General features: G+C 34.5%; 12 protein-coding genes across 21 annotated transcripts; 8 read left to right on the top strand and 4 right to left on the bottom strand.

Annotated features, from left to right (window-relative positions):
- Nucleotides 1–5,794: 5,794 nt before the first annotated feature.
- mRpL43 (mitochondrial ribosomal protein L43) lies at nucleotides 5,795–11,806 on the bottom strand. Its single transcript, XM_085954601.1, has 3 exons — nucleotides 11,629–11,806; nucleotides 8,268–8,374; nucleotides 5,795–7,650 (listed from the first exon to the last, which is right to left on the bottom strand). The coding sequence occupies exons 1-3, from the start codon at nucleotides 11,763–11,765 to the stop codon at nucleotides 7,394–7,396; spliced, it is 501 nt and encodes a 166-aa protein (XP_085810727.1). The 5' UTR covers nucleotides 11,766–11,806; the 3' UTR covers nucleotides 5,795–7,393.
- A 21,879-nt stretch (nucleotides 11,807–33,685) lies between these two features.
- Nucleotides 33,686–38,549, bottom strand: LOC147066984 (uncharacterized). Its single transcript, XM_085954590.1, has 4 exons — nucleotides 38,365–38,549; nucleotides 37,964–38,206; nucleotides 35,970–36,260; nucleotides 33,686–34,902 (listed from the first exon to the last, which is right to left on the bottom strand). The coding sequence occupies exons 1-4, from the start codon at nucleotides 38,378–38,380 to the stop codon at nucleotides 34,454–34,456; spliced, it is 999 nt and encodes a 332-aa protein (XP_085810716.1). The 5' UTR covers nucleotides 38,381–38,549; the 3' UTR covers nucleotides 33,686–34,453.
- Nucleotides 38,550–40,740: 2,191 nt separating this feature from the next.
- On the top strand, nucleotides 40,741–44,692 carry LOC147066983 (uncharacterized). Its single transcript, XM_085954563.1, has one exon. The coding sequence runs from the start codon at nucleotides 41,014–41,016 to the stop codon at nucleotides 44,551–44,553; it is 3,540 nt and encodes a 1,179-aa protein (XP_085810689.1). The 5' UTR covers nucleotides 40,741–41,013; the 3' UTR covers nucleotides 44,554–44,692.
- Nucleotides 44,693–50,692: 6,000 nt separating this feature from the next.
- mRpS25 (mitochondrial ribosomal protein S25) lies at nucleotides 50,693–51,395 on the bottom strand. Its single transcript, XM_085953846.1, has one exon. It carries the CDS (start codon nucleotides 51,255–51,257, stop codon nucleotides 50,757–50,759), a length of 501 nt encoding a protein of 166 aa, XP_085809972.1. The 5' UTR covers nucleotides 51,258–51,395; the 3' UTR covers nucleotides 50,693–50,756.
- A 9,827-nt stretch (nucleotides 51,396–61,222) lies between these two features.
- Nucleotides 61,223–63,936, top strand: LOC147066981 (uncharacterized). The gene is made up of 3 exons (XM_085954294.1): nucleotides 61,223–61,689; nucleotides 62,575–62,669; nucleotides 63,554–63,936. The coding sequence occupies exons 1-3, from the start codon at nucleotides 61,278–61,280 to the stop codon at nucleotides 63,899–63,901; spliced, it is 855 nt and encodes a 284-aa protein (XP_085810420.1). The 5' UTR covers nucleotides 61,223–61,277; the 3' UTR covers nucleotides 63,902–63,936.
- A 1,904-nt stretch (nucleotides 63,937–65,840) lies between these two features.
- Nucleotides 65,841–83,365, top strand: eIF2Bbeta (eukaryotic translation initiation factor 2B subunit beta). Its single transcript, XM_085954588.1, has 10 exons — nucleotides 65,841–66,113; nucleotides 73,327–73,413; nucleotides 74,684–74,813; nucleotides 75,338–75,486; nucleotides 75,595–75,751; nucleotides 80,337–80,432; nucleotides 80,663–80,761; nucleotides 81,730–81,836; nucleotides 82,331–82,420; nucleotides 83,160–83,365. The coding sequence occupies exons 1-10, from the start codon at nucleotides 66,043–66,045 to the stop codon at nucleotides 83,260–83,262; spliced, it is 1,089 nt and encodes a 362-aa protein (XP_085810714.1). The 5' UTR covers nucleotides 65,841–66,042; the 3' UTR covers nucleotides 83,263–83,365.
- Nucleotides 83,366–84,345: 980 nt separating this feature from the next.
- Nucleotides 84,346–140,406, bottom strand: LOC147066979 (uncharacterized). The gene is made up of 7 exons (XM_085954558.1): nucleotides 140,311–140,406; nucleotides 89,412–89,465; nucleotides 89,026–89,195; nucleotides 87,171–87,339; nucleotides 86,260–86,460; nucleotides 85,609–85,723; nucleotides 84,346–84,535 (listed from the first exon to the last, which is right to left on the bottom strand). The coding sequence occupies exons 2-7, from the start codon at nucleotides 89,419–89,421 to the stop codon at nucleotides 84,346–84,348; spliced, it is 855 nt and encodes a 284-aa protein (XP_085810684.1). The 5' UTR covers nucleotides 89,422–89,465; nucleotides 140,311–140,406.
- Nucleotides 97,335–178,864, top strand: LOC147066978 (uncharacterized). Of its 3 annotated transcripts, none has more exons than XM_085954573.1 (18): nucleotides 97,335–97,481; nucleotides 101,566–101,715; nucleotides 111,309–111,460; nucleotides 128,842–128,946; nucleotides 132,293–132,457; nucleotides 135,907–136,098; nucleotides 143,475–143,660; nucleotides 144,244–144,472; nucleotides 147,863–148,037; nucleotides 154,941–155,049; nucleotides 156,025–156,164; nucleotides 156,861–156,992; nucleotides 158,521–158,705; nucleotides 160,531–160,654; nucleotides 167,521–167,681; nucleotides 168,127–168,199; nucleotides 168,473–168,643; nucleotides 177,634–178,864. In XM_085954573.1, exons 2-18 carry the CDS (start codon nucleotides 101,584–101,586, stop codon nucleotides 177,780–177,782), a joined length of 2,580 nt encoding a protein of 859 aa, XP_085810699.1. In that variant the 5' UTR covers nucleotides 97,335–97,481; nucleotides 101,566–101,583; the 3' UTR covers nucleotides 177,783–178,864. The 3 variants fall into 3 exon arrangements, with proteins under 3 accessions (XP_085810699.1, XP_085810698.1, XP_085810697.1); XM_085954572.1 differs by having other exon boundaries at nucleotides 97,335–97,510; XM_085954571.1 differs by lacking the exon at nucleotides 97,335–97,481 and adding an exon at nucleotides 98,222–98,367.
- Nucleotides 178,865–193,533: 14,669 nt separating this feature from the next.
- On the top strand, nucleotides 193,534–235,804 carry LOC147066976 (uncharacterized). 4 transcript variants are annotated; one of them, XM_085954568.1, is made up of 10 exons: nucleotides 213,378–213,488; nucleotides 218,127–218,175; nucleotides 218,684–218,841; nucleotides 223,547–224,047; nucleotides 224,466–224,543; nucleotides 225,087–225,920; nucleotides 230,244–230,421; nucleotides 231,763–231,969; nucleotides 232,888–232,995; nucleotides 235,382–235,804. In XM_085954568.1, the coding sequence occupies exons 5-10, from the start codon at nucleotides 224,519–224,521 to the stop codon at nucleotides 235,659–235,661; spliced, it is 1,632 nt and encodes a 543-aa protein (XP_085810694.1). In that variant the 5' UTR covers nucleotides 213,378–213,488; nucleotides 218,127–218,175; nucleotides 218,684–218,841; nucleotides 223,547–224,047; nucleotides 224,466–224,518; the 3' UTR covers nucleotides 235,662–235,804. The 4 variants fall into 4 exon arrangements, with proteins under 4 accessions (XP_085810692.1, XP_085810694.1, XP_085810691.1 ...); XM_085954566.1 differs by lacking the exon at nucleotides 213,378–213,488 and adding an exon at nucleotides 193,534–193,861 and having other exon boundaries at nucleotides 223,547–225,920; XM_085954565.1 differs by lacking the exon at nucleotides 213,378–213,488 and adding an exon at nucleotides 213,642–213,904 and having other exon boundaries at nucleotides 223,547–225,920.
- On the top strand, nucleotides 210,086–212,537 carry Vap33 (VAMP-associated protein 33kDa). Its single transcript, XM_085954597.1, has one exon. The coding sequence runs from the start codon at nucleotides 210,704–210,706 to the stop codon at nucleotides 211,445–211,447; it is 744 nt and encodes a 247-aa protein (XP_085810723.1). The 5' UTR covers nucleotides 210,086–210,703; the 3' UTR covers nucleotides 211,448–212,537.
- A 7,939-nt stretch (nucleotides 235,805–243,743) lies between the features above and the next one.
- On the top strand, nucleotides 243,744–260,592 carry LOC147066975 (thioredoxin-2-like). Of its 3 annotated transcripts, none has more exons than XM_085954606.1 (3): nucleotides 243,744–243,802; nucleotides 257,450–257,647; nucleotides 259,269–260,592. In XM_085954606.1, exons 2-3 carry the CDS (start codon nucleotides 257,474–257,476, stop codon nucleotides 259,416–259,418), a joined length of 324 nt encoding a protein of 107 aa, XP_085810732.1. In that variant the 5' UTR covers nucleotides 243,744–243,802; nucleotides 257,450–257,473; the 3' UTR covers nucleotides 259,419–260,592. The 3 variants fall into 3 exon arrangements, with proteins under 3 accessions (XP_085810732.1, XP_085810733.1, XP_085810735.1); XM_085954607.1 differs by lacking the exon at nucleotides 243,744–243,802 and adding an exon at nucleotides 244,911–245,068; XM_085954609.1 differs by lacking the exon at nucleotides 243,744–243,802 and adding an exon at nucleotides 244,911–245,103 and having other exon boundaries at nucleotides 257,365–257,647.
- A 2,212-nt stretch (nucleotides 260,593–262,804) lies between these two features.
- LOC147066974 (thioredoxin-2-like) lies at nucleotides 262,805–270,749 on the top strand. Of its 3 annotated transcripts, none has more exons than XM_085954610.1 (3): nucleotides 262,805–262,853; nucleotides 268,044–268,227; nucleotides 269,642–270,749. In XM_085954610.1, exons 2-3 carry the CDS (start codon nucleotides 268,054–268,056, stop codon nucleotides 269,789–269,791), a joined length of 324 nt encoding a protein of 107 aa, XP_085810736.1. In that variant the 5' UTR covers nucleotides 262,805–262,853; nucleotides 268,044–268,053; the 3' UTR covers nucleotides 269,792–270,749. The 3 variants fall into 3 exon arrangements, with proteins under 3 accessions (XP_085810736.1, XP_085810737.1, XP_085810738.1); XM_085954611.1 differs by lacking the exon at nucleotides 262,805–262,853 and adding an exon at nucleotides 266,578–266,638; XM_085954612.1 differs by lacking the exon at nucleotides 262,805–262,853 and adding an exon at nucleotides 266,591–266,681.
- The last annotated feature ends 4,315 nt before the right edge of the window (nucleotides 270,750–275,064 follow it).

The following is a 275,064-nucleotide window of genomic DNA, read 5'->3' as shown; positions in this document are numbered from 1 at the left end:
CACTGCGATTAAAAGTAACTAAAGTTTAAGTTGATGCTAAAACTGTAATGAAGAAAAATAAGAAACAAATACATCCTTTCCCATTGAAATAACTTTGTAAAAAAACCTTGCAGGTGTAGGTATTTAAGTAATATTTTTATTTAAGCTGTGTCTCTTATTTCAACAGTTTTTCATTCATATTGGTAACACTTATAAAAAGTATTTTTTTTATTTCAATTAGAACAAATAAGACAGCATTAAATAGTTCCACGACTCGCCACTAGGGAAGACAGCTAAGAGGTGGGTCCCAAGATTGGAAATTTTTGTTAGATGGGTCGGAGCCCAGCCAACTTTGGGAACCACTGCTTTAGATACAGTTAGTGCCTGTACACGTGCATGGATTTACTTTCACCAATAGTGTGTATTTTCAACTATTGCGATTATAATATACATGTTTACACATGCATTTTCTTGTTACGGCTGCGATAATTACGTACTGTCAGCAATAAATCCATGCACGTGTAAACGGGGTAGAACTCCCATTTTCAGCAGATGCTGAAAAGTGAAGTTACATCCAATTCTTGACTCCCTGCTTAAGACTGAGCTGAACAGGAAAGGTCATTCATAGTTCATTCAGAGAGTAATCTCAGCGTTGAAAGGACGTCATTTTAATTCAGTCTAACCTCAAAAACCTCTAACCATCGGGGATTTATTTTAAGAAACGCAATAATTATTATTTACAATTCTCGGTCGAATGAATAATCATTATTACTATTATTATTATTACCTTCAAACATAACATGTGTGCGACGTAGCCTGGTGCCGGCCGACGGAATACAGGGCTGTCAAAAAATTTTAAGTTAAAAATAGCTTACTGTACAGATGGAATAATTACATACTTCCAAGCGTCAAACGGCATACAACATTCATCTAAAATAATTATGAAAAGACTAGCTGATTATGTTATGTTATTTTTGTATTGTTCTTATTTTTTTGCTTATCAAAATATTTCACATATTATCTGATGATGTGTATTTTGGATATATCGTAATATGTATCTTATCTCATTAAAATTGCTATTAAGTTGATATAACATAGGAAAATCTGTAAATCATTAAAATGTTAATTTCGTTATAGTTTTTAATTAAACCGGTGCAATTACATATTAGATTTAAACACTGTTGTACTGTGTGACTTTTATAATATCAGATAGCCTTACGCGAGATGGGCACGATAAAAAATAAAACTGTAGGATGTCGGCAGAAGAGTAAACAAAACCCAGCTCATGGGATAACCGAATGGTAAGCAACTTTTTCCGCCAAATTGCACACAATTAAAAACAATTTATCATAAAAACAAAAGTATAAATTATTTCTTGCATTGGCTTACTTACCAACAAAATACAATAATTATTGTACCTACCAACTAAAAGTAAAGTTGCGTTACTTGTTTGTAAAAGTGTCAGACTAAATTAATTAAACTAATCGGGTAAGTAATAAAAAGTCATTAATTGAGTTAGCATTTACTTGGTAGAATTCCATTTTAAAAGAAATGAAAATATAATTAATTATATTTTCATTTCTTTTAATAAAAAGTCACTTTCTTTTTATAATAAACAGACATCACTATATTTTTTTTTTTTTTAAATATGCATTAGAATTAAACAATATGTACCTATTTTTTTTAAAATAATTATGTAATAGGTCTTACACATTCAAAATAAATACTATTCATTAATAATGTTTTTTGGATAGCACATGAAATAAAAATGTAGGTAGATATGTATTTCAACATCCTTCGTATGTTTAGCTGTCGGACAATTTCAGGTTAAAACGTTATTAATATATTATTATTAAGTTTATATCGTGGCTATCCATCATATTGGTTGCAATATTTTCCACCAAACAGCTGATTAACAAATTGAATTTAGTAACATTTACGTATATTAGAAGATATCATTTTTTGGTCACCCCATATTTTATACACTTTGACAGTGTTATGATTTAAATTAAATAAGAGATCATTATTTACTTTAGACCAAAGCATTGTCGGCGACCTTTGAATATTACCAGTAGAGCAACAATTCCGGACCACATGTAAAAAAATCATATTTTCAATTCTCAAGGGCAATTCTGTAGAGCGTCCCCTTAATGTCTGATACAAGGGAGTGTAGTATGCTGAATTGAAATTTTGTTATTGCCAGAAAAAAACAGACAGAATTCATACTGTCACCTTTGAAAACCTGACATTATATGCGGTTTGTCATTGAATGATGCTGACTGCTGTAAACACTTAGCAAGGTGGAAAACTTTATATTAATTAAAACAAAACAAAATATATTGCATTTAATTTAATCCACAAAATTTCAAAAACATCTTGATCAACCGTTCCTGACTGTTAATAAATTATGTGGCTCAAGTACTCACTGTAAATGGTGGTGGCCGCTCTAACAGGCGAGTGCACTGCACCTGCTCACATAATATTTAAAACATTATTCAATGTGTGCTATTGCTATTTATAATTGATCACTGAATTCACGCCAGATAAATTTGTACCAACAGCATACAGCATGGCCCCCACTAGGGATTTCAAAACCGGTATCCCAATACTTTTCTATACTGAAATACTGGTGTTAAAAATCAGACAGTACTGGTATATTCGGTATTGAAGGTGGAAATAAAATGTATTAATTAATACAAAAGGTTTAATAGGACTGTATTTTTTTTTTGACGGGTTATGCAATGTCTGGTTTATTTCCGTTGCCACAAGTCGCCCGCGGGTTTTAGAAGCTTCCACATGTACTAATACTGTTCGCTTGTATAATCATTCCTCAGCTCAGTGACGAATATCTATATAATGTAATAGAAATAATAATTCTACTATAATGGACTTGCCTGTGCCTAATTGTTTGATGTTTATCTACTCAATAATAGAGATGTATAATTTTTTTGAACAAAAAAGTGAGCGATATTGTGTTTGGTTTTACTTCTTACCGGATAAAAGTGAAGAAGTTGCCAAGTGTATAAAATTGCAATAAACTAATAAAATAGGTGGAATTACCAGTGGACACACATCTAAGAACACTTCATAAAATAATATTATTTAAAGATCATTTGAAGAAGAAGTGCCAATAGTTCAACTACATACTATGCAGGTATTTGTAAACATCAGCATCTCTACCATAGCTTACCTTTACCTTTCGTTACTATATTGTAGTTATTTAGATATTTTTACTATAAAATATTAATATTTTAAAGAGATTTTTGTATCTATAGTTATTGGTTTCTGTTTTTTATATTTGCAAAATAGCGGTATTGGTATTTTCATTCGGTATTGCAATCCCTACCCCCCACATCCTGAAACGAACCCCCTTACCTGTCACTAATGTGTATTTTTCTGTGATTTTTTAATTTAATACATACTTCCACTTGAATTATAGAGTTATCGAATGACATACAAAAATCGCACAACCACATTTATTTAAAAATGTTAATATTCTTGAAGGAAAATACCGCAGGCAACTTTTTTTACTATTAGAGAAAATTGTGTGTTTATCTCACTTATCTCGTCAATCCGCCTTGCCGGGCCCAAGGCTAAGACCCTACCAGCTCTCCCTTGTGGAGGCCATGGTGTACAGCATACAGAATAGTCATCAAAAAGTGCAAATAGGCATGGATTCTGATTTGTTAAGAAAATCTATTAGGCAATTAAAATACACGCCGAATAGTGGATCTACACGAGTATGAATATTGCAAGCATTCTGTGTGTGCAAGCAGACAGAATGCGTGTTCATTAAATTCAGCACAGTAAAACTCACAATACCCATTGAAAAAAGGAGTAGCTGAGATGTCGATTAAACAGTTTTTATTTCAGTCTGTATTTCTGGAATCGTCTTAAAATTGATTATCGTGTGTTATGTACCAGTGATTTAAAATGGCAGCGGTAAATGTACTTTGTCAAAAATAACAAAAGTTTGAAGAATATAGGAAGGGGTAGATTTGTGACTTAATATTGGACCAAATTAATGACATGTTTGAATATTTTCTTATATCTGCTAGTCTCAACTTTTTTATTGTGAACTTTGGAGAATAGTGAGTAATATTCCCGAGAATAATTGTAAAATTACACTGGAATCATATATTTATTTGGAATTTTTTTATCCTAAATACTATCCGGTATTTACAATAGCTCTAACCATTTTAAAATAATAATTCAATGTCATCAGTGTACTAAACCATTAAAAAAAGTAATAATAATAAGTAATAAGGTGAAAGGTGTTTTGCACTATGCATCAGTAAAGACATTATCTATCTTAAAAAACCTCATACAGACATTTCCAGGCTTTAAAGAGAAAGTAATAGAGGTTTCCGCCAAACAGAAACAATGCTGAATACATCTTTTTTTTAAAAGGTAGAAAAGTATTTAAATGCTCCTCCAATAAAAGTAATTTTGGAAACCACTGTCTATTATATTAATTATTACGCTCAATTTGTTTGATCATGTTATAATACTAGGCAAGGCTCGAATTGACCGGAGCGGGGCGGTTCATCGAATTGGCAAAATTATCGCTGTCTCGTGGAAAAAATAAATTAGACTGAGGTAGATAAGTCATATAACAAAAAAGTTACTTATTTTTATAAGATACAAGCTGAAGTACCCGGCTTCGCACAGGGTCACTGTGTATACATTTATCTTAGATATTTAAAAAATAATAAGTAATTATTTTTGTGATATTAAAGTATCTGTGTAATACAATATGGCAATATGAAAATAATTCTAATAGGAGTAAAGGTCAAACAAAAGAACACTAAATGAAAATCGAATCCAAAATATGCAAACGTTATTAATGTGTAAAAAATTCAAAATTGGATGGAACAAACAAACAACTTTGTATTTTATATAATACTAATTTAGAAACCTTCGCAGGTGTGCGCACAACAACTGACAAACGTTTCATCGCAATCGGATTAATGGTATACTAACACATACAAATAGAAGATTGTTTTCTAATTCAGAAATCTTCGCGGGCATGCCCACGACAACTGATCAAAATTTCATCGCAATCGGATGAATGGTATAAGAACGCATACGAATAAAAGAAGATAGAATAGAAGAAAAATAAGATGAAAATGGTTGTACCAATTCAGAAACCTTTGCGGGCGTGAGAACAACACTTGATCAAACTTTCATTGCAATCGGATGAATGGTATAGAAACGCATACAAATAGAAGAAGGTGGTTGTATTAATTCAGAAACCTTCGCGGGTGTTGGCACAATTACTGACTAAGTTTCGTTGCAATCGGATGAATGGTATAGGAACTAAATGAAGAAGATGGTTGCACTAATTCGCAAGTGCAAGCAACAAGTTGACAAAGTTTTATCGCAATCGGATGAACGGTATGGCAGCGCATAAAATACGAACAAACAAACAAATATTGATTTATATATATTAGATAGATACATAAAATTAGATAAGTAACTATGTTAATATTTTCGGAAAATTATCGTGCGTTTCGGTTCGTAATTTTTTAGGTACTGTTCGGTTATACGGAATACAGCGGAAAACGCATTTTGAAAATAGCCGATAAACTGGATTATTTGTTAGGTTAACCTAACCAAACTAACAAATAATCCAGTTTATCGGCTATTTCCAAAATGGGTTTTCCGCTGTATTCCGTATAACCGAACAGTACCATTTTTTATATTTCGAGAGCTGCAACTAGGCCACCGTGGGTGCTGATTGTTTTGTTATACTTTAGTCAAAATAAATTTATTATTGAAGAATTGGGAAGGAAGTTTTTTGCAAAAAAAAACATTTTTCAGTCATCTATTTATTTATGTACAAATCTACACTAATTTATAATGTAACTAGAATTAATTTTATTAACGGAAATATAACATCAGTGGTGAAGGGTGGAGGTAGGCTGTGGAGATGTGATATAAATAGTGCACAAGAAACTTTATCAGTCATACTCATTTGTTTTCATTGAACTAAGAATACAAATTTATTGCAGATGATATTGGTTAATTTTTAATATTAGAGGTAGGCTGTGGAGATCTGACTAGATAATAAATATTCTACCCATAAAATATCTAAAATCATGTATGATTTAATGGCAAACTTTATAGATAAAAGAATATTTTTTATCTAGTATTATGGTTTGCTTTAGGCGGGGTTTAGTTGAATTTTAAAAACTAACCAATGCCATCTGCAATACATAATCTTAGTTCAATGAAAACGAATAAGCATGAGTGACAAAGTTTCGTGTGACTATTAATAACTCCGGTGGGCAGGATGATGCATTCTGGTGCTTGCAGTCTTAGGGTTAGGGTAGAGGAGGGAGGGAGGAGGTGCTTGCAGAGGCTTAGAACACATAGTTATATATCAGTACAAGTGATTCATCATCACACATCTTGTAGTTTGATACCTCTGTGCACAGTTGGATTTATTATTAGTGACACATTAAAATTAGGGGTAAAGTTGCAAAGGATGAATGAGTCATTATCTTAAACATTTGATTAATCATTACTAAGACTGCACATTTTCTAGGTAGAAACAGTTTGATTAGGTATCCCACTGACCGGCTTTCCGCTTTGGATCATTACTATCGATGGTACACAATATTACACTTGACATTAGACGTATTTGTTTAAATTGTTGTTGATCTGTGTCACCTATGAAGTAGGATAATTTTTAAACTTTGCAGCGAAGTAAACGCAGGTAATTTAATGTTTGGCCGGGCCACACCGCCCACTCAGAGCAGCACATATCTTGGTGATTCGGGGGTGATTTTTCAACCAACATAAATTACAAAAGTATAACATCTATAAAATAGAGCGTGACGCGTTGGTAGTTTATCTAGAATGTTCCTATCTAGTAGATTTTTGTTGCTTGGCACATGGTATGCGACCTTGCTCTTGAGGATGTTAGCATCGCAGGTAGGTATGTTTTATTTTCATACCCAAGGTATGCATTCAATTATTGCAAATTACAATATTACGATTTTGTTATGTAAAAATTATTTTGATATTCTTTCTGATATTCAACAGTGAATTATGGCATTTATGTATTGAATTTACAAAGGGCAGGGTAGGTTTGGTATTACTATTTATGTCAGATCTCCACAGGCTACTTCCACCCTCCTCCACTGTAAAACATTAATTTTTCCATTAAACCTAACAAAAAACCATTCCATTTGTACGCAAGCATTAAACTTTGCCGTACCTATTTAAAAGAATTGATTTGAACTCCACAGAATAGTTATAATTCATTATTTCGAATGAGATAAAAAAATAATGAATTTTGTGTTTGTTATATTTTTTGGAAAAGCTACACCAGAAAAGTCAACACCACTTCAATTATTGTGGTTTAAGCTTTCATACAGAATACTGTAAGCGGTTTCCTTAAAAAAATCTACTCTTTCAAAATTCCTTGTTCTTTGGCCAATCTCATTATCTTTGCCATGGCAGGAGATAACTCTTTGGGTTTTTCTTCTACAGGTGTGTCCGGGAACGGATTCCATGGACCCTGAATAGAAGGGTGTACGGTTGCAAGCTGCTTTCGAAATCTGAGACCTGATTTTCCAGAAGAGCCAATGAGATCATTGACCCAATGGGCCACTTCTTCACGGGATTTCCCATGACATGATATCAGCTCACGATCTCCATTTACTGAAAAAAAAATATTGCAACATACATTAATACAATGGAGATATAGTTCTAGTCAGATGAAATTACGCAAACACATACAAACCTACAATTATTTTTATTTTCGGTTAGCTATTTTAAGCAAAAGCTGTAATCCTTAATAAATGACCAGAATATTCGACGCGATCGTTTGGACATTTTGTGGGATTGATTTCAAATATTTTATTTCTATTCACACCGCCTTCACCAGAAAAACAATGTTGCACAGGTAGTACGTTTGGCTGAATTTCAATCAAATTATTATTACGCATAGCAACTTAGGCTTAGACTTTGCAAAAAACTACTATCAAGTGAAACGAAAAAATTGAAACCGGGGGGTTTGCTATGGTGAGAAGAGCGCATCGCCTTCTTTGTCTGACTTTACATTTATCCTAAATTGTAACAGCAGTTCAAATCATTTTGAATAACTGAAATAAATTGATCAGAATCCAAAAAAGTACCCAATATAATTGGGACCACAAAAAATGAATAAGTAATATTGTGACTGGACCTCAAAAAAGCATATTCCGGATATTCAAATGTCATTTTGAAGAAAAGTTATAAACAAGTGAACGCCGATAATGAATATAATAAAATCTTACAGTATTCTCCAACCAGTGACGGACTACGATGCCTTCTTGGTTTGACATAAAGTACAATACCGGGATTGTTTCGGGCCAAATCCAACATGTCATTCTCAATGAAGTCTCTGGAATTCGTTATTATTTTAAGTTCATTATTCACATTTAATTTTAAATGTATGTAACAACATCATAATATGCTTTCCATCCACCAAGTCTCGAACGTTGCGCCCTTCAAAGTTATGCTGTAGGGTCACAGGAAGAACTTAGCTGTGAATGGCGCACAGGATTCGTAACAGCAACAGAAAATATTTTATTGATAATATTAATAGTGACTGAGCATTTTCGCCAAAGTTTGTACATTGCGTTTTTGGTATGTCCCATGACTTTGATTGATTTTTTCATAGTTATTATATTATAGAATATTGGAAAGTTATGTATTTTTAACATGCAAATTTATTAATTTACTTTATTTGATCAGTTAAATACAACTATCTGACCTGTATATATTTTTAATTGATTATTTAGATCGAAAAGTAGTGTGTTTTTACCATGTCCCACCCCTAAATTCAAATAAACAATAAACGACAATAAAGTCTGATTTCGTCATTAATTTTGAGTGTGTAAAATTAAATTTGTAGTGTCTTCAACAGCTTACATTATACATTTTTGGAAAATATACAGTTTTTCCGTAAATTAGGACCAATATTGAAAAAAATCACGTTTAAAGTGTCCCAGGATATTTGAAAAAGTGGAATTCCACATTCCGTTACCATGATTTTAGCATGACGGCGAAAAATTTTCACTTTAAATATGTATTTTTTTAATGTAGCAACACTTTTGTATAACACTGATCACCATTTACAATTTAAATTGTTGGTGTGTGTCAGTATCGCTATTGGAACAGGTTGCTTTCTGGGTTGGTCATTTAAGAAGTTCCACTACTGTTACCACGATTTGTAAGGTAAGAAATCACATATTTCCATTTAACATACTATACATATGGAGCTTATCTTTCATACTACAGATATAACAAAACATATCGCAAGTTTAACAATAAAACTAAGCTAAATTTTTGCTTCAAACACTTCTGAAACAGAATCTGTTACTTCCATTCCGAAACTATATTGGTGGTAACGCATATGTGGAATGTAAAAGTAACGAAATGGAATGCATAAAGTTGGGTTTACATTGTGTGTTTAGTTCTTCATAGATTATAAAAAGTTTTATTTTGTCTGTTCGTATGAAAAACAAAAATATTTTCATTAAAAAATATAGAAAATAACCTGACCATATAATAGATATGCATTATATTCTCTTTAAAAATTTTTTTTTTTATTTAGTTGTACCAATTCATTTTTTGGATGCCGCTCACTCCTGCTCAGAAAATGAGAATTTATAGGAAGAGATTAAAACACGATCCAGCAAAATATGACGAATATAAAAAAAAATATTTAAAAAGAATTAAGCTCAAGATTAAAAAAATATGTGATATGTCTGAATACGCAAAACTAGCGCAGATAAAAGTATGGACAGATAAAAAAACAACAGATGGAAAAGAAAAAACACCAGACTGAAATAATTGCGAGACAGGCACTGGCTCTGTCATACTCTTTCTGTTATACGCCACCAAAATTTTAAAACTTGTCCATACATTTTAGGTATAGAAATTTATAAAAATGTATGAAAATTTTTTTTTTTGTCACGTTTAAGAGAAATGTGTACCCTATTAGATTTAATACCTGGAACTTTAGGTATTCGCGAAATGTCAGAAAAGTACGTCTTGATTACAATCAACCTGTATAGCTACATTTTATGTTTATGAATACAAATCAATTTTGAACTTGGTTATTACGAGGAAGATGGGACCGACTGAATTTGCTTGTTATAAGCGTTACTCGTTATATCAGAGAATTGGTATTTTTAAATGAGCATGTCACATTACACAAAAAATCGAAAATAAAAAATCTGGAAACCATCGTAAAAATCCCCGAAACAAGCATGGCATTCATAAACAATACAAAAGAAGTTGTTTGTTGTAATGAACGCTGGTAGGTACCTACGGACTTCACAAACCTTGGATTTTTCAACCATATGTGTGGATACTTTTTTATTATTGTCGGCGAAACACCAATAAGGTAGGTACTTAGACACTTTACTAGTGTCATAAACGTAATCCGACCCAGGCGGCATCCTGTCCAATCAGATTTTATTGCTTAGGGTCGAAATGTTTTTAAACGATGGACACATTAACAGTATTTTAGCTCGGTATATCCGATAAGTTGCTCGTTATAACAGTGAATAAATTTAATGTATGGCGAAAATCATAAACCAAATGTCAACAAATGTATCCTTATTACATCCGAGATCTCGCTATGTCCGAGATCGTAATAACCGAGTTTAACTGTAATTATTTTCATAAAAGTTATATACTCCGTGCCGCGCTAGGAACTCGCGTCCGAATCCCTTGCTGATTTATTTTTTTCATATATTGTTAATTTGCTTTAAAATATTTTTGATCTGAGTTACAAATAATATAAATGCCAAATAAAAGTTATGGTAATGTATAAGTAGTGTGTCAAAATTATTACCTACCTTATTTTACTAGTATTGTGAAATTTATTATAAAATATGTCTATTTTCGTGATTAAGTTTGATTTGTTTTGTTATTGTGACACACGTTGAATATATATCTGACTATCAAAAAATTCAAATAAATTTCATAAAACAAAAATTTGTTTTCATGGTAACATGTAACTTTAGCTTTACAAATTACATTCCGTTACCATTTCGTTCACTTCCGAAAATGTCCCAAAAAAAGTTGAACGTTAACTATTTTTCATTTGATTATTAAATAACGAAACTTTTGTATTTTTCCAATAAAATTTAGTAAAAGTAATTACCGTCTTTAAAAAATAGCAGAACGAACATTGATTGGTTTTTTCAAACATTAAAGGAAAAATGCTCTGCCATTATAGATATAGGGAAACGGAGTGGAACGAAATGTGCCCAAGAATTAAAATTCAATAATATTTTTTGACTATTTGTAGTTGTATTTTTAAGTGTATGGTTTTTTTCATCTAATAGAGCTCTTTTAAGTGATAAAAAGTGTCTCATTCATGTTTTATAAGCTTAGTTTCGTGGTCACGGAACGGAAACTTATTATGCCCAATTTCATAATAAAAATTATATAAATATTGTATTAATCAATATTTTGCTGAAAAATTGATGTCACTAATTCAGCAATAGAACCAGGAATCTGCTAGCTATATAAAAATGGTTAATTTGAGTGAAAAAATAATATTACCCAAATTTCAAACATGTACAAACTTTGGCGAAAATGCCCGACTACGAAAAGTAACTTAAAATAATATTGTATTACCTGACCCCCCTACTACCGCCGTGATGCTTGCAAAATTTTATAACTAATCTTTGCAATTGACACACGTGCCTACCGACACCATTCTCAAGCGGAGCTCTCAAGAATCCTGATTTCAAAAATAAATGGGAATGAGACATTATAATATTAAACGACCACTTTCTAGGTTATGTCATAGACTAATGTCAAATATACAATGAATCAGTGTTGCCATCTTTTTGTCACCTAATTATTATAGTATTAAATTATTAAAGTATTTCCGCAAAAAATATTGTACGCCTTGTAATGGACATGACACATTGTGTTGGTTCGCCGAATATGCTTCTTTTGCAAAATTATAGTACTTATTGCGTGTTTTTTCCGATAGGTATTCAAAATTGTAATAGATTGGGCATACCTTTTTAATATCGTATAGACGTAGGTCCATAGTACGTGAACCAAAATTATAGTACGTTGAAAACGCTAAATTTTATTATTATAGTATGTCCAGTAGCGTTTAACTTTATTTTGACGGATGCGCATGCGCAGTGGGTATAAAGTAAATAATTTAGGATAGCTACTTTTGGTTATCTGTTCCAGCAAGTAATCCGACCATCTGGACCGTCAAAAGTTGTTTAATCTAAAACATAGACTAAGGCCTACCGCGCATGAACGATTTACTATCGTACGGCCAACAATCGAGGAGTTGTAACCATCGTATTGCAATGCAACCCCGCGCACGATCGAGCGAACGGCCGAGTTGAAAATCTGTGTTCAGACACAAAATTTTACACCGATTCGAACCGGCCGGGGCCCCTTTGGCAATGCTTTTAAATGAGAGCCCGCGCATGACACGTCATAGCCGGCCGAGAGTGCACTCACACATGCACGTACAAGTGACGCGGTCGTATGGAGCGCACGCATACATCGAACCGTTACGAGATCCACATTTGACAGTTCATCGATGCGTACCTATTGGCTTTGCATGCGCGTACCAGTCACATTTTTTTCAGTTTCTTTCTTCATAAATTAATAATATATACACACACATTTTAAAATAGTTTGATAATCTATACAAAACCTTCATATATTATATAATATAAGCTCTACAAAATTCATTTTGACGTTTCTTATCAAATTGCGTGCGCCATTTTTCGGTGCGGACTCATATCTTCAGTGCGCGCGCATTGCCTCCGATGAGACTTGCTTCGTAGCGCTCGGACCGAACACACGTATCCGCAAATCGCTCCGACCCGAATTTTATTTCTCTACCTGAATTTGCTCTCTAGCCGATAACCATTTGAATCCAGCCGCCTCGCTCTGAGTTGAAAAGTTTGTTTTAAAATATTCGACTATTGTGTTCGGCTTTCGCTTCATTTATATTGCTGCGAATACCGTGCATCCTGAGGAACGTTCTCGCGAGATTGCTGCGAGCCCAGGAGTGGCTCCCGGATAAGTCTGAAATAAGGAAATGCGCTCATCGTGTAAACAATAGGTATATGACAGAGCATTCTATAATTTCCGGCTTGCCCGTGTAAATTGCCCCAGCTCTCGCAGTCTCCAGAGATCGCCTTCCAGGATACACAGGATCGAAAGCTAAGTAATCTAACAAACAATAAAATTGCATCATATAACCATTACGTTAAATCAATCACTATTTAATACCTAAAGTTCATAAATTACAGTCTCAATTTATCTCACTAAAATCATTTCATTACAATTAGAATACTAATTATCTATGTAAAACCACTTAATTGACCTAACTTCAAAAATTGATTAAAAACGAAGAAAGTCCAACTCACTACCGATAGCATACAATACGTTACCTTGATAGAATACCATACCTACCGCCCGCACATAGCTATCACAGTAAGAATATTATTCGTACGCAAACGGTAAATTCTACTCTATTCTATTACCAATTCGCTCTTAAGAGGACGTTCTACAGAATTGGCCTTGAGAATTGAAAATATGATTTTTTAACATGTGGTCCATAATATCTGGTCTACTAGTTAATATAAAAAGGTCGTGTCAAAGTTGTTTGTGTTAATAAATTTGCTCTGTGACTGATCCGACTCATATTTCACATTTATTTCATCAGGGCTGTCGAAGACATAAATCATAATATATATTTATAATTTTAAATTTTTATTTATAATATATATTATTTAAGTTTTGTGCATCTAATGCCGGGTCCACACTGGCAACAAGTTAATTTGCTGGCAACCTCGTTAGATTTTACGATAATTATTGTAAAATTTCTTAAGCAATTATGGTAAGTATCGTAAAATTTAATGAGGTTGCCAGCAACTTGTTGCCAGTGTGGAAATGGCTTAATATCCACTGTGGTTCACGTAGTGGCATGGACTTGGGGTTAGCTAATTCAGGAAGTCAACACCCATGATAGAATTTTTTCCAGTTTTGGTTGCATTATATTCCAAAACTCTTCTGTAAAAATCGCTTACGAGTTTATAAATGGAAATTTCTCGGTGTACATAGTAAAAAAACCTACGAATAAAAAAAGAAAAAAAGGAACATACTGATTCATCGCAGTAAAATCTGGTAATCAAATTCGCCATTTTGAAAAGCGACGATTTTGCGTAAACAAATATCACGTGGTCTGTACGTGTGCGGCAAACTTCGAATGTGTTTGTAATTTTGTGCAAAGTGCGAATGTAATGTTTTCAAATAATTGATATGGATTAATTATACCATCGTATTATTTTCTCGAAATCATAAACATACTATAATAGTATTTGAGTATCAACCTATGTTCAATTTGAATTGGGTTATAATAATAACATACCCGTATATATATCAATAGTATGTTTGCTACAAAATCCACCCAAGTTATCAGTACGTACTTGCACAGGTTTGATTAAAAACCATGATGAAATTAACATTTAAAAAATATGAATGCTTAATATTATGTTGACAGCCCTGTTTTCTGATCGGCTTCATCTCGCAGGTGTTCATAAAATAATAATAATTCTCTGCGCGGCAGAAATTATCAGTAATAATAATAATATTTCTTGAAATAAAATCTCCGATGATTAGTGATTTTTGCAAAAAGATCGATTTAAATTGACGTAGTTACGACGCCGAGGTCCTTTTTATACTGAATTATATTTGAACGGCGGGCTCTTCAGCGGGCCCTTAAGAGGACGTTCTACAGAATTGGCCTTGAGAATTGAAAATATGATTTTTTAACATGTGGTCCATAATATCTGGTCTACTAGTTAATATAAAAAGGTCGTGTCAAAGTTGTTTGTGTTAATAAATTTGCTCTGTGACTGATCCGACTCATATTTCACATTCATTTCATCAGGGCTGTCGAAGACATAAATCATAATATATATTTATAATTTTAAATTTTTATTTATAATATATATTATTTAAGTTTTGTGCATCTAATGCCGGGTCCACACTGGCAACAAGTTAATTTGCTGGCAACCTCGTTAGATTTTACGATAATTATTGTAAAATTTCTTAAGCAATTATGGTAAGTATCGTAAAATTTAATGAGGTTGCCAGCAACTTGTTGCCAGTGTGGAAATGGCTTAATATCCAGTGTGGTTCACGTAGTGGCATGGACCTGGGGTTAGCTAATTCAGGAAGTCAACACCCATGATAGAATTTTTTCCAGTTTTGGTTGCATTATATTCCAAAACTCTTCTGTAAAAATCGTTTCCGAGTTTATAAATGGAAATTTCTCGGTGTACATAGTAAACAAACCTACGAATAAAAAAAGACAAAAAGGAACATACTGATTCATCGCAGTAAAATCTGGTAATCAAATTCGCCATTTTGAAAAGCGACGATTTTGCGTAAACAAATATCACGTGGTCTGTACGTGTGCGGCAAACTTCGATTGTGTTTGTAATTTTGTGCAAAGTGCGAATGTAATGTTTTCAAATAATTGATATGGATTAATTATACCATCGTATTATTTTCTCGAAATCATAAACATACTATAATAGTATTTGAGTATCAACCTATGTTCAATTTGAATTGGGTTATAATAATAATATACCCGTATATATATCAATAGTATGTTTGCTACAAAATCCACCCAAGTTATCAGTACGTACTTGCACAGGTTTGATTAAAAACCATGATGAAATTAATATTTAAAAAATATGAATGCTTAATATTATTTTGAAAGCCCTGTTTTCTGATCGGCTTCATCTAGCAGGTGTTCATAAAATAATAATAATTCTCCGCGCGGCAGAAATTATCAGTAATAATAATAATATTTCTTGAAATAAAATCTCCGATGATTAGTGATTTTTGCGAAAAGATCGATTTAAATTGACGTAGTTACGACGCCGAGGTCCTTTTTATACTAAATTATATTTGAACGGCGGGCTCTTCAGCGGGCCCTTAAATAATTCCATTGCAATCAGTATAGGTACTATAAATTATTGAGCTCCATCGGCATAATTTTCTAAAACCATAACTAGTTATCAGAAACTGTATACTAAACGGCACTCGCCTAGCCCTCTCAAATATAAATTCAATTCAAATTAAATTTTAAAATAAATTAATTCAGTACATACTTAGTCCTGTACCACAGGTTTTCAGTAGGTAGTTCACAAAATATTCAACACTATATATTATGTAACTTAAAGCCCCTTCAAACATAGCATCAGCCTTTACTTTATTTATATAATATATAACCATATACTTATTAATTTAATTCTAGACAGCACGATCCGACCGCCCGATAAATAATTATTCCATACATACCTACCTACCCACAAAAAATTATCGTCAACTCAACAACCTCGCAGTCTTCAAAAAAAAATTATCTACTCACAAAAGTCTTCGCTCCAAACACAAAGTTAGAAATTCTCAGAACTGCAGCCCTTAAATCAACCTTTTTTTTACCTACCTAATAACAATATCCTGAAACAAATTGATTTCATATTCTTCATTTCAAAACATATCTGTTTGGTGGTAATTATTAATTAATTTATAATTATTCGAGAATTGAGTTAGCAATACTAGTAACTTGTAATAATTATTAATAGTACCTACCAACGTATGCTCTAATAACGTGTGGTAACGTCTGTCTATCTACCCTAAATCGCAGCGTTGCCAAACTGATTTGATCTAATTGCTTAAAGTAGGTATCGTCTTGTTATTTTATTCTAAAATGGGTAAAAATCGCCTGCCAAATCTGCCGAGGGCTCAACGATTAATTCCACTTGACAAAAGACTCCGTCTCTGACGACAGTGAGCGTGACAGCCGTTACGTTTTTGGTGACCATCATCACAGAGGTCACGAAGGCTTCCGCAGAACTGGAAGCCCTCCAAAATGTCAGTCGGTCAGCGAAGGAGTCGATATCGAATAGTCTGGGCGTAATCAGGCTCGCGTGTCAGGCTGCAGAGCTGGAAAAACGCGAGCTTGAGAGCGCCCTCATCAAATCTAAGGCGCGTGCTGAGGCGACCAGATATCTGCTCAATCAAGAAAAGCATCACACAACGGGAACTTCTGGGAAGCCTGAGATTAAACCTGTCTTGGAGTTCAAGGCTTCGACTGCAGCTGCATCGGGGAAAGTTCGTTCACGTCATGCTGTGATTTTAACAAGCAAAGGCAATAATAAGACGAGCGAGGAGGTTGAGAAATGTATCAGAGAAACGGTGGACGTCTCCGGTCTAGGGATCGCTGTCGTGTCATTGGCGAGGGCGACTCACAACAAGTGCATCGTCAAAGTCATGAGCGAGGACGACTCCCGGAGACTGGTGGACGCTGTCAGCGGCTCGGAGGTTCTCACCGCATCGGTCAGCTCACTGAAAAGGCCGAGGGTTGTCCTAAAGGGTATTGAGGAAAATTTTGATGGGGAACAATTGATAACTGCACTACGTTATCAAAATGCCTTCATCAGAACGACACCGACCGATTCCTTCAGGGTTGTGTTCAAAACAAAAGGTCGCATCCAGGGCAAATCCAATTACATTCTGGAGGTGGAGTCCTCCTTGTATCATCAGATGGTGGAAGTTGGCGGCCACAACGTTGGTTTCCAGCGAGTTCGAGTGCAGCCATGCTCTAGTGTTGTGCATTGCACGAAATGCCTGGGGTATGGGCATACTGGTCATACTTGCAAGGAAGCCTTTGCGTATCGGGGTTGTGGGGGGGGACCACAAAATTGCGGAATGTCCCAAAAAGGGAAAGTTGACGTGCGTCAACTGCATCCGGAAAAATAGGCGGCTCCATCCGATGGCTCCGACGGACAGTGGCGCACCCGGGGGGGGGGGGGGGGGGCAATGGGCCCTGGCACCCCCCAAAAATGAAAATTAACAGAATGATTTTAAACATTGAAATTGAAAGCCAATAAACTATACATTTGGGCTTAGACAAATGAAAACACGGCAAAAAATGATTTGTAATAATTCTCCAGCATCCTTTTTAGAAAAATTTCTTAGATATTAATTTCTAACACAAAAATTTCGGAACACTAACGTCAGGTTTTTTTAGAAACCCAATCCCTAATGGAACTGTCAAAAAATTCTCGGTGTCCACCCGAATTCCGGAGTGGCGTAGGTCATGGCTGGTGAGGGCTCTATCCTGGGGGCCCGGCGCGTCGGGTTGACCAGATAAGTGAGATAAACACACATCATAAATTAGCTTTAATAGTAAAAAAATAAGTCACCTGCGGCGCTATTATACTTCATGGCCATGAACATTTTCAATTATATAATTGTGCAATATATTTTTTTATTATTATGTGTTGACACTCGACAGCTCCATTATTAAAGTAGATGTATTAAAAATCGCCAATAATTCACTGTATAAGTACCCTTAATTTGAACTAAAACACAATTTGAAAAACGTTAATGTAGTGTTTCACCCTGCCTTTAATCTTAGCGGTAGGTAGGGGGCCCGCCAAATATCCTAGCCAGAGGGCCCGTTTCAGGATGTGAGGACCATGGTGTAGGTACACCGAGTGCAATAGACAAAAATTATTGAGGCGCAGAATTAGACTCATGTCGCTCAACGCGGCCATTACGACCTGGCAGCGAAAGTGGGACGAATCGACCAAGGGCCGGCACACATATACGTTTTTTCCAAACATACAGTGGCGAATGGAGATAACCAAATATCTGACTCCAGACCATTACACCAGTCAATTTGTGACTGGTCATGGTGGATTCGCTGGCAAGCTCTTCGAGTTTGGACTTGTAAGCCGTCCGACATGTCCATGCGGAGGGGAAATACAGGATGCCAACCACATCTTATGGGAGTGTCTGAGTATGTGCTCCGAACGGGAGGAAATGCTCAGGTCGGTCCAACCAGCTGTTGGACCCATCGGCCCGTCCTACCTGGTTGCTACTAAGGCCAATTATCTTGCTTTCAAAAAATTTGCGGCGTCTTACTACGGGCGTGAAGATCTCTTCACATAAATTTTGCTGCCTGTATGATTAGCTTCGTTCTTTAATTTAATAAACAAGTAGGTTCATTTTCTTTTTAGTAATTTCCATGTGCTTTTTCTCTCCCTGGCACTTTGCATTAGAGTAAACTCAGTAAACTCAGTCAGAGCTCACTCTGAGCGTAGCAATCTAAGTCTTGGGCATCTTCTCCCAGGACACTCCCAGGCCAATTCTTAGATGCTTCACATCACCAATTGATGGGTCCCGTGATACTTTCGATTAAGACCGAGGGTGGTATGGGGCGGGTTTGGTGGAGGGACTTTAACTTAAGACAAAAGACCGATAAACGAGAAATTAGGCCGTGAAAAAGAAAAAGAGCCAATAGGACTAATTTACATTCTCCTCCTTGCCCCCCCCCCATATTAAATCTTGGGTGCGCCACTACTGACGGGTCACAGCCCTCTATCGCGCGCATGCATATTGCACCGCCAACAAGAAGCCAAGTCTACTTCCGCAACTGACTTCGGAAACCAATAATGGCTATACACCTAAAAGTTGCACAAGCGAATATTGCACGGTGCGAGGTCGCTACAGTCTCTTTCATCAGGTATATGAAATCTAATAACGTGGACATGGCTTTAATCCAGGCACCGTACAAATCCGTTCGTCGCTTTTTTCAGGTATCATTTTTCAGAAGCCGAGCAGTCTGTATCCGGTAAAGGCAGCTATTCTTGTGCGTCGAAGGTCATCTCTAACCCACTGTATTTTAGTTTCCGAGTTTAGCTCATATAGTTGCGCTGTTGTAGAACTCGACCACTAAGGAGAAACGCTACTGGTAGTATCACTGTACTGCGCGCCGTCGGTGCACATCGATGAATCGCTGACCGGCATGAGCAGGCTAATGAACACTTCAAAGGGTCACAGGCTGTTACTCGGAGGCGACGTAAACGCAAAGAGCATCTGGTGGGGCAGTCGACGTACTGTTAGCAGAGGCACAGCCGTGTCAGATTTTTTAGCACAGTACCACCTAAACGTATTAAACGAGGGTTCTGTCCCTACGTTTGAAACGATCAGAGGAACTCGTAAGCTGGAAAGCTATATTGATATTACTGCGTGTTCCAACGCTCTGCTCACCGGAGTTGAAAATTGGAGAGTATGTCGTGATGCAGCGTTGGGATCCGACCACAATGCGATTGTTTTTTCATTACAGGCCGCAGATAGCTACGCTGCAAACAAAACTTCAAATGTCAATCAACAGCGACCAGGTTTGTTTAAGACGTCCAAGGCTAACTGGATAGATTTTGGGCTTGCAATTATTTCCCAGATTCAGGATCGCGGTATCACTGTAGATGGTTTCGGTTCTGTTCGCGACTTGCCGAGTGTAGACGTGTTTCGTGTCGCTCCGCAACTGTTTTTACGCCAACTCACCGCTTTTCGATAATATCTCACTTCTGATCCAGCTTTCCACTGTTTTTGATCCCGTTTTCACTCTATTACCCGTTCCTGCCCCTGGACTTCGATCTGACATATTTCCAAGTGCTTCCTCTCGGGACTTTCCCGGGAATTTATGACTTTTGTGACTTTTTGTGATAAGTGATACCAATCTGCTTTTGTGTGCAAACTAGACGCTCAAAAGCGCTTCAAATTCGCATGGCGAGTGAGCAACCGTCTGCCCAACGAAGCAACGGTTTTTCCATACGTGAATGTGTGATAACCACAAGGATTTCCACGGTTTTCATGTAATTCACCGCCAAAAACTTATAACATTGAACTTTGAACCCGCCGTCTACTGCCATCGCTTCCACATTAAAAAACAATTATCAACAACTTACAACTTACTTACAAAAAACTTATACAACTTACTTACAAAAAACTTACAAGTGTTCTCCAATCAACGATCAAGACCGCCGAGTGATTACCAAGCAATCACCGTCTAACGATTTACAAGCCAACACTGCAGAAGTAAACAAAATCATTAAGCCCCCTCCAACAAAAATCCATATTCCAAAATCCACGCCCTTTTTTTAAATTTCTTGCGTTAGTCGCATTTTGGCGGCCGTCCAAAGCGGGCGGTCACTTTGCCCTACGCGCATCGTATTTTTTTTTTTTTTTTTTTTTTTAAATTCTCAATTTGGACTTGCAATTTTTTCTCAATCCATCACCTCACCTCTATACCTACATCAAGCCCACTCTGAACTTGTGATTTTTTCTCAAATTTTTCAGTCATTTATCTCAATACCTACGGCACTTAGCCAAATCACGCTTTTCCTCCCGTCACCCCATTTTTTCATTCTATACACGATATACCTACGTCAATTTTGACAACTCATCGTTTCTGATATGATTATGATTCAATTTTGGATAGGGACCATTTTTGGACCGCGGGCCCAACTTGGCCTTCCCTGACTGGAGGTCAATGGACCCCATCTGGACCCCGACCCCCGACTTGAGCACCCCTGATAGCCAGGTAGGTAGCCACCTTATATACCTACCGCTTCGCTTCGACCGCTCCCACCATCCCAAAAAGTGTAAAACACTAACACTGTCAAGACGGCAATCCACCGGCCGTGTAACGCATTATAATACAAATACTATTTTGTACACTGCTTAAACGCCATCCCATTGCATGCCCAAGATGATGCGCACTCCTCCCCAGGAGGATCCTGACCCTCTTGACCCCCGCAACTCCCCAACCCTCGCGGCATCCACGTCCGGATCTACTGCGTATGCCCCATCATCGGCCAGACCGGCGAAAAACAAACAACGATCGCCAAAAACCCCCACGAAGAAAACGTCAAAGAGCGTATCGCCAACCACAATCACGGAACCTGAGGCAAAAAAAACCAAACAAAGGAACCATCAGCCGGCCCCCCCACAAGACGAAGACTGTTCCTCTTCTGGCGAGGACTACGAGATCCCGGTAGACTTCTCCAGATTAGACCCAGACCAACACGATGAAATCTACAACGACGTATCAACCTGCCTTAAAGAAGTTATAACGGCCTTCCGCGGCAAACAGGCTGGCGCCAAGGAGCGGATAACAAACGCCCTCCTGAGCCTGTCGGAAGCCCACAGCCGGCAGAACCTAGCTATGGCCAAACTGGAGAGGAAGTCCATCGTCCAAGAGGCGAGGATACAATACCTGGAAGAACTACTCAAAGACAGAACCACCGGCCTTAAACTCCAGAAAAGGGCAATATAGGAACTACACGCACAATCCAAAATTCTAAAGTCCATCCAGCCACAGGCGCCCACAAACGCTCAACCGACCGCCACGACACCTGCACCAATGTCATGGGCCACAGCATTGGGCAGGAAAAGCCGCCCTCCTACGGTCACGTACCTCTACTTCCGCCAACCAACAATTCCCGTCCCTACTTCCCCTCGCCCCCAGACCGGGAGTTCTTTTCTTCCCGACCGGCTCTGGGGAGAAGAAATCAGATACCACGAAGGAGATCATTAAGAAGGCCTTCGACCCCAGGTCCCTTGGGGTTCAAATTACGGGTATCCGGAATATAAGAAACGGAGGCGTTATTGTCCACCCCCGTTCTGAAGTCGAGGCCAAGGCCCTTATGAAAGCCCTGGAGACCTCGGCGGCTGCCCTACGAGCCGAGCTCGCCGGGAAAAAGCAGCCTCGCGTAATTATCTTCAACTTGCCATCGACTCTTACAGAAACTCATTTCACTCCGGGAAGCTATCTTCACCTCCACCAAGGAACAGACCGGCCTGCCAGAAACAGCATACAAAGAAATAAGATTAAGCCACAAAGCCGGGCCTAGAACAGGCAGATGCCACTTTGTGGTCTTCGCCCCGGCGGCCATCTGGTCTGCCTTACTGGCAGAAGACAGGCTGTACATGGGGTGGGAATCCTTCCCTCTGAGAGACTACGTTGGGGTAGTAAAATGCAACGTTTGCCATCTCTTCGGACACATGGCCAAAGGATGCTCAAATAAAACCCCGACGTGCAGCCACTGCGCCATCTCCGGCCACGACCGCGAGGACTGCCCCAACAAAGAAAACCCACCCAAATGCGTGGTCTGCCACAAACACAAGCAGCCGTCTGACCATTCCACCGGCAGTCTCGATTGCTCAGCAAGGCTACACGCTGAGCTGCGCGAGAGGGCGATGGTGGACTACACTGCCACGCGATGATTACCTTCGCTCAGTTGAACGTCAACCTGAGCGACGCCGGAGCTAATTGAGACTATGCGGGCCACAGGCTTGTCTCTGGCGCTGGTGCAGGAACCGTACCACTGGGGCTCTGAAAAGGGCCCCAAGGTCACTGAAAAGGGACTCGGGTGCGCGGGCCTTGTCGTCAGCGCCAGATGTGTAGAGCCAAAGGCCTGCGTCTTCGCTCTTGACCCTCGCCTTGGCGTGCTGTCGCTCTCACACCTGTCAACTGAGCTAGTCGCGTGTGCAGATATAAGCTTTCCCGGAGGAGGCAGCGTGGTGGTTATCTCCGCCTACTTCAGCTTTAAGAGCACAAAGGAACACGTGGCATCAGTGCTCGACGGCATCTTACGCGCAGTTGGTGGCAGGGATGTCATCATCTGTGCGGATGCAAACTCGCAATCCCCCCTCTGGGCGCCCGTGGATATCCCCCTATGCGACGCGGACGTCATCGAGGAGTTGGTTCACCAGCACAACCTGGTCGTCCTCAACGACCCCAACAGCATGCCGACTTTTGTGTCGCACGCAAACTCCGGAAGCACCCACATCGACATCACCCTGGCCACTGAGTCCGTCGCGAGACGAATCAGCGGCTGGAGAGTCCATGAGAGCGCTTCCATGAGTGATCACCGGTTGATCACTTTTGAGCTGGCCTCTGACTCCTCGCACGATGGCGTCTCTGACGTAACCCCACCCCCGCCCACGCGATTTAGAACGCGCGACGGGAATTGGGAAAAGTTTGAAGAGGTGCTTTCCAAAAAGCTTGACAGGACATCTAGAACCCGATTTCCGAACCTACACTCGGCCGCCTCACGACTGACTGAAGACATCACCGGATCAGCCGAAGCTTCACTCGGACGCTGCAAGCCCAAGCCACCAAGCCAGCCGCCGTGGTGGACGCAGCATGTTTCGCGCCTGCGTGACCTTTTCAGAAAAGCACGCAAGGCCCATCAACGTGCACGCTCGCGCAAGCAACCACCTGCCTCCATCGATCCCCTTGCAACCATGGCCAAATCCACTCGAATGGAATACAAGAAAGCGATTACTCAAGCCAAAAAAGACTACTGGCGTAACTTCGTCACCATTGAGGGAGGTTCGGACCCCTGGGGTCCTCCATACCGTGCATTGAGGCTGGGACTCAGACCGACGAGCCTCTTGTGCGGCATCGAGAAACCGGGTGGCGGACTCACCAGTACTGAGTCTGCAACGGCTGCGGTCCTTCTCGAGGCCCTCATCCCACTGGATGATGAATCCAGGGATGATGACGCCATGAGGATGGCCCGCTTTGAGGCTTCTCTTCCCATCGACACGGATCACTCATCGTTGCCTTCCGAACAGGAGATCAACCACATCATACGCACGTTGATTGCTGGCAAGGCCCCGGGCCCGGACTGCATTGACAATCTACTTGTCAAACGCACATGGGCCATCGCCGCGCCAGAGATTACAGCCCTCTTCAGTGACTGCATCAGAAGCGGCACGTTCCCCGACTGCTGGAAGAGGGGCTTACTTAAGGTAATCCCCAAAGCTGGCAGCCGAGAACCGTCTAGCCCCAAAGCCTACCGCCATCTAACACTCTTGCCCGCTCTGGGTAAAGTGCTGGAGAAGCTACTGTGCCACAGGATTGAAGCCCACCTGGAGACACACTCGCCGCTTTCCGATAAGCAATTTGGATTCAGAAGAGGCAAATTAACAGTCGACGCCATAAGGAACGTGATTGCCATTGCTGAAAATTCTCGCCGTAAATACGTCCTAGGAGTTTTCCTGGACATTGCAGGTGCGTTTGATAGTGCGTCCTGGCCTCTTATACTTCAAAAGCTCCGGCTGAAGAGACTACCAGGAAATTTGTTCGCGTCAATTCAAAGTTACTTCACCAATAGATCGATCGAGTTTCGAGTTGGATCAACCATAATAGAGAGGAACACCAGCATGGGATGTCCCCAGGGCTCAGTCCTCGGGCCCCTTCTCTGGAACGTACTCTTCGACGATCTCCTTAGAATTCCGCTTCCAACCGACTGTACTGTCATTGCCTACGCAGACGATGCGCTGCTGCTGGTCGAGGCCGACAGCAGGGCGAAGATTGAGAGCACCGTTGGCGAAGCCTTAACATCAATTGAGGCTTGGGGTAGATTAACTAGACTATCATTCGCACCTTCCAAGACAGAAGCCATTGTCCTCAAAGGACCGAGACGACTTAGCTGTTCGAGACTACCCACAGTCCGATTCGGTGACACGAGAGTGAAAGTGTCGAAGATCGTAACCTATCTAGGCGTCAAAATGGACACAATGTTAAATTTCCTACACCATGCCGAAACCCAAGTCCAGAAGGCTGGGGTGGCCTTTCAGAGGATCGGCCGCATGGCTGGTGAAGGATGGGGCTTAAAAGTAAGGGCGCTCAAGATCGCCTATGGCGCCATTTCTATGGGAATCGCGGCTTATGCCGCCAGTGCTTGGTGCCCGCGGATTCCCAAAAGTGTCAAACTTAGAATCTCTCTTTTAAGAGGACAGCGCATCGCACTTCTGTCCATTACCAAGGCCTACCGTACTACCTCAACTGACGCGCTCCCGGTCCTGGCCGGCATTCTCCCACTTGACCTGCATATTCAGGTCAGCGGCGCTTCAATATTGCTCCTCAGGGGCGAGGAGGCCGACGTTGGTGATTTTCACCTCGTCCCCCCCCCTCGGCTAGCTGGCGAAGGAATAGCATTATTGAGGCGCAGAATTAGACTCATGTCGCTCAATGCGGCCATTAAGACCTGGCAGCGAAAGTGGGACGAATCGACCAAGGGCCGGCACACATATACGTTTTTTCCAGACATACAGTGGCGAATGGAGATAACCAAATATCTGACTCCAGACCATTACACCAGTCAATTTGTGACTGGTCATGGTGGATTCGCTGGCAAGCTCTTCGAGCTTGGACTTGCAAGCCGTCCGGCATGTCCATGCGGAGGGGAAATACAAGATGCCAACCACATCTTATGGGAGTGTCTGAGTATGTGCTCCGAACGGGAGGAAATGCTCAGGTCGGTCCAACCAGCTGTTGGACCCATCGGCCCATCCGACCTGGTTGCTACTAAGGCCAATTATCTTGCTTTCAAAAAATTTGCGGCGTCTTACTACGGGCGTGAAGATCTCTTCACATAAATTTTGCTGCCTGTATGATTAGCTTCGTTCTTTAATTTAAAAAAAACAAGTAGGTTCATTTTCTTTTTAGTAATTTCCATGTGCTTTTTCTCTCCCTGGCACTTTGCATTAGAGTAAACTCAGTAAACTCAGGCAGAGCTCACTTTGAGCGTAGCAATCTAAGTCTTGGGCATCTTCTCCCAGGACACTCCCAGGCCAATTCTTAGATGCTTCACATCACCAATTGACGGGTCCCGTGATACTCTCGATTAAGACCGAGGGTGGTACGGGGCGGGTTTGGTGGAGGGACTTTAACTTCAATGTTCTAATTGAAATAAAAAAAATATTTTTTATAAGTGTTACCTATATGAATGAAAGACTGTTCAAATAAGAAACACAACTTAAGTAAAAAAAATATTACTTAAATACCTACACCTGCAAGGTTTTTTTTACAAAGTTATTTCAATGGGAAGGATGTATTTGTTTCTTATTTTTCTCCATTACAGTTTTAGCCTCAATTTCAACTTCAATTTATTTCAATTTTTAGGAATTATAAATAGCTGAATGAAATAAATATCAAATTTATCACATCCTATTTTTTTTAATTCATGTATACAGTGGCGAGGGCCCACTCAATATTCGCTCGCGACCCACTGGTGGGTCGCGACCCATATTTTTGGGAAACCATGGTCTAGATAATATGTTGATGCTTTGTATGGGGCTTGGACTCGGGTTGATTTTCGGCTATTTTAATTGGTACAATATGTTTGAATTATGCTAATATTATAGTCTAATTATTATAATGATTCTATATATTAATGCCTGTCTACAATTTTACACACTGATAATACCTAATCATTGCGATTACATGGTACATAGCATATTAAATTACATTGTTATCATTATTCGAGGTCCAGTACATGATTATTCTATTCGTAATATTAATATACCTATCATCTATTTATTTAACATTAAAATACCTATCACTATTATAGAAATACCTATTACTAGCATCTTATTTATTCGAATTCAATCAATATGTTGTGTGTCTATTTGTCATATTAGAATCTACGTTAATTTTGATTATTACTATGTCGTTGTTATTTACATTCTTACCATTACTCTTCTTGGTCGTTGTGACCGACTTAAATCATCCACAGTTCATCCTGAGAAGTGGTGGGACTTGCCAGAGCAAACTGCGGGACTTCTACATACATTTACATATTGCTCTGCTTTGTCGAATGTCGTAGTCACATAACCGGTGGCACATTGACTACTAGGATCAGATCGAGCGGCTGGGTGGCACTACTCCTTATGGGAGCGCCCCCACAGGGGTCTATAAATTAGGTACACGAAAAAATATACTATCTAAAACGTCAACCAGTGTTGCCATATTTTGAAAGTGGAATTATAGTACAGAGCCTCCAAAATTATAGTATTTGGGGATAAAATATAGTACGCGTTGTCATCTGTTGAAAATGAAAATTTTCCCAATTTTTCATAGTCGGCTCGTTTTTATTAGGAGAAAAATTTCGCCGCGGGCCGCATGTTCCCAATTTTTCATAGTCGGCTTGTTTTTTTTAGGAAATATATTTCGCCGCGGGCCGCAGTTCCCTATTTTTCATAGTCGGCACAATTTTTTTAAAAGAGAAATATCGCCGCGAGCCGCAGGTTCCAATTTTTCATAGTCGGCTCGTATTTTTAGGAGAAATATTTCGCCGCGGCCTGCAGGTTGCCAATTTTCGTAGTCACAATAATATTATGAAAAATTATACACAAATCAGTTAATAGCAAATGGTTAAATATTGGAATAAGAAATATGGTCTTGTTTTTACATATTGTTCTATATAAAATAACATACTTTGGAATCTACTGATATTTTATGAAATCTACTGGTATTTCCACGTTCCAAAAAATTCCCACCATCCGGGAAAAAAATCAGCCGTCTGTGAAAATTTGGTAACTTGCAACCCGCGGCGAAACTTTTCTCCTAAAAAAAAAACGAGCCGACTACGAAAATTGGCAACCTGCGGGCCGCGGCGAAATATTTCTCCTAAAAAAACGAGCCGACTATGAAAAATTGGAACCTGCGGTCGCGGCGATATTTCTCTCTTAAAAAAATTGTGCCGACTATGAAAAATAGGGAACTGCGGCGCGCGGTGAAATTTTTGTCGTCAAAATATTGAGAAACAATATATTCTACTGAATTTTTTTTCCATATTCTCCTGAAATTTCAAATTTTGACTTGGTGATAACGGGCAAGACAGTACCTAACCTAAAAATGATATTAATTAATTACTAGCTGAGCAAGCTGGCTCTCGTCAGTCTGTCTCGCTAGGTTTTGCAGACAGCTTTTCGTCATAGTGACTTGGTGTTGGATTTTAATATAATAATTATTGTAAAGTGTGTATAGACGGCGCCATAGTTTCCCTTCCGGATAGATTTTCATTAACGTCAGACAGTTGAAAATTTAGCTGATTTGTCAGTTTTACGATCTGCATGTTGTCACTGCCAATACAAATTTGGAGTCATGTGCGTAGTCTGGCCTTCTCAATATCGTCTGACACCATTTCAGGCTGCTAGGCCTAGCAGAACAGCTGGCAATCGCCGATTGCTACCACTGTCATTTTAATACAATATATGTGTAGGTATGTTCATTTAAATATTATAAATAATTATACATCTCAATCGTGATTATCATAAATAGCGATCCAATATAACGCGAATATTAATCTCTTTCGGGTCCCATTTACATGATAGAAAAAGGTTAGCAGCATAAAAAATAAATTTAAACATTATTTAGTTTCATTGTCTATAAAAAATAAATGCTTGCAGCCATAGAATATTTCGAGACAAATGTTGATAAATAATGAAGCAATACATATTATATCTGATAAGAATAGGAATTTATAACACCTAAAGATGTGGAATCAGCTTAAAGAGGCCTTCATCCAGCAATGGATTGATACAGGTTGATGACGATATAAATGTGTAGCCCAACGCCCAAACGCCCACGGTGGCCGCGCGGCATAAGCGTTGGACTACAAAGCCGTGGGTCCCAGGTTCAAATCCTGGGTCTGGCAAGTACAAAAATTGTTTTTCAATTTGTGTGTGTCAGGGTATGGACCTAATAGGTTGAGCAAGTGGCTGACATCCATTTCTCGTAAAAAACAAAATCTGTCAATACAAACCTCCACTCTATGGAGGCCCATATGATCCTATCAGGATCGGACATGGTCGAAAAAAAAAAAAAAATATATAAAATCACAAATTTAAAAAAATATTGCAGTTTATATGACCAAGAAGAGTAGAATTTGGTTGGGATAACCTTCATCCAGCAGTGGATTAATCTTGGTTGATGATGATAATAACGATATTATGAATGGGTAAATATAATATCAGCAATTTTGATAAATATAGCAATTCATATGACCGACAGAAATTCAAACAACTAGAGAGGCCTTCATCCACCGGTGGATTGATTCAGGCTCATAATGATAATGGAAATATAAATAGATATAATTCAATATCACCGATTTTGATAAATACAGCAATTCAAATGACAGAAAGGAGTAGAATCAGGCATGGGAGGCCTTTATCCAGCAGTAGATGGGTTCAGGTCAATGATGATAAGGATGATAGAAATAGGTATAATATAGTAGTAGAATCAGGGGTCGAAACCCTTCATCCAGCAGTGGATTGATCCTGGTTGATGATGATGACGATATGAATATGTAGATAAATGTAATATCACCGATTTTGATAAATACAGCAATTCATATGACAGAAAGGAGTAGAATCCGGCTAGGGAGGTTTTTATTAAGCAGTGGATTGGTTCAGGTCGATGATGATGATATGAATATGTAGATAAATATAATATCACCGATTTTGATAAATACAGAAATTCATATGACAGAAAGGAGTAGAATCGCCTTCCACCCGAGAGTTCCTGGGTTCGATTCCCGGTCATGACAAAAACATTTATGTGTTTTTCTCAAAGCCTGGGTGTTTGTGATTGTTCAAAATTACTAACAACCACCTTGTACGAAAAAGCAAGGACATGGTTATTAATAATTCTAAAAAAAAAAAAAAAAAGAGTAGAATCAGGCTAGGGAGGTCTTTATTTAGCAGTGGATTAATCCTGGTTGGTGATGATATGAATATGCAGATAAATATAATATTACCGATTTTTATAAATACAGGGATTCATATGACAGAACAGAGTAAAATCAGGCTAGGGAGGTATTTATTAAGCAGTGTATTGGTTCAGGTCGATGTGATGATGATGATGATAATGACGATATGAATATGTAGATAAATATAATATAACCGATTTTGATAAATACAGAAATTCATATGACAAAAAGGAGTAGAATCAGTCTATGGAGGTCTTTATTAAGCAGATGATTGATCCTGGTTGATGATGATGATGATGATTACAATATGAATATGTAGATAAATATAGTATCACCGATTTTGATAAATACAGCAATTCAAATGACATAAAGGAGTAGATTCGGGCTAGGGAGGCCATTATCCAGCAGTGGATTGGTTCAAGTCGATGATGATAAGATGGATAGAAATATGTACAATATCACAAATTCCTTAAACCAATAGTAGTAGAATCAGGTTGCGGAACTCTTCATCCAGCAGTGGATTGATCCTGGTTGATTATGATGACGATATAAATATGTAGATAAATAACATTAGAAATTCAATACTGTCAAGAATACAATCAACATAGAGAGGCCTTCATCCAGCAGTGGATTTATTGAGCCTCGTGATAATGATATAATGGCATTATATATAGATAGGTAGATAATAATATAATATCACTGATTTTGATAAATATAACAATTCATGTGTAAGTAAGGAGTCGAATAAGGCTGAGGAGGCCTTCATCTAGCAGTGGATAGGTCAAGATTGATGATGATAGGGACGATAAAAATAGGTAGATATTATACAATATGACACATTTTGATAACTATAACAATTCGTATTAATTTCTTTCATTGTTTGCAATGGCAACTTTGTTAGTTTAATATGACTATATTGTGATCTATGGAAATTAGTAGCCTAGGTAATTATTCAATAAAAAAAAAGAGTGCGTAACAGCCACAAAGAAGTATTTTAAAAAATCAAATTTGGAATATCATGTTATCTATGAAATGGCGGACAGTGGCGGACGCTGCTGTTGAAAGATAATTTACGTAGTGAATTGTACCAAGATTATTGTTTTCTCACCTGAAAAAAGTGCGCCAATGCCTACATTACGATATTTGAATAATAATAATCGATTCCGTTTGTCAAATAAAGGATTAGAAGGTCTTAAGCGACGAAGATGTCATTCTGATGTACGTTAAATGAAATATGGCGAATCGTATACGGTATATGAGAAAATATCGGATATAAACGTCACGTACCTGTAAAATCATTGAAAATTTCTGAAATGTAGTCAATTCAATCGGTAGCGCACATTTTGAAGTGAAGATGTAAAAATAACAATAAAATGTCGCTTAAATGGGCTGTTGGTGCATTTTCCAAAATCTCTTGGGATAATAATATATAGAAGATTTTCGTTGGTAGATATGGATATTTCATATCTTTCATTTACTCGACATAATATACTAACATTAAAACATCAAAAATGTCAAATGAAAACTATAAAACACGTGGGCGATTTGGAAAAGCTTTGGTTAAAGTAATTTTTATAAACCTTTATCTTATACATGAACGAAGTAGGTAGCTACCTATTCATGAAGCATTGGTCATATTAATAAATTTATACGATAATGAAAAATAATGTGTTCTTGTAGATGAGCTATGGCATGTTGGAATTTTAAACTTCAAGCTGCCATTTCAATAAGTGTGTTGCTGTTTTAGAGACCAATAAATAATTATTGCTCTAGGATTAGTTTGTCCCAAGCGACAATATATGAAATGTTCAGGAGACGAAAAACAAAGTTCATTACCTTATATTTCAATGCTGGAAGATCTTTCATATTACAACACTAATATTAAAAAAGGATAAAGCGATCCGTTGACCGATCACCGTATAATAATCCTTGACGCCGATTAGACAAACCAATACCGACTGATTGTTTTGTACCATGGTTTCTAGGACATTTTTTGAAAAAAATATCTTTGTTCCTAATGAAAAATATGATATATTTTTTAATGTTTTCGATGCGTTTTTACACAAGAAAATGAACTGCATTAAAAAGTCAATTTCGTCAAAAATGGAGCTTCACTAAACTAATCCTAGAGCGACGTACTGACAACACTAATTAGTAGTCGGAATCGCGTCCCCGCTGAAATCTGATGGTTTCTGACCGTCCCGTTCGATTTGTTTCGTTCAGTTTGCTTAGCTTTATAGCTATATTTTAATATTGTCAACCGCACTATAATTATAATAATTGTACTATATTTTTGGTCCGCGTACTATGAATGATATTAAAAAGGTATAGTATGCCCAAAATACTATAATTTCAAATACTGGAGAAAAATGTATTTTTATCTTAGATTTAATTTCGACATTAAGCCAAACGTACTAAAATTTCGACATAAGCGAACTGTAATTTTGTGCGAAGCACTATAATTTCGTAATTGAAGAAAATTTGGCAAGCTAAAAAAAAAGGTGCTCAAATGAGGTAAAACTTAAAAGGTTGACTTTGATTTAAAATGAAATTTCTTGAATTCGCCCATAAGCATTTTGCGAAGATGTACATACCTAAATAAGGACCTTGAAGTTTCAAAAATTCTCCGTTATTTTTTTGTGAGAAAAACCAAAAACCTATACATTTTGGTCACATGTAAATTGTACGTAAAACATTTCACCGTGAGATTTCTATCGGAAAGCGATGACCGTATAGTATACGGTCTTCAATTTTATTAGATTCAATATGAACATTAATTCAATTTTCATAGCTCATTTTGGCAAAATTCAACAATGAAAACCTAACAAATAATCCAGTATATTGGCTATTTTCAAAATTTGTTTGCTGCTGCTTGTAAAACGACAAGAACCGTGTTTTATTCAGACATGGATTTTATGTCAGTACTATACGACCCAAAGAGGTTGGACGGTCTTTAATATACGGCCACATATTTCCGATACATTTCACGGTGAAGTGTGATACGGCGAACTGCATACGTAAAAGTTTCCGGACACGATACATTTTCAACAGTTAACGCGTATTACAATTTTTGCCAAAATACTATAATTTCATGGACCTTGGCTTGTAATACATGTCAATGAAGCATTTTTAAAGCAACTGAACATCATAACCCAAATGAATTAAAATTCATCTACACCAGTGGTATTCATAGTGGAAGCTGTGACTGTTCCCAGTGTAGCCAGGATGATTACATTACCTCCACATTAATGATTTCAAAATCAGATTTCCTGCACTTCACTTTTTATTTGTAGAAGACTCTTTTCTAAACAGATGGATGACAGCAACAGCAATGAATCTACCCATTGTTGCATAAGTTTATGACCTCCACTGAAGTTGTTTTCTCTTACATTATGAAAATTATTTTTGATAAACACAAACTCACAGGATTAAAAAATACTCATAAAAATAAGTCAGCAGAGTCTAATTTAACTGTATTTCAATAGTATATTAATAACAAAACTTGTTCAAATGGAACTGGGGTTTCGGTAAACCATATTTAATATCCTTTGTTGAGTGCTCTTTTGGAGTGCTGTTGGTTTTCTGCGGCAGCTGCAATGACCAGGTAACGCTGAACACTCAACGTGGATGATTTGAAAAACCACATGAACACCCATTCCACAAACTTTTATTTTATATGGTGACATAGAAGTATCTTTATACACAAAAGACGCTGTGAAAAGAAAGTTTTAAAACCACTGTTCTCACTCAACGAAATAAATCTGCAGAAATAATCTTTAGAATATAAAAAATTTGAATCTTCTTCTGTGGTTATACAGCCAAAGGGAGGACATTGACCACCTCAATAATAGAAATAGTAAGAAATATGGACGTTGAACCTTCAAAACATAGATACTCCACATAACAACATTTAATGGCAATATTCCTTGATTCTTTTATTTTAAAACGAGGATACATGGTATATTAAATGGACATATTAGGTGTATGATAATTAAATGAAGTGATCTATGAAATATTTAATAATTTACCAAAATGACACCACGTTAATCACTATCAACCTCAATACATATATCATTTTTCCTCTTGTCATTCACCATTGCCAAAAAGACTGAGTTTTCGGTGATATTTCCATGATCCAACATATTACTCAAGCTTTCCGCTACATCACAACTAGTTATCACACATATAGACTTAGCGGAACCCCTTTTGGAGCCTTTCCCTTTAACGGTAAGTGTTTGTAATTTAACATTGCAGTTGTCAAATTCATCATCTAATTTCAGAAACAGATTCTGATGATCTACGCGATTTGTAAAGTCTAAGCCTAAACCCAATGATGTCAGTTGAGGTGTAAAATTATCTCTTTGGGAATTCATCGATGGCTGGAGTACAGCATTGTAATTTGTAGCGCCTCGCCTCGCATCAATCATTCGAAGCAGTGAAGGTACATGGCGTCCTGATAAGTGGAGGTCTTTTGAGCGGCGATAACCGAGACCTGAAATAGGATACAAAAATTTACATTTGATGCGACTTTTGTTCAAAATATTATTGAATATGGCGACAAACACTTATTGTCTTTCAGACTGCACAATAGCAAAATATTTTTCCGGCCAAGTATGCAATTCAAATATTATATTAAATTTCCATTACATAAAATCTACACAGTAATGCATGCGAGAATTGCACATATAACTGAATCATAACATATTTCTATACTTTTACACCCACAACCTCCTTACTACAAGAAAATTAATTGTCCTGGTGATGCCATGTATACTTCCAACATAAATGCACTGCAACTTTTTTCCTTTTAATGCAAATTTCAGTAGTAGAGTAGAATTTTTTAGTACTAATGCATGCAATGTTTCAGCGGGCATGCAATGTATGGGGCAATTTCTCAAATTACATTTTTGTCTCCGTTTCTTTCTATCTACCTTTGAGTAATTCCGCTTGCTCACTGAAGCGACCTTGCATGCATCAGGACTAAAATATAGTACTCTACATTTGCCTTTTTATCTACAGCCTATATAACTTCACAGACAAAATTAAGTTGTCTGTGAAGTGTTTAAAAATAAGCAAAATACCCAATCAATAAATAATTTTCCAACTAGGAGAGTATTTACCCTAACTGATTGTGCCTAGGCCCTAGGGCAGTGTTTCCCAATGAGGGGCGTATGCCAGCAACGGGGAAATTTGAATGTTTTGAGGGGCAAAAAGGTTGTTAGAAACTCATTTGAAGACAAAGTATAGTATAAGAATCGCACTAATTTTCTTTCTGAGTTGTACAAATTGCCTATGTGCATTTTTTATTTGAAGCAATTCATTTTTTTTCAAGATTTGTTAGGTAACTATAAAATTTTGATTGTGCGTTGAAGTGGGGCATGGCACAAATAAGGTATTAATACTTCTTCGACTTTTGCCAATATTTTATAATCAACAGACATTAAATTTTCTGGTATCTTTTCTTTTAATATTAAATCAAAACTGTCTTTTCGATATACCAATTTCTTTTACAAGACACCAATTCATTTTCTAGGTACCTAATATAAAAAAAATACAAACCTCTTGCGATATCATGTAATTTCTCCAAATTATCCACCTTGGTTGAAAGCAGAAGACATCGCTTATCAAAATGAACTGAGACAACAGTGAGACGTTTACCATGTCCCAAACTCAACCAAGTGCCCCCTTTGAGAGCACGCACGGCTCTCACCCTGATGCCCAGCGCTCGGCCGACCGACCTGGCCGTTGCTGCCAAGTCTGTGGGTTGCTTGTCTTCTTCATCATATTCCATGTGGGAATTTTTAAGCAGCTCGTAGGAATACCATGTACGGGTAGACGATAAACCGATAGCTAAAATAAAAACAATTTTAACATGACAAAAAAATGAGGTATAGGTCTAGACGACGACGGCCGAAAGGTTTACGTGTCGGCTTATAATGTCAAGGTTCAAGTCCTGGGTCTGGCAAATACATATATTGTTTTTCAATTTGTGTTTGGATTCAGAGTATTGACCTAATAGGTTAAGCAATTCTCGTAAAACAAAAATCTGTTCATACAAAACCTCCACTCTTATTAGGATCAGACATAGTCTAATAATAAAATAATAACAGATTTTTTATCTCATAAAATAAAGTGCGTCTCCACCCTACCGATCAATTCAGTGTCAGTTCAGGTTTTCCTTGAAATGCAAGAGACACTTGTTTCTTTAGCAAGCTCCACGATCTTAAATTTCCGTGTACTTTTCATAATCTGAGGTTTTTCAGTGTAAAAATCCTTGCCAGCAAAACTATATTATAATATTTTAACACGTGGCGGCTTATCGTACGGTCCAAATTTTGTCCAAGTTGACTATGTGAAACTAGCTAAAATTGTCTCCTATATACTTACCTAATAAACAAAAAAATCATTCTATACTCTTTTTTGAACTAAACTATTTTAGAAGACATGGTCACATTTCAATGTTTTGGTGTTCGTAATCAGGGTAATGCACAAATACAACCTGACACTCCACCACCTGTTTATTGATTTTAAACAAGCTTTCGACAGCGTGAATAGCGATAAAATGCTGCAAAGCCTAAAAATACTGGGAATTCCCTTAAAACTAGTAAGGCTAATAAAGACCACACTGACGGATACTCAAGCAGTTGTCAGTATGCAAAATGAGCAAACTGAAAGCTTCAAAATCGAATCAGGTGTGAGAAAAGGGGATACGCTATCCTAATTAATAAACTTAACTTCTAATTTAAAAATAAACTTCTAATTTATAAAACAATTATAAGGCCAGTGGTCACTTATGGCTGTGAGACTTGGTGCTTAACTCAAAACTAGGAAAACAAATTAGCTGTCTTCGAGCGCAAAATACTCCGTAAAATCTTTGGACCCACGTTGGAAAATGGGAACTACAGAATAAAAATGAACCACGAGTTGGAAGAGCTGATTGAACAGCAAACAATCATAAGATACTGTAAGTCCCAAAGACTACGATGGGCGGGACATGTGGAGAGAATGCCTGAAGTTAGAGCGCCAAGGATCATGACAAAGTGGCTACCCCAACGGAAGAGACCCAGAGGCCGTCCAAGAAGGAGATGGGCTGACGCCGTAGAAGTGGACTGGCTTCATATAGGAAGACCCAGTAACTGGAGAAGTGTGGCGAGAGACCGGAGTGAGTGGAGAGCGGTTGTGGAGGAGGCCAAATCCCACCCCGGGATGTAGTGCCGTGGAAGAAGGTCACATTTCAATGACCAAAAAGAAACAGTCGACATGAAAATGAATCGTAGTGTCAAATAGTGAATGTCTAGTATGATGGCAATAAAAAAGTAATAAACACAACATGATATGTCGCCAGAAATTTTTGTGCTATATAATTTCATTCAACAGTTTCATAATTGGAATTCATGAATTTGCAATAAAAATGTTGAGCAAAAAAAAATGCATTTGGAACTCGCTGGCCTAAAGGAGATTATTACAGATGTTTCACTGACCCTATTGGATTCCGGCGATAGTACTGAAAATATTTAATTAATAATATATATTTTTATTTATAACATACCTACCTTTGATTCTCAGCAATTCTAAACGATTCTCTAAATCCTTCCGTTGAGGCTTAGCTTCAGAAACCAGCCTTGTTAGGGCTGCAGCTGCCTTTTTGATACTTAAGTTTTCACTGTCATCTCTCAGTAACCGTTTCATAGATTCCCAACTAGTTTCAGTTAAGTCTCTCATGGCATATGATTTCAAATCGTCTATTTTGAACTGTCGTAGAGTCTTCTCAAGCTCAGCCAGAAGGTCGTCTATATCTGACGAAATAGATGGAAGTGATAAAGATATATGATAACGTGAGCAAACTAAAACAACGGACAAAAATATAATATGTCTTAAGATATTGAATCCATGGTATGACTACTGTTTTAAAAAGGTGGATTACAACTTGGTTGTACATCAAGAAGAAACAAACCTTTCTGTTTCTCCATCGAATACTGTTGAATGAAAGTTCAATATAAAATGCAAAATAAGCTTAGCTTTGTACCACCAGCAAGATCATAGCAAGATTAAGCAAATAATAATTTTAAAACATATGAACGGATAATACGAATATGACAAAACCAAATGAACGTCTAAAACTTCAAAGCTTCAAAATTCAAATCTTGAATTATCTATGATCCAAATTTTGTCTGTGGCAGTGTTGCCATATTTTCAAAGTGGAATAATGAGCCTCCAAAATTAGTAGGATTTCGCAAAAAAATTATTGACGAGAGCATTTTTTTTAGATAAATTCCTACCGGCAAAATCAAATAAAGAATTCCGCTTCCCACATACGAAACAATATTTTTATTTTACATTTTTTTACAAATACCTACAGTGAATTTCCAATAAAGTAGGTACCTATGAAGATAATTTTTCAAAAACACGCATAGCAAAGAGATTGGGAGTTGCAAATAGGTAGGTAGGGTGAAAGGACTTTTTTAAAAAGTGTATAAGTCAAAGAATATTAGCCTCTAGGGAACATATAATCTGATATGTAAAGATGCGGAATCGAATGAATTTTAAGAAAATGCATGTTAAAATAATATAACCAAAAGCATTTATTAAAAATTTATATTCTTCGGAAAAAAATGATAAAACATAGTAATGGGACACCTTTGACAAAGTAATGGGACGCCAGTGGTACAGTTATGGGACACAGCATTTAAATCAAACTACAGATTAGTTTAGATACCTAAAGTCTTAGCCTAAATGAAGGCTATAACTAAATACATAATTAAATTTTTCAAATGACAAAAATTATAAATAACCCATGTTGTAGAAACTGAAACACAATAAAAAAAATTGTTTTAGTAATGGGACAGTACAGTGTTATAGTAATTGGACACCCAGTCAATAACTGAACGCAAAGAGCTAATCAACTGAAATTTTGTAAATAAGCTAATAATAAATAAGCACGAACCATTAAAGTCTACAAAAATTCATTTATTATTAAATAAATTTAAGCAAACACACTAATTGGACAGGCTGTCCAATTACTAAAAAATATTAAAATCTGTTCTAGTAATTGGACACACTTACATTTAGGGTTATTTTTCGAGCTGATAAGAAAATCTCAATGTATATAGATATTTCGTAGCCCCTCGCATTTCCCTGAGAAGTTTCTTCCCGAAATTCACAAAACTTGTGTTAAAAAAATGCCACCGAAAGATCACTGTTCCTTAAAGGAAGTGATAGTACAAACACGCGCTTTTGCGATTTTGAGGTGACTTCAACTAAGAATTATAATTTTGTAAGTAGAGCCAACTAGCAACGGAAAAATACAAATGCAGTAATATAAAGAGGAAATGACAGAGTAGATCTGTCTCCTTCACACTTACAGAAATGCTTAGCTAATCTTATTTTGGGAGTTTAAAGTTGAGGTGTCCCATAGCTAAACCTGTCCCATTACTATAGCAGTCACCCTACCTACCTAGGTCATTTCAGTGCAAAAAATTAAAGATATGTTTGCATCGGTAGCAAAGTTAGGTAGGTTGGTATCAACTTTAATCAATTTTTTATTAAAATTATCAACATGAATTTCATTTTTATATTCGAATTTGCATGGCATAATAATAATAATATGATGTTGCTAGAACACAGTGGTCGAGCGGGCGGCGGGGCGGCAGCAGCGTGCGAAAATCAAACATACCGTACCTATGTGAAATGTTCGTTGACAGTGTCTCTTTTTGGACATTTCACACACGGGGTGGCCAAGCACTATTGTCATTTATTATAATAATAAAATAAATGTTTGTTGTAATAAATACGTAGTTTCGTAGACTCTAAGAAAAAATATTAAAAATCTCTGCTTACTTTTTTAACAGCCATTATTGTCAATTAAGTAGGTACCTACTTATTAATCATATTATACATATAAATAGGATTTTTTTTATTAAACTTCTTGTTTCTCGAGATTTAATTTAATGGGAGGAAAGCAAGTTCTTTAAGCTAAACGCGACACGATATCTTATGGATATTTTATTAATTAATAAAATATAGTATTCATGTAATAAACATTATCGTAGCGTAATGAGTGGTTAATTTTTTTTTCTCTGAGGTAAGTAGGTACGTCAAAGGATGGGTTGTAGTAGGTAGATGTACGGCTCTATTCATTGTTCTATTTACCGTAAAAAATATTATTGAGTTTAAAATGAGAAGCAATGCTGCCAGTTCAATCAATTAATGTAGGTCGTAATGCATTGAAGCTTGGGTTTCCAAAAATACATTCTGTTTCATTCTAAACGCTAGTGTTAAAAGAGCTCTATCCGTGAAAAACTGTCTGTTGATAGCTTCGAACGTAATTCTTACAAATAGTGGCGTACGTGAGAGGAGTGGCGGCCATTACATATTTGTACTAAATTTTGGTATATGCACCTCACATTAATTTTCTAATCATCCATGCGATTACATTTTAAATGTCCATTAATGTGAACTAAAAAACGAAATAAACTCGGTAAACTGTGTAAGAGATGAACAGTTAATGTGCTGGTGGCCTGTGTTTGTTGCAATCCAAACAAGAAAGTTTGTTTACGTGATGTAATATTTGACATTAAAGTGTAAATATCTACAATTAAAAGCCATGTCTGGTGATCCGGATGGCCAGGAGGATGCCTCCTCTGGCCACAATGGCGGCGGAGTTAAGATTCAAACTTTCCGGCCGACGTGGGATGAGTTCAAAGATTTCAATAAATACGTGCAGTACATGGAGTCGCAAGGCGCACACAAAGCTGGTCTTGCGAAGGTAATTCCGCCAAAAGAGTGGATCCCTCGTAAGAGTGGTTACAGCCTAGATGATTTAGATATAACTATACCCGCTCCGATATGCCAGGTTGTCACCGGAAAGCAAGGACTGTTCCACCAGATAAACATACAGAAGAAAGCTATCGGCGTAAAGCAATTTTCGATTATGGCGAATTCTGCCAAGTATTGCACCCCAAAGCATTCGAACTGGGATGACTTGGAAAGAAAGTATTGGAAAAACGTGACTTACGTTGCTCCAATTTACGGCGCCGACGTAAACGGAAGCATTACCGACACAGACGTCAATGAGTGGAATATAAACCGTCTCGGTACAATTTTAGACTACGTCAACCAAGACTACGGCATCGAGATTGACGGGGTGAACACTGCGTATTTATACTTCGGCATGTGGAAGACGACTTTCGCTTGGCACACCGAAGATATGGATCTGTACTCCATCAACTATTTGCATTTCGGGGCACCCAAAACGTGGTATGCGATACCTCCCGAGCACGGTAAAAGATTCGAACGTCTCGCGGCAGGTTTTTTCCCAACTTCGGCGCAGACGTGTCAGGCGTTTCTGCGCCACAAGATGACCCTGATATCTCCCCAAATTCTCAAACAGTACTCCGTCCCCTACAATAAAGTCACTCAGACCGAAGGTCAGATAATGATAACGTTTCCGTTTGGCTATCATGCGGGATTCAATCACGGCTTTAACTGTGCCGAATCCACTAACTTTGCCGCCCCTCGTTGGGTTGAGTACGGCAAACGCGCCGCTCAGTGCAGCTGCAGCAACGACATGGTGAAGATCTCCATGGACACATTTGTGAAAAGATTCCAACCTGACCGGTATGACCTGTGGCTCAAAGGGCAAGATGTCGGGTGTCACCCCGAGCAGCCGGACCGCTTCGCCGCCGCGCCGCATCCCACCGGTCAAGACATCCTGTGCAACAAGAACAATCAGGAGTTGCCTCAGTCTTTTGTCGAGGCGGAGCAGCGCATCAAGGAAAAAAAGCGGCATCCGGCTCACGTCAAACGCGCAATGGCCCGCGGAATGGCTAGCGGAGCCATACAAGTGTCGATATTGGGAGACGAAAGCCAAAATGACGAAGAACTGGCCATGAAAGAGGGCGATCTGGAGATGCTAGTGAGCAGCACTCCGGCGGCTCCGTCTGTTCTCAGCTATGACGACTTCGGAGCTGACGAAAATCAGTTGGAAGCCTTGGAAGACATCTGGCTGAAAGGTGGCGAAATGGATCCCTCCGAGGTCACCGTCAAGGATGACGGACACTTCGATGACTCCGACTACGACGGTAAGAAGGGTCTCAAAGACTTGCCCAAGAAGAAGCGTCGCTCTAAAAAAGATTCAGCTAAAACCGCCAAAGGCGAAAGTAAAGCCAAGATGAAGAGCAAAAAATTGTCCCTCGACCAGATCAAAGAAAATGAGAAAGCTGTCAAGATGAAGAGCAAGAAATTGTCACACGACCAGATCAAGGAGATTGAGAAAGTTGTTTCTCAATGGGAAGAACTGCCGGAGCTGTCAGATAAATCTGGACCGCCTACGCCCAAGCACTCACTCGCCCGAGATGAGTTGCCACTCAAAGACACCACCGGTTCTTCCAAGGATGTGAAAAATAATACCGATGGCAAATCTAAGTCGAAGAACAAACGTAAGTCTGACTCGGAACCTGGTGAGATCAAACAACGGAAGGGTGCTCCTCAGGCCAAGAATAAAAATATAACCGCATCCGCTAATATCAATAGTTCAAAAATTGTTAAAGGAGAAATGGATGTCAATGTAAAGGAACCGGTCAAAGCCAAGAATGAGTCTAAAGTCAACGTTAAGAAGGAAGCGGAGCTCCATAACAGAGACACATTGGTGCAGCCCAACTCTGTGAAGAAGGAAATCGTAGATGAAACAGTAAAGACGAGTAGAATAGTAGTACCGGAATTGAAGAAAGTCATCAAAGTGGAAAGCGTAAATATTCCGAATAAAAATTACACCCCAACCCCCGCGAATGCTATCAAATATCCCAAGACAGATTCGCCGGCAGGCAACATCCGTCCGCCCACATTATTGAAAGCCACCCTGCTGAAGGCAGAAGTTGCTGGCGTTAAGAACGACCTCAAAATAAAGAAGACTCCCGCTGATTACCAGAACGAGTTCTACAAATTCATGGATCAGAAGACCTGTCACATTCGAATAGAGCCTTCGGCGCCTGACAAGGCCGAGAGTAAGTCTCCGCGCAAGGCCAAGCGACCGCGAAAACTGTACCCTGGTCCCACCGCTGACGAGTTGGAGAAAGTGGTCGTGGAGCCCGTTGCCCCTGCTGCGCCTCTCCGATTGAATGAGGACGAGATTCAGAGATATTCGCCCAGTCACCTCCAGAATCTCGCCGGAAATGCACCCGCCCAGTCATTCTCCGACACAGAATTGGGCCGCAACCTCATCGCTCGAGGGTCAGTGCTAAAGAGGACCGCAGAGTCGGCACACCTGGGAGTCTACACCGACAGGGAGCTAAGTGCTATTGTGCCCGAGCATCGTGAGATTCTCAAGCGCCACGAGGAGATGTCCCGCATGGTGAAGAGCAATGATGCGTCTAATGTCCATTCGCCCGGCGGGTGGACCCCTGGGAACGCTCAGTCGCCCGACTATTCCAACCAGCACGGCCATCTACAGCCGGACGGCAGCTATCAGGCGTATGGATTCACCAACAACTACCATCTTGGCAGACAGGACGGGTGGAACGCCCAGTACCGTCCGCAGCAGAGCGCGTACGGGAGCGATCCTTCGCAAAACAGTCAACCCGGTTACATGTCCCACGGCGAGCCAAAAAATCACTTGCAAAATCAATCTCAGACACATGACCGAATGCACGGTTCAACGCGGAGTCAGCCATCTCAAAATCAAAACATTGCAGGTGCCCATCAAAGTCTGAGGAGCATGTCGAGTGCTCCGGAAATTTTTCGTTCATCACAACAACTTCGCAGCGGGGCACAATTTGTCCCCACTGCATCCGGGGTGCATGACACCCGCAACGACTCCCACACGCAGACGCGAAGCTCGCTACAACAGCACACTAAAGACGGCGGACCCACACTCGGCAGTAATAGTTTCCTTCAAGACCGCATCCCAGTCCATGGTACCACTGAAGACCGCGTAATGCTGGGTAGCATGCCCCTCCATCAGAGTTCACAAATGCGGAGCTCTGGCAATGAGAATGCGCACACCGCCCTGCACTCGCACCTCCTCCGAGACCATGTCTCTCTGCAGGACTCGCAGGCTTATCAGCATCACAAAAGTGACAATTTCCAACGGGACAGGACTCGGAGTGGAGTGAATGTGAACGATACGAGCCAATGGATCTACAAATAAGTTGATGTTTTCCTCTCTTTTATAAAACTGGTGTCATTTGATGTAGTTTTTGTTTTGTCATAATGTTAATAGACCCCGAATTGAATACATGTAAGTGAATTAACTAGAAGTATATAATAGAGCTCCTATAGGGCGTGCACATCATAACGATTTTGTGATCGCTCCCGTTGGTTTATTAGATACATAGATAATAATTTTTAATTCACACATGTGATTAAATTAATTATATTCTTATTCCTGCGATGCTATCGATGCTGGCTGCTGTAAAACGCTGTCTCGAATGTAATTTAATTATGTATTTATCTTTCGGTAAGTATGTATTTTAGACCATAAATTTCTTTCAGGTTAACAGATTGAAGCCGTATCTTCAAGCCTCCGGTCCCAGTCTCCAAAACCCCTACATCCTTCCGCACGCAGACACTTCAATTGTTTGTTTGACCCCCTGAAAGATATTACAATTTATAATAAATTTCTTTGAAACATTTCAAATAACTAACTACATTTTTATAGACTCATTACGATCACTACTTATTCACAGCACATCTTGTGGATTAGTTTATTAATTTGTTTTGATCTAATTTATATATTATGTATTGTGCTTTGGATTATAGTGCAATTATTTGACACTGTTCTAGCGTTCACATTAATATTTATATTATAAATAAGAAAATTGTAGTATCTATTACAAAAATGTTATAATTATGAACATGTCATGTAATGGTTCAAAGATTTTTTTTGTGTAAAATGTGTAAGTGACCTATTTCACTCATGGCTATTTATGAAATTGTCCACAAATGGAAATTTAGGTTTTTCACCTTCAATTTTTTGATGACAATTTTGCCAGTGTAATTTACTTTATAATAATTATGTAAAACTATTAACATTTGATATTCACTGACAGAGAATGCTCTTGAAAATTTTGTTGCATATAACTAATAAATGTAATTTTAGTCAACGAATTCATATTGGTATCTAGATAGTAGAGACAACATCTCTCAGGTTAATGCAGCGGAGGGAGCTTGCGAGAGTCAGATCGGAGCGGAGGTGCCCAAAACACATATCGGGTTGTAGTGTTGAAACTTCTTTACTAGACGATTAGACATTTTGATATGGTAAATTTCATCAAAATGTCACAAAGACACTCAAGTATTATATTATGTAGTAATAAATAAACAGTATGTCAGTATTAATCATACCTATATAACAAATTAAGGTAAAACAACTAAGAATTTCCCAAGAGAGAAAAACACTGAGGGACCGGTCGCTTTCGAGATTAGCTTCTGCTTCGTAACTCTTGATTGAATGATTGAATTTTTGATTAAAATTATTCATATTGTGACTTTGCTAACGACACTTCAATGTGATAAAAAATGCTAACTCTCATGCTAATTCATAAGCATGAGGGTTGAAAATGAGCAGTTTTGAAAACTGGCTTTTTTAGCAATGTATTAATGTATATTATAATTCCGGTCTGTAATGTGTAAAGCTCTTAATAGCTGTAGCTATTTGGAGACAGAGACTAATACGTTTTATTGAAAATAATGTGATTGTGTCACTTTTTTGTTTGTAATATGCGATTTTCCGTACATTTGATTTGATTTCTTATATAATGTATTTTGATATTTATCTAACACTAGCGTGAAAACTGCAATGGGATTATAATTATTATTATTAATAGAATCCTATGTATATTTATTTTATATAATTTAAGACTGACCCTATAGTTTTTTTAGAAATTAAATTTTAGAAATTAGCTATGCATAATGTTTTTTTTTCGAAATATCAGTTATTCTAACGTATATTGATCTCTATGCAAATGCTAATACTTTCTATTTTGAATAAACAAGAAAATAAACTTTTTTAATCTACTTAATCTAATTTCTGTTTTTTTAACGCTGTAGTAAACCTTTTAACATTATTTGAAATAATTTTAAACTGGATAGTAAATGTATATACATATATGGAAATGTTGGACTTATATATTTAAAGTAAACGATTGTTGCAACCAAGTATAAAGTGAAAATTTTTCTAAAGAGATCCGAGTCTTTTCAATGTGAACTCTTCCAAATTGTAGACGGGCCAAAAGATCATGGCTGTTACGTTATAACGCTGAATATCATGTAAATGACAAAAGTGAGGCCAGGGCGCATTAATACACGAAAGATCGGCGGAATATTCAGTTCTGTAGATTGCCGCTATGACGTCACAGCCATGATGGTTTGGCCCGTACATATAATCTTCATAAAATTTTAAGGCATCTGAAAGTCATCAAAGATCTTCTTGATAGCAATATATTTATTTACAAACTTTCTTGGGACAGTTTAGTAGCTTAAGATAGATGATAATATAGGTAGGGTGTAGTCACGACGATTTTCAATTCAAATTTTTGATTATGTACTTCTGGAGTCGTTGAAATTGGTTTTGTGATTTTGTTATTATTGCATTGTACTATTCATTCATATTGCATTCACTGTAAACAATATATTCTGCAATCCATTCCAAGTAGTGTTATTTGTAACTGAAGTTCGGTTTAAATTTATCTATTACATTATTTTGTATCCAGGGTTTGGTATATTACTCTAAAGAAGAAATTATATAAGGCCTTCGGTAGGTCCTAGCAGTTGCAAGATTGCGTGCATTCGGTTGGGTATGAGATGTTCGATGTCTTATTAGCATGGAAAAATATCCTATAATTGAAGACTTATTGCAAGTATTCTTTTTGAATTGCTTCAAGGTTCGAATACATTATCATCACATTATGTGCTGCCATGTACTGTTACAGTAAGCTACCACTACGGGAAAAAGATGTGTAATGTCGTTTTTCTTGGTATTCAAAATGTTATCAGACCGATGCTCCTATCCTGTAGCACATTTTGAACCTTTAAACGAACATTTTCGGTTGGCAAAATCTGTCGAAATGGCCAGAACAACAATGAGGACACCTCATGTATATCGCGCTACATCGCCAACCACATGACTCGATGAACGTTTTATATTAGGTTCTGAATGCCTACACATTTTCGACTCACATCAAAACGCGTTCTTTGTTTTTATTTTTTTCTCTATGGATTTTCTATTAAATTATTATCTATGGTCTGTTGGATGGATGCAATATCGCAAGAAATTTTAACATACTCACACGTAGAAACCGTTGAAATTACTGTGAATAATTAATAATAATAGAATTGGCATTTTCCATAATTGAATTTGTAGAGATAGTGATCATTCAAAATATTCTGCGAAATGACGAATCCATAGAATAAATTTGTTGCCGTGACAGCATGTGACGTGATCATAATGTAATCGCAGCATTAGTGACACAAATTTGAAGAAAACCTTTCATATAAATTGTAGATGATACCTATTCATATGAAAGTGAATCTGGAGAGAGATTACTTTGATGATTTAATTAGCTGCAAATCATTGTGCATTATATAGCAAACTTTGCACTAGTCACTAACTCTGAGATTGATTTGTCAGGACTACACTGAGTTTTCCAAGCGTAATTTATTTTTATTTTTTAGAGTTAATTTAGATTAATAACTGCAAATAACAATTTCTTTATTTACAAACAATGGTGTCTTACTTTTTTTTTTTATATAGTTACCAATTCAATCATCTTAAAAATGTCCTGGAATCGGTATCAACTGTACAAATCGTTCCTATTCAGCAATTCAATCTCTTCGGTTAACACAAATACACAAATTCACTTCTATTCTAACATTCCAATGAGCATCATCATCCATCCATTCAATGAACTTATTTTTATTACAAAACATTATTGCACCAATTTTATATTATAGTGTACGACATGGATCAGATCACTTCGGTATGGGGAATGTTTGATTAGAAATAAAACAGATTAATCATAGGATAGACTTAAATAATATTTTGTGGAAAATTCATCTTTGTTCAAGTCAGTCGTGATATTTGGAAATGTTTTTTTTTTTATTAAAATTTACTAAATCAACTGCAGTTAACCGTTTCTTAAAATTGTTAAATGATCCAGTATGGAGTGGTTTAGAGATGGATTTATATTGATTTTCTTCATTCTTTTTTAAACTTGGCTAACTTTCTGCTGGTGAAATGGATACTCTAAAAGAAATATACTTTTCTTATATGTTTTCAATAAATTAATTCAATGATAAAATAGAAGTTATTCGTGGTTTGTTATGATTTGTATGTGTTTTGATTTGAGATTATAGTAAGCAAAGGATTTATTTTGTGCAATGAATGTAATGAAAATTCAATATTCTAGTTTATAACTACTTACTGTGAGTGTTCAGACCACCTGAAAATATAATTTTTTAATTTCATACCTGATTCATCTCTGTTAATTTTCAATTGTGAATATGCATAAGTACCTATCTAGATCAATTAAGATTAAATATATATGTGTACAAATTCCTTATTAAAAAAGTGTTGGATAGTGAAATACGTGTTTTTTTTTTTTTTTAAATATAAACCATTGTAAATTTTATCAGTTTATAGTAATGTAATGTGCGCAAATAGTCCTGGATAACTACTAAAAATTTCTTGTGCATATATAAACAGACATGCGATAAGTTTGAATTGAGATGGCGTAGTTGGTAGATAGGCAGAAATTTTCTTGTGGAGGTCATAAATATGACGTACATTTTACAAATAGAGCTTTTTCACACAGGTCTTGAAATGACAGGAGATCCGTCTCATGAAAAAATTGCGTTTCGCTTCAGGAATAAATTATTAATTAAATTCACTTACATTAGGTACATATTATTTTTTCTTAAAGTTTAATTGTGAAACTTGTCGTTCGCCTGGTAACGAATAATATTAATGAACTATAAACCCCTATTTTTATAATGAATTATGTTTTTTTGTGTTATTGTGCTACAGTTTTGTTTTAAAGTGATTTCAATTTCAACCTTTAGTAAGGAGACTTGGTTTTTTATTGGGTGTTCCTGTTAGACAAACAATTGTCTTTGTTTTGTTATAGCTTGCACTGCATCAATGTGCACACTTGACTACCGCTGTAGACTTCATACCGGGTAACAGGTTTCTGGCGTGCACTTTCCTAATTGTCAATAAATTTTACATGAACGTAGGTATATTTAATTTTTTGGCTTTTATAAAAGTCACAAATTCTTGAGTACATTTTTAACCCTTTGTTGCCTAGTGGTTTCTCAGTGAAACCATCCGCTATTATTTTTGTGCTAGTTTGGAGAACCCACATTTTTTTATAATGACAAACAATACAGTCATCTGTATATTAAAAATAAAGTTCACGATCTAAAAATCCTATATTAAATATTTTTAGTGGTGTCACACGAAGAGATTTCAAGCAGAGTTTACACTATATTTAATATACCGAAATGTCTGGTAAGTTTTTCTAGGTATTGTTTATATTATGTTACACTGGGAAACTATGACTAAGTAAGACCAGATCCTGCAAGTTCTACAGGATATACCTTCAGGATCTGAATCGGAATATAGTGATTCTGAAGACGAAGAGGTGATAATCAATTCAAATTTCGAGGGATATATTCGAGGAAAACATAAATTCTATTAATGAAGAGCGGCTAGAAGTGGACGTACAGCACAATGTTTGTCTGCTAAGGACTTCAGGTGGAGAAAACATCAGGGTGCTTATATTGAGCCTCAGCCTTTCAGAGAAAATACTGGCTTAATCATTCCAGAAGAAGAGTAAACTCCCACTGACATATTTTTAATACTGTCACATTATTTTCATAGAAAACAATTTACTAATTGTTAAATATATGTTTTTTGTTCTAGTTGCCCAGTGGTTAATACGTATAACCACCTTAATAACTGGACTATAAATGTAAAAAAAAGAAAATATTAATTTAATTTATAATAAATACATGTTGTTATAAAACCGTTTTTAATTTTCGTTTATTTGAATAATTTGAGGTCTTGGGCCGCAAAGGGTAAAATGAATGAAGGTATTGATAAAATTATAGTGTTACTGAAAAACTATTCATTCCTTCAACCTTCATCATTATTTTAGAGTAAGTCCGTAATAATAAAGTGTAATTGGCGTAAAATTAAAGTAAAACTTAAATTTATTATTAATTTAGGTCCATTTACCTGTATCATCCAACTTTGAAAATCAATAAAAACATGTGAATAATTTAAGCTATCATTTATTTACAACTATCACATAAAAATACATTAATAATGAAAGGCGACATAATTGTTATTGTTCACTTTACATTTTTATATTTTCCTCTCATGAAGTTGGGTAATGTCACGACACCGCTGCACGGAACTTGCCCTCTCATTTCACAAATGCAGGCTCTTTCACAAGCAACTCCAAAATTGGCGGGATTATCCTTTTTCTCTTTCTGAACACTTTCTGCCCCTAAAACCTTTTCAGACTTTCCTACAACTTTTATCAAATGCGCTAAAACATCTTCCTTCTTTTGGCTGTCTATATCAATTAAGATGTGTTTCCCATCGTCCATATAAAACTTTATAAACGGCGAAGGCGTCATGTTTCTGAAAGTTGCGATTTGTACATTTGGATTTTTGTATTGAATCTGCGGTAAGTACCAGAACACAAAGTCTTCGGCTTCGGCGTGATGCTCCCCAAAGATATTGTAATTTACCGACATGATTTTAATTTTATCTTTGAACACTAGCTTACCGGCTGTTAGGTATTGCATGGTACGTCGTATAGGTGCTTTACCTATCATGAACGGCATGATGAGTTTGTGTTATAATTAAATCACAATAATAATAAAAGATATTAAACGTCCGCAGATCACCCGTATAAATACTATAAATAAACAAATGTGTCAGATATTTGAGGTTATGTGAATTCTGGCCAAATTATCTATGGTCTGGCCCATAGATTATATATAATACCTGTGTTGCCATATTTTCAAAGTGGAATTATAGTACCGATCCACCAAAATTATAGTATTTCGGCAAAAAATATAGGTGATTAACGTCTCCTTTTTTTAGACAAAAATTCAAATAGAAGGTGATTAACGTCTCATCTTTTAGACAAAAGTTCAAAAGTTAGTATTTTAGTCCTCCCGAACAGCTTTAGCGCTATTTTTTTTAATCTATTTTTCCGAATTTTCAAAATTATAGTATTTTAGGCGTACTATACCTGTTTTATATCGTACATAGTACGCAGGCCAAAATTATAGTACAAATACTATAATTATAGTACGGTTGGCATCACTATAATAATACCTAACTTAAAAACAAATGTTCCCGAATTCTAATGCTACGAGTCAATCCGACATTGTTAACAACAACAATGACAAAAGTACACCACAACAAAGAAATAAACGCCCCCCTTAAAATGCCACAATTTATTCAGAGTAAATATTTTGAAAATAATATTCATAAAATATGATAATCTACTCTCTTGCGGTTAAAAATGGGAGGAGCTTGTTAGTTCACAGTTTTAACACGTACCTAACCAAGATGTTCTTTGAGTATACCTACCAAATTTGTTATATCTATGGCTGTCAGACAATATAGCAGTGTTGCCAACAAAAATTTTCAAAATTCAGTAGATTTTTGGTTTTTTTCTTCAAAATATCAGTAGATTGACAAAAATGTATGAAATTCAACGATTGTGTTTGGTGAAAGCGTGCATATTGACATAATCTCACAAGTGTCTTTTAAAATATCATATAAAAGTGACTTTTATTCATCACAAATATCATAATAAAATTTCTTCCTGACCAAAATTTCAGTAGATCTACTGAAATTTCAGTATACATGGCAACACTACAATATAGATTTATTATAGTAGGTATCAGTGATGCCAACCGTACTATAATTATAGTATTTGTACTATAATTTTGGCCCGCGTACTATGTACGATATAAAACATGTATAATACGCCTAAAATACTATAATTTTGAAAATTTGGATAAATAGATAAAAAATAGCGCTAAAGCTGTTCGGGAGGACTAAAATACCTAACTTTTGAAATTTTGTCTAAAAAAAGGAGACGTTAATCACCTTACATTTGAATTTTTGTCTAAAAAAAGGTGACGTTAATTAGTTTACGCGTAATTTTTGGAAAATGCAGAAAAGTATTCGTCATTCAACGCGTACTATATTTTTTGCCGAAATACTATAATTTTGGAGACTCGGTACTATAATTCCACTTTGAAAGTATGGCAACACTGGTAGGTATATAAAAGGAGAATATATCGAGGGTATACTGACACCTGACAGAACCATTGATATACTACTAGATGAGCAGTTCCCATACAAGTGGCATTTTAAAAATGTACCACAAAAGATCTAACGAATATCGTCTTATAATATTTCCTTGTAGGTATAATGCGTTAAGACCGTTAACATGGATTCCCGAATTTCACCCGTATTGCCCTGGCTGTAAAACTAAATTTGCGTTCTTGGAATAGTGAACCTAAGGGAGCTTGCAATGCAAAACATACAGAGCAAGTCGTCATGCGCTGACTATTAGTTAGAGTAAGATGCAAGCTAGACCGGGCTTACTCAGTAAGTTTTAACAAAGGCCGACTCGCTGAAAATCGGGCGTCATTTTAAGAAGCATAATATGATTCATCCAGTAGTATATCAATGGACAGAACGCATTAACTCAGTTTTTGCTGTTTTCTGTTTTAAATGCCAAAATGTATACAATTTTATGCTCTGCGTCCTGGTAAAACGCACAAAGGCATAGGATATAATGGTGAGAAAATAGAAACATTATTAAATCATATTGTAATTTTTTTATTCTGATAGAAAGCATGATAATGACCTAATGCGTTCTGCGTATACAAAATACAGGACTTGTAACATGTCGTATATTGTGTTTGCCATAAAGGTTAGTCTTTATAATGTAGAAAAAATGTTTTTAAATCATAAAGAAATCTACGTGGGAGAAAGCTTTGAAAAAAAAATTAAAGTCCTTTTTACGATTATCTCAGAACTTGTTTTAATGACTTAATGCTTTCTGTCAGTATACCCTCGATATATTCGCACAATTGAATAGACTGTTTTCACAAAGCGCTGACAACATTTAAAAAGATGTTCGTCACATCGGAAATGGATGATATTCACAAATCAACTACAACTCTGAAATGATCGATTTGCACTAAGGAAAAAGTAGTCTTCACGTATCAATATACTATGCTAACTAATTAATCGTAAAAGAATACAAACACTAAGAAAATTAGGTTTAATGATTTTAAACAATATTTTGGCAAACATAAATATGTCTTTGGTACCCTACTTTCAGATTCAAATTATGCTATAAGTACCTATTTCAAAACTGACGTTAATTAAAACTTAGGTAATTGTGCTGCAGATGCCCTCGAGGTTTTATATTTTTTTTTACGAAAACAGTTTATTGAATGTCGATAATTATAGTAAATACCCTTTTCTGTCGGCGCATAGGTTTTTCAATCCAATAAATGTTAATTTTAAATTTGAAATGCTCATACATTTTGATGCATCATTATCACAAACTAAGATTATATTAGGTAATATTAGGTTGGGGTAGGTTAGGTTAGGTTGGGTTAGGTTAGGTTAGATTAGGTTAGGTTAGGTTCCCCCCTGCGTCTGTCACCTTGTCGTGGTAGGGGGGCTCCCGCTGCCTCGGCAGCTTACTAAGAACAGACAACGTCTTTAACCCAAGATATAGTGTAAGGCATCGTGCTGATGGATGAGTGGCCTGTAGACGCAAAATAACAGGTTGCAAACGATCCCTCAGAGGTACCTGCCAACCCCTCTGAGTATTCTGGCTTATCCGGCTATGCGGGGCTCTGGTCGGATGGACCTCTCTTCCCTTGCCACTCGTGGGATCAACTATGGACACTTATAAAACAAAAACAAATACAACGAAGATGTGGGAGACGGTGGACTTGCTGGAGGCAAAGGTCACGTCCTTGATGGCGTACATCAAGGAAAAAACCAACGTCCACGCCCCGATAAAGGAGGGACTAGCGGTGATCACCAATGCGGTATTGATATTGGCTGACCTCCGCAAGCATGACACGGGCACCTGCCAAGACGTGGCTGAGACTGGGTCGAAGCTAAAAACCAAGGCTACCCAGACTTCATCACTCACGGAAGCTGGGTCTCCAAAAGAAGAGGAAAAGTGGCGCAAGGTCACTTCCAAGAGAACGGCCAAAGCAGAAAAGGCCAAGGAGGGGAAAAAAGAATCCATACCAAAGAGGAAATCACCAAATGGCCTAAAAGAAAAAGAAGACTCTAAAAACAAGAACGGAAAAGAAGAAAAGTCCCAGAAAGGGAAAGAAGAAAATCCAAGAAAAGAGAAGACAAGACAACTTCCTGGACCCAGAAACGACGCAATTGAAGTCAAAGCTGAGGGCAACGCCTCCTACGCGGAGACTCTCAGGCGCATCAGGAAGAACGTTGTTCTCCCGAATCTCGAGGTAGCAGGAATTCGACAAACCAGGAGTGGAGACTTGCTCCTGCAAATGAAAAGAGGCACAAGCCAAACCGAAGAGCTCGCAAACGCAATCACCAAGGCGCTGGGAGAAGGAGCTCAGGTGAGAAAGCTTACCCCCAGCGTCACTGTCGAAATTCGTGATATCGACGGAGCAACTGATACCATCGAGCTGATGGAAGCTTTGACGGCTGCGTCCCCCCAAATGGCAAAGGATGCAAAAGTCATCTCTCTTAGGCCTGCCTTTAGTGGCACCCAGTTGGCGGTCGTCAGACTACCTAGAGATGCGTTCGCAGACCTTATCAAGGGAGGGAAAATACGGATCGGCTGGGTGAACTGCCGACTAAGACCTCGGGCTCACCTCCCAAGGTGTTTCAAATGTCATGGATTTGGGCACCTCGCAGCGGATTGTACAAGCCCTGAAGACAGAAGCAAGGAGTGCAATCGCTGCGGGACGGAAGGCCACAAAGCCGCCGCCTGCACAAACAAGCCCAATTGCAGGACATGCGCCAACCTCAAAAAGAGCTGCGATCACCAGACAGGGAGCAGAAACTGCGCAGCCCTCAGAGCTGCATTGGAGGACAAGAAAAAGAAAAAATGATCCGAGTCCTCCAAATTAACCTGAATGGTTGCCAGGCTGCCCAGGACCTGATGGTGCAGATAGCTGAGGAGCGGCGAGCAGACCTCGTGATAATTTCTGAGCAGCATCGCAATGCCCCAAACCGGTGGTACTCAGGCTCAGGTTCGAGGTCTGCAATTTACGTGCCGACTACTCACTTACGCATCACAGGCGTCGGTTATGATAACGGAGGCGGCTGGACATGGGTAGAGATCGAAAAGCTTAGACTTTACAGCTGCTATTTCACTCCCAATTCTCCCATAGACGCCTTCGCAAATGACCTCAGACGCCTCGAAGATGACGTGAAAACGTCAATCCTACCTGTAATCCTTGCCGGAGACTTCAATGCAAAAGCTCCAGAATGGGGCTCATCGACAACAGACAGAAGAGGAGTCTTGCTCTCTGAGATGGTGTCTCACTTGCATTTACATGCGGCTAACATTGGTAGTCGTCACACCTTCGTCCGAGGCAGTAACGGTTCGGTCATTGATGCCACGTTTGCGGACGAATCGGTCGTGGGGGGAATCAGAAATTGGCAAGTCCTAGACGCATACTCCCACAGCGATCACCGCTATATCAGTTTTGATCTAGAAGCGTGCTTCACCAGACTTCAACCGAATCTCGCAAATACCGGTTGGGGGGTCCGAAAGCTCAGCCTGACGGCACTTGATGAGGCCGTTGCTGAAAGAAGGAGTGCGGTGCTAAGCAAACCACAGAGTGCTAGTGCTGAGGAAATTACCAGCGCTCTGAATGACCTTCTGCAACACAGTTGTGACGCTTCAATGCCCAGACGTAGCAGCCAAAACGAGCGACGGCCAGTCTACTGGTGGAACGAAGACATTGCTGAGCTCCGCCGCGAATGCCTTTCCTCCAGACGCCGGGCTCAACGGAGACCTAGCAACGACGACCTCCAACGGAATCACCAAGACCACAGGAAGGCGCTACGGAGAGCCATCAAAGAGAGCAAGGCAAGATGCTGGGCCGAGCTGTGCAGTTCAGTCAATGAAGATCCCTGGGGCATGCCCTACAAAATTGTAAGAAAGAGGCTCCGGACTGCAGTCGTAGATCCCTACCTCCAGGGTCCGGGCAATTTGGAGTCGGTAATAAGCACCCTTTTTCCACAGCACCAGCCCAGAAAAAGTTCCTGTGCTGCGATGGACGAGGTGATCAGCCCATTCTCTGAAGCAGAACTGCTTATAGCTGCCAAGCGCATAAAAACCGCAAAGGCACCAGGACCAGACTGCATTCCAAACGCGGTTATCAAACGAATCGCATTGACTGACCCTGAGCTGCTGCTGGCGGTTTTTAACACATGTCTGCGGGAAGGAACTTTCGCTTCGCCCTGGAAGAGGCAAAAACTAGTTCTCATACCAAAGGGCAAAGAGACGCCACCTGGCCCATCTTCGTACCGACCACTCTGCATGCTCGATGGAGCCGGAAAGCTGCTAGAAAGACTAATCCTTCAGCGACTCCAGGTGTCATTGGAGGATGAAGACAAAGGACTGTCACACAACCAGCACGGTTTCCGTCCTCGTCGATCTACCATCGATGCAATAGCGAAGGTAGTAGCGACGATCCGACTTGCCTGGCAAGGAAGTGTCAAGGCAAGTAAGCACGTCGTGTTGATTGCACTGGACGTCAAGAACGCCTTCAACACGGCAAATTGGGAACAAACCCTCAACGCGCTTGTCGAAATCGGCGCACCAGTGCACATCGTCAGGCTCGTCGAGAGCTACTTCACGGAGCGAGTACTCGAGTACGAGTGCATGGGCAAGAAGTGCCAACGTAACGTTTCGGCGGGTGTTCCACAGGGCTCAGTCCTTGGGCCAGCTCTGTGGAATGTAATGTACGATGGCCTTCTTAAAATCCCCTTGCCCGAAGAAGCGACTCTGGTTGCCTTCGCCGATGACGTGGCCGTCCTCGTCACAGCTAAAAAAACCCAGCTACTACGCTTTGCTGCAGAGGAGACTATAAGAAAAGTCAGAAGATGGCTTGACAGCAGAGGGCTCGAACTCGCTGTCTATAAAACAGAAGCCGTCTTTTTCACAAGGCGCAGAAAGCTGACGCCGCCAAAACTTGAGGTCGACGGCTTCGAGGTGCCGTTCTCCAGATCATTACGGTACCTCGGAGTACAGATCGACGACAAGCTGCGATTTGCAGAGCACGCAGAAAAGGCGGCGTCCAAGGCAACGAGAATTGCAGAAGACCTTGCCAGGCTGATGCCCAACATCGGTGGACCAAAACAAAAGAGACGGAAACTCTACTCCGAAGTGGTCCACTCCGTCCTCCTATACGGCGCCCCAATATGGGCCGATGCCACGAAAATAGAGAGCACGAGGCTCACTCTGGCAAGGGTGCAAAGAAGAAGTGCACTCAGAGTCGCTTCGGCATACCGCACGGTGTCGGAGGACGCCATCCTCGTGTTGACTGCCACCCCGCCCATAGACCTGCTTGCCAAAGAAAGGCAAGCAGTGTACAACGGTCAAAAAAAAGTCGACGCTAAGGAGCTGACCATGCAAAAATGGAAAGAAAGGTGGGATGCCTCCACAAAGGGCAGGTGGACACATCAGCTCGTCGGAAACCTAAACTCGTGGTGCCTAACAAAAGGCAAGGACATAGCTGCCTCCCTGAAGTAATGCATAAAAGCGGATTCCGGGGGGGCAGCTGAGAAGAGGAGGGGGGTTTTAGTGGGTAAGAATCCCACACTACCATCAGTCAGTCGCCGCTGACTGCTGGTGGTGTCTTAAGAAGATTTCCCCCCGCCGAAAAAAAAAAAAAAAAAAAAAAGAAGGTTAGGTTAGGTTATGTTAGGTTAGGTTAGGTCAGGTCAGGTTGGGTTAGCTTGGGTTAGGTTAGGTTAGATTAGGTTAGATTAGGTTAGGTTTGATTAGGTTAGATTAGGTTAGGTTAGGTTAGGTTTGATTAGGTTAGGTTATGTTAGATTAGGTAAGGTTAGGTTATGTTAAGTTTGGTTCAAAAAAGATAGTTATACAATCTCATGACGGCATCTGCGCCATATTTACCAAAATTTTTATCGATGAACCGAAAAAGATATACCTAGGTGGTGTTATTTGGTTATTTGGTTGCCAAAGAAAGGCAAGCAGTGTACAACGGTCAAAAAAAAGTCGACGCTAAGGAGCTGACCATGCAAAAATGGAAAGAAAGGTGGGATGCCTCCACAAAGGGCAGGTGGACACATCAGCTCGTCGGAAACCTAAACTCGTGGTGCCTAACAAAAGGCAAGGACATAGCTGCCTCCCTGAAGTAATGCATAAAAGCGGATTCCGGGGGGGCAGCTGAGAAGAGGAGGGGGGTTTTAGTGGGTAAGAATCCCACACTACCATCAGTCAGTCGCCGCTGACTGCTGGTGGTGTCTTAAGAAGATTTCCCCCCGCCGAAAAAAAAAAAAAAGGTTAGGTTAGGTTAGGTTAGGTCAGGTCAGGTTGGGTTAGCTTGGGTTAGGTTAGGTTAGATTAGGTTAGATTAGGTTAGGTTTGATTAGGTTAGATTAGGTTAGGTTAGGTTAGGTTTGATTAGGTTAGGTTATGTTAGATTAGGTTAGGTTAGGTTATGTTAAGTTTGGTTCAAAAAAGATAGTTATACAATCTCATGACGGCATCTGCGCCACATTTACCAAAATTTTTATCGATGAACCGAAAAAGATATACCTAGGTGGTGTTATTTGGTTGTAGATTTATCTACATCAAATAATAGGTATATTATGAACGATAGCAGCACGAATATATATACATTTATATTACTGCTTTAAACATTATTTATATTGACACCTAAGCATCATTTTTGCGATTGCCTTCTAATTAATTGTATTGTAATTGTAATTGTATTGCAATATAAGAAACGTCAAAATGGATTTTGTAGAGCTTATATTATATAATATATATAGGTTTTGTATAGATTATCAAACTGTTTTAAAATGTGGGTGTATATAGGTATTATTAATTTATGAAGAAAGAAACTGAAAAAATGGGACTAGTCATGCAAGCCAATAGGTACGCATCAATGAACTGTCAAGTCAAATGTGGCGGTTCGATGTATGCGTGCCCTACATACGACCGCGTCACTTGTGCGTGCATGTATGAGTGCACCCTCGGCCGGCTATGACTTGTCATGTGCGGGCTCTCATTTAATGAATAATTAAATGATGCCGATGCGCATCGATGAAGCCGTCATGTGCCATGTGGTTTCATAGCGGTTCGATGTAATAGTATGTGTGCGCTTCATACCATACGCGTCACTTGGTGCGCTTGTGTGAGTGCACTCGGCCGGCGAAACAATAGTCCATGCGCGCGCTCTCATTTGAAAGCATTGCCAATGGGCCACCGGCCGGTTCGAATCGGTGTAAAATTTTGTGTCTGAACACAGATTTTCAATTCGGCCGTTCGCTCGATCGTCCATGCGCGGGGTTGCATTGCAATACGATGGTTACAACTCCTCGATTGTTGACCGTACGATAGTAAATCGTTCATGCGCGGTAGGCCTTACTCCGTTAACTCCTCGATTGTTGACCGTACGATAGGAAATCGTTCATGCGCGGTAGGCCTAATTCCCAGACTTTAGAAAAGTATATTAGTCTATGATAGTATATTTATCGTCTATGAATACAGTGTTGCCATATCTACGGAAATTTCAGTAGATCTACGGATATTTTTTGCCAATATACTGAATTTTTGATTTTTTTTTCTAAATTCAAGAAATCTACTGATATTTGTGTTTCTCCATAATTGTAAGTTTACTGATGATTATTTTAATAATAAACTTGAAATGATTTACGCACGATCTTTTTTAATGTGTTACACTTCTAAATTGACGAAGAAAGCATTGTAATGCTTCAAATACACTCTATGACGATTGGTCATATATATGTCGAAAAACTCGTTTCTTATGTTGGCGTCCTGTGTCATAGGGTGTCACAGAGTGTAAATACGATGTCATAGCTGTCATACAATATGTATGTATAAGGCTATCCTCCCACGGCGCAACTGAAATCTGACGGAACTGGTTTATGAAGGAACTCATAAACTGACCACTGTGATGCTTCGCACACGGCGCTACTGAAACCCAGTTGAAATAATAATCACATAACCTCAAACTGTCAAACTCAACTATCAACCGTGTTGTACAAAAACTGACAACACGCGCGCTGCAGCGTTTACATAAGGTTATTTTGATTTTCCAATTAACATTTAACCAATTTTGGTAAGAAAATATGATTTTTCACCGAAGTCTAATGATGTTGGTACCACTGTTTTACGGTGACTGGAAACTTCAGAGACCGCGCGACTAGCATGTCGCATCTCTTCGCGACCGTTTTGAAGCTGAGAGATTCCAGTCTCGCCGTCAGCGAGCCGCCATTGAAATACATTAGCTAGATACTGGCTGGAATTTTAGTTTCAGTTCCGACGGACATAAGTTGCGCCGTGGGAGGATGGCCTAAATGTTGGAATGGCATAGATATGATCATAGACACTAAAACGCTCTTATGCCGGCGCTCCATTGGCACGCAAGTCAGACGATTTACAGTCTTCGGACTTTTTTTTCGCGTGGAGCACCCCAGGTCTGCGGACTTTTTAATCCGCAGACCAGGCTCGTTGGATTTCAAACATGTTTGATATTTTACTCGCCGAGCCGCTGAAATTCGTACGTTCACCACGCTTTACCGTCACATTATTTATATCTATGCCGACGGACGACAGCGCCATCATTATTTTACTGTCATTCAAAGTGTTCGGACATCTCACATCGATAACAACAATGGTAGATCTACGAGTGCATTCGAAAAGTTTCTTGGAAGATTTTATTAGTTGTTTTAAAGACAACCCATCGTTGTGGAAGACGACCAGCCCACTATACAAGAATCGTGATGCCAAGTCCTTGGCGTATGCGGAACTTTTGGAGATTTTAATCAAGGTGGAGCCGCAGGCAAGGGTCGACGATGTTAAAAAGAAAATACAGACATTGAGGTCGGGTTACAGAAAGGAGAGAAATAAAGTAAGGACATCATATCGAAGCGGAGCCGGCACAGACGCAGTTTATCTACCCAAACTGTGGTACTATAAAAATTTGGAGTTCTTGAACGACCAAATGGAAGGTACGTAGGAATGCTTTAAAGCTATTTATTATACACGTGCAGATTATGAAATTGTCGTACCTAGCTCTGAAAGTGACATCGCATTAGATAAGCTACTATTAAGCAATTAAAACATACAGCTATGAATCATTTCTAGTCACAATAAAATTTCTTATTCTTTGCCGAGGTAGGTAATAAATAATAATAATATATAGGTACGAGGGAATGCTTTAAAGCTATTTATTATACACGTGCAGACTATGACATTGTCGTATCTCTGAAAGTGACATCGCATTAGATTAGCTACTATTAAGCAATTAAAACATACAGCTATGAATCATTTCTAGTCACAATAAAATTATTTATTCTTTGCTGAGGTAGGTAAGAAATAATAATATATAGGTACGATCATGGCGGTGGAAGCGCGGCTTATTGAGTCGTGGTCGGGTCCCAGGTTCAAATCCTGGGTCTGACAAGTACACATTGAATTTCAATTTGTGTATGAGTCAGAGTATGGACCTAATATGTTGAGCAAGTGGCTGACATCCATTTCTCGTAAAAACAAAATCTGTCAATACAAACCTCCACTCCGTGGAGGTCCATATTATGATCGGACATGGTCGAAAGAAGAAGAAAAGAAATGATCATAAAATCAAAAATCGCTCGAGTTAGGTTCCTTCAGAGACAATCAATAAATCGTCAATCATCAATCAAAATTAATGGTACAGTTTGGTTATGAGGAATACAGCGGAAAACACATTTTGAAAATACCCGATATACTGGATTACACCAATTATACCAATATCAATATTAACCGTATGAAGGAATGGGTACTTAGGGGAGAGATAATAAAAAACAAGTTTGAGTATTATGTTGTATTTTAACAATTTACATTTTGTTTTACAGAATCGAGCTCAATATCCAGCATGGTGGACGATTTGGAAAACATGTCTCCTGATGAGAGTTACTCCAACTCGTTAAACAACGAAGATTGTATTGAGGTAAAACATTTTAACTAAATTGTTACATTGGTTTAATTTATCTATTGCTTATCATACTTTCTTGCCATGTGACAGCCCCGGTAGTATTAAAATATTTTTCGAAATCTCCTCGCGCTTTCTTAGCATTGGCAGTCGAGTTCCGATTAGTCGTTGCTTCCAAAGGCGCTAAGGTGTCCTGTGACCTCAGTCCGAGCTCTATTAAACCTGTCTCAGGATTTTCCCTATCAAGGTCATGAGAAGGAGTATAAGTATGTGTTGATTTGCGACGAAGAAAGTTGTGCAGCACACAGCAAGTTAATACAACTGTATTGATATTTTCAATTTTCATGTTTATTGGAGCTTGAAAAATGCGGAATCTAGCAGCTAAAATGCCAAAAACATTTTCTATAATTCGCCTGGCTCTGCATGTCCGATAATTATATATTCTTTTACTGTGATTTAATTGCCTTTGTGAATACGGCTTTATGAAATCGTTACGTAATGCAAAGGCTTCATCGCCAATATAAACAAATGGCAGTGCATCAGAATTAGCAGTAGGTTTTTTTGGTGCAGGTATTTTTAATCTGCCTTCGTCTAAACGTTTGAAAAAATCAGATTTTCTCAGTACGCCTCCATCAGAAATACGTCCATTTGTTCCAACATCAACATAAATAAATTCATAATTAGCATTTGCAATCGCCATCAAAACAATGCTGTGGAAATGTTTGTAATTATAAAAAAGGGAGCCGGCGCCTGCAGGTGGCACGATTGCAATGTGTTTCCCATCAACTGCGCCCAGGCAATTTGGAAATTGCCATTTACTATTAAATTCTTCTGCAATCGTCTCCATTTCTTCGTGCGTATCAGGGAACTGCAACAAAAAATAATCAACATTTTATTTACAGATAGAATATTCGCCTTCAACATCCACGTTGTCGACTACTCCAAGGTCGAATCTCAATAGAGCACCAGAACCCCCATCGTTCAAACGAAAAAAATCGAATGATAGCGCCAACAAAGTGTTAGAATTAATCACCGACAAACTAAGCAAGACTGAAGATGAATTTGATGTTTTTGGCAAAATGATGGCCATGAAACTACGATCGATGTCACAGGGACAAAGATTGCTGGCCGAGAAGCTGATGCATGAAGTTGCCTTTATGGGACAAAGTGACAAAATAATGCCAGCAACTACTGTTCATACTCAACCAGTTTATCGTATATTAAGCAAAAATGTACAAAAGCCGGTATAATAAATTAATGTTTTTTGTATGAATAAATATCTTGTAAAAATATTTGTTTTTTTGTTTGTTTTTATGCCTATAAACCTTAGCTTAAGCGATACAACAAATGGTAAGTATTTGAGCTATGTTAGCAAACCTATATTATTATGTGGCCTCATTTAGAAATCAAATTCCATGCTTGCTTTTCGAAGAATATGACTAGTATTACAATACATTCAACAGGAATAATTAAGCAGCTTGCTTACAGCCTATATGGAGAGTCCTGGCTAGGTACAGCATTCTAATGGTCTATTGAATATTTAGCATGTCAACGATGGCCTTATTTGTGACTATATATATACCTATCTCAAATGCATCTTGTCTGCCATTCTTATGATGTTGCCGTCTATGATTTATATAGGTAAAACAATCCACTAAACGTTCACTTTATAAGACCAACCAATGTCTACTTGTTAATGATATATTTGTAAATTTGCCCAACTTTATTAGATGACTTATAATATAATACACACCTTGAAATATTCTCCTTTCAAAACGTCAATGATGACTTGGCAAGTTTCGGGAATTATCTTGCCCAGAGTTTGTCTTCCAATCGCAGTTCTATAATGCAAGTCAGTGAATGTTCCGCCGGCAGCCAAAAATCGCAGGGTTGCACATAATCTATCATGAGGAGAAATAGCTTCCCTCATCATAGTATTTTTTTTTTTAATAAATGGGGAGACCAAATTATACAGTTCTGTGTATACATCCTCCGACATTCGCAAATAATTGCGGAAATCGCTCGGTTGCAAACGCAATTCTCGTATTAAATTTGTGTGGGATAATGTCGTTCGTTTCCTTATCCAATGTTTCACCCAGTATTTGTGTAGGTACACTTTGCTTCGTTATTACATTATCTGCCACCCAATAACCCAAAAAACATAAAACGTCGGTATCATTTAACGCCATCACGATTTAACTGTCAGATATACGTATATTATCTATGCTGTCAAAGTCGACTGTTTTACTCGTCAAATTAATTATATACTCGTTTCGTTGAACGTCTGTTGGCCAGTAGCAGAACGTAGAAAAATCTGAAGACTAATGCCGGCGCTCCATTGGCACGCAAGTCAGACGATTTACAGTCTTCGGACTTTTTTTTCGCGTGGAGCACCCCAGGTCTGCGGACTTTTTAATCCGCAGACCAGGCTCGTTGGATTTCAAACATGTTTGATATTTTACCTCCGAGTTGCCAGACTTCGTCCGTCGATCGCAATGCAAATTTGATTTAACATTAATACGCAATCATTCGGACCGCAAAAAAATCTGTAATTGTTTTAAACATTTTCATTGATTTATTTGTTAATTTACACATTATAAAATGAGAGATTTACCAATTATTTTTTTATTTTTATTTATGAAATTCATAAAAGAAAACGTATATCTTGTGTTGTTTTCACTGCTATATTATTTTACGCAAGTCTACATATAAATAACACAAAATTATAGGGTTATCAGAAGACATTACGATAATCGCAATTTTTGACTTTTGACAGCTCGACTTTTTTATTCGTTCATTGATCAGTAGCAGGGCATAGACAAATCGGACGATTTATTGTCCTCGGACTTTTGGCTCGCCAATGGAGCGCTGGCATTATTGTCGTCGGACTTTTGGCTCGCCAATGGAGCGCTGGCATTAGCATATATGTGCCCGATCGTCATATAGTCTATTTGATCCTTAACTCTACCCAAGAGCGCCATTTTACCCATCAATATCATCATTGTTTACAATTATTAGTTATTTTTATCTTTATTAGTCTTAAATTATATCTAATATACTACATTTTCCAAAATCTACTGATATTTTATGAAATCTACTGAATTTTTTGTCAAAATCTACTGAAATTTTAAATTTTGACTTGGCAACACTGTATGAATATAGTGATAGTGAATCTTGACATCTTGACTTGGAACATAACCTAGTTTTTGGTTATTCTAATATTTTGATATACGTCGTCGAATAAATCCTTAATATTCTTGGGTTCAGTTCTCAGATTAGGTTCAGTTGTTCATAATAATATATTTATATCAGACCGGTTTCGAATATATATTTTTTTCAGAGAATTTATTACAGAGAAAATATCTGCATATTATTCATATTTTGTTACAATATGCCAGAACCAGAAATCGCTGAAAAATTCCATGTCTCCATTGTCAAGTTTATATCTGATGTAAAAAATAAGTAAGTGTAGTTAAGTTTTCAGACAGATTATTGTTTGTTGTAAATCACTATAAATTCAAACATAGGATAAGGTAAGGTAATTTGGCAGTATTTTGAGTAAATGTAAAAAATGAACACTTTAAAATAAAAAGTTTTATTCTTTTTAAGGAATTACATAAAGATTATAATGTTAAAAATGTATGAATAGAATAAAATATTGATAAAGTTATTTGTTTAAACGTAATATTAAACTTATTAATGTATCATCAATGGCTAGGTAATTTGGCAATAGGCAAATATTATTTCGTTTATAACATTTATAGCACTTATCACACATGAAAATATCTTCTTCTGTGGACTCGTCTTGGCAGCGTACATGATAATGAACATAGCAAAACGAACACTGAAACCATGATGTAATACTTTTCTTTCTGACATCTGAGAGAGACTGGGTATGAAAAATCTCAACCATTCTTCAAATAGTTCAGCATTTTATTAGAATTAGGCAAAAAAAAAAAAATTGTTATGCTGAAAAAAAATAGCAAATGTACTTATGTAGTATAAACATGATAGGTAATTTGGCAATAGTCTTATTTAACTCAATTGTGATGAAATATCATTAAATATGTCGTAATACATATAACAGTATTTTATACTATCTATAAATTAAATAAAATCGATAAAATTTTACCTATGAAAAATTATTATAAAGGCACTTATAATTTTGAAGTTAAAAAGTTAATATTTTCACACTATTAGCTAAGCAATCACAGCAAAACACTAAATGTTACATTCAAAATAGTTTCACAACAAAAAACTACGTTTATTTCTTAATTGCACTAGTATAAATTGATTTTAGTTGTAAAAGTCATGACATTACAGTAAATTAAATAAAACAGGTCTCCTTGAAATCAACAAAATACGTATGTTTCAACAAGACAAACGCTTTACTGTTTTGTACCAGCAAAGACGCGTGTGATAATCGTCGTCTGTAAATTATTTTAATATTATTAGATATTTTTCCATCTATCAGTGAGTCTTTGAAGCATATATAGCGATAGGTTATTTAGCAGTCATTTTTTCAAAAACTACTGCCAAAATACCTTACCTTACCCTATAACCCATTCTAAAAATTATGTTTAAGCACTCAGTGCATAACTCGGATAAATACGATCACCATCTCTTTAAGACTGTGCACATCGACCTCTATGTCTTACCACTATCATGACTGCGGACGTGTTAACGCCGAACTGCGGAACTACGCTTCCCCTCACACTTTCCGGTGTATTTTTATGGCCCCGATCCCTGCTCAAGTCTTGACAACTGCATACAGTGTCATAAAATCGTAGCTAACATGTAATGGTTCTACTATACATTCAAGGTATCTTAACAGATTTTTTAAGACGATTCTTAGGCAATCACTCAACTCATTGGCTTCAAGCTATGTAAGTAGCCCAAATATTCACATTGCTTGAAACAATGGCATATTGTGACTACAGCCCAGTCACAGTATTCGAACCTATGACCCGTAGATCAAGATGTGAGTGTTCTAATCTCTTCCCCATGGTGTTTAATGTAATGATATCTATATATATAAAACAAAGTCGGGTTAGTTACACCATTTATAACTCGAGAACGGCTGGACCGATTTTTATGATCTTTGATTTGTTAGATTTGTCTCCGCTCGGAATAGCAGAATAACTATTAAAATATCGGATAAATCACGGAAAAAATACATTATGAAGACAATTCATTTTCTTATACATTTTGACATTTTGAAAAATGACCTCGCGCATTCGAAAATAAAAGAAAATCACAAACAATTTTAATCCATATACAACGATACATGACAGAAAGAATAAACAAGAAACAAATGAAAGGCGTTGCGTTGTGATGTTGCATTATCTATCCTTTGACAGTTGATTAAGTTCAGCCTCAGATAATCCCGAAAGACTTTGTTGTATACTCCGGTGAATTTTGGAGGAAGTTGTCCTGCCTGAATCTTTTTTACTTCTTCGACAGCGTCCAAAAATAAAGCCAAGGATAAAATTACATGATCTCATTGCTGGTATTGCTCATTATTTACCTACCAATTTCAAAATCCATCCTTCGAACTTCATTCGACAATCGATCTACGTGAATAATCGAGCCGATTACCAGCTAGGTGCGCAAATAGCTATTTCGATAGTGATTTTAAAACGGTAAGTTGCCTTCGAAGATGGTCACTTTGTGAGGTTATCAAATTTGTGATTGTGTGTGCATCGATAACTGCTTCATTATGTAATTTTGAATTATGTGATTAATTTTCCAGTGTTTATCATTTGATGATTCGTCAAAATGCTGACAACTATTTGCTGCGATTTTGTTGATTGCTTAAAATCGAGACGGAGCGCCTCACTTTCATTCGGTTGAACCAAGCCAAACTGCAATCGGAGGAGTATATTCATTTACGCGATGCAATCAGCACCGTAGGAGATGCAGCTAATGTTGGTCGATTGATTATTCTATCGGCGATGTACATTGGCAGCCCACGTCATATGCATGAATATGCGCTAGATGCAATGAAATATGTTCGTCATTACGGTCGTCCAGATCTATTCATCACCTTTACATGAAATCCGAAATGAATAGAAATTGTTCAACTGCTACTCCCCGGACAGTGATCGGCACGACATCACCGCACGTGTCTTCAAACAAAAATCCTGTCGTTGATGAACTACATTGATAAGCATCGCGTCTTTGTGAAACTCTATGCTGGATGTATTCGATTGAATGACAAAAACGAAGCTTGCCGCATGCACACATTCTTATTTGGTTAGTCGAAAGAATTCGAAATTAGAAAGATGACATCATATGTGCCGAGATTCCTGATCCCGAAACCGTTCCAGACCTGCATGATGATGTAATTACTTACATGATTCATGGACAGTGTGGCGCCATCAACCCCCACCCAATACCGTGCATGGTGGACGGCAAGTGTTCCAAGCGTTATCTATGAAGTTTAACGGCGGAGACTATCACTGCCAATGATGGTTATCCACTGTATCGGCGTCGATCACCCAATGATAACGGTAGAACTATCACAACGAAAATGAAGTGAAACGATATCGTGGTCGACAACACTTGGATTGTTCCGTATTCGCCACTTTTTTTTCCAAAACATTCAAGGCGCATTGCAACGTGGAGTTTGCAATTCAGTGAAGTCCATCAAATACATCTGCAAATATGTCACCAAAGGCAGCGATATTGTAGTTTTTGGCGTTCAAACTCTCAATACCAACGATGAAATCACGCACTATCAAGCTGGTCGATATGTGAGCTGCAATGAAGCGATTTGGCGAAATCTCTCATTCTCCATTCATGAACGTCATCCCACTGCTGTACATTTGGCGGTGCATCTGGAGAATGGTCAACAAGTTTATTTCAACGCATCAAATGTTGCTCAACGTGCTGAAATATCTCCAGCGCCAACATTGACCAGTTTTTTTCGATTTGCCAAATCGATCCGTTTGCACGAACGTTGTTCTACTCTGAGATGCCACGTTATTACACTTGGAACGCTTCATCGAAGAAATTTCAACGTCGGAAGCAAAGCGATGCGGTTCCTGATCATCCGGATGTGCATTCTACTGATGCTCTTGGTCGCATTTACACAGTTCATTCGAAGAATGGCGAATGATTCTACTTGCGGTTGTTGCTGGTAAATGTTCGTGGGCCGACATCATTTGAATCACTTCGAACTGTCAATGGTGTATATAGTATGCCCAACATTTCGTGCTGCATGTCAAAAGCTCAATTTGCTTGAAAATGATACTCATTGGGACATGACAATCGCTAAAGCATTTGTTTCTGCATCTCCAAGTCAGATACGCACATTATTTGCTATCATTATTTCGACATGCTTCCCATCGAATCCACCTGAACTGAAGAACAACTACAAGGATGACATGTCAGAAGACATTTTACATCGAATTCGTGTCATTTCAGGGAATCCTGATCTCGAGGTGAATAAGGAGATACATAACCAGGTTTTCCTTTTGATCGAAGACATGTGTTACCTCATGTGCGGCAGTTTGTTAGTCAAGTTAGGAATGCCAATGCTACATCGTGGAGTGAATTACGCTTTCAATCTAGAATTGGAACGTGAACGTGAAAATGATCGAGATGCATTGAACTAATTAGTTCGAACGAATGTACCAATGTTGAACCCCCAACAGAAGGTAGTGCACGATACGTTAATGAAGGCAATTGATTATGTAAATGGTGGCTTATTTTTCCTCGATACGCCCAGTGGAACTGGGAAGACATTCCTCATGTCATTGATTTTGGCCACTGTTTGTGCGAGGTCCGAAATTGCTGTAGCAGTTGCTTCTTCCGGGATAGCGGCCACATTGCTAAAAGGATGCCGAACGGCTCATTCAGCGTTGAAATTGCCGTTAAACCTTCAAACGACGGAAAACCCGATATGCAATATTGCGAAACATTCAGCAACGGCCAAAGTTTTGGTAGCAAGTAAAATCATCACCTGGGATGAATGTAGAATGGCGCACAAATGCGCATTGTGAGAGATGTTTTGGAGGCGCAATGATTCTACTATCTGGCGATTTCCGCCAAACACTACCAGTCATTCCAAGATCGACCGCTGCCGATGAAATAAATGCTTGCCTCAAATCATTGACTCTATGGCGCTATGTGAAGAACCTTCAGCTAACGACAAAAATGCGAGTTACATTGCTAAATGATCCATCTGCCGAAGATTTCTCTAAGCAATTTCTGACTATCGGTAACGGCCGTGTTCCTGTCGACGAATCGAACGGATTGATTTCGTTTCCGCTGAATTTTTGCAATTTCGTGTCAACAATTGGTTGAGTGAACGAGCAATTCTTGCGGCAAAGAACAAAGGTGTGGATCACTTAAACTTCACAATTCAAAATCAAATCGTTGGTCTACTGCATTCCTTCAAATCTATCGACTGTGTAAGTGCTCGGCCGTAGTAATTTGGCGGGCGCGGTGCGGCGGCATCTTGCGAAACTCAAACGTATAGCCATGTGTATTATGCCCGAAAAAGACACTGTCTACGAACATTTTACACACGGTTATACGTTTGAGTTTCGCAAGATGCTGGCGCGCCACCCCCGCGCGACCACTACGTTCTTGCACTAACAAACGAAGACGAAGAAACCAACTAGCCAACTGAATTTTTAAACTCATTGGATCTTCCTGGCTTGCCACCGCACAATTTACAACTGAAGGTTGGCTCGGTAGTCATCATGCTTTGAAATCTGAACTATGTGATCCATTTCATTTTGATTTGATTTTTGCACATTTATTGAACTTAATTCATTTAGAATATTCATTTTAACTTAATAAAAAAATTAATTTAATTCAGCTAATAAGTTAACACAAGATTATTGATTCTGAGGCGGTACGAAGTTCGCCGGGTCAGCTAGTAATATATAAAAAAGGGATATATTATTATATATTTTTAATGTGAATTTTATTTGGTTTTTAAAAATATTTTTCTGGTGGTCTGTTGAGTCTGAAAGTGCATAGAAAAATATAAGTATATTATAATATGTAAAGCATGAGTTTGTCAACCATTTTGAGTCACTACCCTTTTATAATGACTAAGTAATCTGCGATTATTTGTTCTTGTTGCATCATAGATATTTTGGTACTGTTCGGTTATCAGGAATACAGCGGAAAACACATTTTGAAAATACTGATATACTGGATTATTTGTTAGTTTGGGTTAGTTTAGGTTAGGTTAGGTTAGGTTAGTTTATCGGCTATTTTCAAAATGTGTTTTCCGCTGTATTCCTGATAACCGAACAGTACAGATATTTTTTATAGGGTTGAAGAATACATATCACAAAAATCAGAAAATACAATTTTACATATTATTATTTACATATCATGTTTTCCCTCAATTAATAATTAGCCTACTTGTTTACTGTCAAACATTACACTTTTTCAAACTGGATTTCCTTCAATTGCTGCATAGATACCAGTGGCGAAGGGTGGAGGTAGGCTGTTAAGATTCGCTATAAATAGTGCACACTAAACTTTTTTAGTCATATGTATTTGTTTTTATTGAACTAAGACTACAATTTACAGATGGTGTTAGTTAGTTTTTAAAAATCAATTAAACCATGCCTAAACGAAACCATAATAGTTTTGGTCTAATTTGGGCAATACGACAAAATTGTGCACACTTTTTCATTCATCGTTATGTGTTTTCGTTGGATTAAAAATACATATTACACATATTGTTAGTTAATTTTTTAATTCATTAAGCCCTGCCTAAACCAAACTATAATAAATAAAAAATATTATTCTATTTATAAAATATTCAAAGTTATGTATGATTTAATTGCATAATTTTAGATATTTTAAAGATAGACATGTTTATTTTGACTATTATCTATTATGGCTTGGTTTCTCATGGTTTAATTGAATTTTAAAAAACTAACCAACACTATCTGTAAATTGTAGTATTATTTCAATGAAAACAAATACGTATGTCTGAAAAAGTTTAATGTGCACTGTTTATGGCGGATCTTAACAGCCTACCTCCACCCTTCGCCACTGATAGATACATACCTGCGGGCTGTGACAGTAATGACGAATATAAGTGATGCGCGTGAACAGCGTCAAACCCCTTTGTGTTTGTTAAAAAACGAACAGTGAAGTGGCTAAATGTGAACTTGTTGAACAAGATACCGTCCACACCTGCACGCAAGCCACGAATGCTCACAAGTGTGTACGGGTTACATTTGGCTTCACTTTAACAGTCTGTTTACTATTAAACGTTACACTTTTTTTAGTCGGTTGAAGACTAGTCTTTATCTTTTCCACTGTTGATGTCAGGCGTTTACTGTTGTATCTTGTAAAAGGATTGATGAGCCACTTATATATTATCGATAATCAAGTGATGGAAAATACTTAGAAAACGATGCAGAGGTTTTCTAGTTTCTACTGTCTTCTGCATTTCTGACAACAATTACTATTTGTTTGAGGTAGTGTCTACACCAGGGAAGCAATCAAGTAGTGAGTTTTTAACACAGTTGCAACTTGTGATTTACATAGGTACTTCTTCTTTTACGGCACACATTTTGGCAGGCACTACCCTAGAAAACATTATGCTACCGGTTGTAGCGACCCATCACTTGAGAGTCCACAATTTAGACATTATGGTAACAGTTATATTTGTATATTTTTCGTTTCTTTACAGAAAACTAGATGGATCGTTTAATATAGCCGTTGCTACAGTCGGTCTTCTAAAAGAGCTGGTTGCTGATGTCAAATTCGACAATGCGGAGTAAGTGAAATGCAAAATGTATTCGTATTTTGTTTGTAGATTCTTTTGACGGTTGTTGTATCGATGATTATTTTTGATCTGTATAGGTAAAAGTAGATGTAGGAACCTTTGGCGCAAAGAGATTGTACAATACAGCATATAAATTCTTTTATTGAATGATGGAATGACAAGGAATAGATTTTGATATAATAGTATATTAAACCATTAAAAAATATATTATATCAAGGCAAATACAAAACACAAAATGTTGCAAATTATGATAAAAAGTTTACAGAATATATATATATATATATTTTTGTGTGATTTTACCGAGGCTTTGACTGCGACTCGCTGTCATATCGCCTCTTCTCTTCTAGAAGGGGATTCGTCGATCAGGTCCTCACTCCTATTCTTTTAAATAACTTTACAATTTTGCCTAGCTCTTCCGTCTTACCCACCAGGACACCCTTCAATTTGTCGACATTCTCATAGATATCCGCAATTCGCAGCTGTTCTCTGTGAAGTTCATATTTAGGGCATTGTAGTGCTATATGTACAATGTCCTCTAAAACATGACATTCATCGCAGAGTTGCGATTCGCTTCTTCCCATAAGGACATCAAATCTTTTGCCCATTGTGTGCCCTGTTCTTAGCCTCAGTATTAACTTATGCTCATTCCTCGTCAATGGAGACTCTACACAGAATATATTTTACTGCATAATATTATTGATTATTAAACTTAGAGATAATAATGCATGTACTTACAAACGAATAATTTAAATGCCCTATAACCACATATATCTGATGTAAAAAAGTATTGCCTTATTTTCAATTTCAAACGACAATGCTTACAGTAATATCTTATGGTATTAATATATTTTACATGATCATGAAATGTTGATGATGGTTGGAAGGGAAAAAATAGTACATAAGAATGACATAAATACATATTTCTTGCTGACTTGTAGGCGACCAACGGTGTCAGCAATGAACATGTTAAGAATGACAGGGCTGAGGTGGTTCTATTGTTCTATTATTTTTGGTCACCATACACTGTACACTCATGCTGGGCTAGTTATCATAAAATATAGTAGGGAATTAATATGTTGTACACTCACTGTTTTAAGTTTTTTTACTAATGCGTTAGAAGGCCTACAAATTATGGTGCCCATATGGTTCACGTCGAAAAATAGTATAGACAACTTATTTTTACGTTTTGGAATTGAAATAAAATATCTAGTGTAACTAAATAATATTTTTGACAGTATTAAAAAAAAGTTTCTATTTTAAGGTCCTTATTAGAGAGTGTGAAATGTGCTGGCCGGCTATTGTGTCGGGGATTGCCGCAGGAGGCGGTGACTGGAAATATGGTACGCCGAATCCTGCGCATTATTCGTGATGAAGACCAAGCTGCAGGAAAGGTTGGCTATTTTGCATAAGATACTGGGTGTTAATTTATGTCTGAATTTGTGAAATTATTGTAGGCAATAATTCCATAAAATGGGATTTGAATGAATAAATTTATATGAGAATAATATTATCTTTTCCTTGGCGCCGCTGTTGTCCTTGGTAAAAATGTTTTATTTTGTACTTTTAGATATTTCTTAAAACCCTACAAATTTACCTACATGTTTAAAAAAAGAGTTCAATTGAAGAATTGAAGTTCACACCTACACAAGTTTTGAAAAAATATTTTAATTAATCATAGGTATATTAAATAATATAAAAGTTGTAGCAATTTTAGTAGACTCTTGTTAAGTTTACTATAAAATTGAATCTGGCTGTTGGTGCACTTTTTTCTCCTTATCTGTCCGTCTCCAATGGGTTAAGTATCCAATCATTTTTCCATTTGTAATATACTAAAATTACTTAAATAATAATAATATTAGCATTCTCATAAATTAACTCAGCGCAAGTCTTAAATTTTTGATTCATTATTTTTCAGACTCTGTGGGCGGGTACAGGTGATTCTCTGGAAGGACTCATGAGACCAAAGCAAAGAGAAGATGAAGAAGTCTACATGTCTGATATTCCCGCTCTAAGGGCCGCGATTTTAGAGCATATCACCGAATTTCAAATGGAATTAGATACATGGTAAATTCCACATAATAGTAGTATGTTGCATTTTAGTGTAATAATTCATTGGAGAATAAGAATTATTTAAAAGTGTATTTAATTTACCAAAATCTCACTTTTTTACAGCGGTGATAACATTACATCGGAACCACTGAAGTATATACATTCAAATGAAATCATTTTAACACTGGGCTTTTCTCGATTAGTGGAAATGTTTTTAAAAAAAGCGGCAGAAGAGAGACAGTTCCAGGTATTTGTCGCAGAAGCGGCACCTGGATCACAAGTGAGTAAATTTTTTTCATATATAGTTCTCATCATCAGTCAGTATTGATTCATTGTTGGAATAAGATCTCCATACACAGTAAAACTTCGTTAATACGAATTCCATGGGACCGAAAATTGAAAAAAAATCGAATTACGAAATATGAAATGTATGGGGGAAAACTATTAACACGTTGATCGCCATGGGGGTCACCGGTGACCGGCAAAGAAGACCTGCCTTAGAGTTGTTCTACAGCGCCGGCGGGCACGCGCGCAGTGCATTTTTCGATACGCGGTGACCGGCATGGCCCTTCTGTATATTACTGCCACTTGGCCTGAAAATATGTCTTCCCAGTCACAAAATATAGGCTCACTAATGTAAAGAATGTACATAATGAAAAAAAAAGTTTTCCTTTTAAATTGTAAATGTGTTTTTATTGATATAAAAATAAAAATTACTTAAATAGATTATAAAAATGTAAGTTACAAAAATTATGTAAATAATAAAAAAATAGAATTACAAAAATGATTATAAGGTATGTATACGCATTGGCGGCCTTAGGCCCGAAAAACTGGTAGGTCAATTTTGAATATATTATTTTAATTTGCCTTTTCGTTGTATACTTAAAAGACGTATTGCAAATTGACTTTTTATACATTATATAATAAGTGCTACAAATAGTTATAGGTAGGTACCTACTTACCCTTCAAAAAATGTCCATTTTTCATAACGCCAACCCATCGTAACCGAAATTGCACACAACGCGATATAATTTTTTGTAAATTAAGTCCACTTTTCTTTCTTTACTTTTTGAAAAATCATCAATCACACGATTATAAAAATTGTCTATTTTTCCCACATATTTTGTTTTCAATACTGAGCATTGCAAGAGCGGTCAGTCTATCTTGGCCCATCGTATTGCGTAGAAAGGTTTTTATTCTTTTGAGAGTGGAAAAACATCTTTCACTTTCAACTGTTATGACGCAAATAAATTGGAGAACTTTGATCGACTCGGAAAATGTTTCGTTGAAATTATTGCTGAGTAAAAAATGTAGAAGAGAAACTGTACTATTGGCGCCATGCAAATCATCTCGTTGATAAAACACCAATAATTCATTTTTTAACTTGGTTATGTTTATTTCTTCTAACTGTTTTACCAAATTTACTTGACTTGTGGGAAAATTTTTAAAATCAGTGTAATTTTCTTTATTGAACAAATCGGATATAATGAGATGATCGTTGGATGTGAATCGTGCTTCTATTTCCACTATAATTGTATCACAGACTGCAATTGCTACTGCGTTGCTATTGTCATCTATCCGTCGCTTTTTATGATCACCCGTTGCACAGCTGGAATTCGGATTAGTGCTAGCTTCATTTCTGATTTCGGAAATATATTTTTTTAAATTATCGATGTATGTTTTTATCTTAATAGCGTCTAAGTTTCTTTTTTGCATTTGTTTAAATAAAATTTGACAATGAGGCATTATTTTGTGAAAAAAAGTCAACCAATAAATAAAAGTGTTTTTTTCCAAATTATTTATTAAGTTTTGGGCTTGCTTTGTATTGGTGTCATTTTCTCTGTCCAGTATTGAATTTAAACACTGTAAAATGTCTTCTCGGTACAAAAAAACTGTCTCCACACATTTAGCATTGAAGCACCATCTAGTTGGAGCTGCTTTCGGTAGACGCACTTTGACAAATTCATCTAATATTTTCGTTCTTTTTGGTGATCTTGAAAAAAAGATGGAAAATGATTGGACTGTGGCAAAAAAAACTTTCAGACCAGTGGTTATGGTGGATGCTTTTTGCAGAACTAAATTAAATTGATGAGCATAACAGTGGATGTACTGTGCTAGTGGAAAAGTTTCGCGGACTCTCGTCTGAACTCCTCCAGTTTTCCCACTCATTATGGCAGCTCCGTCGTAGCTTTGCGCTATTAGCTGTCGGGGAAAAACTTCCAAGATTCTCAGCTCTTTTAAAATTTCTTCTGTTAATCCTATTGCCGTGCACACCTCTGGATTTACAAACGTCCAAAATCTTTCACATACTATATAGTCTTTTAAATATCTTACAACGAAAACCATTTGCGTTTTTGTGGAGCTCTCTGTCGTTTCGTCAACTTGAATAGCTACGTAATTAGATTTTTTATGTCATATCTAATTTCTTCTTGAGTGACTTTTAATATTGAATCTAGCAATTCGTTTTGGATAGTCTTCGAAATTCCTTTGAATGAAGTTGACCTTTCTAAATGCTCCTTCATAACAATATCTATTTCCTGCATGAAATTTATTAATCCACGAAATATACCAGGATTATCAGACTCTTTAGACTCATCATGGCCTCGTAAGGCCAGCTCAAACGATCCGCAAAATTGAATACACTTTAATATTTTTGTTAAAATTAACGATTTTTATCGACAGTTTAATTGTGATCAGCAATCGATTTGCGGTACGCACTATCTAACTGAATTCGGATATCTGTTGTTCCTAATAAAACAAAACTCATAGAATTATTTATGTGTGCTGTTGACTTGCTATGCTTTTTTATTTTTTCTTTAAGATGTTTTAGATCACCAACACCAAATTCTGTCCATTGCTTTTCATTTTTGCAATCAAAAATTAAACAATGAAAACAAAAAAATAAATTCCTTCGATCGCAACCACATATCCATTCGCAAAAATGATAGCTTTTCTTGTTGAAATATCTGTTAACATCTTTGCTTTTCTCTTTCGTTGTTTGAACTATTTTCATATCCGGCATGTACCTGCCTAATATCTTCGCTTGTAGACGTTTATCATAGTTAAATGTCTCATTCTTTATTTCGTTTAAAATATAATCCACTGAATTAGACATTTTGTGTCAGTTCAAATAAATAAACCGTCGTAAATTCCACAAAACTTCACAAAAATGTAATAAATCACTAAAAACCAAACTTTGTGTGTATATTCGTATAATAACTGCACCAAAAACTATTAACATACGTTTAAAACAACCAAAGACATTCGTCGAAACTTGTCAACTGTCAGAAAAAAATACATCATACAATAATCTCCGGCGTGGCAGTAGCAAGGGACCCTAGTCGACTTTATCATTCTGATTCGCACAATTAGCTGAAAATATTTTTTGTTTCACACTCGGACAATGGCCGAGAGGCCTGTAATCCACGCATCCTTGGAACTTAAAGCGTCGAATATTGTTTTATATCTTTCTTTGTCTAATGTATGAAAAATGAGAGAGAAAATTTTATAAAAATTCTCAGTTTGGGTCAAGAATTGAATTGCCGGACGTTGGCGGCGAATTATCGCCCATCGAGAATACAAAACAAAAACACAGCGTATGCCTTATAATTTCAAATCCACCGATTATTATTAATATTATTATATGACATTGTACATATTATTAATATTATTATGTCGATTGTAAGGTATTTATTTTGGGAGGACAATGACCGAATGACCTAATGGGAGAGCCGCGCTTGTGTATACGTATATTTCCAGTTTATGTGTATCCAGGTATTATACTACCCAATTTGAAAACTTTTATTCCGTATTTGTGCCTTTTCTGTTTATTATAGGTACTATCTAAATATAATTCGACCGCGAAATGGCAACATGCTCTCGTCAACACATATGGACAGGTGACCGGCGAAATGGCCGGCCCGGCGCAATAGAATAAATTAACTTGTTGGCGCCGCGACGGACGCATGTGGCCGGCACATCATAAAAACCAATATTTACGTAAAAAATCATCAAAATGAAAAAAAAACATTATATTCTTTCATAACCTATCAAATAATACCTTAGAAACAAATAATCATTTTTAAACTATTTTATGTAAAACTAGTTGGCGATCAATGTGTTAATATTTTGAAAAAAAATTTTTTTTTTTGATTGTCATTAATTTCGTTTCTGATCATAGATGTGCCTACCGAATTTGGTCATAAAATGTCAGTATTATTTTAATTACCATCATAAAATAAGTAATTTTTGATGTTTTAAGGAAAGTCTGTCTGATTTCATTAATTTCGTTTCCGATTTGGGTAATAAAATGTCAGAATTATTTTTATTACCTTCATAAAATAAGTAACTTATGTTTTAAGAAAAGTCTGTCACAATTTTCAATGATTGGCTCATGAAATAGTGTACTTTATTACGATTTATTGAATATTTTTATATGTCAGGACTTATATATGTTCGAAATTCGAATTAAAGGTATGGTTTTATATGAAAATAATGTTCAAGGGACTTTTTTTCGGGAAAATTTCGAATTACGGCAAATTTCAAATTATCAGTGTTCTTACTAACGACGTTTTACTGAAGTTACCCTTCAGTCTAGTTTTTTGCTGCCACGTATTTCCACTGATATTAATCTGTATGGCAATCGAGCGGGTTTTTAGAAAAAAAATGTTTTCTAGAGGCTCATCGAAAGGAGGTCCTCTACTAAATAACACTACGACCATCACATTACCGTAGCTTTGTGTACACCGAATGCTTGGAAAACTGGACATTTAAAAAAACATGATAACGAAACGATGGTGGCCAAATTCTAAAAATTCTAATCTGCGTTATACTTTTTTATGTTGAAAGTATGTTTTCTTTTACAGGGACACAAGATGGCTGCTTGTCTCGCTAAAGCTGAAATTGAAACAATTTTGATTGCTGACAGTGCAATCTTCGCAATTATGTCTCGAGTTAATAAGGTGAATTTGTGATGATCAATGTTCCCTCTAATTTTTCTATTGTGTTTGCTGATCATAGACTCATCTGAGCAGCAAATTTTCTAATTGTATAGTATAGGTTTATGTGTCTATGCCACTGGGCTATGTTCTATTGTCCTCACATATTTACTAAGACTTCTCGTTATTGTTTTACTATACACTGGGAATATAAATACAAAATGGTTAAAGGGATAATGTTTTGATGTTTTAAGGTTATATTGGGAACACAGAGAGTTTTGGCTTGTGGTGGATTACAAGCCTCTGTTGGAACGTACACAGTTGCATTAGCAGCAAAGCACCACCACGTACCGGTAAATACATCTTGCGTACAATAATGCGATGAAATTGCCATATGTCATTGCATTTCATATATCTGTAAGAACTAAGGAAGTGGGGAATGATATGTTCCAATCCTGGCAATATTATTAATATTAATATACACAAGCGCTGACGCCAAGCAAGTTGAACTTGTTGCATTTTAGTAATTAAGTAATTAAGCACAGTAATTTATAAAATAGTATCATCCATTCAAGGGCATGTCTTGGCAATATTTGCACATTTAATAATTTGTAAAATTGACCGATGCATACGGTTTTTGATAGATGCGAGTGATAACAGTTTGCTACAAATGTATCTACACTGCGAAATGACGTGCAGCAAATTTAATCATTTGCCTTAGTATTCTTATTCAGCTTCACTTCTATTATGTCTAGATTCTGTGTTTTAAAGTCATTTGCATTATTCACAAGCCCGGAGGAAAATCTTGTATCAGAGCTTTTGGCCCAGCATGACCCCAAACACATTGTAGAAATAGTATGTATTATTAAGTGTCGTGAATTAATACTGTGGCAAGTTGGAGAAGAACAGATGGGCATCATGGGCTGCCATGGGCCTTCTAAAAACTACTGGCTATATATAGATAGATAATTATGGTTTACAATTTTCTGCACCCATAAATGTTGTAAATACCGTATGAATGACAATGAACCGGCAAAGAGAGTGATGTCCAGCAATCCAATAGGGCGTAGAAGAGGCAGGCCAAAGATTCGCTGGTTGGATGGAGCTGCCAGTGACTGCCGTATTCTGGGGATACCGAATTGGAAAGCAGCTACACTGGATAGGGACAGGTGGAGGGAGCTGTTGGAGGAGGCCAGTACCCACACCGGGTTGTCGCGCCCCTGATGATGATGATAAATGTTGTAAATGGTAAATTTATTGTAAAGATTGTAATAAACATTTTTATTTCATTTTAATAGTTGCTTAACTTTTTTAATTCTAGGTTTTAATACTATGTCCTTTATATAAATTGTGTCCAGAGCGTTTGTGCAATTATAAACAGGATAATTTTAATACTCTTGCAAGTCCGGAAGGAGCCCTGCAGTACAGGTGAGAAAATTTTCATTCTATAACGGTTTTGTTGTAGTAATCACATTCGCACTAGAAGAAATTGCACTTGCGCGCATGTTCATGGTTAAATTGTTCTATTATAATTTGTATGCCCATTATAAACCAGGAAGCCTCATCACTTTCAATTTATTTATAGTGCATTAATCCACACCATTTGCCAGTTGGAAGTTAATTGAATAGTGTTCATCTAACTGCACTACCATTAAATGTAATAAGTATTTTGTATAAGTACACCTTTTATCAGTAATGTGTGTAAGGCACTGAGCTCTCACCTGGGTTCGATTCCCGGTTTTCTCAAAGCCTGGGTATTCATGACGTAATCATTTCACTTCTACTACTGCACTACTGCACTACTGTCATTGAAACCCATGGCCAATTGTATTGTTAAAAAGAATATAGAAAAGATGACAAAGAATGTCCTTTCCGAAACTTGATACAATTTGTACTAATTTTGGTTTTATTATTATTTACAGTTCTGGACAACTGGTTCATAGAAGTCACACATACTGTCCGCTTTATGACTATGTTTCATCAGAACTAGTCACACTCTTTATAACAAATCAGTAAGTATGTAATTTATAGTGATGTGTATAATATACATATTATATCCATATCGACGGTCCTAAGCCAAATGGTGTAAATAACAATTGGCAAATTGGCAGGAAAGCTATTTAAAATAATATTTTTCACTAACTACCCTACCAGAAATAACATCGTCATGGAATAATTTTGCCCTAAGGCCTTTCCCTCACGAAACTACTTAAAGATAACACGACTGAAATTTAAATTATCAACCAGAAGCTTAATATCAGATGTAGTTGAATATCAGTAGATTAAATTAAAAATTATATTAATTTTATTTTTCTCACCAACATTTTCGTGGATGTGGCAACACTGAACTGAAAGTTACTCAAACACCAACACAAAATATTAGTAAATTATGGTTGAATAATTTTTAAATATAAAATTTGTGGCAGAATTTGAGAAATACCTACCCCTGTCTGTGTAATTGGCATAATAATATAACAGCCTATTTGAATATTTGCACAAAATTTTGGCATTTTGTGATTTCAATCACTCCAGTAGCGCTGTTTGTGAAATATCAGTTGCTGACCAGTTTGCATCTTAAATTGCAGAACCAGCATCTTTTTTGCATATCTCTGTTTATGGACAGCCTTATTGACACATTTTTGGAATGCTCGAGATGACATTGTACGATCAAATGCCTCTTATAATTTGGTTATTTTTTGTTTGAAATCCACATTTCAATGTCAATTGAATGAAATGTATATAATTTTTCAGAGGTGGAAATGATCCTTCATACGTGTACCAACTTCTATCGGATTTGTACAATTCTGATGATAACGATTTGGTGTCAGAAAAGAAGATAACAGAATGCAAATGAAATAAATATAATTGAATGATTATTTTTATTAATTTTTAATTAAGCCTTTATACAGAAATAAAACGTTCATGATTTAATAAAATTTATATTTTTTTTAAATTTATTGAGAGTTTTATTGTTAAATTTCATGTATATGCCTATAAATATATTGCCTTTTTATATAACGAAAACACTGACTTAAGATTAAATTATATACAGAATAAGGTTACTGTAGAGTAGAAAAGCATCATGTTGAATCTAATTGAGCATGGCTAGTACAGTAAAGTACTCTTATTTTGTACCGGAGGGATTTAAACTGCTATACAAGTACTTTTTGACATATATTTTACGGTACTATGAGCCAGAGATTTGAACGAATTTTGTAAACCTCAGCACCGTAATATTTATACAGCCTGACAACTCAAATTGACCTCCATCCGACCATTCAGAACATTTCTGATCTCAAGAAACCAATGAGAAAAGATAAGTCGGGCCCCATCAGGTCTGCGTTATTTAGTTCTTGCACAACTAAAATGACATCGCTACTTCTAGTCTAATCAAAATAGTGGCTAAAAAAAAATCATCTATTCTAGCACTAAACTCCAAAAAAATGTTATAATGAATTACAAGAGTTAATTATCTCGGGATATGAAACTATTTATAGGTTAATATTTCGTATGATTTCAAACTTAAGAGTAACATTCGTGCGACTTCATGTGTCGCATGACTCCTAATGAATAGTGAGACATGGCCACCAACTAAAAATTACTATCCTAACAGTTATTTAGATAACCAATTTTCAATACGTCTGTAACACATTGGAGTTATCTCAGATCCAGAAATATACCGAAACTGTGTTATGATGTTACATAGTTGGAATAGAACTGCAGCTCACTGGCTCATCTGTACTTGCAATAGAATTTGGAAAATTTTTAATGGCTTAATGTCTCGAGTGTCTGTGGTTGTGAAGTTATTTTATTAGTTTATAAAATGTGGTGGATTGTTTCCATAAATTAGGCACAATAATACTTTCATGGTGTCTTGGATATAAATAAAGTTCTTGCGCACAAGAAGTTATGGGTGTAATCCAATGAAATAAAGATATTAATCTGGAATATCCTTTTCGTGGAAGTCCCAAGCTGCATTCGCCTTTATACTCTTTCTCTCTTTCACTCTGACATTGAAATGTATATTCTTTTGATTGTCCAGCATGTACAGGATTTGTTCTATTGGTAATAGAACATTCTGACTAGCATCGAGTATATCCATATCATTTCCATTTTTACAGGGTTGCCTGTAATGAAAAGATTGCACTATGAAATTTAATAAGAGTAAAATATTCTAGAAATAAATATTTATTTCATATTATATGAGGGTACTTACTGGCTTGGCAGATAATTAACATAACTGACTTTTCAACCATCCTTCGGTTTAATACTATTTCACTAGCAAAGGAACAAAAGGATTAGATAGTTCATGACGGCATTAGATGGCCATTAGATATGATTAGCATGTTATTTAAATGTGTTAATTAAATAGTAATTAAATGTTCCACGGTGAATGAGTTAAGCATAATTTAGAAGTACTGAAAAAACCAGAATCATAAAAATTAAGGTAACTGACTTTGAAACCGATAATCTCACAAATTATAAATTTAAAATATTCACAATACGCATTAAAAAAACAGAAAACGAGTAGGTACTATCATTAACAATATTTAAATGAGATATAGCTAAATAATGGAAGAAAATAAAAATTTATAAAATGTGTTTTGGTGCTCGCCAAAATTACACGTACAAAAATCAAATGTAAATTTCGGTACCCATATGTGAAAAAGCTCACACTGATCGAAACACGTGTTGTAGAAACAATATCTATATGTGGTGGATACCAAGTAATAACATATTTTATAAACGAGTCGCAAAACCCACTCTGGGCAATTTTTCAATAAAATTAGTTTTGAATGTATGTCTGTATTATATCAGTGCTACCAGCCTATCGAGGTGCGAGTTTTGAATTCCGCCCTGTTTCGTCGCCAAATCCGCTCTAGGATAAATAACAGGCTACTAAATCCACTCTACATACCAATCAATCAGACGTCGCGATTCAAACCATGATTTTTAGCATACGTTTAAATCTCTAAACAAATGTCACTACGACTAGCGTCAACATCATAGTAAATGCACAAATTTTTTGCAATGTACTTGAAACTCAAAAAAACCTCCATAGCAAGTTTAGCGACTAAGCGACTGAAATTACCACCAAGTAAATGCTGAATGTCTTGAAAAGAATAAACACAAAAATCATAAAAAAACTCCATGGAAGATAGCAACATGAATTTTCACTTATTATGAAGACTTTATCTACCTATAAGTGATATTCCTGACTGGATTATCGGGGTTGAAGATCTCCAATTCGAAGAAGTATGATTCGTCTGTGGGTGCAGCATCTCCTGTCATTACCATCGACCACATCATTTTTCCTGGACAGAAAAATATAATTTATATCAGGATTAAAAGAATAAAATTAAAAGGACAAGAAATGCAAACATTCCAAAGTAATTACATTTATAAGAATATGTTTTTGCGATAGAGCAGGGGCTCCCAAACTGGGCTGCCCGCAACACCAGGGGTGCAAGGTGTCATTTTAGAGGTGCAACAATTTTTCCACACCAAAGTCTTTTGGTTGTTACAAAGACAAGCTTTAAACTGCTTCCTTCACCAATGTGAGAAGAAAGCAAAGTTTTCCTTGAGGAGTGTGAATGTTACCTAGTTGGGGCATTGGAATTACAAAAAAATTCCCAAATATGGTGTGTCAACTATTGATTCACAATCTAACTTTATTCAAATATTGAAATGTATCTAATATTTTTTGAACAATAATAAATTGAGTCAAACATTTGTGTGTTCAACAATGTGTTAGTATATACTAACTATAAAAAGTAATAAAAGAATAAATTTACGTATTATAATATATTTATTTAACTTATGTTAGTACCTTAATATTCATTAATTTTACCTGACTTTGAGTCATATATTTGATACACGTTGAACACCTGCTCATAGCATAGAAGCAAATGATACCGCATCACGGGATCGCGCCTTTTGGGTGACCAAGGCTCACTGAATGTAGCAAATGGTAAGTTGGCTACTCTCTCTGGATGCCGGTCGGTGCAATGAGACAGCCAGTCAGCCGCTCGGCCACGCCAATCACACCCTCCTGAAGTCAAATCATTTTTCTGTCCATATTAACATTGAATATGAAAAATTATGTACCCAAAAAATTTGATGAACAAGTGGGAGCATTTTCAAAATCTGATATTAATACACTTGGTGGAATTTCTCGAACATTTTTAATGTAGGTGATTTAGTAGCCAGATTATGTATATCTAATGTTTTGTATGTCGGTGAATTGAAGTATAGTTGAAAGATGGTGGGCCACTATCTATGCTTTCACTTTTCGATATTTATGATTACACATCTAAATATCTGCACATGTTCTGCTGAATTTGTGAAGTTGTCTAAGGGGCCGTCCATATATGACATCACGCTCTAGGGGGGAGGTCTGATATAATGTGATGGTTTTTTGTGACGGGGGGGGGGGGGGGGGAGGGTGGATCAGAGAAAAGTCACAAAGTAAACAAACAATATAAAAAGATCTGAAAAAAATATTGGGGATCAGGATTTAAGGATAAATATAAAAAAAAAACATTTTTAGACGAGTGGAGACCAGCATGCGTTAAGATTGCTGCAAGTCACACCATGTTACATCAGAACCAACTACTGTGCAATGTTGTGTGATTAGGCATAGAATATTATTTCAAGCCGAATACGTCCGTTAAACCCAAAGTTTGTTAAATTGAGATAAACTGTGGCAGACTGTGTAGGTATTTTTTATCAGTGAAAAAAAAAGATATATATTCTCCATACCATACACTTTAGCCATGAAACATCCAGTGCTTCTCATATTGCATTCAGCAGCATGTTCATCTAATGAGGCCAGTGGGCACTTAACCATGCATCCATCGTGAGGACAAGGAAACTGTAATTTGTCAACCAAGGCTTCCAACGCCACACTTCTAGTTTCGGAAAATATTTCCTGCAGATAAAAGATAACTTACTTATTTATAATGATAACAAGGTATAATTCTTTTACCACGTGAAGGCGTGCGAATAGCAATTAGAAATGATGTGTCCTTTGAATTTTGCTGCTGTGCATAATGGGAGTGTGCCTTCATGAAGTATAAGAATTATTCTAAAAACCATAAGAGATAATATAAAACATTCTTGGCACACAAATGGTGCCGAGATTTAGAGCATTGGGCTTCTGGCTGTCTTCGTTTAATTTAAATATTGGTTTTTCAACAATCTGTATTTGTATCCAATCCTTGGGCAAAATATTGAGATACAGTTAATACCTAACTAAACCTTATAAAAAAATCTATTGAGATACACACAATACAATATTTGTGACCCATCTTGGAATGGAAATGATCTTTACCTTAGAATAATAAGACTTCTATATTCTGGCTGACACTTAAGACTGCTGTATGTAGTTTGAAAGGACGGAAGCAGAGATAATGTATGTGAAACGGAAGGGGATTTAAAGTAGGCACTGCAGGGGCAAGTGAAAGAACCTAAAGCTCCCCAGTACCGTTAAGTGGAATTTGATCTTGACTTTGATCGATTTTGATTTTATTTTTACGATAATACAGGACTAGGAATAGATTGGAAAACACGGAAATATTGCATAATTAATGCCAACCGAATAATAGCATTATATTGATATTTTAATGAATAGGTATGGAAATAAAAAATAAAATATACCCAATCAAAGTCACCATAGTGTGGGGCTTGATACCTATTTTTTTTCTGATTTCCTTAGATTATTTGTAGGATTTTAAAACCCACCACTATATTTCATTATATTAAAAAAAATTCAGGAGGTACAGGTACTTAGTTACAATTGGGTAACATTGATATGGTATCAATTTTATTTAATAAAATAAAAATATGAAAATGTAATCTAAATCAAGAAAATAAACAAAAACTGTCTAGATTTGCATTGTAGCATTTATTCATAAAGTTATCAAAAAATCACGGTTTAAATAACAAAGAACTAGAGATATTTTTATGATACCAAAATTACAATATAAAATAACCAATGAACACTTACAAGTAAAACTTGAATAATAAAATAAAGAAGGTAGGTATGTATAAAATGAACTATTTAAACTTCATTTATATCAATGTGCGATCAAAACAATACACAACAATATTTATATCAATCTATGTATCAAGGTTAATTATTTCATGATCAGGTAAAATTTTGATAATACCATCTGTAGTAATCATTTTTTACATCAATAAACACGTGTCTTCCACTTTTACTTTAATATCTCATAACTTTGATACAATTTGTTACGTTTAGATGTAAAAGATCATCGTACTTGGCTGAAGATGAAGTGGTGGATGAGGTATTGTTGGTCTGATCAGAATTGACAATAGTCACTGTAATTTAGCAGTGAAACCATCTTCACGATGGGCATTAAGTGTGGGGTGACTTTGTTACCCTGTATCAATGACGCCTTACAACCTAAATCAGCTTACTTTAACTCACTAAGTTTTAATTTAGAATATGAAAAAGAAGTAGGTATTTCTTTTGTATTTTATCCATGTCCAGTGGGTAAATGAAACATATGACTATCACGTGGCATCTCGGCAGTTTTGGAAGCACCGAGAAGAATTGCAGAATAACTGAAAGCTTTCTTATTTAATCATTCACCTTACAAGTTGGACATCTTTGATGAATCCTTCGGCATCTATTGCATGATCCATGTCCCTTGGTACAAAGACGGATGGGTGGCAGTAAGTATCCCCCACATGGGCACTTTAGCTCACCGGTAAGGCTTGCATAGTGCTCAGACCCTAACAGCGCATCTAATGCCATTGACGCTGAAAGGAAAATATTATTTATTTATTTAGAGCAAAGTAAGTAGGTATAACTAGGCAATTTTTTAATAGATATTATGAAATATTATGTTAGGTACTAATATTTATTTAAAAAAAATACTAAAATTGTCAAAAATTAATAACCCAATTTATTGTATGTATTAATAATTCATTACTAGCAATAGATAAATTTATATTAATAATAATAGTGATACTTACAGGTACTCATTCTTTTTTATGATAGTAATATACTTCAACTTCTTGTGACTTCTTCTGAAATGTAAAGATATATTTTTAAAATATCATAAATATACTTAGTTTCCTTAATTATTATTGATAAGATATTGTAATGTGGATTCTAGAGTTTCTAGACAACGGTCTATTATCTAGGTATCTGTCACCTTGCTTTTTCGTAAGCCAATTATTTGGTTACATTTGGGTAAAATTTTAATTTAACACAAGTCAGCGCTAAAAAAATCACTGAATTCAAATTCCTTTATTATGCTTATAATTCAGACAAAAACTGAATTTAATATTAGTTCACGTTGACTTACTTACAAATGAGGTCACCAAGAAGAGCTATAAAAAATATAGAGCCATTAAATGTCTTTATCTTACTCTATTTTATGTTATCTCATTGACGTACATTACAAATCTAGTCTTTTGATATTCAGATAATTTATCTGATAATTTCATGTTCAAGATAATAATAATTGAGAATATTTGTGACTATCAGAAGTGAACATTTTATTAAAATATGACAGCCATTAAGAGACACTACAAATCGCATGCTATTGTGTTCATTACAGGGGCATATCAAATCCCCATGTTAAGACCGGACATACAATGAACACCTAACATGTGACTGAAAGTAAGTGATTGTTATATATGCCTGGCATAATAGCGCCTGTACACATGCATGGATTTTCTGCACCACTAGTGTGTATTTTAAACTATCACGATAATAACTGTTGACAAGTAAAAGTGCTGACTGTCTCCTCGGTAATATAGTGGTCCCCGCCTGTCTCTCCAATCTCATTATTCAAGCGTAAGCGAGACGCGATGTTATCATTGTATGGTGCAACTTAACAGATTCAGACAGGTTTGTAGATAATCGGTAAATTTCAAAATATTCTGTGCGCCGTGCGGTGTAGTTTGTATTTCTAACGGCAGGTTCGCAGCTATAGTTCTACTGCGCATGCGCACTGCCTTGCAAGTACCCATTATTGCGTGAAAATTCAGAAGCTTCTGAACTTTTATGATCCATGCATGCAATCTAGTAACTCGCACGATAATACGTACATTTTCTTGTTATGGCCGCGATAATACGTACTGCCAGCAGTAAATCTATGCACGTGTAAACGGGGTATAAGGTTTGATAGTTTGGGGAGGATTGAGGAGATGCATGATTTAAACACTATCGGCAATAGCGTCCATAGACAATGAAAGCATTGGTTCAAACAACTTTCCGTCCACGGGAAGAATTTAGATCTGTTATTGCTATTATTAAGCAGTTACTACTATTATAATAGTTCATATTTATATGATTTAGTAATTCAATTTAGCAAATTTGCAGTATTTAATATAGAGTTAAAAATATGAAATAATTATTTTGCCTTCCCGTAAAAAATGTCGCCCATTACCTACATCAAATGCCTAATTTAGAATGTAGGTACTGCAATAGTGGGTATATGACTAAAAAATGCCTAAAGATGTTGAAGAAACCGTTCATTGAATGAATCTGTAGCAGAGGAAGAAGACTGACTATCATACGGAAGGTTCGAAGCTCAATAACTCATAGCTGAATAAAATAATACGCCCACAATGGCAAAGCGACTTAAGAATCGGCTTATTATGTCGTGGGACTCAGGTTTGAATTCTGGGTTTGGCAAATACACATATTGTTTTTCAATTTGTATTTGGAGTCAGAGTATGGACCTATTAGGTCGAGCAAGTGGCTAACATCCATTTCTCGTAAAAACAAAAATCTGTTAATACAAACCTCCCTCTGGAGATCCATATTATGATCCTCTTTCTTTGGCAGGCTCCCTACCTATCGCTAAGGTTAAAGGCAATGTGATTCTATACAAGCATTTTCCAAATGGTGTTCGAGGTAAAATTATGAGTAAGTACCTACCGATTGTAATTTTAATTATAAAAATATTATTAAAAAGTGTAATTGAGTCGTATAGTATCAAAAGTAGAATTGTCGCAAATATATCCAAATTTAATTAAGTATGCCAAATTATTTTTCTGACCATAATGTATGACTAGCATTCTAATATTCGAAACAAAATCATATCTGTGTGGTATAAAATTGTGATGGAACATAGGGCTTGGTATCAGAATTAGAACTGTTCAATACTTTGGAAACAAAAGTAGAACTGTTGAATTTGAATTGAATTTCTAAATGTAGAAACATATTTCATGCTATTATAAAACTAAAAAACCCAACAAAACGTTTTTCGTCATTTTCTCGAAATGATTCATTTTATTTCTCATTTTCATCCTTATCCATATTCATCGCTTTTTTCCTACTAGGGGTAGCAGTGGCGCACCCAGGATTTAATATTGGGGGGGGGCCCAAGGAGGAGAATGTAAATTAGTCCCATAGGCTCTTTTTCTTCTTCACAGCCTAATTTCTCGTTGTCTATTGCACTCGATGTACCTACACCATGGTCCCCACATCCTGAAACGGGCCCTCAGGCTAGGATATTTGGCGGGCCCCCTACCTACCGCTAAGATTAAAGGCAGTGTGAAATACTACATTAACGTTTTTCAAATTGTGTTTTAGTTCAAATTAAGGGTACAGTGAATTATCGACGATTTTCAATACATCCACTTTAATAATGGAGCTGTCGAGTATCGACACATAATAATCAAAAAATATATTGCACAATTATATAAGTAATTGAACATGTTCATGGCCATGAAGTATAATAGCGCCGCAGGCGACTTTTTTTACTATTAAAGCTAATTTATGATGTGTGTTTATCTCACTTATCTCGTCAACCCGACACGCCGGGCCCCCCACAGCCCGGGCCCCCAGGCTAGAGCCCTGTCAGCCCTCCCCAGCCAAGACCTACACCACTCCGGAATTCGGGTGGACACCGAGAATTTTTTGATAGTTCCATTAGGGATTGGGTTTCTAAAAAAACCTGACATTAGTGTTTCGAAATTTTTGTGTTAGAAATTAAAATCTAAGAAATTGTTCTAAAAAGGGTGTTGGAGAATTACAAATCATTTTTTTGCCAGTGTTTTTATTTGTCTAAACCCAAAGGTTTATTGGCTTTCAATTTCAATGGTTAAAATCATTCTGATAATTTTCATGTTTGGGGGGTGTCAGGGCCCCTTGTCCCCCCCCCCCCCTTCCTGGGTTCACCACTGTAACCACCTCACTTCAGTGTGAAAAAGCAAACATTCGTACTTAGCTTTCATAGGAATGCAAGGTTTTTTTTAAAAATGCTTGTTTTTAATGGTCTGGATTTGATGAAATTTACCATATTGGTCTAGTACAGGTTTTAGCACTGCGGTAATGTTTTCGAAACTATAGATTCCTGTGTAAATAAAACAGTGCGTAGATATAATGTTAGGGTTTTTTGTCTTTGCGAGGGTAACAAATCCTTTAAATGAGCCTAACATTGACGGAGCACCATCCATACAAATTCCTCCATGATATTTTAGATTGTTCTAAATAATATGAAGAAATAGAAACGAAAACCTGTGAGGCCAACGGTAGACGCGTGCGATCGATTCGGCAACATCGAAATCACATTAGATCTTTCATCGGCTTTCATAATTTCACGAAGGACTTTTTCAGTTTTCGCTATTTCGCGGATTTTTCTGCTTTTATCATTATTTTCGCGGTGCACTTGCAACAAGCCAGCGGTGCACCGGTTAAAAACCACTGGTCTAGAGCCACAATATTTATGCTGAATTCCACCGGTAAAAATGTTTTTTTTTAAATTTACACCACCACCGACTGTGGTGGGCATGGCCCCCACATCATGAATGTTTGGCGGGCCCCCTTACCTATCACCAGGGTTAAGGGGAATGTGATGTTCTACAGTAGTGTTCCCAAATGGTATTCCGTGGATTTATCTATATTGTTAAATAATTCCCTTGAATTCTTGATTTGTCGGACCTCATATCATATTATCGATCGTTATCATACTATGAACCACTGGTCGCGACCCCCTCTTGTGGTAGCCAAGTAGCATTTGACCCTTCGATATTGGATAAATAACCATTTTTATTTTTCTAGAAACACTAAAAATAATTGTAATATAAAATGATACACGAGAATTATCATGTAGTTACGTATATCATATTTTCATCATACTTCATATTTTTTATGTTAATTTTGATGAAGTAGTATAGCGCCACATGCGATTTTTTTTTATAATATAAGAAATTTATGGTGTGTTTATCTCACAATTAGACGAGCCGCCAAGCCGAGCCCTCTTAAGCCCGGGCCCCCAGGCTGTAGCCCTGTCAGCCCATGGTGGTGAGTGTAGTCGTACTTTTCGCCGAATTTTTATCGTCGATTTTGGGTTTTTTAATAGTGAAGTTCCAAAATATGAATTGAAAATGGAAAAAAAAAGTATTATTGCATTTAACTTATAGGTGCACAAACCTACCCAACAGAACACAGCCTAATTTCTCGTTTATCGGACTTTTGTCTATTGCACTCGGTGTACACCACTCCGGAATTCGGGTGGACACCGAGAATTTTTTGACATTTCCATTACAGATTGAGTTTCTAAAAAAACCCGACATTAGTGTTTCGAAATTTTTGTGTTAGAAATTATAATCTAAGAAATTTTTCTAGAGGGTGCTGGAGAATTTCAAATCATTTTTTTTCCAGTTTTTTTATTTGTCTAATCTATTGGCTTTCAATTTCCATTGTTTTTAGGGGGGGCAATGCCCCTTGCCCCCCCCCCCGCCTGGGTGCGCCACTGAGGGATAGGTATTGTAAAACACATTCAAGTGGTGATTTTACTTATTTAATCATCACAACACAATACAACCGAATTCTATGCGTGCATTCAAGTGGAAATAATTATAATTTAATTTCGACAATAAAACCTATCATTTTCAACAGCTGCTGATGGTGAAATACAATAATCTTATTTCTTGTCCGCGTACTATAATTTTATAATTTGGTGACAAAAAGTTGGCAACAATTAATTATTGTTTTTAGTTGCGCCATTGCCCACTGAAGAAGGCTTTGGCTTGGAGGCAGTGCTGCCATCTTTTCAAAGTGGAACTATAGTACAGAGCCTCCAAAATTATAGTATTTGGGGAAAAATTTAGTACGCGTTGTCATCTGTTGAAAATTTATAGTTTTTTGTTTTTCAGAAAAAAATAACGGAAAATTTGAGAAACTCCGAGACCCCATTTTATTTAGGTACCTCTTCCAACCAAAAATGCTTACCGAAGAATTCAATAAATTTGTTTTTCTAGCAATTTTTTTTCCAAGTTCACCAAATCTTCTTATATTCCGAAATTACGGTACTTTACAACAATTTATTTACTTAATGGATATGTCGAAATTTTAGTATTTTTTATATATTTTTCCGATATTCAAAATTATAGTATATTGGGCTTACTATACCTGTTTTATATCGTATATAGTCACCGGACCAAAATTATAGTACAAATACTATAATTATAGTACGGTTGGCAACGCCCAAAATACTATAATTTTGAATATCGGGAAAAATATGTAAAAAGTACTAAAATTTCGATATTTCCGTTCGACAAATTGGTGCAAAGTACTATAATTTCGCAATATAAGAAGATTTGGAGAACTTTGAAAAAAATTGCTCGAATAACGTAAAAAAATCCCTTGACTTTGGTTTAAAATGAAATTTCTTGAATTCGTCGGTAAAGCCGTGTTGACACGGTCCAAGTAGGTACACTCGGACCGAGTGCCATCCAAGCGCACTCATATGAGACATCTTCATACTAATTTATTATTCCTATCCAAGCAAACTTGGATGAGTAGGACGTGGTCCGAGTAGCTTGGATAGGAATGATTAATATGAAGTTGTCGCTTGGATAGCACTCGGTCCAAGTGTACTTGGATCGTACTTAGACCGTATCAAAGCGGCTTAAACATGAAATATATGAATAATAATAAATGTTATATTTATTTACACGATAATTGTTAATAATTACCTCTACTATTTAAATAATTAATGATCGTAATTACCCAAGTTCGTATGTAATAATAACATGCGGCAATCGCTTTTTCGATTTTTTTTCGGATTAAGTAATAAAATAGTTTTTAAGTAATTAACTATTTTTTTATTGAACGAATAATTCACAAGATTTAAGAATGTACCATTCTAATAATTGAACATACTTACATAATTTTTTTAAATCACTTCTGAGAAAATATATTATAAGATATTATCTACTACTTCAATTACTAACCGACGTCACGGTCATTTCTCCAATATTTTATGATGGTACTTACTCGTACTTGCTAACAATTTTATATTAATACTTTTTCCGAAAAAAAAAATCTATATATATATATCTGTATATTATTATATCTATATATTTATATAATTGACAATTAAACTTATTACAAACCACCAAATAAATATTATATATTTACTATTGTAAGGAATAACAACACAAAATAATAGCATGTATAAATTAATTACCATTGGCTGCTAATATTAGGTAGGTACCAATATCCTAAGTATATAATATCCACCAAATAAATAGTTAGTAATATACATATTAAATTAAATTAACTATCAGCGCATTCAAAAATAAATAATAGAATCGCCTTTATTTTCATAGAAATACCTAGATTAAAAGTAAAATAAAGACAAACAATGTTTGATTAATAATAATTTGAAATAATAATTATTTTTTACGTCATAGTAGTTGCCGGGTCATACTGTAGAATTCATATAACCATTGGGATTTTGTGTCATTTATCAAAACAAAATGCAGTTATTTAGGTTAAAATACTCACTTCCACAACTCTACTGTAAGTTCAGGGCGAACTGGTGATGTATCAGCTATGAATGATCTCTTCAAATTTGATGAATTCACTATTAAAACAATAGTAACGTTAAAAACAATATCAATAAGACGAAATTTGAAAGAAGTCTCAGGACGGCCGAAAAATATGAAACTGGGCGTGATTGTTTTAGAGCTAGACAGCGTGAATGTGGAAGCGAGATGCACGGCGTGAGCGCGGTTTGATTGGCTAAAGTCATATTCGGGAAATAAACACTCAGCCATAGATATATTTCGACTGAAATTAACTTGGATATTCAGGTACGAATAGTTGGACATTCGGGAGAACACCACGGAGTAATTGTAACTTAACATGGCGTATTCGGGTTTTTTAAAAAAATATCTCTGTTCCTAGATAAAAATATATTGCTTTTATAAATGATTCCAGTAGAGTTCGATAAAAGAAATTGAACTGAATTAAAATGTCGATTTCGACAAAAATTGATATTCGGGAAACAAATCCTATAGCGACGAGATGACAATGCGTACTATATTTTTTCCCCAAATACTATAATAATTTTGGAGGCACTGTACTATAATTCAACTTTGAAAAGATGGCAACACTGATGCATCTGTGATTCTTTCCTTATTTATGGTCAGTGTTGGCAACCGTACTATAATTATAGTATTTGTACTATAATTTTGGTCCGCGTATTATGTACGATATAAAACAGGCATAGTATGCCCAAAATACAATAATTTTGAATATCGGAAAAAAATATGTAAAAAGTACAAAAATTTCGATATTTCCGTTCGATAAAATGGTGAAAAGTACTATAATTTCGCAATCCTATAAGAAGATTTGGAAAACTTGGAAGAAAATGCTCGAAAAACGTAAAAAAAATCCCTTGAATTTGGTTTAAAAATGAAATTTCCTGAATTCTTCGGTATGCATTTTTGGTCAGAAGAGGTACCTAAATATAACCTCAAATTCTCCGTTATTTTTTTTCTGAGAAACAGAAAACCTATACATTTTCAACAGAAATGACAACGCGTACTATTATTTTTCAACAAATACTATAATTTTGGAGGCTCTGTACTATAATTCCACGTTGAAAAGATGGCAATACTGTCTAGTGTCTATGGTTCTTTCTTATTCTTATCAAATTGAGTGGTCGTTGTGTTTGCACGTGCACTGTTTATACTAAATCATTTAATCATTATCTATGATACTAAACATAGTTGCCGTTTGATTTGAATTTGGCATTTTTATTTATAATCCAATTACTGCTTAGTGCTTGTCGGGTGAGAGGCTCTTCTGTTAAGTAATATAGGTAGATATTTTAGTATTTATCGTATCCTATTTGACACTTTCTATTATAAAATTATATGTACCGCGTTATATACTTCTTACCGGCATGCTTTTTTTTTGTAGTGTTCACGTTTTATGCAGGTATTTTGTTTTGTGAATTCTCGATTGATAGTATAGTTGCAGCCTTTAAAAGATATAGGAATAAAACTGTATATTAATATTAAGGCGATTTCTCCCACTATTACATATTACTGAAACGTTTGTTGCCGTGTATCACTAACTTGTGTAAGGGTACATTTCTGTTTGCCAAAATGTGTTACTTTTTTGCCAAGATTCTCTAGGAGGCCACTACAAGACAAATAAGAAATAAAGAATAAGTTTTGGTCAGCAAAATGCGAAAAGCATGGTTAATTTCCACAGAAAGCAGCCTTTGTTCTATACCAGGGTTATCTAGGGTCTTCTGAATAACTAGTACCTACCTAATAAAGTAGGTAATGGACTGCCAACTATATTTTGCATGCCGGCGGTTTGGAGAACCGATCCTTGCAATACACACATCGTAGGCACGCAGCACAAACGCCACCTTCGTGATTTTTGTGACTAATTTTATTGGCAGTGGTGTATTAGATGAAGCTGTATCCATAGTAGGTAGTGAACACAAACATAGACCCCTCCAAACCAACCCTCCCGAACCACACTCGATTTTAATTGAGCGTATCACACTTAGATGTGAAGTATGAGCAGTTTTTTCCTCTTGGGAATGTAAGACTAAGGTCGCCTCGCACTCCGGTGTACTTTGATGGGTTTTACTGTGACTCATTCAACAAAAAGGGCCTATGGAAGAGACGAGCATGGCGGACAAACAAAAAAATGACTAAGGTGAGTCGGGGTAAGTGTGACTTTGGGGTAAGTGTAGCTACTAAGATATCTCAGTATCTACTACAAATTGGATGATGCCATCTATGGAAAGGTGATAGCAAAATCACCGATTTATAAAAATAATCAGAAATGGTGTCGATACCATGTTTTTTGAGGTGACTACATGGAATTTTCTCCAGACGACATTTTGAAGTTGACGAGTGAGATGGTAGCTGTTACTAAAATATTTTTTTAAACATGGAAATCTGCACATTGTGGTTGTAAAAATTGGTGAGTATAAGTGTTTTGATACGCTGCTTCACGCGGTGTTATCGTTTTACTGAATTATAAGCATTTGAAACCTTTAATCAAGTAGACACACTTCCCCCACGAAAGTAATCACGTGGGGTAAGTGTGCCTTTGTATTGTGTCACACTTCCCCCGTATATTTTGTATGAATTTGCAAAGTCAATATTTTAACTAGTGATGGGACATGACGCATTATTTATATCGATCGAAGTATCGTAGATCGAACATGTTCGTAATTGAAATAGAATGTTTATATGTAAGAATTTGTATGCCCGTATAACCTAGATAATTCGAAATCCAAGGGACTCTGAAAATTTGATTTCGAATTCGCGAAAATCGCTATAAATCGAATTTTCCGAAGAAGAAAAAAAAATCGTCAATTTGTATGGGGACTGTTCGACTCAAAAATGTTCTTCTAAACCTATAATTCTGGATTGCAAAGTTGTTCAATTACCAAATAAAGAAGTTTCCTGCAGAAAATATAGAAAAAACTTAGTTTGAAACACTTTTGCTGAATTCTATCAGTAGTAAGGCGCATATAAAGAATAAGAGAAAAATGGTTGCCCCAGGAGCAGAAGTGATGTTATGTCATGTTATGATGTTATAGAGCGAATGAAAAATAATGTCCCAATAGAAAAGAAAATAAAGCCATTGCAAGACAAAACTAACATGCAGAAGAAGGTATTGAAACCGATAAAAGTACACCAAAACAAAAAAAAACACGAACCCATGTCATCAGAAGAAGATTTGTCATGGACATCAAGTGAGGAAAGCGAAGATAATATGCAAGACTATATTAATAATTTGCTCGGCGATGAGGAAAACGATCCTTCAATTATTTGTCTGATCAGTTTGATGATACTGCAGTTGCACCTAATTCAGAAATGTTAGAGATTGGAAAGTGGATTGTAGTACAATTTGCTACAAAAAAAACTGTGAAACATTTTGTCGGAGTTATAATAAAACTTGAGCAAGATGACAGAATTCTGACAAAGTTTTCTCGAAAACTTAGGACGATTAAAAAAGAAAACGAAATTATGTTTTCATTTCCAAGAGTAGAAGACATTTACGAAGTGAAAGAAGAGGATGTCATCTGCATATCGCCTCAACCATCAACTGGACGAAGAGGCGAAATAATTTTCAAAACAAAAATCTCTGGTTACAATATTCAGTAGGTACCTAGTCATGCAATTTCAAATATTGCAATTCGAAATAGTTAAGTTAGAATAAATAGTTTTGTAAGTAAGCACTTAACTTGAATTGTAAGTACAGTAAAAACGAAAGAATGATTCGAGAATGAGACCCAAAACGTTACTAGAGTTTTAATGTTTTTGTGTATTAATTATTATTTTTGATTTTATATCTTACTCTTTATTTGTATCCACATTTTATTTTTGCTGATTGTTATTTAAATTTGTAATAATACGAAAATAATCATGTTAGGTGTATTAAATTTCATCAACTGTTTGTTAATGCTCACTGTTTCGAGCTAAAAAAATTATATTTTACCCTGTTAATTCTTGGTGAAGCTATTATAACATTCTACTTACTAAATACTTCGACTTACATTTATTTTTTCTCCAAGAAAAATAACCACAGAACGCCTTTTGCTATTTCCTCATGCGTCATTGCTACAATGCAAATTTCATAACACTCTAAAATCATACATGTTAATTTCAAAAGCCCTTAAAATGGTAGGTTAGTTTCAAAGTCCCCTAAAATAAAAATCATTTGATTTTTAATTTATTCTCTTAGTAAAATAATATGTAAAAAGTGAGTAAAATATATTAAATAGGTATAATACTCTTTATAATGTATAAATCAAATAATAAATACCTACATAGTGTTTACGTATTCAATAGATATGCCCTTTTCTCATTTTTATCAAAACTATCTAAAATCGTTTCATGTCGTGTCATGTAAGTACTGACTATTTTTAGGGTTACTCTGCATTCCTGTATTGTATACATTGTAGTTGTGCTCTTTCGAGACAAATAAAATTATAAGTCAATCTTCAAAAGCCTTTGATTCATTTACCTACCACTCCTTTTGCTGAGATAACCACATTAAATAATTAAGTACCTACCTAATTTTTTTTGTTTTTTGTTTCGGGACATCACTAGCTCTACATACATTAGTATGACACACTTACCCCAAAAAAATGATATAGATCATTTTTGTTGAAAATCTATACAAAGTCTTTAATTTAAGAATCAATATCCATTAAATGATAGGTATATTACCTTTCTATGCATGTAATACGTTATGGTTTTGAAGAACTTTTGGAACAATGGTGAATTTAGTTACACTTACCCCAATATCGGGGTAAGTGTGACAAACTGACTAGTGATCAAAAAATATTAAAATGTCGTATTATAGTAAGATATACAGTGGGTTCCTTCTGTACATATTAATTGTAATGATATTGTAGATCCTATGGTAAAGTTTTCAACTGTTTAAAACATACCTATTCATCATGAACCAGGTTGAAATTCATCTCATCAAATTATATGTCACACTTACCCCGACTCACCTTACTTCATAAAATATATTATTCAAAAAACGTAATTAAAACAATATTGACAGACAAGACTGTGAAGAGGTCATCGTATCCCCGGTGGGACATTGCAATTTTTTTGAAAGTAATGAAGTTAGCCTTTGTGGCGAACAAGTCGGACCCGCCGATAGGTCCAACAGCTGGTTGGACCGGCTTGTGCATCTCTTCCCTTACCATACACATTTTCGGACATTGGAACAAGAGACTAACATCCATTTTTCGTAAAAAATAGTAAACTACGTGAGGCGGTTCTAATCAATTAAGTACCACATCGGAATGTAATAACTGTAATAATAATACTGGCATACTTAATGAATTATACTTTTGTGTATGTTGAAATGTTTTGTTTGCAGAATAACATCACCAACAAGATGGCGTCCGTGCAGTTAAGCTTTGTCAATATGCTAAAGAAGGCGATCGAGGAGTCTGACAAGGCTTTATTGCCTGAAATGGTGTCGTCATTAATTAAACTAATTAATGAAAAGGGCGATAAAAGTTTTGATGTAAGTTCTCATTGTTGTATTCATACAGTATTCTCATCCATGGAATAATTCTGTGCTTACCAAACTTGTCATCCCCTTCCCTCCCAACGCATTTGAAAAGGATTGACAGATGTACTGGATAGGTTTAGCTGATAATATATCCTCACTGTATCTATATTATATGCAGTATGCTCAACTCGTCTAATGGGATATTTTGCTCCTGAAAAGTTCTCCATAGGTATATCGAAATGTGTCTGATTCATTGTTATTGCCTGATTTTATTTATTTGTAAACGGTGCATGCACCTAATTTAAATGACATAGTAAAATGAAGCATGCAGCACATAGTGATAAAATACTAGCTGAGCCAGTCTGTCTCGCTAGGTCTTGCAGACAGCTTGGCATCCTAATTTAATACAATTATTGTGAAGTATGCATAGACGACGCCATAGTTGTCCATTGTCACTGCCAATACAAATTTGAGGTCATCTGTGTAGTTTAATCTGAATTCTGGCCTTCAGAATGTTGCGTGATACACCTCAGGCTGCTAGGCCTAGTAAAACAGCTGGCAATCACCGATTGCTACCACTAACATTTTGATGTAATATGTGCGTAGGTATATGAATGTTTCGTTTAATCACGTGCATTTAAATATGATAAATTATACATCTCAACCGATCGAATATAAAGCAATATGTGATTATCATGAAAATAGCGATCCAATATAACGTGAATATTAATCTCCCGCGGGGCCCATTTAGAATAGAAGAAGGTACGAGGGTGGGTCAATAAGTCCTTAGAAAAGCCGACAGGTGGCGCGACTAGTACTGCAAGCGGTTTGTTTTCATGCAGCGGCACTACCGATTCAGTATGCTGCGAAGTTTCAATCAGATTGGTCGGGTTGTTGTGTGTTTCTCGTACATTTAAAAAAAAAATTTGCTTGTGGAAAATGGAAAAATGGAAAATGGAGAAAATTGAGTTTAGAAATGTTATTAAACATTTTAATATAAAAGGGTTAACAGCAAAGGAAATAAAAAATGAGTTGGATTTAGTTCACGGCATATCTGCTCCTTCACTTGCAACTATTTATAACTGGTTAAATGAATTTAAACGTGGTCGTACATCAACAAAGGATGAACCACGCTCAGGACGTCCTGTAGAGGTGACTACACCAGAAATGATCAATAAAATCCACGATATGGTGTTAAGTGACCAAAGATTAAAGTTGAGTGAGATAATTGAGGTTACAGGGATCTCAAAAGGTAGCGTCATTTCTATTTTACATGACAAATTGGGCATGAAAAATATTTTTGCAAGATGGGTGCCGCGTTTGCTCACAGTCGACAATAAACGCAATAGGGTGGTGGCCTCTAAAGCCCTGTTGTCGCTCATGCAACGCAATCCGGATGAATTTTTTCGTCGCTTTGTGACTGTAGATGAAACATGGATACACCACTATACTCCCGAGACGAAAGAACAGTCAAAGCAGTGGATTGCGAAGGCAAACCATGTCCAAAGAAGGCGAAAACCGTAAAATCAGCTGGTAAGGTTATGGCTACTGTATTTTGGGATGCACGTGAAATTATTTTCGTTGACTATTTGGAAAAAGGAAAAACAATAACAGGGGATTATTATGCATATTTATTGGACCAGCTAAAAAACAAAATTGAAGAAAAACGGCCTCATTTAAACAGGAAAAAAATCCTCTTTCATCAGGACAATGCCCGTGTTCACACATGTTTACGATCAATGGCTAAAATTGAAGAATTGAAGTTCGAATTGGTCGACCACCCACCGTATTCGCCAGATTTAGCCCCCAGTGACTTTTTCCTTTTCCCAAACTTAAAAAAATGGCTAAGTGGACAACGTTTTTTTTCAAATGAAGAAGTCATCGATCGGACAAATGCTTATTTTGAGGACCTTCCGAAAACTTATTTTTCTGACGGTTTAAAAAAAATTGAGAAACGTCTAACCCAGTGTATTGAGCTCCAAGGAAATTATGTTGAGAAATAAAAAAAAAATACAAAAATAAACCTGTTTTATTGCTTTTTTCTAAGGAATTATTGACCCACCCTCGTACATAAGCAATGTAAAAAATAAATTTTAACATTATTTTGTTTCAATGTCGGTGCGGGACATTCATATCGAAACAAATGTTGATAAATAATGAAGCAATGTATACATCTGAGAGGAATAAACAAATTCTGATTAGAATAGGATTTTATAAGACCCAAAGGTGTGGAATCAGCTTAAAGAGGCCTTCATCCAGCAGTGGATTAATCCAGATGATGATATGAATAGTAGATAATTATCATAAATTTTGATAAATAATATAGCGATTCATATGACCGACAGGGATACATTCAGCTTAAGAGAAGCCTTCATCTAGCAGTGGATTGATACTGGTTGATGACGATAGTGATGATGATAGTGATGATATAAATGGGTAGGTATATATATAAAAACACAATTTTTAAAAAATATAGCAATTTCTATGAAAAGTAGAATCAAGTTGGGATAACCTTCATCCAACAGTGGATTAATCCTGATGATGATGATAATGACGATATGAATAGTAGATAATTATAAATTTTGATAAATATAATATATTGGTTCAAAAAAAATAGTATTTATAGCCATACTTACAAGAAAAAAATAGAACACTATCTATGTGTGTATACATTTTATGATGACAGGTTATGGGTAAAGTACCTATTTAATTTTTGAGACGATGTTATGAATTAATTCGCATTTAATATCTCTTGGGAACATGATTAAATTAAATAAAGTATGTGTATCAGTCGATCCGATTAAGAATAGTTTGTCAAAAGGCATTTTAATATAAATATTGCACTTAAAAGTATATTAGTATTACAGTGTGGCAAACATGTAAACGTGACGGCCATAAAAAAGAATCAAATTTGGTATTTGTGAAATTAGGAGCAGTAGGGGACGCGGCTGTCAGAAGATAATTTACGTAGTGAATTGTACCAAAATTATCGTTTTCTCACCGGATAAAAGTGCTCTAATGTGTACATAATGACATTTGAATAAAAATAATCGATTCCGTTTGTCAATAAAGGATTAGAAGGTCTTTAGCGACGAAGACGTCATTCTGTTGGGCGTTAAAAGAAATATGGCGAATCGTATACGGTATATAAGAAAATATCGGATATAAATGTCATATAAATGTGTTAGTTTCAAAGGATAAGTGAAAATAAAATGGACCTACATACGGACATTTATGAAAACGTTATTGATTGACGAAGTGGTTTGATTTTGTAATTCCCAGCAACATTTCCACCAAGTAAAAGGGTTAGCCTATATTCAGATATCTTAAAATACTTAAAACCTGGCATAGACTCTTCTAGTTGGGATATATAATATGTATGTCTGATCTGGCATTTTTTTCCCCAATAAGCCCAGTTTTGTCCACATTTAAAATTTGGTGTGGCAGGTAATCCTCATTTTTATGATTTCTGCTATACTTGAAAATTCATAGCTTCCTCTGTATTTGCATAACTCGGCAGCCTCACCTGTTACTTTGATGTTGTGTATTTTATTACGGCTTTTAAATTTTTGAAAAAGTCCGTGGCTTGCAGTGAATATTATTATCAACACTATCATCATTTTTACACTTTATGTCTTCAAAACGACTCAAGGCTTTATCCTGTATGAGTACTATAGTAATATATCTGCCGAAGAACTTCAACCATATATGCTTGGTATACTTATTTACAGTATAGGAATCACTGGATTATGGTCAAAGTACACTCAATGACGATCGGGCACATATATATGCCGAAAAACCCGTTTCTAAACACCTCGATAATTTTGTGTGACACTCGTTCGTTGTCTGACATCTATGCCAAACGTGTTGTCATATTATATTATTGTTTATGGGTCATAGATCGCGCGGGAAGTGCTTTTTCTGTCTTTTATTTTAAACGGCATCTTGACAGTAGACACAGGTACACGGTAATAATTGTTATATTAACAGTAGGTAATGAAATGGATAAAACTGATAAAAGAGATAATAAGTTAAAAAAGCTGTTATTTAATTTAATTCGAATCTTGGAAACTAGTCCACTATTGTGGCATTGCGCACAATCCGACTATGAAAACAGAGTTAAAATAAATGCTGTTTGGGTCGAAATAGTTCAGGATTTGGAACACAATATTATTGCCAATTGCTCACCGGCCGTTATTTTTCGCATACGGGTCTTTTTTCTTAAGGGGCTCATGGGCTCAACCTTTAATAATCACCCATCGAAATATTCACATGACAAGCGTACCCATGAAATTTATATACATCGCCGTATCCTCATCCTTGTTTTCTTATTAAATTATCGATACCCTAGTTATATAGGGAAACAACTCAAAATTTGGCAGTTTTGTCCACTATTGTGGCATTGCGCACAATCCGACTATGAAAACAGAGTTAAAATAAATGCTGTTTGGGTCGAAATAGTTCAGGATTTGGAACACAATATTATTGCCAATTGCTCACCGGCCGTTATTTTTCGCATACGGGTCTTTTTTCTTAAGGGGCTCATGGGCTCAACCTTTAATAATCACCCATCGAAATATTCACATGACAAGCGTACCCATGAAATTTATATACATCGCCGTATCCTCATCCTTGTTTTCTTATTAAATTATCGATACCCTAGTTCTATAGGGAAACAACTCAAAATTTGGCAGTTTTGAGTTAATCATTTGATAAAGAATCACGACAGCTATATAATTCAATTAAAAAAAAAATCTAAAACATCTCAATAATTAATAAAAGCAAATAATTCCATATGGAATTTCTTTGTATTCTACATGTTCACAGTTCTATAAGGAAACATGTGGTTATCTAATATATAAAAATTAATATTTGTGTGTTTGTTTGTTCGTATTGAATGCGCAGCCATACCGTTAATCCGATTGCGATAAAACTTTGTAAACTTATTGCTTGCACTTGCGCGAAGAGTATAGGCTATACTCATATATAAAAATGAATGTCTGTCTGTCTGTATGTCTGTCTGTCTGTGTGTCTGTCCCGTATGCGTTCCTATACCATTCATGCGATTGCGATGAAATTTTGGTAAGTGGTTGTATGCACACCCATAAAGGTTTCTGAATTAGAAAAATCATCATCTTCTTCTTCTTCTATTCTATATTTTTCTATTCGTATGGTTCCTATACCATTCATCCGATTGCAATGAAATTTTGGTAAGTGGTTGTATGCACACCCATGAAGGTTTCTGAATTAGAAAAATCATCATTTTCTTCTTCTTCTTCATTCTATCTTCTTTTATTCGTATGGTTCCTATACCATTTATCCGATTGCGATGAAACCTTCGTCAGTTGTTGTGTTAACACCCGCAAAGGTTTCTTAAATAGTACAACCATCTTCTTCTTCTTCTTCTTCTTCTACTTCATTCTATCTTCTTTTATTCGTATGGTCCCTATACCATTCATCCGATTGCAATGAAACCTTCGTCAGTTTTTGTGGTAACACCCGCAATGGTTTTTGAATTAGTACAACCATCTTCTTTTTCTTCTTCTTCTTCTTCTATTCTATATTTTTCTATTCGTATGCGTTCCTATTCCATTCATCCGATTGCAATAAAATTTTCGTCAGTAATTGTGCCAACACCTGCGAAGATTTCTGAATTAGTACAACCATCTTCTTCTTCTTCTTCTTCTGCTTCATTCTATCTTCTTTTATTCGTATGGTCCCTATACCATTCATCCGATTGCGATGAAACCTTCGTCAGTTGTTGTGGTAACACCCGCAATGGTTTTTGAATTAGTACAACTATCTTCTTCTTCTTCTATTCTATATTCTTCTATTCGTATGCGTTTCTATTCCATTCATCCGATTGCAATAAAAATTTCGTCAGTAATTGTGCCAACACCCGCGAAGGTTTCTGAATTAGTACAACCATCTTCATCTTCTATTCTATCTTCTATTCGTATGCGTTCCTATACCATTCCTCCGATTGCAATGAAACTTTGGTGAGTTGTCGTGCGCACGCCTGCGAAGGTTTCTGAATTAGTACAACCATCATCTTCTTCTTCTATTCGAATGTGTACCTACACCATTCATCCGATTGCAATGAAACTTTGGTGAGTTGTCGTGCGCATGCCCACGAAGATTTCTGAATTAGAAAATCATCTTCTACTTCTATTCGTATGCGTTCCTATACCATTCATCCGATTGCAATGACATTTTGATCAAGTGTTGTGCCCTTGCCCGCAAAGGTTTCCGAATTAGTACAATCATCTTTTTCTTCTTCTATTTGTATGCGTTCTTATGCCATTCATCCGATTGTGATGAAATTTTGACCAGTTGTTGTGCGCACGCCCGCAAAGGTTTCTGAATTAGTACAACCATCTTTTTCTTCTTCTATTTGTATGCGTTCTTATGCCATTCATCCGATTGTGATGAAATTTTGACCAGTTGTTGTGCGCACGCCCGCGAAGGTTTTTGAATTAGTACAACCATCTTCTTCTTCTTCTATTCGTATGCATTCCTATACCATTTATCCGATTGCAATGAAACTTTGGTGAGTTGTCATGCGCATGCCCACAAAGATTTCTGAATTAGAAAATCTTCTTCTTCTACTATTCGTATGCGTTCCTATACCATTCATCCGATTGCGATGAAACTTTTGGCAGTTGTTGTGCGCACACCTGCGAAGGTTTCTAAATTATTATTATTATATAAAATACAAAGTTTGTTGTTTGTTTGTTCCATCTAATTTTGTTTTTTTTTTTACAACATATTAATAACATTAATAACGTTTTCATATTTTGGATTCGATTTTAATTTAGTGTTCTTATGTTTGACCTTTACTCCTATTAGAATTATTTTCATATTGCCATATTGTATTACACAGATATTTTAATATTAAAAAAATAATTACCTTTTATTATTTTTCAAATATCTAAGATAAATATAGCCACGAAGCGACCCTGTGCGAAGCCGGGTACTTCAGCTAGTATATTATATTATTTAATGTTTTTGGTTTAACTAATAACTTTTTAAAGACTAATATAGATATATTACCATTGTTCCAAGAAGGTGATTACAAACACTAGGTATTCATAATTTGTTTGTAATAATTCTTATTGTGATCCTTGACTCAATAGGTAGGTATAGGTTTGTTAAGTATATAATAATATGATAGAATTAACTATATGTGCACATCAGTGGAGAAGGGTGGAGATAGGCTGTTAAAATCCAACATAAATAGTATACATCTAATTTTTACAGTCTTTTGTATTTGTTTTTATTGAACTACATAAGACTACAATAATTTATAGATAGTGTTGGTTAGTTTTTAAAATCAATTGAACACTGCCTAAGTCAAAACATAATAATTTTGTTATACTTTGTGCGATGCGATAAAACGGTGCACACTTTTTCATTCATACTTATTTGTTTTCGTTGGATTAAGAATACATATTACACATATTGTAGGTTTATTTTTTAAATTCATTAAGCCCTGCCTAAACCAAACTAGATGAAAAATATTGTACTATCTATAAAATATCCAAAGTTTTCTATGATTTAACTACATAATTTAAAAAAATTTATAGATAAACAAGTATTTTTGACTATGATCTATTATGGCTTGGTTTCGCAGGGTTTAATTGAATTTTAAAAACTAACCACACCGTATATAAATTGTAGTCTTATTTCCATGAAAATAAATACGTTTGACTGACAAAGGCTATTATTTATGGCGGATCTGAACAGCCTACCTCCACCCTTCGCCACCGGTGCACATTGCGCCTGAAGATGCCGAAAGGCGAAACCCGGGTTGCAAAAAATGACTCAAATGGAATAATACAAAACTTAAATCCATTAGAATTGGAATCATATTTTGTAGTGTATTATGACACTATTACTCTGTAATAGGGTTCTTCTTTTTGGTATGTGAATAAAAATATATAAAAAAAATGGCATTCGGAACATGACAATGTTTATTTTAACAACGTTTAGTAAACAATAAAAGTGACATAAGAATAATTATAAATATAAAAGATTTAGATACTATTCAAGTGTGTCAATCCGCCTTAAGATTTTTGTAAAAATCCTAATGGACCCTAGGAATAACATTGCTATCGCATAATAAAATTAGGTCCTTCTTTTTTGCTGCTGATATTTTTGGGTTTTTTTGAGGATATTTTAGTTTAATGTTTCTATAGACAAGCAGCATTCAAACAAGTTTGCGCAGGCAAACATATTTCTATAAGGAACCATTTGAATTGTTTGCTTATAGAACTATGAATGTAGAGGATTTATTTGTCGTCACCGGAAACAAGTTGAATAGTCTTTAATTTTTATTTAATATTAATTTATTCTTGCATCAATTATTAATAATATTATGAAAAAAATAAACCATAATAAATTACAATATTATATCTATCACTATTTAATAATGTTTTCACTAAAAAAATCTTCGGAACTAAAGGAACCATTTTATGTAAAACTTCAAATGCGATTTACTCAGAACAAGGATTTTTGAGTTGTTTATCTATAGAACTAGGGTATCGTTATGGTAGCATTAATGGGTTTCCTACATTCGCCGGCATTGTAATACGATGTGGACAAGAACGAAATAGTTAATATAGGTAGTTTCAAATATCACTACCTAAGACCTAGCAAGCCAACTGATGTTTTTCGATTATATTTAGATTTTCATTTGACAGATTGACGTTCACGAATACTCATAGATTAATGTATTTTTCGAAGATGTACCAACCATAATGTCTGTCAAACGTCATGTTGATAGTATTTATCAGTGGCAAATATGTGACACAATAGATTTTACGGCATCGTGTGTAAACGCACTGGCATATACGGGTGTCATAGATTCTACGCCCACGCCTCTTGTCATAGATTTTTTTGACATATCGCTTATGTGTAAACGGAATGGCATAGATATGTTCATAGACACTAAAACGCTCTTAGCATATATATGTGCCAGATCGTCATTGTGTTTATTAGTACCTTTAATGCACCACAGGATCACTTCATATTACTCTAGTTGCCACCGTTTTCGTGGTCTGATCTGGAGACTTGAGCGGTGTATGATTAGCACCCTGCTTCCTTTATAATCTTTTTTACTTAGTGAAAGCAACATCATGATTGGTTACATGGAAGGAAAACATGAAAATAATCGCCATGATAAATAGTGCTGCCGAGAAATAAGTTTTGCTTTTCTTTATTATTTATATCATCTGCAATAATTAACTCATAATAGCTGAGCGGTAACGTGATGGCTTATATTGTCGTGGGTCCCGGGTGCAAATGCCGGGTCTGGCAAATTTTCATGTCATTTTTCAATTTGTGTATGAGTCAGAGTATGGACCTAACAGGTTGAGCAAGTGGCTAACATACATTTCTTGTAAAAACAAAAATGTGTTGATTCAACCTCCACTTCATGGCGGCCCATGTGGATTCTCTTAGGATAGAATATGGTGATGTACCTATGTTAATATTTTTTACTGTAAATTGTAGTATTGAATTAGTCAAATCCAGTCCTGACGATTGGAAATAGCCCAACTTATTGTGTTTTGTTTTAATTGACCATAAATTCCTCTCATATCCAGATGTCATCAATGCCACTTTCTGACGAGACACTGCTGTGTTCGGTGTGTGAGAAACCTGCTGCAACATACTGCGGGAGATGCACTGTGATGTACTGCTCGAATGCCTGCCGAGAAACAGCTTGGAGAGGAATACATCGCTTTATTTGCAACAGGTAATTGTAATATAGGTTGATGCCGCAAGTGCCTGATCTTTGAAGATGCTGTATTCTTGCACAGCTGTTATATCAAATGTATGCGTATATTGTAAGAAAATATACCTACGGACAATGTTATTTTACTTAGACACTGTTAATGGAAATAAGTACGAGATTATATTGACAAAGTTTAGAATTTTCTCATTTTATCCCTTACGTAGGGAAGGAACATAAGTTAATCCAGCCCATTTTACTTTGCATTTGTTTACAAAAATTGATAATATCAGAAACCATGTGTTGCTGGTTTTGGTGCTTGTATATAAATCTTGGAAGCCGGTAGTGGTCATCTCGATTCCCCAACTGGCCTTATTCTTATGAATGTTTGATTCAATGTACCTACTTGGTGAATGGTTAAAAAGACTGCCGATGCCATAGATGTTCTAAATATAGAGATAGGCAACGAAGCGGGTTACTCATGCAACCAAATGAAGCATGTCGACGACAGCCAACAACTTACGAGAAAAAGCGACGCGATAAAAAAAACGCAGGGCATCACTGAGGATTTACGTTGGCCCTTTGACCGTAGTACCTTACGTAGTTACTACGTACTCATATAATATAATAATTTTCAGCGAAGGAAGGTTTAAAATAACAACACTGTTAGGATTTTAGTATAATTATATTTGAATGTTGGGAATTTATGAAAAGATAGGTAGGTTATTTAGGTACTTACTCTATATGTCTTTCAAAAGTAATACAAGTAATAAAGTAATTATAATAATAGCAATAAAGTAATTAAAGTAGGTAAATAAAATTATAAAAGGTTATTAATATATATTATGTCATATTATATTAATCAAAAATAAAGTTTACATAAATATATAGAAAACACATTATTAAATTCTTGCAAATATCCCATCACTGTAATTAATTCAGCCTTAATTAAGTTTAACTTACACATTTGTAATTAGTTCGGGTTTAATTAAGTTATACTACAATATAATATATATACCTACCATATATATAATATATAAACAACTTTCCTTTCCTAACTTATATAATATATAGTACGTACATATCTATAGGTAGGTATATGGATTATAAATATCTGAACACAAACACGTCTCATAATCAATTAACCTTTACCCCTCGAAATTTTTTTTATAGGTACATACCACCCACTCGAGACTTTTTTCCGTAAAAAGCATAATTTCAATATAAACCATTTAATTGGTGAAAAAAATGTAAAAAAAAAAAAAATTTTTTTTTTTTTGTTAAATAGATTTATAATGAATATACTGTACTTATTTTTAGTTTATTTATAATTCTTCATTGTGTGGTATTTCACAAAGCAATCTCCAATATGTAATCCTGGCTTATTGATGCAGGTCTCGCAAAATAGTCGTGTTTCCGATCTACCACCTGGGATTTTTCTATTTGAACATACTGCACAGTCTTTCTTACTCCCGGAACGCAGCACATGTAACTTATTTGTAAGTCGGTCTTCTGTAGGAACAGTTGAAGTGCGCCTTCGAGATCCACCTTGCCGAAAATCTCCTACTAATTGGTCAACCAATAATTTCACAAACTTCAAATGTGTCATTGGTTTTTCATTTTTCTCTTCCTTGGAAACTTTATATAGTATGTAAGAGTTTATCACACATACCTCCATTCCCCAAAAAAATAGTTTTCTCCACCACTTAAGTGATTTGCGCAAAAAACAATACGATGATGCATAATGATCGGCCCGATCTACTCCACCCATACTTTTCGTATAATTTATTGCAACTTGTGGTTTTTCGATATTGACTGTCGAACCACCACGCACGTTTCTCTGGACTGTTTTTAATTCTGCTGTGTCACATGTGCTTAAAAATGTAACCACCCTCTTATCCTTCCAAGCGAGAAGCAAAATATTGCGATTTTTATACGCCACTGTATTTCTGTTTCTGGTAAATTTGGGCTTTTTTATCCCTGGAGGCAATCCTTTTCTATTTGGCATTATGGTTCCAGTTAAATGACATTTCAACTTCATCAATTCTTCAGCAAGAGGAATACTGGTGTAATATCTATCAGTGAAAATGTGGTATCCTTCCGCACCTGGGTTTTTGTATAATATTTTTTTGTATAAATGAATGGGTATTCTACAGGTAACAGGTAATTCTGGTGAAGGTAAATCGACCGATGTAATACTGCCGTAATATGGCAAAATGGAGCAAATATACCCGGTCTCAGCATCTGCCAAAACATAAATTCGTATACCCCATTTCGTAGGTTTGTTTGGATTATAGGTAATAAAAACAATTTTACCCTTGAACTTAACAATAGATTCATCAACAGATATATTTTTATCTGGTATAAAATAATCCGAAAACTTTGAGTCCAAATACTCAAGAAAATTGCTCACCTTTTGGATTCGTGTTCTCAAACTGTTATCAGGTAAATTGGTGTTCAAGTGTAACATCCAAAATATTTGCATAAATCGGTCTCTTGTAAATGTTTCTGAATAAAATGGAATTTTGCTGTTGTATCTGGTTGACCAATACTCCTGTATGTTAGCGAGAGGCATTGTTCCCATGTTTACTATTACACCAATAAAGGCTAAAAACTCATTAGTTTGCACATCAACCCACGAATGCCAAATGGATCTCCTAGTCAGTCGCATCTCCCCAATTTTCTTATTAGCATAGGCATTTGTTTCTCTGAAAATATCATTCACTAATTCTTCAGTAAAAAATAATTTGAAAAAATCTACAGGCTCTTTAGTAGCTGAAGGAATCTGCGGTCCTGTGATCTTGGGAGAAGTTGTGAATTTTATGTTGCAAGGTTCATTATCATCTTCTGTGACGTCTATCCATTCCTCGTCGTCAATAACTCTATCTTCCGTAATTTGAATACTTTCTTCATCATCGATCACTCCTGTATTTTCTCCTGTACTAGGTACTATTTCCACATCACTTTCACTTTCGATTACTAGTAATCTTCTTCTTCTCTTAGGAGGACTTATGTCACTACCACTGCTATCATTGTCGCAATTAAGTTCATCATCACTGTCTTTATTATTTTTATCAACACCGTCCTGATCAACGTCGAAAGTAAATTCATCATCGCCACTATCATCTATCTATATTATCACTATCTTTTCTATGTTTATTAGACATTTTTTGGGTACAAAAAATAATCTTTCGGTGAACTGATCTGCTAAGGATCTCTTATATTACTGACAAATGAATAATCGTATGATCCATATGTATTTTCACAGAATCGTAATGAATGAAATAGCGGTATGTAGAGAAGTGGCTATAAAGTATAAAGTGTACATCATCCATACATATTATAGTTATGAGTGTTATATGACTGTAAATATGAATCAAATGAATTGCCTTATTAGTCTTATTAGTTATTAGTGTTATTACTTATTACTTATTATTATTACACTTGTAATATAAGCCGCCGCTCGTAAATTTTCTAAATTAGTTTCGGGCTCATAACAACTCATTCCCAGTGCGGTACACATTATCAAAAGATTTCTCAAAAAATAGTAAATCGATACGTAATAATTTTCGTTTGACTCATTAGAGTATTTCACATTATATTTGTAATTTTCTGAATCGGCATAATATACTAGTAAGTATTGTCATCAAAAACAGTCTATTCAAATATAAAACTGTAAACTCTACGAGACGCCCCTGCGCAAGCGAGAACTAATAAAAAATATAAACACACTTCAAAATCATGCGTGACAAACAATTCAGTCCACTCTAGTCTGGGAACGTTCAATAAATAAAATTTATGTGACAAAAAACCATTGCTTGCAAGCGACATACGAATAAAAAAAGAGAAGATTCCGATAAAAATACTCTGTTGAAATTACGCACGCAGTATTCTTTTGCCGACTTCTTTCTCAGATAAATGTAATAACCTATTATTATTCATTCTAACTTGATTGAAATCGCATTATAAAAATTGCTGAAAATATTACAAAAAATTACTTTTATTGGCGTGCCGCCGCTACGGCGGCACTCGAGTAATACGGGAAACTTCTAATGCCGCCGATATGGCGGCACTCGAGTGTTAAGGGTTAATATTGTAAACAAAATAAATAAATAAATATATATCACAATTTTTAAAAAGTGAATAATATCAAAGTATCAACGCATACAATGATATAACAATGCTCAAATATACGATACAATCAAAATGTGTTACTTATATTCAATTATAATATTAATAATCAATGCGTTCACTTAAATGCGGTCCTGAGCAATACAAACACGACTGCTGTGTAATGGTATGTAAACAGAGTAATTCGGAACGAATTTAAGCATGCGTTATGCTGCCGAGTTTATTTTAGGTTATTATTTTAACATGTATAAAATTAATTAAATATACTCATTTGTGATACGACACGGCTCCTAAGCGTTTATTCTTTTCATTACTGTCGTTTTTACAATTTAACACAATACACACAACCATTTTTACTGAATATTACCTAGCTCAGGTGAACCTTCCACGTTGATTTACCAATGCAAACTGAACGTCAATGTGACGCACGTTGAAGTGCTACCATAACTTGATTACCAGTCTGCCTCACCATACTTTCATATACGTTGCCGTCCCTAGGCCGATGCCAAGAAATTATAATAACGGCAACCGAACATGATAGTCTGATTCATCACAATAATTCTGTGAGTAGTAAAGAATTAGAAACGCAGATTCAAAATAAAAATATCTTTCTCATAGGATAATGAAAGGGATTTCTCCCTGAAAGGAATACATGAAACAAACTCGAATTTTTGTGAATGAAACATTCCTTAATTCTCGAGATTTGAGAAAAGCTGAGAAATTGCACTTTCATATTGACATCGTACAGGCAAAAGTCATCAACCGGCAAAAAGGCAAACTTTCAAATTGCGATATGTCGAAATGATATTTTTTTGGGTTAGTGACTTCTGCCTGAAGAGTGACCATATAGTCTGAATAGTGATTTATTGTTTTATTTAGTATGAAAAGGGTGTTACTTCAATATCAATAATAATAAACACTATCATTGTGCATTACATAAGGCTTATAAGACTTCATATTGGTGGATATTGTGGTGGCAAAACGACTTTCTGTTAAAAAACCAGGCGAAGTTAGGGGGTTTGACGGTATTGTATTTAAAATAAAATGCATTAATATTCTATAAACAAAAATAAAAATGTCAAGTGAACTCATTAAGTCAATTAGTGAATTAGTCCTGTCAAACAAAGGGTCACTGTATTCATTATTGCCAGTTTAATAATCCAAACATTCAGTTGTTATCAAAAACTTAAAAGAAAAGAATCCCATAGTTTATTAAAATACATATTAAAAACGTAATTCTGTAAAAAAATGTCACAAGTTAGTTATATTTTAATATATACTAGTTAATATTTTTTTTTTCACTGAAAACTATTTAATGGCTATCTGCTAAGATTACTTGTAAAAGAACATGTTTTTCACTTTTTGTAAAATTTTTGATAAAATAAGGGATTCTGAATTTAAATGAATGACAAGTACATGAACCCTGATTGACATTCACTGCAATAATAATATTGACTAGCAGAGCTAGCTGGCGGTCGCCAGTCTGTCTCGCTAGGTCTTGCAGACGGCTTGGCGGTGTTGGATATTAATATAATTGGGAAGTATGCATAGACGGCGCCATAGTTTTCCCTTCGGTATCGATTTTCATTCACCTCAGACTGTTTGACATTTAGATTATTGCGATATAATACGTTTTATTTATTCAATGGGGGAAGATCCCATTAGATTGAAAAAATGTAAAAACTAAGTGTTTTAAGATACGCGTAATTACCACTCTGAAGGGGTGTGTCCATATCGACCCCTAATCGGCAGAACAACGTAAGCGACAATTCATAAATTTTAGAGGTTTTTTTTTAATTATTTCAGTAATTAGTTCCAAAAATGAATTCTGTTAAAGTGGTTAATAATAATTGGTTACTGCCTATACGGAAATTATAAAACAATTGCATTAGTGCTTTTAGTTTTCGAGATAGTGGCGGTAACGCTGTTTTGCTTATGTCTATGACACGATATTTTTTCCAGGCATGTCGCTTACGCTATTTGGCGTAGTCGTTTTTATTTATAAATTTCATGCTAATTATCATCACAGGGCATTACTAATTAAGTATTAAAATAAATAACATAAGCACCCATTTATTTTACGAAAGGGGACGTTGTTAAATAAATTAAAAATACTTTGACTTTTTAAATTAATATTTTTGCTTGTAGATACTTAATCACAAATAGGTAAAATAAAAATAAATGATTGGTATACTTAAGGTTTCGCTTATATTATTAATATTATCAGGTATTGCTATTTTTCAAAATGAAATAGGTACGTATCTACTCGTACATAATTAAATATGGGGACCTACTAATTATGATAAAATAAAATTGTAATCAACTATTCAGTTTTACAAAAAAATTATTGTCCCACATTTTTTAAGCAGTAATCGCTGTATTATCCTCATTCACATCTTCCTGATCGGATTCCGGTAAAGTATCTTCCACTGATAATCCATGTGGCAGTTTCATAAACTCATCCGTCATCTCTGAGGGATATTACATTTAACACAGAGACTTTAAGGTCGTTATAATGCTCGATCTCCGATATTGGTGATTTAGCACTATACAGCAAGGGTGGCTCCTCTTAAAGCATCACAGCACTTGATCGGGATCTGATGACATTTTCTAGGTCTAACAGGTTAGTCCTACTGTCACCAGAGTAGGTACAATATTTGGTAAGTTTTTTAAATTATGCCTTTGTAATTCACCAAATTTAAGTTTGAACTTTGAAGGAATGCAAGTATCAGCGAAAGATTTCCAGTCACGGAATTCTGCATATGACATGATGACCTAGCATTGGAAATGATGGTGGGTCATTCTGATAGTGCCCAAACTACTCTGAATATAAATGACTCAATTGTCGCATGAACGGAATCTACCGGCATCGTAGTACGACCAGTGGGTTTATTCTATACTTATCGACCGCTAAAGTGATAGATATCAAACTTAGGGTAGGTTTATATAAAAGTGTTAGTACTTATTGCAACAATTACAATCAACGTATTGTAATTGTTACAATAAGTGCTAATTCTATAATACAAACCTACCCTAAGTTTGATAATATTTATCACTTTAGCGGTCGATAAATACAGAATAGACCCACTGGTAATAGAAAATGTATTTCTATCAATTCAATGAAAGTTGAATTTTTCATAAAATAAGATAGCATACCCAGTGTTGCCCGGTTTTTATTCTGACCAATCACAGTATAATAATTCCTTGATTTTTTCCCGCTTTGTCAGTCCTGTCCAAAGATTTGTGCATGATTGCTGAGATCTCATTACTGCCACGTTTACCATCAGTTTCACCCCATAAAAAGCAGTATCCATTATTTGTTCCACTTTCGTAGATACTTTCATTACAGTATGCGTATTTCGACTAGGGAGTGTTTAGCACCTTCTCGAGGTCAAAACTTGCGCACAAAATGTCATTGTGATTTTTACTTTTGGCCAGATCATTAAAGAACATCTCCTTGCATTTATCCTTTACGGTAAGGGGACATTTGTAAGTATCCGTTTCAATTAGCCGAAGTCTCTCGTCACCAGACATATTTGTTATTTTCTCGCAAAAAGAACACTATTATCTTTTTTGGTAGATGAAAACCCAAGTTGAACTTACTGTCTATTAAATACGTTTCTGAAAACATTCCGAATCACGACATTAGTGGATTCATTCAAAGAATCCAAATTTTCAGTATAAATTTTATATACATTTTTAACATTTCAAAAATCTACAGGAAGATACTATTCTTCGTAGATTATTCCGACAGTAGTGAGATGGAACGGCGGGTAATTATTGTTTAAGGCGATGTCTTTGGCCTAAATTACACATATAATGTGACTTTTACGCCATCTATTTATATTTAAAGGCATCTACCATGAATTTCTAAAAATCTGTTACTAAAAACTTTGGTCGATTCCAACCAGATGGCAGTAAGTTACCATAATAAGTTGCAAGTATGATGAAATTGCCAGATGAAAAAAATCGCTAGACAAAAATTCATTTACATATTATAAGAATATAATATATTCTACTTACTATAATATTATTATATATATACTTATTCAAATAATTATTATTTTTTTTAAATAAGTACAATATTTTATTATATCGTATTGACATTTTTATGATAGTATAATAGTATATTATAATATATTGTAGGTATATAATTTGATCAAATTCAATTACACAAAAAACGTTTTTTATGGAATTACCTTCACTTATTATAATATAAAAAAGTTCTACTAGTTATTCTGTAATATGTGACAATCTAATTCACTGTGAATTGACATATATAATTTTAAATCGTCTGCCAAGAGTAAAAACTGGATTCCATTGATAACATTGACAATGTCACAAGATTTGATATAATACACGTGATATGATATAAGAAAACAAAATATAATCGCTAAGACACTTCGCTTTCTTCCATTTTTTGTGACGCAAGTGCTTTAATCGTATGTTTTTAATTAAATCAAAATTGAATCATTTTGGGTAGCGACGCGAAGAGCCCGATGATTTTTTTATAAAGAATGACTTGTCAAATACATTATATATACATTGGTAAAATACCTTCACTGCAGCATTGACGCCACTAATCGAATATAAAATTTCCCAATCAATATTCTGAAATTCGTAATACATATGCAATAGGTCGCCCTTAAAGAAGTTCCACAAATTATTATTAATAAACTTCGATTCAGTACATTCACTGTCTCCATTTCCAACATTATGATGTTGAATACGACTATTTGTGAACCGTAAAGAATTTAATGGCAAATCTATTGAGAGCGCGGGGTGATATGCATCTTCAGGTATAAGTGGGTCGGCACAGGCATGTACCGGTACACAACAATCTGAATCCGCCATAACTAAGTCTAAAATTCGCGATTTCACATTTTGATACACCCCTGTTACAGGCGGGCTTCTCCCGGTGTAAAATAATCATTTAGTAGTCATAATTCGAAACGTAACCCTGACCTCTAGAAACGGCTTCATAAAACATCTAATCTGATTCCTTGCTCAACTACATAAATTTTTTTTATTCATAAGTAAAGGCCTTCGTCCGGTGTGTGAAAATCACATACTGGGCGGAGGTGTAATTAAGATAAATTTAATTTGATTTAAAAAGTTTAAATGATGATGGATGAGAGAGATAATTTTAAGACTAAATATAAGTATTCATATATAATAAATTTTGCCGTGCTTGCCAGCAACGTTAAAATCTCGTCAAATCAAAAGCATCACGCGATAAAATTTGGCCAATCACGAGAGTCCTTTTTGCTGGACGGCGTGGGTACGGGGAATTTGAAAAAGAAAGTTAGTAAGCGTCCTTTGTAAACCATGTACGGACCTGCGTAACTAATTGTAAAAACAAAATATGTAATGGACTATAAAGTAACGTTGTCCAACCAAATATTAAAATATATAACGCTAAGACCGCACGAGAAAGACTTAGTGTTTTATTTAATTTTACCAACATATATAAATCCTTTTTTTATCTTTTTTTTGTGAATCCGGGGTTCGATGGACACCTGAGCTAGCCGCTGGAACCCCGGGTATCTCAATTTCTTATCTCTGAAAACTGCTTGAGATTCATACAGGATAAAAAATGAGATGAATACAAATTGAAATCACCAATGATGGTTATACAATTATCAACTGGCAAGTTTTCAAAGTATGAAAAGAACGAATTATATGCATCGCGAGACGATCGCGGTGGAAAATACATGCAACAGTGAAAAATGACCCATTTCACCGTAATCGAATAATAACGACGTCAATAGCTGCAGCAAAGTGACAGTCAACAACAGATATACTGTCTGGTCGGTCGGAGCGTACAGCAATGAGAATGCCACCACCTCTCTGCCCAAAATAAAAATTGCATTATAGTGAATTTTTTTTAGCTTTATAAGCTGGCGACCCCACAGAAAACCCGTCGCGTTCCGAGGTTGGGAACCCTTGGTCTAAACAGTCATCTCGCTCGAAAGTTTAGCTTTGCCAAGAAAAGTGCTGTTAAAACATAGCACTTATTGTAACAATTACAACAATTCGATACAAACCTTCCTTAGATAGCAGCGGGAAGCGTCTTGCGTACATAGCCTAAGGAATAGACACGCTGGATCCAAACACATGTTTGTGAAAAATTGTTAAGGTTTAGGAATCAGGTTATAGAAAGTATTGAGAATACTAGACGTGTTGAAAATAAATCTTGGTGAATATCTTCACCTTGGAAGTGAATAGAGGTAATCCACACAAAATTCAAAAACGTTTTTATTTGACCAAACAATATTTGAAATACTTATTGGTTATAATTATTATTATGGTGAAGAAAAATAACTGATTTTTTTACAGGAACATGTATTTCCATCAAATTTGCTAAACAATCTAATACACAAATGACATCCGTGAAGCTCTATTCACTTCCAAGGCGACGATATCAGGAAAACATGTATAATAAATAGTAAAACGCATGCGTAGATTAGAAATGCTTTTTATTATCGCTCAAGTCCGACAATTCTAGGAATATATTCTGGAAGAATTGCCAAAGAAACCAAAATAACCACTAAATAAACTAACTATATATGGTATATAATTATATAAAAAAGTTTCACTAGTTATTTTCATTAAAACATTTTAGAATATAATAAATCATTGGTTACATTGTATAGCATTGTAAATTAATAATAATTATGAGATATCGTTATAAGCATAGAACACGAAAAATCTGAAAACCATCGTGAAAATCCACGAAACAAGCATGGCATGCATAAACAGCTACAAAAGAAGTTGTTTATTCTAATGAAGTATATATAATAAGCAATATTATTGAAGTTAACCCTCGAGCCATCACGTGGCCCTACATTGGTTGATGTGAAGCATCTAGTTCAGTTTTAGGCTGGGAATGCCCTAGGAAAAGATACCCAGGACTAAGGTTGCTACGCTCAAAGTGAGCTCTGACTGAGTTTAAAGAAGTTACTTTCTAATGCAAAGTTCCGGGGAGAGAAGAGCGCAAGGAAATTATTAAAATAAAAATAATTCTATTGTATATATAAAAAAATAATGAAGCTAATCATACGAACAGCAAAAATTACGTGTAGAGATCTTCACGCCCGCAGTAAGACGCCGCAAATTTTTTAAATGCAGGATAATTGGCCTTAGTAGCAACCAAGTCGGACGGCCCGATGGGCCCAACAGCTGGTTGGACCGACCTGAGCATCTCCCGTTCGGGAGCACATTCTAAGACATTCCCAGAGGATGTGGTTGGCATCCTGAATTACCCCTCCGCATGGACATGTAGGACGGCTTACAAGTCCAAGCTCAAAGAGCTTACCAGCGAACCCACCGTGTCCAATCACAAATTGATCGGTGTGATGGTCAGGAGTCGGATATTTGGTTATCTCCAATCGCCATTTAATGTCTGGAAAAAATTAAAATGTGTGCCGGCCCTTGGTTGATTCATTCCACCGTCGCTGCCAGGTCTTCTATGCCGCGTCAAGCGTCAATAGACGTATAGTCAGGTTACTTTTTCAGCAACATGCCGAGGAGGCGGGGCAAGGTGAAAGTCACCAACAACGGCCTCCTCACCTTTGAGGAGCTTCGTTGACGGACCGCTGACCTGTATGTGCAGGTCAAGTGGAAGAATGCGGCCAGGACCGGAAGCGCGTCCGTTGAAGTTGATCGGTAGGCCTTTGTGATTTCTAAGAGCGCACTACGTAGTCTATCAGTTTTATGGATACGCGAAATTCCATGTCCAAATGTCAAGGAAAACTATGACATATTTATTGCGAGAATTATATCAGAAGTCAACATAAATTACTTTTTTATTTTCTTCGCTTTAGTTGGCAAATTATTTAATATAAACTCAGGTTCGCGAATTCTCATACCCCGTTGGATACGGCTATCAGCTAATTCTGGAAGAAGGCAATCATTATAAAAACTTATCAAACGCGGTAGAACACGTGTCTCAAACTGTGGATCTGGCAAAAGTCGTATGATTTCGATTCCACTGTCGGCATATACAATTAAATCACAGTATTCCTTCTTCGCAATGTACAACTGTCCCTGTATTTGAAACCAATAATTATGTGATTCTTTTAAGTGAAGTACGGAGTTCACAATAGTTAAACATAATATATTGTTTTGTAATGCTGTCTCTAAAATTGGTTTGGAACCGATGGACGGAAGACATTTAACTTCAATCAACCCATTTTCCCCAATTAAACCGTCGGGGCTTGCTCCTAAAAATGGGAATTCCGTTCTTACAAAAAGACCACAAGGCATAACAGTGACTTTGTTTTTTGCTTCATATAAGGCAATAGCAGTGCGCTCATTCTTCCTGCCATACATTATATCCTTTGTCACAATATCACTTGGGAAAAGCATATTTTTAACAGTATTATGCCGTGGTGTCGTATTTCTCATTTTGAAAATATTCCCAAACTTAGATGCTGTCAAACGTTTATGCCTGGCATCAATCCACAAATAATTTTCACTTTGCCCTACTGTCGCCAACTGCAATTGCTTACAATCTGTATCGCAAGAAACCCCAGCCTGTAAAGATTCCATAATTTCTTTCATTTTCTCCTGTAAGTCCAACTGTGGAATATCTGAATCGGCAGCATGCGGGCCATATTCACAGTCAGCTTGGTTGCTTACAGGGACAGTTGGTTTTTTATACCTGGAAGTGAAATCTAAACGTCTCGCCTTAAGACGATTTTGACGATTTAGCCGACTAATAACAACACTTTTAATTATTTGACTAGGAGACATACCGGTTATATTTTTATGCATACCTAAAATATGTGCTGACCCCAGCGAATGAGCTAGTCCAGCACCATAACATCTACCCTATCTACCCCAAATCTATATCTGTGGGTTGCATTTTTATGTGGTGTAATGAAAAAAACTTAAATCTACTGAAAGGTCTTTTTTTTAAATATGTAAAATCTACTTTTTCACATTGTTTTCTTTGTTTTTATGTTCATATGTGTGAGAATTGAATTGGATGAACTCTTTCAATACAATTGTAGAATACAAATATTTTAGAAAATCATAAAAAAATAAATTATGGATAATAACAAATTCCACCTATCATTTATGGGTTGATTGGTAAATACACAATTGCAACTTGTGTTTACGTCATCGATAGACCTATATTGAATCTGAAGATGCCGAAAGGTGAAACCCAGATAGTTAGAACGATTTAAACCATGAAAAAGTACACTATTCTCAAGAATTTAGCTGTAAATAGATTATTTTACTTGAAACCATATATGTTTTGATGAATCGAACAAATACGATAATGTTTTATCATATTATAAATACCCAAAGTTGAAAAATCCCTGCTTCTCAAATCAATCATCCCTGTTGCAGATTCACCCCCATCCTCATGTAAGTTTGTTTCCTTATTTTTTTCAGTCATTCTGAGAAATCATAGGTTTATATTACTCTTATTAGTAGGTATTAAAGAAATCTGGGTAGTGTCTTATAAGTTTTTATACAATCTATATAAGTAAATTGTATTCAGTCTCTACTGAACTATCGGTCAAAACGTCGCGAAAATTGCTCTTCTCTTGCTAATCTTTTATGATTGTAATCTTCATATATAAATTTTATTTTTATTCACCTCAAAATGGGCGGAGGAGATAAAACATATTTAGAAAATTTAAAAACAATAATATGTGTTTGTTATGTGACCCAAAAAACTGGATGCCAAATGAGTGGTAAGTACAAATTATATTATAGTTTAAATGGACAGATTCTATCTTTACCGCGATAAAACTTACGTAACCTAACAGTTATGACCCATAAATTTATATCTGCTATGTACGAGGGTGGGTCAATAAGTCCTTAGAAAAGCCGACAGGTGGCGCGAATTGTACTGTAAGCGGTTTGTTTTCATGCAGCGGCACTACCGATTCAGTATGCTGCGAAGTTTCAATTAGATCGGTCGGGTTGTTGTGTGTTTCTCGTACATTTAAAAAAAAAATTTGCTTGTGGAAAATGGAAAAATGGAAAATGGAGAAAATTGAGTTTAGAGCTGTTATTAAACATTTTAATATAAAAGGGTTAACAGCAAAGGAAATAAAAAATGAGTTGGATTTAGTTCACGGCATATCTGCTCCTTCACTTGCAACTATTTATAACTGGTTAAATGAATTTAAACGTGGTCGTACATCAACAAAGGATGAACCACGCTCAGGACGTCCTGTAGAGGTGACTACACCAGAAATGATCAATAAAATCCACGATATGGTGTTAAGTGACCAAAGATTAAAGTTGAGTGAGATAATTGAGGTTACAGGGATCTCAAAAGGTAGCGTCATTTCTATTTTACATGACAAATTGGGCATGAAAAATATTTTTGCAAGATGGGTGCCGCGTTTGCTCACAGTCGACAATAAACGCAATAGGGTGGTGGCCTCTAAAGCCCTGTTGTCGCTCATGCAACGCAATCCGGATGAATTTTTTCGTCGCTTTGTGACTGTAGATGAAACATGGATACACCACTATACTCCCGAGACGAAAGAACAGTCAAAGCAGTGGATTGCGAAGGCAAACCATGTCCAAAGAAGGCGAAAACCGTAAAATCAGCTGGTAAGGTTATGGCTACTGTATTTTGGGATGCACGTGAAATTATTTTCGTTGACTATTTGGAAAAAGGAAAAACAATAACAGGGGATTATTATGCATCTTTATTGGACCAGCTAAAAAACAAAATTGAAGAAAAACGGCCTCATTTAAACAGGAAAAAAATCCTCTTTCATCAGGACAATGCCCGTGTTTACACATGATTACGATCAATGGCTAAAATTGAAGAATTGAAGTTCGAATTGGTCGACCACCCACCGTATTCGCCAGATTTAGCCCCCAGTGACTTTTTCCTTTTCCCAAACTTAAAAAAATGGCTAAGTGGACAACGTTTTTTTTCAAATGAAGAAGTCATCGATCGGACAAATGCTTATTTTGAGGACCTTCCGAAAACTTATTTTTCTGACGGTTTAAAAAAAATTGAGAAACGTCTAACCAAGTGTATTGAGCTCCAAGGAGATTATGTTGAGAAATAAAAAAAAAATACAAAAATAAAAAGTGTTTTAATGCTTTTTTCTAAGGAATTATTGACCCACCCTCGTAACATAAAATAATATATTTCAAAGAAATATTTTTTTATTTGTTTCGTAAACATATGTTGAGAACCTCTGCCACTAAGTTTGAATAGGTCATACGATACTATTATCAACTTCCCTATAAACACGTCAATAATTGTTTTCGGAATGACTCGGCACCATAAAAAAATGCCATGTGGTCCGGCCTATTCATAAATCACTCCCCAAAGTGTTGCTAACCAATACTACGATGTTGTGTTAGAGGCCTCAAGGTGCACGGTATGCATATATGCATCGGAGCATCAGTGTCGCGCTTGTTTTATTACGCGTGTATGTGTATCCTTGCTAAGCAGTGAACTAAACCAGCAAAATTTAAAAATACAAAAATATTATTATAAAAAGGCACGTGCTATTCTCACACACGTCAGTGTACCATCTAGCATTATTTTTACAAAACTATTTAGTAAAAATAATATTTTATTTTTTGTTAAATAATACGTTGATGTGTACACCACCATCTCTCATCGACATTTGAAAGCAAACTCAATTATAACCCAGTATTTTTTCAATAGAATGTAATGTATGACGTAGGACGCATATACGCGTCCACGGACAGTAACCTATGTTTTTCAAGGACTTAAATACGAGTCCGCGGACGTTAAGCTGTTAATATACTAATGAATAAATTCCAACATGCTAAAATTATTATTTAACAAATCGTCGTCTACATCTACGTAACATCTACGGTGACGAAATTATCTCTGGGGAAATAAAAAAATAATTATTTTTATCATGTACAAAAATGGAAAAAGTAGCAAGTACTTACTTAATGTATCTAATTGTGTCGTAAAAAGGTCATAATCGACTATATTTGACTATAAGTATATATTTCACTTTGAAGAAATAAAAGATAAAATAGCAAACAACATGCATAATGTCATTATTAAAAGAGTATTATTAAGATATTGAGTATTAATAGTTACTAATGATATAGAAGAAGAATAAAGGTTACTGTAATTTTATATTTATAATTATTATTATAAAATATATAAACATTAATTTTTAATTACTTAGTATTAAACGTCACATGAATTTCATTTACCCACCTAAATGTAAAAATAATACAATTGTTACTGAATCAGGATAGTATGTGATACTTACTATAATATTGAGAAGAACGTAATATGTATAATATAATGTAGTTTCTTATATTACTCGTAAGTCTGAAATTATTCAATTTATTGATAGCAGTATTAAAATTATCTTCATCTTACAATGAATGTCTTGATTGAAATTGATTATTTATGGGTACTAATAGAAATGTCACATTTTTTCGATTGTTCCTGCAAATCCTAAATTTGAATTCTGATACGTCAAATGAACTTGTTCTAGGCGGTTCGCGAAAGAAAACAAATGACAATCATTAGTCTATTAGTTTGACAGATAAAAAACAGTGACGTGGTTTTAGTTTATATTTTCATAGCAATTATTGAGGAAAGATGCATTTATTTCTTGTTAAAACTCATATTACGCCAATGTGCCTCTTACAGATTTGAATAGTTTTGTGGAATAGTAATTGTGATTTGTGAAATATCGATTATATAGAAAGTATCAAGCGACATTATAATTAATTTGCGGTAGATGGACGCAAGACGCGAAAATGTATGGTGACGGACGGATATAAACGCGATTTAAAAATAATATTATCTGTGATTGTGTCGAGTTTTATCAGATTGTGCCGGATTCAAATGGAAGTAGATTCGGGACTCTAAAAAATGAAATAGTTTAAAATCAACAAAATGGTATTTAAATAAAAAAAATTGGTGCGTTTTCCAAAATCTCTTACGATAATAATATATAGGAGATGCTTGGATAAGTCATTTCCGTATTTCCACAACTTAAACTTTGGGTTTTGCCTCCATCAGGAAATTTGCAGGTGTTTGCCTACTTAATTGCAGTCATTAAATTTATATGGATAAAAATGGCCTTTGGGACCAAATTCAATTTCGAATTATGAAATAACGAATATTTCAATTTATAACGAATTTTTGCATGAAAAATGACTCTTGTGGGACGAAAAATTCAAAAAACGGCGAAATTCGATATATCGTTTTTCAAATTATCGAGGTTCTACTGTATTTACATTTAAAAAAATATGTTTTTGTAATGTATTGATTTCAGTAACGGTTCCTCTGATGCCAAAGAGACTGGGGATGCTAATGTGTTGAGCCCTAACGAAAAGAAATGTATTCACAATGTATTATCTGGGCTGTCTAATTTTCACCGGTAAGTGTTTATGATTATACTGCAATTTCTTTATTGTCTTACTTATTTTATGAAAAATTTATGTATATGAATTCAATTTTACGGTTGTAAATTCACATGATTGATGATCCAACAACACAGTAGTCTGGAAGAATATGTGATTATTGCAAAATTATAAAAGGGACATGCGACATAGAGGCTACTTACCGAATTTTAATCATGTAAAACTTTTTTCTCACGTTTTGCTGATATTTTTTTAAAATTCACATTTTAAACATTTCTGTTGCACATATTGTACTTGTTGACCTACATCCACAAGCAGTTTTCGCCACTGATCTTTCCTCCGTATCTATAATGAATAAGTGTTATCATATAATATTACTCGAAATGGCTTTTATGAGCCCTATGCACAATCGTCTGTCATAATTACAACAAAATTACAACAAAACACTATGCAGAAAGCCTTTCATAGTTATGATCGAGTTGTCTGTGGTCCACCAAATCTGCAATAGCTTCGTTCTGTTTTTCTATTGAAAATATTACCATATATAAAAATTCTCTTTTTCATAATTTAGGTAAATTATTTTGTAATTGTTAAACGATGACAAAAATATGAAAAATATACAAAATAAATTCAATAACTATAAATACACAATTAATATTTAATAAAAATGATTAAATGTCTCCGCAATTAGTGAATAATATAAGTTATTTTTTGACCATGTTTTTCCCGATACGGTAACACTTGCCGTTGAAATGTCAGATTTTGTCATTTACAATTATTACAAATATATGCCATGATGTGAATAATTATTTAGAGTGATTAAAACTAATATTACCATGTTGGTGTGTAGGTAACTAAGTACTTATATATTTCAACTACCTATCTATTGGTTTAATATTACATAAATATCTAAATCTGAATAAGAAAAGTTAATTCATAATTCATTGACACTGACATTTCAATTCGATAATCGGTTTTACTAAATTAAGACATGTACAGAATCAAGAAAATAAAGGAAAATGTGTCGTATTAAATGTCACGGATATTTAATAGTTGTTCAATACCCATATTGAGATCAATTGTTAAATGAATTTGAGTGTATTGGCCGTTTTAAAGCCACGTCAATTTATTTTGACAGCAGCTGTCAGTGGTAAATGGCAATACGGAAGGGGGGCAAGGGGGCGAGTTCATAACAAAAGTAGTCAATGGTTAAGGATTCCTTATCTCTATAATCTATAGTTAACAGATGGATTTCGGCTACTTACAATTTTTACTGTTATTTTATGGTAAGTACGAATTGAGCATCGCGCTCTATGACTTCTTCAAGGTAGGGAGTTGAGAGAGCTCACTTTATACTTACGAGCCCTTTTTTCCTTTATTAGCTCACAAAAAGAAAAAAAACATGGCTTTGCACCGATGAATGAGGGAAGACAGAAGTCTACTGATAATGGAATCATGCCGGAACCTGTATAACCGGACATTTGTATAACAAAAAATAATGAATACCATCTTATTAACATTGTTTTGTTTCGTTAAACACCCATATTATGAATAACATACTTGACTTGGTTAGGTTAGGTTAGGTTAGGTTAGGTTATAATTTGGGTTCATGGAAATTTTGTACATGAGCATCTGGCCGTGGCTGTACACCGAATGCCTCTCTACCATAAGTTTAACAATCCAATTGCCATACTTCTTTTCTTACGTGTTCCATTATAATTGAGTGAATGATTTTGATTATTGTCCAATGTATTATCTATTTACTATTGATTCCATAATTTCTGCTTCATTTTATTCAATCATGACTACTTTATTTATCCTAAACTTCGCTTTCGAAGATGAAACTAACCTGCAACGCCACAAATTTTGTAAAAGCGATGACACATTCGAATCAAACAAGAGTTTTGTTAGAGTTTAGTAAAGACACATTAGCGCATCTATTCTATACACAAGACTGCTATCAGCAGCTATCGAGGGTAGTTTTTCATGTTTCTATCAAATTATTATAATTGTTACAATAAATTAGCCGTCTAAACCAGTGGTCCCCAACCGGTGGTCCGTGAAGAGAATTTTGGTTGTCCGCATTTTTTTCCACATAAATTTTTAATATCTCAATTCATGAGGTTGTGTTAAAATCACCTTATGCAGAATAAATAGGTAAGTATATTATCATGATATGCTATTGCTTTTTATTTTTTCCATGTTAAGTAATAGTAATCATGTACTTCTCAAGAGATTTCCTATATTATATTGTAATGATTATAATATTCAATTTATTCAATAACATTTATTCAGCATTCGGATTACCCAACCACAATGTTATAATGTAAATCAATAAATTTAAGAAATAATAAGTAGGTAATAATGGTTCATGTGTCGTCGCCACTATGTTACTACTAGCGGTATCTAGTGACAAAATGCGAAGATTGACACCGTCTTATCGTTTTTGTTTGACATAAACAGTCCCATAGACATCAAACTTGTCAAAAAGTGACCATAGAGAAAAATATTCATCTGTTTTTGTATAAGTAATACTCGATTAATCCAAATATATGAGCATATCCAAACGCCGTGATTTGAATGGATCATAATTGAACACGGTGGACGGCACCCGATTATACAGACCAGAACACAACTCAATGAACGCTTTGATCCTTTGTACATGGTTATAAACGGATATGGTGTAAGGTCAAGAAAATAAACCGCATTTGACAGCCTATTTTGGTGAATGACCCATTAAATTTCGATTAACTCTGAACTAACTAAACGTATCTCACTTTGTGTTAGACCTGAGATGATGATGTTTTGAACACATAGTACATTTTAAATCATTTCCTCTACTGAGGTGAGTTTTTGTAATGACTGCACTTAGTTTCCGCTCATTTTAACGCTTGCAATTTGGCAATGGAGTTTTATGGTCATGAGAACTTATACAAAGGCTCGGTAAATCATATACTGAGCTTCAAGAACAGATGTTTGCGGGGATACTGCTTGTGAGATAATATAAATTTAGGAGTAAGTATCCATGTGCTAGGTAATACTTAGGAAAATTACAACCTGGCCTGCCTATTCTTCAAAGTAACTGGATTCCGGCATTCTGGAAGATTGAAATGGAAGATGAAGTAAGAATGCTGTCATTGGCAAATGTGGATATTATGCTTGGATATCTGGATTTTATCTTTCTTGCTTGAGGGGAAGAGAATTCACAATTTTGAACATTCTGATGCAAAAAACTGGTGTGGTTATTATTATACATTTTGTTCACTGAGAGTCCATCATATAATTTATAATAAATTTTCCCTACTGGATATTAATTTACAGTGTGTACAAGTTATCAAAAACTCATGCCAATAGTGATTTCAGATCTCGTCAGGACAGCAACTCTAAGTTGAAGAAACATACAAATGATGAGACACGGCAACATAACTCAAAGTCAACTGCTCCTAACAACTGCCGACAGAGTCCTGGCAATTCCGGCAAGGATAATTCTGGACAGCAGTACAATAACAAATTTAACAATCGGAATAAGTGAGTTCAATTATTTTTTGCTTTTGCGAGTAAAATCAGTCTACTTCGACGATATCTTGCAGTTTCTCACTTGAAATGCATGTTGTATAGAACAGTGCTTCTCAAATTTTTTCATACGACGGCCCCTTAAATCAGAAAAAATAAATCCAAGGCTCCCCTCCCCAAAAATTTAGTCTTTAGTGACCAACAGTACTTTATTTAACATTTAATTATTATTATTGGTACATTTCTATTAAAAATAATAGAATATATTTTCATTTACTTGCTTGTAAAGCAAAAATGAAAAAAAATTAACTTCAAATTTATTACAGCCACCTACAGCCTACAAAACAATTGAATGATAATTGCATATTTTTACATAATACATCAATATTCACATCACCTGTGTTTATTTTTTATTACCAGTAATGATGAAAATGCTGTTTCGCATAGGTTGGTATGTTTTCGCATAATGAGTTATGATTAACAATACTGCTTTTGCTATTGACGGATATTTTTGCTGTCACCTTATCCAAAATTATGTAAGACCTTATTCATTAAATTCGACTTAAAGGGAATTATCTGATCTTAACCTTTACGCCGCGCAATGGTCGCCCTAGTGTATATCATTTGTCGGTGGTGTGATTTTTACGAATCATAAATCTTACTAAAACTCTTAAGAATGGTCATTAATCCATTCCAGATAGAATTAATTTTTCATGATAACGGCAAATTAATATAACTCATGTATTATTCATTCAATTCAAATAATTTTTTTAAATATTTATAGGTTTTGAATTTTTTTATTAAGTATTTACATTTTAAGTAAACTTTGTGTATAAGTGGAATGAAAAAAATATGTCAAATATAGTTTTTTGGGTTTTTTTAGCCTTTTTTATACAAAATGACATAGATAACAAGTCCATGATAGAAGTAAATAATAAAAGGAAGATATACTAAAACTGGAGCTAAATATAATACTCTTCAAGATATTTAGAAGATGGAGGGCCATTTTATGTTTTTTACTGTCTCAAACACCTCATACCTAGCGAACTGATCATTATTTTGACAAATTTAAATATAAATAGATTTTATAAATCAAATATTTCTAAAAAAATATATTGGACTGTATATAACTAACATCATAAAATGATAGCTACATATAGGTAAGTAATTTCAACTGTAAAAAAAATCAAATTTTCATCATGTCCTGCATCCTGTAACACCGGCGCCAATAGGGCGCGGCGCGATGGGTTAAAAATCCTAGAAATGCTCCAACCAATAAATATACATTCCTAATAATTTTACGACATGTAAAAATAAACAAATACCTCTTAAATGAAGTGATAGAGCTTGAACAAACATGTCCCATAGTAATAAATCATCCGTAGGTACATACCGGGCGGCCATTGTCGTACTTCAAGTTATATGGACACTTGCGCCGATGGCAGGTTTATTAGGGCACTATAGTGGGAACCCCACTTCAAACACAACACATTATTTACAGAGCACATAAATATTACCAAATCACTTTATTTATTATTGAGGGATTATTTCAAACACTAAACATAAAATTTTATCAGTTAAACAAGAATTTAAAATTTAATAGTTTCATGGTAATCTTAAAAACGGCTGAGGGCATAATGCAACATCACATTCTCGACACATATTTGTCATTTTTCTTTTTTTATCTTTAATGGTAGAACTTTTTTCGACACATTTCGTACATTTAATGATGTTGAAGGTTTTGAGGCACTACCATATTTTTCTATTGGTTGACGAATTACTTTAATTTGAAAATCGGCCAAAGAAGTTTTTTTACCGGTTATGACTGTGTAAAGAATACTAGCATTTAATAAAAACAAATCGATGATGTGGAAACCAACTTTTTTGTACCACTTTTTTCGCGTTTTTCGCATGCACGACAGACTACTCAACATCATGTCAACTTTATCAAGAGCCCATGTTTTTGTTGTAATTGTAATTGTAATTGAGTCGTCATGCATGGTACTTATCATGTGTACCTCCCTTTTGTCATGCCATTTCAACATGAGCAAAGGGTGTTGGTTTAAAGATTTCATTTCACCCTTTTTTAATTTTTCAATTTTCGTCATTTGCCTCCGATTGCTGCGAACTGTCCCACACGCATTTGTTTTTCGTCTGAACAAATGTTCAAATAATTCTGGGCTGCTGTACCAATTGTCGCAATATAGTTTATGGCCTTTACCAAAATAGTCCGTTATCAATGTGGTTACAACAGCCCCAGACACACCCAACTTTTCACTATCCGTTCCGTCACCACAATAAATTATAAAATCTAAAATATATCCAGTTTCAACATCACAAATAACTTAATCCCACACGTATGCCTTTTTGAAGATATAAACTGCTTAAATATAAGTCATCCTTTAAATACTAAAATGCTTTCATCTATACCGAGGTTTTCGTTGGGCAACATTGAGTCTGAATAAATTTATGCAGTCTAGAAGTGTTCTAATTTTGTATAGTCTATCACCGGCAGGGGGTTCACTGTCAGAGTAGTGAAGCATTTGCAAAATTAGTTCATAACGATCTCTGACCATCGTTTGGCTAAAAAAATTTGAATTTAATCCTTCCCACGCGGTTGGTACACCTGTTGTACACTAATTAATTGGCCATTCGACATAATTAGCATGTTAGTTAAATGCTGTAATTAAATAGTAATTAAATGCTCCGCAGTCAACAAGTTAACAGAGGGTCGGTGCTCCAGTGTTCCTCTATTGTAAGACGGCGGTTTCTAGTCATCAACAGGGTAACAGCGTAAAATACGTACAGTTCACTTATGGAAGTATCATACCAGTTATGAATTCGCGCGTTAGGGGTGTGAACTTGTGTGTTGGTCAGATGGTCATGATAGCCGTTGGTATAGTTCACTATTTTACCCATTATGTTTTCATTTAAAAAGTGTGTAAAAAACTCTCAGTTGAATTCTCATTCAAACTTATACTAGGATTAACACCAGAGTTTAAAGTTTCAAAGTCATACACAATTGGCACAAATGGTCCCGCGGTCCATGGTTGACGTGGAGCCTCTGGTGCTTCATGTCTAGAGGTGGAAGCCTCTCCCACATGGTCAACATCAGTAGAATATTGTAAGAAGGGTTAAAATCTAATTTTTAAATAAATGTAATGAAATAAAAAACGTAGAAAAAGTTTGATTTACAAAGAAATGATCATAGATTAAGACAATGAAAATTTCACCTTTCTACGATTCTTAGTTTGGCTAAAAAACTTATTTAAACAAAAAAAAAGTTTGTGAAAAATTGACTTCTTGTTGATACGTTTTTGTGTTAATTAGGGGACGTATTATGTGTTCACTTTTGAGTTTATTGACAAAGGCTTCTGATTCGATGTTAAAAAAATTGATAAATTAATTTTAACGATGGCTGTATTGAAAGTGGTTAAATCATTTTTAATCATGATTTCATATAGATTCGCCAGTGATGATCTCCAAGCCAAGAAAGAGAACAACGATCAACATAATTCTTCTGTTGAAAAAAAACCAAGACACAGTCTCCCCAAGAATTTCCCCATCAAGAATACCAACAAGATTTCACTTCTCGGCAATAATCCAGGAGTGCCCAATGGTCAAGCTCAATTTGTCCCTGAGAATCCAGAAAATATGTAAGTTTCACTACTTTTTCATAAATTTTACAGCAGATTGGTGGATCACCAAATTGTAAATATTGCACAATATCGCTCTATCGATGCAAGATTGGAATGGCAAGCACACCGTCGACCTGACGCGAGTTATCAACTAACAAAACCACGCTTTTTTATAACAAGATAAGATACTTTTATATGAAGATATTAGGGGCAATACAAGTAGTACATTGTTGTTGATTTTGTACCTCACTACAGTAAAATCTCGTTAATAAGAAAACGGATAATTCAATATTTTCACGAATAAAAAGTCCCTTGAACATTATTTTCATGTAAAACCATACCTTTAATTCGAATTTCGTAATTCGAAATTATTTCAGTTTCCTGGCATATAAAAATATTCAATAAATCCTAATAAAGTACACTATTTCATGCGCCAATCATTGAAAATTATTGTAACATACTTTTTTTAAAACATTACAAATTACTTATTTTAAGAAGGTAATAAAAATAATTCTCACATTTTATGACCCATTAACACCGGAACCGGAAATTTGGTAGGCACATCTATAATCGTAAACGATATTAATGAAAATCAAAATTTTTTATATTTTCCCCCCATACATTTCAAAATTCGATTTTCGGTCCCGCGGAATTCAAATTAACGAGGTTTTACTGTATAAGCATTTTTTATTATTAAAAATTTAATATCCTCACCTACCCCACCCAATAAAGGAAATATAAAATGTGAAATCCTGGACGGTATTTACAATAAACTAAACTGACTTGTCGAAAAAACGAATAGCGACTGCACATGTGCATGGATTTTTCACTACTTTTTATTACTCCCATCTGGCCCTACCAATGTGAAAACCCCCACTAGGCCGATCTGGGCTGATTCCATCGGCCGGTAGTTTGCAACCAAATTTCCGACTTGTTCTATTTCTTTTTTTGGTCATATTTTGTCTGGTGTAGACATAAAACTATATTTGCTCTGTATTACATATTATTTATTTTAGTGTTGCACTTGCTTATAATTTGTTTCATAACACCCATAACTCACTAGGTCATAATAGCCCTGGGTCATAAAAAAATATTTAAAACATATTTATGACCAATTTTAAGTTCTTATAATTCTTTTTATAATTTTACATTTTTGCATGATTTTGGAGTTTATTATGTTGGCCCACGATGGCCGCGCGGCTTAAGCGTCAGCCTATAGCGTCGTGGGTCTCAGGTTCGAATTCTGAGTCCTGCAAGTACACATTGTTTTTCAATTTATGTATGAGTCAGTATGGACCTAATAGGTTTAGCAAGTGACTGACATCCATTTCTCATAAAAACAAAATTGTTAATACAAACCTCCACTTTGTCGAGGACCATATGATCCTATTCGAATCGGACACGGTCAAAAGAAAAAAAAAAGATTAAGTATGTAGATAAATAAAGGTCCCTTCTAAACTATTAACCCTTTCTAAGCGTTACGAATCCCGACTTAGTACAACAGTGCGCGTTGTTATTTCAAGCATCAATAAATCGTAATAAATGTCAGTCAAACATACACAAATAGAGTAGTAAAAAATCGGAGTCAAGTTCAAAAATGATTATGACAGAACCTAATATTTTATGTGACTCTAAAAATAAACATTCGTCGCCTAAAACTGATAAGAAATCACGAACAAGATTTCTTCATTGAAAAAATGCCGGCTTACTCGAGCGGCGCCATGACACTTACGAAATGGTGCTGGACTAATGCGTCGATGACAGATTAACAAGTGTAAGAACAGTTCAGTATTATAGTCTACGGCTACGATTTCGACAAATATGTCATACACATAATGAATAATAATATGGTTTATGACTTTTATGAGCATTTTTGTTGAGTGTGTTAAAAAAATATCAGTCATAAATAGCTCATTTTTATAGCATCCAGGACATCTCAAACTGTGTAACTTTTATTTGAACTCCCATACACATTGCAGCACTGCAGGTCGAGTATAAATAAATCATCCTTGAGAACTACTGGCTATTTGAGAGTAATGTACTTACCACCAGTGCCTGGTTTGTACCTACCATTGACCCCGAACTGAATGGAATCGAATGACACATAGTTTATAACAAAACGGTTTATTTTTCGAATACCTATTAGGCTATTACAATTCATAAAATATTAAATTTCTAACACTTTTTGCACTTCTAAATGCTTTATAGTCACCACAATTTTATTTTCAAGTTCATTTGTTTTTTTTTTTATTATATTACTTCAATAACCTGTGGGTCTATTCTATACTTATCGAACACTAAAGTGATAAATAGTATCAAACTTAGGGTAGGTTTGTATCAAAATATTAGCACTTATTGTAACAATTACACGAAGTTGGTTTTTATTGTTGCAATAAGTGCGATATTTCAACAGCAGCAAGATAGGTGCTGTTAAAATATAGCACTTATTGCAACAATAAAAACCAACTTCGTGTAATTGTTACAATAAGTGCTAACATTTTGATACAAACCTACCCTAAGTATGATAATATTTATTACTTTATCACTTTAGCGGTCGATAAGTATAGAATAGACCCACTGGTACTAGAATAGGTAATCTCTTATTTTATTATAATGACATGATAGTAAGTAACTCGAGTTATTTTCGACTATAAATATAAGAAGAATTCTCCATAAAAAAAAATAGTAGTCATGAATCAAACCCTTTTGAATAGTGTTACGAAAAAAATAATTCTCAAGTGTCTGTCTCACACCAGCAGACGATGATTTGCCGCGCAGTGTATAAAAATTCAGTAGCGCGGGACCTGGTGTAGCGTAATACGACAATTTCCGCATTTATGCGGGAACGGGCATCTGATTGTTCGTGTCTTTTCTTTATAAATGGCTGATAACTAGGGTAAATAAATAATTTTTGTCTGTTTCACCTAATTCTATAACCAGAAAATAGTATTTAAAAATGTTAATCAATGATAAACAAAGAGACATATTGAATCGCGGACTCCTAGGTATATTTAAATGACACCTTGTTCAAATTATTTTCCGAAACTATTTACTCGCGGATAATATAATAGCAGATAGGCGAATGAATGCAATCTCCAAAAGCATTCCTTTTGTAAAAATATTTTGTAAATTCACTTTGATCAATGTAAATTTCGAATATTCTATTTAACAGTTTACGCACCAAATAGTTTTTCAATCATTAAAAAACAATATAACTTATTATATCGCAAACTCGTATCGTTACAAACACGTCAGTCAAATGTCTTCGACGCACATGCACTAAGAAGCGATAAGACACTATATACGCGGCAAATTTGAATTGGCCCGATGACTGATATTTTTTTATTCAAGACACGCTCCCGAAAAATATTTATTTAAATTAGATAAAACAAAAGTTTAGGCTATCCATTGACAGATGTCAAGAGAAGGATGATTTCTGAATAAATTAAATCAATGTTCGAATTATTCGCGCCTGGCCGAAAGGAGTACTAGGCAAACGAAAATCGAAATGACTTTAGTCAGCTGACGCGCGGATGACTCGCGCGTATAGGCTGACTAAAGTCAGTTGCCGCGTTAGAAAGGTTAAGCTACAGTATGTAAGCATAAGTCAGTCGGATAGTCACGGATATTCATACTGCCTAAAGTAAAGTAGTCTCAAAATTTTCTTTAGGACCCTGTCCACCATAACTTCGACTGATGTAACTAAAGGGTTATAAAGAATTTTTAATACCGTAACACACAACAGACGCAGCATTTACGCTCGCAGGCGCAGTATTTACACACCTATTATATGCGCACGAAAGTACGTGTGCTTCTGCGCAGGCCCGTTTCTAAGTTGTTTAGTTATAGTTTACTGTCAAACATAATGCCAAGATCCCTTACAGATTATATTCACAAAAGAACTCTACTGGAGCATTAAATAGTTGAAAAACAATACACAGTAAACGATAAAATATTGCGTTTATCAATATTGAAGTCCAGTCTGTTACGCCTGTCGTAATCTAATATATTATCTATATCATGTTGGAGTTGACAACTTCCAAGAAGAGTGTCAAGTCAGTGAACAAAAAACATTTTTAATTACCAATATGTCATTTATAAATATCGTCACCAGTTTTATGATGAACAGATAGACTACGTACGATATGTATTGTTGACGATTCTTAAAATCACTCACGAATAACTTACGAAATCCATCTGACAATAACTGTTAACACAAGTGCTACACACCTATGCTCCCGTGTCCATACAAAAATTGTAGCCCCGCGTCGGTCACGGAGGCCGTGTTCATGTGGTGCTTTAAATGTTACTAATCAAATATTCTACAGCATGTCTATAATTGTTGTTATTTAGTCTTAGCACTGTAAAAAATCTTTCAGTGTTAGTAAGTACTTGCCACGGTTTGGACGTTTCGGGACATTTCATTGAATGTCTTATGTAAAGGCTTGTTCACACTAGTGTAATCAGAATACGTACATCAAACGACAGATTATATTTTGTTGAAATATTGTTAACAGTTGTAATTTGGTTTTGTTTTATCACTTATTATTTTTGTGAATTATGTATTTTTTATAATGAGTAAGTATATATTTTTTTCTAAATTCCGTGGCTAATATTTTACAATTCGATCAAAAATATAAACTTTGACGTTTTATTGCATTTGTGATCCCTTGTGTTTTAGTGATATAGTGATTTTCATTTTTTCCCCCACTGACAATGGATCGGCCATCGTGTACAATAAGGCAAAGAGTAGAAGAAAGCAATAACCAAATGTACGATAGTGATTTTGATAATATTGTACGTAATAACGTAAATACGTATAACATTGATAGTGAATTGGGTTGGGAAAGTGATGATGACATATTTTACAATCAATTGCAACAACAAACGTTTACAGGAAAAGTGGTAGTCTGAAAAAAAAACATGCCACATCTCTTCAATTGTCGGTTACGCCAGGCATAAAAATCGATATGAGTGGAAAAGATCCAATCGATTATTTTCATCTGATTGCTCAGAGAGTCTGGTGGTTTGGCCCTAAAACTTATTGTTTATGGCTGATCAGTAGAAACAGAATTTGGGGGGAAAGACCATACCAATTTTGTCTCGATTTATATGTATCTTCACAGATTTTTTTAAACTAACATTCCACCGTTCTTTCAAAGTAATATATATTGTAGTGTATTGTGATGGTGTAAATTACATTTCAACTGTTTTTACATCATTGTGTCTTTTTCGTGTACTTTTTTAACAATAAGAAATATTATCAACAACATTTGAAGTTGAATAAATTGCTGTTAAACAAAACATAGGTAAGATAAAATTCCGTTCAAAATAAAATGTAGAAAAACACAAAATATGTTAGTGTGAACATGCCTTTAGCGCTTTTCAGACGGCGCGACTTCAATAAATAGTGCACATGTTTCGATATCTGGTAGGTAAACAATATGAGTACATGTGGCGCACAGATGTCTTTTGTGTAAATGATATTGCAAGCCACAGAACTGAGATAAAATACGAGGGTGGGTCAATAAGTCCTTAGAAAAGCCGACAGGTGGCGCGACTAGTACTGTAAGCGGTTTGTTTTCATGCAGCGGCACTACCGATTCAGTATGCTGCGAAGTTTCAATCAGATTGGTCGGGTTGTTGTGTGTTTCTCGTACATTTAAAAAAAAAATTTGCTTGTGGAAAATGGAAAAATGGAAAATGGAGTAAATTGAGTTTAGATCTGTTATTAAACATTTTAATATAAAAGGGTTAACAGCAAAGGAAATAAAAAATGAGTTGGATTTAGTTCACGGCATATCTGCTCCTTCACTTGCAACTATTTATAACTGGTTAAGTGAATTTAAACGTGGTCGTACATCAACAAAGGATGAACCACGCTCAGGACGTCCTGTAGAGGTGACTACACCAGAAATGATCAATAAAATCCACGATATGGTGTTAAGTGACCGAAGATTAAAGTTGAGTGAGATAATTGAGGTTACAGGGATCTCAAAAGGTAGCGTCATTTCTATTTTACATGACAAATTGGGCATGAAAAATATTTCTGCAAGATGGGTGCCGCGTTTGCTCACAGTCGACAATAAACGCAATATGGTGGTGGCCTCTAAAGCCCTGTTGTCGCTCATGCAACGCAATCCGGATGAATTTTTTCGTCGCTTTGTGACTGTGGATGAAACATGGATACACCACTATACTCTCGAGACGAAAGAACAGTCAAAGCAGTGGATTGCGAAAGGCGAACTATGTCCAAAGAAGGCGAAAACCGTAAAATCAGCTGGTAAGGTTATGGCTACTGTATTTTGGGATGCACGTGGAATTATTTTCGTTGACTATTTGGAAAAAGGAAAAACAATAACAGGGGATTATTATGCATCTTTATTGGACCAGCTAAAAAACAAAATTGAAGAAAAACGGCCTCATTTAAACAGGAAAAAAATCCTCTTTCATCAGGACAATGCCCGTGTTCACACATGTTTACAATCAATGGCTAAAATTGAAGAATTGAAGTTCGAATTGGTCGACCACCCACCGTATTCGCCAGATTTAGCCCCCAGTGACTTTTTCCTTTTCCCAAACTTAAAAAAATGGCTAAGTGGACAAAGTTTTTTTTTCAAATGAAGAAGTCATCGATCGGACAAATGCTTATTTTGAGGACCTTCCGAAAACTTATTTTTCTGACGGTTTAAAAAAAATTGAGAAACCTCTAACCAAGTGTATTGAGCTCCAAAGAGATTATGTTGAGAAATAAAAAAAAAATACAAAAATAAAAACTGTTTTAATGCTTTTTTCTAAGGAATTATTGACCCACCCTCGTATAATAATAGTTTCTAATATTTAATAAAGTTTTGTGGTTTCGAAAGTTAGTTATTTTTCAGGTTCTCTGTAAAGCATGCGATATTTTTGCGCAGCTAACGTGTTAAGTATAGTGTCCATAATTCTTGCATTGAAAATCAAATTTAATTTAATACCAATCTGATGGGATCCTATTTTATGGGATTTTAAGACTTTTTCCCACTTTTCTTCATGGGTGTTTTACTGTGCCGGATTTAATTAACGCGTGATCTGTTGCACAAAAGTTTGGGCGCAGCTCAGAATTCTCGTAGTATATCCACGATTCGGCATGTATTGCCTTATAGCCTTAACTAAACCACAATCCATGCCTGTGCTCTACTACACACTGCTGCTACAAATTTATATGGCGTGAATTGCGTATAGTAATAGCACACACAGAGTGATGTTTAAATATCTGTGGGAGTGCAGTGAAGTCGCATGATGTTGGAGCAGCTGCCACTGACCGTTGGTGCTCTTGTTGACGTTGTCGCAGTGTAATTAGTATTGAGGTAATGAATTATAAGAGATCTAATTTTGTGCGGGCAATATTGTTTCAGGGGGTTTGCAGCGCTGCATTGTGAAACTGGCGGAACCTTGAAGATCACGCTGAAGTTGGGCTTGCCCGAACAGCCGGCATCGTTTGTTTGCGTTTGCTTGCCTGACTCAATCGCACACCGTTATGCCGATTTGGACAATGGTGGTCTTCGGCAATCGATCTCGTCCAACAAACCGTACACTATCACGTAAGCCCAATTTGTTAAAACCTGTCGAATATTTGTTGGTCAAAAAGCAAATTTTCATTTCAAACATCGTTTCCAGCAAAGCCTCATGTAGTCTTATAGAACTTTGGTGGTTTTGATTCTAGTAGCTTCATTCGCAGCGTGAGGTCATCTTAAGATGACCTCAAAAAACATATAATATTCATGGTACACTCTAAATTTTGCACCACGGCGCGTCGTAGACGGCATTTTGTTTGTATTGGTGCGTTGTTTTACACGCGGAATTTAAAATGAGTAATTTGGTGTAAGTTTTGGATATTGTATTTCTCTTGAATACATGGGGGTTTTATATTATATATTTTTATTTTATTTATAATGGGAGTGCATCGCACACTTTGCTCCTTTACTAGAGCGGTCCCTGATTTTATGCATGAATAATTTTGTTATCAAGGATCAGCCTAATTATATAAATAAATGTAAAATTCTCTATCTCTGTTTATTCATTTTGAGACAAAGTGGAAGACTTTTTCAGTTGATGCCTATCTGCACTGTATCATCCAACTATCGGTACAGTTTGATTCGGACGTAATGATTGATCGGTTTTCAGGAGAAAAAGTGAACATAATACTTTGGTAGCGGCGATAAAAATGATAGATAATCGTGAAAACGATTGGAAACGTGCACTGTCATGTGTTGATGGCCGCTGGTGTCTTATTGACGAAGGCTTGTATGTCAAGCAAGGTGATGTGAGGTGGACCACTTGTCCTTCCGAGTTCGCCATGGTGCCGCACCGCACCTGTCTGCTCGCCATCACTGACATCAGTAATCCTTTAAAGGTACTTCTTCTTTTTTGTCGGTATTATCACATTTCCTTGAGAGCATGCATCGGTGAAACGGCAAATAATTTTCAATAATAGGTGGGATGAAATTTCGCAGTCGTTGCCAATCGGAGAGCGGTAGTCGAGATGTAAGCGCGTCAATTTGTTTTGTGATGGCGTCGGAGGAATATATTCTTATATTGTGTAAAGATGACTAAAAAACGTTCTACACGAAAAAGAAAACATGTCAATGAATATATCGTCACCGTACTGGCAGAAGTTGGTAGGTGACAAAATTGAGAAAAATGAGTTAAGTGTACAGCGAGATTTTTGTGTATCAAGTCTTCGTCTGGAATAACTCAGTAGGTGCAATTTTTATTCCAGTTTGTCAAAAATAGCAATTTATTTTATCAGTAAGTACATTAATGCAAATTATACACAAGCAATTGTTGGTAAAGTCACTTCCCGTTAAAAGCCACTCATAATATTCTTTATTATCAAAAAAATAGACTGGAAGAAGTTGGTAGGTGTGCACTTACTGATTTGTGCCTGGCAGTAATGTGTCGAATGTCAATCTTACGTAGATGTCAGTTCGCTGTAATTGTCAGTAATTGGGCAGTCAACTTTAATAAATCTCTCCGTAAAAATGGATTATCATACAAAACTAAGAAAGGAAGAGATCATGAAATGCCAGGCAAATTGCCTAAAGAAGTTAATTGTGATAGATGTAGATTTCGATGCACAAATATATTTTCTGGAGATGAGATTTGTCGATCATTTTGGAGTTTAGATTATTCAAGACAAAAAGATTACCTTAATAATATTAATGAAAACCCTCCTCTTCGAAAAAAATTGCGGATATTAGACCGAATCATAAATTATCCGGATCGACTTATCGAAAGTATCAACTTCGAAAAAATATTTGGATGCGTCACTCTCTATCGCTAAAGTGTACGAGTTCTAAATGTTGCTGAATGTAAGGACGAGAAAGTTGTCTCTCCTATCAAAATCTCTTGTTTTATAAACCAAAAAAAGATCTCTGCACTCTTTGTCAAAGGTATCAAAATGCAATTGGCACAAAAAGAGCTCCTTTAGAGGTTGAATATCAATGTCATAAGCAGAAATAGGTGGAATGTAATGAAGCAAAAGAAATTGATAAAAGGCGATGCAAGACAGATCGTGATTCCATGTCTGCTACATTTATTTTGACATGCAAAGTGTTTTGCAAATTCCTTCTGATTCAACTTCCCAAATATATTATTCAAGGAAAATTAATGTTTATAACTTGACCATCTACCTCTTGGACTAAATTTAATGGAAAAAGAGGATGTAATGAAGTTGGAAGTGCTCTATTTTATTGGATTAAGCAGCTGCTTTCTGAAATTCACTACTTGAGGTTATTCTATGACACATGCGGCGGACAGAACAGAAATCATAATATTGCAGCACTTCTCCTACATATCGTAACTACCACAGAAATATCTACGATCGAGCAAATATTCCTAGAATCAGGTTATACACATATGGAGGTAGATTCTGTAGACAGCGCAATCGAACATAGAAAAAACATGTGTCTGGGTATTCCATGATTGATTTGCTGAATATTTTCCGCTCTGCCCGTTCCACGTGAAATCGTAAATCTGCTCGCCCTCATAAGACAAAGCAGTAAGATTTTTCTGAAATTTTCGATTTTGCCGCATTATCCAAGGGTACAATTAGTAATAGAAAAATAGATGAGGATAGAAACACAGTTTATTGGCTAAAAATAAAATGTTTAAAATTTGAAAAAGAGCTTCCTCATATAATAATTTAATATCGATACGATCATAATGGTTAATATAAAAAAAATATTTACGAACATAAACAAGAAGTAGAGCTTGAGTCTATAGTTTAGAGTAAAGGTTCAAATAGACTATATGACGATCGGGCACATATATGCTAAGAGCGATTTAGTGTCTATGATCAAATCTATGCCATTCCGACATTTATACATACATATTGTATGACAGCTATGACATTGTATTCACACTCTGTGACACCCTGTGACACAGGACGCCAACATAAGAAACGGGTTTTTCGACATATATATGACCGATCGTCATAGAGTGTATTTGAAGCATAAGTCTTGAATCTGGAAATAATTTAAAACCAGCATACAAAAGTCTACTTCCTATATCGATTGCTAAGAAAAAGGATCTCGAACGACTTTGCAAGTTAGGTGTGATTTCAACAGAACTGCATCGATGGTATAAAAGTTTACCGGTATCTAAAAACCAAGTGGACACACTTCTAGAAACGGAAACTGAAGATAACGAGGAAAATGTCGATTAGATTTTTTTATCTTAAGGGGGGACATGCTCAGCGTACCATTAACAAAAAATGGTTTTACAGATGCTTTTAAAAAAATTAGTAATTAATTAACATCACTTCACATGGACGTACTGAAATATGACTATATTCTAAAACATTAGATCAAGAGGTTTAAAAGAATACTATTTTATGTTATAAAAATACTTTATGCAGTCATCAAATGTTTAAAATAAATATAAACGATAATAAGGCTTCAAAATTATGTTAATAGATTATCTACAACGTTTGAGGAATGTCCAGGATCATGCTTTGAAAATAGCATAAAAGCTCCATTTTGAGCATGTGGGCCGTTAAGTCAATTTTCTTGTGGTTTAATTTTTATAATAAAATTTTTAAGATTGATTGTGGCTTTACTATTTTATCTACAACCTTTTTATGTTTATTTATTCATGTTATTTTTATTTCACATCCATTTATGTCGAATTTTATAATATTTTTACATGTTAATATTGATATTTAATTTTAATTTCATCAATCCACTGTTTATTTCTAATTCACATCTTAGTATCTATTACTATATGCACTCATTCTTTGAGAAGCAAAACTTTGTAAGTGCAACCTTTTAAATATAAACCAATAAAATGAATATCATTTGTTTATTTATTTATACCAAACTTTATTTGAATCAGATCAGCATAAATCAATTTATATTTTGAAATTATAATGATCAACGAAACCATATATATTGAAGCTAGAGACTCTATCCTAAAAGTTCAAATTTTCATTTGCTGTTTTCTCAGAACTATCAATATGTTACTTACCAACTTCTGCCAGTACGGTGACGATATTATTACTAATATAACAATAAACATAACATTAAATGGAAACATGTTGAATTTTTGTGACAAATTATGTTTTGTTCTGCACGCGTCGTTTGCACAATCTTTTTAGACCATGCCTCAGCTGAAGTATAGCCTTAAATAACTGTATTCTTCAATACAGATGGAGCTTTTATAGTACATTTAATTTAAGGCTGCTGACCAAATATAATATAAAGAAAATTTTGTTTTATTTATTCGAATAATTTGGTTTTTTCAGGTTGGAGAGACATACACTTTTCAAGTGACCTCTGTGGACAAGTCATCCGGAGAAGTACTTGTGGAGATAAAATACAGTGAAGTGAGTTTCTCGGGGAAACTCACGCAGTGGATGGGAGCTGTTTCCAATAAAACCAATCACTCCAGCAAACCGTCTGCCATCAGTAAATCATCAGGTATGTCTATTCAGCTTTATGTAAGAAGATAACCTTGGATTTGCCATAGCATAAAGGTATTGTTAAGGCCATGCATTAGTTGAGGCACGGTCTAAAAAGATCGTTGCTAGGCGATGCGCGGACTGCGGGTCGCGGGTGCAAATGACACCTGTCAAACGAAATATTATTTTTCATATAAATCCAACATACGTTCATTTTATGTTCTGTTTATTGTTCTATTAGTAACAATAATAATATATTCATTGACATGTTTTCTTTTTAAAGTAAATGGGTAACGTTTTTAGTCATCTTTACACGATTTTAGAATTAATTGACCCGTCGCCATCACGCAGCAAAGTGACGTGCTTCTGGCTCGAGATTCTCTCAGTGAATGGCAGCGAGTCCAAAATTTCGTCGCGCCTACAGTTGGAAATTATTTGGCGTTTCACTGATGCGTCACCTTAATTGGATACCGTCACATTGACGTTTGACGTACACTCATAATTCAGGCTTGACGTCAATTTCGCAATAATGACCAAAAAGTAGAAAAATCTAAAATCCCTAAACAATTTAAAATTTGAATAAACGCGCATAAGCCATGTTTTTTTTTAAATTTATAAATTAGAAAAAAATTGTACGAATCTTTTGACTGGCGAAACATTAAGATAAATTTAAAATTCAGGAAGTTAGCCTATAATGCAATTCTGCACATGTCATTGCCGGTTTTGAAATACAATAAAACCTCGTTATTAAGAACACTGATAATTCAAAATTCGCCGTAATTCGAAATTTTCACGAAAATAAAATCCCTTGAAGATTATTTTCATATAAAACCATACCTTTAATTCGAATTTCGTAATTCGAAATTATTTCAGAGTCCTGACATGTAAAAATATTCAATAAATCATAATAAAGTACACTATTTCATGAGCCAATCATTGAAAATTGTGACAGACTTTTCTTAAAACATAAATTACTTATTTTATCAAGGTACTAAAAATAACCCTGCCATTTTATGACCCATTAACACACACAGCGGTACCATGACATGGTCATGTGATGACATTGTCATCACAGGCACAACTCGAGTGCTTAAAGTCAGACAACGTTATCTACAAAAAAGTGTTAACTGAACTGAACGTTATTTTACATTTACGGCTACATGATAGTCAAACAACGTTATGTCAATCTTTTCTAATTTTTTATTAAATTGTCAGTAAAGTTTAACGCTAATTACATAAGTTACCCTTGTTTTCATATATTTTTTAAACTATCTCTATAAATTTTAACATTATCATAAGCAAGATAAATGTACAATACACAATAAATTATAAAATATTAACATTAGGTTTTAAATAAACATTTCCCTTGTTAAGTTACAAGAATCTAAAATAACGATTTTTGGCTCTCCTGTAAAGTTGCACTTTAGTAGATAGTGTTGTTTGACACTAAGCCCTCGAACTGCACTCCACTCAAAGGAAAAACAAATAACTCACATGTTTCAGGGCTGTAGGTATTTAATTGTTGATTGTGTATTGGGTTTTCACATAGTTTTACTAGAGAACCAATGCAAAACAATTGTGTTGGAATTGCATATTGGAAAAATAAAAAATATTTCCTATTTTTTTTATAATTGTAGCTCAACACATCGTCGCTCTAGGATTACTTTGGTGAAGCTCCACTTTTGGCGAAATTGACTTTTTAATGCAGTTCATTTCCTTGTGTATAAACGCATCGAAATCATTATAAAAAAATATTATATTTTTCATTAGAAACAGAGATATTTTTTCAAAAAATGTCCAAGAAACCACGGTACACAACAATCGTCATGAAGTATACTCTCCAATGTGCGGGCCATAGAGCGCCGAGTATTGTTATACAGCTACCACCCCCTCTACTACGTGATTGGTCAACGGATGCTTTATCCTTTTCTATTGGTGTTGTCTAGCTTTATCGACTATGTCCTCATTACACATTCAAAAACGTTCAGATTTTTATATTATTTTTGTGGGTTTGAAGTGGTATTGTAAACATATAATAAAGCTTAGCGACTAAATATAATAGGAAATTCATCGCCAGTTCGTCCTGATCATACAAGCATCAAACTACAGGCTGACTGTAACATATCGGTTACAAAAGATCAATGTTCTGATTTTAAATATAATTATCAGATATAGTGAGCCTTACTTTTTTGTAATCAAAACCCTATGTACTTTTGATGCAGTGGTATTTAGTGGTATTTATTTAAAAAATACAAATTACTTTTAAAAGTGTAACTCTAATTTTGTAGTTTTGAATAATGATGCATGGTATTTTCATTTGCACAGATTTTAATTTGAAAGAATTGTATCGGAAATTTGGTAGGCAAATATAATATGATCGTAAACGAAATTAATGAAAATCAAAAAAAAAAATATGTTTTCCCCCCAATTTCATATTTCGTAATTCGATTTTTTTTATTCGATTTTCGGTCCCGTGGAATTGGTATTAACAAGGTTTTACTGTTCCGGATTGCAACCCCCAATCGAGGATGCTGAGCCAATAGTATGTTATGTAATGGCAAAAATGAGTTGTTGATTAATTATAGGGTTAATTGTTTGGAATGCCATCTTCCAAAAGTAGGATGGAAGGGTTATTCCACAACTATTTTTTAGTAGGGTAGGTAGTTGGTTAAAAACGTATTATAGAAAATTTAATAAAATAATTATTCCTATTTTCAAATTGCTCTACTGTAATTGCTGATTGTCACTTACACCCTCTTGGCTTAGCACATTCGATATTAATTTTGTTAATATTTTGTACACCATTACAGTAAATTATATTATATTTATAGCTTTCTTAAGATGGTATCACTATCAAATATATGGTGAGTGATTTTTATATATTAAATAGCCCGCATTCGTTTTATTTCAACCAGTGCAAAGACCCAATAGGATGGGCGAACGGCTAATAACTACGCCCATATATGCTCCGATTATGATCGAACACGGTAATTTATCTTTTACAAAATTACAACCTCGGTCATGTCTTGGAAACCGATTGAATCGCTGGTTAACAAAATGTATTGAGTTGGCAAAAAGAAATGCTTTTGTTATAAGGTGCATTGGGGTAATTCCGAATATGGGTATATTCCGAAAGTTCAAAAATTCTACCAATCGAAGCGATATTTTCCTATTGGCAACATTTAGTCTAGACACCATGTTCATTGTGCTCGCCTCGACAGTCGTCGCTAGTCGCTAGTGTCAACAATGCGTGCATACCATCAAGTTTTTTCGGAGAAGTGTTTTTCGCGCCATTTTTGCTGATTCGTAATTACCCCAACTTATATATCTCGGAATTTTGGTAAGTTATTTAAATAAGTGATTGCTTTTACGATAGATTATCGTTTTTTACGAATTGTGAGAGGAACACAATGTCCTAGCTCTGTTTTTAATTTTTTTTCGGAAATACCCCTTTGGGGTTATTCCGATATATATTCATTCCGCAATAGCCCACTTAACATTTTCATAGTAATTGGCAGTGCTTCTCAATCTGTAAAGATATTAAAATTATATCTAATTTGGATGTACATAATATACTTAATTAAATTAATATTTAAGTAAGTAAATTTAGCGTCGTCCTAATAAGAAGCTATCGCACGTCCTATTATATATAATCTTGGGTAAGTGCGGTAACACCAGCCTTCACTTAACAGCATAACTAGTGTATCCGACATCATGAGCGAATATAGCGATTCTGATATTATAGATTATCTTGATTTTGAAGTATTGATGGATAAATACTCTGAAGATGATTTTAAAATATACATGGACGAACCAAGGTCACAAAAAAACAAAAGATGTGAAATATGGTGAAAGTTTAACTGACGAAAAGATGCTCACCAACAACGATTCAAATTCTCTCTGTACTAAGAGTAAAGGTGTTGGCAAAAAAAGTAAAGGTAAAGAAAATCAAGCGGATAAAACAGACAAAAAAAACGAAGAGAAAAGACACATTGAAAGAGATGACAAAGATAACGTTGATGTTTTTATAAAAGGAAAAAATATCACAACTAGAGAAGACTTAGAAGAAAAGGGCAAAGATGAACAACTGCTACTAAAACTGAAAAATAAAGATATAGTATACAAAACTCAAGAAAAAGACCCTCAAGAAGAAGGAAAATTACAAATTAAATGATTCAGTGCTTGTCAGATATTCAATCAGAAAAAAATGGAGGTACTATATTGGGTTCATAGAAGAAATAATAAAACATGAAGAAACATACTTCTCTATCAACTTCTTAAAAACTATGAGACCACAGCAGTAGCTAACCTTTATTACGACCAAAAGAAAAGATAGTGACAATGTTCCAGAGTCATTATAGTGAAGAAGATAGATATACAAAAAAAAGTGCTGATGAAAAAGAATATTACTTATGTAATGATAAAGATAGAATTTATTTTGACTGATTGCGTACCAAACCAATAGATCATTATTATGTATATGTGAGGCTTTCAGACCGTGTCTTAATCAATTCTGTTATATTTTTTAACAGTGTAGCCCGCATTTTAGTTTTAGGTTTTCTAGCAGGAATAAATTATAAGTTTATGCCATAAAAGTAGATGAAAATGATTAAAAGACAAGTTCCGACTTTGATTTAACATTTTTAATGTTGACTAATTTAATTGTATGGGTATGAAGAAAGTTTATTTTGCTATGCAAAAAGCAGTAAGTAAACAAAAGACATCTTTATAAAAAATATTGTTCTATCAAGGTAGGCAAATAAGAATGTATACTCAAATAAAAATTGATTTTTAAAATTATCACTTTCTTTGATTTTCCTCGTCTTTATTTTATTGATTTAAGGTGGTAGGTACTTGTGTCATGTTGAGATATTTTTTCTCATTATTTGTCACCGGTGGGAACAAAACTGGTAGTGACAACCGGGAATAAACCTGCTCTGCTCCATCCCGTTCCACAATCCCTATAATCCTAAGTACTTAACTGAAATGTTGAGAACCACTATCTTTTTTTGGGGTAATTCCGAACTAATAGTATCAAAAGTTAGGGATTATGGAAACTATTAACAAAATTGATGATATTTTGTGTTAGGAGTAATTACGGTCGAAAAAGAAAGGTAAACCTTCGGTCAAAGTGCAATAAAATCAACTTTTGAATAATTTCGGAATTACCCCAAGATAGTTCGTAATTTCCCCAATGCCAAAAAAAAATGACTCAATATTTCAAATTCTCAATTTAAAGAATCCAACTATATATTCAAGAATCTAATATATATTTATCACATATCTTTTCTTTAAGTACACAGGGGTAAAACAATAATGGCAGTAAATATAAAACACTTTGAATAATTAACCGAAATATATAACCTCTAGTCATCTCATAGAAATTCCTGTCGGAATTACCCCAATGCACCTTACTTCCTTTCGCTTTTAATGATCCTGAGGTTTCACATCATTTTTACAAGTTTCAATCACCGGCAAATATCTGCAGCGATTCAATTTACGGTTGTATCAATTATTATTCAGAGGGCAAGTGTCTACAAGATTTTTTTGTGTTTTCCTTCAAAGTAGCGTAGCAACTACGAAAATCATTAGTGAACCGTATCTTAAAATGAAAATGATATTATTTTGCATCTCGCTTATTCTTGCTAACATGATAGAAAAGTTTTTATTGTCTCCCTCTGTCAATGAGCTCAAGAATGAGCGTAATTGTTTTTGTTGATAATTAAGTTATTAAAAATGGATTTTTAAAATATGAGATATTTGATAAATATTTTTTTTATCAGCTATTTATATGTTAATTAAATATAAAATACTACATTAAAATCAGTAATTCAACAGACCATAATAATAATTATTATCTTCATGGAATCTAGCCTTTTGTATTTTTATGAGGAGACATTCAGAAAAAAGATGGTGGACTAGTCACAGCTGATTATGAACCGCCATAACAATAGAAAAATATTATTTACATTTATTATATTATGTATTAATTTATTGTGCTAGACCTCCATTATCTATTGAAACATTAAAATGCATGTTTTTGTGTCTTGGATTTATGAAATATTTTTTATATTGTATACCTACATTTCTAAACTGAAAATTAATCAGACCAGATGAACATTATTTGAAAGTTGTAATCCTTCCTTAATCTTGTTTTATCTGTCAGAGAATTGGCCTAAAACTGTATCTGCACGACAAACCTGTATATTTTGTGGCATATTTCATACTTTTTATGTAATCTAAAATTATATTATAATTGAATTTTTAGACATTTGACAATATTATTTAATCAATTTAGTGCAACGTCAATTGAACCGATCACTTCCTCTTTTATTATCATCACGGATACTTTTTGATTTAGTGTAAATGTATCCGGTGGCCAAAACTATCAAGGAGGTTATTGTACCTCTAATGTGAAAGAGATATTATTATTATTTGCAAATGCATTTAATATTTTTTTTTTTCGACCATGTCCGATCCTAATAGGATCATATGGGCGGGCCTCCACAGAGTAGACCCACCCATTTAATATTTAATCAAATCAAACATCTTTTCGCATATAATCCTCTCCAATACTTTTTGATTGGGTTTCAATGTATAATGCTTAGGTATATCGAGGAGGTAAATGTACCAAAAAAGGAAGAGATGGCATTATATTATTTAAAATACAGAACATTAAAAATAAATGCATTAGAGCGCCACTAAACTTTTAATTAAAAAATTACTTTTATTTAAAAAATATTCTGTTCTGTTTTCTCAGTGGGGTTACTCCAGGGCATTGCCCATCGCTGGACTACACCAAATAGATGTAGCTGCATGCATAGAGGATAAAATTAATGTGGATTAAATTAATGTGTTCTGTATGTTCCGTAATTAGGATTTTTATTATAATAATTACGCTGGTTATACATTTTTTTTATAGATTCGTTTCCCTGTACCATAGACGCACCTCTCCCCGCTGTATCTAAAACCAATCCTGCCGAAATCAAAGATAAAAATCAGGAAACTCTAAAATTCTCATCTCTAGATAAGTAAGTATTTCAATCAGTCATGTATTTATAAATTACCCATAAACGTTGTGATGAGACAATAAAATATTCACATTTCTGCTCTCTTTTTGTGTCACTTTGGTACTATAGCAACAAAAATAATTACCTCACTCAGTGAGTAAGAATATTGTATCGACATTTGTGAGCATCCTGTTGACTGATTTGTTTTGTAAGACCAGTGGTGTAGCTTCCTCATAAGCATGAGTACATATTCAAAGCATTGGGGGCCAGCCGGACAAAGGGTTCTTCAATTCTTTTGAGATCCGTGTCGACTTGATAGTTTTCGGGATTTTTGGGACTTGCGCAAATCAACCTCTTCTTTACATTCTAGCTATAATTAGTAATCATACCAATAATATAAGAGATTCACAAACTTTTTTAAAATTAATTAATGCCTAATTTAGTACCTGTATTTCTCGTGTTTGGACTCCAATGGGTTAATACAAGCACGGTTAATTCAAAATCGAATATTCGTTAAAGTTCATGAAATGTATTTATAGCGATTTCCACTAATTTGATGAATGAACCATAAAAGTTACCACTGCATTGGAAACTAAATCAATTTTATAAAATTGCAACAAAAAGTATTACATAATGTGCCATACATTTTGTATTTCGTAATTCGATTTTTTTTCGATTTCCGGCTCAATTTCGAATTGGGGTTTTACATATTATTGTCATCTTTTAACAGGTTCTATACTTTGCGATAATCTATTACGTTAAATGTTTAATCTAACAAGAAACAGTGATATCTATTAATAAGTTTTATCTAAATAATTTCAAATATTGTTTGTCAGTAGAATATTTTTTCAATCTAGTAATTTTATTTGAATCATTGAAGGATCATCAAAAATACAATTCTTATTCTTATATGCTACCACGTACCGCGTATGCTCACCAACTGTGGCACATATTTATGATGAATAACTTTGATCAATTTTCATATTCTGTTTGTAGGCTTGTCGTGGAGAATGGAATGACTGTAATGATGTTGCGATTTGAACAGCCGGGGTCCGCCTTCATTCGGATCAAGAGTAAAGCCAAGATGATGGAATACGACAGCATTGTAGATTCAATTGTTCACCATGGAGTGGAAGGTGAGCGACATTTATAATATTATGTTCTGCGAATTTTGTAAGTTACCATTTACATATTAATTCACCTCACTAATCAGTTAACGCTGTAATTATATACTCGGACGGAATGTGAATGTCTATGCAGCAAGGACGTTTTGCAAAGCTGAACTAATTTATTATTCATCATTAATCGATATCCATGGACTGTCCGGCCTAATTTTTTCCTACATAACACCATTCACATCTGTTCCTATGAAAAAACAATTGTTTTTCAACCTCAAGCATCAAGATCCGGACCCAACATAACATTATTTTACATCACACAAGTGCTTTTGTCCTGCACTTATTTTGACATGTGTCTTGTGCCAGGAGCATCATAATGAGCGGAATCACGCGCATACAATCACATTATCTGACTGTTGTCAAATTTTCAATAATAAAAACAGCAGGGTAAACTATGTAGATTTTTTTTTCATACACAACAATCTGAATGTTATTTTTTTAGGTTATTGCAAAATTAAATTATTTTTATTTTATGACATTTATTTTATTATTAATTTTGTTTAGTTTAATAATAAAGTATTTTAATATTTTTAATTATTTTGTTTTTGAAATCTGTTGACATTGCCACATTATTTAATAATGGTACGAATTGATTTCATCGGCATACAGTTGGAAATGTCCTATTTAATTTGAATATTGTACAAATGTGTCCAGCCAAGCCGTTGGAGAGGGTCCCGGAGATGAGTGATCTGGTGGTGGTACGAGCCAAAGATGGTATTTTCTACCGTGGGGCTGTCAAAAACATCAATATCAAAAACTGCTTCGACATTCGCCTCGTTGACATGGGTTTGTGTTTATTTTTTATCCTATCTTTATCTTTTTTTGTGTCATTCTTCCATGCCGCATCATAAACAGGTCTAACATTCTCTGAATCAGTGTTCAGGTTACATTTTATTTACAGAACACGGAGTAGAAAAGTGGCACCAACGAATGATACGTTTCAAACAGACAATTATGGTGTGAGGATTAAACGAGTACGAGTGACATAATTAATAAAATTAGTTAAAAGAAGATCTCACATCATTACACATTGGTAGCAGCGTTCTTAAATGTGTTGTTATTATGTAATCTCTTACATATAAAGCAAAAGGATATACAGTAAAACCTCGATAGTACGAATTCCGTGGGACCAAAAATTTAAAAAAATTTCATTAATTTACGATCACCTACCAAATTACCGATACAATTCTTTCAAAATAAAATCTGCAAATACCATGCGTCATTAATCCATTAATTGAAATTACCAAGTAATGTAGGTAGGTATTTACCACCATGTATATGTTGAGCTCTATAAAAATAAAAAAATACTTAATATTTTTTATTTTTCCAATTCCTCAACAATTGTTTGGCATTGGTTCTCTAGTAAAACTCCATATCCAATCCAATAAACTCCAATAAACAATCAACAATTAAATACCTACAGCCCAGTAACATGTGAGTTATTGTTTTTCCTTTGAGTGGAGTGCAATAATTGTGTCACTGATGTGTTAATGGGTCATAAAATGTCGGGTTTATTTTTACCTATTTACCTTCATAAAATAAACATTTTTTTTTTTTTTTACCATGTCCGATCATAGGATCATATGGGCCTGAATAGAGGTTTGTATTAAGAGATTTTGTTTTTTTACGAGAAATGGTTGTCAGCCACTTGCTCAACCTATTAGGTCCATACCCTAACAGAAACAAATTGAAAAACAATATGTGTACTTGCCAGACCCAGGATTCAAACCTGGGACCCACGGCATTATAGTTAGCTTAAGCCGCGCGGCCACCGTGGGTGTTTTTATGTTTATATTTATATTTCACAATTTGTTGTTTTAAAAAAAGTCTTGTCACAATTGTGAATGACTGGCTCATGAAATATTTATTACGATTTATTGAATATTTTTATAAGCCAGGAGTCTGTAATCATTTTGTATTATGAAATTCAAATTAAAGGTATGATTTTATATGAAAGTAATATTCAATGGACCATTTTTTCGCGAAAATTACGATTTACGGAGAATTTCGAACTATCCTTGTTCTTATTAACGAGGTTTTACTGTATACAGTGATTACTATTGACCTTATTTGATTCAAATTTGTTGTCATTCATGACATTCAATCACTGGAAATAAAATCGCTTACAGGTTCATGCCCCTTTGTGGTGACACCTCCAATTTGTAACTTCATCGGTGAGTCTGGATTATTATAATCTGGTGCACTGACGGATTAGTCACAGTTTGCTGACAATTTGAAACTAGTGTCAGCAGTTATTAACGGCAACCAATTTATTGTATTTTGATTTCAATGCTGTTCGTTACTCGCGTTTTAGGTGAACTGATGACTAATGTTCCCATGAGTGAACTGAGATCAGCACCCAAAGAGTTGTTGGCTGCCCCCCACACCATCAAGTTAATTAAACTGGCGGGATACGAAAAGATGGATCTCAAAGTAATGAAGCCTTGCCTTACAGAATATTTGAATCAGATTGTCAAGAGCAAAGAGAGCCTAATCTTTGTAAGTTACCAATCGATTTCAACTAGAATGTTTACAAAACTTATTTTCGTGTCTACATAGATTGTACCTTTGATCCAGCAGCACAGAAGGAGGGTTTTCGAGTCCGACCACCCCTCAAAAAAGGAAAAATACAAATTATTTAAGTGAATGCAATATTATTTCTTCTTTTTCTTCATCAGGACCTAATGACTGAGTACTGTGACCTGGATGATTTGGCTGTCTTCTACGACACGCAAGACTTGTGGTCACTGGAAGACCCGTGGCATTCATAAATTAATGTGACTATCTGGGCCATCTAATGTTTGTTTTAACAGTCTGATGCGATATGTTTAAAAGACATCGCGGACGACACAAATGGACACTAATGATATTTTTTCAAAATGGACCCCCAAACGATTTTTCTGTGTGCGTGCTTGACTTTTACATAGCATGAACTTTGGCATGATGAATAATATAATATATCTATTGATAGGCATTCATATCATAAGGGTCATTTTTGAAATATCTAGCCGTTTCAAAATTTACCCAGGAACCCCTAAATTTCAAAATGGTGGAGAAATATTCAATTTCCTGTAATTACCGTCTGATTATATTTATTTTCAGTTTGGACAATATGTATTTTATGAAACATCAAGAAGGCGGCCAAAAAATCACATTATTTTTTTCTGATTCGGTTGATTAATTTCTAAGCAATCATTATATTGGGTATATAAAAACGTTTCTCAAATTCTTTAAAGATAGCAATATCGATGATTGATCAATATTGTTTTTAAATTAATCTCGTTTGTATAGATTTGGTTTTTACCATAGATGTATTAAAAGTAAAGATAGGCAACGATTTGGCTTCCTCATACAACTGAATGAAGCATACCGACAACAGCCAATAACTCACGAGAAATAGCGACACCAAAAAAAAATGCAGGGCCTCACGGCGGATTTACTCTGCTATATTGACCATCGTAATAATGTACCCATATACTATAATAATGTATTAACTTTCAGTACTTGACAGAAGCTAAATATATTTCAGCCCTCTTAGTACGGTGCGTAAGGTGCTGGCCTTTCATCCGGGGGCTCCGGGTTCGATTCCCGGGAGGTCAGTCTGGGTGTTTGTGATTGTTTCACTTTTATTACGAATTACATTACTAAACTACTGTCAAGTGAAACCCAAAACGGACTAACGTTTAAACTAGCCGCAATGACATTCACTTCACTCTATTTGTGGTCAGCATCTGTCAGTCAGGTAGCATTTCAACACTAGTTTAGATTCACTCAAACAGTCAATTCCAACAATTTTATAATAAACATAGGAGGTAATTATTTACATACATCTAAATATTTATAGGGTTTACCATGGTAATAAACAAATTCTATAAATGTGCAGTGACAGTTGGTGACTCAGCTACACATAGGACAACGATGCCGCTTCGCATCGTTTTGGATAGTATCGCTTCAAACCGTATTGCGATCGCGTTCGCATCGACTCGCCCACGTAAGACGCCCAGTTAGTGTTTGTTCTTTTCGTTGCTATCATTTTTACAATTTAACACAATACACAAAATTTTTATTGAATATCATATAGCCCACGTGAACCTTTCACGTTGACTTGCCAATTCGAACTGAGCGTCAATGTTATGCACGATGAAGTGTTACCGCCAATTGATTACCAGCTGGGCGGGGGGTTATTATAGGTATGGTGTGAAGTGATTACCAGCCTGCCTCACTATACCTTCATATAACCTGCCGTCCCTAGGTTTTTACTATAAATAGCTTATTTTTAGTATTTTCATCCGCTGTCATAACCAAGTACATACAATGGTTTTAGGAAACAACTGCGGCAGGAACTGTGCTGAGAATTGCGAAGACAAAAGAATCTATCAATGAGCGCGTCATTGAAATGTGTACACCCGAGTGGAAGACGATCATCGAAAATGGAGACGACATTGTCAGTATGTATTTTTTATAAATCTTATTAAAAAATACTGCCAGTGCCAAAGTTATTGAGGAACGATAACTTTCAGTACCAGACAGAAGCTAAATATATGTCAACTCTCTTAGTACGGTGCGTAAGGTGCTGGCCTTTCATCAAGGGGCTCCGCGTTCGATTCCCGGGAGGTCTGTCTGGGTGTTTGTGATTGTTTCACTTCTATTACGAATTACACAACTAAACAGCACACTACTGTCAAGTGAAACCCAAAAAGGACCAACGTTTAAACTAGCCGCAATCACATTACTTCACTCTATTTGTGGTCAGCATCTGTCAAAGACAGGTAGCATTTCAACAGTAGTTTAGATTCACTCAAACAGTCAATTCCGTTGACATATTATTAAATGTGCAGGTATTGCCAAAATATAAGCCCTGAAACCTGTAATTGTTACTTATGGATTATTGGGTTATTGTTTTATTGACTACATCCATATTTTGAACACAAACATGACCTTTGACTTGTTCAGCAACCAAAATGCAAATGTCACATCTATAAAGGCAGCCAAAAACAACAAACTGTAATTATTTACAATGAAGAAATAATTAACCAATAAAATCACTTGGGGCTTGCGCAGACAGAGAGCGGTCGGAGTTCTGCGTTCAACCGACCGTTGACCGCTAGCGTTCAGGGACAGCAGACAGGTGGCGGTCAACAATATGCGTTCCATTTGTATACAAACGTTGTAGTGACACAGGCGCTGCATAATGCGAGACTGCTATATTCCGACTGCGAGTGGAAGTGAGAAAGCACCGCTGTTGCGTACTCACTCCCCCGTGTGGTTTCGCTCTATGTTGTTTGACTGCTCAAATTCCATTCAAATTTTTATTTACTTTCGCATGTCAATACAAAGCTTCGATGAATTATATAATTTGATTACATTTGACATTGACTTGTAAACTAAATATAATCTAGGTACTAAAATTACTGCTGTAATCAATGCATTTTATCAAACCGGATATTTAAAAACTTAATATCGATGATTTTAAACGAAGTGACATATAAACTTATTTGTTTGTGTACCTACCTCTATCTATAATATTTGACATTTCGATTCTAACCTTTTAATTTTACCCATAACCTCACATGTCAAATTTATTCTATTATTGAACTATGAAAACTATAAATCTCGCCAAATTATCAAGTATTTATGCACGTAAATCAATCAAGTGTTGATTTAAAAACAATATGTTAGTATTAAAAACGATTTATATAATTTGCGTCACTTAAATCAAGTATCAATCTTCTCTATATCGATTTATTTTTCTGATCCAGACATTGCAACGGTTAAGGCGATGTCTTCGGCCTAAATAACACATATAATGTGACTTTTACGCCATCTATTTATATTTAACCGGTTAAGTGCCCAAAGCGTCTTTGGACGCTCTAATTACACCAATTCTTATGTTAATTACTATCAATTAACTAATTGCGGCATAGAAAGGATTAAAGGCATCTACCATGAATTTCTAAAAATCTGTTACTAAAAACTTTGGTCAGTTTCAATCAGATGGCAGTGAGTTACCATAACTAATTTTAAAAGTAAATTAAAGTTGCCAATTGAATGGAATTCTAGATGAATAAAATTGCTAGACAAAAATTCATTTACATATTATTATTTAAGAATATAATAATATATTCTAATATAACCACTTGAGACCCGAGGGAGAACCAGCCATCAAAAAAAATATTTCTTTGATTTTATGGAAGAGAAGTATTAGTCTATTGACAAAAAAATTTTTTTTACGTTTTTTTTATTTTGTAAAGTAAAATATACTATATGCACATACCAGGTAACACTGCAGATGAATATTACCTACTCTATAAACTTAGGGAAGGTAAAGAAAACAACTTGTCATAGGAATGGTCAATTTTAATAGAACATTACACAATAAAAACAATACAAAAACATTATAAATAGGCTAATTAAATATATTTACACTTAAAATTAGTTAAAATTATGAAATAAAACCCTAAATAATATGTACTTTAAAATTGCTTTGAGCTGCATCCTATACTGTGTGATACAGCTCAAAGCAAAATTTTGTGCACACGTATATATTGCATTTTATGCAAATATACCTGGTGCGGGACTTGCATCCAGGGTATCTGCACACGGATGCTGAATGGTGGCCAACGCTGTCCAAACGTACCTCAGCGATCGGTTGGGGGAAAACCGTTCTCCTGCGAGCTGGTGGCTCTGTGTCTACCTGCGATGTCGACATGTTTCTTGGCCGACCTCGTGCTGGCAGTGTTAAAATGTTGGCTACCCGATCTTCATACCGAATCATAGCTTTCGCTAATCTGATTCAGTACGACAACAGTCATATAATATCCTTTCGGGGTACATTTTCTAGTTTACAATTCCGCATATACATTAGCCAACAGTTTACTACCGCCAAGTCCACAAAGTGGTTAAAAACCCTCACAGGCCATTTGCATGTCTTCATCGCAGTCCTGTAATAAGCAATTATCCGATCGCCGACATGCCCTCTCGCCAACAAATCTTCCTCCAATTCCGGACCAGCATTCGGCATACTGAAACAATAGGAAAAAAATATTATTACATAATCCATATTTCCTCATTAATTCAAGTATTTAGCAGTAAAAATACAAATAATGATGGGTAATAATATGTTTTGATTGAAGTTTACTATTCAAACCATCAACTCCTCATTCGAGACAATCGCTACATCATGTGTACAAGATGTAATGAATTCTTGTTTTTATGCCAAAGCATGTAATGAAAATGAATCTAGTGTATGACCGGATGGTATATAAAACCAATAAATATATTATTAAGAAAATTGTAAATGTCGGATTGTGATGTCGAAGGTTGTAAATGTCGAATGTAAATGTCGTCGCTGTTGTCGGACTCGTAACCGTCGCCGACTTCGCAGTCTGTCGTCCAATATTTCGTCGAGTTCATCAGTATTAAAAGATTTATCTATATGTAAACAAAAAAACATAACCTAATTACATTCATATACTCGTGTCAAACTTATCACTGTAGCATTGTGAATAATTATAATGATGATTATGAGATACATTTTCGAGACAAGTTTCAGTAATTTTGAATGAAATTAAAATTTTATTTTATTAAATTCGGTTCTACAATCATAATATGTGAATGAAAGAAATTCACTATCTATTAGATAATTTACAAAACGTACAAGATGGGCTCGATGACATTTGTCATAAACATAACCTCAAACTAACGTAAAGTATTTATAATTTTACGAAAACGATGAGTCTACGCCTAAAATAATATATATTGATGATAAATGCATGATGGTGATTGAAAATACAGTATATGTAACTCTTTTCAATAATTTTTGAATGTTTGTTTGACAATCAAAACTGCGTGACATAGTTTGTCATTTTGATGTACGATAATAATATTATTTATTATACACTGAAAAGTTTACTTACTTGACAAAAATGTTACTGATGAGTCGATTCCTTCCTGTTTTCAAACAATATACCTAATAATGGCCAAATAAAAAAGAATTGTCATAAATCCGATATTAGATCGAGAGCACGAATGCTTCCATAGACTAATGCTACCATATGTTAAAATGCGAGATTTGTTTATTTTGTTGATTATTTTTATCATAAATAATGATAAAAAAACAGTTGTAATTTAAGCAAATACTAATTGCAAATAATTCGCAGTTTCAAATTTTGAATATAGGCAGGTTTATACGTAAATTAAGTTAATATTGTAATTTCAATTATTAAGTTATTTTTATTCATATGGCAAATTCGCCTCAAACTGATAAACTGATTTTTGTCAAAATGCAGAGAAATGTTATTTTGTCTTGTCTATGTGTGAGTTTCATTTTCAACGTCATGTTATGGTATGTGTGTTTTGTATGGAGATATTTTGTTTCCAAATAATTCCACAACGGCAGCACCATACAGACAAACATGTTGCCAATTTGAGCAATTATTATGGTTTCGATTTCTATCGATTCGTTAATATACAAAAATACAAGATTAAATTTAAATAACTGCCGTAAAAATTAATAAATAATATTTTTAATAGAAACGCTAAGCGTTATTCGCGATAAATTGCGTGTAAGCCGAGATTTTTCGATTTTAATTGCGTGCTTTCTAACCTCTAAATCGATGTTTTTTAAATTTGAAAAAAGAGATATAAGGATATAATAAATTCCAATTTTCGCTTAGCGTTTCCCTGGGTAATAGATTTACGTACATTTTTATCGTAATTTTGATAATAAATCTTATGTCATTCATTCTTACCACCCGATAGAAATGTACCGAATTTGACACTTATTTTTGGTATATAGAACTCCATGATACTTCTTAATTTTTTATTTTATTTTTCTCATTACTTTTGAATATATATTTACCGATTAATAAACTTTTCTAGCTATTTTTCGATACCAACTTTACCTAGAGACATCACCTTAAGAGGTACGGAGTTCTTTGTAATTGCGGGAATAGAACTCTAGAACGCTAGCGTTCCAATTGACCAGCGCGGTCTGACCGCCGGCTGTGTGCCCATACAGTATGAAGTCCGTACAGTACAAAGAACGCGGAACGCAGACCGCCTGACCGCTCCCTGTCTGCGCAAGCCCTTATGTCTACCAAATATAAATATGGCGGCAAATATAAATATGTGCCTACTTACGAAATATTTGTTCTCGGGCTACTACACAAAATGTTCATAAGGCTTATTCTATTATAATGCTCTAATAGAGTGTTTCCCAAACTTTCGACATCTGTGTACCGTCAAATGGGGCGACATTGAAATCGAGGGGCTACTTTGATACTTTGAAAATGTTTTTGAAATTGGCCACACAGTACCCACCGGAACGGTATAATTATAAGTTACCGGTCTATTTTAAAAGATATATCTATGGTCTACCTGTCAAACTACAAATACGGTAATTAAGTGTCCGATTTGTTGTATATCGGAATCCGTAAACATCAAGGTGAATTTGGTGTCTTATTTGAAGAGCTATAAAATGTGAGTACCCTTTTATTATCATCGTAGTAATCAAATGATTATTTAAATACTATAGTGATATCACTATTTCTTTTTCATATTTTAAATTCAAATTTATTGAGGTGAAGTACACTTTTGTGTAACATGCTGATTTAGAGTATGGGGCGTCATTGATACGGGGTATCAAAGTGGCCCCCACACCTAATACCTATACTGAAGATGGTGTAGATGTTAAATTTTAAGAATATTGTTGTGATTTTCTTTTAATTTCCATGTTTTTAATTTCAGAATAAGATGGTGCGACAGTACAAAAGAAAACTAGGTTCAAATTATTTTATTTTAAGTTTTATTGGTTATTTTCTATCGTAATTTTGGTCTCCTATAAAAATGTTCCTAGATCTTTGTTGTTTACTCTGTACTTTTTTGATAACATGATGAATAAATCCTATAATGCAAATCTGTACATTTTTTTTGTTTATTTTTTTGATTGAGAATACGTTTTTATATTATTATTTTATTTAATGTAGCTTGTAACTCATAATGAAATGAAATATAGGGATGGGTTTGAAGTCCCACATATAAACTAACGAAAGCATAAAAAAAATAGGTATCAAAGTAGCCCCACCCCATGGTGTGACTTTGATAGGGTTCATTTTATTTTTTATTTCAATACATATTCGTTAAAATTTCAATTTAATATTATTATTCGGTTGGTATTTATAATGCAATATTTACATTATTTTTTCAGTCTATTCATATACAGTATAACCCCTATTTTACGTTTTTTAAGGGACTGAAGAAAAAACACCTAATTGGAGGGAAAATGTAAAAGGGGAGTATTGAAAAAAAGAACATTTAAATTTTATGTTTCTAAAAAAATAACGTTTTATTAAAAAACAAGTCAATTAAAAATTTTATTGATTTTTTTTTTATTTTTTATTAAAAAAATCATGTATATCAGTTTGTTGCATTTTTGTTTTTTTATTATGTAAAGACCAATCACCGTGCGCCATTCTAAAGACACGGAGTTTTCCCTCCAAACACCTTACGCCGTTCGAATGTCATGACCCAATCATTGTCAAGCGCGCGTAACTCGCATATTTTGAATATTTTCGACGTAAATCGCGGGAAAGAAAAACGGAAATGCGGGTATTAAATGTACTGAAATACATCGGGACTGAAAAAATTACACACAATTGCTGGGAAAACGTGATATCCGGGCACGTAAAAACGAGGTTATACTGTAATCGGTTTTCAAAATATCGTAAATATAAAATAAAAACCGATCAAAGTCACGCCACTTTACGGTACCCCTTCTATAACTTATTTATAACAAATACAGTTCCAAGTTGAAGTGGCAGTGCCAGACTAATAAAAAATATTATGAATATAGTAATCATTAGTTTTGTCTACCTTGACCTAATTTTTACGTTTTCTTGCATTGGCACATGGGGTCAATTCTATATTATACAGGGCGGCAGTGAACCTGTTGGGCAGAATCTGTACATATTATTGTGTGACAATGTATATACTCAAAAATGAACTCTACTTACACTGATATAAGGGGAATTCTAGATTTTAGTAATGTAGGTATTGTAGTGTGTTTCTGGAAAAAGTACGAGAATGAGCAAAAGTACTTTTTTTCCTGTTCAGATTTATATGGAGTAGTGTATCCCGTAGATATGTCATTGTCACCAGTTAATGTTTGTAATCACTATTATTTTTAGACTGAACTTGTGGAAATAACATCTTTGATTACTATATTTATCATACATTGATTTGAAATGTTGACTCAAGCTGGCTGGTATTGTCACAAGTGGCATATTATTATAATTGGTGTTCAATGTTTTTACAGCTACGACACCCGTTTGCATGCTGGCAATGATGGAGTATCATAAATTGAACAAGTCAGACAGATTGGTCATCATAGATAACTCCGATTTGAAATCCGGCAATCTATTTTGCGTCCGCGCCGAACCCGAAGCCTTACTAAAGTTGGACGCGCTCAGTGAACAGGTTTGGTTTAGTTTTATTTACCAAGAAATTTATATGTGTAGAACGTCAGTATTTGATTAATGGGCCATCACGCGCCACCCCACAGTGAAAAAGTTATGATAATAAAGACAATTTTAATTTAAAATTCTGAGCTTTCAATTTTCCAATATATTGTAGGTAATGTTATCTAAAAGATAATAAGAAAGCTAATATATAGATTTGTACATTGATATTTGAGGAACTACCGGCCTCTACCCATTGGGGCGATATATCAGCCCACCCTACCTATGTGAAAACTCCCACAGGGCTGATCCCATCGGTCCGATAGTTTAGAATCTAATTTACAAGTTAGAAAGAATTATAAATTATTAAAAAATGTCTTCACACTTGCTTTGTAGTTGAAACTTAGTTTTATCTGTTTATTTCTAAATAAATATATGTATAATATATTCCTATTTTTCTTCAGATGGCTGTTTACTGCAATAACATATGTGAACCGTACATGCCGAGGCTGGAGGAATTGTGCATAGCAAAGTTTGGTAAAGAATTATTCCTACATTTCACACCTCTGTAATCGCGGAAAACTGGCATGCAGAATGTTTTTCTTTTCAAGATCGAGATATCATACCTTTCTCACCCTTATCACTGACTTTTTTAGACTCAACCGCAAATCGGTCTCTGTAAACATTTCAGGAATGCTTCGGGCATGTGCAAAAATAAGTTTAAATCATTTCCTCATCTATGCATAAGGAAAGGACCTCTATAATGTTCAGGTATCAGCATGTCTCTGTAATGATGCAATTTGTTGTCAGATGGCGGGTGGTACCGGGCATTCGTTGTGGGGGAAAGTGGGAATGACTCAGTCTACGTAATGTTTTTGGATTACGGCAACTCCACGTCCTGCCACTTCATGGACATCCGGAAGATGATGCCCGAGTTTGTGGAAGCGCTGCCCGCGCAAGCCTCCTGCTGTCGTATTAAAGGTATGTACTACTTTATCTGAATACTCGTGGCCAACTGAAATCATTGTGAAACTGACTTAAGCTAGCCACTGGAGCACGGTTACGCTACTGTTCGGGCAAATATCTTGCATAAGAGTGCATTATATTTTTGTCTATGCTCAAATGACAGCCAATGACAGCTCAATTTAACATGTAAACAAGAAAATAACCTAAAATATGCCATTATGGTAATGACATTATCATATTTTATTAGTAACCATTATAAGTAGCATTAATAAAACGACTTATTCTTAACCCGGCACCCGCTTCTGTCACGAATGTAGTATGCGAAATTTCGCAAACAGCGCTTCTGTCGCCATTGTTGTACGCAAAAATGCGCCGGTCGATAATGTAGAATATACATGACGCATGATTTTGAAATCTCTACGATAATTTGCCTTGTTTCATTACCAACGGTGACATATATATAGTATTGTCAAATAAATTTTGTTACAATACTAAAACTTCGATGTTTCACATGCCTTCGACAGGCCGTCAATCTTCGCTCATTTAATTTTGATTTGAAACATCGCGCCGCTTTACTGCGTTTGCGCAGTATACAAAAAGTCTGTATCATTCAACCTGAATCAAACAAACGAAATGGGACGGTTTGGTTTGGGACCGTTTGGTAAATGTCCACGGAAACGCTTTTCTGACGACTAATTAGTGTTGCCAGTACTTAAAATTAATACATAACATATTAGTCTCTAAAACAGAAACATATTTATTGAAACGTCAACTTGTTATGAAATTCTAACCTCCTATCGTCGTCTACAATAATACAAATTTGTATTCATTCATTTTAAATGTACAAAATATAAAGAATGCTTTGTGAATAGGTAGCCATTTAGTTAATTTATAAGATTTATAGGTATGATAGGTTTTTAAAAATTACTTTTGATTAAAGCTTTTTATAATTGACATGTTGACAGTATGATTTTGTGACTTAGATGACAATCGAACATATTAAATTGATAAAATCCGTTAGGTAGGTAATATAAAGATCATTCCGGGTTGATTTAACACAGTTTTTAGTTTAGAAAATATAAATAAAATGAAAATAAATTCTTGGTCTGACATAATAATTATAGCAATCATATTAAATCGAACTCTTTGCGTAGAAAATTTGGCTGGATTTTGAGATAATAAGACCAAAAGCAGCGTCTTGTTCGCGTATGGTTACTTATGAATAATAGGTATTGATTATTAATCTATAATATACATAATTCATGTAAACTACTATGGTGTAAATGTCTAACATATTAATATGAACACCTCACGATATATAAATGCCGAATAATGATTATCAACACTTTGACAGATTGCCATTAGTCTATGGATCGTCCGAATCGGTTTGACGTTTCATGTCAAACCATTTCTGATGATCCGAGAACGGTTTGATTTTCAATGATACACTGAACCAAACGTCAAATCTCAAACCATTTCCGGTCTACTTTCTACTCATACAATTTGTACGTATATTGTCTATGGTTTAATTTGATTTGTTTCGTTCAGGTTGAAAGATACGAACCTGTAATATCACTGTTGTGAGAGGACTGTGCAAGGAATCGCTCTTGATGTTTTTCCGTACAAAATATTACGTATTTTATGCGATCTATTATATTGTGTGAATTTTATTATAATATTTATAAATATTTTGTCTGTGTTATTGTTTATGTGTTTTTAACTATACCATTCATGTGTATTAAACTGTTATAAGGTGTTTTGACTATATTTTTTGGACTATTTTACCTTTGTTATCGTGTGAGTGTTTGGTTGAGAACTTTTTTCAAACTTCAATATGGCTGGTTTAAGTGAGGAATTGGACTCCGATTACGAAATGTCTGAAGAAGAATTGGAACCATATGACCTCAGTGATGTAGGTATATCAGAAGAGCCAATTGAACACTTGAGAACATGGACATCCGGACCCCATGTTCCGGTCGTGTATGAGTTTGATGATTTTCAATCCGGCATAGCAAACAGCGATTTGACTGAGACTTCGCCTGAGTGTCTTTTTTTTGAACATTTTTTAAAATCGTGATATAATGTTGAAGGTAGTCCAACAAACAAACATTTTTTTCCACTACCAGTATAACACTCAAAAACTTGGACCAAAATCACGTTCTCATAATTGGATCGATACATCTGTATCAGAATTATATGCATTTTTTGCGGTGTCAATGCTCATGACACGAAACAAACATTTGTCACTAGAAGAACACTGGAGTACGGATTGTTTTTTAAGTGCACCCATTTTCGGTCAGACGATGCCTAGAGACCGATATGAGTTATTGCTCCAAATGCTCCATTTTTGCGATCCAAAAAGTGTTACCTCAGATAGACTAAATAAAATTAGGTTACTTTTAGAGCATACATGCAAAATTTTCAAAGACACGATGATTCCGCATCAAAATCTCTGTATCGATGAGAGTATCATTGTTTTTAAAGGGAGACTTATTTTTAAACAATTTATCCCATCGAAACGTCATCGTTTCGGTATTAAAATGTTCGTGCTGTGTGACGTTATGACGGGTTATATTTTAGATTTTATTATTTATTGTGGTGAAGGGACAGACATAGTGGATAGCCAAAACTTTGGAATTTCCGGAGCTGTTGTGACAACCTGCGCTGCTGACCGAGTATCTGGGCAAAGGGCATTCGTTGTGGTGCGATAACTGGTACACCAGTCCACTGTTATTCAAGCACCTCCATGAAAATAAAACCAATGCTTGTGGGACTGTACGTAAGAATCGTAAAGAAATGCCATGCTTCAAAAAGCTGAAAAAGGGGGAGACAGAGGTAAAGTCAAACAGCCCATTGTTGGCTCTCAAATGGTGTGACGGAAGAGATGTCCACATGCTTACAACCATGCACGATGACTCCTTCGGTCCAACCGGTAAAACTAATTTTAGAACCGGAGAACCCATAATGAAACCAAAGTGCATCTCATCAGACATGATGCTCAGCAGCTTGTCATGCATGAGGAAATCTGTGAAATGGTACAAAAAGGTAGCATTTCACATGATTGACCTCTATTTATTAAATGCTTTCTATATGTATAAATCTGTTACTGGTAGTAAAAAGAATTTCAGTTAGTCGTGATAAAACAATTAGTTGCTAAGTACGCTGTAAAAATCACGAAAACTCCACAACCCAGACCATCGACTAGTGAAAATCCATTGAGGTTGTTGCCTAGAACTTTAACAGATTATTTGCCGGAACACATTCCGCCCACGGCAAATAATAAAAAGCCCAGAAGACGCTGTCATGTGTGCGGAAATTCAAAAATTAATAAAAAAAAACCTCTATCCAGATATATGTGTTTCCAATGGGGCTTTGTGTCTCAGTCCGTGTTATAAAATCTACCACTCTTCAAAACAATTTTAAATATGTAAAGTAAAAATAAATATGTAAATCAGTAATAATATTTAATAGCTGTTTAAGTGTGGTGCCTAAAAGTTTGTTTAGTCTAAAATTATTGTGCTATATTTACGACCCTACTCAGGGAAAAAACATGTGTGATTTTATTACCACTTGTGAAGGGTTATATATTTCGCGTCAAGCACGAGCGAGCGTGACGAATAACAAAATGCAAGCCTTGCAGTGCTCCATAGTCTTTGTATAGAATTAATTTCTTCGGATATTTTTGACATTATGACTGATTTATTACGGTTTTTTAATGTTGTAAAATAATCTGAACATGTCTAGGCGCCTAAAGAGCCATAAAACTCATTTTTTATTGCCATTTTTATTATGAAACACAGAAGTTAAACAAAACAAAAAATGTCACCTTAGAGAGAGAATTCGTCATACTACAATAGCCCCCGCGAGTGCCGGGTTAAAGAAAATTTCGAGGGCTTAGTGTCAAACAACACTATCTACAAAAGTGCAACTTTACAGGAGAGCCAAAAATCGTTATTTTAGATTCTTGTAACTTTACAAGGGAAATGTTTATTTAAAACCTAATGTTAATATTTTATAATTTACTAGCTGAAGTACCCGGCTTCGCACAGGGTCGCTTCGTGGTTATATTTATCTTAGATATTTGAAAAATAATAAAAGGTAATTATTTTTTTAATATTGAAATATCTTTGTAATACAATATGGCAATATGAAAATAATTCTAATAGGAGTAAAGGTCAAACATAACACTAAATTAAAATCGAATCCAAAATATGAAAACGTTATTAATGTTATTAATATGTAGTAAAAAAAAATCAAAATTGGATGGAACAAACAAACAACAAACTTTGTATTTTATATAATAATAATTTAGAAACCTTCGCGGGTGTGCGCACAACAACTGACAAAAGTTTCATCGCAATCGGATGAATGGTATAGGAACGCATACGAATAGTAGAAGAAGATGATTTTCTAAATCAGAAATCTTCGTGGGCACGCGCATGACAACTCACCAAAGTTTCATTGAATTCGGATTAATGGTATAGGAACGCATACGAATAGAAGAAGAAGAAGATAGTTGTACTAATTCAAAAACCTTCGCGGGCGTGCGCACAACAACTGGTCAAAATTTCATCACAATCGGATGAATGGCATAAGAACGCATACAAATAGAAGAAGAAAAAGATTATTGTACTAATTCAAAAACCTTTGCGGGCTTGCGCACAACAACTGGTCAAAATTTAATCGCAATTAGATGAATGGTATAAGAACGCATACTAATAGAAGAAGATAGAATAGAAGAAAAAGAAGAAGAAAATGGTTGTATCAATTCAGAAACCTTTGCGGGCGTGAACACAACACTTAATCAAATTTTCATTGCAATCGGATGAATGGTATAGGAACGCATACGAATAGAAGAAGAAGAAAAAGATAGTTGTACTAATTCAGAACTCTTTGCGGGCGTACTCACAACAACTGGTCAAAATTTCATCGCAATCGGGTGAATGATATAAGAACGCATACAAATAGAAGAAGATAGAATAGAAGAAAAAGAAAATAGTTGTAACAATTCAGAAACCTTTGCGGCGTGAGCACAACACTTGATCAAAATTTCATTGCAATCGGATGAATGGTATAGGAACGCATACGAATAGAAGATAGAATAAAAGAAGAAGATGGTTGTACTAATTCAGAAACCTTCGCGGGTGTTGACACAATTACTGACGAAAATTTTATTGCAATCGGATGAATGGAATAGAAACGCATACGAATAGAAGAAGAAGAAGAAGATAGTTATACTAATTCAAAAACCATTGCGGGTGTTACCACAACAACTGACGAAGGTTTTATCGCAATCGGATGAATGGTATAGGGACCATACGAATAAAAGAAGATAGAATGAAGAAGAAGAAGAAGAAGAAAAAGAAGAAGAAGAAGATGGTTGTACTAATTCAGAAGCCTTCGCGGGTGTTGGCACAATTACTGACGAAAATTTGATTGCAATCGGATGAATGGAATAGGAACGCATACGAATAGAAGAATATAGAATAGAAGAAGAAGAAGAAGATGGTTGTACTAATTCAAAAACCATTGCGGGTGTTACCACAACAACTGACGAAGGTTTCATTGCAATCGGATGAATGGTATAGGGACCATACGAATAAAAGAAGATAGAATGAAGAAGAAGAAGAAGATGATGATTTTTCTAATTTAGAAACCTTCATGGGTGTACATATAACCACTTACCAAAATTTCATTGCAATCGGATGAATGGTATAGGAACCATACGAATAAAAGAAAATATAATGAAGAAGAAGAAGAAGAAGATGATGATTTTTCTAATTCAGAAACCTTCATGGGTGTGCATGCAACCACTTACCAAAATTTCATTGCAATCGGATAAATGGTATAGGAACGCATACGGGACAGACACACAGACAGACAGACATACAGACAGACAGACATTCATTTTTATATATTAGTATAGCCTATACTCTTCCCGCAAGTGCAAGCAATAAGTTTACAAAGTTTTATTGCAATCGGATGAACGGTATGGCTGCGCATTAAATACGAACAAACAAACACACAAATATTAATTTTTATATATTAGATTGTGTATTGTACATTTATCTCTCTTATGATGATGTTAAAATTTATAGGGATAGTTTTTAAAAAATATGAAAACAAGGGTAACTTATGTAATTAGCGTTAAACTTTACTGACGATTTAATAAGAAATTAGAAAAGATTGACATAACGTTGTTTGACTATCATGTAGCCGTAAATGTAAAATAACGTTATCTCAAAAAAAGAAAAAAACACTTTTTTGTAGATAACGTTGTCTGACTTTAAGCACTCGATTTATCCTTAATGAAGCTACTTACGTCATATATTTACCTTATAAGTAGGGCCCGGATTTGTATGCAACAAAAAACATGGTTATATGCATGCACGTATGCACTTAAAATCAATAAAATATGCACTAAAACCGAAGAAATATGCAGTTAAAAATTGTCATTTTTTGTGGGAAAAAATTGTAAATACCCACTTTACCCAATATTACTGACAAAAAATCGAATAACTAGTTAATAATTTTTCAACATAATACGATATCAGAACGAAAAACACAAATAAAGAATATAAAGTTAATCAATTACAATTTTCAAAATAGTTTTTTAATTGAATAATAAATGCAATGTAAACCAAACATAACTTAAAAAACAAAAACGACACACTTAAGTATTCCTAAATACTATTTTCTGTTTTTTGCCCATTTTGCACATTATTTTTTTCAATATTATATGCTCTGGCATTAAATTTTTCCGCATAGGTAACTGTCAGTATTTTGTTTAAATGCGGAAAACTACCTCTCAACGTCCACTTGGGCAAACTTTAAATAATTGTGCCCGAGTTGACTTCACTTTTTCCACTGATAAATCCACAGCTCGGAGATGGCATTAAAAATGCAAGTGCATCTAAACTATCTTCCTTCTTAACTTAGTTATATTTCGATAAAATAATTAAAAAAAACAAAACTTATACATTCAAAAGCTCTAAAATATGCATTTATTTATGAAATATGCACTAATGTCTCAAATATGCTCTAACGTCTCAAATATGCATTTATATGCACAATAAAATTTTATTTTTGGATTCTGTGTCTTTCAAAACAGATTTCTGTGCTACTCATAGCTGTGCATACACCCTAACAAAACATGCACTAGCATATAAATCCGGGCCCTACTTATAAGTACCTCTTATTGATATTACAATGACAAATACTAGAATGTAAACAGAACTCCCGATATATTTTACAAACCTAATATTAATAAAATATGTATGTACAGACCTAACTTATCTAAAGAATGGATGGGGGAGTCACCGTCGGAAACTACCCAATCAAGACTCGCAGCTGGAGAGAATCTGACATTCGAATGATGTTTTCAAAATGGTGGCCATGTGCTAGTTCATAGTTTGATTTTCGACCATTCTTTAGATAAGTTTCTAGGACTGTACCTATATCACAAAATAACAATAAATACTTTAATACGAATATAAATACAAAATAACACTTCCGACGATAATATTTAAAAACCAAGCCTCTATCGGGGAAGCATGTGAAACTCAAAAGCATCCGCGACTTTTAGTAGCGTTTGCATAAATCTAAGCAGAAATAATATTTTTCATGCAAAATTGCTTCATTCAAAAATTGCCCTCCTAGTCTATGATAATTATGTTGTGGATGTCTCTAGGTTTCAGCGCTTCGCCGGCTAACTTTAGGATATTAAATGGCAAAGGATAGATATTTCCTCCAAATAATTTATTATTTTATTTTCATATAGTTTAGCTTAGGTCAGGGATGGCAAATAGGATTTGATCGGTGTGCCAAAATAAGCCGATGTTGTACATGACATAATCTAAATGATATTTATTGAATATAAAAAAAAACCAATCAGGTACATTGGTATTTATATTGTTTATTGAAAGTATAAAAAATGATACACCTAAAATAACACTAATTTTTGTTTGAGGTTTTTTAAAAAATAAAAGGAATTTATTTTTTTGGCGTGCCGTCGAAAACTTTTAGCGTGCCAAGTTGGGCATGCGTGCCACGTATTTGCCATCGCTGGGTTAGGTTGTAGTGAAGTTATACCATAGCAATGGAAATTTTGGATAAGAAAGAAACATTGAATCATCTGAGAGTAACAGTAGGATATAATTACCTAGTTCCATGTATCCTATCAAGGTAATACCTACTGATAAAATTGTTTTCTTTGAAGTTCTTGAAAAATATTGTGTCTGAAATCAAATTCTTTATTTTCCTTTTTTATTTTTACATCCGCCCACGAGAAAAGATAATATTTTCTTTTCAAATAAAAATATCAATACCACTGAGATTGATACTTTTATTAGTGACCGTCATGGAATTTGCTGTTGTGAGCTGTGGGCTGCAATTTCTAGGTGGTACAGACAGCGTGGAGGAAATATCTTTTCTACAATATTTGGTAAATTCATGATATGGTGAAAATCTATGTTGGTAGACATGCATGTGAAATACGTATATTCGGTCAAATTTAGGTGTTTATTTATTGGCATATTTATGTTTTTTTCCACCCGAACCTATGAATGGTTGAAATTTTGATTGAAACATCAAACAGAACATAACCTACAATTTTATTACTCATGTCATTGCAGCATGTAATAAAACAAATATTACGTTACTACTAGTCACTTGATATTTGACAACTCGTGGGGTTCTTTAAATAAAGGCGGCGGCTGTGATGTAATTATTCTTCAAACCAGCCGTATCTTGCATCTCAATTCTCAATATGTAGTTGATGTACTCTATCTCACTCTAAAAGTTAACACAGCTTAGTTTTTTTTTTTTTAATGATTCGACGTGTTATGTGTACAAGAATCTTACACTGAGGTATTCAATAAAAATATTTTTTTTTTTTACTAAAATAGAATAACATGTTTTACACAATTATTTTTAATTAGACATTTTATACTGTCTTTATGTTTTAATACACTGGTTTTGCTATAATAACAATTTCTTTTCTGCAGATTTTGCCAAGGACCCAAATAAATACACAAGCTGTGCTGATGACATTTTCAAAACGGAAAGCTGCATAGAGTTCGATTCGGTGGAGTTCATCGAGAACGGCTTTTACCATATCACCGTCTCACCCAGTATGTGGAATCAGAAAAAATAAAGACTTGTTCCTGCCCGCAGACTTTCAGATCGTCTAGGATGTGATTATATTTTATGACAACACGTTTCAGATTTGGTTATTCATGACATATTTTTTAAACATTGTGAGCGATTGAAAATCATTTTGACATTTCCTGAATTTGCAGAAAAGTTTTAATATACCTACACTATTTTTTAATAAATGATCAATTTCCATTTGAGACTTGTCACAGAGTTGCTGCGATAACTGATTTATCTGTGTTGAATTTATGGCCAATTGTGCTGTTCTTGATTCTGCAACTTTGCGGTGTCCATATCAGCTACTTAACCATTTGACTGTGTATCCCGAGTGTGACTCGGGCACACGTTTTCTTCGCACACTGACTAGCCCGAGTCTGACTCGGGCGTTTTTTTTAACAACTTGACAGGAATGTTTATCACGAGCTACATTCGGGAAGATCGTATTTCAACTTGTCACACAGTTTATTATTTGTTTTGACTGGTATTTGAGTGATATATGAGCCATATGACATAATAAAAGCTTTATTTACTGCCGGGCAGAGCGGGCCTGATTAGTCAATGACTTCATTGTTCCATTCATAGTTATTTTTGTGTTAGGTATGTCACATGTTATTGTAATTTGAATTTAGTTACTTTTGTTATTTTTGAGCACATTTTAGAAGTAAGTTCGTCAAAAATAAGTATATATTATTTATACTTATTAGCTTCATTTTAGTTACCAACCATCTACGGCGAATAAAGAAAGGCCTACTAGACATGCAAAGTATGCTGCTCACATATGAATGAAAACGACAAACGAATACGGAATGGGACGAGATTGTGATGTAGGGTTGTGTATTGAATTTTTCAAAATTTACCATACCAAAAAGACTTTATTATTTCCGTAAAATTTAAAACATAAACCTACATATCTGTTGTGATAAAAAGTAAAAAAAACATGTAAACAATTTATAATAAAACGTTAAAAGAAAATTTGACATTTTTCATAAAATTTTAAATATTGTAAAAAAGTGTTAATTTAATGTGAAAAAAAGTAAAGCAAACATAAGAATAAAATTTTTAATAAATTGTTTATAAAATGTTTAAAAAAATATCTGACAATTTTTAGACACTCTTTCTCACCAAAATATAACTGGGAAGTGGTTAATAAAGATCATCCAATTTTGGGTGAAATATTTTGCTGTATCTTTGGACACATGCTAATTGCAATTCTTTTAACGGCCCATGTGCGCCGCCACGTTGGTCGAAATGGAGTTTTTTAGGTATTTTCAGAGCATAAGCCTGGACATTCCTTAAACGTTGTAGATAATCTATTTATATAATTTTGAAGCTTTATTATCCTTTATATTTATTTTAAACATTTGATAACTGCAAAAAGTATTTTTATTACATAAAATAGCATTCTTTTAAACCTCTCGATCTAATGTTTTAGAATATACCTATCCGAAAAAAACGATAACATGATCTTACTCCCTACTTCAGTTATCGTTTGTCAATTTATGGCTACGGCCGTATGTTGTAGCTTAACCAATGGGAAATGCCAATAGAAATGGCGTATTTCAAAAAAATATTACCTTATTCTTAGGTCAATAATTATTATAAAACAATCATTATTCGTAAAATGTTTTATCACATTTGAATGGTCAAAGACATAGCTTATAATCAGTATCTTTAGAATTATCTTCAAATGTGTTATCGTGCTTATTTTTTGAATAATAAAATGCCTAATTCTTGTCAAATTTGGGATCACAGAGATGATAAATATAATTTTTTATCGTAAATATTTCACAACAATAATTTCAACATAAATTTTACTAATGGTTTTATAAATGCGTTTAAAAATTAATGAATCTAAAAAATCTTTAACACCACTACTGCGCACATGGATATACTGAAATATGACTATATTCTAAAACATTAGATCGAGAGGTTTAAAAGAATACTATTTTATGTAATAAAAATACTTTATGCAGTCATCAAATGTTTAAAATAAATATAAAGGATAATAAGGCTTCAAAATTATTTAAATAGATTACGTTTAAGGAATGTCCAGGCTTATACTCTGAAAATACCATAAAAACTCCATTTTTACCTACGTGGCGGATGTGGGCCCTTAATGAAGAGATTGTATGAATTAAAATAAAACACAATAAATGTACTTATTTTTGAACAGAATTTTCTTAGAATTTCATTTTATTATTTTCCATATCTTCAATAAATAATGTTAGTATAAACTTGTAATACAGTTTGATGGATCACTCATGATTATTATTTAAGTACCTATAATTATATATTGAATAAGTACTAGTACATACACATTAAGTTTTATTTTAATTCAAACTATGTAATTGTAATTGAAGTAATCTTTTATGTTAAAAATCCATATTTCCATATATGTACATACTTCAGGAACAAATCCAAAATCATTTGGACTATGAATATGTTTCAACTTACATGAACATATTATGTATTATTTTAAATCTTTTATACTTTAAGACTGTATTTTTATACTTTGATTAGATTACCCGATCACATTTTATCTTTAAGGCTATACCTCAGTTGAGGCACGGTCTAAAAAGATCGTGGCTAGGCGATGCGTGGATTGCGGGTCGCGGGTGCAAATGATGCATATCAAACGAAATATAATTTGTCATATAAATCCAACATGTGTCCATTTAATGTTTTGTTTATTGTTCTATCAGTAACAATAATAATATATTCATTAACATGTTTTCTTTTTAAAGTAAATGGGTAACGTTTTTAGAAATCTTTATACGATTTAAGAATTAATACGCCCGTCGCCATCACGTAACAAATTGACGGACTTCCAACTCAACGTTCTCTCTCCGAATGGTAGCGAGTCCAAAACTTCGTCGCGCCTATAGTTGAAAATTATTTTCCGTGTCACTGATGTATCTTATGTACTGATAATCTCAAGATAAATATTATTCTAACGTGAATAATTAAATGATTGTTGATAAATTTTGTTTGCTTATACGTGTATGTGTTTGGTGTTCTGAATACTTTTATTACTTTTAGGCCACACCTCACCCGATATTTGAAAGCATTTCGTGTTGAAATAAGAAAGGAAAATGAGAACAGTGCCATAAATAAAATTCCATATTAAACACGTGCATTGAACATTTGTCATTTTTCTGTTAAATTTAACAAGTTTGTGTCAATCACTATTTTTAAATGATAATTAGTCATAAATCACAGTTCCAACAATATCATTATGTACATAATAATAATAAATGCGAATGAATTGAGTTTTTGTAAGTGGGAAATCTGCTGTTTATTTGATAACTTTATCTGCAGCATTGTGTCTGATGCACTGCATTGACGTCCATTCGGTTTCTGTTTGGTTTTTAACACTGACAAGACTAGAAAGGTATTCTCACACAGATTGGTTGTCAACAATATGACCGATTGGAGAGCTCTGTAACCGAGAGATGGATATTTTTTATACGTTTTATGTAGCCATTAAGTTGAATATCGTCGTTGCACAAAAAAAACCTCCAATGTGCCATTTTTACGAAAATTGGTTTTTGATGCAAAAGTATTCTACGATTTTTTCTGCATCGTTGACAAGAACCTCCAATGTGATATCACTTTTTGGTTTAAAGTTATTTTCGAAAAACTAAACCTTTAATGTGATGGGTCTCATATTTAAAAGTGGATAAATCTCCGATGTGCTGACTTATCACATTGGAGGTATTGTTGTGCACGCACTCGGCACATCGGAGCTAATGAGTTATACGCTAACATTGCGCCGGTAAACTATCAGTTGCTAAATGTGTGTTATTCGTGATATAAATAAGCTGTTATTCTAGATATTATTTTATACCACTTGATGAGATACTTTGAAGTAAGTTATTTTTTTGATTTACATGTATTATTCATCAATTTCGTCGTCCTTCTTTTTGTTTTAATGCTTAATTTGGACATTAAAAGTAAAAAAAAAACCAAACGAAAAGACTTCTCAGAAAATCGTATACCGGACAGAAAGTTGTAGAAGGGAAAAAAACAGAAGATATACCGTGAAGAAGGCTTGTGGGCCGTTGTGGTCGTATTATGACCACACCTAAAAGTAAATATTCTTTACTTTGCGGAAATATTTCTGACGAACAGCGTAAAAAAATATTTAAATTCTTTTGGGCTATTAAATCATGGCCCGAGAAAAAGTCGTATGTCCAAGGTCTTGTATGCACTCGAAATATAAAAAAAACGAAGGGTACGTCATCATCCTTGTGCAAAACAAACAGGATGGGCACAACAATTACCTTCCAAACGAAAAAGAAGAAATATACAAAGTGTGTCGGATTTTTTTCCTTAACACACTTGGCATAAAAGAAGATATTTATAAACAATGGACAAAACATAATGATATAATACGTCTTCCAAATAGCTATATAGAAAACAGTACTCCAAGCAGTGTATTATGAAGTAACATTTACCAAGGGACATCGACAAAATAAACTCAATGACGTCAGGAAATGGCTCAATCTCATACCTTTAGTACCCAGCCACTATTGTAGAGCTTCTTCCAATAGAAAGTATGTGGAGTCAAATTTTATATCCATTCTGCATATGCATAACATATATAAAGAATGGTGTTTAGAAAATAATCTTGACGCCGTTAATTGAAATGTTTTTAGTAAAATACTACATGAAGAAAAAATTTCAATCCACAGGCCTAGAAAAGACCAGTGTAATTTATGTTTCGGATTCAAGCTCGGCAATGTAAACGAAGAAGTTTATGAATTACACATAAAGAAAAAGGAAGAACGTCGTATTGCCAAAGGTCAAGCCAACGAATGTGCCAACAGCAAAAGAATGTTTATCACCATGGATTTGCAAAGTGTTTTGCTATGTCCGAAGATATTAGCGTCATCCGCATATTACAAATATTTCGCATATCGATACCCTAGTTCTATAGGGAAATAACTCAAAATACCTTGTTCCAAGATAATGGCTTTTGAAAATTTTGAACAAATTTTCATTTCGATGTTAAAGCCTTGATTTTTGAAGTAAATGCATTTATTTTTTATTTAGTTCAAATGAACTTAGCAATGCAAAATGAAATGTTACAGTTTAATAAATAATTAACTCAGACATTCCCGTTAATATTTGAATTAATGATTTATCCCAAAAACGGTTTTTTGAGTTTTTGACCCGTTGAATAGATTTTTTGATTTTTTTTTATTGAATTATGAAGATAGAACCGTTCTACATTGAATGGCATTATTAACTCAAAACCTTGAAATTTTGACTTGTTTCCCTATAGAACTAGGGTATCGATATTTCAACCATCCAAATTGCAATCCGCATATTTCAACTTCACAACTTTACCATCTATCAGTTAAATGATGCAGATGTAATTCTTTATGCTTGGCATGAAGCAGATGGTAATGAAACAAATTCACATCTTGCATTATTGACTATTTAAGGAAATTGTCCAACGAATACGAAGAAATTGTAATGATGTCGGATGGTTGTAACTATCAAAATAGGAACAATGTTCTTGGGAGTGCATTGAGCGATTTCGCAAAATCCCACAATAAAGTGATAGAATAGTTGTATCTAGAAAAAGGGCACACTATAATGGAGGCAGACGCTGTGCATTCAACTTTAGAACATTATTTTAAGCCGCCAATTTTCTCACCTTCCGATTACATTGCGACCATGCATTTAGCTCGGCCTAGTCAGCCATACAAAGTAAATTCTACACATTACGATTGTTTCAAAAAATATGACGATTTATAAACAAATCTATCTTCACTTCGCCCAGCAATGAAAGTTGGTGATCCAGCAGTTGTTGACATTCGTGGCTTAAAATATCTACCGAGTGGAGATATTTTATTTAAACTCAATTACTCTGAAGAGTGTCTAACTTTATCTCAAAGACGCAAATTATGTCCAATTGTTGAGTCACCTGCATTGTATACTGAGCCTCTATTCATATCTGAATCAAAATATAAGCACCTTCAAGAGTTGAAGAATGTAATTGATAGAAACCATCACATTTTTTATGACACTCTAAAATATAAGCCAGATAAGAAAAAATAGATAACTTCCAGTATTCCGTTAATATTAGATTTTTTCTTTTAATATTAAAATTCACATTTTCAATTTTTCTTTCAGTATCTATTCAATTTTAGCAACGAGAGCAATACTTTTGAATAGGTAATACATTCTTCGTTTTCGTATCCCTCATTGTTTAAGATCGTGACTCTTTGGAAATGTCCTAGTAATATCCCTTCAGCGATCCCTGCGCTTTGCATAGTTGAAGGTATTGAAAGCCGCGTAGTGTCCTACACTTGGTCTGACCATCTTGTTGGCGACTTTCCTCTCCCGTATCGACCCTCGATATGTCCGCTAACAATGAGCCTTTCCAAATTATCGAATAAATAAGGATAATGTAATAATACAATTTAAAAAATAGTATGGCTTTTTTCAATTTTCTCATTGATTCTTCTTATAAAGTTATGGTATAAAATGTTGTACAACGATGACAACGCATAATCCAATGTGCCAAAATTGTGCAACACCTGTGACAGTGTAAACATGTTATTTCTTTTATTGTAAAACTGATGAACATTATCGATCATTTTAACAACTGAAATAGTGTAATTAATATTACTCCGATAAACTGCAGTACTATTAAATTAAAAATCATTCTCTTGATTTTTTAAAACTGTTTTTTATCTTTATCTCAAAACAAGATTTTTGCACATCGGAGGTTTTTTGTGTGCAACGACGATATGTGCTTTGTGCCTCATCACTAAAGTTGATTGTCTTAGCAAAATTGTCATTCACTAGCTGATGTTTTATCAACCAATTAAAAAATTTTCTTCACTTAAAATGGTTAGCTGGTTTGAGTTCTTGGGTCAGTTGGATCTTGTTAGCAAGTAGATCCAGATCTTTCGCGAGAATTCGCTTTAAGGTGCTTCTTGAAATGTCTATTTCTTCTGAACGATGATGAATTGAAACGAGGAAACATGGGTGACATATCGATACCCTAGATAAGGAAACAACTCAGAATTTTGCTGTTTCGAGTTTATGATGCCATTTGATACAAAATCATGACAGCTACATAATACTGTAGGGGTCGTCGATGTGAGGGCCAATGGTGTTGTGACGAGGAGGGATGAGAAGTCGTTGTCGTGATTATGAAGGGTGTGAGTTTATTTAAATTGCGTAAGTACAGGTGTACGATTGTTACAGTAATGCGAATCACAGCACAGAGCGATGTGCTTCGGTCGAAAACTTACAATCGAATTGCAAATCGAATAATTCTCTTTTTATCAATCATGACGTACTGATTATTATTTTATCAACTTATAATTATTATGTAATAATTAGGCTATTAACTAACTAAGTGAGAACAGATATACAAAGATTATTGTCACGGTCATTGATCTACAAAGTTAGCTATAACTTGATACCTACATGGAAATGCCTATTAATTCGATTTGTAATATGTAATATCGCCATAATACAATTAAAAAAAGCAAATAATTCCATTTGGAATTTCTTTGCCTTCTACATGTTCATAGTTCTATAAGGAAACATTTTATGTGGTTCTTTATTGAACCCAACAATTCAAGCACATTGAGGCTTGTCATACTTCTTATAAGGAAACAAGTTAAAAAAAATCAAAATGTTCTATCTGACATAATAATTATATATTGGAAACCCATGAGGCTATTTTAGTAATAAAAATGTACAACTAACAAAAGATTAATAACACAAAAACAGGTTGTTACCGGCCTTCTTCGCTCTTAGGTGGAAATTGCAGACCGTGGCAATGACAGGGCCAAGAAGCGGGCGGGGGGCTAACAGAAACACGCGTTATGGTGACAGGTTTATTTCAGCGATAGGTTACAAGATTATTCCAAGTATTCAAGTCAAGGCAAGCTGTAGGTATTGCGACTTGGTTGACTGTGAGATGCGGCATGGCTGGCGGTAGGTATATTCAGCTTCGCGGGCTGTATGTGTGGCGTGGCTGGCTGTATCGCGAACAATAAAAGTATGTAGGACGCAGCTGTATTTAACGGATATATCGCGGTGTTGATTACCCTCCAGGGAAAGTCGGCCATGTTTATCGGCAATAGCCATTGCTGTCGAGGGGTCCTTTCAGGATGATGGTTGTGGCGAGAAGAGTTCTTGTTCTGCGCCACGCAGTTGTCGCTGTATAACATAATTGTCTTCACTAATACAATATTTTTTTAAATATAAATAAATGCAGCTACCGATGTCAATTCTCCCCTCTATTGGCTATTCCTTCAAGCCATGTATAGCAGGACCCAATTTTTTTTTAATTACATTCAAAACGGTGAAATTATATAACGACATGATATATTACCTGTTGGTCGAAAGAACTGCCTGTAAATCAAAACAGCTCATTTCAATGTGCTGACGTCGCGGCCAATACTGTATCTCGCTCTTTCTCCAGTTGATACATCCTCTTTTCAACATCATGCTGTTGTAACAATACCATTTTAGCTGGCTGCTCATCTTGTTCGGTTTAAAAAATATGTTAAGTTTTGTATTGAAGAGTCTTCTATACATACTGGCGGCTGGCTTGTTCTCCGACGTGCAGATATATGCACATACAGTTTATACACATTGAGAGCGCCATCTATGTACTCGTGTGGGTTTCATGCAGTAGTGCGACTCGACCCGCGCAAATGAATCTGTGTGTAATAATGTCGTCTTTCACAGTTTGCGGTGGTATAATGTCGCATTACACTTTTGGACAATAATCGTACGGGATTATCACTAATTGACGTTGTCGGTTTGGGCAGGGATGAATTTGAAATTTTGACACAATATTTTTCCACTAGTTGTTTTTTTGCAACGAGTTGAATTTCGCCCAATGTTGTTTTGTCACAGTTAATAAATTTATGTAACTAAAACGCATTTAATAAATGCAAGTTGATGATGTGGAATGCGACCACATTTTATACCGCTTGATCGACTTTCTCATACGTGACAAGTTGCCGAGTCTCATGTTGGATTTGTCTACCGTGCCCATATTTTTATTATAGTCTATAACACATTTTGGTTTAACAAGTTTTGTTTTCGCCAGTTCTATTGTTAATTTTTCCTGTCAGTCCGAATGATGCATCGTCGAGGGTGGTTAGTATGTGCACATGGCTTTGACTTTAGATATTCCTAGATTATGGGGTGCATCTGCGTTCGCATCATCCCGTTCATCTCTGGGATTTTGTCTGTGGTGTAGGTTTCGTTGAATTTACGTGTGCAAAATTTTTTTTTTCCCTGGTTCTTGAAGTGGGCCGGGAGAGGTTGATGCCTCCAAATTGCAAGGGTGTTGTTGTTATAGGTTTAAGTTCAGCGACATTCTTCGGTTTTTCCTTTGCGCGATTTTCTTCCGCATCCTTTTCACGTACATCCATATTGTTTTCGTTTTTCTTCCACATCGTTTTCCCGCACATTCTGATGAGTTCTGTTTTGCGGTTTTGAAGGTGTTCTTCTGATTCGATTCTTCTTCGTTCTGGTGACTTCATTTGAGAAGGTGTTTGTTTTTCAGTTTCTACCTTTTCAGTGTTTTTGGAGGTCTGGAGGCTTTATTTTTGTTGTGGGCCTGGGTTTGACTGTGCCAGTTCTATGGTCTTGCTCTGATTGAAGATTAATGTTGCGACTTTCAGTATTGTTGGGTTTTCTTCTTAGGACCCGTTTTCTGGAGTCTCTACAGAATGGTCTGGGTTTGGCTGTTTGTCGGTGTCATGTTTTTCTGATGAGAAGTGTTTATTGAGAACTTAACGGAATTGTTCGGTGTAGTGTGTCCTGATTGGATTGGTGTAAGTAGCTATCTCAGCGAGTGTTTCGGCACGTTCTTCTTTGGTATTCTCTTTTATTGCCATTAGTACAAAGTTTTGCACTTTTTGGTTTTGTTTTTTTTCTTTGTTTCCTTTGTATCTTTAGGTTATGGGCTTCGTTATCTGCGAGCTGAGTACCTATCCTGTATTAACGGGTTTTCTTCGGTGGAATTGTCTGTGCACACCATATGCGCACATCTCTCCTGTCGTGCTATTTGAGAGCCAATAGTGGACTATTGTGCTTCCCCTTTTCAGGTTGCTGAATTCCGGCATATCTTTACGATTTTTTCTCACTACTGCAAACATTCGTTTTGTGAGAGTGGAGGTATTTAAAGAGCGCCGGACTCGAATACCAGTTATCACCATAAGGTGTGACCTTTCCCGATATATTCTTTCAATAGAGTTGTCACTATCGTACTGGATATACCGTAATTTTCATTGTCTTGTATGTCAGTCCCTTCCCCACAATAAATTATAAGTCAATAATATATCCGGTCATAACGTCACACATCACAAACATTTTAATTCCAAGACAATGTCTCTTTGATGGAATGAACTGTTTAAAAATTATAAACACCATTATACTTCTATATGCAAATATTCTGGTGCGGCATCATCGATTCCCTATAAATTGTTCTTGTATGTTCTAACAGCAATCTTATTTTAACTATCATTTGAGTCGGTCATACTAGGTTCAGACAAATGGAGCATTTGTAAAATAAGCTGGTATTGTTCTCTAGCCATTATTTTTCCAAAAATTTCCGCACGCAGGTAAGGATCGGTCTAATACTCCTCTATCGACGTGCGCTTATTCTTCATCTTCAGTCATCAGCATTGAGACAGTCAAAAATGTATATAACTCCGGCACTGATGTGTCTGTCCAATTGTGTGACAGCGATTTCGGTCCGAGGTATGTTACACTGTACAAATGGTAAAAAAAAACAATTTCTTCCATTTTACGTTTCAAAGTGAGTGTTATTTTACAATCGCTGATATGAGGCGTAGAGTTACAAAACCCGCTCTAGAGACTTTTATGAGTTTTGAGTAAATGACGAAAAACTGTTTTGGGCATATTATGATGATTTAAGTGTAATTTTAGATGTTATATTTCTTCCGTTACATACGGAAAAGTATAATAAAATGTCAAATCCAATGTATAAGCTGTATTTATTCAAATAAATGCATTTTAATTATCCCAAGAGCGGTCTTTGTCAGTCTCTACCTGACAGAGCGGCGTTCGACGCGGAATTTTTTAAAAGGAGCGGTGTTTGTCGCACAGTGGTACATTGTCGACAGGAGATGATAGTTCAGTAGCGGTCCGTATTTATTTTAATTATGTAATATGTTTTCGAATTTACTTTGTCTAGAAAATATTTTGTAGCCATTCTCACCTACTGGGAGCTGTATATTTTTCGCATTGCACCTACATATTTAGCTGTTATATTGGTATGTAATATTTTTTAAAAATAGTGGTATGTACTTGTCTTAAAAACAAAATTTTTAAAATTTTAAAAAATAGTTATTTAGTTGAATAGTACCTACTTTTTACTATGTCAAATTGCCTTTGTGAAACTATTTAATTTTAATATGTTAATGTCATGTACTTATTTTTATTCTATAACAAACAAAAAAAATCATTATCAAAAAATGTTACTTTTCCTGGAGACAATTAGTTATTACCTACATATCATGCAAATTATTTGTTTAATAGGTAACTAATCTTTTATAATTACATAAGTGCCCTAATAATTCTTAATAATTTTAATATTAATGACCATATTTCGATTCAAAAAGATAATATTAAATGCTTCAAAGGTAATTATAAGATAATTTGAAATAACAATAACATATTTTTTAATAATAACAATAGCATAAATAAAAAAACCCCAGCCGAATTAAGTACCGGCCTTTACCTAACTAATCCCTGCATTACCTGTGTCCCCAAATTCCATGTCTGTGGGAAAACCCACCATTACCTACCAACCTATTTATTAAATGTAAAAATAAAATGATAATATTTTAAAGCTATATTATTCATAATCTACTTATATTAGATATTTTATAGCATTTAATTCAGAAAACCAAATCCGACAAACAAAAGTCGCGAAGTCTTAGCTTACTTATTTTCCCACATAAATATTTATTACCTATTTTCTGTTGTTCCTGATACTTTTTGTAAACAAATAATAGTAAACGTGGAATTTCTGAAATTTATTGCAAAAACGTATTATAAAAATAACGGTATTTCTACAAGATAGCACAGCATTGTTAACTATGTATCGTTATTACAACTAAGCTAATCTACAAATTAATAAACATATTTGAATTAAAATTCATTATCATTCATATTAACGAATGATACAATTTTATGACGAAAAAAACTTGTCCCGTGGAGATAATGATAAGGAATGTTATTTTTTATCAGGGGAGATGAAAAAACTTACCTAACGTAATATAACCTACTAAATCTATCATTTGTATAGTACAAATTATCAAACAAAAAGCATTTCCCCGACAGAAAATAGCTTTCCTTCAATTATATTTTTGACTCAAACCAAATAATGATGATGACGACAAAAAAATACACGTAAAACTAGAAAATAATATGACCCACCACTGGGTTATTCGTAACAATACAGCAAAATATAGTCAATTTTTAAATACGTTTTTTGGCGTAACAGGCTACATTTCCACGCAACTGGATTTTTCAAACGCTTCCTTGATTGTTCTTGTTGAGATTCCGTCACAATAACTATTGAAACATTCATTATTAAAAGTAAAAAATAGTAAAATAATTGAAGCAAAATTATGACCCGCACAAGAAAACGGTTTGACGGTTTGTATGGAGATTAAAGGATTCGTGAAGAGTCATTATTTAAATCGCGGCGTCTGATTGGCCGGTTACGCAGAGAGGGTTTTACCAGAACAAATTTATTTTCAGAGCGGGTTTAGTCAGTCTCCTCGATATTTATTTTGATTTTTTGAAGAAACAGAGAGGGATTTAAAACTCTCACCCAGAACAGAAGGTAGGTCTTACGAAAGAGCTCCTGCGTACATTCATAACTATTTTTTTTGAAAAATCGCCCAGAGCGGGTTTTGTAACTCTACGCCTCATATCAATATATATATATTTTTTTAAATATATGGCTGACAGTCTTATTACCGCCATTTCTATCAGCAAGGCAGTCCTCTCTTGTTTTTTCTCTGCTAAATGTAGCTTCCTTGGTATTTTTGCATGCTGATAGTTTTGTAATAACTTACCGTGATATGAAAGCATTTTTTAATGACCAATCCAAAGAGTAATACGTTCTAAATATATCAATTGATATTTTTGTATTGCACTTTACTGTGCTATTGCAGTCTCCTGTTGCTATATATTTCTTTGCTCTAATTAAGTTTCTTTTTTAAGAAACATCTTTCTCACCTCGCAAAACTTTTTCCTTTTCTTCGCATTGTTCATGCAAATAACTTGTAATAGCTGTTGAATTCATAGTAGAAGTAGTCAGGATAGGATTTCACCATCTAAATATGAATTAATAAGTGCAGTCCAAAAACTGAGTAGGATGATTGATGACATCATTTTGATGCTAAGCGTTATGTGGCATACAAATATATATTATGAAAATCGCTTTGTCAAAAAAGACGATATGTGGTAGCGTAATACTTAATAATTTTGAAGTAAAGGCACTTGTGACATATAAAGGAACATCTGTATAGCTCAATATACAACCTACCTCTACCCCTCACCATTGATAAGTGGATATGAATCTACATCAAATTTTGGACTATATTGTGGGACATTTTCAATCTACTTAAGATTGGCTATTCACCTACTGACGTCTTGAAAAATTAACAATTATACAAAACAGACATATTATTAGTCTAATTTCAAATACAAAAAAAATAGCATGAAACTCCGTTGTTAATTGAAATAATCAGAAACCAGTAAATACATTTTTTAAAATAGTTTTAAAAAAATAATGCAAAATCTGCTGCTGCATTTTTGCTAGAATAGTTCATAAACATGGCTTCATTGTTGTGGCAGAGAGACTAAACATCCATTCGATTTCTCTGTTTCATGTAAAACTGACATTGCAGAAAAAATACCAAAGGGACATCAAAAGTTAATTCAATTATTTTTCCTTATTCTTGCTTATAAATTGTGCATATAATAACACCTTCCATGAAGCGATTATTTTTTTTGAATCAGGATTTGCTTGAAATATTTGGCACATCGCGAGCCGAATACTACAAGGTTCTAAGTGTTCGTCCTTGAAAAAACAAACCCAACAATGAAGTAGTATTCTTAGCTGCCTCATTGTTACTTTTGTTTCTCCAAGGACAAACACTTAGAACCTTGTAGTTCTCCACTCGCGACATGCATTTTAAAATGTGGGACAACTAATTGCAGACCGGCGGTTGGGGAGCACTGCCGTAGATAATGGTGGTGTAAGGTACATAGAGGTACCGGCCATTGACTGATTTCAAGGAACTTTATAAAAATAATGAACGCAAAATCCATTCACTACGACCAGATTCAATGCACCCTCCATTCTATCATTGTCATGAATTCCATGGCTGTTCTATTGATAAAGCCAATTCCATCAACTAATAATCAGTTAGAACTATTGTCAGATTGATAGTCGGAAAAAAATGAGAACTAGGAGTAGCTGCTTATTCAAATATACTGAAACTTCTTTTGAAAACATTTGTCTTATCATATTGTCTTTATTGCTTAGTAATGGACAGAATTCGAACTTTAACTTCTTAATATGAGAACACTTTTTTGCAACTACATCCAATACTTTTATGTCAACGTTCTTAATTCGTATTGTAGGAATTGCAATACCGAATGAAAATTTCAATAAGTAATGGTTTTTCGGTATTTCTTAAACATTAAAAAAACAGAAGTAGGTGCTTGCTTATCAATAAATATAGCTATTAAAATCTTTTTGATAACGAAAAAATTGGACATGTGTATATTTTTTCTCACATTTTCTGGAAAAATATGATTGTGAAGTAGGCATTGTAGACTACTGTTTTACCAGTGTGATCATGGAATGGTCGTGAAATCTATTGTTACGAACATCCAGTACAGGGAGCATGAAATATCCTTCGTTTTGTGTGTTGCAGCTCTTAATAGAATGCAATGGTCAATATTCAGGCTTTCTTGAATATAGGAAAAGCCTGCTTTTATTGCAGTTTCATTTGAGACATCTGACATTTTTACCAACGATCTTCTTGGTGTAACAATGTTCCTCAGACTTACTTCGGTAATTATTCTATGTAGTCTTTGTTTTCTAAGAAAGGCAATAAATTAGTTATTCTAAAACAGGTTTCCAAAGAGAGAAAGTACTTTTTACAAAATATATCTATCATAATATATTTGACAGAATTAAAGTTAATAATGTATAAGATCGATACTGAGCACTACGTTAAATAATATGTTAAATGACAATTCTTTTGCAAAAAACTATTAAGAGGAATGTAATTTTGTTTAAGTGTTGGATCTTGTTGAAATTACATTTTTGTGGGATTGCCTTCTATGAAAACAGGTGTTTCTTGCTTCGCATTTTGCTATACTTGCAGGTTTGGTCATTGGTCGGGTGGGACACTCGTTGCCTTATTTATTCTTCGAAACTTGTAGAGGATAAAGTCCCATGCGGACAGTCAGTCCCAACAGTTGAAGGTACAGTTGACACCATCGAGCCACTCATGGCTTTCATATGGTTTGGGCTTATTACAATATTCAATTTCTCGGCTGACGAGACTGGGACGTGATGTTGTGGACTTTTATAAATAAATGTTCGAATGCAAAGAAATTCAACAAATTTACACAGATGTGTGAAATATTTACAATGTAAACATTATTACAGCTTATTTTCTTTGATATCTCTACTACTTTGTACAGAAATTAAGTACAAAGTCGAGAAGAAAGATCGTTCGTTAGTAATGTAATAAGTGTTGGATGCGAATGGCCTGAGTGGAGTACATTTGTTGTCGATTGAATAAGGTTACGGTGTATTAAAACCTAACATAGAATTGCAACATCATCTTTCGAACAGATGCACAAACTATGGGAATGATGAAAACTTATGCATATCTGTTGGCGATTGCGTGTTCATTTTAATATGAACTACATTGTTATAATTTTGATTTGTGGGTGTGTCACCTTGTCGTCGAATTGGCTGACGGCATTAGAGAAAAGGAAATCGATACTTTGTCCTTCTCAATAGTAAGTACGCGAGAAATCACGCCACCTGTAACTTGTATATCAGTAATATACATCGCCCCATCTCTGTCTATTGATGGGTGCAACTCGATTTCATATTTGTTTAGATAGCATTGTCGATTCTCGATGTTGCCACTAAAACGGTTCTATCCGTTATTTTTTTATACGTGATTGCATTTAACTACATAATGGATGTTCGTTGGTTTATTACTGTGTTCCAACTACATCTGTCATTAGTTTGATATCAGATAGGTTGCTAATACGTATGACATATTGTGTTCGGGGCAGAGTTGAATAATACACACTTGTTGGCGTTTTGTATTGTTTGTATTATGGCGCACATTAACTTGTTTTGTTATTACACGGCAAATTACTCGATGTTAAATTATATTATATCACTAATGTTTACATGAATCTCTTAACTTGATATTTCAGTGAAGGGCCGGAGCGCCCTCCTAACCGGAACGAGGTTTCTAGAGAACTGTCAGATTGGTGTTTCCGCTTCACCACTGTCTATGCCCCAAACATGAGCATAGACAGTGGTGTGGCCATTTGTAGAGTTGGTTAAAATCTCTACAGCGGTTTCTTTTAGTAATGTTTGTGGAAAAGCCATCTAGTATATTACGAGGGTAGCCGTTTATATTTCAGGAACAACAAACAAAAACGAATTTTTTATCAACTAAACAAGTTTTATTGTTTTTCAAAATATTCTCCACGATAATTTATACACTTTTCCATGCGTTTGAAATCATTTGGTGCCAAATCGGGGTTGTACGGCGGATGACCCATCAATTTGATATTTTGAGTGCTCAAATAGGCGCTTGTTTGATCCGATGTGTGAAAGCTCGCATTTGTGCGATTGTCAAATTATGCGGGATCTAACGCGAACATAGCTTCATCACGTCTAAATGTTCATGCAAGACCGTATAGCACTTCATGCTGGTGTTACTAATACCCAGGGATGCGTCGATCCCACGATTTTGCATTATCAGTAAAAAAAAAACAAAAAACGTTCTCAGTACTTTTGCCGTTAAAAATGTCAAACTTCAAAATACAGAAGTCAAATTGTACCTAGCAACACCAGTGTTGCCAATTCCCGAAATATAAATGGCTACCTATGTATGTATATTGATTTCTTCAATGAATGTCTGAAATCTTTATATAATATTTTTAACAAAATGATAATTGAGTTGAATAATATTGAGAAAAACTTTCTATAGAGATCTAAATGTTGTCAGTCTTATCAGTAATTTTCATGCAAACTCTCAGGACATCCTTGTTTGTATACTATTTCTTTTTTCAATATTGCTTAAGGCTCCATCTGAATGAAGATACATAGTAATACCTTTTTGAACTCACATGCTTATAGGAGTCCTTCATTCGGGTTCTCTGATGTTGAGAGAGACATTTCAGGGGTTGGCAAAAAGTATAAAATGATTAAAACGAACTTGGATTTTTTAACCCTGCCCTGCGCGCAGATTTATAATTTATTCACGGTTATACAAACATTGTCATTATGATACGGTTATATTACATTGATTCAAAATAATTCCGTGGAGTCTAGTTTTGGCGTGTAGTTTATTGAGTAGGATATTTTATTCGCACTGGGAGGCGAATTGCGCGGGGAGTTAACATTGAAAAGGCTGCCGCCTGAGGCACTGGCGTGGCCTTACATGGCGGGGGTGATTTTTCGACTGCCTACAAAATTATTTTTCAAAGGGCATGTTTGTAGGATTGCGGGGATGTATCATCTCGGGGGAGCGGGGTAAGAGAAAGTTACTTGAAAAACTTTCGAAAAATATCTCCCCCAATTTCTAAGGACTTGTCCAACTAACTGTAAATTTGCTTGTCTCCCTGCGCTTTTGGTGACATGGGTGCCTATCTGTCTAATGTGATGGTAAATTAAATAAAATCTCCATTTATAATCTTTTGTAAAAGGGAAAAATAAACACTTTTACAATTGTTAAAGTTGTTGTTAAATCGTCTCTGTTCTGGCAGAACACACTAACTGGAGAATACTAGTTTTGAGTAATTTGACTTTCAAGTTGTTAAAATGTTTGAAATGGTCTATCATGTGAGTTTATTAAGTAATCGTAAAAAGCATGACTTAAAATAAAGACTGTTTATTTATTAACCCTTTTACTCCCGCCCGGCCGATATTTCGGCCCACACTACCTATGCGAAAACTCCAAGGGGGCCGATCTCATCGGCCGGGAGTTTGGAATCAAATTCACGATTTGTTATAATTTGTTCTGCTCTTTGTTCGTCTGGTGTGGATAAAAAATACTATTTGCTCTGTATTAGGCATGACTAATTTATTTTATTGAGTTGCCGACTTATATTTTGAGTCATGTCATAAATGTGTATGGTGTCTAAAAATTAAAAATAATGATGGTCATAAAAATCATAAAACACTACTATTTATTACAAAGGAAGTTCTTATTTTCATTTTGGTTTTTTTATATTTCATATATCAACATAATTTATGATATGATTGATATGAATATCGAATGGAATATTGTGATTTTTTATGAACTTGCACATGGGTATGATGATCTAACAAAGAATGTCCACTATTCATTTAGTAGTATGTGAAATAATATAATATAGCTTTTAACATTTTGCTATGGTATTTGGTGCTGCTATGAAACATATTTTTACAAATTCTACTTTAGTCTACCGGATTATTTTGAAGAATTCTCGCGCGATTTCGCGAATCTCAGTCGTTTTAATTACAAATAAGTACTAAAGTGATATTTGAAAAATATCCTATAAAATGTCCAAAAGAACAATGAACGTTGAATGAACGTTTATAGTGTTCGAAAATTGGAGACACTTCTGAAAAGAAAGGAGAAAGACTGCTGCGTATGTAGGGAGAAGAATAGGGGTGTTGGAAAGCGATGAAGAAGTCGTACAATATGCTCAAAATGTCAAAAAGGAATCCATGGCTTATGCTTCACTAATCATAAGTGCTAGTAATCCATATTAGTAATAGGTTGAAAGTGCAAAACAAACTTTTCCTTTTTTATCCAAGAACATTTTTTTGCAAAAGTGCGATTTTTTTATATTTCTTTATAAAAATTCTATTTCATAGAGAAACATTTTATTGTTTATTTGTTTTTCTGTTAGTAAGGAAGAATAGGTTATACTAGAGAATTAGATAAGGTGAGTTAGGGTAAGTGCGGCATAGAAATCGATTAGATGAACTTTAAGTGGATGGTGATTCTTCGGGAGTAGATACGAAATCAGAGGTTTTAAAAGTGTTGAATTAATAATATTTTTTTTCTAACATATTTTATAAACATTTTTGTGGTAGGTAGAATAAATTATAATAATAAAAATAGTAGACCTCCAAATAAGAACCTCATATTATTGATATGCTGAATTTGTGAAGTGACACCTTTTCTTGAACCTATCATATTGTAGGTTCAAATTCAGTCCAAATATTTTTCAAAAAAAAATCTAATACTTATTAATGTTTCTGAGGTGTTTCAAATTGGTATATTAGTTATATATATCGGTGTGTATGAATACAAAAGTTATTCATTTTTTCATGAGCTAACATTACAAATTATAAGTTTAAAACATTCACAAGATGGCATAAAAGATGTCTGTTATTATTGCGTTTTTATTGAATTACAAAAACATGACTCATAAAAGAAAGCAATTCAATGAATATTTGTCGAGGCACAATTTTTTTTTAAATTTAGTACGCAACAATCAAGATTTAAGAAACCATTATTATAATAACGTGTATTTGACGGCAGTACGTTTTGGTCGCCGCGGAGGATTTCGGAACATTAGTGTATATAAAATTAATAATTGGTTCTTTAATTAGTGTACAGGCTTAACGGTATGTAATGTACATTATATTATTTAGAAGAACACTAACTGAGAGAGTATATCACAACCAATAGAAAAAACTTTCTTTGAAAAAAGTAAGCCAACCGGTCGGGAATCGAACCCGGCATCTCCAACGGGTAAACGCCCCAAACTAGTCGCATTCAGCCATTATGCTACGGAAGACATACTAATGACGACAAATATTTAAGCATTGGCTATTAAATACCTACCACTCAGCGCTCTTCGAAATCATGTTACTTCGGCAATCGATTTTTGTTTATTAAATCAAAGTAGGTAGTTATTTTACTATTACAACGATTACTAACCGACGTCTAGGAATTTCTCCAATATTTTTTAAGCAACTTCTTGTACTTGCTAATAATTTTTAATTAACTATTTCTTTTATTCAAACGAATAATTCACAAGATTTAAGAATATATCATTCTGATTATTGAACATTATATTATTTAGAAGAACACTTACTGAGAGAGTATATTAAATAGTATAGACAATTAAAGTCCACCTATATTTTATCTAAACTGCTCAAGACCAAAATATTTTTTTTTTTATAAATGGGTCACCGAACGAATACCTTCAGTACTTCCTTGTAGCCATCGTGGTTATTAAAGTGCGGCCACACCGGCAACAAGTCGCGCGACAACTCGTTAAATTTTACGATAATTATCATAATTGCTTAAGAAATTTTACGATAATTATCATGCTTATCGTAAAATTTAACGAGTTGTCGCGCGACTTGTTTTCGGTGTGGACCCGGCATTAGATTCAATTATCTTACAATATCTCACATGCTGCAACCATTTCAATAACAAGATAATAAATAATATAATAAATATAATAAAACTACATTTTTTTCAGTTTGACAATCAGTGGTACTATATGATGTTTGATATTTTAGTCAACACAAATTATAGCACCTGGCATGCTTCCTGTGTTAGAAATAGAACGATACAAATAATTGCGACTTGCCAATTTGATTGTTACTGCAAAGAGAGTAGAGGTCATTTTTCCATGAGTCAAATAATATTGCTTCGGACTAAATTTTGGGGAAAAAAAAGACGTCCTTACCCGTTGAAATTCCAGATCGTACTAACGTTAGAAATAAGAAATTAGAAAAACTGTATGGATTAATCGATCAAATGGTCTCTTTTTGTTAATGTTGCAAAATAATTATATTTCTAAATTGTCTGAAAACAGGATAAATACATGAAAATGTACGACGTGTTTTGGTAATATAGCGTCACTAATTGTACCGAATTTATGGGGTTTTATTTATTTTTTTATTATAAATTATTATTTATAGTATTACGGAAATGTTATATTATAATAAAAAAATATTTTTATTGTGCAGTATATATTATTTTGTGAGAAAAAATCATTCAAAATTGGCTGATGTATACTCAAACTAAAATGGCTTTAAAATCTTTATTTTTCTGAAATTAAAAAAATTACGTGGGTTAATCAATGAAATGTATTGTTTTACCCATTTCTCTCATACAATATATACCTGCAAAACTATTATTAAGTTCAACATTCATTGTGGCGTGACAGTCGTTTTGAACAATTTCGAAAACAGGACTTACTATTTGTCATTTATTTTAAAAAGTAAAGCGATTCGAAAAATTTTAATGACACAGAACGTTTTAGTTGAATACTATTTATTAGATTTTAAATAAATAAAGAGTTTATTGTGTATCAATTCGTTTTAAATATGCTTATCATTTCCGCGATTCCGAGAAGACAGGAAAAAACGGGTCCAATGGCCTTAACGGATTGTAATATCTCTTTGAAATTTTTCTTGACTTCTAAACAATTTATCCCTTTTTCAATCACTGTAATCATTACATTAAAATATTTAATGGTTAATCATAATTCAAACGTTTTAATGTAACAAGGCGAATAGACGCTCTTACCCCCCCAGTTGGGTAAGAGCGTCTAGTTGCATTATCTCTCAAAATATTATCAATAAACGAAATATGACAACATAAGTATTATCGAATGTTTGAAGTACAATATTTTGATGGTTCATGCATGTAAATTTCATTAAGAAATAGAATATATTTAATGAAATCAAAAAAGTTGGGTAAGTGCGGCATACTTAGTACTAGGGATGTGACTGTGGTAAAATAAAAAGATCAAATATTTTTTTGATATTTTATTTGCTGGAACGTTTTATGTGTAGGTACAACATAAAATCCATATAAGTTGATTATTCCTTAATTGTAATACGAAAACACTTTTTCAAAATTAACCATAATCGATAAATATAGTTTTGAAAAATCACATGGCTCGTCCCAGGCAGATTTCATAACACTCAAATCCAATGATAGGAGCAAATGACTAGAGTGAGGAGGCAATTTCAAAATGGTTACATTATTTTTTTTTTTTGCCTCTTCTATTACGTTGAGATAAGATTTGTGACCATCAAAAATCAACAACGTAGGCCCAGATGTTTCTATTTCTTTCACAAAATGATTTTTAAATAATTTTCAAAAACTACAGACTCCATCCATCTATTTTTGGTTGCAGCATATCTTGTGCCAGAATTTTGGGTTTTATCAGTCCATTGATCCCATACATACTTCCCCTTAAATACGATCAGGGGTGAAATTTTATCCCCTTTCGCATTGCATCCTAATAATACTGTCGTATTCTCTTTTCCTGCAGAACTGATTGTCCTTGTGGACGGAAATCCAATTTCACCCAGAACTTTGGTTCTACTTGGGTCTTTTGAAAAACTAGTTTCATCAATATTGTATATATTTTCTGGTCTATTTTGAAGGCACAGGTTTGTAAGTATGCCTTTAAGTAGATCATAGTATTCGTTGATAATAAAGGGATCACAAATTTTCTTCCTTGAATATTCGACGGCTTGAGGTTTTTTTATGGAAAATTTGTGTCTTTTACAAAACGCTCTGTACCAATCTTGGCCGGGAATTCCATTTTTGAATGGTGTTTTCAAATAATTTTTTACAACATATTGCAAAACTAGTTCAATAACTTCTTTTTTCGTTAAAGCAAATCCATATTTCTCCATAACGTGTAAATTCTCTGCAATTTTTCCTTCAATTTCATGTGATTGAGCTGATGTTCGTCCCATAGTTTTTGACTTTTCACCTCGCCTCCCAATTACGTGAGACATAATGGTCATCCTCAGTATTTTATATTGTTTGGAAGCTTGGTAACCACTTAGATGACCACTTTTTACTTCTTCAGCTGCTTCAAAGATCATCATCATCATCAGGGGCGCGACAACCCGGTGTGGGTCCCGGCCTCCTCCAACAGCTCCCTCCACCTGTCCCTATCCAGTGTGGCCGCTTTCCAATTTGGTACCCCCAGAATACGGCAGTCACTGGCAGCTCCATCTAACCAGCGAATCTTTCGCCTCCCTCTTCTTCTACGTCCTATTGGATTGCTGGACATCACTCTCTTTGCCGGTTCATTGTCATTCATACGGTGCACATGACCTAGCCATCGCAGTCTCCCAATCTTAATTGATTGAACTGCGCTGCAATCTTCGTACAGTCCGTAGAGCTCAGCATTATATCTTCTCCTCCAATTGGTGCCATCCCTGATCGGTCCATATATACGGCGGAGAATTTTTCTTTCAAAGATGTTCAGGGCTCGTTCATTTCGCAGATTTAATGTCCAGGTTTCCGATGCGTAGGTGAGCACTGGCTTTACAAGTATCTTGTAAAGACTGCTTTTAGTTCGACGAGATAGTAAGCGGGACTTAAAATGTCTTAACAGACCAAAGTAGCATTTATTCGCAGACATGATTCTCTTGTTGATTTCTTCTGTAATATCATTATGTCGAGTTACAAGAGATCCAAGGTATATGAAACTGTCGACCGTATCAAACTTGTATGCACCAATATCTAACTTTGGTGCGACTTCTCGTGGTGTGACATAGACAGGCATGTATTTAGTTTTTGCCTCGTTTATTTGTAAACCCATTCTTTTGGCAGAGGCTTCTAGTGCTGTGAATGCCCTTTTCAGCGCCAATTCTGATATGGCAATGATGTCGATATCATCGGCATACGCCAGCAGCTGCACAGGCTTAGTAAATATCGTGCCGCTGCCACGGGCATCAATCTTTGCATCCCGTATCGCCTTTTCTAGCGCAATATTGAAAAGAAAGCATGCCAGAGAGTCACCTTGCCTTAGGCCATTCAGTGATACAAATGGCTCGGATATTTCCGCTTGAAGCTTTACCCGGCATTGTACTGGTGTCATTGTCATCTCTACAAGTTTAATTATTTTCGTCGGAATTTCAAATTCAGCTGCTTCAAAGAGTTCGTCCTTTGTATAAGAAGCAGCCTTGTTTGTCTTCCGAACATAATTTCTTGGAATTTTGGAATCTGAAACAAATTATTCTCCAATTTAACTAACATATTGATAAAAGTGAATTGGTCAATATAAAATATAGTGACTATATGCCAAATTAAATTCATTTATTACATATCGAGGAAATCAATGTGATAAAAAATATCTCCGCCCCACAAAATAAATAAATAAAAAAAATGTATATACCCACTGAAATCGGTTATGTACATTATTACTTATAGTATTGTACGTAGGTATAGGTTAGAATTTGAAATAAATAATAAGTACTAAATAAAATGAGGCGTAGAGTTACAAAACCCGCTCTGGGCCATTTAAAAAAAAATTGAAATTATATCATTTGTTAATATAATGAATGAATTTTAATTCAATTACCTATGTTTATTAATATATCGTACTTATAGATTAGCTTAGTTGTAATAACGATACATAGTTAACAATGCTGTGCTATCTTGTAGAAATTCCGTTATTTTTATACTTAATTTTTTTTTTTTTTTTCGACCATGTCCGATCCTGATAGGATCATATGGGCCTCCACAGAGTGGAGGTTTGCATTGACAGATTTTGTTTTTTACGAGAAATGGATGTCAGCCACTTGCTCAACCTATTAGGTCCATACCCTGACACACAAATTGAAAAACAATATGTGTACTTGCCAGACCCAGGATTCGAACCTGGGACCCACGGCTTTATAGTCCAACGCTTATGCCGCGCGGCCACCGTGGGCGTGTTAACAATAAATTTAAATAATCCCACTTTTACCTATTTGTACATAAAAAGTAGACTTTTATTTTTCGGATTTAGTTTTCTGAATTTAATACTATAAAATAACTAATATACCTGAGTAGATTATAAATAATATTGCTTAAAAATATTATCATTTTATTTTTACATTTAATAAATAGGTAAGGTAGGTTTCCCACATTCATGGAATTTGAGTGACATGTAATGGGGTGATTAGTAATTTAGAGGTAGGTACTTAATTCCGCTGGGTTTTTTCATTTATGCTATTGATATTATTAAATGTGTTATTGCTATTCTAAATAAATAATAATGCTTTGTATCAACACAAAGTATTTTATTTCCAAGACAAGTACATACCTACCACTATTTAAAAAAAATATTACATACCAATATAACAGCTAAATATGTAGGTGCAATGCGAAAATTATACAGCTGCCAGCAGTGACGTCCCTAGACAAAATGCCGCCCCTGGGCAGCGCCATAATTCCGCCCCATTTTTGTATACAATATTTTTTACCATCCGTGTTCATGTCGTTTCTGGTCACCAAGGACGTCGAAGGGCAACAGAAGTAAACTAGACATCGCAAGCCCGACAAAAAATTACAGTCCTGTTAACCATTTTATATAAATTAATGCATTTTGTTTCCAACCAGTGAGCTGATTTTTTTAAAGGAAAGATAGTTTCATTATGAAGTACTCAGTTTAGGTAGCTATTTCTATATTATATACCAAATGATTCTCCTCGATTTGCCGCCCTTCGAGTAACTGCCGCCCCCGAGTGACGCTCAATCTGCCTACCCCCACGGGACGTTACTGGCTGCCAGTAGGTAAGAATGGCTACAAAATATTTTCTAGATAAAGTAAATTCTAAAATATATTACATAATTAAAATAAATACGGACTTCTACTGAACTATCATCTCCTGTCGACAATGTACCACTGTGCACCAAACAGCGCTCTTTTTAAAAAATTACGCGTCGAACGCCGCTCTGTCAGGTAGCGACTGACAAAGACCGCTCTTGGGATAATTAAAATGCATTTATTTACGGCTTATACATTGGATTTGACATTTTATTATACTTTTCCGTATGTAACGGAAGAAGTATAACATCTAAAATTACACTTAAATCAACATAATATCCCCAAAACAGTTTTTCGTGATTTACTCAAAACTCAAAAAGTCCCTGGAGCGAGTTTAGTAACTCTACGCCTCAAATTAGAAGTTGTGAAAAAATGCTACACATTAGTTACAAAAATTAATATTTTATGATTGCATGGCACATCACTAGCTAAAACTTATCCATACAAAAATATAACAGTGCATGGGGGAAGAGCGTCGGACGCTCTTACCCCAATGATATTTTTTGGTGGGGGAAGTGTGTCTAGTTTAATAAAACATAATCAATGGCAATAATCGCAAATATTAAATTTAGACAATAAAATATCATTTAAGATAAAGGTACTTACTAAAAATCACTTGTTTAGAACGAAAGGTTGTCGAGATACAGATCAATTGAAAAAACGTGTCGATCTCGGCCGTTGACTTCAAATAACTGACAATATTTGAAATGTCATACTGACCTTAAACAATGCTATTATACTGCCATCTTTGGATGGTGTGTGTGTATTTACATGTGTAATAGATACCCACAGATGTCACAACTTATATTTAAAACACTAAAAAGTTATTGACTATAGACGCTCTTACCCCGTAGACGCACTTACCCTAACTCACCTTACATCAATTATAAATAAAAAAATGTTTTCACATTTATTTTGTAGTTCAAACTTAGTTATATCTTTTTATTTCTAAATAAATATGTATACATTATTTTTTTTCTTTTGTTTATGAATGTAAACTCTCAATATTATTACTTATTATTACTTTATACACTATTGAGCATACACAAAAAAAGTTTCAAATTTTTTAAACATGTATAGAATTATTTATTAAAAAAAACGAATGATTTTTATGCAAAAACTGCTTGGGAGTTTTCACATATGCTAGGCTAAATCAGGCGGGAGAAAAAGGGTTAAGAAGCTTTCCAGACGGTAAAGTTTGAAATAGGAACATTTTGGTATAACTAACTCAATATGTCATTTTTTCGAATTAGTGTCGTCTGCCCCAGAACAGTGACGAAATTATCTTTACTGTTAGGTATTAAAAAATGTTTTTTTTTTTTAAATGTTTATTTATTAGTTTATTTGTACTTCTTCTTCTTTCTCGGCACTACATCCCGGGACGGGATTTGGCCTCCTCTACAATTGTCCTCCACACGCTCCTTTCCCTGGCTGCTCCTCTCCAGTTATTTGTACTTACTCTACAATTATATATTATAATAATAGACCCACAATGGGTTTTGTCCAGATGCACAGTATCAATTAGGGTGAACTCGGTTTTTGAATTGAATTTGAACTGGTAATGGTGAGATTGATTTATACTGCTACCAATTTTTGTATAATATGATGAGTATATTAACTTAGGTTTACAATAAAAAAAAATTAAATTGTCTTTCGTCTGGTTTCCCGCGTTACACTTACCTCATCACTCGGGCAAGTGTGCCCCATGTATGGGAGGTACCTTTATATTGCATGATATTGAAACACTGAAAACTGTAAATAAATACACATTATAATGCAAAGATATATTTTTATTTCGCCCGGGGATTCCTTGATTTCTGAGTGCGTCGGGTATTGAAAATTTCTTTATGGAATCGAACCTTCTCATAGTCACCCATGCATAGTGGCAGTTTGTATTCCTGGGACCGATCTATGATTTCTCTGACGACTTAATAAAGTGATTATACCTACCATTTGTAAATAAGGGTTTTAATCCAGAGGGTTGGAGCAGACCCTTTTTTGAGTTGCTCCGCTCCAGGACCTAATACTTGCTCCAGTGTCTGCTCCGCTTCAGGTATTATAATTTAATTATAGTATTCCGCAAGGATAATTTTGAAATTTAGATATGGTACTGCCAAAAGTTGGTAACTCTTGAAATCATGTTATGGAGTAATCACAATTTGAAAGTTTGACATGCCGTCTAAAATTAGACATAATGCCAGACCTTAATTTTTTTTTCTAGCATACATTCCTAAATTATCATCTTACCAACTTTTGGCAGCAACCCAATACTAATAATAAAATTACGTCATAAGGGACTTTTTCTGTATATTATGGTAACCGGTATTGTAAACAAATTTGAGCACCTGCATGGACTTAATAAAACAATGCAAGGTCGGAATGAAAGTATATTGATGTGCTCTGATAAATTAGAATGAGTTAAGACAAGAATCTCGACAAATGTACCAAAGGACCTACCAGACTACCATTGAAAACAAACAATTGATTTTGGATCCGTCTCAAAAACATTTAACTTTGCTGCAAAAGAAATTTCATCATTACTTTCATACAATCAATACGACTAGATTCGAAAAGCTTTGGCAACCAATGCTGAGAATTCTATAGAAGCGCTTTCACTATAAATTCGCCGATGTTCCATTGGCTATTTTCTGGATTTCGGTTAATAACGAATATCCTCGGATTTCCAACAAGGCTATTGCAGTTCAGCTCCCATTTTCTACGACATATCTAGGTGAGAAAAGTTTTTCAACTTAACGGCCCACGAGTGCCGGTCAAAATGGAGTTTTATGGTATTTTCAGAGCATAATTCTGGACATTCCCTAAACGTTGTAGATAATCTATTTATATAATTTTGAAGCCTTATTACCCTTTATATTTATTTTAAACATTTGATGACTGCATAAAGTATTTTTATTACATAAAATAGTATTCAAATCTCTCGATCTAATGCATGGTTTCCCAAACTATGGGTCGCGACCTACCAGTGGGTCGCGAGCAAATATTGAGTGGGCCCTAGCCACTGTATACATGAATTAAAAAAAATAGGAAGTGATAAATTTGATATTTCATTCAGCTATTTATAATTCCTAAAAATTGAAATACAATATAGTACTGTCTGAAATTTCCAGTCATTTATCACTGTTAATAAATAACTTTGACGACAATTTTGGGGAAGAGATGAAAAAGTTTGATTCGTTGCGTTGGATCTGTAACCCATTTCAAGACGACTTACCAACTAGTATGTCAACAAAAGCAAGTGAAGAACTCATTGATTTATCAGAAGATACGTCACTGAAAAATAGTTTCAATCGTAAACAGTTAACGAAATTCTGGCTCTCAGTTGCTGATAATTATCTTGCCTGTTCGATGAAGCTATGAAAGTCCTCCTCCTCTTTACTACCTCAAATCTATGTGAGGTCGGATTTTCGGCTATGGTTAACATTACAACTAAATACCGAAATAAATTAGATATATCAAACTCACTGCGATTAAAAGTAACTAAAGTTGAAGTTGATACTAAAACTGTAATGAAGAAAAATAAGAAACAAATACATCCTTCCCATTGAAATAACTTTGTAAAACAACCTTGCAGGTGTAGGTATTTAAGTAATAATTTTTTTTTATTTAAGTTGTGTTTCTTATTTCAACAGTCTTTCATTCATATTGAATCTGAACATTACCAATATGTATGCCCTCTTTTCTCTAAGACAGCTAAGAGGTGGGTCCCAAGATTGGAAATTTTTTTTAGATGAGTCGGAGCCCAGTCAACTTTGGGAACCACTGATCTAATGTTTTAGAATATAGTCATATTTCAGTACATCCATGTGCGCAGTAGTGGTGTTAAAGATTTTTTAGATTTATTAATTTTAAAACGCATCTATAAAACAAACCATCGATAAAATTAATGTTAACATTATATAGTGAAATATTTACGACAAAAAATTATATTTTATAATCTCTGATCCCAAATTTGATAAAAATTAGGCATTTTATTATTTAAAAAATGGGCACAATTAACACATTTGAAGATAATTCTAAAGATACTGATTATAAGCTATGTCTTTGACCATTCAAATGTGATAAACATCTCACGAATAATGATTGTTTTATAATAATAAATTATTGAGTAATTAATAAGGTAGTATTTTTTTGAAATACGCCATTTATATTGGCATTTCCCATATGGCCGTAACCATAAATTGACAAACGACAAATGAAGTAGGGAGTAAGATCACGTTAACGCGCGTGTTTGAACATGTACCGAACTGAAATTTTTTTTTTTTCGGTTTAGTTTGTATATTTTTAATTATTTATCAAATAAAAAAACACAATTTTATGTAATTTTGGTGCATAACCCCCCCCCCCCCACAAGGGGGGGCTGACAAAGCTCTAGCCTGGGTATGGCAGGTCAACCAGATAAGTGAGATAAACACAAATTGCTCTAATAGTAAAAAAAGGCGCTATTTTACTGCGCTGGTATTAATATTTTAAAACATGTGATTGTAGGATAGAATTTATTATTATGTCAATCCTTGACAAATAAGTAATTATTATTCCTATCCGACGACAACTAACCATAATTCAAGTGGATGTGTTAATAAATACAAAAAGTCGCATATAATCAATACCATTAATTTTATCTCTAACACCATTTAAAAAACGCCAACGTATGTGGGGTCCATGTTTTTATGTATAAATTTTTTTACGTGTGGTGTGCCGTGGAATTTTGGGAAGACCTTTAGTGTGCCGTGGGTGAGAAAAGGTTGCGGGCACTGATCTAAGGGGTACAATAATTAATAGGTGGATGTAGAGCAGAGGGGGCAAACTGCGGGCCGCATGTGGCCCTAGTACAATGCAGCAATAGTACGCGATTCATTTTCAATAGATATTGATAGTGTACCGACAGAGCTACAACATCGAATTGCATCGTCATGAAGAAATCTCCAAATTTTACAATGCCATTAATTCAGACAAATTCGACCAATCTAAAGATTATGCATGAAAAATGTTCGTTATTTTTGGATCAACCTATATTTATCGTCGCTGTAGGATTGGTTTCCCGAATAGACCAAATGTTCAGGAGACGAAAAATAAATTTCATAATCCTATATTTATATACATGGAGATATTTAAATTGTTATTTTACAGCATATGAATGATGTATTCATTACCATTACAAAGTAATTTAAAGAAAGGGATGGTTCTAGTCCAATTAGATACAAAAAAACATTCTGCATTAAAAGGTCGATTTCGACAAAAACGGATATTCGGGAAACCAATCCTATAGCGACGTTATGTAAACAAACATTTTCGATCATGAACCTCAATAAAAATTCTTTACGATCAAATATCTCCGATGCCCATTTACGAGCAGTTTTGAGAATATCAACTACAAAATTAACACCTGAATTTAAAAAAATGTACAACAGTTTCATTCTTCTCATTAATTTTTTTGTAATGTTTATTTTTTGTGATAATATATAGTGTATATCTAAAATTGGTATTTTACTTGCGGCCCGCCGCTCATTTTGAATTCATTTTGGCCATCCATCCTAAAAGTTTGCCTACCCCTGATGTAGAGGTTGCTGGATTAAAATAGTTCTGCGTAAGTACTTCAAAATGCATAACACCAAGGAAGCGTGAAATCCGTTTAGAGAGGCCTTCAGTATTAGATTGGGCTTACAGAACCCCAGTGAAAAATATTGCCATGAATGTATCATCATGGATCTTCTCTGGCCATATCTCATGTTTTCCCTGTCGGTCGCTACTCTAAGTAGGTATGGAATGCTGAGCTCAAGCCAGTTTTTATTTTCGATATTCGCAACTTTGTCTTTCTAGCTGTACACCCACAATTAAGCCGCGTTGACACGGTCCAAATATACTTGGACCGAGTGCCATCCAAGTGCACTCGTATGACACATCTTCATACTAATTGTCTACTGTCTACTACTAACGCGGTCCAAGTAGCTTGGATAGGAGTAGTTTGTATGAAGATGTCCCGTACGAGTGCGCTTCGATGGCGCTCTATCCAAGTGTACTTAGACCGTGTCAACACGACTTTATAGGGGGATAGGGCCGAAAAAACTACCTATCTTATTATTCTCAGTCCCAGGTATACCCACAATAAATAATAATACACCAATCTTGATTAGAACAGTTTGAGTATGGTATAAAGTAAAATAAATATTCATTTTGACATGATTTGTTGAGAAGAAATTTAATTTTGATAATCTGCATGGCAACCATTTTTTTATAAGATCATGATCATTACATTCGTGCATGCAATAGCAAAGCAATAGTGAATCGTATAATTCACTAAAACGAGTTTTAGGTCTTTATGAATTTTGTTAGGTGGAGGCTTATGAGGGTTCATTTAAAATAAAACAAAAATCTATTAATAATATTATTATTAAATCATCGTAAAAATAATGCTTTTTTCCACTATTATGTCCCAATTAACATCAATAGAATGATTGTATAAATTTATACCTTGCATATTTGCACTTTTCAACATTCTTGATCTTGACTTGGTCTATCTATGGTCATATTATTCGAAAAGTGAACTCATTCAAGATGGCGATAGAAAGCTAACTTGGAAAATTGTTGACAATCGGTTTTAAGGTTAACTTTTGACAATGAGTTTTGATGTATGACATTATCAGTTCAGTTAATACGAGTATATCCTAAAATCATTCACTTCAATACATTAAAACTGTACCCACGCAGTTAAATCAGTATTATCGCAGACAAATTGGGAGGTAGTGGTTGAAACATAATATAAAAATTGCGTAAACGGGTAGTATAGAGCCGTCAATCGCGATTTCAATATCAAGAATATTGTGGAATGTTTGATGCCGAAAAGTGTTTCATGTTGTTTTCCTTGTTGAAAACTGGATGTGATTTGAAGTAAATTTCATCGCGACAATAATTCGCAAGCACTTCCCTGTCAACCTTGCGTCCTTAAATCTTTCAATTTTCATTTTAAAAGCCCCTCCCTGTTCAGTTAATAATTTTTGTGAATATTAAACCCTCATAATGTCGAAGCCGGAGCACGCCCTGCTGTTGATCGACCCTCCGATGGAGTTGAAATTCGAAGGCCCCTTCAATTGCGCAATTACGTGCGTGATTAAACTGACAAATATTACCGAGAAGAAGGTCCATTACAAATTGAAGACGACAGCGCCCAAGCGATACTGTGTCCGTCCCAATTCCGGTGTGCTGCGCCCCAAATCCAACATCGAAGTCCAAGTTTCACTCCAACCATTTATTTATGACCCGGAGGAAAAAAACAAACACAAATTCATGGTCCAATCTGTCATCGAGCCGGAGGGGTCTACGGTGACAGCTGAAGAACTATGGAAATCTGTTGACCCTGATAAAATAATGAATTCTAAGCTGAAATGTGTGATTCAGCTGCCGCCTATTCCCGGGTCAGAGCAAGACACTCAAGTCGATTCGTCAGACGTGCCATCCGACAGGGGGCAGAAGTGGACCGAAAAGGCTCCCGCCAAAGCGCTACCCGGCCTAGGGGGAGAAATTCAAAAGGTCGCCGCCGAAGTCAAACAGCTGCGAGGCGAAGAAAGCAAATTGCGGCAGGAGAATATTTTGCTGAAAGAGGAAATAATGCGATTGCGTCAAGAGTACGGTCAGGAGGCGATGCGCCACTCCTACTCACCTCCTACGCAGACCCACCCCGATTCCATGTCCACGTATATCATTATTACAGTTCTCATAACCTCTGTAGTCGCCTTTTTCCTTACAAAAATTGTGGGGTGGTAAACTGCCGGCAGCCTGTTTTTCTATTTAAATAATATAAATCAATATATTAGTAGTCCCCCCCTATCATGTATATTGACTTGTCTTATCGTTGTTTCTCAATACAGATTATGTATTCTTATTTAAATCCTATTATATTATTATATTTAATCACCATAATATGGTAACTGGTTAAAGTAAAGTAAAGTAACATGACATGACATGACTATGTCAATTTATAATATCATTTTTAACAAATTGATTGACTATCAGCCTCGCCATTTATACCAACAGTTACTGCCTATGCCCTATATCTTGTTTCTCTTCAGGTTTCCATTTTGTTTAAAATCGTCCCTGGTCACCTGTGTGGCGATAGTTTTTCTATTATAACAACAGCAGTACATACTACATAGGTACTACTTACTAATAATACAATACTATATTATATATTATAACTACAAAAAGCTGCAGCTTCTTTATCGAGTGGTTATGGCATTTATTCGTTTTATCATTTTAATGCTGCCGGCTTTCTTTTGGATGGGTTTAATGATTTCTTAAATAATATATTCTAGTGACGAATACCATGTATTAGTTTTAACGAATGCTGGCATTTTGAGATGCTTGCATATGGTTTTTTCAAGTTGTCTAGATTACAACGTTATGTTGTATCATAAATTAATGCAATAAACATTGATATTCATAAATAGTGGGTTTCTTGTTTTTAGATAACCCGGATTCTTTCATTGGAAATGTTATTTTTAAGGTGAAAGTCAACTCTAAATTTAAGTGTTTTTAATTAATAATAGAAATGTAAATTTCCTGCTGTTTTTCTCAACATGTTTACTTTTGCTGCCTAGTCTCTGAAGTCTCTGAAGAAATAATGTTATGCCCAGCAAATGGATAGTGTCATCATTATTCACTAACATGAAAATTTCAATATTCATACACTGACAATTGTGTCGGCATTATAATAAATGCTATACATAATATTTGTATATTTGACAATGAAAATTTGAGATTATGGATAAACTTATTCACTTTATGGCTTCTGAATAGTTTGTAGTATAAAGAGACATCGATGAAGTATTCAAATTAAAGCTTCTTAGTTAAATAATTGGTCTTTTATTTTTAATTGTCTATTTCTATTATCCTCATGTGAACTACAGTCTGTAAGAAGCATGCCAAAGTTTTATTTATATGAATTCCCATTTATAATTCAACAAGACCCTAGATCCCAAAATAATCCTAATCGATTTACTAGTGCCAGATAAATATATAACGTCGGCATTGTTTGATCATCTTTATTTGGGCCGAATACTCAGTATCGCGATATCTCGAAAAATGTATTATCGTACAAACGAGATAACAATATTGCTCAGGTCCATGGTTCAGTTTTTGGAGGAATATCCATGAATCTGAAATGTCATAATTTTGAGTAGCAAACAGTGTTGCCATCTTTTCAAGGTGGAATTATAGTACAGAGCCTCCAAAATGATAGTATTTGGGGAAAAAAGATAGTACGCGTTGTCATCTCTGTTGAAAATGTATATTAAGTATTTTGTTCTCAGAAAAAAAAATAACTGAGAATTTGAGAAACTCCAAGACCCCTTTTTATTTAGGTACCTACCTCTTGCCATCAAAAATGCTTACTGAAGAATTCAAGAAATTTCATTTTAAACCAAAGTCAAAGATTTGTTTACGTTTTTCAAGCAATGTTTTTTTCCAAGTTCTCCAACTCTTCTTATAATGCGAAATTATAGTACTTTGCAACAATTTATCGAACGGAAATATCGAAATTTTAGCACTTTTTACATATTTTTTTCCGATATTCAAAATTATAATAATTTGGGCATACGATACCGGTTTTATATCGTACATAGTACGCGGACCAAAATTATAGTACAAATACTATAATTATAGTACGGTTGGCAGCACTGGTAGCAAACCTTATACCATCGACAATATGACAAGTGTCTCAATGTCAAAACCACAAACGACCTGGATGCTAAAAATAAAACCAAAATTATTAAGAATATTCAATACAAGAAAAATAAATAGTATATAGGTACGTATATCGATGTGATGTAAAAAAAAAAGTATAAACGTACCTAGTAATATCATAATCAACCTTTTTTTAGAAAGGTTATCCTTATCTGGTAATACTACGCATGATTTTATAACTTGGCAACTGTACAATCGACAACTGACGTTGGTTGATGGCCGTTATTTTTTGAATATTACATTAGAAACACTAAATAAAATTAAAAATTTTATTGCAAAATAATAATATATTTGTAACATATTATTCTTTTAATATTTTGGGATACAAAGCAACCGTGATTAATGCAAAATGTGTGTTGTCTTACGAGACTGACAGAACAAATAAAATTATAATACAAATACCACCTACCTACTTTAGGTGTGTGGTTTAATGTCAATAAATTGTTTCGAATCAAAGGATTTTCCTGCTGTTTAATGAAGGTAAGCTTTTATTATCGACTGTCGATTAATGTTTATTTATTATATTTGAGTGGTAAAGTATGTATTCTACGTCTGGCTGGTGGCTGGTGTGCTACATGCTTATAATAATATGTTGACAATATTGTACAGTAAAAGCAAAACAATGATTCGGTTCGTGGATTGTATGCGTACGAATACGTATGCCGTTTTCAGCGTAACGGGCACACCGACTGTCAGGTAATTAGTAGCACGAGTAGGTGTAAACATCCGCACGCACGCCATCGACCAACCGAATCATTGTTTTGTTTTTACTGTACCTACCTAAGTCTTTCTCCTAGTTCAGGGGTAGAGAATCAATGGCTCGCGTGCCACCAGTGGCACCCGAGATGATTTTGCATGGCACGCGTTTAAATAGGAAAAATTCCTATACTGATAATCAATGACAGATCGCATTGTATAAAAAATAGCAGGCGAATACTCTTCAAGAGTAAGCATTATGTTTAATGTAAATATATAATTGCATAGGTCAGTCCTTAGGCTTTATGTGTCACATATAATATTATCGCACTAACCTCATCGGGTGGTGGAAGATGCCGCGCCGCGAACCTCTGATTTTGATCAATTTACAATGCTTGATACCACTGTAGTAAGAGAATGCCTAATCTGATCGGAGCAATTCTACTGTCAAGATGTGCGTAACGAACCAAACTAATTAATAGATTAACAAACAATTTCATTTCTACCCAAAAAAATGGCTGCACTAAATAAAAAAAAAACTTGGAGGACTAGTACTTAGTAGTAATTCTGGCAGACAGTTTCAAAAATGGTGGACCGAAACGTAGGTATGGGGTAATTGAAAAAAGTGATACAACATATTATGTGTGCTATGTTCTGTGAGTGGTATCTAGAACATCATCATTTTTATAGAACTCTTACAAACAATTTTTTACCCATGAAAAACTGTTCGACACATCGCAGTCAAAAAATAATATGTGAGAAATTTTGTCACGCGAACGTAAAAAGGTTCGCCAACCCTGTCCTAGTTTAAAAACATCTGTAAAACCAAACTCGATATTATTTTTTGACGTGAACACAATTGTATTAATTCATAAGCATATTTCTCTAAAAATTAGAGTTTATTAAGGTGATTCATCAGTGAAACGGCAAATGATTTTCAACCATAGGCGCGATGAAATTTTGCACTCGCTCCCATTCGGAGAGAGAATGTAGAGCTGGAAACACGTCATTTTGCTTCGTGATGGCGACGGCCGTAATAATTCTTAAATCGTGTAAAGATGACTTAAAACATTACTCATTTACTTTAAAAAGAACAAATGCAATGAATAATTATTATTGTTACTGTTAAAACAATAAACAGAACATTAAATGGACACATGTTGGATTTATAAGACAAATTATATTTGGTTTGACATGCCTCATTTGCACCCGCGACCCGCAATCCGCACATCGCCTAGCGACGATCTTTTTAGACCGTGTCTCAACTGAGGTATGGCCTTAAATACCTACATGATTTGGAGAAAAAAATATGAATAATATTTTTCATCATTCAGCAGTAGGTACACAAGGGATGTTAAAAAACCTAAAGGGCTAAGAGCCCGCTGGAACAATAAGCGGAAGTAAGTTGCAAGATAGTGCTAAGGACTTAAGGGAGCGGTGATAGCGAGGAGAAGCCAACAGTTAAGAGTGGCCACTTACTAATTGTAGTCTAAGAAGAGTGTAACCCGCCAAGTCTTCAAAAAAGAAGTTAAAACCGGCTTCAGGCAATGAAGTAACTCAACAATATGTGCATTACATAATTTTCGGTAGCTCCTCATTCAGTCGTTGGTTGTTAAAATTTGTGAAAACATTATTGACACATTCTGGCCACAGGCAGGCTTCTCCCGGTGTAAAATAATCATTTAGTAGTTATAAGCCGAAACGTAACTCTGACCTCTAGAAACGGCTTTATAAAACACTTAATCTGATTCCTTGCTCAACTGCTTAATATTTTATTTATAGGTAAAGGCCTTCGTCCGGTGCGTGAAAATCACATACTGGGGGGAGGTGTAATTAAGATAAATTTTAAAGTGTAAATGATGATGGATGAAAGCGATAATTTTAAGACTAAATAAAATATATAAATAAGAATTCAAATGTTGTAAATTTTGCCTTTTGCATTGCGCAACACTAAAATCTTCACGCTCCGGCGCCGAATTCTGCCTCGCGATTCGCCGAATCCAAAGATCATCCGATCGGCCGATTTGGCCAAGCACGAGAGCTCTTTGGTGAGTCGGCGTGGGTTCGAAGGAATTTTAAAAAAGGGAACTCCGGAGTAAAAAGTTAGTGAGCGTCCAAAGAGCTTGGGAACTAGAAGGTTCTGCGCGACTCACTAAAAAAAACGCAAATAAACTTCTATAAAATTAACAAGGGGTATCATTTACCTTACACCTAACATCCCAAAAAAAAAAAATTTTAACACCACTCCGGACATCATTACTGAGCTAGCTGAAGAAGACGACGTTTGTAACCTGAGAAAAGCCACGAACCCGTCCTCATGCTTTCGGAGGTGTTAATGACATTAAATAAATTAAATGAAAAAAATGAAATTAAAACCAGGACATTCTATATCTTAGATAAATGTATATTTCGATTTCAACTTGTCGTTGAGATGCACTTTCGTCATTTTCATGGTGTCCAAAAATTAACAATTGTTACAAACTTCAATGAAAGTTAACTGCCACGAGTGAGTGGCATCAGACCCAGTCAGTCTCTCTTTCCACACCCTACCTGCCGCACTCTCGACAACCGAGCCCGGAGGCAGTCTGCCATGTGACATTGATGTCAGACAACGTGTGATTTACTCATTTTTTTTGATAAATTAATAATTTTTGATGTTGTACATACTCCTAAACTGTACTGGTTACATCTCACGCCTAACCAGACCAATTTCCAAAAAACCAATACTGTACTGCTAAAATTAGTACGTATGGTCACGTTAACATAAATAACTTGAGTGTTTGCATGGAGTCCCAGGCACCTCTCTACTGTGCGGTTGGGACACCAGGTGCTTTAATATTATATAATGTGCCTTATTATTTATTTCAATTCAAACACTGAATATATCATCTTCGGCCATATCTACCCCTTAGATGGAGCATATGGACACCTATGGGCGCCTCCAAGAATCCCTGTCGCTAGTTAGTCTTTTTGCATCGTTCCTGGTCATACCAACATCCCGTATACACTCTATAGATAGTATTTAGCGGAGCCAGGTCCAACGTCACGTCATCACACTCAGTGTGATGAGAGGCTGTTATTATCTATCTAATCATAATCTATGCCTCCAGTAGTTATTATTATGTAGGCAATGACGGAGCACAGCCAATTGAGAGATTGTTTGGTGTGCTACTTTGTGATTTTCTGTAGGAGTCACTTTTCGTCACCATTAATCGGTCATTCGCTGATATCACACTCAGTTACTGTACTGTTAGTGTGCCGCCAATATAATACGACATCAGAGAAACCGTAAAAAATGTGTGTTGTAAAAATATGTAAAAACAACATACAAAGTCGATAGGATTAATTACCATGGGAAAGCGTGACACAAACAATATTTTTTCTAATATCAATTGAATATAGATTACCTTTTCAATAGCATTGCATTGATAATGTAATTTGCCGGTGTCAGTTGCCTCCGTTGTGTATGTTTATATAGAAAAAAATACAGATGCAGAGCGGTGATTGGCTCGTCTTATAGGTGGCGGAAGCCGGGATTGAAGGAACAGGGTAGCCGAAAAAAACAGACACATCACAGATTAGGTAATAGCCGTTGCAGCTATGTATGTAGCTAAGTGTTTTAAAATCTGCTGACAACACTGTCAAAAATTCTTTCTACTTAATTTTATGCATTTGCTGATCCCCCTTCTAAATCACAGAATACGAGAGCATCAGCCTCTGGCTCCAAGTAAGAAGATATATACAATGATATATTTTTCTTTCCTATGTTAATACAAACTAGGTGAAAAGGTTATAATAATACATGAAAAGTATCAATGTACATAATCTTATTAATTTAGCTGTTGTATTGGAAGTTTTGGCTTTTTATGTCCAACTGAGATTAACAGCTCCAATCCAAGCTTCCGTTGGAGATTTATTTCTGGTATAAAAATCTTGGCTGTCCAGAAAAAATTGATAATCAACATAAATTTTATTTGTAAGTAATATTTCGGATAACTTATTTCAGATGGACTGTGGGACTCGTGTTCATGCTGTAACTCCTCTGCCAAAAAAAAGTAATTTTAATATAATATGTATAATATTTTATTTAACATTAATCATCAATCCACTGGTCCACTACTGATAATGCGCTCACAGTGGAGTGGTGCAGAACATTTACCTTTAAATCAGAATACAGTGGCCGGTTCAAATTTTGTTTTCTTAATGTGAGCAATTGTCTAATAACCATTCCTTGTAAAAAAATATCTTAACTCTTTAACTTGTTGACCGCGGAGCATTTAATGACTATTTAATTACCGCATTTAAATAACATGCTAATTATATCAAATGGCCAAATAATGAGGGCACAACAGGTGTGCCGTCCGCGTGGAAAGGATTAAATAAGCTTTCGACCTTTAAAGTAATATTTTGTTCTGTGGCTAACAATACCACAGTAAAATCATTTCTGAATTGCTGTCAAGTGCTGTTTACTAGTTCAAACTTTCTGGTTTGTGTTTTATTGATGTAATGATGGCTGAATTACGTGACAAATAAATCTGACAGTTGTCATTGCTATATTATCAGGGTTCCAGAGACTATGCCTGAAGAAAAACACAAACAGCTGTCCGCCAAAGAGTACGCAATCTCTTAACAAAGAAAACGAGCTGATAGTAACTAACATCAGTGGAAGACTATCTTCTCCTGGCTGCAGAATTGAACAAAGGCCAACTCCAACTTTTGTGGTAAGTTTGATGATAAAATTATTAGATTGTTTGTGATGGCTTACAGCCTAAAGAGATGTTCCGTGTAGGTCTGTCTATTTTAAGGACATCAATTGGAAAATCAGCTCGAACAATTATGGTAATTTTTCTCATGTACTACGATCATTGTCCTCAGTCATTGGACAATAATTGTTGTAATAATTATTATTTTATGATATAGAAATTTATCATCAATCCACATTCTCTTCTACAACTATGTTCATTTATAATCAGTGGCGGCTCGGCTCGACCATATGCACTGCGGAACTGCAGCACCCCCAAGCAATTTGAGAAAAATGTAATATTATAATATACATAAATTTATGTATAATATATGAAAATATCAATATTATTTAAGCGTGTTAAGCTTGCCCGAGCACCGATACATCCAATAATAATTAACATATCCGCGATAAAAGTGATGCATCGCGTGATTTCATGCAGTACCATTTTCGATAGAATATGCTTGAATAGGCGAAGGAGGGGCGAGGGAGCGGGTCTCGCCGCTCAGAGCTTAGTCTTGTACTGCCGCTTAGACTGTATTTTCGTGTTGCGAACGGTGTCGGGAGAGCGGCTCTGAGCTAGTAGTGACGCGCGGCACAAGTCACGACAGAATGATGTCGGAAGCAACTAAAAAGTGATAGACCTTCTTTCAAGGAAAAAAGACAGAATAATAAATTTTATAATGAAATAAAAACACCATAATATTTCATTTTAATAATTTTGATGTTAATAGTAAAATATAATCCAAATAATCATTTATTTTTAACCAACCGCAGCACCCCCAAATATAATATCCACGAGCCGCCACTGTTTACAATATTACTATTCACTTTAAATTTTAAGATTAACAGAAAAAACATGACATCTTTTCTTTAACATCTTTGTGATATATTTACTTTCCTATGTATGGTATCCTACGTATTCCTAGGTATGTTGGGGAGTAAATATATGCTACATACGCATCTCGAAAGTCACTACTAATACCGGACTGAGGCTAAGCACGTTATAGTCCCACTACTTGAAAACACCTCAGATATACCCACTCGAAAAATCATATTTGAAAAAAAATACGATGCTCGACGGGATTTGAACCCGTATAACCACTGGTATCTCATCAACTGTGCATTAATCCTTTCCACGCGGACGGCACACCTGTTGTGCCTTCATTATTTGGCCATTCGATATAATTAGCATGTTATTTAAATGCTGTAATTAAATAATCATTAAATGCTCCGTGGTCAACAAGTTAACACATTATGCTACGAGCCTCCTATCTAATTACGACAATTTAAACTAGTAGGTCATACATGAAGTGTTTATCAAATTGCGTTATTATTGACTATCGGTTTTTGTGTATTAAATCAAGGAATATTAATATTAATTTTTTCTAGTGGGTATATATCAGTGGCGAAGGGTGGAGGTAGGCTGTTAAGATCTGACATAAATAATGCACACTAAACTTTGTCAGTCATACGTATTTGTTTTCATTGAAATAAGACTACAATTTACAGATGGTGTTAATTAGGTTTTAAAAATCAATTAAACTCTGCGAAAACCAACCCATAATAGATAATAGTAAAAAATACTCGTCTATCTATAAAATGTCTAAAATTATGCAATTAAATCATACATAACTTTCAATATTTTATAGATAGAATAATATTTTTTATCTATTATAGTTTGGAGTAGGCAGAGTTTAATGAATTTAAAAAAATGAACCAACAATATGTGTAATATGTATTCTTTATCCAACGAAAACAAATAATTATGAATGAAAAAATGTGCACAATTTTGTCGTATTGCCCAAAATATACCAAAACTAGTATGGTTTGATTTATCCAGGGTTTATTTGATTTTTAAAAATTAACCAATACCATAATCTGTAAATTGTAGTCTCAGTTCAATAAAAACAAATACGTACGACTAACAACGTGTAATGTGCACGATTTATGGCGGATCATAACAGCCTAACTCTACCCCTCTCGCTACTGGTATATATTATATATCTGAGGTGTTTTCAAGTTATGTACAGTGGCGCACTCAGGATTTAATATTGGGGGGGGGGGGGGGCAGGACAATATAAATTAGTCCCATAGGCTCTTTTTATTCTTCATATAATTATTTTTATACATATTTTCACAATACACGGCGGTATATTTTTACAGTTTCTCCTAGTTTTTTTTTAAATTGGAGGCATAGTGGCGGTAACCCTTGAGTGTGTCATCAGCGACTGGCGGATTGGAAGTGACTAACAGCGACCATGCTGGACATGTGCGCCTAGTATGCTAAAAAATTACTCAAATAATATCGGCTGTGCTACCCGCTTGGTCTAGAGAGCTACAATATTTATGCCGAATTCCGCTGAAAAAAAATGTTCTTTTGATTTACACCACCACCGACTGTAGTAGGTGTAGTCGTTCTTTTCACTGAATGTTTATCGTCGATTTTTTGTTTTTTTTTGAGGTTCCAAAATATTAATTGAAAATGGACAAAAAAAGTATTATTGCATTTAACTTATACACAAAACTACTCAACACAACACAGCCTAATTACTCGTTTATCGGTCTTTTGTCTATTACACTCGGTGTACCTACACCATGGCCCCCACATCCTGAAACGGGCCCTCAGGCTAGGATATTTGGCGGGCCCCTACCTAAACTAAGATTAAAGGTAGTGTGAAACACTACATTAACGTTTTTCAAATTGTGTTTTAATTCAAATTAAGGGTATCTACTTATACAGTGAATTATTGGCGATTTTTAATACATCTACTTTAATAAATATATTGCACAGTTTGACTTTTTTTTACTATTAAGGTGAAGCCTTTACTGAGCCTTTTTTAAAGAGGCACCTAGCGGAAAAATACCAAGCTTGCAATTTGAGATTTTTTTTTATAAATTACAATTTCAACTGTATTAAATAATAAATATGTATCTGAAAACATTAAATAGAAAAATATTTTTTATTTTAAGTCAAAGATAAACTTACAATCGCTAAAAATGTAATAAAATGTGAATTTGTTGAATCGGACCGCATCTTATTATTACATATCGACTGTGGAAAGGCAAAAGGATTTAACTCTCACTTTTTGCAAAATAGGTTTTATTGAATAATAGCATTGCACACAACTAAATACACGTTCTGCCTAAAGGATGTAAGCTGCAAAATGCCAAATTATTATCAAATTTTAGCTTTTAATTTTTAAAAAAGAAGGGCGTTTGAAATTTGCGTCCAGGTAAAAGGATTTATTCCACATCAATGACATTATTAGTCGTTCAAGTAATCTTTTACGGAAAGGCAAAAGGCGTTATGCATCTTACGTTACAAATGTATGAAAATAATGGTAGTTTTACTAAACTCTGCCAGCCGACCGGGTAAGTTATGAACCAGAAGGAAGACTTAAGCCACGTACATTTCTCGGTCGGTCGTTTGACAGTTAACACGGATTTCGACAGTTTTTTCATAAAAAAATCATTTATAGTTTAAACATTGAGTGAAAATGGCAACAGAACGAAGCAAAATGATTCTTGAAAAGTGTGGTGTTAATATGGACGCAACAAATAATCCCGACAAGAACTGTTAGTGTTTAAAATTACATCTTGAAGTTTTTATATCACACACGAGAAGAGCTATTGTAAATATTATCTATATCGGTATGAAACGGCCTGTGACAACTTATGTTGTGTTTTAATTGTCGATTATCGATTAATTGATTTGATGATTTCATAATATCTGAGAAAAGTAATACAATATTTGCTAATTCACCTAAAACACTGCCATGCGATTTATAGGTTATGTGATGTGTCAAAAATACTTCTCAATTGAAATTGTTTTCAATTCATTTTAATTTACGATTAATATCATTGTAATAGACTAATATCATTATTATGCACTGTTTTATGTTAATATATTATAGTAATAACATAAATCGCAAGTAAAATGTACGTGTCTAACTCCAAATATGTTAATACCTACCTAATTCAATAACTTCATTATTTAATTATAGATTGGGAAAAAATAACACCAAATTATTAATCATCATGCACTTCAAGTTTGTGTCTATTTTATATTTAGACTTTGGCCCAAAATCTTTATCAAAACGTTTTTTGTGCCTCCTGTAAAATTTGATTAGTGTGGATTAACGCCTTTTGCCTTTCCACAGTCGATATATTTTATGGTCATATTTATTATTAAAAGATAGTTTTCTAAGCATCGCCTAAGAGATTTTTGACTAATTCATAGTTTTAATATTTTTTTATATCTATTTTAAAAAACATCGATTTTTATAAAAAATATAAATGTGTATAACTTGAAATCCTTTTTATTTATATTAAAACAAAATTTTTGTTGTTTGTGTTTTGTGTTAAAAAATTAAATCTAAGAAGTTTTTCTAAAATGGGTGCTGGGGAATAATTACAAATCAGTTGTTTGCCGTGTTTTTATCTGTCTAAGCCCATGGTATAGTTTATTGCCTTTCAATTTCAATGTTTAAAATCATTCTGATAATTTTCATGTTTGGGGGTTGACCCTTGCCCTCCCCCCTGGGTGCGCCACTGGTTATGTATATATTATATGAAATGTTGCATTCTCCAAATCTTGTGAATTATTCGTTGAATAAAAAAAATGGTTTATTAATAACCTTATTACTTACCTTTCTAATTTGTAATTAATTCTTTTATTTTAGACAATACGACGGCCGAGGCATATAATACCGTCACCATTAACTACTTCTGGCAGTAATTTAGACAGTGATACTTCTCAATTTATCATCAGTGGCTATTTTCATCCACATTCACCAAAAACACAACTGGCGTTCAGCACACCGATAGATAATAACATTTTGAAAGATTCATGTAATTTTATCGGATCTGATAGAATTGCCGAGATTGTACAGAATGAGAGTACAAATCATCAAGATTCTAACAGAAAAACAACCCAACAAAGTAAAGAGGATGGACCTGTAATAGATCTACGCGATGAAAGCAATATCAATGAACCATTATTTATTAACACTGATGTAATCTGTGACAATATAACATTAGAAGGCAATAGTGGAATGGAGTCTTTGAAAATCTTTGATAAAGAATGCTATTCCACAAATGTGGCTATCGGTCATTTGAGCAAAGATGGTTACAAAACTCCTGAGGATTGCGGAGGTATTGACAGAAAACTGACACCAAAAACGGCAAGTATCCTGGACAATCTTTACGGAGACGTCTGGAAAACCACCCCTGGACTCTTCAAGAAAACTAAACCTAGAATTGACCGCACCCAGAAAGTCCAAAAGTTTTCTCTTGACGATGACGATGTCCTTGATAAATTCAATTTATTGAATCTTAATGCTAAATCTACGACAGATACAAAAGGGAAACGGCAACGTAACATAAAATATTTTTTTAAATCCTCTACTAAAAAAATTGATTATGAGGTTACATCTCGTGAATATTCTGCAGACAAACATCCAACAACATCGCATTTTGATATAATCAATGATATTTATGTTTTAAAAGATTGTTTGAAAGAGATAACTAGTATTAGTGATGTTCGTAAAGATAGTAAAAAAATAGATATCGGTGTGCTTAATTTTTCTGACGTTTCAGCAGATGACAATTTACCATGCACTGGTTTGCATTCAGACATAAATAACCCTATATACATGGGTTTAGATAATTCTGCATACGGTAAGATTCCAAACCTTCCAAGTTGTAGAGAAAAAGTTGATTTGACTGATGACAACAATCCCAAAGCTTTGAAAGACGATTTAAAAAAAATTAAAAATCCAATTGAAGGTATGATTATTTCTAGTGATAAAAATGACCGCTCTGTTATACAACAGAGTTTAAATGATTCGGATAATTTTTTATCCGTAAGAAAGCCTAAAATATTTAATGTAATTTCTTCACCATTTTTGTGTAGGAGTAATGATATCAAAAACGATATTATAAATTCTGAACTGGGTATGATTAAGGCTAATATTAACAGTAAAATTAATTGTCTAGATTTGATGACTGACAACCACTCCAAAATAATATCTAGTTACCCAAATCTGACTGACAAAAAAAAACCCAGGAGAAGGATTGTCACGCTGATGAATATTGACAAGGCCATCAACCGAAAACCTTGCAGGAAAGGGTCAATTGACAATGGGAAAGAAGAAATAAGACAGAATGAAATTATATACACAGATCGAAAAGAGCTAACAACTCTGATGCCTAAAATTTCAGATTTGAAATCGAAAATTATCGGACAGAATGTTGCTGAAACTGGTAAATTGAGATTTAAAGGAAAAGCCAAATGTGCAATAAAAGCAAATACAAAGGAAGGTGATACGAAAGTGAAAATCAAATTTACTAGACATGACAAAATAGAAGAACAGAAGGATATATCAGCCGTTAAGAACTGCGTAGGTTTGAATGACCACCAAAAGGCAACTATCAATGATGGAAAACAAAATCCAAACAACAAAGATGTGTCAGACACAAGAATTAAATCAATCAAACAACGAATGGACAATCATTTAAAAGAGGGGGTGAAAGCAGCAACAGAAAAAATAGATGCTGTTTCTAAAGGTTTAGAAATAAAAAAGAAAGTGAGTAGTAAAATAAAACCAAATTCAGATAAAGATCACAAAACAAATACAAAATTACAAAAGGACATAAAGGATACGGAGGAGTATGACAAAGATGATTCAGATTTGTTTGATACATTAATCAATAAGGAGATTGTAAGAATCAATAGCAATTTGGATGATTCCTGTCAAATTTTGACCACAAAAAAGAAGAAAATAAACTACTTTCCGAATTCCAGTGATTCAGATAACGATTCGGATAGAAAATTACAAAATTTGCACTTCGATCTTCAGCCTAAAACACTGGTCTTTGGTTCCAATGGTGATATAGGAAACAATAAAGAAAATTATCCGGACAACGGTGTGAAGAAGAAAACTGTGAAAAAGTCAGTAAAGGAACGGAACTTGGCACAGAGTTCGGCAATTTCAAAAGCAAATATTCCAGATTCAGACGCAGTTCGAGTTCATAGCTTCATGGCCTCTCTTGCTGGTAAGTTTTGTTACTTCTCAGACAGAAAGTTTACTGAAGGCGGCGTGGCGAGGTGTGGCTATCGCAAAGCATTTATAAGGCATTGTAAAAATGAAGTAGTGAAATGTTTCCGTTTAATCACCTCGGACAGTAGATCTACGCTATATTTTTTTTTACATTAGAAACAGACTATAATATATCGGTTGACGAAAATTTCAGATCAATAAGACCAGTAGTGGTGTGGGTGGCATTGCTGCTTATCCAAATCTCTACTGGCATAAATAAATTGAGCGGCCCATGTGCTCCTCCTGCCCTGTCACACTTGGTGAGCTCTGCAGTATTGGATCAGATTGTTTTTTAGTCGAGTGATCATGTTGTTTGAAAAATTAATGTACACGCTGTTGCCCTGCTGCCTTCTGTGGGCTTTGGGCCTGATAGCATATCTCAGATTAAAACGGTATTCTTCATGACTTGGTCAAAGACTTCCCTCTATGCCGTTCTTGATTTCATTACGGTAGTCTAAATACTTATGTATCAATAAAATAATGAAAAATATAGATATACCACCATAAATTAATAGTCCAGTGTTCGAATTTAGAACTAAGCTCTTGACAGTATAAAAAGTCTTGAATGCTATATCAAATTTTAGCATGTGGTGCCCTCACTCAGCGGATAACTTATACTGGTGGATCTATAATACTATCAACTTTCATTGATGGAATTTAAATTTAAATTCTAACTGGTTTTGTATTTTTTCATTCAAACCGTTTTTTTGCAGTCCAGTTTTACCTTTCAGCATCTGTGTATGTATTAATGGCAAACGCACAACTGAAACAATAAAACAATGCTTGATTTTTCATTTATAAATTTTACAAAATAAATATTTCCTGTACATTCGTTGCCATGCCACACATTAAACGAAGCGATCGTAATCAATATTTTTCAACTATCAAGCAGTTTATATTTATCGAATATGAATTTAGTAGGAATACTTTAATGTTACCTTATCACCCCATGTGTAGTTACAATCTACCATCTTCATCTCTTGGCGATAACAATAATTAAATGATTAGAATCATTCTGATTAAGGCCATTGGACCCGTTTTTTCCTGTCTTCTCAGAATCGTGGAAATGGCAAGGACGTTTAACACGAATTGACACATAATAAACACTTTATTTATTTAAAATCTAATAAATAATATTCAAATAACACTTTTTGTGTCATTAAAATTTTCTGATTCGCTTTAATTTTTAAAATAAATGACAAATAGTCAGTCCTGTTTTCGAAATTGGCCAAAACGACTGTCACGCCACAGTGAATTTTTGAACTTAATAATAGTTTTGCAGGTATATATTGTATGAAAGAAATGGGTAAAACAATACATTTCATTGATTAACTCACGTACTTTTTTTAATTTCAGAAAAATAAAGATTTTAAAGCCATTTTAGTTTGAGTATACATCAGCCAATTTTGAATGATTTTTTCTCACAAAATAATATATACTGCACAATAAAAATATTTTTTTATTATAATATAACATTTCCGTAATACTATAAATAATAATTAACAATGAAAAAATAAATAAAACCCTATAAATTCGGTACAATTAGTGACGCTATATTACCAAAACACGTCGTACGTTTTCATGTATTTATCCTATTTTCAGACAATTTAGATATATAATTATTTTGCAAAATTAACAAAAAGAGACCATTTGATCGATTAATCCATATAGTTTTTCTAATTTCTCATTTCTAACCTTAGTAGGCTTGTGAATTTCAACGGGTGAGGACGTCTTTTTTTTCCAAAATTTTATCGAACAGTATTTTAACTCATAGAAAAATGACCTTTACTCGCATTGCAGTAACAATCAAATTGGCAAGACCACATAACGTAGACCAGGTGTTATAATTTGTGTTGACAAATCAAACATCATAAAATACCAGTGAATGTCAAACTGAGAAAAATGTAGTTATATTATATTATTTATTATCTTGTAATACAAATGGTTGCAGCATGTGAGATATTGTAAGATAATTGAATCTTATAACCACGATGGCTACAAAGAAGTCCTAAAGGTATTCGTTCGGTGCAACATTTATAAAAAAAAATATTTTGGACTTGAGCAGTTTAGATAAAATATAGGTGGACTTTAATTATTTTGATAAATACCTACTTGGTTGGGCTTAATACAGTTTTTATGTACCTGGGTCGCCATGTTTTGTTATTTTCAAAGGGACGTATCCAGGAGTATGTTTATTGGCATTATCAATAGAAACAAAATAATATTATTTTTCAAGGTCTATTTATTATCGATCTTAAGTGGTTTATGTCACAAATAGTAAATTTGTAGAAAATTTAAAGTAAAATACGTTTTCGAATGCTGTCATAGTAATGGCCACTGAAACATGTGTCATAATTTTCCTAATCGTCAAAATAATAATAAAATAAGTGTTTTGGGGCACAAAATCACGTATATGTTTTATGATGTATGTATTTTTCAGATGGTTTGTGGTAAAATCTTTTTTTTTCATACTGCCACAATTCAACTATTCATAATTAATTGTTTGTTAAATTTTTCATTGTGCACTTTGACTTAATAGGTAGGTGATAAAGTTTTTACCTTACTTTATTGTATTAATTTATTGTTAAGTGAGAATTAGCTGCTTTCGTTGTCAGTGTATATTTGAGGAGTGCGCATCCTGACGATGTCGAAAGGCGAAACCAGGATCGCATAAAACGACTCAAATGAAATAGTACAAAACTTTTAGAATTTAATATATTTAATGCCGAGTTGAATTGAATGGAATCACCTTAGGCATTTATTAGTAATTATTTAACTCAAGTAAAACATATATTGAGGTAAGAACCTATTTCATTGAATAATAAAAACAATATTACTCTTCACATCACAAGTGACAAGATTTATATGAATTGTGTATTGCCTGAACTCGTTGATCAGACTAACACGGTCGATGGATATAAGAAACCCTCAATATAATAATTATCAAGTTAACAAATAATAATATCAATTATCAATTAATAGCTATCAATAGAAAAGAAAATAAAATTATAAAAAAAAACAATTTATAATAGTTATTCTAATACATTGCATACCGTTAAACCAATACACTAATTAAGGAACCAATTATTAATTTTCTATACACTAATGTTCCGAAATCCTCCGCGGCGACCAAAACGTACTGCCGTCAAATACATGCTATTATAATAATTGTTTCTTAAATCATAATTGTTGTGTACTAAATTAAAAAAAAAAAAACGTTCCTCGACAAATATTCATTGAATTGCTTTCTTTTATGAGTCATTTTTTTATAATTTAATAAAAACGCAATAATAACAGAAATCTTTCATGCCATCTTGTGAATGTTTTAAACTTATAATTTGTAATGTTAGCTTATGAAAATGAATAAAATTATATTTGTTTACACTTTCGTGTTTTTTAGTATTAGATTTTTTTTTGAAAAATATTTGCACTGAATTTGAACCTAAATATGATAGGTTCAAGAAAAGGTGTCACTTCACAAATTCAGCATATCAATAATATGAGGTTCTTATTTAGAGGTCTACTATTTTTATTCTTATAATTTATTAATTTATTCTTAAAATTTGTTAGGAAAAAAATATTATTAATTCAACACTTTTAAAACCTCTGATTTCGTATCTACTACACGAGCATTGTTATTTTTCATGGCGCTTACATCAAATTTGATTCTTGCGAATAAACCCATACGCCTTAATGTCTATAGCCATTATTGACTCTGTTGATTTATTAAACTATTGTTTCACATGTAATAATATTATCAAATGGAATTCTATGTACATACTGTATTAATTTTGTTGTAACTTATGGGTTTTTATCTTTTACCTTATATTATTTTACCGAGATATATTTTGTTCATGATGATTCCCCGAAAAGATGGTTCCATCGAGGGAAGTCTGTAGGCAGAAGCGAATTGGTCCATCAGGACACCGAGAGAACTTCCGATAGGCTGACGAGTCCCAAATGCAAAATCTTTTTATTCCAAATTGTATGAACGTCATCGTCATTATCATCAGCCGGGGTCGATCCACTGCTGGAAGAATGCCTCCACTACTTAATAAGAAGATTGCCTCGAAAAAGTTGAAGTGAAGTGGAAGATGGAGTGATGAAATGTAGTGTATAGACTCACTAATGATAGGTCCTAATTACCTTACAAAACATCAAAAACTGTGTGTTTCTGAGCCGGTCTCCAGCCTGTGTTTTTTTCCAATACACAAATTATTCGTATGGCATAGCCAGCCATTTTGGCAGCTGGAATTACTGTTCAATTATTCTTTTTCAGATAATGTCCCGTTATGGAGATGTGACCCTGATGCAAAGTGCTTCAAAAGCAATTTCAAATCCAAGCGGGATGAGCTGACCAAGAAACTCTTCATCATGTTCAATGAGAATGTGTTTGAATCAAAATTGCCGACCGACTTGCCGATCGTTTGGAGTATCAAACTCACTAAGACTGCTGGGTAAATTAAACCCTCTTTTAGAACATAAAAAATTAAAAAGATTAATTGAGTTGCTGTTTAGAGCTAAATATGAGTTCGTAAATTCTAGATAACTTTTTTAACATTTACCATTACTGTTGTAAAAAAAAATATTGATATCTTTTATGTCTATTACTGACGTTTTTAGTGATTGATGGAGGATACATCAAGTCAAAATATTTAAATAACGTTATATATAATTCCAGTTTTGGGAATAAAATGTTTATAACTTTTCATACAGAGCTGTTTGAATCTTATTTCATGGATATGTGTAAGAAGGTGGCGATGTGAACACAGCTCCTGACTCATTTTTGTGTCACATGTACTCGTTCAAACATCAGTACCTCCATTGTTGCAATCAAAGAGCATGGAGAGTACTCCATAAAATTGCCGGGGATATGTTTTGATTTATTTGAAAAACACAACAATTTAAAATATAAGACAGTTTATTGATACAATAAACTAAACAGAATTAATAACAAAATAAATGAAAGCAATAAACTGAAACAATAACATTAATTTTGTTCCACATTACAAAAAAGCATACATATAGTTGCTACACACCCTGCTTGACCTGTCTGTACCTGCTATGCTGCTAGTTTGTCTGGTAGCCTATGATGGCCGCGTCGCTTAAGCGTCAGCCTATATTGTCGCGGGTCCCAGGTTCGAATCTTGGGTCTGGCAAGTACACATATTGTTTTTCAACTTGTGTATGAGTCAGAGTATGGATCTAATAGGTTGAGCAAGTGGCTAACATCCATTTCTCGTAAAAACAAATCTGTTAATACAAAATCTCCACTCTGTGGAGGCCCATATTATGATCTTATTAGGAAAAATAAAACTGGCAGCACATTGAAAAATGATAAATATAAAATTTTATTTGTAGCTGCCATTTCTGCCCTGTTTTGACATTTCTTTATTACGTATGTACATATAACATGTGCGATTTTTCACTTTAATATTGTAAATTATGAAAGTTCGGTGTACTTGGCGGTATAATATCTATAAACAATAGACACTATGCCCCATCGATTCTCAAATTGATGCTGTTTAGAAAAATCCTTGGGCATATCTGTGAAAATGGAGTATGGCGTCTAACTTCAGCAAAGCAAGAGGAATGACGGCATGCTGGAAGAACATGACTTAGGTGGCTGGACAGATAGAAAAGTACCTCCAAATTCTTGGCGAGTCCAACTGACCTCACAAGGTCTTGAAGAGAATACTGTGCAGAGCAATGTTGGAGGCGGCCGGAGCCCACACCGGACTGTAGCACTATAAATAATATTGTAAACGTGTTAATTGAGCTGCCCTTTCCGATTTCAGACGTGCCCATAATAAAATCATCAAACATAGAAGCAAGCCCAATACACCTGCCACTATTACAAGAAAGTCCCGTGTTGAGTTATCGACAAAGGTGTTAGATGGAACCCAACGATTGAGAGATACGCTGGCGCATGAGTTGTGCCACGTTGCCACATGGCTCATAGATGGTCAACTGAAGGATGGCCACGGACCTTGCTGGAAGTCGTGGTGAGCATATTTACACGGTGGATTAAAAAACATTATATTATCTACATAAGTCCATAATTCACATAAGACTTTGTATTTTTATTTTTATAACAAAGAAATAAAAGAATGAAATCTGCAACTTACTGTGGGTTTGTTTGCAATTATTTTTCTGTATAATATTTATAAACTCAATGGATTTTGTAGACATCAATCCGTTGGAATTATTATTAAATTTAAAACACATTTTATCAAAAATTAAATGAAAGATTGGTGGTTAAATAAAGCCCACCGATCAAATCTGGTGTATACGCCCAGTCTCAGCCATACACCCACCCAGCCTCCCTGAGACAAAAGGTGATGTGACGCAACTGCAGTTACTTAGGTGTGGGAATGTCTCAGGACCAATTATCCAAAACTTATTTTTCTTCTTCGCCACTAGTACCTGGCCTGTTCGAAGGTATTCCACCTTTTCTGCCTGGTCGCAATCTTTGCTTCCTCCGCTATAAGATGATTGGTTCGCTTTCTCATGTAAAGCTTCTCGCCAGCCGAGTGTGATGATGGGGTCAGATGAAAGTTACCTATGAAGAATTGACAGTAAAAAAATGATAATATAAATTATATTAAATTCCACAGGTTGCTGTATTTGTCGATAGCTATTTTGGCTGTAACACCATTATCAAGAGTACAAAAATAAATGACTTGTCTACGCTTAAGTATAAAATTCATGGAATCATCTCTTTCCCTCACCTATCATTGATTTAAAACAATTTTCTTTAGTATATATTATTTAATATTATTTTTATCAATACAACCAAAATAGCTATTTACAGCCTTTAGAATTTAATATAATTTGTATTATAATTTTGTGAAATGAAATTCTACCAAGTATATTTACAATTAATATACATTTATACAATGTCTTAAAAATTTGTTTCGCAGGGTTGCGAGAACCTTAAAGAAATATCCTGAATTGGTGGCGCTCCCAGTTTGCCATACATTGGATATACATTTCAAGTATACCTACAAATGTATGAAATGCGGCTACAGGTAAATAGGTTTTCTTTGATTTAATGTTCAGTCAAGATGTCCACACTTGCACAATCATATTATTAACCCTTCCTTCCTATTTCATCTGCCAATCTTGATCTGTGATCTTGGCCAACAAGAGTATATATCAGAGTATTGGACTATAAAAGATCTTTGACAAAGATGTTGGTGTATTCTTCTATAAAATACGAGAGGTACATTACACTGCATAAATATTTTATAAAAGTTTACAAATAAAACGAATATTTATGTCTTTTATTTCTATTTTTCTAATCTGGACGGCGATTAATATAATATAGCATTTCATATTTTTCACATTCTACAATCAATATTTTGTTGGTTAATTTCTTGCAATCCTCCATTTTTAAACAGGCGGCCATCAATCTATTTTTCATAAAGTAAAATCGTTGATATTTTTTTATACATTTTTGTCAATCTACTGTATTTGGAAAAAATCATCAGGCAACGCTGCAAAACACTCTTCATCACTGCTGACCAGTTAATTACCACAACTCGGTCAGTGCTTAAGACATGCCTGGTGTGTAGCAATTAGCATGATAATTAAATTTGGTAATTAACTGGTCAGCAGTGAATGTATATGTATCTAATGGCCAGCGCTGGACGTATTAATTGAAGTTACCAAGTAATGTAGGTAGGTATTTATCACCATGTGTTGAGCTAGAATTATAAAAAAATACGAAATATTTTTTATTTTTCCAATTTGTCAACGCAATTGTTTGGCATTAGTTCTCTAGTAAAACTGTGTGAAAATCCAATAAACAATTAAATACCTACAACCCTGAAACATGTGAGTTATTGTTTTTCCTTTGAGTAGAGTGCAGTTGTGCCACTGATGTGTTAATAGGTCATAAAATGTCAACATTATTTTTATTGCCTTAAAATAAGCAATTTATGATGTTTTAAAAAAAGTCTCATAATTTTCAATGTCTGGCTTATGAAATAGTGTACTTTATTACGATTTATTTAATATTTTTATATGCCAGGATTTAAAATCGAAATCGAATTAAAGGTATGGTTTTATAATATGAAAATAATGTTCAAGGCACTTTTTTGTTGCGTAAATTTCGATTTACGGCGAATTTCGAATTATCCGTGGATTATCCGTGAATTATCAACGAGGATTTGCTGTATCATGCTATTACCTTTTATAAAATATAAACTATTACACTGTACAAAATCTTATGAAATATTCTTCATAAAAGATAGGTATTCGTCAAAGATCTTTTATAGTCTAATACCGACTTTAGTAATGGGCAACTATTCATATCCCAAGTGTCAAATTAGATCCCAAAACCCTTTTGGGGCTGTAATTATATAGTTATTATTATCCAATCCGAATATTTTACAAAATAAATCTTATTCATTCTTCGGCATATTATTATTCCTGGCTGGGCCGCATAAAATCATTCCTTTGGCCACAGCCTGCTCATCACTGGTTCAGCGCATGGATTCCTAGCATAGTTTTCAAAAATAAAATTTTTTCAGTAGACACCTATTTTTTGAGTTTTGAAATTAAAATAAAATACCCGTAATACCTATGTATCATATTATGACTACTCAGATTGTATATTAGTTAGGTCGATCTTCAAAGTGAACCCAAAACCGAACCTTTAAATAACTGATGGTTCTAATAGCTCAGTATAAAATAATATTATTATGCACTTTCATTTCAGTAAATACGGCGTAATTAATAAGTAATTAATACCTGGGTGTCCTTTCAGTCAAACAACAATTTAATTACATCGAAGTTTTAGAATTACATACTATGCGAAATATAGGTCCAACATGCTGAGACTTTCAAATACAAGCAAGTGACAATCAATCCCAATGATTTATTTAAAGTTGCACAATACTGGTGTTCAATAATTCATGCTCCAGGATTGTATGGATTATTAATTTTAATTAAGGTTAATCCGCAATATGTTAATAAATTAATGGTGTCTATCGAATATGCTTCTACTGCTGTTTCGATTAGGATTATGTACCAATGACTAAAGCAAGATAATAATAGTGTCTGTTTTTGTCACTTTAAATGCCCAATATTATTGTGGACAGATGAATCGATACTAAATGATTATTTAATATTGCCTTGACTATTGAAAATGAGACCATTTATTAACTTGAACATTCAATTAGTACCATCGGCATATTTGGGAAAACCAAGTTAGTCGCAATAGATACATTCCAATCTATGAAATAAGCAGCATGTTAACATTTGATAGTGGCTGTCTCGTATAGCTAGTGATGAAATCACATGCAGAGTAATCATCGCTAATAGGTGCTTCAATGGTCTACTAAAACAAAATTAATCCCAAAACAAATATGATGTCACGTAATTATGTAAATGATATATTTTTTTTTATAGCATCAGTAGGCATTCCAAGTCTATTGATACGATACAAAAGAGATGCGGCTATTGCTACGGAACTCTGGAATGCATCCACAACAAGAAAAACAAAGATGGTCTCGTTGTATCAACCCCCGTCGGCCAAAAGCGTCAGGCCACTGGTTTTGCACTCTACGTCAAAGAGAACTATGGAAATGTGAGGAGCGCCAATACACCACACAAAGAAGCCATGAAGTATCTTGGCAAGCAGTATGCCAAGATGAAAATTGACAACCAAGAACCACAGGATGCGAAATGATTTCTGTAGTTGTAAGCTCGGTCGCACATAGAAAATCATCTTGACTGGGATATGGTCATAAATCAAAACCGGGCACAATGTTGCAACTGTCTTTCAACACTTGCACCATACCGGAGGACATTTAGCTATCCGAAACGGATGAAAAAACAGCTTCTGCAAATGTTCCGATGAGACATTTTACTGTTCTACAAGTGTTTTACCAAAAACATTGCACCGACGCTATGTATGGCAGTACATTGAATGTTTTGTGAATGATAACAATATCACATTTACAAATTCGACATGTTGCAGTCGAAATGAGTTTTTATGTGCGACCGAGCTAATAGTTTTAATATAATTGCCGCATTATATTAATATCTAGATAATAAATATATAGAAATGTGTTGGGTAAATTAATAACTTCTAGAATCTCTAGATTCCCAAACACATTGAACACAAATTTTTCTATGGATTAGATGTGTTATTTTAGATGCACAGTTGGTAATTATTATTATTAAATTAGCACCTCTTTTCTGGTTGGTAAAATGAGATGTAGACTTCATTAATTAAATTCTAAGACTGGCTGCCAACAATTTGACTGAATATATATTTTAGCTATTTTATATAGACTGTAATATTTCATATCATCAATAATAATTTTATTGTTATGATATTTTGACCTGTCATAAATAATTATAGAATATTTTGTGTAGACTTATTTACATTTTAACTATGACAATTTATTTTACTTTTAGAATGATACATTTTGTTTTTATTATTTTTTAATATAGTATTTTTGTATTTGTTAATTAATGTTGTATGCAATTTGTATTATTATTCTACCTTTTCTAAAATGTTACATTAATAATTTATTACGTACCAGAAAAAGTTTCTAAACAAACTGTTTTGTATTTTTTAATCAGAAAAGCAAAATGTTTAATGAGGTGCAAATAGAAAAAGAAGCTTGTATAGGTAAACCTTGAAACATTTAAACGTTGAAAAGTTATACATTCTTTCTAAAAAGAAAATAATTATAATATATTTATAATATAAAAATATATAAGTACATATACATAATATTCTGTATGCTTAATTCATTTTTTTATTCCCAATTTTCAACAGCATAGATCTGAAATTATCCCTGATCCTTGAATTGCAATTCTTAATTGCTTCTTCAGGCTTAATAAGTCCAAGACCGAGTTCCGGGTAGGGTAAAATCCTCAAGAAGTATTTGAATTTACGGTATTACTGTATGTGATGTTTGCTCTTTTCTCCCATCTTTTCGCACCCATAGTAGAGAGGTTGAATGAATATGACCAACAATAATTAATACCCATAAAAACTCCATATTGTGGAGTCAGCGTGGATTGGGAAAAATAATCTATGAAGTATTTATGCAGAATTATCAATACCTACCTCAATTATAAAAATCAAAAATAATTATATTAGACTGTTCATATATAAATACACTATTTACATAAAATGTGAAACATTGAGGGCCCAAATAGTGTGTAAAGGTCCAAAAACTAAGAGATTGGCTTGAACAATCTTGTAGGAAAACTTTATGTCATTATGTATTAGTGTTTATATCCAGCTTCGCTTGGTGGTTTTCTTTGGTGTTTGTGTATTTTTACTGTACCATATCAATGTGTTAATTCTCTTGCCCAAAATCTCAGACTATTTGTTCTCTTTGTGCGTTTGTTCGGGTAGATAACATTTCTTTCCCCAAAGATAATCTTTCTACCATTGACAGACATTTTTTTTTTTTAATTATTGTGATCTAGCAGAAGGTTTTTGGATTATCCGCTCATTACATTGTGCCATAAAATTAACCATGCGAGAAGCATTCATCACGTAAGTTAGTCCTTATTAGGTACTCATTATGGTGAAGACAAGGCAAATCGAAAATTGAATCGCTTGGAATCAATGGGACTGTGGGAACAAACATTCTTGATAAATACTATCGGGTAAGTTTCCATCGATTGGCCTGGCCTAAATCCATACTTTTCATTTGTTGAAAATGATTCAAGTTTTGCAGAAATCATCGTGTGCATTATCATGTCAAGAGATTTTGCTGGAATAGAGATAATAGCTACCGACTTGTGTTTCTCCATTGATGACTTTAGGTAGGGCCGGATTTACACTTTGAGAGACCCTTGGTTAAAATGTATTGAGAGTCCAAAAAAAGGAAAGTATGCTGAAAGTTTCTTTATGGATTTTTTCGATTAATTTATACGAGTCCGGAGCACTGGGCTATAGTCCGTGTTTAGACCAGGGGGGGCAAACTTTTTGGATGGAGGGCCAAATTCAAAATGAGCGGCGGGCCGCAAGTAAAATACCATTTTTGATATACACTATTTATTATCACGAAAAATAAACATTACAAAAAAAATAATGAGAAGAATGAAACTGTTGTACATTTTTGAACATTTTGTTAAATTCGGGTGTTAATTTTGTAGTTGATATTTTCAAAACTGCTTGTAAATAGGCATCGGAGATATTTGATCGTAAAGAATTTTTATTGAGGTTCATGACCGAAAATGTTTGTTCACATATATAGGTTGATCCAAAAATAACGAACATTTTTCTTGCATAATCTTTAAGTTGGTTGAATTTGTCTGAATTAAGGGCATTGTAAAAGTTTGAGATTTCTTCACGACGATGCAATTCTCTTAAATCAGTGTCACACTGCAGATCGATAATCTCATGTTGTAGCTCTGTCGGCACACTATCAATATCTATTGAAATCGATGTTCAAAGTAGAAAATAGTGGTTACATAGTGTGAGACGAGACGCAAGGAAGACGTACTGAGATAATACATTTATGAAACAACAAATTCTTCAAATTTTAATCTATTGTCAATATTTTTTAAAAAATTATAAAAAAGTTATTCGTAATCAGAAGTACAATTAATGATGGCGGGCCGCAGTTTGCCCCCCCTTGCTTTAGACCTATGGTAAATCCGACCCTGTCTGTAGGTACCACTCTTATGAATCGGAGTAACCTTTGACATCTATCTGTAGTGCTACCTGTCTCTATTGTAATATATCTTTAATAAATGTAGGGACATTATACGGTTCCTAAGAGCGAGTTTTATTATTTAAGGCTATACTTCAGCTGAGGCATGGTCTAAAAAGATTGTGACTAGGCGATGTGCGGATTGTGCAAATGACGCGATCCGAACGAAATATAATTTGTCATAAAAATTAAACATGCGTCCTTTTAATGTTATGTTTATTATTATATTCATAATAATAATAGTATATTCATTGACATGTTTTCTTTTTCAAGTACATGCGGAACGTTTCTTAGTCATCTACACGATTAAAGAATATATTCCTCCGATGCCATCACAAAACAAATTGATGTGCTCACAGATCAACTATCGCTCTCCGACTGGCAACGCGGCCGATATTACGTCCCACATACTGTTGAAAATTATTTGCTGTTTCACTTATGTACGCTCTTAATACACCTAAATATATCGCCCTCCTCAATTGGAAAATATCGATATGGTGGGCACCGTAAGATGTTTTTCTTGATGTTGAGGTTACATAATATATTATAGATTCGTACTATTTGCATAAACAAACCTAATGTGCCACTCCATAATCTAGTCACCTCTTCGCCCTTCCAATAAGTATATCCACTATCCTTTCTGATTTAACTTTAACATAATACCAAAACAATTTGAGATAATGTTAAATCATTAAGAAGGTTCTGGGCGAAATGAGATAAATAGCAATATTTTGATAAAAATCATCAGCAAAAATAAAAATCGGGCCGATCACAAAAATAATATTATCACTACTTTCCGTCCATTAATCCAAGATCTTGCTTCTCTAGTTCCTATGTTCTTAGAATTAGCTTTATGCAATTTTGAGAATATTGTCATCCATCATAACTATTTTGTAATATTCTAGATAATGTCAGTAAAGTCAAAATAAGATATTTCTCTTGTCGGATAATTTTGTTGTTCCGTCGCCAAGGTTACCGATTTAGCGGAATGTACATAAATTAAAATTTTGAATAGGTAGGTATATGGGTAACTTCAAAAACCTTGTGAATTTAAACCAAACAAACACCTCGTCGCCTAAATGCGCGGAACTTGTAACTCCACTTTTGACCTAAAATGAGTTAAATATGCAGTGTTATAGTAAATTTAATTGTCCATCGATCTGTTCATATATTGTAACTCCAAAAAAATATTTAATGTAGCAAAAGCACATTGTTCATTCCTTGTATCTCAGGCTCTGTTATTTGTCAGTTTTCATACCTTGTAACTCCAGTAAATTCATACAAAAAAATCCACGCATGTTGCCTTGTATCAAACTCGATCATTATTTCTGCTTTACATTAAATTTAATTAACCATGGCCCAAGAAAGTGGAAAGCAGTAAGAAGTAAGTCCTCAGAAAGTTTCTGGCGGTCCGCAAATTTTTGGCGTCCAAATGCCTATGCTAAAAATTTCAATAAAATCCTTCAAAACCTGTGCACCTGCAAGTGTTTGAGCATTGTGTTTTTGTTCTTAAAATATTAAATATAAAAATATAAATATAAAAATTTTGTTCTTAAAATATATTAATGGATTACGTGACAAAATCAACTGCGATCGTACGCTATTATATTATAAATAATGTTTTCTTTATGAGTTAGCGGTGCATAAAACGTCTCTGATATGTTCAGTAGTCCGCAAATGTAAAAAAGTTTAGAAACACTGATTTTGACCTTAGGGACAAATAAACATTTTAAACATAGTAGGTATGGGAATTTGAGTCAGAAAGTTGAATACCTGAATTGAAAACTATTTCAGTGTAAGAAATATATAAATGCGAAGTATGCACAGCATACAAAATAAATAATTTAGATAGACTTGTACACCTTGTTCAGCAAGAAAAGAGAAAATACGGCAGAAGTGAAAAGGAATCTGACAAAATTACTGAAAAATATGTGTTTACAATGTACTTACAATGTGTTTCGTTATATCCAAAATCTAATGCCTGGTCCACACCGAAAACAAGTCGCGCGACAACTTGTTAAATTTTACGATAATTATCATAATTGCTTAAGAAATTTTACGATAATTATCATGCTTGTCCTAAAATTTAACAAGTTGTCGCGCGACTTGTTTTCCGTGTGGACCAGGCATAATGTTTCCAGCGCATATTTTAAAACAAAACTTGGCATTCATAATTTTACCCTCTACAACCAAAAACGATTGGTGGTCATTGCTGTGTTTGGATTGAAGTCGAATGTGGGGTTATTACAAATTAGCTTTCTAGTGTAATAAGTCAATTAATTCTTCCTTTTCTACCTCTTTCTGACGACTATAAAACCATTATTCTGTATAGTGATGGAGCTACAAACCAGAAAAATATGTAGTACTCGCTAATGCTTTATTAAATATTGCAATGCCACATAATATCACCACTGTATAATAAAAAATGGAGAAGGACCATACTCAAATTGAGGTTGATCGATGCGCTCAGTAATTGAAGAGATTGAGAAATCAAAAAAAAAATTGTTCATGCTAATTATGTAACTGCGTTTAATGAAGCCAGGAAAAAACCTAAGCATACATGTCACATTTATTTATACGAGTAGCATCATTTTTTTAAAAAAAATAATGTTAAATTTTACAAATCCATACGACCAGGAGGAAAACTAGAAGACAAAGTCGTAACTAATATTCGAGCACTGCAATATAATGGATGGAATTAATGGAAATATTAATTTCAAGCTGTGTTTTAGTGATGAATAAATTAAAGTACCTACTATTATGCAACCGAAATTCTTTGACAGCCTCCCTCAACTATATCAAGAAAGCTTTATAGGCTTAAAATAAAATTAAATAAGTACAAAATACCTTCAGCCATTGAAAGCAAGTATGGAGGCCGATTATCACTAATATAATATACTAATCTGCCATTTGAAAGCTAACTTAAATACACTTTAATTCTGTAAATCTATTTTCGTTCATTTATGCAATGCTTATTTCCCCTATTTATACAATTTTATTTAATTTTCCAACATAATGTAAACAAACTTGGTACTGTTTATTTTAATTCAAACATTGTAACTCTCAGCTCAAATAAAAATGACCAGATTTACGCATTTATAACATTAAAATACTAATAGTGTTTTTTCAAAATTTTCCTAAACCTGTCAATTTTATTTTAAAACAGTTTCTTCTTCCCCCTGTAAAATTGGTCAATATGGAGTTACAAGTTCCGCGCATTTAGGCGACGACCTGATTGAATAGATGCGTTGATCCAAATTTTAGCGAAGGAATCTTCTTTCGGCCTGTCATATCAAAAGAAAAAGTGTCGGTGTCGTATCGGTGTGAGATGCCCGGGGTTCCAGCGGCTAGCTCAGGTGTCCATCGAACCCCGGATTCACAAAAAAAAAGGATTTAGATATGTTGGTAAAATTAAATAAGACACTAAGTCTTTCTCGTGCGGTCTTAGCGTTATATATTTTAATATTTGGTTGGACAACGTTACTTTGTAGTCCTTTACATATTTTGTTTTTACAATTAGTTACGCAAGTCCGTACACGGTTTACAAAGGACGCTTACTGACTTTTTCTTTTTCAAATTCCCCGTACCCACGCCGTCCAGCAAAAAGGACCCTCGTGATTGGCCAAATTTTATCGCGTGATGCTTTTGATTTGACGAATCACGAGGACCACCCCGGCGCAGGCGCGTGGAGATTTTAAAGTTGCCGGCAAGCGCGGCAAAATTTATTATATATGAATACTTATATTTAGTCTTAAAATTATCTCTCTCATCCATCATCATTTATACTTTTTAAATCAAATTAAATTTATCTTAATTACACCTCCGCCCAGTATATGATTTTCACACACCGGACGAAGGCCTTTACTTATGAATAAAAAAAATTACGTAGTTGAGCATTAGATTGATGGGATTAGGATGAGATTAGATGTTTTATGAAGCCGTTTCTAGAGGTCAGGGTTACGTTTCGACTTATGAGTACTAAATGATTATTTTACACCGGGAGAAGCCCGCCTGTATCAGGTGCCAAAATATTTTCACTCACAAGTATCGATCGGTATCGAAAGAAAAGTATCAATAGTGTTACGTATCGGATGAATGTGGTTGCGATTTTTCTTTTTAATATTCTTATTCATAGAGCTCTGAACATCAGAGCCGATTGATACCGGTGAACCGAGAGACTGTAGGTAGAGAGGTAGGTGACTTTGACTGCAGTCACTGTGATGATAATTTGTCATTCAAGGAAGTGCTTAGATAAAGTGACAATATCTTTGACGTTAACTGTGGTACTACCGTTGCGGATGACAGATGACCTTGATCTAAGAAGAGCACTAAATTTTGAAGAGGCTTCTGTTTTATTCAGCTCATAAGTGAGAGTCAGGACACACCTGTTTTCGAAGTCTTCCAGCCATTAAATTTAGTACTCGAGTTGAATATTACGAAATTTCTGCAGGTTTTTGTGAGATTTCTCTTGAGGACACTGGCTTCATCACAACTTTGAAAGACGCTTATTAGGCCACGGTATATGTTCACATAACGAGTATAAAAAGTCGTGATGGAAGGGAAAGTAAATTACACTTTTCTTGGCAGATAATGGATTAAAATTTTTATTTAAGTTTACTAGGTATTTCGTATAAGTTATAGTACAAATTTTATATTACGGCATTTAAATAAAATAAAGGGATTTAACAACGAAAATAAATCTTTTCTTAATAATAATAAAATAAATAAAGATTACTAATAACAGCTGAGGCTCGTATGGCATTCGAAAATTCGCGGTTTATTTAATTCAAACATTCTTCTGTATGAGGAATTTAGTTATGTCGGCATGCTAAAATAAACATGAAATAATCTTCGATTACAAACCAGTTAATTTGTAAAATAGCTGATAATCTCTTTCACTAAACGAGTGTACTTAAATATTAATTTAATATTTTCATCGAATAGATTTAATATGATTGGTGGATGTTAAGATAATTGGATTTAAGATATTTGGTTGATTAATTTTTTTAAGGATATTGAATATTTAATGTCGGCAACACCCTGCGCCCATTCACTTTTGGCTCGGCTTTTCCTTCTCCATTTTCGTATTCCAATTGTTTCAGCGGCGCCGGTTTGACGGCTGAACTTAGTGCTTTCATTGTCGGTATGTTTGTTTATCCTACTGTTATTTAATATATTGTCACATAATTTACCCATCATTTTAAACTGCCTAAAAAAAATTTACAATCCACGTGTAATTATTAAAGTTAAAATCAAATAACGTGCCTGTAAATTTGCGGTTTTTTCTGGTTGACCTTGATTTTTTGTTATTAATAGTGATCAACTTCACTACAGATAATTAACTCGATATAACACGTTACAGAGCTTGTATCCAAACCGACGTTAGTATAATTTTTAACAGATTTGTTTTTAATTTATTCTAAAATGTGAATCTTCCCGTCCTTATTTTTTTATTTTGACATTACGTGCTGCGCCTAAAATACTATTTTCCTTTCAACTATTTCGGTTTTCGATAGATAAAATGACTAAATGCTAAAATACACTCTTTACATTATAAAAGAACATTCATTATTTTGAAATTTTCATTAAAATCGACGCTTTACACTTATAATAATTATGAAGGCTCGTAACCTAGTTAAAACGTGCCGTATCTGACAGCTTATTGTTACCATTAGTGATGGGGCTTCAAACATTACACTAGTGATTCGTAATTTAATATCATTGCCGCTGATTTTTATGATCGATTCGCGGTAATTAAAAACCCATTTGTAACCAAACTTAAAATGAACGTGACAACATAATTGAGACACCAACAGTTACACTATATCTTTTAATACATTTTGTACAATAATGGTGTTATTTTAGTTGAACAATATGCATAATCATATTACTAACTTGATCATAACAGTTTATTTCAAAATAGCACGATGTTTTTTTTATTAAATTTGTTCGGTACCTACTGAAATTACAGATTACCTTGCTTTTCAAAAAAAATGTACCTATGTATAATTTATTTTGTTCCGCGACGGTGATTGTAGTTGTGATTAATCCCATCCTAGTACCGGTCAGCCGGTATCATTTTCAAATCGGTCGATGACGAAAAATTACATCATAATCGCGAAATGAGTATGATTCGCAGTCAGCTACCGGCTGCCGTATTCCAATGAATCAATCAGGTTTCGAGACAATAATTCTGCTGATTCATTCATTACGAAATACGAATCTTGGACACGTAAAAAGATCTTTCGTGCAACCTTGATACGCGCGTTAAGAATGTCGTAGTTTTTTTGTTTACTCGTACAATTGCCTTCAAATTCGCAATTATTTTATAAACTGTACGCAGTTGTTAGTTTATTTCGCGTAACATTTCGAATAGCTCTTTGAGTTGATGGATTAATTTTAGACATCAGTGAGTCATTTTTATCCTGTTCGATTCATAAAAATGTATGTCGTTAAATTTACCAACGGCAAATTGAATTGCACGCATTCCATTTACTATTACGTGCCAACAAGAATAATAATATATTACACACACTTGTAATTTTCCTAGATTCAATGTGATTGCGTTAAAATGTGTTGGCTGCTTATGTAGCAAACTATATTGATCGTTTTAACGGACATGGCTAACCACTATTGTTCTATTTGATTCGATTCTTTTTTTGAAAGCAACTGATTAGGAATATTGATTTTATTTTAACCACAGACATACATAATTAAATGTATGTTGGCATTCATATCAGGGGTTGAAAACATTTTTTTAAATGTTCCCTTGCAACGGTGTGTTATCTGAGTCTGCTAGTATCTTGGGCTTCGGTAATAATTCGTCTTATCATAAATCTATTAATTGTCCACCAGACATAGCACCACTGCTATGTCAGTGATTCTCAACCGGTGGGCCAAAGTGGAGAGCCACTAAGCTGGATTTATTTTTAAAGTTTTTTTCTAAGTATAACATTATCCCTATTTAATCAATAATATTGTTGGCTTGTTTTCATATTTTTGTTGTGAAATTGATTGTTATTTGTGAATTTAACTTATTCACTACACCGCTTCACAGATTTAGAGGCGCATGCATGTAATCCCTAACCGCATTGAAGGTAATCAGTGGTTGAAAGTCCTAATAAGAAAGCTATAAAAAATGTATACGTCACTATCGGTGTACAGGCGTGTGTGTGAGAAAATACAAATGGAAAATATCTTACCATAATGGTTGTATTGTAAATTGGCTAATTGTGCCGCAGAGGTGGACACGAGCTTTTATGTTTTTTTTTTACGAAAAAAGTTTATTCTATGTAGACAATTATAATAAATACCTTTTTCTGTCGGCGCATCGGCTTTTCGATCCAATAATCGTTAATTGAAAATTTGAAATTGCCAATTCTTAGAAAACTTCAGGCCGAGCGTGGTGGTTTTCCACCTCCACGCTTGTGCTGCCTGGAAATGGTGATAATCCTTATTTCTTCTCTTGGTGCCATCTTCTATCGAAGGTTGACGACCAACTTGTAGTATATCTCCCTATCGTAGGCTAATCTTATCAGTTCCCCAACACCTTCGGACTTCAACACTTACGGAGAATCTTCTTTTATGTACGCTTCTGCTGCCCTCTATCTTCTCTTCCTTATGGTTTGGAGTATATCATACTTCTCATTACGGAAAAAATGGCCGAAGTATGCTGCTTTTCTGCGCTTAATTGTAGTTATAAGTTCTCTTGTCTTATTGGCTCATTTAAAAAACCCCTTATTAGTAATGTTATCATCAGGATATCTTCATGGTACGCCGATACAGCCACATCTCGAAAGCCTCCAGTCTTCTTATTGTCCCTTCATCGACTGTCCATAGCTGTGATGCTCGATCGCGGAAAAGATGTTTCATTATTTCAAAAGTGCGCCTTGTCATATTAATCCTGATTTTAATCTTACAACTGTCTAGTGTTTACTCTATGGCATCGTCGAACAAACCTAAAATGCAAAAGTAATATGTTGCCATCGACGCCGAAATTTACATCAGATTGAAATAATACAATGCTATTTTTATGACTGCAACCTGTCTTGTCCCAGCCTTAAACTGAAAGACCTGATAATCGGTGCGAGTCAGTGGCTTGCAGTGGCGAAGGGTGGAGGTAGGCTGTTAAGATCCGCACAAAAATAGTGCACATCAAACTTTCTTAGCCATACGTATTTATATTTATTGAACTAAGACTACAATTTACAGATGTTGTAGGTTAGTTTTTAAAAATCAATTAAGCCCTGCCTAACCAAACCCAGCGCTCGGAATGGAGCGGAACGCCCCGGAGCGCCGTTCCTGTTCGTGGGATTCTTAAGGATGGCGTTCCTGTTCGTTAAAACCTCGAAAATGGCGTACCCGTTCGTTAAATATCCGACGGACAGCGAGTCGTCTAGTAAAATCCTCAAGCGTTATACTTAATATTATTACGTTCCGGGTTAGATTTAAAATTTACGAAAATGAATTGATAGGTACAAAGGTACAAAAACATAAATATTTTTTTTATTAAAAAATAATTTTACTGGTTTAGAACCACTGGATTTTCTATGACCCGTACATAATTTACTTAAGTTTTTTTGAAATAGTGATAGAGTAAGTGTAAGACAGCGTATTTGAGAAATAACCTTTTTTCAAGACAATACTTTTTTCAACGAATTTGGCCTTGAATGCACCAATAGACATATTACTCTTTTGCGTCAATGGTGATAAAACAATAAAATTGTATACAAAGAAATGCACTGGGGTAAGTAAGATTTATTGCATTGTCCTATGGGACAATAATGTATTTTGAAAAAAAAGGTTTTTATGATTGTAAGGAAATGTTGGAAGCTATTTTACATTGGAATGTAGATTTACTGTATTATTAATTTATAAAACGAGACACTTACTTTTTTGCAAGTTCAAACATATTATTTTAATACAGTTAAGGTTAAGTTACATGCCTAAATATAGTGAGTTAATAACGTAATAGTTATAATGCACACTGGAACTTTTAAATTTTTAAATGAAACACATTCAATACATATATTATCTTTACTGCAGTGGTAGGCAATTGTTTTTTGTAATGAAACTTTAAATTTTGTATCGAGACAACCATAATTGGCCGAATTGTCCATTTATCATATTATTATGTTAGCGAAATTTACATGGGTTTGACGCGTTCATAGTTTTTGTATTTCATAATGCAATCGAGGTCGTTCATTGGTCGTTTATCAATATTAAGTTGTATGCAGCCAATGATAAGCGTTTTCATCAGAGGAAGCGACAAAATTAGACTCCTTATTTTTCCAAATTTAATAATTTTGAGTTGTGTTTTTTATCTTCTATCATATATTTTTATTGTTTTAATTTTATATGGATATTTTTCGGGTTGAATGAACTGTGTTTTTGATGGTTAAACTAATATTATAATAGATTTAATAACTTAAATCAAATAATTCCATAATTAATATAGATACATATTCGTGAACATCGTATGCATGTTAAAAAAAATTGTATTGTTTAAGGTACAATACGAAATAAAAATATTTAAATAAATCAATCAGAATCCAATAGGATAAATATATGAAAAATTTCCCTGTATATAACAATTTCTATAACATTGGAAACCTATTAGAATAAATTATCCTACATGTCCACATGATGTAAATATTTTTTTTCTAATAATATGTACCTACACTTCTGAGGTTGTTTAAAATGATTCATATTTAATAAATAATGCTACATTTGTAAATCTTGCGTATTACATACTTTTTAAATTAATTTATTTAAAACCATGCCCTTGCTTTTTCGTATACGATGGATTTTGATTTGATTAAAAAATAGTTTACCATAATCAAAATATTTCGAATTTACGAAAAATCAGAGCTTTGAAAAAAGCGGCATGTATTTTGTTTAAACCGAAGAATCTTCACTCATATTTCTATCCACTCTTAGTTGCATATTTTTATTCAAACTACTAACGAAACCAATGGGAAATTGTGATTAGTTTGTCTATTGTTTCGTGTATTTTAATAATGTTTCCCACTCCAATTAGATTCATATACGTTTAGTTATTTATATTTGTATAATTATTAATGTATTTTTTAGAAAACGATTTCGTAAACTAAAATGACTCTATATTTGTATGTTACCACTAATTGTTATAGCCGATAGCGTATTGGGCGAAGATGATGATAAAAAAAGTACATCATGTAAAAGTAAAAGATATTTTTATATTACAGATATTATTATATCTAATATCACACATTTTTGGAAAATTGTCGAGCGTTCCTGTTCGTGAAATTTTCCATTTCGAGCACTGACCAAACCATAATAGTATTGGTATATTTAGGGTGATAAGACAAAATTGTGCACACATTTTCATTCATACCTATTCGTTTTCGTTGAATTAAGAATACATATTACACATATTGTTGGTTCATTTTTTAAATTCATTAAGCCCTGTCTAAACCAAACTATAATAGATAAAAAATATTATTCTGTCTATAAAATATCCAAAGTTACGTATCATTTAATTGCATAATTTTAGATATTTTATAGATAGACGAGGATTTTTTGACCATTGTCTAATATGGCTTGGTTTTCGCAAGGTTTAATTGAATTTTTAAAACTAACATACACCATCTGTAAATTGTTGTATTATTTCAATGAAAACAAATACGTTTTATATAAACAAAGTTTCGTGTGCAATATTTATGGCGGATATTAACAGCTTACCTCCACCCTTCGCCACTGGTGGTTTGTTCCGTGTAATTTAGCCAATTGGAAGTAAAATATATTATAACAATTCATTGTTGTAATGTTACTTGAAAACACACCCCTTTGCCATGGCCCTCCAAATTTTTCCCACTGAATTATTGACCGAGACTTATTAACCTTTCCCTTACCATGGTAAAAAAATTACGCCCGTTCCCATGCCGTCCACTCAGTGTCCCGCTAGAAATTTGGCATTTTAAGGCATTTTAAAAGCTAATTGATTGCTTCAAAAGGTAAAGTATGTTTTTAAATACTATTTAGTCATCGTTTAACATGTTATTCTGTGTATATCACATGCAATTATCTTAATATCGTGTATAATAATCGGACATCGATAAATGTACGTCATAACCAAACCACGGTGTGTCTCGATCTGTTTTAAATGGAACAACGAACACACGCTGTCATTTCACGGAGAGTGGGGATGGCTAATTCATCCGAAGCGGACGAGGGTGTTGTAAGGTAGAATAACACGTGTGCAGGCGTTCGTTATTACGTTCGCCACATAAAATAATAGATACCTAGCATATTATGAAATAATATTGGCTTCGATATATTTTAATGAACACATTAAGTTTTATTGCTTACATTTTGTCCAATATATAGTGGACAAAAACATATATCTAAATATATATCAAACTCAAAATTTTATGAAAACCTTTTTAGGGCTTCTGAAACTAGGCACTTCACTTGAAGAGTTAAAAAATACCAACAACATGACGTGTAATAATAATATGTATTTTATATTTAACGAAAAGAGAAGTATGAATGAAAAAGTGAGCACAAAATTGTAGGATTGCCCAAAGCGTACCGAAACTATTATGGTTTTATTTCGGCCTGGGTTTATCTGATTTTTAAAAACTATATAACACCATATTATGTAAATTATTGTAGTATTAGTTCAATAAAAACAAATAGGTACGTATGACTCACAATGCACTATTTATGTCGGATCTTAACAGTCTACCTCCACACTTCACCACTGAGAAATAATATAATAGTATATTATTATGTATATACCTACATCAGATTGAGTATGATAATATTTATTTATATAATAATATTATTTGGTAAGTACTTATGAAATTAGAATGATTCAGTAATCTTAATATGAATTTCTTGTACCTACATACAATCCACCGATATTATGGACATATTATTATATATAGTTAATAATAATATATAATATTATAACACAATATCATGTAAACACAACAGGTTCACTATGATTATTTATTTACATATTAGGTATGTAAGTAGGTACATACTTTATAATTTTATTATTGGTACTTGTAAAATTAAAAAATAAAAATGCTGCAAACACTATAAAATATAATTAAAAAATAAAAATGCTGCAAACACTATAAAATATTTTTTGCAACTGTGTGTCTACTTCATAAACAAAAGAAACTCCACGTGTACTACCTAGTTGCACTTAAATTGCATTTGCTGACTCATTATTATTTTCGGATGAAAGCTATTATTAGTGATTTACGACGACAATACAATTTATTACGGTTCAACCATGGACCAACAAAATAATGTCTCATTTATAATCTTTTATAATTAAAAAAAACTAATATAGGTAGGTATTAGTAATATCGTCAAAAAAAGGATATTTTAGAATATCGTATTAACCGCACCGCACCGCAATTTACAAAGCTACAGTTAACTATAGATACAAATATATTATTATTGATGCTAGTCATTAGAACATACCTACATTTTCTGTAGCTGTCTGATTTCAATGCAGGTATTTATTTAAACGGGTTTAATATTTGGGTTTGAATACAACATTTGAATGGGTAGGTACATCAATATTATGAAATTTATCGCATTGTATTATTTTCCTAAAATTCTAAAACAGAATGAAATAATATTACCCTTGCCAATATTTAACATATTGCATTGCCTAATATGATAATAGTATAAACATGTAGAACATGTGAATACGCCACGCCACATGCTGTGCTGTTTTTATTTAGCCCGCTCGAGAATTTTTTTCAATTGCCTATGTCCCACAAACTGATGTAATCTTTACAAACCTTGTAGCAAGGGTCTGTATTCTAAATCCGGGAAAAAAGGTTTTATGACTTGACTAGACAATGGTCAATAGCATTGGATCCTTTTCGTTAATTGTTTATGAATAAACGCCACATGTAGCGAAGTTAACACGGTAAAATGAACACTAATAACATTGCGTTAAGGGTTGCTTTGGCGTTTATCGTCAGATGTATTTGAACAATGTATACTTCAAGGTTCGATATATTATGGGAGGCTATAACTGATTGCATTATTCACAGAATTATGTTGAACAAAGACATACATTTCTATCTCTGACTAACAAATGACATTTTAAAATAGTGTCTCATGTTTACATTACTATTATGCGCGTTTCTCTAACGTATATCTTTCTAGATAGCCCTATCACTGTCTTATCAAAATATTGATTAGACTTTCGAAAAATGATTAATTTTACATATAAAACATTCAATTCAACCACCTATATATTTTTCTTTTTATGCCTAAATATTTTATCTACAAATAGCTAAAAGTAGACGTTTATATACATAATAATAAGTGGGGTATCTATGATTTAAGGTCATTTCTAAACTGCGAGACCATCGTGGCAACGGGAGTGTTAATAATTCAATTGGTTGTTTTGTTGTATGAATACAGTGTCCCTTAAACTGCGGTACTCGAAAGATTTGAAGGGAGTGTGCAGTTAAACTTTTTTTTTTTAAACTATTTAGTCTATTAAATAGAGGCAAAACGAGTGCTATGTGACTTCATAGTCATACGCTTAACAACAACCAAGACTGGTGACTTATCATCAACTCATAAATTACGTAAATTACGAGTGTTTACTAACTGTTCTGTAATTACAGTATTTTTTTTTAATTCAAGATATAAGAATGGTTTATTTTGATAAACATCAAATATACATGGAAGAAATCCTTGAAAATAAGTTAGAGCAAATGATTATAATTATATGAAAGATTTTTTTCTAATATGATAATATGTTTCTGAGGTCAAAATTATTTTCCTTCAATAATTGTGTCACTAAATTTCAAAACCCACTATAACACTTTTTCATTATTTTGGGAAAATCTTTATAAACTTTTTGAACTAAAAAGGTTTTTGAATGTTACAAGTAATGTTATAGTGGAAATTGATAGATGTATTGATTTTGTTTCATAAATGACAGTCAATCGTAGCGGACTTAAAAAGAGGCGATAAAATTTTCATGTAGAGATTTTAAAAACGAATCCATATATATCTTAATTATTTCAAAAAAGTGTGAAAGCGGGTTTTGAAATTTAGCGTCACAATTGTAGTAATTGTATTATATTAATTTATAGTCAGGAATATTATAATGTTGAAAATCGGACGAGTACCTAAAAAATTATATTTATATTATCATATTCACATGGATGAAAAAACCTTTTCCATACATAACATTTTAAGTTGGTAACTCAGAAGACCCAAAAAAACAAAATAGGTAAATTTTCAAATTTAATAACATGCAAGTCTGGGAAACACTATTTCAATACATTAGCCCGAAAGTAATGTCCATTTTTGACAACTCCCCTCTCAGTAACCTCTAAAACTTCTCCCCTTACCACACCTGTCTGCATGTTTGTTTAAATGGGGCAGTGATATCATCTATTTTTATACAGAACTTGTGAATTAAACGGAAAATTGATGGGGTGACATTATCACTACAGAACGGTGGTCACTCACTCATTTCCTAATGCAGTGGTGTTCAACCTTCAGAAGTGGTATATCAAAGGGATCCATTTATAATATAAATTCCATGAAAGGAACAAAGTTATGTTGAAAAGATGACTGTTTATGTAAATTTAAATGATCTGCCACTCCTATAATTTTATTTTTACATTTTGTAATGAAATTTAAAAGTGATTTTCTTATTTTAATTTTTTAAAATTCCAAGTTACTGGATTTGTTGCTGAACTTTGTTTTTAACATTCTTAGATAATATTTTTTTTCAATTCCTTAACTTAAATTTGTAACAAAAAAAAAACAGTTTTTTGCGAATAAATTTTTTGTTTAATTGTCAATTAAGTACTCAAATAAGTCATAAAATAAATAGTTACATGTAAATTGTACGTAGAACATTTCACCGTAGCATAGTTCGCCGTGAGCTTTCTTATCGAAAAGAGACGTCCGTATACTATACGGTCTCCAATTTTATTAGATTCAATATGAACATTAATTCAATTTTTATAGTTGATTTTGGCAAAATTCATGAATTCATGAATGAAAACCTAACCTAACAAATAATTCAGTATATTGACTATTTTCACAATTTGTTTGCTGCTGGCTTCCTGTGAACTTGTAAAGTGTAAACCGACAAGAACCGTATTTTATTTAGACATGTATTTTATGTCAGTACTATACGATCCAAAGAGGTTGGACAGTCTTTAAGGCTATACTTCAGTTGAGGCATGGTCTAAAAAGATCATGACTAGGTTATGTGCGGATTGTGCAAATGACGCGAGCCGAATGAAATATAATTTGTCATAAAAACTCAACACGCGTCCATTTAATGTTATGTTATTGTTATATTAGTAATAATAATAGTGTATTCATTGACATATTTTCTTTTTCAAGTAAATGGGTAACGTTTTTTAGTCATCTTTACACGATTTAAGAATATATTCCTCCGACGCCATCACAAAACAAATTGATGTGCTTACACACCTCGACTGTCGGTCGCCAATTGGGGACGAGTGAAAAATTTCGTCCCACCTACTGTTGAAAATTATTTGCTGTTTTACTATGTATGCTCTTAATATACGGTTATATATTTCCGATACAACATTTTACGGTGAAGTGTGTTACGGCGAACTGCATACATACAAGTTTCTAAACACGAAAATATATACAATTTCGAAATCCATTTCCTTTTCCCTCCGTTATATTATTACAATGTACCAATGGCGAAAGGAGGAGGTTGGCTGTTAGCATCCGATCCAACTTAAATAGTGCACACTAAACGTTGTCAGTCGAAACGTATTTTTTTCAAATTGAACTAAGACTACAATGTGAAGATAGTGTTAGATTTTTAAATTCAATTAAACCCTGCCTAATCCAAGCCATTGTAGATTATAGTAAAAAAATATTCGTTTATAGAATATCTAAAAATACACCATTAAACCATATATAATTTTAGATATTTTATAGATAGAAGAATATTTTTTATCGAATGTGGTTTCGTTTAAGCAGGGCTGAATGAATGATTTTATAAAATTAACCGACACCATCGTATTGTATTCTTAATTCAACGAAAACAAATTAATGTGACTGAAAAAATGTGCACTATTTTTGTTGGATCTCTCATAGCATAACTAAACTATTATGGTTTACTTTAGACAAGGTTTAATTAAATTTTAAAAATTAACCGGCACTATCTGCAAATTGTATTCTTAGTTCAATGAATATGACTGACAAACCCCTTTTACAAATGAGAGGCCCTGTGTGACAGGGACTGAGTCCACAATACCTTTTCACGAACGCGAACGCATGGAGAACAAATCGTCGGTCCCTATTAAAAAAGTCGGATCTGAAATTTTGTCATTTTCGGATTATTACGTCAAAGTTATTGAAACACTTTAAACATTTATACCACAATCACAATTTTTTTTGTTTGTTTGAAAAATTTCGAGATAATCAAGTTAAAAATGACGGATCTACCGAGAGTGTCCGAATAACAATGTCGGTTCTTACCAACCGACATTGTTGACTGGGCGTGGGTGAGCAAGATGCGTCGGATCTGATAGTTGCTGCTATGTTCACCGGACAGACGGATGTTTTTATAAACGTTTAGAAAAGTTTCTATAACCCGTATTTTTATTCATTAAGGCAAGCAATAGGTCACAAAGGATATTTCATGAAACATCTTTGATTGCTCGTACTGAAAAATAACATTTTGCAGATCCGACTTTTTATAGGGACCCACAAAATTATGTACAACCATATTTTTTTTTTACAAATACTTTAAATGCTAATTTACACATATACATGAATCACGTAAAACTTTACTATTCTTAACTGAATTGAAGCTATTTGTTGGTTATGAGACAACCAGAAGCTGGTTTCATCCTGATCGCCGAAGGGGGTTACTTTTGTTGGTGTCAGTCACAGAACAGATTGATAGGAAATACGAAATCGAATTGCCATCGACCAAGACTTTGACAGCAGTTTTTGACTCGACCCAAATATTCCCAATAGTGAATGTGCATTGCGTTTACGTAAACTTTAATACATAAACATTCTTTACTTCTATCCCATATTTCTTCACACTCGAGAATTGTACCTTCTTACAACTACATCCAGAAGGTCATTACCTTTTTTGATTTGATTGATTTGTGTTCCCTTTTATCAGTATATTATAATAATATGTGTAAACAGCTCATTTCGTTATAGTGTTCATTATTTATATTATAATTATGTTGTATTACAAAAACAAGTATTGCAATTAACAGATAAGATAGCTGTGGTTGTGGCAATTTTTCTCTTAAATTATATCATGTTCAGGTGTTATTTTTTTGGTTGTTATCTTTTCTCGACATGGCCACTTATAACCAAATTATATGAAGTGCATTACTATTATTATAATTCCCATACTCTATGAGTTCAGATTACTGTGACATGGCTTTTGGTGAGCTGAAGCACATTTTTTTTTAAATTAATGCAGACTATACTCAATCTAATTTAAATACCATAGTATTCCAAACCAACTTTGGTTGGGTTAGGTCAGGTTAGTATATACCAGTGGCGAAGGGCGGAGGTAGGGCGTTACTTTGTCAGTAATTCGTATTTGTTTATTATTTATTGAACAAAGACTACAATTTACAGATGGTGTTGGTTAGTTTTTAAAAATTAATTAGACCTTGTATAAACCAAACCATTATAGTTTTGGTATGTTATGGGCGATTCGACAAAATACTGCACACTTTTTCATTCATACTTTTTTTGTTTTCGTTGAATTAAGGGTGTACACTGCTATGTACGTATTTCTCAATGTTTTACGTGATCATTTATCTTAGAAATAATTGTCAATGTATTGCTTTTTGCCATCCGAAGATACATGAATACGCACAATGAAAAATAAACTGATGGCATTTCCAATTTGGCTAAATGATGTCTTACAGCGGATAGACTGTATAATACTTATTTTCATTTCTGACATTTAAATTAAATACATACCTATTATATTTACAAAAACAACTCCATACATCCATTACGAATGACGATTTTTCATCTATGGTAGTGGCTCCTTGTCTTTTCTGCGCCGAATAATGCAGTCCTGTCGGTGGTTTCTAAATGGCAACACCAAATCGTCCTAAACCCCTCAGCCACATTCTCTCGTAGGTGTGCGCACACAATTGTAACAGCTTGTCCGCACAAATCTTTGCAAACTTCACATATAGAAATTTTGTAGCAAGCATTGTGCGATACCAGATTTTCGACAAACAGACGTAAACAATGACAAAGATTTTATTACTTCCACAACATTTTGCACATTCATCACGGCTCATTTCTCACAAAGACAGTTTTGGTTTGAAGAGAAGTAAAAACCCGTTATCCCTTCATTTATTGTGTAAATGAGAAATAATCATTGTTGCCATCATTTCTGAATGCTAGTGAAATATAAATATGTATTAGTTGACACCTACTGGGCCATGGATCGATAAGTCTGATCGGAAAATCAAAATTGGTTAAAAATATTACGCAATTTACATAAAAATAATTACTTCCATATTACTTTTTTTCGCAGTATAATAATTTGACGAGTTCATTTATTTATGAACAAAAATGGTGAACATTTGCGCACACAATAGAAAAATCAGAGGGGGGAACGTCACCCGTTAGTAGAGCATGATTTTTGCACTGCTTCCCATTGAGAAGACCTTCCAGCCACTTCTATACGATATATGAAAATTCCCCCTTAATCTATTTCATTGTAAAAAGTAATAATTTTACTTATGTCGTTTCATTTCAGATTCAAACCCTCAACTAATCAAAGATGGCCGTTTACCACATCAAGGACGATGATGATTTCCAGGAAAAGCTGAAGGAGGCAGGAACCGTGTTGGTGGTGGTTGACTTTTTCGCCACGTGGTGCGGCCCCTGCAAGACCATCGCTCCCAAACTGGAGGAGCTGGCTGCAGAGTTCAGTGGCTCCCTCATTGTCCTCAAGGTACACCGATTATATTATCTTACAATAGATTTTACCAAAGATTTATTTGTATATGTATATGAAATTGTGAAATTATCTTTGCCTCAGGTGTGGTCTTATGTCAGTTGCTGTAGCTAATCGGAATGTGTGGCGCACAAGCAATTTAGCGTACAAGGGTCCTGAGTTAGTTAGTCAAAAATCTTACAGCGCCATTTTCAGATTTGCTCACCTGCACCTTAACGAACAAAGTTGTAAGTAACCTTACAACTTCAACTTACCTTACCAACCTTACAACTTTGAGGTTGCATTCCAATTGAACAATTTCCTCTTGGGAAGAAGTCATATACATATTTCTTTACTCCGGTTTATGGCTGTTAACTGAAACTCAAAGCAGATTTTAATGATGCGTTTTTTTCTCCTTGCATGCTTCAACAGCTTGCAACAATAATTAAAAAACCAAAACATTGTTACCGACCGTTCTTCTTGCAAAAGCATTCAGCGATGTGCGGGAAAAGTGCGCCAATTTCAAATATTTTTATTGTTTCAATGTTAAGTTACATTTTTTTTCTTTAAAAGTGTTGATGTGGTTTCATAACATTGAATGTTTAAACGATTTATTCTCAAAATTATAGTTTAGCACATTGACATCCCACTTGTAACCAGCTTTACAACTTACTATAGTAGACGTTTATAAATCTAATTAGCTTTCTTTATATCAATTGATTGATTTATATTAATTTATAACAATTATTATTGAAGACATGAGAATGAAAACTATACAAAGACCAAATAGTGAATTTTACAGGAGAGCCTATAAACTGATTTCAAAAATATGTGTGGATCCTATCATTCAAAAAGTGAATGTACGTGATAGTTAAAATGGTTTTGAACATGCTATAATAAAAATAATTAAATATTTGCAGATACATGTTTTTTTATCAATTAAATTGTGTTTGGTCTTTATCCTGTTTTCAATATCAATTTTATTTTTACGGGAGAGCCTATAAACTGATTTAAAAATTTTGTGTGATCCTATCATTCAAAAAGTGAATGTAACATGATAGTTAAAGTGGCTTTGAACATTTTAAAATAAAAATAATTAAATATTTGCAGATACATGTTTTTTTATCAATTAAATTGTGTTTGGTCTTTATCCTGTTTTCAATATCAATTTTATTACTTTATTTTTAAATACTAAGTAAATGAATATTAATTCCGGTTTTTGGCATATTTATTTTCATAAATGTTTTTTTATCACTTATAAGTAAAAATGTTACAAAATATGAGTACCTATCAATAATATTTTTATTCATTTTGGGGATCAACATTTTCGCCGGTTGTTTTTTAGTCTTCCTAGGACAACGAGGAGTACTAATTTCTTCTTCCTCACTTTCTAAAATGTACTGAGAGTCACTATCTTCCATATTCTTGAACATATTTTCACTTTCACTGGACATATTATTAAGAAGACACTTTTGAATTATTGACAAACCGTTTTAAGACTTTTTGGTTTATATCCTGTTCTCATTCACGGATCTTCAATTGTAAACAATGTTATTATTTAGGGACCATAAAATTATCATCATACAATGATTAAAATGTGTGAAATAACACCCAGATTCATAAATATTCTTTCCGGTAGGTTGATGTGGATGAGTGCCCCGACATCACTGAGAAGTATGCCATCACTTCCATGCCCACCTTCTTCATGATCAAGGAGGGCAAGTCATTGGAGAACTTCAGCGGGGCCAACTACCAGAATCTCAGGACGTGCATCCTCAAGCACAAGTGAATCAATACCAACCAATAATGTTCAGCCACATGCCTTTGTCGTGTCTCGCCACCCAAATGTTCCAACTCGTTTACACTTTATATATCTTGTATTGATCATGTTTTGTTAAAATTTGTTTATCGTAAGCTCAAATATATCCTTTTTGCCTTTGAATATAAATTTCTTATATGCATTTCTCTGGATACAATTGTTTGTAATCAGATGAACTAATTATTATGTTTATTATAAACATTTGTATAAAGAGGTATAGATCACTTTAATGCGATCTCGATACTTTAAACAGATATTTGTGGTCTATGTCCATAATGGGGAATTTCGAAAGGTGCCTACACGTTTAGATTGACAATATAATTGGGATTAGTGGGTTGCTATGTTCACAACTCGTAAATTAATTATCCTGTTGTTGCGCTTCACTGTGTGTTTGTGTATTTTACGTTATTGATTATCGATATATACATTTCACCGATTGTACACTCTGCTTCAAATTTAAATATAGTTATTTTCCAATACTACTAATGAATAATGTCTGATATTTCTTGTTTTGTCACTGTCATACATAATAGGTATTTTTTTATGATTTAAATACGTGTGAAGGCTGGAACATTTGGCGTACACGTGTAGTTTTTTATAATTTTGTCACTATTTAAGAATGCATTGTTCAATACGAATCTCAACCTAATAAAAGTTGAATATTTAAATACCAATAGAAGAATTGTTGTTTGGCGTATACGTGTAGTTTTATATAATTTCAGAACGCTTTGTTCAATACGAATCTCAACATAATACAAGTTGAATATTTAAATACCAATAGGAGAATTGTTTTAAACACTGCCTTTCTTGCATAATTGTTTTCACAGAGTTGCATTGCATAATAAATAAATAATATATTTTTAGCATTGTAGTTTATGAATTTGTTTACAGTTGTGAAGGTGTATTTTTAATATGGGAATCTTTTTATAACCAGTTTTATATTACGCATGACGTTTGAGAAAAATGTTTATTTTGCGAATCTCCCTAGACTTTGTTGCTATTATTAAGGATTTTGTAATTGAATATATGTATTAAGAATTGGAAACGTTTCATTCATTGTATTCTTTTGTACCTTTGCACTATACAGCATTTGTTGCGTAATATTTGATTTTTTTTATCACAATAAATGTTACAATTTTTAAAACTCTGGTTTTATTTTATGAAACACAAAATATTCCCACCCAAATCGCAATCACACATTAGAAATGAAGTATTTTCTGATCCATTACTCCATCAACAGTCATTTGTCATTAATTGGCTTAATTAATTCATTAATGGCCGACTGCATAACCGTCTTCCAGGAATGTTGATTCCTATCTCCCTTTGCAGACAGTCATTTTAAGTCTCTGTGTATCTCTCGACATTGTTCGCCCTCTGCTCCGAGAGTGGTCCACAGAGTGGCATTGTTGGTTGCCTCATGCTATTATTATTTACATGTAAAATAATTTTTGAATTATTAGTACTGAAAACAAAATATCACAGTTTTGTGTTTTGCCCAAAAATTCGAATTCGTCATCACTCAAACGCAAGTTATAAACTATGATGTTGTCAATTATGACATGTCGCGTGTTTTAAGAAATATATTACTACGTAGATATTATTTGGTACTGATATGGATGGCTGTATGTCTGAGTGTTGCACTTAAATTAAAACCACGGATTCAGGGAAATTAAATATTACGTATACGGGTTTTTCACATGAGTTATAAAACATGGATATAGATTAAGGCAACAAAACTTTGGCACGGGAAAAAAAAGTGATGAGTTAAGGTTAGACGGTTTCAAGGGATGCTTCCTGACTACCTACTTTCTAGCTTTCGACCCCTGCTGAGTCAAAACAGTACTTTTTTTCACTATTTCTATTTCACTTTGTTTTATTTATTTAAAAGTTACAACCATACTAACAAACACAGGAGTTAGATAGATATAATAGTTTTCTTCCTAATTATGTCGATTACAGTGTTATATTATTTCAATGGGGGATTTAGGCATTTGTTGTGTCATTTTGTGTCCGTAATCCTCAAGTGATGTCAAAGGCTTACTGCTTACTGTTGTACTCTTTTGTGTAAGTGTGAAGTGTTACAGCTCAATACAGGAATAACAAGCAATATTTTAATAAATTATTGTATAAATATAAAATAAAGAAATAAGTTTTTTTTATTTATAAATTGACATAGGTAAAGTTTTAGGTTGAAATAAAAACTCATGGTTTAGTTCATTAATCGGTCGGTATTAATTTTTATCAAGTTATTGCCAATCATGCTGGTATATTTATAATAAATACCCAGAGAACACAAAAATAATGGAAAGTGGGTTGCCTTCTCAGTGAGGTTTTAAATCTCAAGTGTAGAACTTACTAATAATCATCTGTGATAATCAGGGCTTCGAACTGTTACTTTTTTTCGTTTCGGTTCAAGTAAAAAAATATGTATCGGTTCGATTCCGATTGCGGTTTTCGCTTCATTTCCGAGTGATTAATGGATGGTGGTTAGTGACCCAGAGTCTAAAAGATGTGTTATACCTACGACAACTGAAGTGGGGAGTAAGATCATGTTAACGCGCGTGTTTGAACATGTACCGAACCGAAAAAACCCATCTTTTTTTCCCAGTTGGGTTCCGGTTTTCGTTCCGACTAACAGTTTTTCCGATTTTCAATTCAGTTTCGGTTCGAAGCCCTGGTGATTATACTCATTTCTTTGCGGAATTCCGGAATATGTACCAGTATGTAAAAATATATTAATAAATGTATATTACGTAAAGGTGTGTGTTTCTATTATGTGTTAATTGTAAACTACATAAATTGTTAACGTCCTCTTAAAAGAATAAAATCAGTGATGCAAAACATTAATTTATCATGTGTTGATTATTGATAAAACCGTGTAGGTACCTACCTAAATACATATATTTTTTTCAGTGCACTACCAATGAAACAAGTTGAAATCACCGGCTGCCACTGCCTTCGACATGAATTATTAATTTACTGTGTTTACGTGGTGTAACTTCAGAAACAAAGTTTTTGTTAATTTTATGTTATCTTCATTATTTATATTGACAGCTGTTTCTAGTTTACCCATCCTTAGAATGATCTAAAACTTTCAAATATCATAGAAGGATAAAAAACCATCTTTAGATTGTCTTGATTTATCATTGTCTTGTCTACTTTCATCCCAAATTAGTCCAGTTAACCATTCTTAAGGCTTCACTGTACATAAAAATTAAATTGTCATTAATTCTCGTCTCTTATTTATCTTTTAAAACATGATAATTCAACAGCCAATCACATGTCGTGAGATAAGATTTTTATATCAATAGATAATCGAAACCCTCAAATGATAAGATTTTATACCTTTATCATCATTTGATAAATTGGTGCCGTAGTGCTTCATCGTGATATTCAAGATCTTGTGTAAGTACAGTAAATTCTAAAGAAAAGATTGTTGGATAGGTGTATGTATATGTTCTTCCTTGAGGGCGCGAATATATATATAATTAGATAATATATAATAAGAACTCGCCAAATACAGTTTTTGCTCAAGATGAGTTATTTATACTGGCAATCTTGCAATTTTGAACTCTATCTTAGAAAAAATCACCGAAATTCTAACTATACATTTTAAGTTATAAAAAAAAGATATTTGTCACATAAATGTCTCATAAAAGACTTCTTCCATGCGTATTTTTCCCTATTAGTGACACATCTGCCGCGTTTTGTTAGTAGCTCCTTTATATGGTCGCTCCAGTCCGCTGACGCTCCTCTGCTTCGTCTTCTCTGGAGGCCACCCAAAACCACCATTCTCTCCAGATTGTCTGGTCTGCGCCGAACAATATGTCCAAAAAACTGTAGTTTTGCAGTCTCTGAATGATTGACTGGTTCGTCCTCTGCTCTGGCCAAGAAATACGAAACATTAAGCGCATCTCGAAGGCATCAATTGCCTTCCGCTCCCTTGCCTTCAGGGTCATTGATTCGCCACCGTTTAACAATATGGAGAACACTAATATTTGCACAAGCATCATTTTTGTGTGAATTGAAATTCCCCGATCCTTCCATATTATAGTGGTAAGACGTGTCATCGCATTTTTTGCAATCTGTGTACGTCTTCTTATTCCCGCTTCACATCCACCTTTTCCACTAATGGTTGATCCCAGATATACAAACTCGTCCACTGTTTCTAAGTTTTGGAATATACTTGCTGTTGGTAGAAGGTTAGCCCGATCGACAACCATTGACTTGGTCTTATTCATATTATTAAGGAGGCCGTATTTGCGACTCTCTTTCTCTTCCGTAGTAGCTCTGTGAGTTCTCTTTCATCAGCAGTGATTTGAGTGGTATAACCTGAGAATCATAAGTTGTTTATTTTCTGACCACCAATTCTTATTCCGCCTTGCCATTGATCTAGGGCTTTCCGCATTATATGCTCTCCATATTATTGAATACCTAACTGGGGAGATAAAACACATCCCTGACAGACTCCCTTCTCAGTTCGGAAACTCTTCAGGAAAAATATGCGTCTACAATGTGACTGTGTATTAGTATATTAATACTATCGACCGAAGGTACCTACTTGATGGAATTTGAATTTAAATTCCAACAGATTAAGTTTTGTACTATTCCATTTGACTCATTTTTTTTGCGACCCGGGTTTCGTCGTGTTTAAAAATGTTCCTCAGAATGATATTTTCATGAATGAAATCAAATCAGAAGAAGAATACATTGTTAGTGTGAATGAGGTCTATGCAGTGCTCGAAATGGAAAATTTCACGAACAGGAACGCTGTATAATTTTCCGAAACTAAGTACTTATGCTATTACTTTCTTTACGTACGTACGTACTTTTGATATAAAAATGCAACAATAAACTTTAAACTTATTACGTGGATCTATATTGGGCAGGTTGGTAAGGATTGTCAGCGCCGCAGGCGAAATAATCTTGTTTTAACAAAGTATACCGTCAAAAATTGTATTATTCTTTATTCTTACTTTATCTACTACTATAACCAGTGCATGATACCTTTACCACCACTCGTCAATGATTATAACTTATATTATTGTCTCATTTGGGATAGATAAGTTTGTAATTAATTAGTCATAACAAACAACATATCCACATAAGTACCTTATAGATTCAAATTAAAAATTTATTTACGTACTTATAGAAAATTTTACGAATTCCATTTAAATACGAGCACAGAATATCAAACATCAAGAAATAGTATTAAAATAGTGTTTAAAAAATAAAGAAATAGTATTAGAAAAACAGTAAGTGCCTACCTATACCAAGTATTTATAAAACAACGTTCACATAAACTCGTTCTCACGCAGGTGGAATATACGATTATCCGAAGCGATTTGGTTGAACGTAGTTATTTCCTGCCCAATTATCATTAGCAATTATTGCACCTTGGCAGAACAAACAACTTAGATTATCAAGAAAGTTATAAAATAATATATAATAAAATCAATACTAAGTACCAATAATGGCAGACTTCTCATTTGTACTGGGTAGATATAAGTTGGAAAAAAGTACGTAGCCTAAATACCTAGTTCTCTTTTAACTTTCAGAATGCAGTATGTAAGCATACGTCTTGAGAAATCAATCGGATAAAACCATGGATAGTATCCACTATCCACACAGCTTTAAAGGATTCTCAAAGATTTATTTTGAACCTTCTCCACTATAAGGGGGCATAAGGCCGTACCTACATCTAATAAAAGTTTCAAGTCATCCAAACAACGTAAACATAGCATTATTTGTAATTAAATTACCAATGGTGTGTCATTTTCATTTATATAAGATAAAACATCACGGAAGGTGAAACTCAGGTTGCTAAGCGCGATTCTTATAGAATAATATAAAATTGTCATTAATTAGTACCTACTCTATTCAACATTATAAGGACTAATATTGTATTGTATGCATGTTATGTTACAATGGTGATGCTTTGGTTACCATTATTGTAATATACATCTACCACCGTATTTATTTAATAATCTATGACTAACACCACCTAAAATAATTAGATGTCCGCACTGCACACATAGGTACCTAATTTGTTAGTACCTTCCTATTCTAAACGATTCAATCTATGTTGTTTGTCCTTCCCTACTCACTATATTATTGCCATGGAAATGATAATAGGTACCTACATACAATATAGATATTATGATAGTCGTACATTTTTATTGAAAGATATTCCTATATTTTTTTAAACAAATTTACAAACACAAATTATGTAAAAGTTCTCTACACACTACCCATGTATTATTTCTATTATTTTTAAAGTCACAAGCTACAATGCATGTAATAATAATTGTAATACAATAGGAACGTCCCAAATAAATAAACTCTGCAGAAGGCTATTCAATATTTTTTTCTGCCCAAACCATCAATGGCCCAAACACATTTTTGTAGAAAACTTCATTCATTATTAAAAATTGGGGTTTACGACTTATCATAAATATTTTTTTAACACGAGTCAAGTTGTTGAGATGATAATAATTATTGAATCACAGAACAGATGTTGCCACTGTATTGTCCACTGGAATGAATTCCTAATGTTTTCGCAGATTTACACGAAGTACCTACTACGTAATTAAGCCTTCATTATTTTTATAAATATCCACAAAATTATCAAATTGTGCGTGTGGCCAGAATTATCTTAAATCAGTTTGGATACCAGCGACAATAGTATATAGGTATATATTATGTAATAATATAATTATGTAAAAATGGCGAATTTGTATCCCACAGGAAAGTACTTATTAAAAACGATAATTGTAAGGGTGATTATCCACCTAGTGTTACGAATAAAAAGCGAATTTAACATAATAGACTTTTTAAAATATCATATTTATAAAGCCTATTATAAGGACAGTATTCATCCACAGGTAATTAATAAATAAATGTCAAAGGTTAAAAATCCTCCTCCTGTAAAATAGTATTTTGGTTAATTCGCCCTTTTTACAATACACCGACGATAATTATAAAGGTGCTGAGAATTTTAGCCAACTATTAAGAGAATTAGCCCTTAAATACAGTATACCATTCCTTTCTAATGTATTTTATTGATATGATAAGTCTATAATATTATGTAAGACAAATATGATAAGATAGTCAAGATAAAAACTCACCATTTAAATAACGTCATTGACATTGTCACTAACACATTGAATGGGTGTGGAAAAACTAACCAAGTACGAAAAACAGTTTTTCTAAGGAAGGTTACATGTTTTAAATGTAATGTACATAAACACGCAAATAAGCAATCAAACAAAAAAAAATCGTTTCTGTCTATGTGTTTTCATTTTCTAATTAGAGCAATTTTAAATTTTCAAAAAGATAAAAAGCCTGTTATCTCATGATTTTACTTTTACTATGATAAAGTCCACATTCTTACATTACAAGAGAGACAAATAAGTGATTTTTCGCACATTAAACATCTGTATAATTTTAGTGTTAGAATAATTGAACCACCTACATTATTTTTCTAATATATTAAATATAATATATAAGAATATAATTCTTTTATGTTCATTCTAGTTTTAAATATTTTGTAGGTATTTAGTTTTTTTAATACCCAAAATGGATTGTTTTCAGTTTACCTCAAAAGACAAATTTTTAAATAAAGACAAGTTAAGCTATTTATCCTATAGAGGACGTTGTAATAACTTATTTTCACCGAACTTGGAGTTACCGTACTATAGTTTTTGCATACAGTAAATTGTTTCATCTGTTGGGCGAGGCCCTGAGCCAGTGTCTGTCTCTTATTAGGTTGCGGCTTAGGGCGATCCAATAATGAAAATTTATCACAGAGAACGGTTTTTATTCAAAAATTAGGTGGGTACGGTTTTACAATATTTTAAGCAGATTTTATAGCTATATAGTGAGATACGTTAAACAACGAGCCTGCCTGGTAACAGCCTGAATTCAAATGATTCAGTTATTACTGATCTCACCAGATAAGGCAGAATTTCATTAGCTGGCTTTCGGCATGTTAATCAATAAATCTTACAGCTAATTTTGATATCTACGACGTCTAACGCTAGTTTTGGCTTATTTCCTGAGGGCAACATATCGTCGGTGTTTTGTAAAAAGGGCAAATTAACCAAAATGCTATTTTACAGGAGGAGGATTTTTAACTATTGACATATATTTGTTTATGACCTGTGGATGATTATAAATATTGAACAAGTTTATAATAAAGCTTAGAAATAATACTGACATTATAATAGGCATTATTATATAATATTTTAAAAGGCCTAATATGTCAGATTCGCTTTTTATTCGTAATTTCAATTAATTTGATTTTTAGTCAATTATCATTTTTAAATACTTTCCTGTAGAGATACGAATTCGCCGTTTTTACACAACAAAGCTAGTGGGGTACACATTGTATTTTCATTAAAATCTCGATTTCGCCAAAATGGTTGATTCGCCCTTTTTAGAAAACACCGACGATATATATCAATATGTAGATACTTGCACAATATCTAATTTGTCCAAAGATATGATAGTAAATTTTGCAGTGAATAAAAGAAGGATGGTACATACCCAGAATTATTTAATCATATTATTATCATTCATTTCTGACCCAAAAAGCACATCTAAGATGGCCATAATCTACATCAAGGACGCTGATGATTACGAGGCGAAATTGATTGAGGCAGGATCCGTGCTAGTGGTGGTGGATTTCTTCGCCACGTGGTGCGGCCCTTGCAAGGCCATCTCTCCCAAACTGGAGGAGCTGGCTAAGGAGTTCAACGGCTCTCTGATTATACTCAAGGTAAAGCGATAGATAGACCCAAGATCAATTTCATTGAGTGACATGCACCTATAGTAGTTATGAATTCTCAATTTCCATTGATTTAAATATAAACTACACTGTGCTATGTCATCCGTTGCAGCCAATTGAAAGATACTGAACTAGCAATAATTCAGCATGGCGTGATTCTGACTATTCTCGGTTCAAATCACACGTACGAAAATTTTGTATATTAATTGAGGTATAATACATAGTAATATATTAATTGCAGGAGTATTTATACGATATAATTCCAATTTACAACAGTCAAGCCAGTGATGCACAAACCGCGGCCCAAAATAACAAGTACTTCATCACCAAATTTTTCATTGAATATGACAAAATTCTAATTTCCTATGTACGAAGTTCTATCATGCAAATAAATATTATTATGTACGTAAATCCAGAGTGGAGAATGATTGGAGTACCTGATATGTAAGTATTGAATTTAAAATAATTAAATGCATGTCTCTTCTAGTATAATATATCATTATTTTTCAAAATTTTTACCGACTGCGCCACGTGAAAAATTAGAAAATGGATAAATTGGCCCTTCTTTCAAATAGGTTGTGCATCACTGGTCTAAGGGAACTGGTGTAAATGTAATTACTGGATACTTTTTGTTAAAGATTAATTTTAAAAATGTTAGACATTATTTTTGGTTGAAATTTTGCATACCTACAATAGTCATGTTATGAATTTAATCTTGAATTGTTTTTTGTGAAAGTGTAACAAGAAGCCTAGATTTTTTTGTAAAACATTTATGGAAAAGAGAGAAAAAATGTAAGCTAATGTTGAATGTCTAATTAATATAAGGAACCATTTTTTTCCCAAAAAAAATTGTTATAATAACCATTTATTGAAAGAAAATGTTTCATATAGGTAACCGGTAGCGAATGAAGGTCAGCGGTAGCGAACCTACGGCACACGTGGCTGGCTGGCTGGCATAGGAAAGAATCTTAGATCAATTTATAAAATAAATTTCTATTCTTTGCCACACTTTTAATTAGTAAAGGTGGTTCTTTTCCTATACTTTTTGGTTTTTTAAATAGCATTACCCTTTATAGGCTATCCTTTTTCTATTTTCATTAGAGGATTTTTGTATTGTTTGTCATTGGAGCTTTTGTTTGTACTAATCTTCCTTATATTGGTGTGTCTGCTGCATTATATGATTTGAGTTGAAGCGGTAGACAAATGATTCCCAGCCACGTTCCAAGGAAACCTAAGGTTCCACGACAATTTCATAAACCTTACAAAAATGTACAACTGGAAATCTTTATGGTAATAAAATAAAAACTAGTACTAGTGTAGAGATAAATAGCGATAGCAGAAAATACTTCTTCCGGAGTCTAATGTCAATCAATGAAATTATTATATGGTGTACACTTTTCAACAGGTTGATGTGGATAAATGTGCCGCACTATCGGAAAAGTGTGATATCTCGTCCATGCCCACCTTCTTCATGATCAAGGAGAAAAATGTGTTGGAGAAATTCAGCGGAGCCAATTATCAGGCCCTTAGGAACTGCATTCTCAAGCACAAGTGAATCAATACCAATACCAACTGATAATATTCAGCAGTATCAAAACTTATTAACGTACATATATCTTAAATCCTTCATGTTTTGTTAAAATTTGTTTCATAAATAATCCAAATACTTCCATTACCATTCCTTTGTGTTCTTATGCGAGTCTTCGGATAAGTTTATTCATAATCATATAATATGGAGAGTATCGTTAAAATATTATTGTATTTATTGTAAACAGTCCTTTGCACCCCCGAACAGGTTAACGGACTAAAGTTCATAATGAGGCTATTGAAAGATACTGTTATATATTACTTGATGGGTGAGATAATATTTGGGTTATCAATTATTAATTAATTATTCTATTTCCCGTCTCATTTTTGTGTTTTTCATTATTTACTACTGACACATGCATTTATATTTTTATATTATCATCAATTGTTCACACTGCCACTATGTTAAAATATGGAATTTTTCTGTTAATACCAGACTTGACTGTATCATTACATAATCAATAATGTGTGATATTCCACTTCTATTGGAGTTATATGCGGTATCTCTTTACAAATACCGATAAGTCCTCAATCCAACATATTTTATAGTAAACGTCATGTTTGCATTGCAGTGATAGTTGGTTTTAATTATAGTTTCAAATTAGAACAGTTTGCCCATGTGTATTAAGTAGATAAGCCCTTTATTGCAATACATATAAACAAAATAATATTTGACGTAATATAATATTAGTTGTTTTAGTTTCTGTATGTTTGGTTGTGGAATGGTACCATAGATTACATATATATTTGTTTTACTTTGACTTTTCTGTTTGAAATAAAGTATTATTTGGTTGGTAATTTTAATAAGAATTGGAAATCATTCATTATTTAGTTTTGTGTTTTTCATGCATTACAATCGACTATTTTATCAAAATAAATGTTATTATCACAATAAATTTACAACTTTTGTTGGTTTTCATTTTATGAAATAATAATTAATACCTTCTACTTATGCCACATCCGTTACAGGTCATCGGCCGATTATTTTCATTTTATTTATTTATATGTTTGAAAAGAAACCATTGTGGATATAACAAATCTAAATTCAAGACGTTCACAACATGAGATTTACATTATAACAAAATATTACCCTCACAGGAGAGAAGAAGGGAATATATAAAATAATAATAATACAAAATTTAAAAAAAAAAATACAAAAAAGTACAATTTTATACAGAAAAATAAAATTTCGAATACAAAATACATAGCACATCACCGAAAATGTCTACATCTTTGGGAAGCGCTTTGACTAGTCTTGCACCCTGGTATCTGATAGACTTGACATGAGGAAACGGTTCCGATCCAGAATAAATGATGGCTGCGACCACGTAGGCAATTGACACTTGACAGGCGCGTGTAACTTCAAATTCATTAGGACACCAGGATTGGAAGCCATCTCTTGCGATAACAGGCAAAAATGTTTCAAGAGCAGAAGAGACCTACGAGATTCAAGAGAGTGAAAAGTAAGCATGCCTTGTAGAAAAAGGCAGCCGGAAAATAATCATTTGACGAATTATAGCATAGTGGTTTATGTGCATGGGCGCGAAACCCGAGAGATCCAGGTTCGATTCCTGCTGGGTGTCTAACTTATTTCAAAAAAAGATTTTTTCTATTGGTTATAATATATTTTCTCAGAGAAGTGTTTTCAAAATTATGTATGTATATTTTAACTTTGACCGAAAACCATAACAAAAACGTTTTGTGCCTCCTGTAAAATTTTATTGGTGTAGGTTACGTCCTTTTTCCTTTCTACAGTCGATGTTTTATCAGCACAGATGATGAATTTACATTTCGATCGTTACTTCAATACTTTGGTATCCGATGCCTCCATTCAATACCAAAACCAATATTTTGCAATTTTCTCAAAAATGATGACACACGCATAGTTCACAAGATATATAATTTGACATTAAATTTACTGCCTAGTCCAGGCCAATATACATATACCTGTGTGCAGTGATGTTCCTTGATAAAGTGCCACCCTTAAGCAGACTTATAATGCTGTCCTCTTGTATTTTTAGTTTAAAATTATTGTCTACAAGTTTTTAGGTATGTACGTGATACCAATTTTATTATTTATTTTCGGCTATGTTAAACAGACAAATACCTACGCCAAACATCTTAAATTGACATACACACCATATACTGGAAATTTGCGTATTTCCACGAAATTTATTCTCAAATATTGGTGGTTTTAGATGCGTGTAGGTTTGTGGCACTGACAGGCTTGGATGCACCTTTGTGAGAATTTTGTCAGTGCGATAACCCGTCATAACATGTATTACAATACAATAATAGTTATATTGTCAGGATTTTTTATGGTTCGACTATTTTTTTTAAACCAAGATACTTTCTAATGAAGTGACCCCATCGTCTGCTTCATTGAAACTCACTATTGCTCTCAAGTTGAAATAGTTGTATCCGTTCTTTTCGTTGCCACCTTTCATAATATGCCACCCCTATGCAAGTACAAGCCTACTACCCACGGGACACCACTGCCTGTGCGTGAACAAATGTACATTATATACAAACTGTTGTATTAAATCTGGGACATTTCTAGTGAACATTTATTTCAACCATGTTCGATCCTAAGATGATCATATGGGCCTCCAACGAGTGGAGTGTTTTCAACGGGAAATGGATGTTAGCCACTTGCTCAACATATAAGGTCCATACTTTGACTGCAAACACACATTGACAAACAACATGTGTATTTGCCAGGCCCAGGAGTCTAACCCGTGACTAGAGTTGGGTTTCTGGAATCCCGAGAATTGAAATTTTGAACATTTCGTGAAATCCCGGATTTCGAGAATCTTTTCTCGGGATTCAGGGTTTCTTTATTATCAAATATTTAATTGAAAAAACGATTTTCTAAATGAAAAAAGTGGACAGAAAACACAAAACGTTCAAAGACTAATCGGGGCATTTAACACAATTAAGCCAACGTCGACTCAAAATGAGCGCAATTTTTGCAACATCAGGGAATTTTGTGTCTTAAAAGCATACGCGATTGTCAGTCTGTGTTTTTTGAAATTCTATTTTAATAAGTAATGTTTTGAATTATCTTTGTTTTCCTACTTCTATTTTGTTTGTCTTCTTACATAGATAAAAAAAAATCATATTTTTTTTGAATTTGTCTGTTTTTAGACTGATTTTAGGATTTCTACAGGTTTTTTTAAATTTCCCGATATCTCGAGAATTCATTTCTGGAAATCCCGAATCTCGAGAATTCAAAATTTCATCATTTCGGGAAATCCCGAATCTCGAGATTGAGATTTTCTCGGGAAATACCCAACTCTACCCGTGACCCACTGTGTTATAAACCGATGCGTTACCCGCTCGACCACATTGGCTCTTGCACAGTTAACAACAAATGTTGCAAGCAGGAAATTAATGAATTAAGGAAGAATATGAATCACCAATGGCGGTTTTAGGTACCTATTCGGGGAACAAGGCAGTAGGTTTAGATGCTTCCTTAGTCTACATAGAAGAGTTATACCCGATTCAATGGTCAGACAGGTGAAGGTGTTAATACATACCCATGTGTAGGCTTACCATACGTCCCAGTTTCACAGATTGGTCCTGGGCTGTTGTTCTGCGTATGAATGATTGTCAATAATAAATTATCATAATTGGCCGTAGTAGTGTATATGTGTTGAGACGGCCGGGAAGAATTCGAAAAAAGTTCATTCCAACGAAAAGTATGACTGAATTGTTTAACCCATCAACACAAAAATTCATGTTGCTGAAATCATATAGTTTTTCTACCTTATTTTTGATAATACCTACTGTTAAGTATTATTGATATCTTCTGATTGTAATAAATCTTATCTAATAAATAAATACGATCCGAAATCATGATACTTATCATAAACCATGTGAATAATCCACTGAGAACGTCAAATGATAACAGAACTCCAATAAAATTTAATTTCATTCGCAAGTAGTTGCAATTGTGCATGATTAAATTAACCTCAATGTTTGAATTGAATTAAAAAAAAAGGTTTATGTACCTACTATATACATTATTGTATGGTACCTATGCAGACACACATATGTCCAAGATTTGATAATACCTTTGCAGTGCATAACATAGATAATAAGGTAATGTTAAATTAAATACATTTTTTGGCTTTTCTCCACTATGTATATCAATATTACTATAATTATTATCAATGGTGCTACATCCTGGTGTGGGCCCCGACCGCCTTCAACATTGCTCTCCCTTATACAATAGAATAATTAATATCTATAAAATGATCCCTACTAATTCTGATGATACTAGCAATTCCATCTAGTCAAAACGTTAAGCTTTTATGTGTTTTCGTTCGACTTCACACTCTATCGTAAATGGTGGATTATATGAATGAGTGGTCTTGTAAGATTTTATTATGAATAATAATTCTAAATTCACTGACATGAGCTAAGGAATCAGAGGTCCGGAACGGGTGGAGACTCTTCGTCACTCAGATGAATGAATTTCAAGGTGGTCACGATCCTCAGCCATGAGGAAACGATCAAGAAGAGAGAGCTAAGGAACGGATCATTTTGTTAAATCTCTTTGAAAATGAATAGAAAAGAATGTACCTAGTTGACCTTGGAGTAATTTTTAATAAACAAAAATAATTGTATCCAATCCTGTTTCTTCTAAGCTAGTCGGGTGTATCAACCATCTGCAAAATTTTGAAATTTGGATGAAAGCGCATGACCAATGAGTTTATTTTATCAAAATATCTGTAACATTTTTATGAAAACTTTAACGCTACCGAAAATATGAATTCTTGCCAAGAAAAACACTAAGATCATGACGCTTATCTTGGATGTCTACAAATTTGTGCATCTACAAAGTGCAAGGGACTGATATATTCACTGTTAATGAGGATTCCTCTGATCACCCAATCGAGTCACCTGAATAGATCTTCTACAGTAGCAGTAGTTTGGGTGAGGTTGTATCGCCTTGCCGATTAAATGCTGCAAGATGATTAAAGTAAAAAGTAGGTGTTTATATATTATCAACGCTCTAAATGGAAATGTTACCGAACCAGAGCGCTCGATAATTATCTAAAGATATTAACATACTGTACGACACGATCTTCTTGGCTACGTTAAAGCTATGAACTAACAAGCTCCTCCTTCCGGCTTGTGCCTAAATCTTGGACTCAGTTGGACTATAGTTATCAAATTGTATGTGTATTTTATAAAAATAAGCGTGTTAGATTTTTTTGTTATATGGCTCAGACG

Source organism: Rhyacophila brunnea, unplaced genomic scaffold, assembly GCF_057557595.1.
Source record: "Rhyacophila brunnea isolate RB1 unplaced genomic scaffold, BYU_Rbru_1.0 scaffold_4, whole genome shotgun sequence".
Taxonomy (NCBI): domain Eukaryota; kingdom Metazoa; phylum Arthropoda; class Insecta; order Trichoptera; family Rhyacophilidae; genus Rhyacophila; species Rhyacophila brunnea.
The sequence above is the reverse complement of the archived record's forward strand: the minus strand, read 5'-3'. Positions and strand labels throughout refer to the sequence as shown.

Coding starts and splice junctions, on each gene's coding strand:
- LOC147066984 (XM_085954590.1), bottom strand. Junction 36,261..37,963: donor AGAATTGCTGAGAATCAAAG/GTAGGTATGTTA, acceptor TTTTTATTTTAG/CTATCGGTTTATCGTCTACC. Junction 34,903..35,969: donor ATTACATGATATCGCAAGAG/GTTTGTATTTTT, acceptor ATCCTATTTCAG/GTCTCGGTTATCGCCGCTCA.
- LOC147066975 (XM_085954606.1), top strand. CDS start 257,474: ATGGCCGTTTACCACATCAAGGACGATGATGATTTCCAGGAAAAGCTG. Junction 257,648..259,268: donor GCTCCCTCATTGTCCTCAAG/GTACACCGATTA, acceptor TCTTTCCGGTAG/GTTGATGTGGATGAGTGCCC.
- Vap33 (XM_085954597.1), top strand. CDS start 210,704: ATGTCGAAGCCGGAGCACGCCCTGCTGTTGATCGACCCTCCGATGGAG.
- LOC147066981 (XM_085954294.1), top strand. CDS start 61,278: ATGCCGACGGACGACAGCGCCATCATTATTTTACTGTCATTCAAAGTG. Junction 61,690..62,574: donor CTTGAACGACCAAATGGAAG/GTACGTAGGAAT, acceptor TTTGTTTTACAG/AATCGAGCTCAATATCCAGC. Junction 62,670..63,553: donor ACAACGAAGATTGTATTGAG/GTAAAACATTTT, acceptor TTTTATTTACAG/ATAGAATATTCGCCTTCAAC.
- LOC147066979 (XM_085954558.1), bottom strand. Junction 86,461..87,170: donor TTTCATGGCTAAAGTGTATG/GTATGGAGAATA, acceptor ATTTGACTTCAG/GAGGGTGTGATTGGCGTGGC. Junction 85,724..86,259: donor AATATATGACTCAAAGTCAG/GTAAAATTAATG, acceptor TTTTCTGTCCAG/GAAAAATGATGTGGTCGATG.
- LOC147066976 (XM_085954565.1), top strand. Junction 225,921..230,243: donor CTTCATGGCCTCTCTTGCTG/GTAAGTTTTGTT, acceptor ATTCTTTTTCAG/ATAATGTCCCGTTATGGAGA. Junction 231,970..232,887: donor GGACCTTGCTGGAAGTCGTG/GTGAGCATATTT, acceptor TTTGTTTCGCAG/GGTTGCGAGAACCTTAAAGA.
- LOC147066983 (XM_085954563.1), top strand. CDS start 41,014: ATGTCTGGTGATCCGGATGGCCAGGAGGATGCCTCCTCTGGCCACAAT.
- LOC147066978 (XM_085954571.1), top strand. Junction 144,473..147,862: donor ACATCAGTAATCCTTTAAAG/GTACTTCTTCTT, acceptor TGGTTTTTTCAG/GTTGGAGAGACATACACTTT. Junction 167,682..168,126: donor TGGACGCGCTCAGTGAACAG/GTTTGGTTTAGT, acceptor ATTTTTCTTCAG/ATGGCTGTTTACTGCAATAA.
- LOC147066974 (XM_085954611.1), top strand. CDS start 266,616: ATGGGTGTGGAAAAACTAACCAA. Junction 266,639..268,043: donor GGTGTGGAAAAACTAACCAA/GTACGAAAAACA, acceptor TGACCCAAAAAG/CACATCTAAGATGGCCATAA. Junction 268,228..269,641: donor GCTCTCTGATTATACTCAAG/GTAAAGCGATAG, acceptor ACTTTTCAACAG/GTTGATGTGGATAAATGTGC.
- mRpS25 (XM_085953846.1), bottom strand. CDS start 51,257: ATGCCGTTCATGATAGGTAAAGCACCTATACGACGTACCATGCAATAC.
- eIF2Bbeta (XM_085954588.1), top strand. CDS start 66,043: ATGCCAGAACCAGAAATCGCTGAAAAATTCCATGTCTCCATTGTCAAG. Junction 75,752..80,336: donor AAGCGGCACCTGGATCACAA/GTGAGTAAATTT, acceptor TTTCTTTTACAG/GGACACAAGATGGCTGCTTG. Junction 80,762..81,729: donor CAAAGCACCACCACGTACCG/GTAAATACATCT, acceptor TTTTAATTCTAG/GTTTTAATACTATGTCCTTT.
- mRpL43 (XM_085954601.1), bottom strand. CDS start 11,765: ATGTCTCATTCCCATTTATTTTTGAAATCAGGATTCTTGAGAGCTCCG. Junction 8,375..11,628: donor GGCGGTAGTAGGGGGGTCAG/GTAATACAATAT, acceptor AACGAATTCCAG/AGACTTCATTGAGAATGACA. Junction 7,651..8,267: donor GTCACTGGTTGGAGAATACT/GTAAGATTTTAT, acceptor TTTTTTTTTCAG/TAAATGGAGATCGTGAGCTG.